Below are 288,358 nucleotides of genomic sequence, written 5' to 3' on the forward strand. Positions count from 1 at the left end.
CATACACAATCACACACACAGAGGACAGGACAGAGAGAGGTTGGGGGAGATGTGAATAGAGGTTGGGTTTCATTAGTGCACACTGCATGCATGTGTGGAAATGTCACACTGGATGCCATTAACATGTATAATTAATATATGTTAATAAAAATGAAACAATTCTCTGAAAATGAAATTATCTTAAGAGGACAGTAAAGTGAAGTGCAATAAACTAGTTGTACCAGTTCCTCTCTGCAGCCTGGGGAGGGAAGGTCACCTTCTCTCTTCTCTCTCCCCTCTTTCCTTCTCCCTTTCCTTCCAGCTTCAGTCTCTCCACATGACGAGATAAAACACACTAAAATTTCAAAATCAGTGTCCTGAGGAAATTTAAGGCCTTACCCAAGATCTCCACAAGTTGCTTGGAAACATCTTTTCTGAAGTTTACTATCCTAGCCACTTCAGACTCCATGAACTTGTACATTGAGATGGTCTACCTTCCCGTCTCTGGTCCTATGTGCCTATGCAGGCAATAGTGACATGATGCTATGAAAGCAAACAACTGCTCTCTGATTGGCTGTGAGGCCTGCACCACAGGAGGAAATTCATGTCTGCTACTATAAACAAGGTCAAAAGCCTATGGTCCTGGAGGTCATAGGCCCTAGGGGAGACTGTTATAGATGGAACAGCAGCCCTTCTTCAGTCTCTATGGAAACATCCCCCACGCTCACTTAGAAGGCAGTCTAAATACATAGATATGGTCAGAGACATTGGGGAACTGAAGAGAAATTTAGACAGCTTCAGAGTGAACTTAGATAGCCTCGTGAAAACCAAACCAAAGCAAACTCTGGGGCACGGATGCTAGGAAATGTGTTCCCCTTGGCTGCTCTGCTGGGTGGAGTGCCTCCCTGGGCCCTCCCACTTCCTCCCTCCCATTGCTCTACGTGCATTTGCAAATGCATGTGTGCAAGAACTTGATTAAAGTCTGTATTCTCTCAAGTCTGGAATTCTCCAGCTCACACTGGTCCCAGCCTCCTGGCTCAGCAGGTGCCTAGTTGGATGAAAGGGGCATTCACTGCAGCAGAACCGGTTCCTCTTGGTCTGTTTATAGAGAGCAAACTTCTCTTCTCTTCTCCTCTCCTCTCCTCTCCTCTCCCCTCCCCTCCCCTCCCCTCCCCTCCCCTCCCCTTCCCTTCCCTTCTCTTCTCTTTTCTTTTCTTTTTTACCTGTTTTTATTCATTAACTTTGTGTTACTGTAATGAAATACCTATAGCAACCAATTTAATAAAGGGGAGTTGTTTGCTTAGTTCATGATTTTGGAAGTTTAACTCTAAAACCATTGGCCAGGGCCTCTAGTGAGGGTACTGGGTAAGTGGCCACACACCAAGCCAAGAAGTAGAGAGTGAGAAAGAAAGCCCTCACCATCCCTTTTAACTGCATGGCCCAATGACCTAAAGACCTGCCACTAACTTTCATTATGTTGCACCAACTCCTGATAGTGCCACCCTGGGGACAAAGCCTTTATACATGAACCATCAGTAATTATTCAACATCCAAACTGCAGTATTTGTTTTTCTGTTACACTTAAATGTAACATTTAATCCAGAATTTTCTATGATGATAAACAGGAACCTAGGGGAAAAACAACCAAAAAACTTCAATACCTTAATCTTTAGGTCCTTAAAAACTCATAGTATATGGAAGAAATAACCCACACAAAGGTAGAGACAAAAGACACTGGGATTCAAGGGAATGGAGCAACCTATAGATTTGGGCCTTTTCTAGTGACTATGATAAAAAATACTCTTGCCAAAAGGCAAGTTAGAGGAGAAACTCACAATTCCAGCTTGCAATCCATCACAACAGAGAAGTCAAGGTGGTATGAATTTGCCACAGTTTGTCACACCACATCCATAGTCAAGATCGGAGAGAAATCAGTACAGGTGTGCACACATGCTTGCTTGCTTGTGTTCAGTTCCATTTCTCCACTCTTATAATTTAGTAGCCTCTGCCTAGGGAATAGTACTTCCCACAGTGGGCAGGATGTTCCCACATTTATTGCCTTAATAAAGACAGTGTCCGACAGACATGTCCATTGGCCAAACCATTGTAGACTGTCTCTCATAGAAATCTCTCCCAAGGTGATAGTAGGCTATTTCAAGTTGACATCAGATGTTCCTTAGAAATTCAAAGCCTTGTTATGCAGACATTAGTTATTAAAGCTATATGCTTATCTGACTTTTCTCATATCTTCCTTCTAAAGCTTCTCTTTGGAGGCAGCTGCCAAAAGTATTCATATTTCTTTGCATAACATGTAGCATTTGTTTACTAACACTAACCTCATAAACCTAACTTGGCAGTAGCTCCAATTTGAAAGGTATGAGACATCAGATCTACTCTAACTCTTTACCAACCTTCAGGGTACCTTGCATCTGCAAGCCTCAGTGGGTTGAGCAACAGAGAACACTGAGGGCTCTGTGGAGACAGTGAGCATGTGCTGATATGCTTAGGAAAGTCCATTTTCAACTCGTTTCCTGTTCCTGTTTTGTTTTTTTTTCCTTTCAACATCAAGTGTGAAGCAGAGTCCTTCTTTCAGATTCTTTTAAAAGAAGGATCTGAGGTGGAGCTGCTGACCTCGATCATCACAAAGAATGTTTTAATATCAGTTTCAACATTTTTTTTAAACAGAAAAAACTTGTGGCTGTTCTTGACTTGCCTTGAGCTTAAATTTTGATCATGAAACCATTGGCTGCCAAGACAAATTGCTTTATCATGGCAATTCTAATTTCTTTGGAACACATAGTATGTGCTAGTTATTGTAGTGACTGCTAAGTAGATCTAGTTTGATTTAATGGGAATGAAATATCATTGTCTTTTAAAGGTGATTTCTAGTCTCTGAAGGTTGAGTATTAAAAATCAAATACTTCTTTTATTTTTTTAACATATTATAGGAGTCTGCTTTTACCTTAGTGTAATATAGTTGAAATTTAAAGTTTAAAACGTAGGGTTTTTTTTTTTTTTTAGTGAGACTCAGACTATGATTATTTTATTTGGCTTTGACAATTACTTTGACAATTACTAACTGCAGGCCAGCAGTGTTCCCCAGATACTTTATGCTTATCCTGGCCTTGAGCTCATGGCTCCTCTCCCCTCATGATGGCTTCCTCCTCCTTCTCCTTCTTCATCTTTCCTTAAAATGTGATTATTATTAAGGTGAGATATTTTAAATACACAATTATTATAACAAGAGATTCTCATCCCAATGTTTTAAAACTTGGTGGCAGTACAAGGGGAAATATAAATGCCAATAGCTCACGTCCACAAACATTTTGAATAGGGCCATTTCCCAATCTTGACACACAGCAAGCCAGCAAAGGTGCTCATCTTCAGCTACTAAAAGAAATGAAAATATGAGCCCTGTGTGGCTGCTGGCACCAAACTTGGGACCTGTGGAGTAACAATGTGTGTTCTTAACCACCAACCATCTCGCCAGCTCCCCAAGTTTTTCTCTGTATAGGTGGACTCAGTATCTGTTACAGCAACAAGAAACAAATAAGACGATCTTATTATAGAGGCTTAGACATAGAACATGCCCCTCCTGCTAGGGAAATACACAAACAGAAGGCATTCGGTATAAACCAGAAAACAACCCTCACTGGGCACAAAATCTGCTAGCAGCTAGATTCGAGAACTACGAGAAGTGAATTTCTGTTGTTTGTAAGCCATCTAGTCTATGGTGTTTTATTAACATCGCAAACAGACAGAAATGCGCATAACAATCAACAGCCCCAAGTCCTCCCTTACAGTGCCCATCTGTATATAATGTATTCAGCTTTCTGGTCAGCTACACAGTAGGAGCCACACCATACAGAATATATTCTACAACTGGCTTTTTCAACTCGGTCATTTTTTTCCCCCATGTACAAATACAGGTCTATACCAGTGCTTCATTGAGTCGCATGGATACCTTCTAGTTGTTGAACTAGTCCTCTGTTTATGGTGTTTTGATGGTGGTTTCCAGCCTCTGTGTGTGTGCGTGCATGTATGGAGTAGGTCCATGGTTGACATCAGGTATTCGTCTCCATTACTCAACACCTTCATTTGTTGGGACAGAAGGTATTAGTTACTTTTCTGCTCCTATAATAAAATACCATGTTCAAAAGGGACTTAGGGTAAGAGTTTATTGTGACTTAACAGTTCTAACAGGATAAGAGTCCACCATGGCAGTCAGCAGCAGCCGTGATGGCAGAAGCAGGAAGCTGAGCATCACATGTTCAACTGCAAGCATGAAGCAGAGACAAAGAGCTGGTGTGACACTATGGAAACTCAAAGCCCACCCTAGCAATGTACTTCCTCCAGCAAGGCTGTACTACCTAAGCTTCCCATAACAGAATCACTGACTGGTGACCAAGTGTTCAAATACATTTGAACACTTGACAGACATTTCTTAATCAAACTATTACCACACAGGGTCTCTCACTGAACCAGGAACACGTTCATTCAGCTGGGCTGCCTGGGCCGTGAACTCCAAGAATCTGCATGTCTCTGTCCCTGTTTTCCAACAATGCAGAGGTTATGGGCACCTGCCTCTATGCCCATTTTTTGTATGTTTGTTTGTTTGTTTGTTTTTAACATGAATCCTAGAAAGGGCAACTCAGGTCTTTGCTCTTATGTAGTTCTCATGTCACTGACTGCTGAACCATCTAACACATTCCAGCCTGTGTCCTGGAATTTTAAAAACCATTACAGTTCCTTCCAGAGTTTTGAATCACTGTCTTCAAAACAGAGCTTCAGGTTGGTGAAAAATGGTGGCTGGCTGGACTTTCCCACCCTTGCTGGGTCTACAAGCAGCCAACAACCAAGCTGCCTTGGCACAGTTGTTCCACCTGGTGGTCATTATGGGTATTGCCTAGGCTTAGCATTTTTAAAACAGAGATAGTCTTGTCTCCACAAACCCTTTTCAAGTCTACCCACCTCCTGACTCGCCAACTCTGGGCAAATCAACAAATCTCACTCTTGTGATGAAAACTCATTGCCCAAGACAGAAGTGGGCCTCTTACCAGAAACAATTCTACCTTTCTAGGCTCATCTTGCTAACTCTTATTGACAGTCAGTTCTCCAGGACACAATGCCAATCTAAATGACCTTATCCTTATACCTGCCATCTGCCTACTCCCGTACCATGATTGCCAATGAACTCCTTCCTACTAAGTATGCACAGCCCTACAGTCCTACATTTCTTGTACTCTCTGAAGTCGTGTGTGTGTGTGTGTGTGTGTGTGTGTGTGTGTGTGTTTGTGTGTGTGTGTGTGTCTCACATGGAGTTGACCCTTTCCCAACAATCTTGGGGTATACATGGAATGTCTCACACAGCATCTTTGTCTCTGTCGCTGAACTGGCCCCTTCACTGTGATGGTTCAGTCAGAGTCAACATCACAGGATCTGGAATCACCTGAGCAGTGAATATATCTATGGAGGATTGCCTGGATTATGTTCACTGTTCAAAGAAGATCCATCTTTGTTGTGGGCAGGCCCAGGCTGGGATCCTGGATTGTATAAAATGGAGACAGGGAACTGGGTAGCAGTGCTCGTTCAACCCTCTCTAGTTCCTGACTGTGGAGGTGATGTGACCAGCTGCTTCCAGCCCCTTCTGCTTTGACTTCCCTACCATGACGGATGTGGGTACCTTGAGCTGTGAACCCAAAGAAGCCCTTTCTCCCTTAAGTTGCTCTTGACAAAGTGATTTAAAAAAAATCACAGCAACAGGAAAAGCAGCTGACATCCAGTGACCCTCCTCACTAACCTGGCAGCAATGTTGTCTTCTGGTCATTATTTCTTCCCTGACATTTTCCACAGTGCTAATGAGTGGACATGAGGATACAGCGCACAGGAAGCATTCATAACTGCAAGAGAAGGGAGCCACATGCCTTCTCTTTATCCAGGTATGAATCGGTTGCCAGTGAGGACTGCTCTTGACCAAGAGTCCAGAGGCTGAAGCTAGTGAGTAGGACCACACAATCCAATTCCCAGCAGATACACCGCTTGGTTAAGCCTAGGGTTGCAGCTCACAGCCATGCTCCATTGTGAAGTCAACTGTCTCAGCAAACAGAGATGCTCCTTGCTCCTTACTTGTGGGGCTGGGAAACTTGCAGTTGGCCTCATTTGGAAAGGAAGATATTTATGCTTTGAGCAAGTGCTTGCTGAGAAGCTGAATAGGTCAGAGCGATGTTCAAAGCTATTCAGTTACACTGTGTGAGCAAGCAGAAGGTCAGGGACTTCCCGCTCTTTGCTGTGTAAGCTAGTGTGTGTCGGATGTCTGTCTCTTGAGCCCAGCACCTGACTGCACTAAGGCAGCCATCTTGGCACTCCTTCCTTCATCCCCTCCCCTGGTACACTTGTTGCCCTGGCAAGGAGTGGTAGTTCCAAGGATGCCAGAGTCTCTGGTTCCACCCAGAGGTTTTTCTGGTGGCCTTTGATGACCCTGAGTTCTTCCTCCTGTACCATTCAGTTCTGTCCAACCTTTTTGAGCATTGAGCATCGGAGGCAGAAAGTTCATCTGTAAACCAGGACAGGACGTAAAGGGGACAACATGCGCTGATATTCACAAGCATGCTCTGCCATAAGGGTCAGGCTCAACAGCATCGGCAGCTGCACAGTCCCCTTCATCCACAGCGTAGATGACTGTGACAGCCTTCCTTACCGACTCCTGCCCCACCCATTGTGAGCAAGCAGGTTAGTCCTTTGAAATAGATTACCTGTCATTTGCCTGCCACACTTCCAGTGCATGAGCTGGCCTCTGATTGGCTCCAGCCTCTTCTTTCCCAGACTCCTTCTTCATTGTTTTTTTCCCCAACTCACTCTCTGCCATATCTTTGTATTTATTATGATTATTGTGTACTACATGTATGCTCATGTGTGTGTGTGTGCTTGTGTGTGTGATGTGTGTGTATGGTATGTGTGTGTGCCCGTGTGTGATGTGTGTGCATGTGTATATGTGCGTGTGCACACGAGTGCATGTGCTTGTGTGTGGTATGTGTGTCCATGTGTATATGTGGTGTGTGTGTGCATGTATGTGTGTGTATATGGTGCATGTGCATGTGGGGTGTGTGTGCAGGTGTGTGCATGCGTGCATATGTGTGGTGTGTGTGTATGTGGTGTGTTTGTGTGAGTGTGTGTACATGTGTGGTCTGTGTGTGTACATGAATGTGTGGTGTGTGTGTGTGTAGTGTGTGTGCATGTGTATGAGGTGTGTTTCTATGTGTGGTGTATGTGTATGCATGGTGTGTGTGTTTATATGGTGTGTGTGTCTATGTGGTGTATGTGTGTGTATGTGGTGTGTGCATGTAGTATGTGTGTATGTGGCGTGTTTGTGTGTCTATGTATGGTGTGTGTGCATGTGCTAGAGGTTGATGTTGGGTATCCTTTTCTGTCACTCTTCACCTTATTCTTTGAGACAGAGTCTCTCACTAAATCTGTAACTCAGATTAGACTCAGGTCTAATCTCTAGTTAGTCCATGTGCGCAGTGAGGTCCAGGGATCCACCTGTCTCCGTGCCCCCTCCCTTCACTGCTAGAGTTTCAGATACACACTGCCATTCGCTTGGGTGTTGGGGATACAAAGTCAGGTCTGTATGCTGGCACGGCAGTCGCTGGACTAGCTGACCCATTGTTTGTTTCCTAAGCATTCTAATTCTTCTGCTCAAGCGCTTGTCACTTGCTACTCTTGCTTATACCCTCAGCACTAAGAGGTATTTGCCTGGCCAGGATACCTCAAATAGCTGCCTACCACTGTCTCTGCGTTCTGCTTTGCCTTTCTCCATTGCGCTTGATGGACATAGCATCATGATCCGGGTTGTTTGTTTTTTGTTTGTTTTGTTGGTTGGTTTCTATGCTGTGTACCTCCCCTCTATCAAGAGTTGAACTTCTGAAGGCCGAGAGTTGACCTCTTCCATTCACTGTTGGATTCTCTGGATGCAAACCCCTCAAGATACTGAGCACCTAGGGGTGCCAAGTAAACACTCTAACTCTCTGTCTTTGTCTCTCTCAGTGTGTGTGTATGTGTGTATATATGTATATGTGTATGTACATATGTGTGTATTGCAAATTCCACTCCACAATCAACTGTATCCCTTCAAAGCCAGGAACAGAAAGAAATAGTCAAATATTTCATCCCATTGACATGAAAAGCAACCAATACCAATAGTTGACACAGACCTGTAACAATAACAATAGCGACAGTGACTACATAGACCTGTGATTCTGACCTATGGCACCTGAGGGCTTAAGAGCATCTCACATTCTTTCAGAACTCATGAATTACAGTTCACAAACATCTCAACCTACATCACATCAAATATTATCTGATTAATTAAAGAGGCAACCAAACGGCAAACTGCATGTGTATGTTCACAGCTATTCACTCCTCCTGTGGACTTGGAGCATCTGGAAGGCAGGAACCAAATCTGACCTCTGACCTCTGACCTCTGAACCTTCTCTGTCCGACCGCTTGTTGTTGCTAATTCCATCACTGCTCACTTCAATTAAGTGAATAGGGCTGCCTTTCCCAACACACATGTACACACATGCACAGGAGAAGTGAATAGCTGTGAACAGAAATAGATGCGCGCACAAAGGATTTTCCAAACAACACAAGGCCATTTCCACACCTGAGATTCTATTGTTCTGGTCTACTTATCTGTTTGATGAAGCAGGGGAGTACAGAGAAGGGCAGGATTACTTCCAGATGTGGCTCTCCAGAAGGTTAGAAGCAGTTGTCCGGACTGATGAGCAGAGAGATCTGGGGACCAGTGCTTGCATGTGCGTACATCATAGTAGAGCCACAGTTTAGGGGGCCTTAAAGCATAGCAGCAAAATTGGTGGGGTTACAAGACTGCCACCTGGCTTTCTTTCTCAGGATGCATGCACTGAGAATCCACACGTGGTCAGATATCATGAAGCCATGGCTCTACTGTGCTGCCGGCTCTCAGGAGTGCTACAACCGGAAAGGGGCTGGGCCAGCTCTCCTGCTGTCACACCCTCCGGGCTGGCTCACCCGTGCCTTTGCTATCAGGGCCAGCTGTAATGTTTTGTCCAGGCAAGGTGCAGAACCTGCTCTCCTAACTGTTGCAGCTAGTGAGAGACCAGCTCTCCTGACTGCCTCAGGTGGCAAGGGCACTTCCCTCTTGCCCATGTCACTTCACAGCAGGCAAGAGGTGGTGCCAACTCTCCAGAATGCCACAGCCAGTGGGGGGGCAGAGCCAGGGCCAGGTCTGCACAGTCCTTAGTCCCAGGTGGCAGCTTAGACCAGGGGCATCTGCATGGTCTTAATTGGTAAGATGAGCCATGGACACGGCCACCAACCTAGACAAGGTCCTCAGGGGAGCACGGGCTTGGACTTTACCTTGCCTCAGGTGGCAGGGCTGGCTACTGACAACAGGCTGTTTTTCGCCGCCCTCACGACTCCAGTTCCACCTTTCTTCATAACACTCAAGCTGTTTAGCCCCTTTCTCTCCCATCTGTCCACCACATACTTGCACATTGTAGTGGCTCCTGTTGTGGGCAGGCCATGAGGTTGGCAGGCTCCTGAGTGTCCTCCTCTGCCTGTACCATGTGGCATGGTGGCAGGCAGGTCTCTGGGTGCCTTCCAATGCCTGCACTGCATTTTGTGGCTGCCGTTAAACTTCTTAAGTCTAGATTTGTCCCCTTAGGTATGCATGCTAGTTCTTCCTCTGAACCTTTTGTCAAGTTGCCTTATCTAGAATGTTCCGACTCCTTCTCTTCTAGAAAACTTATTCCTCCAGACAGTTTCAAGCCACTTCATTCATTAATCCACTTACAGAATATGGATGAAGACTCAAATATTGTACCAAATAGGCATTCGTGTAGATGATGGATAGATGCAGTCCCTACTGGACAAGGACCCCTAGGAGACATGGATGTACCCAGATCTGTAAACATCACAGAAAAGATATCTGTTACATCTGCTGCCCCCAAGACAGCAGGTAACAGTTGTTCCCAACACCGTAAATCAGACTGTGTGGATAGACTCTTACATGAAGTGATCAAAATTTAGGTTCCTGACTCTTGGCTCTTCTCCCACTCACAGGCAAAAGGGTGATAGAATTCACGAGAAAGGACTAGAATAGGAACATGTAATACCTTTTGAAAACTCTACAAGGGGCTGGAGAGATGGCTCAGTGCTTAAGAGCACTGACTGCTCTTCCAGAGGTCCTGAGTTCAATTCCCAGCAACCACGACGTGGTGGCTCACAACCATCTGTAATGGGATCCTATACCCTCTTCTGGGGTGTCTGAAGACAGCTACAGTGTACTTATATAAATGAAATAAATAAATCTTAAAAAAAAAAAAACAACTCTACAGGGCTTTCTTCTAAATGTAGGCAACGGGGAAGAAGTTGCAAATATTGAGAGGAATCAAGAAAACCCGAGAGGCTGTGATGCACAAAAGCATTCCACAGGGTGTGTTTGATGTTGAGGTCAGTTTCCAATCAATACAGAAACGGAGGACCTGAGAGTCAGCTCTGCATTTAGCAACAGGGATTTTTTCCAGAAGCTTCCCCGTAGTTCTCAAATTTGCCTAAATATACCTTTTCCATAGTCCCTTATGGGCTTAAGCACTTAAAACCATTCTCTAATGAAATCGGCTCTTTGCTTCTTAACCCTGGCTACTTAAATTCAAGTATTTAATTAAAGTGAAATGAAATCCAATGCCGCGTTCTTCAGTTTCACTTGGCCACATTGCTAGTACCAACTGGCATATGTATGTGTTGAGCCTACTGAAAGCACAGATTGTGGACCATCTCCACCGTCAGAGAAAGTTCCGTTACATAACGCTGCTCTGTCTGTGTGTGAGAGACAACAACTGGGCTAGGCAGGGGGTACACAAACCAAGCGGCCTGTTCTTAGATAATGATTCCCATTCCTCCTCTTCCATCATCCCCATTCCAACAAATCTTCATCCCTCGAGCAGTTTAAGCCCAATGTCTTGCCCTACACAGCAGACTTCAGAGAGAGAACCTGCCTGAGAACTAGGAGTGCTTCCCAAAAGGCAGAAGGTCAAAGGCATGACAGGGAATGAGAAGAGCATTTCCCTCTTGCCCACGGCCACTTCACAGCAAGCGAGTGGTGAGGCCAGCTCTCCCCCAACCCACGCCTCACACCCTCGGAGCCAGCTCACTCCGTATCCCTGCCACCAGGGCCAGCTCTACTGCGCTGCCCAGCCCAGGTGCAGGGCCCACTCTTCGGGTGAGAGGTGGAGCCAGCTCTCCAGAATGCCACATGAAGGAATAACTGTTGGAATGGTGGGCGAGCATCTCTCTCTCTCTCTCTCTCTCTCTCTCTCTCTCTCTCTCTTTCTCTCTCTCTCCCTGAAGTCTCCCTATAGCACATTTCTCCAATCATTTGGAAGCAGGAAACCCTTAGGTTGCCTGAGTCCTCTATCCTGTCCTGCTCCTCCCCCCCCCCCCCCCCACCACCACCACCAAGGGACCGAATCAACTCCCGGAGAAGATGACAACGAGGCAGAAAGCTCGTTTAATTCTCAAGGAGTGTCCTTTATAACCCCCACCATGTCCCATTGGTGCCAGGCAAGCATGTCTTCCAGGTGTCAGTTCCCTATTTGCTGTCATTGTCTAAGCGCCACCAATCTCAGGCAGACTTCAGTTTGCCCCTCATCCTTGGGCAGTTGCCTCCGAGGCTGCGGGCCCCACTCGATTGACATTGATGTTAATGCTGAAGCAACCACCGCCTGGTCAGTGAGGCCTGCCTTTCCTCCTCCACCTTAGCAGGGGTGAAATACAAATAGCTGAGTCTTGGCCTCAGCATCACAGAATAGAGCTTTGGAAGCTTGGGCAGTGTTACAAATCACTCATTTAATAGCCAGATGACCACGGAGAGGTCTTCACACTGCCCACCTCCTTCGCTGCCCTCACTCCCTCTTTCCATAGCACCCAACTGCCACCTAAGTCATTACATACATTTATTTATGAGTTTGCCTGTTTCCCCTCCTAGCCTGCCAAACTCCCCCAGCCAACTTTGACCATCCTATCCCCAGTGCCCAGGACAGTGCCTGGCTCATGGTAACTGTTCAATAAAACACATTTGAGTGGCACTGGGGAGATGCTCAGCGGATAAAGTGCTTGCAAGCATGAGGACCTGAGTTCCCATCCCCCTGTAGAATCCGGGTATGACAGCGTGTGCCTGCAGTCCTGGCACTGGGAAGGCAGATCCAGGAGGATCCCTGGAACTCACTGGGATCCAGGTATCTTCTGTCTCATGTCTTTAATTCTCTGGCGCCACTCTAGCCAGAGATCGTAAAGTCTAAAGACAGAAAGTGGCAGCTGCCACCTCCTTCCCATTCATCTGGCCAGAATCTAGCACTTCATAAGTCTTTCGTCGTGGGGCTGTGTCAAGAGAAAAAATGGTAGTTCAACTGACGACACATGCCCCCATGTACATTACACACACATGCACGCACGCACGCACGCACGCGCGCGTATATGCAATTTAATTTCCAATTAAGCATCTGCCATCCAATTTTCTAGATAGGTTAACTGACGCTTTGAAAGATTAAGCAGCTCACCCAACCCAAAGCGGCTGCCAGTCAGAAAAGCTGCAGTGCCAGCCCAGGTTCCTGGGAAGGGATTCTTTTTCTACTCGACTATGCTCGCTTCCCTCGCTCTCCTCCCCACCTCCCGAAGGAAACGCTTAGGCTGCCATGTGTCTTTACAAATAATTATAGTCATTTGAACCATCAAACCCGAGGCTTTACTAGGTTCTGGGGATTTGTAATGAATCCTTCACTTAGTTTGGTTTGTCTGGCGTGTGGTGCAGCTTAGCCTGGCTCTGTAAGAGCTATCTAGAGTTTCCTCATAAACTTCTGTTCTAAGCTTCTAGGTAGCCTTGGATCTTTAAAAACAGTTGAGCAATTCCTCTGCCATTTAAAAAGGCATAAAAGAATGAATCTCCCTCTTCATGGCGAGCATGCTGGTTACTGTGTGCATTCCCTATTTTAAGGCAAAGAAGAAAGAACGAGCAGGACAGAAACCTGGCTTCAGTTAAGCCCCTCCCTGCCTACTGACTCCCTGTGCTCCCAACCAGTCTTTGTAAGTTTCCCTTTCATTTCTTGTGGTCAATCATACACTATAAAATCATAACATATAATTTGCACACACCCACATATTCCTCTAGAACACAGTTTCTTAAACTGCAGGCTGCCACCCCCATATGGGGTCATATGGATAGGTGCTTGTACACACATGTGTGCAGGAAGGTGTAGGTCTGTAGGAGCCAAAAGTTGACACTATCCACTTTTTATTTATTTATTTATTTAGAGAATGCCACTATGTATGGGACGCTCCTCTCACTGCTTCTTCAGACTATAGGCATGCACCCCTGTGCTCAGTTTTTGCGTGAGTGGTAGGGATCCAAGCCCAGGTCCCTGACTGTTCTGACAGCAAGTCCTACCTACTGTGCCATCTCTCCAGCCTTTCATATAGCATTCTTTAGAGAATGAAATAATAATAATAAAAAAAACCTGCACGTATTAGGCACAGCATTTTTTCTTTTGAATAGTTTGAATGCCAGGCTTTCAGATACCAAGGCTGCGTCTACTGTGTCACAGATACCGTGTGTAAAGGATTCATTTAAACGTGAAGATAGGTTGTCTGATAACAGGCTTGAGGCAAACACCAGCCAACACTGCTTACTAGGCTGCACTACACAGTTGGAAAGAGTCCTATCTTAGGGTTTCCATTGCTGTGAAGAGACAGCATGACCAAGGCCACTCTAATAAAGGACAACATTTAACTGGGGCTGGCTTACAGCTTCAGAGTTTCAGTCCATGGTCATGATGGTGGGAAGCATGGCAGCTTCCTGGCAGACGTGGTGTAGGAGGAGCTGAGAGTTCTACCTCTTGATCTAAAGGCAACTAGGAAAGACTGTCTTCCAGGCAGTTTGGAGGAGGGTCTCAAAGTCCCCCCTCCCCCCAGTGACACACTTCCACTAACAAAGCCATACCTACTCCAACAAGGCCACACCACCTGATAATGCTACTTCCTGGACGAAGCATAATCAAAGCACCACAAGGCCCTATTGGAAGTGGGCAGAGAGGGGCCATCTGAAGGAAGGCACGGGCATGTGCATCTAGGCTGTGGTGCAGGAGAAACCTCGTCTCTGGCTTTTCCCCTTCAACTGAGCATTTGTGAGAGCAACTTTTCCTGGTAGACTTGTATACTTGAGTACCAGGCAGTCTTCAAGGAAGAGGCAGCTATGGAAGGGAGTCGTGGAAATTCTTAGACAACACCTGGAGTCGTGAACACTGAAGAGAAGCTAAATTTTGGCACTGCCCACCCTGCTAAAGGAGAAAAAACTCTCCACATCCATCAGCCTGAAGTTAAGCATCGTGAGACCTGGACCATCAAGGCATTCGTCTCCGTGGCCATGAAGATGAATTAATTAGTTCTTGACACCAAGAAACTCACAGTCTAAATAAGTCGCTTCCATGTAATTCCAACACCACAGAGCACGTGTGCTGTGTGCTGCATATTTAACATCTGCCTTAGTTTATTGATCTCTACAGGATACCTAGGACTCTGATCAACTTCTTATATGCACCCATCTCTTTTAATACTCTGACAAAAAGCAGGGTATTTTTCCAGTCAAAGTTCTTAGTGCCATTTATAGACGTCTATTCTAATAGGCCAGGAGGATCTTTGTAGCTAACGGAATTGAAATCACAGTCTTGGTAGCTCATGGACATAGCTGTGTGAACATAGCATCTTTGGGGCTTGAGGAGGGCCTAGAGGAAGCCAGGCATTGCTGAGATTGCTATGGATGCTAAGGCTAGTGCCATCATTGGGGTTCCCTGTCCTTTGCAGACTCTGTGAGACTAATCCCTGCCTTCCTGTGCTGGTCAGCATCTAATGGCACCTGCTTAAGAGTTAGTGTCCATACAGCAGTGGTCAGTCTGTGAAGATTAACATTCCCATCTCCAACAGTAAAATATTAGTGGGCTCACCATATCATACACATTTTGGTTCCTGTAATAAATGAATAATGCAAATACCTTTGTGAGATGCTAATATTGTCAACTTCATGAGGTTTAGGATCACCATGAAAACAAATCTCTGGGCAAGTTTGTGAGGAATTTTCTAGATTATGCTAATTGAAGTGGGAAGACCCACCCTCAACATGAGTAGTACCATTCTGTGACCTAGAATGAATATAAAGGAGATCAGCATATTCCTGCTGACATACCTTCCCTGCCACAGTAGACTGTATCCCCAAAACTGTAAGCCAGAATAAATCCTGCCTCAGATATTTTGGCATAGCACTGCGTAGCTAAGTAACTATACACTTTGGGAAGCTGGCTAGTTTCTCTGACTTGGGTATGACGTCAGCATATCCCTGAAGGTGAAGTAGAATAGGATAGAAAAGACCATTTTCTAGACACTGATTTATTAATGCATCTGAGGGTTACTGCTTTATTGCTCGTTTCCATGCAAGACTGCATCTGCTACCTGGAACAGAAAGATCTGGAGAAATACCCGAACCAACAGGTCGTTGCTCTTAACAACCTGACCACAGAGCTTACACCTGTCAGCTTTTGAAGAAAGCCTTTTAAAAGAGAGAAGGCTGACTGCCATTTGTGCTTCTGTAAAAACCTTGCTTGCTTGTCCACCCCACCTTGTCGTTTTAGAGTATAAACTGAGAATGCAAACTGGACCTGGGACCAAGCATTCCAGGGGGCTGTCCTGGCTTCCACTCTCGTAGGTGTGGGAATGATTCTTGCAGAGAGATTCCCGCCACGACATTTTGTGTATGGGAATGTCATCCCAACTGTGACGCTTAAGGTCACAGACACATAGACACATAATCAGACCAGGTGCTGGGGGGGGGGGGGGTGGCTGCTAATTAAGAGTAAAGCCAATAGGGTGAAGCCTTTGTGGGTGAATTCCTGTGGTAGAAAGAGATCAGTGGGAACAGTTTGTGTGTTTGACCTTGCCCTTGATGAAACGTGAACTAAAATAAGCCTCCTTTGTAACCCATCCAGCCTGCGGTGTGATGTTACTGGAAACAGAAAATAGACTAAAGTAGCAAATAGTGCCCTGAGACCGTCCCTAAAGCCACTGGACACCTGTGAAGATAAGGACCCGTGCACAGTGAGATGCGAAACCTGGCTATGAACCCGGAATGCAAACCCTCACCCCACCCTCCATACAGCACTTTCTTCTAGTTGGTTTGTTCATTGAGAAAAAAGTACTGATTAATTATGCTTATACATTTTAAAAAAGTCATTCGTAAATTTTACATGCATCCTTTCTTCCAATAAAGAATTGGGCTTGGAGTCTAAAATTTGCTCATAACTGAGCCCCGGCACACATCTGCTCAGGGAAGCTAAGGCTGCAGGCACCTGTCTGCATTCGCCGTGAAAACGCTGACCAAAATCACCACTGAGGGAGGTTAGGGCAGGAGCTCAAGGCAGAAACTGAAGCAGACGCACTGAGGAACGTTGTTTACTGGCTCGGTTTCCAGATCACTGTCAGTCACCTTCCTTACAGCAATCCCACAGGACACCCGCTCAGGGACAGCACTGGCCCACAGGGGCTGGGCCCTCCCACATCAACCATCAGTCAAGAAAATGTGTCCAGCATTTTCTCATTTGAGGTTCCCTCTTCTAAGATAACTAGATAACTAACTCTATCTAATCTGTAACAAGTAGGCAAACATAAATAAATTAATTAATAAATAAGCCAATATAAAACTCAAGTTCAAGTCTAGCCTGGGCTCTGGAATGAGTCCAAAGGCAATACAGACAATTTGGTGACACCCTGTCTCAAAGTAGAAAATGAAAAAAAGAGAGCCAGGTATTTACAGGTCAGATGTACAACGCAAGCAAGATTTGAGGTCTTGATTCCAATCCCCACTACTGAAGAAAAAAGAAAAGACAGAAAAACCATTTGTACAACTGTGTTATAGCCTGTTGTATGAAACATGTCAAGGCATAAAATCTTTCTCCAGGAACCATTCAGAAGTGCCTTGTATGATTCTTAAACTTTAAGTTTCTCAGAGCAAAATTTAGGTCTTTTTTCTTTCTCTACTTCATTTGTAGACATAAGCACATAATACATATGTGGGTACAGTATGTGTATATGCGTACATGTGATAGAACATAGACAGTCTCTTACTGTAGGATGGTTAAGAGCAGTCTACTCTCCTTGCTTTTTTTTAGAAGGCATGGCCACCCAGGTACCTGGGCCAGGTACTCTACCAAGTCATGGAATGTGGTCATAAATATTTCAGGCACTTAGTTGGCATGGAGGCTGTGTGCTGTTTTCATGTTACTATGGGAACGCGATGGTCAAGAGGTAAAGCCCTATGCATGTGACACTTCCCACATGTGTTTACGTGTGTGCGTCTGCGGAGGAGCCATGCAGTAAGTTCTTCTGGTTTCTATTTTTGATGTGCGGTTCAGTGAGTCACCGCTGAGAATGTTTTTTTTTCAGTCATGAGCCCTCACTGTCCTCGTGTGATGACTCCCTTAGGGGGTGAGGAGCTCTGGGAAGAACCACTGTGAAAGGGGGCTGAAGGGTCAGGGCTCTTCAAAACTGGTAGAACTGCTGAAGTCGTGTAATTATTGAGCCACCTCTGGACAACCTGCAATTGTGTTTCAAATGCTTTATACCCTTCTATGGGTATACCAAGTCTATCATCAAAGAAAAAGGGCAAAGGCTGGTTGAAATGAAAGAAAACGCCATGCAGGAAGATAGACCTTCAAGTCAGCATCCTAAAAGAGTAAGGGTCGATGACCCCGCCCCCACCTGCCCCCTCCCACCCCCACTATGTATAAAGAATTTTTAACATGCCATACAGAGGGACGATTTGTTATTGACTTTCTCTACTTCATTTGTACACATAAGCACATAATACATATGTGGGTACAGTATGTGTATATGCGTACATATGATAGAACATAGACAGTCTCTTACTGTAGGATGGTTAAGAGCAGTCTACTCTCCTTGCTTTTTTAGAAGGCATGGCCACCCAGGTACCTGGGCCAGGTACTCTACCAAGTCCATCTTTTGTACCGTATGTCTCTAGTCAGGCAGTTTGGGAACTTGCAGTGGTAAGACTGGTGTTGTTGTACTGTGGGATGCACTGTGCTTTGAATGAACATGTGCCCACTGAAAACAACATGAACTATCTAGGCGGGTAGATCAATCTGGAGCGCTCCCCGACGGCCATGACCAAGGCACCGCCTCATTGATCAGGTTTCTTCCTGTCCTTTTGGCTGTGTTTCAAAAGTACTTGGGCAGGGTGTACCCAGGAGGAAACCCTCTCTGGCAGCAATGACAGCACCTTGCAATTGCCACTCTGTAACTTGTGTTTGGGAGTTGAATGCTATCTTGAAAGTCACATTTCTCCATGTTTCCCTTCCGTCTTCCAGGTTTTACATCTTATTTTCGAAGCTCTTGGGCGCTGTTGGATATTTGATTTAAAAAGCAAGCGAGGGCCTACGTGTTGACTCACAAAAGCATTTCGAAAACAACTCTCTGGTGGGCCAGAGGCGTGCAGGAGAGAAATATCCTCGTGAGGAAACAGAACCAAGCATCTCTCCCCACTCCTATTGGTTTTCCTTGGCCCCGCCCACTGAAGAGTTTGCTGGCCAAAGCACTCTTGGCTTTGCTTCTCATTCTTTTGAATCCCATAGGAGAGCAGCATTGTCCAGGTAAGCAGAAAGACGGTAGAGGAGATGGAGAAAGCTCTAAGGCTGTTGGTGTTTTTAGTATTTGTCTGGGTTAGGGTCGGGCTGTGTCTAAATGTGAGGGGAGATACATTTGATATGAAAAATGACTTTATGCACATTCGGTTCAGCGGAATCCAGAGAAAAATGGCTTTGATGAAAGCTGATTGAGCTACTCAGTTCATAGTTACGACATAGTTATAGCTAATCTTCAAAGACAAAAGGAAAATACCAATATTTTGAGAAATATACCAATAAGGTGAGGGTAATTATTTTTTAATATACTTTTTAAGAGCAGTTTTAGGTTCATAACAAATGTGAACAGAAGGCGTGTGGTTGTGGTTTGAGCACTCAGTGCCTTATTCTCTATTGTCTGTATTAGTCAGGTTGTCCCCTCCCCCTGCCTGCAATGGCTTGTCCCCTCAGTTACTGATTTGTTCCTAATCCCTTCTCTAGTGCCTTAAGATGGATAAGAAAAAAACAAATCTGATTCCATTTCTCTTTTCTTCATCTTTCAATGGAATCATATCTTATATGTCTATAAAAGGGAGTATATAAGGCCAAGAATATATTTTTGTATAGCCAAAATTTCTTAGAAATTGCTTAAATGAGCTATTATAATACCTGAGATGCACATAGTTGCTGTGGTTTTATTTTCCCTCCAATATTGAAATGGATACAGATTTTTTTTTTCAACCGACCACTGGGTAAAAGAATAAGACTTGCATAAGGGAGCAGGTTCAAGGTCTTCCTGAACCACAGAACATGTTCAAGATCAGTCTGGAAACCCTAGCAAGGTCTTGTACCAAAATAAAATAAATAAGTAAATAAGAGTCTGGGAATACAGATGAGTGGCAGAGCGCATGCGTAGCATTTGGGTGAGACCCTAAGCTCAAACCACGGTACTAGAAAGCAAAACAAAACCTAGACTCAGATTCTTTGTGGGGAGACCAGGGCCAGCTACATAATTCATGGGGTTCAGCTCAAAATGAGAATGCAGGAACCCCTCATTCAGAAAGTATTAGGAAATGTCAAAACAGCAGCAATGGGACATTAAACCAAGCAGTTTGTGGTGGTGGTAATGATGATAATCGTGGTATTTAGTCTTCAAAAATTGAGCCTTTGAAAATTCATAGTAGCAGTCTCGAGGAATGGAGAAAAATGAGAAGCTTTGAAGTCAGATCAACCCAGGAAGAAGAGCTTCCTATCCCCAGCAGAGAAAGACAGAGGGCTGAATCACTGGCAATGTTTCCTCATTCTTTGGGGCTTATACCGCTCCCCAGTCCCACCCCCACAAGCTGCGAGTGTGACACAGCTGTACTGGGGTTCCCTTTAATAAACCCAAGATGCAACTCCATCAGCAAATTGGTTGAGAGAGAGTTGTAGGTCTACCTATTACAATGCTGGTTTGGGGATTTTCTGATTTTTTTTTTTCCTCCGAGGATTCATTCTAATTTAGAACTCAGATTTCAGAGGTTTGGACTTAGGGTGTGTTTATGGCTTCCAGCTCCTAGCAGCATTAAAACCAAACCAAACCAAACCAAAAAAAAAAAAAACCCCAAACACACAAAGTGGCCACCACCACCACCAAAAAGGGTGTGGGGACTACAACTTTTCAGAGGTATAAAAAGGGAAGTATGTGCATTCATGCAAAAATTTTGACCTTGTCTTTTTGCTGGCCTTTTGTTTGTTTTGCCAATAATATCAGATAAAATGTGTAATTTCTAAAACAAGTTGTACTTTGAGGGGAAACAAAGCTATTACCACCAGTCTTCCCAATGGTTCAAAGCAGGTAATTTACAAATATTAAGTACAAAACTGGATGCCATGCCACCTGCTTGTAAACACAGCACTCCAGAGGCCTGAGGAAGAAAGATCAGAAGTTTGTGGCCAGCCCAGGATACGTGGTGAGGCCCTGTCTCAAATAAACAAATACAAGCCCAAGATTAGATGCAATAATAAGATTTCTTCAAATAAAACTTTAATTATTTTACTTACTAAAGTGGTTTCCTTTTCAGATATTTGCCTCCAAGAAAGTCATAAACACTACCTAAGAGGTGAGGACTTTATGTTTTGATCTGTGTGGCAAGGATGTGATACAAAGCTTTTTTTGAGAGGGGGGTGAGAGAACTGCCTTCTATTTAACAGCACAACTCAGGCAGAGAGCAGAAATTCTACAGTGGGCTTTTGAATAAGAAGTTATTTAAATGAAAGCAATAGAAGAAGACTTGTTTCCTGTATCTTCTGTCTTCCTAGCTTGGCTCTCTACCCTATTCCATTCCACTTGGAGAATCTCACTCAACAAGCTGCAAATGGACTCATCTGCTCTGAGGGAAATGGCTCCTTTGTGTTTTCGAGAGTTACATAGTTAAACTTTTCAAAAGAAGTGTCAAAATGGGTTAGTCACCCAGGGTGACTGGACAACTGTGCTGATTTATGCTCACCTGCTCCTAGTTAATGACACAGCACAACACTTAGCAGGTTAGTAGGAAGCTTTGCAAAGCACACACTGTTTTCATGTGTCATTGTTACATGGCCACCAGGAATTTAGAAATATTTTTGGTTAATCTTTTTGCTGTGGAGGTTTGTAGAGCAGTTGGGTGGCGGCGGTTGTTTGGCAAGCCTTGAGACTGGGGGCTTCTGACATCTGTTTATTCCAGCAAGTGATATTATAAATAACAGTGGGTTTATGGGAAAGAGCCTGGGTGACAGCAGCACTTTCTCTTTAATCTCTTGATCTGTAGCAGGTTGTATATTTTACTGCCTTTTTAAGATTTCTTTTACCATTGAGGTGAATGTCCCTCTTTGTGGGAGAGTGTACATGCGCTATGGCTGTGTGTGCTTGTGTGTGGAGGAGTCCAGAAGACAGCACTGCATCCTTTAGAACTAGAGTGTTCTACAGTGTTTGAGAGCCGTCCAGTGTGGATGATGAGATCTGAAATTGCCTGTGGTCCTCATGATAGAGCAGCAAGGATTCTTAGCAGCCGTGGCTCCACTTTAGGTTGTGTAATTTCTAGAGTGACAGATACAAATGGATACAAATCTCTAGGTAGGTTTTCTTGTTCAGAATAACTTGCCAACTAGGTTCAGTAGCTAACAGTGAGCTTCTAAGAGTGCTTTAGTTCCATTCTTATCCCACTGAACAAGAAGATCTCTTGGGTAGGCAAATGTTAGGGACTTGGTTATAACCTCAGACCAGTCCATGCTGTACAATTGTATTTCTATCTTGCTTTAAACTATTGTCTGCTTTTGGTTTTCTTCTTTCTAGAATGATAGTAGACAATTTGCCTCCACAATCCGATATGATTTTAGTCCTAAACAGGAATATTTCAGCTTATATAAAGTTCATTTATTTTTTTTGTATGACGCTACCCACAAGTAATACCAACTTGTACCTGGCAAAATAGTGGTTCTGTTTCTTTATGCCCAGAAGCAAGCTCACGAGAAGTTATGCTTAGTAAGCCTGACCACACAAGAGCCCCTCCCAGCACTTATTTACATTAAGCCTGGTTGAAAACTCTCCCCAAGATAAGCGCCGCCAAAGAACCCTTAGAAGAAGTAAGACACTTTATCTTTGTGCACAGGCGAAGCCTTCGGAGAGCTTAGGTAGGTGTGGCTCCCAGAAACCAATCGTCCAATTCAAGGGGCAAATCAGGACCCGTGTTTACAAGAACATGTTGACACGTGTGGATGACGCGGTTGGACGCTGATGTGCGTGGGACAGCCTGTTTGGAATGTTGTTGACTCGCTTGGCCCGGTGTGTGTGGCCATTGTGAAGGTGGGCATGTAGTGTTTTTATATTACTGCCGCGAGCGGACACCAGAAGTCTGTCCGTTCGGTTGGAGTTAGTCCATTTCATCCTACCTGGTAAACTGAAAGAAACAGGATTGGGGGCGTCACCCGCTGCACTTAGGCCCCGCCCTTACACAGCCAGGCCCCGCCTCCGAACGCTTTAGGCCCTACAGCAGCCCAGGCGCTCCCGGCCGTAGGCTGCCCCAATTCCGTGTTCACTCCTCTCCCCGCCCCTGGCGGTCCGGACCGTACCACCACTGAATATAGGGAGCACACATTTCTCGTGTGCAAATGGCTTTCTGTCTGAGCCTTCTTCAGCCTTCACGATAGAAACGTGAGAAAGCTATGGTTTTTGTAGACAGACTCTTCAAGAATTTAGGGATCTTCGCCAGAACCCTGCCCTGGATTCTGGCGCCGCGGTGCTATAGTCCCCCTCCAGTTCCTTCCCGAATGGTCGCGCCCAGGGAGTACCTCTGGGCCCTTTAAATACCGCGTGGGGCTGCGGGGGGGCTCCAGAGTTGACAGACTGCTGAGTCTCCCCTTGTCTGCGACGCTGGTTGAGGGGGGATACGCAGAGCCCCGCGACCCCCGCCACCTAGCTTTCCTCGAGTCTCTACGCGGGATCCGGGGGTGCGTACCCATCCCAGGGGAGGGGCCGTGGGATCTGAGGGGACCGCGTCTCCTTATGGCAGCGGGAGGGCTCCTTGTGCCCTCCGAGTTCGGGACATTTGACCTCGGAGTCAAGGCTTGAAGTGGGGCACGGTGGCAGTGGTGGCCCAGGCTCTGCCGGGGCCGCTTGGTCGTGATGACATCCCTTTGGGTGCGTGCCAGCGACTGTGCTCAACGGCGCGAGACGCTCTGGGCTCCCCGTGCGGTCAGGTCCCCAATCCCTCGTCCCTGGAGGAGTGGGACTGAGCCGCGGTGGGGCCCGGCTGGGCCTCGGCCCTATGTTTGGGTCTTGTTGCTGGGTTTCTCGAGAGCTGGGTTCTGTCCCGGCAGTCCCCTCCCCCAAACGTTTGTTTTGACAGGAAACGTGGTGCTGCTAGAGGGAGGGGCGAGCAGAGAACGTGGGCGAGCGGGCAGGACTCCTGGGACTTCCGTTGGACTTGACTGTCCAGGAGGCCAGCTCAGGTCACATCTGGGTCAGACCCTTGCCTTCTCAGACCCTTGCTTTGCCTTGCTTTGGGTGGCGCCACAAAACATAGCAACGAGATTCGGTGGCACGTGGATGACACAGTTATGTGTTTACGTTAGTACAAGAGGAAAAACTTCCATTAAATGAGCGATTTCGCAATGTTTACTTCTAAAATGCGTTTATTAGACTGGGACTGTAGTTCTGTGGTAGAGCACTTTACAGGACTGTAGGTTCTGTCCTCCCCCAACCACAAGAAGCCCAAATCATGTGTTTAAACACAAGAATCCAGTCAACAAAGAAGGGTTTGTTAAACTACCGTTACAAGCAGAGTAGAAACACTTGAGTGGTTCCAGTGAGAATGGAACCTCCCTCTTTCATCGTTGTCTTGGTACCTTAACGGTAAAGAAACCAGGCAACTTGTCTTTGTCCTTAGTGGGCTGCTCAGCACAAGGTGGTGTTCAGCTCTCAGCTCTTAGTTAACCTACCTCCCAACTGATAATTTCAACCAGTTCTTACACTGGTTCCTGGGCTAGGAGTCCCCATCCCACCTCCACCTCCACCCCGCCCCGTCTACTCTGCCTTTTTCCTACCCCCATGGATTTCATACATTGCTCCACTTGAAGTGACCCAGGGCTGAAGGGCGCCTTACCCCCCGGGTGTGCAGCACAGGTGTTAAACTAGGCATCAGGGATGGGGGGGGGGCGGGGGCAACGCTTTCCAGGATAAAAAGTGCTTAGAAATCCTTCCCAATGCTGTAATGACACGTGGAGCACGGGCATCTGCCTTTTAGACAGTGGCTGGCTTGTTGGCTTTTGTCTAGCTCTCCGAGGCGGGCAAAGACTCGATGAGGACCAGTACTGTTCTCTCCGTGCTGTGTTTTTTGCCTTACTCTAGCCTGGTGCTAAAGCACGGTTTGATCGAGGATGGAAATTGTCTGGCATCTGCAAATTTTTTCCGTCAGAGCTCAGTCTTGCCTTTAACCCCCTATCCTATAAGTGCCTTATGCCTGACTTTGGTAAAGTCTTGGAAGGAGAGTACCCACTAAACGCTTCTTGCCACCTCTTTAATCCCCCCCCCCCCAATCCTAGCCTTAACTTGGTGGATTTCATTCCCCAGGGCCCTTGTTGGATAACCTGAACAATCTACTGCCAAATGTTTTTGACTTGCTAGCTGTAAGCAGTTAGTCCTTTGGGTAATACCTGAGTTTTAAGGAGGGATTTCGAAAAACATAGGGAATGGCCCTCTGATAGAGGACTTTGGTCACTACCGTGGGGTGATCGAATGCTGTTTTGTTGAATGATCTCTTTCAGCGATGTCCTTCACGGTATAGTGCTTGAACAGCTGTCCCAGGGTAAGGTCATCTTGCTTCCACACGTGAAAGTGTCCGTGTGATGATAGACAGAGCAATTTGGCAGAGAGGGATGGAAAGAATGATTAGCAGGACACTGGTTTCCTCCAGCCGTCCCGACGGTAACATGCATGGGCTTCAGGGGTCCAGCCTGCTGCCTGGCTTTTGAGGGGAGCCCCTGCACTGCTGTAAACCTGTGGGGCCATCTCTCTGATCCCTGGCTTCTTATTGTAAACAAGAATAGCACCTACCTGACATAGTTGTATTGCAGATTTGAGGAAATAAATTATCTGAAGCACTTACAGAGTGTGTTACTGAGACCATCTCCAAAGCTGTTGGTTCTAATTGCTACTTTTTTGTATCATTGAGTATCAGAAGAATATAGTGGTACAAGGTACAGTGCTCTTTAAGCTACTAGGGCTTGAGGCCTTGCTAGCCTTGGAATTGTGTTGAGATAGGCACTGGACACTGGAGAAGGGAATGCTTTCTTCCTATATGCATTTTAAACGTTACTAGAAAGAGAGATACAGACAGTTAAACTACTACAGTAAGTACCTGCTTAATGAGCAGTGTGATACAGGCAGAACAGCCCAAAAACTCTATTTTATGAGTAGATGTGGGGCCAAATTTGTTCACATAAGGATATTCACTGGGTTCCTGTATGTACTGGGCAGTGAACTGAACTCTGGGTGGCTAATTTACATGAGGGCAATGAGGGGGCTTCAGGCAAGAGTACCTTGAAATTGTGACATTACATTCCAAATGTAAAAGACAAGGTGGCTGACAATCCCCCAAAAGTCTGCTGTGTGCAGAGCCCGAAAGGTTTTTGTTAAGATAAGAGAAAAAGACGAACTTGTGGCTCCATGCTCTTCCATAACTGGCATTGATTGGTTCTTGAGTCTCATGACCTAAACCTTTCACTGGGCCTCATCTCTCAAACCTGTCAAACTGGAGGTGAAGTTTCTGGGTCCTCTGGAAGAACAGCAAGTGTTTCTAATTGATAAGCCATCTCTCTAGCCCTACAACATTACATCTAAGATAGGATTTGAGCTTCCAAGGTCTTGGTATAAAACTGCACACTGTGGCCCAGGTAATGCTTTCACAGACTGGATGCTTAGACTGACAGCTCTCTTCTGGAGAAATTTAATCCCGTGAGCTCTAACCCTGACTCCATAGTTCCACTGGGCATTGGCTCTTCGTAGTGGCTGTATGCCTTCTACGATTTTCTGTCTGAAGTCCCAAGCCAAGTCAGTGCATCCTTTGAAGTCACGGTAAAGGTCACCATGGTCTCACAGATCTTGCATTCTGTGGGATTCTGCAGAATTAACATCATCTGGACATGACCAACACTTAGAATTTGTATTTGTTGTTTGAAAAGACTCTTCCTGGGAAGACACAACACCCCAGAATAGGAAGCCCCTGACAGACCAAACTGTGGACACCATCAAAGTCCAGCTTGGTAAACCTCGAATGGTTTTGATGGTACTTAAAAGCATATGGGTGAGGGGTTACATACAGGAACAGAGATGACTCAAAGACAGCTACATCACCAAACCCCACCCTGGCATGGGTGACAGCTCACAAAGCTGGAGCACGCTGCACAACCTGCAAGCAGCTTTGAACCCAGACTGTCCCATTCCAGAAGAGCAGACCTCTAACCTAGAGGTGCATTTGGTTCAAGTTCTGGTTTTGAAAAAAAAAAATTCTATAGGAATTCTATAGGAAGCTATAGGGATGCACATGTATTTTATGTCCACAATAACAGGTGAGGACAGGGACCTTATCAACTACAGTCAAAAGCTGGTGAATCTTTATAATCCTCAGCCAGTACAGGGTCATTTATAGAAAGAGTTTTGTGTAGAAAGGAAATAAGGATGTAAATCAAATATAAACTAAAGAATCACAAGCAAATTAAAAGCTCATCGCCATGGTCTCTGTGGCGGGACAGTTGACTGGCTCTTTTAGATTCCTGTATCCATTCCTTGTCTCCAAAATGTTAGCAGTAAACTTCCACTATTCATGAGTAGTTATTCAACAATACATCTTTACCTGCTGACCTCCAGTTATTGCCCTGAGAAGGAATGGCATAATACCATATGTTACAAAAGAATGGAACGATACATAAGCATCATTCAGTTTCTTTAAATAATGACCAACTGTAGTAATATTGGAAGCTCTGCTTGGAGGTAATCTCCTGTTTTTACCTTTGACCAGTGTGTCCTCAGGTTGGATGAAATGTGGTGTTCCTATAGAATTGCTTGATTTACCTATGTTGCTTTGGTGATCAGCTAGGGCAGATCTACGTTTGTCAGTATGGAAGGCATTGCGCTTCATTAAAACAACTGTATTATCAGCAGTCTAAGAGTCTAATAGCTGAAGCAATCCAGTCTTCAATGCCTTTTGCGCCAAGTTGATTTGTCCCCAGATGACTCATGCGGAAATTCAGGACTAAGGAAGGTTGGTGAAGGCGCCTGCAGAAGACCATTTACACTGGGACAGGCCGTTGGCTTTGGGGTTTCATATTTCAGACACGTGTATGAGTTCTGTCCTAGGGTCACTGCCAGCCTTCCTTGTTTTTCCGTAGGGAAACATGATTTTGTTATCTTGAGATAACAATTGTTTTCGTGGTTTAGTGTCCAAGGTGATTTGACAAAGGAAAGCACATAATCACCCATGTGCTGTTGTCTCTTGTCACTGTCCCAAGCAACCCTTTCCTTCAGTAAATGAAATCTCACTGTCAGGCATTCTTGGTATGCCCGTAGGAGAAATGGACAATTTCTTAACGAAGTCATGAGTGCCTTGGTTCAGAGACAAGCCTCTGCTTGGATGCAGCGAGTCCTGGTTGTAACAGGGATGCCTTTGCCAGATGAAGAGCATCTAAGCAGTGTGGCACTTTTCAGTTATCTGTTGCAGCCTCATGCCTCAGATGCCCCCCCTCCCACCCACCCAGGGACGTGTTGACACAAACTTAATCCCACACAGTTCAACACGCTCACTGTATGTGTGCTTTCTCTGAATACCTTGTGAGGTCTCATGGAACCCTTGTCTGCCTTGGAGGAGTATCTTAGCAATTTCTGACAGAAAGAATGGGTAATTAACCCACTTCCCTGCCACCCACCTTCTATGGAAAGCAGCTGCGTATGAAGTCACATAGCTGGTGACATACTGGGCCTCAGACTCTGTGTGCTAGCTCTTGACCTAGCACTTATTTTTTAAGCCTTTTGCACTTGGCTTCCTTTCTGTGTAATTAAGAGACCTACCAAATGTGCTATCCAGCTGGAATATAAAATGAAATGCACAGTTACAACTATTAACCTGCTTCATAAATTCCCATAGATGAGCACATTTATTCACGTTTACTTGGAAAATGCCTGTTGGTGTGAGGCCCGCTGCAGTAGAGAAAGAGCAGGAACCAGCTCAGGAGTGACAAGGCCTGGGGATTTGGAATTTAAATCAGATAAGCTGGGCATAGATGGTAGTGTCTCGTCGCTAGGGCTTGCACTTGGCAGCAGCGGGGTGTAAATATGTAGGGCTGTCAGTTTACAGATGTTGTAGTTGAAGCTGTACCAAATGGGATTCAATGACTGTGATTCAGCTGACACTGAGTACTTGTTGTGAACTTGGTACTGATGCTAGACAAGGCAGTGTCGGCCTTATTCAGGAGATTCAGAAATAGTCACTGGAAGAAGACAGCTGCCGATGCCTTCTTGTGGGCGTGAGCATACATGTCCATATTGGAGGCCAGCTTTATCAGGCCCTAGGTTTTTGTTTTGGTTTTTGAGCTTTATTGTAGAAAACGGGGGGGGGGGGCGCTCGGTAGAGAAATAGAGGTCAGCCATGGCCACATGGAGAGAGAGGAGAAGGGAGGGGAAGTAAGAGAACAAGAGCTTGAGAGAGATGAGACAAGAGAGATCCTAGTTCCTTGAGACAGGGTATCCCACTATACCAGGAGCTAGGTTGGAGGCCAAGAGCCCCAGGAATCTTTCGGTCCCTCCCCACAGTCATGGGATTGCAGGTACACGCAACTGTGCCGAGGTTTTTAATGTTGACTCTGGGGGCTTGAATTCAGGTCCTTGTGCTGGGCACAGCAAACGCTTTCCTCGTTGAACCATCTCCTTACTCTGGTTCAAGTCTTTGTGGAGATGGAAGAGATGTGCTACAGGCCTACTGAGGGGAGTGAGCTGAGGGTGGAAGATGAAGCATTCTCAGGCGATGCTAGCAATGGGAAGATGGCTGGCTTTGGGATTATAAAATAGGGTGAGAGCTTCCAAGTAGTGGGTCCCCCTGTTTCTTACCCTTCTATCTGTAGAAGCGGTTAACAATTCTCTACTTATTCAGGTTTTGGCCTGCACAAAGGTGCATCTCTGTGAGTGTCAGGACTGAAGAAAGTTTTGGTTGAGACCGTGTGGAAATGTCCTTGGATGGTCCCTACCTCCAACTTTACTCTTGTTTCTATTAGCACCCAAAAGATGCCACTTGCCCTATGCCTTACGTCTGGATCTCCCTGTGTTCCCTTTAGTTCTGGCCCCTCCCCCTTTTGTTTCTCATGCTTGTTAGCAATACCTTGTTTCTGCCTTTTATGCTTGCTAGCACCTGGCACACAGGTTTAAGTGACCAGATTTGAGAACAGGATCACATCTATTTTGTGCAGCTACTTTTCCCAGTGCCTGGAGATTCATTAAAGAAACTGTGGAGACATTCCCAGTCATATTATGCACCGTTAAAGGTTTCTCTTTGTCCTGGCATTTGTGAAAGTACCCCATCCCTCACTGCAGGGAGTTCTCTTTCCTCGGTCTCCATCCAGGGTTGGAGGTGTCTTCTCCTTTGAGCAAATTTGCCTTTTGCCGTCAGCTGATAGCTATGTTCATAGCAAGGACAATTTCCTCCCAGCCCTGGCTGGTGTTCTCTGACCCGAACATGGCTCCTTCCCTGGGATGCTGTGTAATATTCCAGAGAAAGCACTTGACTTTAGAGAACAGGGACCGGTGTGCCATTAGAACCCCATGGTCCTAGGTACTCAACAAATTGTGCTAGGTGCTTCGTAAGTACAAATCAAACAACAGGTCTTAGTCTTCGTGCTTCGACAGTTCATATGAAGATGGGAGGTGGAACTTGGTGGCCCACAAAGTCTCAACAGCCTTTGCTTCCCCTGACAGGCTCACAGACCCACCAAGAATTTGAGTTTGAACATCCTTAATTTTTTTTTAAGTTTCATTCTTTAGATGTGTCCTGTGTACAGATCTGTGCATGCCACAAGTACTTGGGGGAGGTCAGAGGACAGTTTGTGGAAATTGGTAATCTCCTTCTATCATGGAGGTAGCAGGGTGGAATTCAGGTCATTGACTTGGCAGCAAGTGTCCTTACCCACCGAGCCATCTCACGAGCTAAACTTACTTTATTTCAAACAAAGCACTATGAACAGTAACCACATTTGATGCTGTGATGAGATTAATCCTCTTCAGTCTCCACGAAACTGTGGAAGTTCAGTCTTTGAGCCCAGTTTCCCCCCATGGAGTCAAGTGGTTAAGTGACTTCTCCAGAGCAGAATAGAGTCTGATTGAGGAGCCCGCTAGAGCCTTGTCATAGCAGCCCAGGAGAGCCTGTGCACCGTGTGCATTTCAGAAGGGTCTGCCACCACCTAGAGCTGGTCTACATTTCCCCTGGGTATGGCTTCAACACCCCTTTTGTGGAAGGCAGCCTGGGTGATTTGCAACAGTCTTACCCAGGGTTCTAGAGGAAGGGTGAGGTAATCTGTTCGGGACATTTTCCCCCTAGATTGTCACAGCTGTGGGCATTATTACTCATGCTGGAAAAAGCATGTTGGAGTCAGTGGAAGTATCCCAGAGTGTTGATTCAGGATCTCTCTCTCTCTCTCTCTGCAGGTTCTCTCTCTGTGTGTGTGTGTCTATCTCTCTGTCTCCGTCTCTCTGTCTCTCTGTCTCTCTGTCTCTCTTTCTCTCTCTCTCTCTCTCTCTCTCTCTCTCTCTCTGTCTCTCTCCCCCCACCCCCATTCCATCCCCAAGGTGATAAAGGATGCCTTTCAACGGTGAGAAGCAATGTGTGAGCGAGGACCAGCAGAGTGACTCAGAGTCTTCTCGGTTCGCCGAAGGCGTGGCTTCACTCAGTGACTATGAGTGTTCCAGGCAGAGCTTCACCAGCGATTCCTCCAGCAAATCCAGCTCTCCTGCCTGTAAGCAGTGGGGCAGGCAAGGTGGGGTTGGCTGGGTGCTGGCACTGTGTGCCAGGGCTTTGAAAACTCAGAAGTACTGAGCAAACCACACACTTCCCCATCCCTTCTAGATGCACCAGAGTAGCTTGTCAGAGGCGCTGTGGTGGTCTGGGTGTGTTCTTAGGTGTAAGTTTGTAACCTGCTCATTTTATTTTGAGCCTTGTCTCACCATGTTTAGTTTGAGCATGCATCTAAAACTCCCTCCCCTAGCCCTGTCTGTCTTGTTTCCTAAATGGTAGAAACAGTCCCTCTTGAGATTACCTTGTGCAAGTTAGGATGAAATCAAATTGATCTTTTCCTGTTTCACATGGAAGGAAATTTGCCTTGCCGGAAGGGTGGGCAGGAAGTGTAATAATCTAAAGAGGGCTTGTCTGCTGATTTCAAACAGTGTTGTGCAAATCCCCCCAGATGAGCCCACTAGGAGAATTTCTCCACTGTGGGTTGTAAGAAAGCTAGCAGAGTGGCCGGCACTAGAAGAGACAGCCCTTTCTTTTCTTATTAATTAATTTATTCATTTATTTATTTATTGTCTGTGGACACAGGAGATGTATCAAGCAGGTAGTTTTTGTTTGGCTGATTTTTGTTTTGGGTTTTTTTTTTCCCCACTTCCTCTCCACAAGATTTCACTCTGTAGCCCAGGCTGGCTTTGAACCTGTGGCAGGTTTCCTCCTCAGGCCACTGAGGGCTGCAGTTGTAGGTGTGAACCACTATACCTGGTTGTGCCTTTTGTTTCTTTGTTTTTTACGTTTTGAATCAGTATTTTGTCTTAAAAGGACACAACATCTTAAACTAGCAAAGCTAAGGTGGGGCAAGGCGACTGATGTTCAGTCAGGTCGGTGCTGTTTATTTAGTGGTTATGTTTCCATCCTTAAAATTTGGAAACACCTATAGCATAGAGAAAAGAAGGGTTAGCCTGCACTATTGCCCAAACTTGCAGCTCCTGGCTCTTTGCCAAACCCGCATCCTTCACATTGGACACTTGCCCTTAGCATTGTAACCAAAACACTCACGCTAGACTGTTTCCTAAATGCTGTCAGTGTGACCACCTACTGCATCACGATTACTGATTTGTCATTGTCAGTCTCCGTCTTATTTTGCTCATTTATAGTTGGGGTCGTGGCACTGAGGCATTTGAAGAGGGATTTGCCATCCCCAGCATCATCTTCCTTTCTCGTCTTCCTCCCCCTCGACACTTCCTCCTCTAAAACAAGCAAGGCATTGCCTGCCTGTGCCTTTATTTGAGGTCATGATTTCTAAGTAACTGAAGCTGAGATTTTTTCTAACCATGGTTTTGTCAACTTGATTAATTAAAACAATCTCTTAAAATGATATCTAGAAATCCAGCCTCTCACATACATTTTGTTATGCTTTAATTATGCGCCGAGCTCCTTGTATATTCTTTATGTAAATTACCCAGCGGCAGTGGCACACACCTTTACTGTCAGCACTTGGGTGGCAGAAGCAGGTGGATCTCTGAGTTTAAGGCCAGTGAGTTCCAGGCCACCCAGGGGTATGCAGAGAAATGCTGTCTTGGAAAATTAATAATAATAATAATAATAATAATAATAATAATAATAGTGTTAATGACCTCAGATCGAGCCTGTAAGGGGCTAGTATATGTATCTTTGAAGTCAAATGAAATAACCAATGGCAGAAGTTGGAATGGAATTTTCAGCTTTATACTAAACTGCCTATACAGTTAGGAAGAATTCAGCCTTATGTCTACTGTTTAGTACTGTTTAATGTAGAAAAACAAATATCAATAAGCATTGAGAAGTTATAACAGCCTATATTAAGAGTTTGTCTTAGGAACATTTGAAAATTCATTATCAGATGTGGTGACTGAAGCTGCAGAAAGAGTGTTTATGTATTGGAAATCATTACCAAGCCCGGTCTTTTTGAGTGTACGTCCTCTGACTGTACAACCTTGAGATTTACCTGAGTATGAGCCTGACTTGACACTGGGAGACTTTGGATGACCTCATTAGCTGACGTCATTTTTCTTGCAGCAACAAGCCCTCCCCGGGGCTTAATGTTTGATGATGTGATGGCTGCAGCAAAGAACTTATCAGACATGACTCTCGCTCATGAAATAGCTGTGAATGAGAACTTCCAGCTGAAGCAAAATGCTCTCCCCGAGAACAGGTAACCTGTTGTGGTGTGTGTGTACTTCTGTGTCTGTCTGCCCGTGTGTGTGTGTGTGTGTGTGTGTGTGTGTGTGTATGTGTGTGTGTGTGTGTGTGTATCATGTTTCCTGGAAATTCTTGTACAATATCCATAGGGCATACATGGTATTTAGCTCTCTTACAAGGTCTACTTGTTGATTTATAAGTTCTCTAGGAACATTTATTCAGAGTCTTTAGAACTCAGTTTATATGTCACTGCCTGAGGAAAAAAAATGGTCTTGGTGTCCCTGAACTTCCTAGACTTTGTGGTCTCCACCAATCCCTTATTATTCAAAATATTATACTTTTCTTTTTAGTTATATATATGTGGGTATTTTGCATGTGTGCATGTACGTGTGTGTCTGTTATGTCCCATGTGTGTGCCTATTGCTCAAAGAGAAAATGTATGTAGGCTCTCCTGGAACTAGAGTTTTAGACAGTTGAGAGCCTCCATGTGGGTGCTGGGAACCAAATCTAGGTCCTCTGAAAGAGCAACCAGTGTTCTTCACCATGGAGCCATCTCTCCATCTTAGAGCTTATACTTTTGAAAGTATAGTTGACACATTTTTATTAGATTTGTCTTTAGGGAAAACCTGGTGAAATTGGGTTCTGGCGTATAGCAGGAGCACTTATACATGATTTGATTGCCTGCCCTGCCTTGCCGCCGTTCTCACATGCTTCTCCAGAAAAATAAAGAAGGTAAAACATAGACTTGAGCTTCTACACAAACATAATCGCAAGCACTGGGGTTCTTTAGGGAGCTATGGCCCATTCCAGTCAGGTAAGTGTGCCCTGTGAGGTCAGGAGCCCAGAGGTGGTTGTCATTGTCTGGGAGAATGGTAGAACCTGGAAAGGGCCTTTCCCTCACAGAAATCTCCTTAGCCACTAGCATAAGTTGGAATATTTAAAGGGCTAGGTTGAATGTGATGTGTGGTCACAAGGACGCATCTAGCTTACACACCTCAGAACGCTAATGTTTATCTCTCATACACAGTGCTGCAGCGCACTAGGAGATGCACTCGGCTGCTAATTGTTACCTCAGTAGGCATCCACTGATTACTTACTAAAGGCAGGCATGGAGTGGTTATGAGAATGCCTGAGAGAGAAATGTGGTGCTTGCTAGCGAAAGAGGCTCCTTGGGGGTAATAGTGCAGGAAAATGCATGGTTTTTAAAGTTTGTTGTCATCTCAGTAAGTTCTCTTGGGACCAGGGGAATGTCTCGGGTTCCTACTGCCATGCTAGACAGACCGAGTTAACATGTGTTTGAGCCTCACACCCCATATGCTGGAAGGAAAGAAGGAAGGAAGGGAGGGAGGGAGGGAGGGAGGGAGGGAGGGAGGGAGGGAGGGAGGGAGGGAGGGAGGGAGGGGGAGAGAATCAACTCCTGGAAACTGTTCTCTGACTTCACACGATGGATGCTATGGTCCCCCTCCTCTGCCCAGTGCTTGCTTCCCCTCCCCCATGTGTGTGTATAATTAAACAGTTCTATGGGAATAAATTGACTTAAAACATTGAGCAAGGTGATGCTTTGTGAGCTCTTCCTGGGAAGTCTCCTGTTTCAGCAGTTTAGGTCTGGCTGACTTTAAATGGGACTCCTGAGTAGAAGATGGCAGCCATTCAAAACACATGTCCTTGAACCAACCTGTTCTGTCCCTTGCCATAGAACTTCAGCTGTTGAAGAAAGAGCAATGCTGTTACCTTATCCCTAAAATATAGAGCTGTATTGAAGGCAATCTAATAAATGATAGATCTTCTTAGGACAGAAGTTTTTGAAGTTATTGAAAGATATTCTGGGAGCTGGTGAGATGGCTCAGTGGTTAAGAGTACCGACTGCTCTTCAGAAGGTCCTGAGTTCAAATCCTAGCAACCACATGGTGGCTCACAACCATCCATAATGTAATCTGATGCCCTCTTCTGGAGTGTCTGAAGACAGCTACAGTATACTTACATATAATAAATAAATAAATAAATAAATAAATAAATAAATCTTTTTTTTTTAAAGAAAGATATGCTAAGGAAACATTTTAGAGGTTAGGGGGAAATCAATATAAATCTATAAATTAAAAAATGTATTTTATATGGTGCAGATTGGATATTTTTAAATATTTATATTAGTGTGTGTGTAGGTCTATGCGTGTGTGTGTGTGTGTGTGTATGAACATTTGTGTGCATTGAGGCCACCAGGGGGAATCTGATTCCTTGGAGCTGAGTTACAGGCATGTGTGGAACCCCTCTCTTGTTAAGAAGGTTCTGATATCTAGCTTCCGGTCCTCATGATTGCACAAGTGCTTACAACCACTAAACCCAGTGTTCTCTACTGTGTGAAACCAATACCATGCTTTGAACAGGGAAAACATGCTAAAAGATTAATCATGGGTCTAAGGATAAGATATGTTGTGGGTTTTTTTTTGTTTTGTTTTGTTTTTGTTTTTTGGGGGGAGGGGTTGTTTTTTCGAGACAGGGTTTCTCTGTATAGCGCTGGCTGTCCTGGAACTCACTCTGTAAACCAGGCTGGCCTCAAACTCAGAAATTCTGGGTTTTTTAAAAATGCATTTTCTAAGAAGTCTATTGTGAACATGTGTCTTGTAATGCTTATTTTAAAATAGTCCATTTCGTTGCTGCAGCCTTGCTGGTCAAGTGAAGCGTGTTGTCCACCAGGCCTTCTGGGATGTCTTGGAAGCAGATCTCAGTGCTGAGCCTCCTCAGTATGAATATGCCATCAAACTGTTTGAAGAAATCAGAGAGGCAAGTCGGTGTTTATACCATCAACACCTTAACTCGCTGGGGTAACGTAATGGGTACCAGAAATGGATAGCTTATAAAAGGTACAAGTTCCTCACAATCTTAGAGACTGAGATGTCTGAGACTAAGACATCAGCAGATTTGCTGCCTCATGAAGGCCTATTTCACAGGAGAATCCTTACATGACAATGACTCTACTCTGATTACATAGTTACCTCAGAATTGGGTTTTGGCATGTGAGTGTGAGTGTGTGTGAGTGTGAGTGTGAGTGTGTGCCCACAGTACACTGTAGCAGTTGTGTTTCCTCTCCCAGAGACTGTGTGCTACCTTGGTATCATCCCTCATTTTAAAAGACTGAGTAGTCAGATCCCAGTAGACTCCTTGGTGACTCTCTCTCGTTAGGTAGAATCTAGGAAATCAAGGCAGCAGACAGAACTCAGGGCAGTGCTTTAGTACACACTGAGACCTAAGAGTTAGACCTGGGCTAGTAATGAGCTCACCCTCTGAAAATGTCCGTGTCTTGAGTGTTTACAGGATAGTTGTGAGAACTAAACAAGAAGGTGGCAGTTCTTTTCAGTGGCTGTTTACGAGACGCTTGCTCTTTAGCATGCACTGCAGGACTATTATTATGTACATAGTGCTCTAACTTACCCAGATCAGAAGGGTCAGGCTCAGAGCTTTTTGTGTTCCCAGCCATTACTGTGTATGTGAGCTCAGAGTCCACCATACTAAGAGTACTCAGTTAAGCACTGGCTTGTGTAGTATTTGTACACAAACTATTCTTCATGGACTTCACGTGGGGGTTCGGAGAGTCATCTGCTCTTGAGTGGTTTTGGAGCCATGATGTGCAGCCTCACTGAAGGCTTTTTGGAGGTGTCCAGTTTTCCTCCTGAAACGTCAGTCATTCTGAAGAGCCGTGGCTTTTGTTTCAGCCGATTGAACTTTCTTCTCCGGGTTGAGGCACTGCACGTGTCTGATGTCCTTGCAGGCAGAGGCATAGCTTGTGGCATTGGGGACGGTGCAGTGTGAGCGGGGAGCGTCCTCCTCTGGGACAGGGCCGCCGCTGACTCTTCTTTCCCTGTGCAGATTCTTCTCTCTTTCCTCACGCCTGGCGGGAACAGACTTCACAGCCAGATCTGTGAGGTTCTGGACATCGACCTCATTAGACAGCAGGCCGAGCACAGTGCTGTCGACATCCAAGGTCTGGCCAACTATGTCATCACCACCATGGGGAAGATATGTGCTCCTGTGAGAGATGAAGACATCCGAGAGCTGAAAGCTACCACCAACATCGTGGAGATGCTGAGGTTAGCCCTTTTGCTGTGTGCGTTTTCTTAGTGGCTTCAGATTCTTTCAAGAGACTGGGAGTAATGGGAAATAGATAACTGGCCTTGCAAAGGAGCTTGTGATGCCAAGGGAAAAACAGAAACGGGAGCCGGTCAGTCCTTGACACTGTGTGTTGAGTTTTCTAGTGAGGTAGTTATTCTGCATGCAGTGGGCCTTGAGGATATAGTAATAAAATCAGAATTCCTGGCCCCAGGGGGTTAGGATGAAGGGAAGAGACAGACCTTGACCAATGACCTATGCTGATTAGACAGTTGTTTCTGGTGCTGTGGAAGGAATCATAGAGGGTGGAGCTTCCAGGAAAGGTATCCTAATATAGTCAGGGTTAGAGGAGGTCATGGCATTGTTAAGAGCCATTAGCTGCTATTGAATTCTCATGATTTCACCAATAAGAATCTGCTGGTGCTGGTGTCTCTCTCTAGGATTATTGGTCAGGCACTGTCCACTTGCCTTTGGGGAACCCAGAGCTCCTCTGTCCTTGGCTGCCCTCACCCTGCTTGTGATATTTTCTCATCCAGCTGCAAGTGGAAAGACTGGGACATCAGTGTGTAAACTCAGCCTCAAGAGGGCATATGCCCTTGACTTTGACTAGCCACACGGCCCCACCCAGATTGAAGGCCCACCCATAGCCTCATATCTGCCAGGGTATTGGTAGTCAGCTATCCAGGTCTGCTACAGTGTCTCCAGGTTTTTGAGGCTCACATTAATGTGTGAGAAGCTTGTCTAACTCTGTAGACAGTAACTTCCTTATGATTCCAGAGGACATACTGTGAACTGCTTATTGCCATCGATAGGATTTTTTTTTGTTTTATGAATACAAGTCATATTGAGGACTGAGTTTTGTGTAACAGTTTTAGAAAGCAGAGGAATGGAAACTGGTCTGTATATAGAAGGTAATTTTATTTGTAGCCCATAGCAAGTTGACAGTTTCTCAAGGTGACACTTCACCTGTCTATAAAATGGGCTTTTTATATCTTTAGTATTGTGCTGAGTTCTGGAAGATTGTAGAAGCTCTGCTTCCAGTTACCTATATGATGTCAGATCTTCAGTGTTTATCTTGGTCGTGGTCACCTACTGGATGCCACATGTTTTTGATCCCTGAGTTTAAAGTTGCTTGCATAAGCATGGGTGGAGTCTCACCAGAAGCTACAATCACTGAAGAAAATGCCAGCTCCTCTCCTGGCACCCATTAACTGCTAGTAGTTCCTGAGCAGGGATGGGGCTTCATGATGTCTTCTCTACCCATTCTGGAATGTTGAAGGACCCAGTCTTGTACCCTTCACTTGCTGTGTCTGAGAGTAGCACTAATCTATTAACATAAACATACATATTTAAAAGGAAGTTTGACAGTATGTGTATTTAAGCAACAGTAACTATCCCCTATGGCCTATGACCTTCCGAATAATAGGATCTTTGACTTAGCATATAGTACCAAGTGTGTATTCCCTCCTGTGAAGAGGCCTTAAATCCAATCCGAAGGTAGTTGGTTCACAATAATAGTCCTGCCACTGTTGCCCAGCAGGTCTGTACTGTAGCACACAGGGTTCACAGCTGGATTAAATCGCTGATGACTGTTTCCACCAGCAGCCTGGCTAGCATCTTCTAACACAGTAACACTGACAGCCAGGGCAGCAGCCAGCTTAGGTCCAGCTTGATTCCTCTGTCTGACAAAGTACATAGAGTCTTACTGTCTAATTCTAGTGAACACCCAAGAGCAGTGTTGTATGGGGGAAATTTTGAGCCTCTCTGGGCACCAACTCAGAGGGAGATGACTTACTCCTGACAGTCGGATTTTAGCTTTAAAGACCCACAACTTCTAGGAGCAGCATTACCCGCTCGTGTAGGATTTCTGCATTACAAGCTTTTTAAAAATAGGGGCTTTTTAGTTAGTGTATAAAGCAGTGAGTTTTTATATGGATCTTTAATACGTCTTTTGTCTCTGGTACACAATACATCTTTTGTCTCTGTTTTACACACACACACACACACACACACACACACACTCCCTGGCTCCTTCCCTTTTAAACCTTTCACACTTCATATATTTAATACATCTTTTCTCTCTGTTACACAATGCATCTTTTGTCTCTGTTACACACACACACACACACACACACACACACACACACACACACACTCCTGGCTCCTTCCCTTTTAAACCTTTCACACATCATAGTTCTTCCTCCTCAACTGTCATGGTCTGTATGTTTTGCTTCTCACCCTCTTAAGGCCGTCTTCAACCTCCTGGCCTTTTTCTTGTTTCTTGTTTACAGACACCTATACAACACAAACACATGAATCTGCAAAGGTCTAAGCTCAGATCATCCCCTGAGCGAACACATGATGGTTGTCCTTCTGGACCTGTGTCACTTCACTCAGTAAGACGCTTTCCCATTCCATGCATCTTCTGTGTATTTCATAACTGCATTTCTAAACACTTGAATAAAATGCCATATTTATAAGCCAGCATCTCTCAACCTGGGGGTGGCACCCCTTGGGGTCAAATGACCCTTTCACAGTGGTCACCTAAGGCCATCAGAAAATACAAATGTTTACATTATTATTCATAACAATAGCAAAATAATAGTTATAAAGTAGCAATGGAAATAATCTTATGGTTGGGGGATCACCACAACGTGAGGATCTGTATTAGAAGGTCTTAGCATTAGGAAAGTTGAGAACCACTGATCTGAGTAGACTACATTTTCTTTATCCACTCATTAGTTGGCAGATCTATAAGGTGGTTGCATCCTGGCTCTTATGTATAGAGCAGCGATGAACACCAGTGCTCCTAAGCATCAGTTTTCGTTATCTCCCTACCATTCTAACCCCCTTCCCAGGGGATGTCCTCTTCTTTTGGTCCTGAGCAACAGAGGTGCAAAGAGATTGAGGAATTGTCCATGGCCATAGTTCTGGTCAGTTGGAAAGCTGGATCTGAGCACAGGACCGCAGAGCCTGAAAAGCAGCTTCCCTTGGTGGCCCACAGCCCTGTCCTTTCATTTACGGAGGTGTTTTTCTTCTTTCTGCAGTATTATAGCCCTGTGCACTGTGTTCAGGCTCTTTAGAAGCACAACAGATTTTCAGGGGTGGGTGAGCTGCCAGGGTTATCAATATTTGCCACAGTAGATGCTCATACACATGAATAAGACTTCCTTGAAAAATGGCCCTGGTAAATGACTGTTGATGCCTTAGACACTGAAAATGTGTTTTCAAGAGGATTATCCAGTCTGTGACACATAGGTAGTTGTCAGTTTCAACGTAACTTCTCAACCACTTCTTTGTTTCAATTCTAAAATTTGTAGACAAATCTTCCGTGTCTTGGACCTCATGAGAATGGACATGATGAATTTTGTCATTAGGAATATTAGACCTCACATCCAGCATCATTTGGTGGAATATGAGAGAAACAAATTCCAGGAAGTTGTAGAAGAAACTCCAAGTATGTATAATATGTATAATATGTACTTATGTCAAAATTGGTTCGAAATACGGTGCTGTAACTTTGCCTATACATGTTGTGTTACTAAAGAACTTTGGCTCTCCTGTTAGTGTTAAACATGTCTGAATCCTCTTCAAAGTTGACATTGCAAACTTCTAGTTGTTTATTCTGTCTCAGAAAATGTGCTGAGAACATCTTCATTTTCCATTTATTCCAAATATCTATTGAGAATGTGCTATACCCTTTTGGGAAGGCATGGCGAACAAGCATAAACTGTCAGATGTAATATTGTGGGACAAACAGTAACAGGACAGGAGCTGAAGGTGTTCATAGACGGGATGAGGCAAGGCTTCTTTTAGTCCGTAACATTTGAGCAAAGCTTGCTAAGAACTATAGAAGGGGTATTCACAGGTTTAGGGAAAGGACATTCTGGCCACAGGGAGCTGCAAGAGCAGAGACCCTGAAGCAGAGACTTGCTTTCATGTTTTGTGTGTACAAGGTAGATGTGACCAAAGGAAAATTGGTAAGGGAAGAGGGAGGGGCGATGGGCTGAGAGGGAAGAGAGTCACTGGAGAATCTTGGTCAGGGAAGCAGCGTGTGATTTTTTACTGTGTGTTTCCTGCATGGGAAGTAGACTGTGTAAGAGCAAAGAGGGTACCAGCTGTCAGCTAGATAGTCATGGAGTCTCTCAGACAAGAAGAGGGGGGCTTATTCCAGATAGTAGTGATGGAGGAGTAAGGTTGAGTTCTGAGTATGTCCTGATGTCCTGAAGATGGAGATCGCCTAGTGAAGGTTGGATGAGGGAAAATGGCGGCACTGAGGACAACTCAGTGAACATGCTTAGACCAAGCATTGGCTCAGTGGTGGGAAAGGGGAAACCTGTGAAGGAAAGGTGGGAGTTTTAGAGCCATAAACTTTAAGATATTGTCTGACACTAGTGTGGAGATGCCAGGTCAGCATTTGGCTGTGAGAATCCAATGTCGGGAGACATGGATACATACTGGGGCTCATCAGTGTATTTCTGCTACATAAAGCTATAGAAGTGGGCCATTGACACTTAAAGTGTTTAGCACATTCTAACCACTTTGCCTATATGAACTAAATCATTATAAGTACATGACATTGCCTCCCACTTTATAAATGGGGGAAATGAGGCATAGAGAGGTTGAATCGCTTGCTTCTGAATTGCACCTTATAAAGTATGGAGCTAGACTCACCCAGGCAGACAGTACAGTCAGCGCTCTTGCCATTCTTATGCATGAGGTAAAACAGCCATAGGGAGTGAGTGTAGATGCTGAGGGAACTGGTCATGAAGTATAGGAGGAGGGAAGTCAAGGGGAGTGGCATCCTGCTGGAACGTAGGGGAAGCTTGAGTGGATGTGACAGGACCTTTTCAGTAGTCAAGAGAGATGAAAGTCAAGACTTGACCACTGGATTTGACCAATGAGGATTATTGATAACTTTGATGGGCGCACTTTCAGTAGGTGTATGACTGGAGAGAAGGCAGAGAGGAATGGGGCTGGTAAATACTGCCTCATTTGGTCAAGTACCCAGCGAGGTCCCTCCTGTTACCCTTTATTTTCCTACCGAAAAGCTTGAGGTGCCATGGCAGCTCACTGGCAACTGGGTTGGGTGGGATTTTATTAGCTGTGATCTAAGGCTGTTGGGTGGCTTCCTGCAGGACCACTGTTAACAGAGTTGAGCTTTTCCATCACAGCGGTAGCATCATAGCAGTATGTGAACAGGGCACAATGGGTGCTGCTCTTAAATGGGTTCCTGTAAACTGGAGCACACCCAGGGGAGCACATAGAGTGTGGAAGCCGCTTGAGGAATGGCCATACAATTAAGTGTGGTTTTATGCAGGTTACCAAGGTTCATTCCCCTTTGGTATCAATGTAGAGACCTTTATTAAGCTCTTTAGGGCAAATTAAAATCTTCATGAGGAAATAATAGACAGGAGGTTTGACCCTCCCAATAATCAATTGAAGCTGTCTGAATTTGGAGATAGGCTTCTCTTTATTGCTGGTGGTGATGCTGTGACCTTCTGTGACTCTTTTTTCATTGGTTGGTTCATTCATGTCTGTGAGAGGTTGGCACTGTTCTCACGCTCTGTTTACGTAGGAGGAAACAGGTTATGTTATAGGAGATCCTGGATAACCCAGATGCTTCTCTGTCTTAGAGCACGCATCTTTTTCTTTTTTTTCTTTTTCTTTTTCAAGACGGAGTTTCTCTGTGTTGCCCTAGCTAGCCTGGAACTCAGAAATCTGACTGCCTCTGCCTCTCAAGTGCTGGCATTAGAGGTGTGTATACATGTCTGCCTCTCCTGGAATGAGACACTGACTGTCAGTGGGGCATACAGCAGAGGGTTCTATGGTATCAGCTAATTGGTGAGACTAGGTCACTAAAGACTTCAGTAATAAAAGCTCTGTGACTTCAAGGACTCTATTTTAGCTCCATTGAAAAAGAGATTGGAATTTAAAAAAAAATGCCTGAACGTGTCTCTGTTCTCAGCTTCAGCTTCCTGAGGCTCAGTGGCGGGGTCATGTGTGCCCGTGTGTCCCTAGACAGTCATGCCATCAATTCAGACAGCTGTAAATTGAGTGCAAACTACTCAATACCTGCTGCCTCTAGCTTGGTTTATCTCAAATTATTTGCTTCTTCTTAAAATTTAGGTGACCTTGTCTTCACCTTTCATGTTGACTTGGCTCTTTTCCACAGATTTAGTAATATAGCAAGGCCAGTTATGCTTTGCTTAGCTACAGAAATCAGGAGTGCAGGAAGCAGAGTGTATGTCAGCTGTTAATTATATCCCAAGTCACTCTGCCAAAAAGTTGGCCCTGGCTCTGATATCAAAATAAGAGTCTTACAAGAATTATTAACACAAAAGGACATAAGTCTTACTGGAGTTTTTGGTGCATGCCTGCATATATATGAATGTGTGCATCTGTATTTGTGTGTATTTGTGTATATGTATGTGTACACATAGCATATACTTTCTCTTTTCCTATGGCCTGCTGATCAGGATGTAAAACTCTCAGCTTCCTTTCCAGTAACATGTCTGCCTGTGTGCTGCCTTGCTTTTCCACATTATGATAATGTGGCCAGCCTCCAATTAAATGTTTTCCTTTATAAGAATTGCCCTGGTCAAGCTGGGCGTGGTGGCGCACGCCTTTAATCCCAGCACTCAGGAGGCAGAGGCAGGTGGATTTCTGAGTTCAAGGCCAGCCTGGTCTACAGAGTGAGTTCCAGGACAGCCAGGGCTATACAGAGAAACCCTGTCTGGAAAAACCAAAAACAAACAAACAAACAACAACAAAAAAAAAGAATTGCCCTGGTCGGTCATGGTGTTTCTTCACAGCACGAGAAACTCTAAGACAAACTCTAAGCCAGATATTGTCATGTATGCCTGTAATCCCAGAACCCAGAAGACTGAGGCAGGAGGATTGCTGTGAGTTTGAGGCTCACTTTGACTATGCTCTTGAGTATTAAAGAGCTTAGGTTATGTAATAAGATCCCTGTCTCAAAACAAACAAAAGGGCTAGAGAGAAGGCTCAGCCATTACGAGCACTGACTGTTCTTCCAGAGGTCATGAGTTCACTTCCTAACATCCACATGGTGGCTCACAACCATCTGTAGTGGGATCTCATGCCCTCTTCTGGTGTTTCTGAAGAGAGCAACTGCATACTCACATACATAAAATAAATCTAAAGCAACAACAAACCCAAAATAACAAAACAAACAAACAAAAAACAAAAGCAACCAAAGCAGCAACACAGAAGGAGCATGACCTCGAGAATTGTACCCCAAGTAAGGAGTGAGCTGTGGAAGCCGGGTCTCCCAAATCCAAGTCCAAACTAACCTGTGACTTTTATCTCTTTCTTTGGATTTTTCCCTAAGCTGGGTTGTGTTACAGGCAACAGAATCCAACTCTAGCTAGCATAAATAAATAAATAAATAAATAAATAAATAAGTGAATGAGCAAGCCAACCAGCCTGAGCCACACCAGGACAAGTCAAGGAAAGCCAGACTGTATTAGCAGATGGGTTAAGATGGTTAAGATTGCTTCAAACAAGGGACATCCTTGAACACTGTAGTAGCAGTGAGTTCCTCAGAAGAGCCCAGTGGGCCTCAACTTAGCTGGACTAACCTCTGGTTAGGGAGGCTGGGCTTGGGCCTCTTTTTTTTTTTTTTTTTACTTTTTTTTGTTTTTCTTCTTTTTTTAATTAATTAATTAATTAATTAATTATATGTGTATACACTGTAGCTATCTTCAGACACTCCAGAAAAGGGCATCAGATTTTTGTTACGGATGGTTGTGAGCCACCATGTGGTTGCTGGGATTTGAACTCAGGACCTTTGGAAGAGCAGTCGGTGCTCTTAACCACTGAGCCATCTCACCAGCCCCCCAGGCTTGGGCCTCTTAATTGATAATCTGAAAAGAAGACATGAAAAAGGAAACATGGCAGAAAAAAAAAGAAAAAGGAAACATGGAAAAAAAATAAAAGAATAGATGTCATGGACAACTGAACATTGGAGCACTTATCTAGATGTCCCTGCCACGGCGCTACGCTTTCTATGTTTCTACTTCCTGCTGCACTGGAAACGCCTCCAGAGCCTGGGCTGTGTTTATTCATCTCTGAGTGCCTAGTACTTGGTACAGTACCCATCACATAGGAGGTCCTCAGTATGTCCCATTGCACAGATGAGCAAATGGAGAAGCTCTTTTTTTTTTTTTTTTTTTTTTGCTGTTTATATATATTTTTTTTTATTAGGTATTTTCCTCGTTTACATTTTCAATGCTATCCCAAAAGTCCCCCATACCCACCCACCCCCAATCCCCTACCCACCCACTCCCCCTTTTTGGCCCTGGGGTTCCCCTGTACTGGGGCATATAAAGTTTGCAAGTCCAATGGGCCTCTCTTTGCAGTGATGGCCGACTAGGCCATCTTTTGATACATATGCAGCTAGAGTCAAGAGCTCCGGGGTACTGGTTAGTTCATAATGTTGTTCCACCTATAGGGTTGCAGTTCCTTTTAGCTCCTTGGGTACTTTCTCTAGCTCCTCCATTGGGGGCCCTGTGATCCATCCAATAGCTGACTGTGAGCATCCACTTATGTGTTTGCTAGGCCCCGGCATAGTCTCACAAGAGAGAGCTATATCAGGGTCCTTTCAGCAAAATCTTGCTAGTGTATGCAATGGTGTCAGCATTTGGAAGCTGATTATGGGATGGATCCCTGCATATGGCAATCACTAGATGGTCCATCCTTTCGTCACAGCTCCAAATTTTGTCTCTGTAACTCCTTCCATGGGTGTTTTGTTCCCATTTCTAAGAAGGGGCAAAGTGTCCACACTTTGGTCTTCGTTAAGTAGACTTGGGGAGGTTCCACGATTCCTCACCCATGGACCAGTCAGTGCACCGGCTTTGCAGAGTGGAATCTCAGTATACAGCTGGGAGAGGCAGAAGTGCCTTCTGCTTCTCTGGTCCTGTGCAGTTCTGGCCGTGTGTTAGCCTGGCCTGGGTCACTTAGACACTCATGCCCAAGCCTGACCTGAGACTCATTAAATCACAAACTCCAAGGTCTGGGAGCTGTGCCCAGAATGGTTGGTTTTCTTTTTTAAATCCCTTCGGGTGATTCTAAAGGCAGTCAGAATTGGAATCTACCAAGCCACACTGTAGCTTTAGTTGGAGATAACTAACTGGGCATTTACTGTGTCGACTGTGAGTGATTAAACTTACAGTCTAAATGCTGATTAACCACCATACTGTATATCTCCCTGGATTCCCACTGTGATCTCTGATGGCTATCTTCTACGTAAAAGACCTTTTCTATCTTTATAAGCAGAGCTAGCAAAGGAAGAAAAGTGTTTGCCTCTGAGAAGAAATGGGTTCTGGGGTGGTATGGCTACGTGTAGTGAACAACACCAGTCATAAGTTACCCCTGCTGAATTAAGAAGAATTGCAATGTGGTCTTTATTGTCTCTCTTTTTGTTTGTTTGTTTGTTTTTTACATCTGTGTCTGTATTTAGTCAGCTCTTCTTGGCAGCTGCTGCCTTATAACCTCTACCAAGTGGGTGCTTTTATGAGAGCTGAGATACAAGAAGCAATTTGCTTCTCATGGGAAATCTTAGAAGTGGGTCCTAATGTAAAACAAAATGAATTTTGCCCTAAGGCTGTCACAGCCCAGTAGAAAAATTGCCTCTAGACCTATAAAGTCTTCTAGAATAGTCTTCAGTGTGATTTCAATTTGGTTCATGATGGTAAGAGATGGGGAATTCAAAGTTGGTGGAAATTCTTGTGAACAGAATGTAAATGGACACTAACTCTCCTCTAATCAGTGCTCTCCATCAGTGGTAGTCTTTGCCCCCCCCCAACCATGTCTAGGAACTTTTGACTGCTCTATCCTGTTAGTAGGGGTCCTGGTATTCTGCTGGCAGGAGTAGAGGTCAGGACAGTGCCCCACAGCAAAGAGTTATCCAGACTAAAACACCAGTGGCTGCTGAGGCTGAGATACCTCATCGTAAGTCAAGAGTTGAAGTGAATCCATTTCATGATGACCTAAAGAGATTGCTTTGTGCTTTAGGAGAGCTGGGTCTTCAGTAAACAAGAAAATCCAGTGGCAGCTGAAGTCCCTTGGGATAGTTTCTTGTCATCTTGTTTCATTTAGTAAGGGTGGGTGGAGAATACCTCGCTCTCCCCCCACCATCCACTGTCTGGAGTAGTCAATGCCACAGAAGAGGCAGCGCTTGCTACAGGACTTTGGACGATTCGGTCAAGTTACATATAAGATGTAGGCTCACTGACAGTCTTCCATCCTTATGACTTCCCTCAAAATCCCTTCGGGAACAGTCCTTGCAGGCACTAAGAATTGTGCTGGGTAACTGGATTTCCTGTTTTGTCAGATTTCTTACATAGCATTCCTGTGGAGATTTGAATTTTCTTTAAGGGGATCTGCTGAGATTACACCTAAAAAAAAAAGGTTTATTTATTTATTTATAATATGTAAGTACACTGAAGCTGTCTTCAGACACCCCAGAAGAAGGAATCAGATCTCGTTACGGATGGTTGTGAGCCACCATGTGGTTGCTGGGATTTGAACTCAGGACCTCTGGAAGAGCAGTCGGTGCTCTTAACCACTAGCCCGAGATTACACTTTTTGAAGCAAAGGCCCTAATTGGTACCAAAACCTAATCCACATTCTTTATGTCTTTGAGATCATGGTGACTGAGGTAACTTCAGCATTGATTCACACAACTGATCTGTGACCGAGAACCTGATTCAGACCCCCTGTGCTTCAAATACCAAATCTGGTTCAGGTGGGGACAAGTCTCCCCCATCCCTGAGGTATCTGGGGAGCCAAATGAGTGACCATCACAGTTGTTACCTCTTATTAGACATTTCTTATCAGCCAGAGCGTTGCCTGTATTCATCTCCTGAATTCTTACCACAGCTGCAGGAAGGGACTATTGTTCTCTGGGTCCAGTTTACAGATGTGGAAATGGAAGCACCACTGTATGAAGTGAGTTAGCTAAGGCACAGCACTAACAAGTGTCAGCAGGCCTATTTGAGTGAGGCTATGCTTCCAGCTGACTCCCTCAGGGGAGGATGTGTTACACATCCCGAGGCATGCCCGCCCCCATTGCTTTGATACTAGGTTGCCCTTACTTGAGACTTGTTAATCAGCAGTGTAGGTTTGACTCTACAGTTAAGTGCTTCACCACACTCTGTAGGGCTCTCTGAGCTCCATGGGAGCAGGCTATTGCTGTTCAGCCCCTCTACTGGAAGTGACATTTGTTCTCACCAAATCAATTGCAAGCAATCAGATGGCTCTCTGCTTGCTTCTGTCCTGTTTGGGATTTCAGAAACAGGCAGTAGTGGGTGTGGGTGGCACCTCGTAGAGACCTTTGCTGGGGTTTCAGATGCTACCACCAGGCCCTGTCTCTTGAGAACTTTCTTCTTAGCTTTCAGATACCCACCTTTTAAAAAATAACGTTTTTCTCTTACGTGTATGGGTGTATGTCTGTGTACCACATGCTCACCTGGTACCCATGAAGGCCAGAAGAGGGTGTCAGATGCCCCTGGAGATGGAGTTAAAGATAGTTGTGAGCTGTTAGGTGGGTGCTGGAGTTAAACCCTGGTCCTCCAGAAGCACAGACCATGCTCTTCTAACTGCTCGCCACCTCTCCAGCCCCTCAGACACCCTTCTTGCTTTTTACATATCTGTGTTTGAGGGTGTACATGAGGAAGGAAAGTGAGCTGACTTAGGTCTCTGAGAGAGGCATGGCACTTGCTGTCTGAGTCCTCTACCTGTGTGCTATCATCTAACTTGAATGATCTTCCTAGAGGCTTCACCTCCAAATGTCATACCCCGGGATTTGAATTAAGACTTCAAAATACAACATTTGGAAGAGAATGAAGACTCCAACATTCCATCTGTAATCGTGACTCGATGCTTGATTCTCTTGATCAGTGGTTGCCAGGGAGGAGGTCTAGAGTGTGAGGGCAGCTTGTAAGAGGGGACATGAGGGAGCTTGCCCTTGCCCTGAGGCGGGCGGGGGAGGGAGGGAGCACAAGAACCAGAGGATGAGGAGTCACAGAAATGAAGAAGAGAGACTTGCAGGAGGGGCATCCACAGATGAGAAGCTGGCAGAGTGGCTAAATGAGGATGAATGAAATGTGTTAGTAGATTTGACATCTAGGGGATAACTAGTAGCTTTCAAAAAATGTGTGTGAAGACTGAATGTCATTAGTGTGTGAAGATGGAATGTCATTGTCCTCAGAGCTATACTTTGTATCTCAGGAAAGGACACAGCGTTCATTCAGCTGCCTTAGATAGGGATATGGGGGTAACCCTACAAGGTTTTCATGCTTTTTGCCTTTAAGTGGTCTTTCAAGACCCACGAACACTATCCCTAAATAACAATACTTCTTCTTTGCCATGATTGCTCCTCCTTCAGTGCCCTGGTCCATTCACTCTCTTCACTGGCCTCCACTCGCCTGCCATCCTCTCAGTTACCCAGCCTTATTCTCAGTTATTTTTCTCACAGATCTATCTGATTATATCACTTCCATGTTGGAAAGAATTATGTAAGGAGACCTTCTTTCCCATAGCCGATGTTTGTAACATAAATCTAATAAGAAAGTATGGGATACAGGAACATGACCACACACGTGAATCTTGGTAAAATTGTAGCTCTAATTAAACACTCATATAGGTTTAGCACCCAAAGGGCTTTAATGCATTGAGTCCAGACTCAAGGTGACTTGTGAGCAAGTTTGGGATAAGCTGGTTTCTGACTGCCAAACCAATGCCATCAGGAGTTGTTCTTTTTTTTTCTCTAGCCTCTTGTGGACCAGCAATACATATATGATGGACAGCTTACAGACTGTACCATCTGCTGTCATGTTTAAGTCTTTGTGTGGGTGTTCTCATTGCTAGCATGCCAGCCAGCCTTTTCTCCTCTGCCATCAGGTGTCACTCTGAAGTTCTTTCTCGTGAGCACTCCTGAGCAACCCTTCTCTCCTGTTCCTCTAGAACCCACTGCATTCTGTTACAAGCAGTTGTTGTTTATAGATCTGTCTCTCCTTAAGAACTTAGGGTCATGGCAGTGTCTTTTCATTCATCCCTGGGACCTTCTTAGAAATCTGTCATGGAGGATGTATGAACAAAAGGACTGAACTGATAATGAGCAACTCTATGGCTTTTTGTTTTCCTTTTCCTTAGATGCCCTCAGTCAAACCACAGAGTGGCTGAAAGAGTCCATAGATAAAGAATTGCTTTCTGAGACTGATGTAGCTCCTGCAGCTGAACATAGCTCCACGCCTAGCCTGAGCCCTCTGTTGGTGCTTAATAACTGTTACTTGAAACTCCTTCAGTGGGATTATCAGAAAAAAGTCTTACCAGAGGTGAGTGGCTTTGTCCTCCCCCAGGATGTACAGTGTTTGGATTCTCGACTTTGACCCTGAATCAGAGGGTCCGTATGTGTGTCATATGTGCATTAACTAAAATCAGATTGGAATGAGGATGTGTCTATGACATTGCTTATTTTACGTTTTCATGGCACTGGGCTTCCCTTTCTGTTTTTACATTTTAAATATGCTAGACACTCATGACAGATGGACCACGGCTTCAAGAACTGTCAGAAAAGCTCAATCAATTGAAAATGACTGCCTGCGTGGCCTTAATCACCAACAACATGGTGGGTGCTGTTACAGAAGGCCTGCCTGAACTTGCTAACAGGTTAAAAAGGATTTCAGCTGTTCTGCTTGAAGGCATGAATAAAGAGTAAGTTCTTCATGTATGTATCTGTTTCCTCACATATGAAACATGTGTGTGTTTCCTTCTGCGTGTGTTTCCCGAAGCAGGCCATGCCTCTAGCCATGCAGGCAGGACAGTCACCACTGGCTTTGAAGTTCCTCACACCTCCTCTTTCTACAGTGTCCTGCAGCTTGTTGGAAGTTCTAGCTATCCTTTCATAGGAAGGCAGAGGCGTGTCCCTTGACACGGGCCAGGATACGTGTTGTGTTTCCCCTTTCAGTGGTGCATATAAGAGCTTTTCTGTGACAGTGCTGTCGAAAAGCAGAACCAGAAATCTACAGAGCCGTGTTCAGAACTACTTTGTCAGAGGGTTTTCCAGATTGGATGGGTCTGCTCTGCCCTTTCTCTTTGATGACTTCACTGGATCAAATGTGTGAAGGTCTTAAAACAGACAGCTGTGTGCTAACATGAGCCTAATGTTTGCTTTTGGACCTCCGTCTCCAGCATTGCTCTTTCGTTGGATGTTAGATCCCGCTTTTACTTCCATCCTGTGAGACACTGTCCCCGTCAGGAGACAGGCCGTGCCAGTGTTTCCATGGCTCTCATATGGGTCAGCTCTCCCTGCTGCTTTGCCTTTGGGGTGTTTTTAGGGCTTTGTCCTCTCTTCCTGCCACCGAGGGGAGATGCACCTGTCTTCTCATCTGTTATAAAGACTGTGAGCTACATGCTCAGACCTACAGTAGGAATCCAAGTGGCTTGGAATCCACACTTCGCATTTGGGGCTGAAGCTCAAAGGAGAGGGTTTGTCTTGAGCTGTGTGAGTGGAGATAGGCAATGCAGGCCTCAGCTTCTTTTGCTGTCAGAGGTCATACCTTTCACTGGCTCTGGTACTGACCCGACATGTACCTTAGTTCCTACTTCAGGGCCCAAGACCCAACAGAAACAATAACTTCTCTGTCCTTGCAGATGGGCTATCTCTGCATCTCTTCCCAGTGGGAACCACTGCTTTCCTGGAGGTTTTTTTCCTTTCATAAGTGTTCACTGAGCACCCAGTGCTGCCGAGTGTTAATATGAAGTTTAAAGAAACAACACGTAGAAACTCAAGAGGACAGGCTTTCAGATCCGGTGACCAGACCAAAGTCACCTGTGTAACCGTCTTGTTATGTGATTGAACACGTTCTCAAGCCTCTCTGAGCCTTAGTTCTCTTGTGGAGGGAGCATAATGGGCTGGTGAGATGCTTGGTGGGGGAGGGGGATACAGCGCTTGCTTTGCAGTCATGAGGACCTGAGTTTGGTCCTGCAGTAACTTGTAAAGTCAAGCATGGAGGAGCGTGTCTGCAGCCCCAGTGCTGGGCAGGGGGCAGAGGGAGAGACCCAGATCCTGATGCGTGCGGGCCTGCCCGTCTGTAAACATAGCTAGCCCCACATTCAGTGAACAGCCCTACAGCAAGAAGGAAGGTAGCTGACATTTATGTCTGGCCTTGACATGAACACACATGAGGGAGCACACACCCCACCCGATGTGCACAAAAAAGGGGGAATAGTAACAATTTCCTCTACTTGGGAACTGCAAGAATAAAAGATGATTAATGTGAGACTCTTAGTGTAGGTGTTGGGCATCAGTATGTATGCGATGAATGTTAGTTATTAATAACTGTTAAGGTGTTCGTTCATCCTTCCTATAGTTTTATTCACAGTTTACTGGATGTTTAATACAACATAGAACCATTCCTTTATAGGAGGTGAACACATTCACTGCCCAGGTCCTCACTTTATAATATAAATAGAATAGTGAATTCAGAATACAAGTGAGAAGATGCTCTCACATCATCTGTAGGTACAGATGTGAACAGATGTGATTTGCCTGTGGCTTGATGGTATGTCACAGAGCTAAGCAAGGTTTTGCTTTTATTATGAATGGGAGGCCCTGGCTTATATGAAAATTTAATTTTTTCGGTGGTCTAAGAACTTGCTGATTGAAAGCCGGAGAAAGCTAGATCATTTCTCTATAGTGCACTAAAACATCAAAGGAGAGTTAATCCCAGCACTTGGGAGGCGGAGGCAGGTGGATTTCTGAGTTCGAGGCCAGCCTGGTCTACAGAGTGAGTTCCAGGACAGCCAGGGCTACACAGAGAAACCCTGTCTCAAAAAACAAAATATAACAAACAAAACAAAAACAAACAAACAAAAAAAGAAGACAGTGAAATTTGGCTAGTAAATTTAAAAAAAAATCAAAGGGAAGCATTTTATCCAAGCGGTCCACCCTTGGGCTGTAGAGTGCCAGAGGCAGGTCCAGTGTGAGTGCACACAGATCTCAGGTAAGGCAGCAGAACACCAGGGATGCTGCTGCGCCATGCCCATGCTTTCCTCACTCAGCATTTATTTAGCAGCACTTGAGGTCCTGCTAAGAGCTAACACTGGCATATAGCAAGCTCACTGGAGGAGCCTGGATCTGAAGCCACGGTCTTCACCACATCAGACTTAAGTCCCAGTTTACTCATTGAGCGACTTGCTCTCACCAGGTCACCTCTCATCTCAGTCACAGGTTTGACAGTGACACATAAGAACCCTTTCTATAGTGAGATGCCATTTCAATTATTCTTTAATAGTGCAGATCTAACAAACACCCTTACTAATTCTCTCTTCCATTATTGGTGAAATGCCCTGCTCCTTAATTAGAGTTTATAATGTCTAGACTGTGTATTTGGGATTATTGTTACTTACTGGAAAATAGTAATGGGGCGTTTAATGCCTTTGGTCCCCGTCAGTCTAGTATTTCAGGTAACTTGGCCTCTCAGTATCTCTGTTGTTTTGGTGTTAAATATTTACTGCTGTAGGCACAGAAAAATTCATTTTTCTATACAACTTTATAAGGCCATTAAAATGTCTATGAGATGGCTAAAAGCACTGACTGCTCTTGCAGATGGCCCAGGTTCAGTTCCCGGCACCCACATGGCAGTGCACAACTATCTATAACTCCAGGTCCAGGGGATCATGACCTCTTCTGGTCTCTGTAGGCACCAGGCATGCATATGATACACATATGTTCATGCAGGCAAAACACTAGCATATGTAAGATAAATCTTTCAAAAACATATATGAGTGGATCAGACCAGTGGGTTTAAAAAGTAGATATTTTCTGTCCCTTTTGCCAAACCTGTAAAAATGGGGTTCTGCACGGCCACCCTGGCTTTTCTGTCAGACACTGGGTGCACATTTCGTGGTTCTCAGCACTTGAACTCTATTAAGTGAGAGCATTGCAGTTGGGAGAGGCATTATTCTCTGTTCCTGCTGATAGACAATTATTGTTGCTTCTAAGAGAAGACTGGCAAATTTCTGCATTAACTTAGTGTATTTAAAAACAAAACAGAAAGCTGCCGGAGGCCCAGGCTGAGCCTGATGCAGTTTGATCTCTGTTCTCTAGGACCTTTAACTTGAAGGAAGCCCTGCATTCTATTGGTGTTCAGACTTGTGCTGAAGTTAACAAGGCCCTGGAAGAGAGAGGCTCGCCCACTTTAAATGCTGAGGTTCAAGCTAACCTTGTCGGTCAGCTCTCCAGCCTTGAAGAGAAGGACAATCCTGTCTGCACCTTGATGGGTAAGGTCTATTTTTAAACCAGTCTCTGTTTTCATTTCAATCTGCTTTAACTTGTTGTATTTGACAATGCCTATGTGTTGGTCATATTTTAGTATTAAACACTGTAGTGAAAGCAGTTTGGATTTTTGAATTAACAGATTGAGGATCCCTAAATCAACTCTAGATCCTGTAATAAAAACAAACAAAAAGCCCAGCAAAATCTAAAATGCCTGCGATACACCTTGCATTTTGGGCAAAAGATATGGTCTTACTATTGTTGTGATGAAACACCCTGAACAAAAAGAGGATGGGGAGGAAAGGGTGCATTTCACTCACACTTCCATATCATAGTTCATCATCAAAAGCAGTGAGGACAAGAACTCACACAGGGCAGGAACCTGGAGGCAGGAGCTGATGCAGACGCCTTGGCAGGGTGCTGCTTACTAGTTTGCTTCCCTTGGCTTGCTCAGCCTGCTCTCTTACAGAACTCAGGACCACCAGCTCAGGCTCAGCACCACCCACAATGGTCTAGGCTCTCCCCTATGAATCGCTAATTAAGAAAATGCCCAACAGGCTTGCCTCTAGCCCTATCTTATGGAGCCATTTTCTCCTTTGCAGATCCCTCCTCTCAGATGACTCTAGCTTGTGTCAGGTTGACAAGTAGCCAGCGCAGAGGCTTAGCTTTTCCTTGTGGATGACAAATATTAAAGCCTAAAGAAATACTGGTGTTTCATAGGTCTTACTTCTCTGTTCATATGAACTGGGGATGGTACTTCATAGATTATTGCAACTATCCAGCCATGGATGTTATGAAGGCAGTACATGGAGATGTGGGACTCCTGGGGGATGCAGCTCAAAGCCACTCTCTTAGCACGCTCACAGAATGAGGCTAATGGTTCTGCCGTGAGCATCCCTGAGATAACTCAGGCCCTCTTTTTGGTCAGGATTAAATAGAGAGAGAGTGAAGGGCTGGAATTGGGAAGCATCATGGGTGGACACATCAGCAGCCTTCTCAGTGTCAGGCCAGGCTGGGAGTCGGCAGTGTGGAGGCTGTACCAGGCCTCTTGCTGCTGTTACCTGTGACTAGTAGAAAGGAGCAGTTGTTTTCTCCTCCAGCTGAGAGGACAGGGGTGGGCCTGGCTGCTGACAGTGTCATTGGAGATTCTGGCTTCCCACTGCCATCTCGTAGGCTAAGTGCCTGCACAGTAAGGTGGCATGCACTACCATCCTCCTTCCATGTTTAAGTCAATCAAGAGCCAGGAGTCTTAGCTCTCTGTTTGCTAACCACTGACCCAGCGTGGGGTCCTGTTGGCTGTAGGTGGCCTACCTGCACAGGTTCTGTCCTTGAATTGGACATGGTGATCAGCAGCAAAAGAACTTGAAATGTGCATTCCCTTCCTGGACAGTCTGCTGACATAGAGTAGTAGTGAGAGGAGGGGAGACACGATTCCCTTACCCCAAATCAGGGTGTTGTTACCATTAACGAGGACAAAAGCCACTGTCTTTAAAATGTGCTTCATTACTGCAGACACTGAGAAATGGAGTCTGGGAGAAGGAAAGAGTGAATATGGAATTAGAACGGACTAGTATTCTGGGGTTAATCTATAAACTTAACAAGCACAGTGCCAGTGTCCTAACAGTGTGGGCACATTTTATTGTGAGTTGAGGTGCTCTGCAATGGTTTTTCTTATTCTTATCGCTGGGAACATAGGGTTCCAGGAATTCAGGCTACTTAGGTGGGCCAAAGCCTCACCTTATCCTCAGAAAGAACCAATGCCAGGGGACAGCATTGTGGGTGACAGTCAGTCAGTCTGCTACCTAGAAGACAGTTGATAATGGCAGTCGGCACAGTCACTTGTCACAGCCCTTACTTTTATAGCTCACTTCTGACCTGCCTCTGCCCTCTTGGTCTCTAGAGGAATAGTTGTAATCTGAGAGACTGCTCCTGACGGAAGAAACAGACGTGCTGCTGGCTTCCCACTAGTATGTAGACCTCATGAACACAGGGGTGTGTCTGCTGTCTGCTCGTTCTCTACATAGTACTGAGTATGTAGATAGCATTTGATACATGCCATACAGTGCCCACAGCTAAATACCTAACAGGCAGACTTGGGATTCTTACCTGCCACTGTGGTTCCAGGGCTTGTATTCCTAACTGTTGTGCTTAAGGCAGAGCTAGAGCCCTGAGAGGCCTGAACTCGCAGTGTGCCTGTGCCCTGGAGAGCAACTGGGAGGCGGGAGGGGCAGGAGGGGCCTCTTCAAATCTGGTAAACCAACTTTTGTTTCCCAGTGCTGCCCAGGGCAGCTTTGTCTGTTGTTCTGCACATTGAAAGTATTTTTAAATCTTTTTCAAAGTATCGTTTCCTTAGCTACTTGAGGGACTGTCTTGAGTGTCTCTCTCTTGACTCTGGACAGGCCTTTGGCTGGGACTCCTCTTGGCTGCTTCAAACTGAGCAAATACTTCTGTACTACTGGCCTGAAAACTTGACTTGTCCAAAGAGGAGGCAGAGCCACTTGCTGACATAATAACCATTTTGAAAGGATTTCATTTCTAGGCTTTCTTGGGATAAAGTGTTTACATTGTGTCTGTGATGAGGTTAGGCCCAGGTCGGAAAGAGGCAGCCAGTCCTAAGGGGAAGGTCACTGGGGTTTTTGAAGGAGTTGAAACTAGCATAAATTGAGCACTTTGATCTTGGCATCTAGAACAGGCTCTGCTGGCGTTGCATGGGCTCTTCCTGTGCATGGCACCCATGCTCTGCCTTGTGCCCCATTGATGTGAGTACATTTGCCAAGGGCATTACACATCTCACCTTGCCATGACCTTCAGAAAAGATCATTATAGTGGGAATTTCCTTTCAAACCAAACCCTTTCCATGTATGTATGTATGTATGCATGCATGCATGTATCTGTGTGTATATACATATATATGTGTATATGGAAATGTATATGATATATATATATAAAGTTAAAAAAGTGTCTATGGATTATATGCTATGTCTATGCATGCTCACAGCCATTTACATTTTTGAGAGGTGATTTTTTTTCAATAGCCTAAGTGGGACTAGTGTGACACATGAATATTTCTCCTTGCTCAAACACATAGGTGAGAATTATATTTACCTATGCCTGCCTTCTCCAGGCTCGACTCCCAGGCTCCCATCGTTTTCAGTTTGGTATTTACACCCTTGTTCATTCTTCTCTCTTTTTAATTCAGTCAGGATCACTGTGCCATGTATCAGGCCAGGAATGCAAAGATAAAAAGACACAGCCCTTCCCCCACTGCTGCCCCCAGCCAGAGCTTACTCTCTTAAGATAGGAGAAACACATTCACACTGAGAGGAAGTCTGTAACCGAGGGTCAGGGTGGCCACAGAGAGAAGCTACTTAGACTCAGCATTGAAAGAGATCTGGACAGAGTAGAATGAAATAGGATTAGTAAGAGGACAAATCCTGACTAAGCATGGAATATTGGAAACTTTGAAGTTCTGGGGTCAGTTCTGCTAAAGTGTAATTTGTGGGGAAAGATGTTTGAAAATAAGGGTTTTATTAATGTCAAAAGCCAGGCATCCTGACACATGCCTGTAAATCCTACCACTTGAGTCGTGGAGGCAAGAGGAGCCATAGTTCAGCCATATTGCATGTTTGAGGTCACCCTAGGCTTCATGACCTTTTCTCCAAAGGAAGAAAAAAAGGGTTTCATTTCACGTCAGCTGCCTATGCTCAGTGGACAGTGTTAATAGTAAATATTCGTATTTAGGAAGGTTTTGTTTCCAAAGCTAGAGAGAGTCCATGGAGCTGCATGTGCTGTGGTGGGCCTGGCTGGCACTACTCTATCTGATGCAACCATAGCTATATCTATGATTCATTTCTTTGTAGACAGTACTTACAAGGTCAGATGCAGTGGGACAGCCAGGGACAGTGACTGGTGTAGCACTGTTGGAGCAGCCCTTCCTCCCTCCATGCCTCCTGTGCAGAGTGGCTAGATAATTATCCAACCAGGGTGCTTCAGAGAGTATTGTTTTTAGCTATATCAGAGCAGTAGGCATGCACTTCAGCTATCTCTGGAAACCTGGATGTGTGGTCAAACACCCTTATATTATGTTGAAATCCCAAGTATGCTGCATTTCTGAATTTTTTTTCTTTCTTGTCAAACCAAAGATTTGGATTTCAGTATGAAATTCCTGATTTTAAGTCGCTCTTATAAAAACAAAACAAAACCCCAAAGAAATAGGATCTTGGCTAAATTGGCAGTGCCAGCTTCAGTAATGATTGTGGATGTTCGGCATTGACTTTTGTAGAAGATTGAAGCTCAGAAAAGCACTCTTTCTTTTTTTGAATCAACCATCTCTCATTGTATAAGTTACCACTCTGTAGCCTGAGCTTTATTTATTTCTGTCTGTAGAGCAGCTAAGAAGGTCTGTGCCTCGTCAGACCTGTGGTTAGTTGTGGCTTATGTTGGTAGCCCCGTGGATCTTGGCTGGGCTCTATCAGGAGCCTGGGAAGTGGCTCACCTACAAGGCTCTCCTTAGAGCTGGGAGAGCTGGCTTCCTCTCTCTGGTCTCATCCTCCAGCCCTTGCAGCCTCATTTGCATGGGTGATGGTCAGGAAGTGGATGTCAGCCATGCGTCCTGAGGCTTAGGCATGCAGCTGCCATCCTGGCATTTCCATAACATTATACATTAGCAAAAACAGGTCACAAAGCCAGTTCAGATGTGACAGATGACAAAGTACTCTTAATCCTTAATGGGAGGAACTGTAATGCCACTTGAATACAGGCAGGGGTAAATGGAAACCTTACTGCTGATTATTAAAGGTTATGTACTTCAATAACGGAACCAGTAAAGATATCATTTTTTCCCCTTTAGATAAACGGATCCAGTTGTACATGAAAGGCCTGCTCTGTCTTCCAAGCACTCAGAAGAGCATGCCTCCTGTGCCAGGTGGCCTTGATGTCATCCAGCGGGAGCTGGAAGTGCTTGGCTGCCAGTATGCAAACATTGTGAATCTCAACAAACAGGTGTATGGACCATTTTATGCAAATATATTCCGAAAGCTGCTCTTCCGGGATGAAGCCGTGGGGAAGATAGATGCTTCACTTCCCACTAACTAAAGAGACGAGATGGAGATCAGCACTTGGTACATGGTCCGTTTCCACCAGTGGCATTGGAGATGTGGCCCATTCTCCGCCCTGTCCCTAGACTGCATCCGTGTAACCTGGTAATGGATGCTAGCACCACAGAGGGCCTCACACCCCTCTTGTGTTTAAAGCAGATAGTTTTAATGAAGAAAAGTAATTTGTAATGAATTATATTACCTATATAACATTGGTGTTTTCTTAAACATTTATATTGAGATTTTGTTGTTGTTGTTTTGGACAGTGTGTCTGTGTAACAGCCCTGGCTGTCCTGGAGTATATTGCACATTTCTATGTGACTTGTTCATTCAACCTGAAAGGAAATGATTTTTGTTTATATACTTGATTATACTGCAGCTGCCTGCAGGAATACAATGTGCAAACATTTAAAAATACATTGAAAATGAAGGGCATTCTGCTTCATTTTTTGTTAAGTGGCAAAGTAAATTTGTGTCTTGGATATGGATTTAGCCAAGTACATTTATTAGGGTTTTTTAGAATCATAGCTCTTGGCATGTTTATTTAGTTTTTACTTAAATGTTTACTTCAACTTTTGTGGCTTTCCTAACATGGTTGTTTTATAATAAAAACTTTATTAAACAGAAGACATGGTAATCTTTTCATTCTTTTATTGCTAAAACAGACTAAGTACATCTTAAAAAGTCTTTCAGCATAATCGGTGCTTCTGTTTTCTAACTCATCTTGGGATCTGGGCATTCGCTTTTTTTTTTCTTGCTTCCCTTTTTTGAGACTGGGTCTCACTCTGTGGCTTGCCTGGATTTGATATGTATATCTGACTGGCCTTGGACTCACAGAGATCTTCCTGCTTCTGCTTCCTGAGTGCTGGGATTAAAGATGCCCCAGGCCCTTTTTATTAGTTACTCTTGGCTGATTCTGTGCTGCTTCTCAGAGCTTTACAGACATGGTGTCATTACTGTTTATTCAACCCACTGTGTGTTAAGGAGGCCGTACTCTGGCAGTAGAGATACTAAAATTGAACCAAAGATTAGCATGGTCTCTACACAAGGAGGATATGAAAATCCCTGAGACCATCTGTATTTTAAAACAAAATAAGCCATATCTGGAAAATACCATCTTTCTCTCTCTCATGCAGAACCTGTGTATATACTGAAGACATAAAAGGAGGAGGACTATTCAATGAAATTAAAGAGGACGGGAGTCATGGGACATGGGGAGGAGGGTGAGAGAGTAATGGAAGCATCAGTGTGATCAAATCATATTACAGACATGGATGGAAATGTTATCATGAGCCAGGCATGGTGGTACAATCTGTGTAGTACAAGCATCCAGCAGGCTGAGGTAGAAGGATCCCAAGACAAGGCTAGCCTAAGCTGCAGAGACTGACTAACACTTCCACATTGCTGTTCATCACCAAAAGAAGTCAGGACAGGAACTCATTCACACAGGGCAGGGACTTGGAGGCAGGAGCTGATGCAGAAGCCATGGAGGGGTGCTGCTCACTGGCTTGCTTCTCCTTGCCTGCTCAGCTTGCTTTCTTATAGAACCCAGGAGCACCCGCCCAGGGATGGCAACACCCACAATGGGCTGGGCCCTCTCTCCTTGAACACTAACTGAGAAAACGCCTTACAGCTGGATCTCATAGAGGCATTTCCTCAAGGGAGGCTCCTTTCTGTGTGATAACTCCAGTCTGTGTCAAGTTGAAACACAAAACCAGCCAGTACAGAAGATAATTCTTGGGTAGCGGGTGGGGGAACACGACTCTTGGTCCTGAAATCACAATCTTGTATGTGTGGTGTGTGTGTATGTTCACTTGAGTGAATCTGGACCAAGTATCCAGACCCTAAGTGGTGAGGCTGAAAGGAGGAAGTAGTTGATTCTATTCCTGGGGCCCCACGGAAGTAACACTCTTGTGTAGAGGAATGGCATGGGATGAATGCTCCCAGCCTGCTAGCTCTGAGGTGACTGAAGGATATCTGGGAATCCCAGCATACTGGGGCAAAGAGTGAACATACTTCCTCTTCAGAGAATCCTGATGTCTGCCAAGTAAGCGACATGTCTGAGGAAGTGGCCTTCATGATCCTTTTCTCATGAGAAAGTAACTTTGTTTTTAATTATAAGACACAACACATCAAAAAACGTTGGACTGCTGGCAGATTTCTCAGTCTGTAAGGGGTTTGGGTCACTGAACCCAGATAAGCTATTGTTAAGGGAACAGTACCTGGTGAGAACTGGACACTGGGAAATCTCTATTCTGCTCTGCCTTTAAAAGAAGCTGACACTTTGAATAAAGTGTGCGTTGGCTGACTTGGCTGTGTAACCCCCGTGTCTTGTTAATGCAGCTCTACCCTTGGGACCCAACACACTAGATGGCTGTTGGCATTCCTTTTTATTTGTTTGTTTTTTGTTCTTTTGTTTTTTCGAGACAGGGTTTCTCTGTATAGCCCTGACTGTCCTGGAACTCACTTTGTAGACCAGGCTGGCCTCGAACTCAGAAATCTGCCTGCCTCTGCCTCCTGGGTGCTGGGATTAAAGGTGTGCGCCACCACGCCCGGCTCAGCATTCTTGTTCTAAAAAAGTAGTGTAGGTCTGAGACCACAAAAAAAAAAAAATCCAAGTTTGAATTCACCTCAGCGATCCCATAGCTATGAGTTCAAGCCATCTTTTAACCTTCATGAAGCAGTTACCTAACCTGCCTTTCCAGCAGACCTCACAGGATGAGGCTCGATCGAGATGTGTTTGAATGGTGTCATGGCTATCCCTGGTTGTCAACTTGACTCTATCTAGAATGATCTATGATCCAGAAATGGAGGGCACACCTATGATCCAGACCTTGAGAATGGAAGACACAGGTTTCTGACCTATATCTTGACCTGGAGATCTTGAAGCAGTGGCCATGAAAAGCTTAGGCCCAGGCAAGGTAGTACATGTCTTTAATTCTAGGAGACTGAGGCAAGGAGATTTCTGAGTTTAAGGTCAGCCTCAGACAAAGCAAGTTCCAAGTCTAGGCATGGTGGGACACACCTTTAACCTGGGCCTCACCTCCTGCTGGAGACCTACGTAAGGACATTGGAAGAAGGAAGACTCACCTCTTCACTTACTTGACAGCACACCTGTTGGAACCAATTCTACAGAAGACCAGCCTCATGGGACTGAACAACTACTACTTTTGGACCTCACATTCACAGCTGCTCATTGTTGGGTTAGTTGGACTGCAGACTGTAAGTCATCTCAATAAATTCCCTTAATATAGAGAGATATTCCGTAAGTTCTGTGACTCTAGAGAACCCTGACTAATACAAATGGTCTGCCAAGTACAGCATGATGTAGCCAGCATACATTACTAGTAACTGTAATTTATGAGTCCTAAATCTCTTTCAAGCTTCAAGGGGTTTTAGTGTTTTGAGAAATGATGGCTAAGTGCTTAACTGCATATGAACGAAATTTGTCATATCTCATCAGAACCACGGCTCATTAGGCCCAATATTGTCATTGGCAGAAAACCTCAAGGGTACAGAGAAGGCTATGGTGGTTGTCCTTGATATCAACTTCAAAGGGTGGTGACAAAACTCGACATGCTCTTGATTCATTTAGCAATCATTGAGTTTATCCAGAGAGTTTTAACCTTTCCAAAAATAAAAAAACAAAAAAACCCCAAACAACAAAACACCCTTTAATGATAAGCTTTCTCCAAAGCTGTCTCCTTTGCTTCTTCTGCAATGAAGCCTCATTTTCATTTCTAAGCCTAAAATGTGAACTTCTTTAATATCTCAAGGGACTCAGCACATGGCCTTATGAAGAAAAAATACCTGGGGCTTTCTCAGCAGCTACTGTTCCAGATGTGCTGGAACAGCTGGATATAATTTTTGGTCTTTCCAAACATGATAAAGTAATAACCACTTGGCAGGGCCCACCCTGAACACTTGATATATCATTTTCATATGCATAAAGACCGATGAACTTGCCTGTGGTCATGGAGCTGCTAAGTATCTGAACCCCAGCAAAGAGTCCCATCCTGGATTGTGAGCTGTTAGCTACTTGGTCATATGGCTCCTTGATTCTTCCAACTGAAAGCATTTTCCAGTGCTGTGACGCTAACAAACGCTAACTCAGCATTCACCTCTCCTCCTCTCGGGGTCTCTCTTCCCACTTGACTGGTCTTAACGTCCTAAGAAAGAGTGGGATAGAATTTGTTTCCCCCTGATTTGGACACGTCTCCTGCACTGGGTAAATGTCAACCTCTCAGGCATGTCCAGCCTAGATGGCTGTTTTTGTGGGTAGGGGAGAATGATGTGCTGGGACATAAAGCAGGATCTTTCAGAGAAAGGACTGTGGGTGGAGCTAAGTCGAGATTCTTTCAATTCTTCATGTTGCCCAACACCCAGAGTCCTCTCAGTAGATGTCTGGCCATGCACATCCCCACTCACTTGTGGAAAGATGGACTTTAAGGAACTCCCTTTGCCTTTCCAGACAGAAGGGCCCTCCTTTCCCCAGCAGGACTTCTGACCTCCTGGTTCTTTGTGAATGTATCTGAAAGACTCCGAGAGGAGCCCCTCATTCAGGCCTCAGGACAATAGCAGACACCCAAGAACTCACGATAGACCAAGCTTGATGTAAACCACATGAGGCTTTATTCGGGGAAGGCCAGAGCTCTGGGGACGACTCATATCCCACGCAGGGGTAGAGGAGTTGACCTCGAGGGAAAAGAGGTCCCAGTTTTTATAGGCCCTCAGGGGGGAAAGGAAAAGGGGGAGATTAGGGGATTTCCAGATCTAAACAATGTCTATTCTCAAGAAATGGGTACAAGGAAAGAGTCTGGTGCAGGTGTAGCAACTCTGGATTGGCCGGGCTGTGGTTGCTGGGGAGATTTTCTGACTCTTTCTCAGCAACCAATATTACAAACACCCGGCAATGGGCTTCATCAGTGGGCACACACATGGGTTCAAGGAATGGTCAAAGCATTGGCAGACACACAGGTTCAAGGAGTGGCCAGAGCATTGTGCACCTCTATTTTTCTAAATCAGTGAAGCTAGTTCTGCTAACAGTGACATCTATCTTGCCAATTTCAGGGCTTCTGTGACCTTTTACATTCTGTCAGGATCTTTCATATCCACGGACAGAAACAGCACTGGAGATATTTTCTTACACCTGGAATGTAGTGATGGGATATATTCTATCATATTCTGATAAAGCCTCAGAAACATATCTAAGTTCTTTAACATGAGACAAAGGCTGTAAAATGCACAGCTCTGCTGGGTCTCCAGTGCCACCAAACAAACTTGTCCTTGGCAAGCCCTGCATGAGCACCACATACAGTTGCCAGCATAGAAAAATAAACTCTCATAGCTCTGCGTGTTAAAATGTCTTTGCCTCCCCATGCTTTTGGTGTGGTGTCAGTATTCAGTGGTTTAAAAGTATTAGGTCTCAAAGGAACCTGAGTTTGAGACCTAACATGTCCTGGGCTAAGATAATTAGGGATTTAAATCCCAACTCCATTTGAAAAATTGCTTTTCCTTTTTCTCTTCCTTCCTCCCTCTCCCTCCCCCCCTCCCTTCTTTCCTTCCTTCCTTCCTCCCTTCCTACTTTCTTTTTTTTTTTTTTTGAGACAGGGTTTTTTTGTGTAGCCCTGGCTGTCTTCAAACTTACTCTGTAGGTCAGGCTAGCCTTGAACTTAGAAACTCACCTGCCTTTCTGCCTCCTAAGTGCTGAGATTAAAGGTGTGAGCCAAATTTCTTAACCACTGCCTTAGCTTGTCAAATGAAGATCTCTACTTACCACCAAGGGTGGATAATTAGAGAATCCACCTAAAGATAGCAATCAAATACCTGTTAAGGAGTAATGTTCAAATTAATGTACACTTTTCCCAGTTTCCCAGAGTCCTAAACACCTCTCCCATTACAGATTACAGTGTCCCTCAGTCAGCCATTCTTGCCCCCATGGCATTGGATAACTTTTCACTTGGCTAACACATACCCATTCGCCTTGTATAAAGGATGGCTCAGGATGCACAGCACTTGTCCTCCGGGAGCTCCCACACCTTATGCTTTAGGCTTTTGTATTAATACCTCAGTAAAAGGATATGGTAGCATAATACTGAGGAAGCACAAAACTACCCCTGGCTTTTTCCCCACCTTGCTTCCAAAGTCTAGCCTCCTAGAGATAAAAAAGAAGTCATGGGTTTGATCTGGGATACAGGTGTAATGCAAGAAATCTTACAAGGAATTGTGGTCTAATAGCCAACATCATCACTGTCAACTAAGTGTAGCCATGAAGATTAGGGACTGCATCCTCCAAAGTGTCCTTCATTTCAAAAGAAACTTTAAAAACTCGGTGAAAAACAGAAATACAATGTTAAACTTATTATTACCTACTGCAATTCTATTTTCAAATTATGAATTCAACACAAACTTATTAAGGAACAAACAATGCACTAGAACCTGGAATGCAAGGCCATTTTCATTCCAGCATTCACAGACTGAAGAACTAGACAAGTACAGAGGTTATGGTATTAGGTCACAGCAGCAGAGATCTTGCTAGAAATGCAGATTTCCAGCTCCAGCCTGCCAATCAGAAAGCTGAGATTTTTTAGTTCTCCAGGTGTCTGTGATCTGGTTTACAGTAGAACCATCTTCATAGTGGGAATCCAAGATGACTTTGTAGAAGACAGCTGACACACCTGAGCCAAACTTGATGTCCTCAAGTCTTCAGCTCCCTTTCCCAACCCCTTCCAGACTACACTAAGTAGGGTGCTCTCTGGTATAATAACTCACAGGGACCATTCAAATGTAGTTTCTCTGAGTAAATCTTAAGGATTTAAGGGGGGGGGGGGCTGATCATTCTTAGTTTTAAATGATTTGTCTTACATGTGAGTATGGGGATCAGAGGACAGCTCTTTAGAGTTGCTTCTCTCCTTCTACAATGTGGGTCTTGGGGGCTGAACGCGGCTTTTCAAGCTTTGTGGCAGGTGACTTAACATACTGAGCCATCTTGGTGGCCTGTAATTTTTTTCTTTCTTTCTTCACTTAGTTTCAGAAGTCTATCAGCACAACGTTTAGATACAAGCACTGAAATTTAACTAGCTAACTCTGTACGCAGATTACCTTGGACCAGGTTTAAAAAAAAAAAAGAACACATATTATTAGATGGTGCTAATTATACAGGTGAACTATTAAATAGTTCAACTATTAAATGGCCAGGAGCATTGTACACACTCATGTGACACCATCCATCTCCACAATTTTTGTATGTTCCCAAACTGAAACTCATTTAAAAACTGTTGGCATCTTTTACCTCTTCTTCCCATGGGATTTTTCTTACCATTGGACTTGCATGAACTCATTTCCAATTTCAGTGACAAATCCTTTTGTCTTCTACCAACTGTGTGTTTACTATTCATAGAGATTTTTTATAGGTGTATCTAATTTTTTAAAAATTAATGGAATACAACTTTTAGCAATTCTTATGCTTTCTCCGTTGCCATCCTTGAAATCTTTCACCAATCAATGTTATTAATACATTACCTTTTCTTTGGAGACAGGGTTTCATGTAGCCCAGGCTGGCCTCGACCTTGTTAGGTAGCCAAGGATGCCCTTGAATTTCTGGATGCCCTCCTACCTCTAGCTTCTAAATGCTGGGATTATAGGTGTCTGTGCTGCCGTGGGAGGATTATGTGCAATCCTTCGTTTATTCGGTGTAGTGGTAACAAACTCCGTCCCTCTGACGTTTCCTTCTAGTGTTTTGTTAAGGTATATTTCATCGACATAGGATTTAAACATATTTTCCCCCAAACCGTTAATTAACTATTCTAATATAATTTATTGGGTTTTCCCTAAGAGGATCTTGGACCTCATTCTTCAAACTCCCTGAGACAGTGAGGTTGTGATCCTACCACCTCTACATACCAAATGCTGGGATTAAAGTCGTGGGCCCCTACACCCTGTCATAGCAGGAATCAACCCCAGGTGCTCTGGAAGAGCAACCAGTAGTCCTCAATCCCTGAGCCGCCCCTGGGTCCTAAGTCACTGATCAGGTCGCTCCCGTTTAAACCCTTCAATGGTGCTTTACTATTCCCAGGGAGAAAGTCTAACACCTTCTAAGAGTTAACACATTTCAGAATCAGGAAGGCATCTTTTACTGCCCCCTGGCTGTCCTGGAACTCACTTTGTAGGCCAGGCTGGCCTCGAACTCAGAAATCCGCCTGCCTCTGCCTCCCGAGTGCTGGGATTAAAGGCGTGCGCCACCACGCCCGGCTGATGCCTGTTCATTACACGCAGGTACCACCAATTATTTAAGCAAGGACTTTTGCTCTTCTGTACTACACAACATACAAGCAGTTTAGACTGAGTTAATTGAAATCTCTGCTTTAGAAGTTCATGTTGTGACTAATGTGTATTATCGAGTCATTTTTCAGATTAGTTATACAGTTAGAACTACTATACTTTGCCGTATTCAATCATTCTGGGGATACTGGAAATGAGCCTGTCAAGAGGCTAGGATTAGCCCGGCGAGACCTCGGAAGTACACCAGTGGGTGTAGTTTTCCACATCCGGCTCGGTCACTTCCGGGTTCCTCCGCAGGTTAGGCCCTGACCAGGCGGAACCTTTTGAAACGCCTCCCCGTAAACAAGCGCCACGGGGACACCGGAGGAGAACGCACACCACTCTCCGCGTGCTACTTGCTTGGAGCCGCACGGGCGGATGTGAACATTCTGCCGACTTCTTCCTCTACCGTGAATGGAATGGATGTTCTAGCCGAGGAGTTCGGGAGCCTGACTCCGGAGCAGCTGACTGCGCCGATCCCGACTGTGGAGGTAAGTGCCGTGAGCGCAGGCAGCGGAAGAGGTTGGAGACGACTAAGGAGGCGTTGCCGGGAGAGTTTTCAGGATGACGAGGGCGGGTCCCTGGGCTTCTACGCATGCTCAGAACTTCTGCACATGCTCGGAGCTCCGGGTGTGTGAGCTTTTACCAGGTGTGGTTCTTGAGCGTTTGTAGCAGCAAGTACAGATCTCTCAGTAGCGTCCTACGTTTAGAAGCTTAGCGAATGGCTCTCGGGTAAAGCTTTTCTAATTTAAGTGTGCACTGGCAAGAATTGGTCCTTGTGTATTCTCTCAGGAACCAATATCTTCTTGCCGATCTCACCTGGAAGGACACAGAGATCCTGAGAACGTAGGCAATGTTCTTGAGGTCCCATAGCCGGCTTTGGTGCTAAAAGTAAATGGGAATCTCACCCTTGTCATCATTTTCCTTTTACTCCACAGTTTCTTTGGACTGCAGGTTTAGTTTAAGTACCTTGACTATCCCTTCGTCCCCCATTTTTGATCTTGTATTTTCTTAGGGGCCCCTATAGCTTTCATCAGATTCTTAAAAGTTAAAGGATAATTGCTTCACGGTGAACTGCCTAAGGAAGTGCAGTTATTGACATGATTTTGTTTCCTGAGAAGGTATATAAATTCTCACTGAACCTTGACATCTTTGGCACAGAATAGGGACATCTAGGACTGAAGATGGTCGAGGAAGAAATTCAGGCAGAGGAACAGGTTGTACATGACCCCAGACACACCATCAGTTGTTTCAGGGGAACAAATAAATCTAGTGGAGCTAGGGGAAGAGGGCAGTAAAAGATGCCTTCCTGATTCTGAAATGTGTTAACTCTTAGAAGGTGTTAGACTTTCTCCCTGGGAATAGTAAAGCACCATTGAAGGGTTTAATTGGGAGCGACCTGATCAGTGACTTAGGACCCAGGGGCGGCTCAGGGATTGAGGACTACTGGTTGCTCTTCCAGAGCACCCGTGGTTGATTCCTGCTATGACAGGGTGTAGGGGCCCACGACTTTAATCTCAGCATTTGGTATGTAGAGGTGGTAGGATCACAACCTCACTGTCTCAGGGACTTTGAAGAATGAGTTCCAAGATCCTCTTAGGGAAAATACACAGTATTTGTCTTTGTGTTTGGCTTATTTCTCAGTGTTCCCCTACTCCTAATCAACAGGACCTGCAGCCCATGCAGCAAAGGATAGTTAAGAATGTAGCCCAGTCCAAAACTGCAGACTTAACTCCAAGCTTTATGAGTGTTATTTTATTTTACTTTTAATATTTTTGGTATGGCTCTCCAGGGAGAGTTTTGTAGATCACAGCGTCGTGTTACAGTGTTGCTGTAAGGAACCTTCCTCACAATCGTCCTTAATTGCAGCATGAGCTGGAACTCTCGGTGTCTTCCAAATGGGCCACTACACTGCTTTCTGGTCCTTCTGTCTGTGTTTCCCAGCCCTAACTCAGCTTTTGAGCCACGGTGCACTGGCTCACTGGAACCTGCTGTCACCTCATTCACTACCTTAAGCCTCTTCAATGTACCTACCTTTCTTTCCTCACCATGTCTAACTCATAGCAGGCATAGACATCCTCAGTGTTCTCCACCCTGCCAGCTCCTTCAACCCTGTGCGCTTGCACACAGTGGCTCCCTTTATTTGGAATGCCTCCCTCATACAACCACCATGCTCAGTCATGGCAGTATACCTAGCATCTATAATAATCCACCTCACTGCATACTGTTATAGCACCTACCAAGTGTCATTCCATTTGCTTACATGTCGCCCCTATTAAGCTAACGACTTCTGAAGTCAGGAGGCAAGTCTGTTTACTTGTTTAAGTTGCTGAAACACTACCCCATAAGTACTCAGTATAGTCGATTAGTATTTGCTCACCTCATCGATGAATAATAACCAGCCCCAAAGCCTGAGTAACTTTTCCTACCACAGTATAATATGAAGGAAAAATATAATAGAAATGATTAGTTCAAATAAACCAGAGCTCCTGTCTAGAAAGTTGTAGAGAAAATACAAGTTGTGGAGCTGAATAGAAAATAGGCTGAGCTAAAAGGAAATAGCATTTGTTCATTTAACTCAGCACGCGAAACTATTGCTCTAGTAAGTACTGTTCATTACTGTTTATTATCCCACTTACATAGATGGGAATAATCAATATGAGTAAGTGCAATGTCAATTTCTGAGTCTCCCGTGCCATTCTTTGCCTTCTTTGGCAAAGGCAGTAAGTAACATGATTCATTATGTTCATTCATTCAGAAAAAAGAAAATGCCAAAGCCTGAGCACCCTGCTACAGAGAATAAGACCAGGGAAAGGGGCCAGCGGTGTTAGAAACACGCAAGGGTCTATGGCAGACACTGTGGTAGCTTCCTAAGGAAGACATGATTGAAACACAAAATGTAATCTACAAATTAAAGTTGAAAGTTTAATGAGAAAAAAAACTATCAAAGACAGAATAAGTATACAAGGGGAAAAACAAAACAAAACAAAAACCCAACCCAACAGAGCAAGTACACTAAGCAATGGTGGGAAAGAGGTGGGAAGTAAGCATTGGCCAGACTTGGTAAAAACAACAACAACAACAACAAAAACCATGTTGATGACTTTAGATTTTCTCCTATGTCTCAGTCAGTGTTCTGTCTGAGACACCCTGATCAAGGCAACTCTTAAAATAGAAAGCTTTTAATTAGGGCTGGCTTACAATTTCAGAGGTTAGTCCATTGTCTTTGTATCAGGAATGGTATGCATGGGGCTGAAAAAGTAGTTGAAAGCTTTGTATCCTGATCTGTATGCAGGCAGAGGGAGGGAGAGACAGAGACAGACTGGGCCTGGCATGGGCTTTTGCAACGTCAAAACCCATCCACAGTGACACATTTCCTCCAACAAGGCCACACTTCCAAACCCTTCCAATCCTTTCAGAGAGTTCTACTCCCCGGTAACTAAGCATTCAAATTCATGAGCTTCTGGGTCCACTCTTACTCAAACCAGCACACCCTAAGTGCAATGGGCAATATATTCCTAAACTTAAGCTATTTCCTGGAATGGTGATAATGTTTAGAATTCCACTACCAACTCTTAGGCTTTTTCTCTATTGCCATCCTTGCAGTCCTTCACCAACCTTGTGTCATTTGTGCATTTTCTCACCTCACGGAGACAGTGCTTTATGTAGCCCAGGCTAGATTGGAATTGCTATAGCTGAGGCTGATTCTGAAGTGATTGTGCTTCTGCCTCTTAATTGCTAGGGTTATAGGCCTGGGCCACCACAGCTGGCTAAAACGTTGAACAGTTGTGAGAACAAACCAATAGAGAAGGTTTCTGAGTACACAGCCAAGAGTTGGGGGGATTAAGCAAGGGAAGGTCTGACTTTCTACAGGAGAATAAAAAGTCTGTGTCTGTGGCCGGCAGTGAGTTCTCCACAAAGACTGTATACTCACCCCTCTTGTCTGTGAGATAAGAGGAATTTCACTGTGCACGGAGGGGAAATTTTGAAATATGGGAGCAAGAAATTGAAAAGCTAGATTAGTATGTCAGATGGCTGTAACAAAGTACTACAGCTTGATAGTGTAAGAAAACCAGATGTTTCATTCCCCACATTTCTGAAGACTGGAAATCCAAGACAAAGCTTACAGAAGAGCCTGAGAAAGATTCCAGTGCGTGCCTCCTCCCTAGAGTCTGCTGGCTTTTGACAGTCTCTGATGTATCATTGGCTTACAGAAACATCACACTGACATTTGTCTTCATCTTCACCTGACAGTGTCCCTGAATGTATCTGTCCAGATCCCCTTTTGTTATATGGGCACCAGCCATATTGAGTTAGAGCTTACCTACTGAAATCTTCTACAGTCCTTTAGGCCAGGCCACCTGGAAGCCAGTGTAGGAATTTAATTCAGCTTTTAATTTTGGTCTTCCTCCTCTTTTTCTGCTTAACATGAACATAGTATTGCACAGATACTGAGTATTGCTTGCCTTGGCTTTGATAGTTGCAGATAACCAAACAACTATTACCCAATATATGCTCTAGAACACTTCCACCACCCCAAAAAGTTCTCTTATAGCCTTTCCAGCTTCTTCCTATCCGCCCCCCCCCCCAAAACACTCTTGTTTTCTATTATCAGAGACTGGCTTGCCTGTTTTCTAGGCCTCCCCACATCCTCATTTCTAGATGTTAGAAATATTCTCTCTCTCTCTCTCTCTCTCTCTCTCTCTCTCTCTCTCTCTCTCTCTCTCTCTCAGATTTCACTATGTAACAATGGGTGTCATGGAACTCACCCTGTAGACCAGGCTGGCCTTGAACTCCCAAGTGCTGGGGATTAAAGGTGTGTGCCATTACGTTCAGCTTTTCTCATTTTGTGCAACTCATTTTCCCTTGCTCCTGGGCCATCTCCCTGTCCCTTAGCTTTCATAACTTCTCCATAATTTATACCCCAGGCCACTGTGTTTCTAAGTTCTAGACATCTACTGCCCATCAGACATTTCTACCTGAATGTCTAATTAGTATCTCAGACTAAACATGCACCAACCAAATTCCTAACACCTCAACCCCTGAAAGCCTGCTGCTCCTACATGGCCCCATCCTCTCATTTCTGTCAGTGTTGGCTCTGTGCCTCTGCCGTCTTAGACCAGACACTCTGATGTCAATTTTAACTTCACTTTTCTCTAGGGAACCATCCAGTCTGTTGTCATTTTACAAGCTTTGCTCCAGCTTGTGTCTGCTAGCTACACAACTTCTCACTTCCTACCTGTACTGTTACTAGTGTGGGCTACTTCGATTGACTAAGTGATTGTCCTGTTTCCAGCCTTGCCCATTTCCACCCAGCATCCAGAGCGATCCAGTTAATAGGCATGGAGCTATTATGCCATCCTCCACTCAGAGCTTCCCAGTGCCACTCAGGTCTCTTAAGTTAAAGCCAGTTTTTGTTTTGTTTTGTTTTGTTTAGCTTATTTATTTTATGTATGAGTACTCTGTCTGCATATACACCTGCATGCCAGAAGAAGACATCAGAAGTTGGTTGTGAGCCACCATGTGATCGTTGGGAATTGAACTCAGGTCCTCTGGAAGAACATCTTAACCCCTCCTAGCCACTGTGCCATCTTTCTAGTCCCTAAAGCCATTTTTTAAATGTTTGCCACAAAGCCGTGAGTTGTCCATAGATCTTTCCTTAGGAACTGAGTATTCTGACTTTACACTCCGCTGTACCCAGCTGTCAGGACTCCCTTAGCAGATGGGGTAAGTGAAAAGAGGCTGTCTCTGTATGTAGTAGTCTACAAGACACCCAAAACTCAAGAGGCATGGGAGTTAGCAGTCTATTAGTGGAGGAGCAAACACCCATGTGTGCTGACCCCCAGAAGCCTTGAGGTAGTTTGAGGCTCTGGTTTAGAAAGAGCTCTGATTGTTCCCACCAGACTCAAGACTAACTTCTCTTTTCAAATTTTGAGCCTCACTTAGGATGTGCCATAAGAATAAATTTGAAACTGGTTTGAAATCTTGTCATCCAGAAGAGGTTTTATTATATTTAGGGAAACCTGTGATATATGTGTGTCTGTGCATGTGCACCATATAAACATGGTGTTTGCAGTAGCAATTATAACATTTTCCCTGTTTGTTTTCTGCACACTGTGATAAACGTGGTACCCCACAGCAATTGTGTTTTGTGGTTACTGACAGAGGTTCTCATGGTCTTATTGTTTCCTTATCTTCACAGGAAAAATGGAGGCTGCTTCCAGCATTTTTAAAGGTAATTGTATGCTATTTAATAATAATTGGTTATTTTTCATGAGATAAGTCACTAGATTATCCTTTAAATTTTTTTCTTAACTAAGTACATCTATTAATCTTGCCCTTGCTTGTATTTGAGAAACACTAATGGTTACCTGCCCCAGAGTGACTCATGCACCCTGTTTCTTTGTTACCATCTTTTGTTTTTTCTCTGCTTAGGTTAAAGGCCTGGTGAAACAGCACATAGACTCCTTTAACTATTTCATTAATGTAGAGGTAAGCATCCAGGATTAAGGCCAGATGTAAATTGAGGGCCAAGTGGAAGCAAGAGCTCTGTTCCTAATTCTGCACTTTCTACTGCAGATAAAGAAGATAATGAAAGCCAATGAAAAGGTTACAAGTGATGCTGACCCCATGTGGTACTTAAAGTAAGAAACCAACTGCTCTTAAATAATATTCCCATTGTTTTTAAATACCGAAGTAAATGTACTTGCTGTCAAATCTCTTGTAATACCACTACTGTATCTGTCTAGTAAACTAATTGTAAAGTGCTTATATTTAACTTTTACTTGTAAATCATTTGTAAGAGTTTTAATTGAGAAGTTACTAAAACTGGTTTTTTAAAAAATTCTTTTAAGTAAGGCTTTCTTTTGATGAGTTTTATATATAATTAATAATGATAAAACCCATTCAGGATTTTTGCACAGCATATGTTACTACATTGCATATAACCAAAGGCAATTATCAGATCCAGAAAGTTACAATGATGGAGTACTGCCTGTTGAAAGGAGACCTGACCTGATGTTTCTTCCCATTGATGTCCTCATTCTTGTGCCAGAATCAGTCTCTGGCCCATGCTAGGCTATCTTTCTATTTTCAATTCCACTGATTAAAAGTAAAGACCATTACCCAAATTCTGTGGTCAAAGTGTGCGAGCTTTTCTTTCTAAAGCGGGGTTTGAGAAAATAGCACCAGACATAGGAGACAGTGGGGTTTATATAGCCCCCAAACCTGCAAGACTAGGAGGTTTTCAAGGGTTGGGGATTTCCAGAGAAATGTTGGTTATGTAGGAACTTGGCTGAACATTTCAAAATGATTTGGCAGAACATCTTACCAGAGTGTAGCCTAGAGTCCAGGTTGTGGACCATATCAGAGTCCAGAATGCACCAAGACCTAGTCAAATACAAGTTTTACAGAAAACAGGAATGAATTTATTTCGACCTTGTAATAAGATGGCTTCCAATTTTTTTTTTTTTTTTTTGGTTTGGTTTTTTGAGGCAGGGTTTCTCTGTGTAGCTCTGGCTGTCCTGGAACTCACTTTGTAGACCAGGTTGGCCTCGAGCTCTGCCTCCTGAGTGCTGGGATTAAAGGCATGCGCCACCTTGATGGCTTGATGGCTTCCAATCTTAATGTGGTCCATCATTCTGTATATGTGTGTCTGTGAGTATGTACAGCTGAGGGCAATTGCCAATGGAGGCCAGAAGAGGGCATCAGATCTGGAGCTGTCTGATATGGTGCTGGGCATCCAACTCTGGGTCCTCTTCGGTATCAGAAGTACATGGTCTTAAATGCTGAAGCATCTCCCTAGCCCTGAGGTTGTCTTGGTTTCTCCATCTCCTGACTGATAGTCCTCATTCTTACCTGGAGTTTCATGTCGATGACACTTTTGAATACGTGGGTCAGTTTTGCAGAGGGTCTTTCAGTCTGGATACTTGCTCGTGAGTAGATTAAGTTATACATTTTAGCAATTTTTTGTGCCGTTTTTACTGATTGATACTTTCCATTGTAAGGATGCAATTTTTTTTTCTTTTTATAACAAGCATTTAGGGGAGATCCTTTAGACAATGCAAATGGATATTTTCATCACTAATTTTATTTAATTTAAAAACAACAACAACAATAACTCCTGTGCCTGGGTTTGTATCTGTGGGACAAGCGCTCTGCAGAGCTACGTTTACAAACCCTCACCACTGGCTCTAATGTGCATCGATGATTCTTGTCCATGGTAGCTGTTGCTGTAAGAGAAGTCTCTCCCATCATGCCTTCTGCTTTTCATATTCCCACGCCGTCATTCTACCTTTCTGTAAATTGTTTAATATCAGTTTATGCACATGATTATTTAGTTTTTTCTGTTGTGCGTAGTCCAGTATTGTTATTCTCTTGCTCAGGTTATCTTAGCTTTGCTATTTCTTAGAGAAATCCTTCGACTTGACATTGTGTCCTTTCAAAATGTGCCCTCATGGGGGTTCACCTCCTTTACTTTCTGGAACTATGGGGTACAGTATATATTTATGTTTTTTTTCCTGTCCCCATCTGGGAAGCAAGCACTTCTCCAAGGTGCTTTGGTTACTTTTTTTGGAAGATAGTATTTTTAGGGTAAACAGACGGGCACTAGGGACTTGGCAGACAGCATTAGCAAATACATGTATATGTACTAACACATGCATGTGCATATCTGTATTTCTATGTCCCAGCCATTTTGTTTATATTAGAGACTTTAGACTGATGCCTTTTAGTCTCAGCCAACAGTACCAACTCATTCCAACTTCCTTTCCTTTCTTGTGACTTTACTCCTGACAGTGAGAAGTTTGGCGCTTGTTATCTGTAATTAATTTTTAAAAATTTCAGCCCTATATTATATACAGAGTAACCTCAGGATTACTGATACGTCTGCAAGAGTAATATTTGCTAACTAGAGGACAGATGTATGCAACCCTTTCTGTCTTCAGCTTTATAGGACACAGGACACGAGCTGCTACATCAGAGTACTTTGATTAGAGGAGTTAGACCTGTGCACACAGTAGCTTCGAAAGCTGATGCTTCCCTCTCAGTTTTTTGTTGTTGTTGTTGTTGTTGTTGTTGATGGCTATGTGGATAAAGTGCTGAGTTCATGTAAAAGCTGGGTATGGCGGTATGTACATCCCACCTCAGCACTCGGGGATGAAGACAGGCAGATCCCCAGAGCTCGAGTGTAGCCTGCTCAGTTGGTGAATTTTCTGTTCAGTGAGAGACCCTGTCTCAAAAAAAAAAAAAAAGGTGAAGAGGCTGGAGAGATGGCTTAGGAGTTAAGAGCACTGGCCCCATATTGCTGACAGCCCTCTGTAACTTCAGTTCCTGGGGACTCCAGCGCCCTCTTCTGGCTTCTGCAGGTGTTATGCATGCATACGGTGTACTTACAGGCAGGCAGAACACCCAAGCACATAAATGAAAAATAATCTTTAAAAATACATAAGGTGGAAAGCAGTAGGGGAAGAAGCTCTGCATTGATGTCTGCAGGTGCAGCTGTGCACACACACGTGCACATTCATATCTCACACACGAGTGCACACACACTATGCAGAAATACTTTGAGAGCATCATCCCACACTTGTAAGGTTCTATGAACTGTCACTTCAAGAAGGTAGATAATTGTCATTTTGTTTGTCATCCTCAGCATGGTAGGCACTTGTCAAAGACTAAAGGATCACACATGTATATTTTCAGAGAAGGTGTAATTGATAATGAAATAATTTGCTTTTCAGATACCTTAATATCTATGTCGGACTTCCTGATGTTGAAGAAAGCTTCAATGTAACTAGACCAGTGTCCCCTCATGAGGTACTTTTCTTGGATTTGTTTGTTTTGACCTAGCGTCTGTGCTTGCTGTATACTAGTAAGCATTTTTTTTTTTTTAATTGAACCTGGATCCTCTGGAAGAGCAGTCAGTACTCTTAACCCCCGAGCCGTTCCTTCAGCCCACATAAACAGTTTTTACTGGTCAGGAATAGAAAACTTAAACTTGAAAATCTCAGACCCTGTTGTAAAAGTTAAAAGATGTCTTAACCACAGGTGGGATGTAACATGAAGAACTGTATGTTTAATTTCAGAGAAATTCTCTTTTGAAGCTATAAACCACCACATAACTGCCAGTGTGATATGTTGCAGTCACTGGGGGAGTTTGCATGTGGTTTCCGGTATCTTCCTGTGGATCCTTCCTGTAAAAGCTGGGTCTCACAGTGTATAAAGCATGAAGATAGCCTTTAGCTTGTTTCCACGCCAAGCACACACATGTTCTAAACACAACTGTGACTCGGCTTGCCCTGAGGCAGGGCGTCAGCAGCTCAGTGGGGAAAGTTCAGGCTGCTGTGCACTGTATTCACAGTGGGATTGCTGGAGGGCAGGGGTCGCTCGCTCACTGTGATTCTGCTCCAGTGCCGTCTGAGGGACATGACGTACTCCGCCCCAATCACAGTGGACATTGAGTATACCCGAGGCAGCCAGAGGATAATCCGCAACGCCTTACCCATTGGCAGGTGAGAAACAAGGTTGTTCTTGGAGCCACACTGCCTGGAGACATGCCCCATGATGTGACCTTAAGCCAATTAATAAGTCCCCTTTGCCTCACTCCCTCCTCTGAAGGGTGTGGGAAATGGTACCTAGGTTATAGAATTGCTTTGGATCCTTAGGTAAGGACCAGACAGAGCTGTGGTTTACAGTAATTGCAGAGCAGTCTCTAAAGCTGAGGAAATGCTTCCCTTTCTTCTCCTGACACCAGCAACGAGTGCTTAGTAGGTCAGTTAGGAGTTCATTGAATTCTGCACTGGACTTCTTGATGGGTCCTATACATAGTTTTCCTAGATGTTTATCCATATAGCAACGGTTTTGGAAGAAGTTACTATCTCTTAGAACAAGTTTGAAAATAATGGATAATATTAGCTAGTAACTTTGGAACCTGGTTTTTCTAATTAAGGACAGATGTTGAGTCTTCTGTAGAAATAGCTATGAATTTAAAATGTTTTCAGTTTTGAGGCAAATCATGTGTACATAGATTTTCTTTTTAATTTGTTGGAGAATGTACCTTATTTACATCTATTACACATACACACACACACCATTTACGTGCATAGAATGTATATGCCTTAGATAGGGTTTCATTGCTGTGGAGAGACAGCATGACCAAGGCAACTCTTATTAAGCACAACATTTAACTGGGGCTGGCTTACTGGTGCTGAGGTTCAGTCCATTATTGTCATGGTGGGAAGCATGACATTATCTAGGCAGGCACGGTGCTGGAAAGGAGCTGAGAGTCCTGCATCTCAATCAGAAGGCAGCCAGGAGAAGACTGCATCCTTAGGCAGCTAGGAGGATGGTCTCAAAACTCTCCCCAACCCCCCAGTGATACGCTTCCTCCAACCAGGCTATACCCACTCCAACAAGGCCACATCTCCTAATAGTGCCACTCCCTGGGCCAAGCATAATTCCATCCACCACATACGTATTTACATATATTTCTGTCAGTGTATTCTGCACATGAAATCTTTCCAACTTTTTAGTTTTATTTTTCTCCTTCACTCCATTTAAATAGAACTTTTTTCTTCTCTCTTCTACCTGCTCTGAAAGGCATGTGTTTCATTTCTGGTTACCTTACTTTAGAATTAAACTGCATTTTTTTTTTTAACGAAGTTTGAGTATATCTTTATTCTCCTAGCAAGAGTAAGATCTTAGAAAGGTCAGATTTGTCCTTGACTTTTTAAATTTTATCAGCCTCAGTTCTTCTTGCCTTTGTTATTGTTGTTACCCATAAATTCAAAATCATTGTTGTTTTATAAAGTTAACATTTATATTGATAGTTAAAGTTTATATTTATATTTCTGTACATTTGTTTCTGTGGGTCTTTTGCCTGCATTATGTCTGTGTTCTACATGTGTGCTTGGTTTCAAAGAAGGCCAAAGCCAAAGATCCCCTAGAATGGAGATAGAAATGGCTGTTGAGCTGTTATGTGGGTGCTGGGAACTGAAGATGAGTCCTTTGGAAGAACAGCTAGTGCTCTTAACCCCAAGACATCAGTCCAGTCCCTTGTTTGGGTTTTCCTTGTGCCACATGCATCTTTTCATGTCAGACTTTGATTTAGTATTTATTTTCCACCTTCTGAAGATGAAAAGTTTCTCCCCTAGCTGACCTCCAAGTGGTACTTAACAGAGTGCCCAGGTGCAGGCTGTCCTCTTGGCCACAGTGCTGTCTGTCTACACTGCTTCCCTTCTGGTACCCTGCCTCGTTTCAAGCCTTCTCTGCAGCTGTGCTGTTGGCCTTGATCATCATCTGTTTACATGTGGTCCTCTGTGTGTTCTGTACATGATCATCATCTGTTTACATGTGGTCCTCTGTGTGTTCTGTACATGATCATCATCTGTTTACATGTGGTTCTGTGTGTTCTGTACATGATCATCATCTGTTTACATGTGGTTCTGTGTGTTCTGTACAGAAGCACTGTGAAGGCTTCAGGCATGTTTAAGATCCACAGCCTTTCCCTCTTGAGGAAGTCGTCTAGGAGTCTGAATAGGTGTGCTTCAGATTGCTCTTGCATGGCTCTTGCTAGAACACTCTTCTTTAGAGTTCACCTCATAGTCTCCCTGAAGCTACATTCTTTGATACCTTCACCCATTTAGTTATTCTCTTCCTAGCTGTGCCATCGTCGTTGTCCAGCACAGCTGTCATCTGTGCCAGAAGATATATCTGGGAATATCTTGGTTTTCCCTTGGCTCTCTTGTGGAATGTCTCTTCTGAGTGGTTACACGGAGATGCAGGCCCCTCTGCCACTCGTTCGCTGCAGTTTCTCTGTCAGTTCATGCATGACTTTCTTTTGTTTTACTTTCAACAGAATGCCCATCATGCTCCGAAGCTCGAACTGTGTTCTAACAGGGAAAACGCCGGCAGAGTTTGCCAAACTGAATGAGTGTCCACTAGACCCAGGTATGTGGGTGACTCTGGTGTGCCCCCACTCCAGGTACATGGGTGACTCGAGTGTCCCCCCACCCCCACCCTGCCCCCTGCCTTGCTCTGTTCATTTCCTAGTGCTCTGCTGTAGACTTGCTGCCTTCTGATGACTTGCTGGACAAACTGTGTTCATAAAACTGGAGATTTCATGCCAGCTTTATTCTGGATCTCTAAACATATGCTGGTTCTTCTTTTGTTTGCTTAAGAGCTTACTTCTGGCTTACTGGCATGGCCTGTTCTTTCCTTTCACCTCTGTGCAGTAGTTTCTTTTGAGATACTTGCTATTTGAGATGCTCCCAAAGTTGCTGTCTAAACTGTTCTGAAAAGGCCCCAGTAGCTCACGACAGCCTATGTTAAGTGTAGAAGAGGGAGAGAAATGATAACTTTTTTGCTATTGTTCAAGCTCTCAAAATTTATATTTTTGTCCTTATTTCTAGAGTATTTTTGGTAAAACTTCAAACAATACAACACAGTTTCTCCTAATGCCTTTCCCTGTGATTTAAATTGGCTTATAGTTGCTTTAGTTGAACTCCTTGCATCAAGGAAGATTTAGGTGGTGGTGGTGGTTTTTTTGTTTTGTTTTGTTTTGTTTTTGCTTACTTGGTGTTTTTCAGGAGCACTGGCTGGCCTCAAACATTCTATAGCCCAGGCTGGCCTTGATCACCTATCTGATCTTCTTACCTCTACCTCTTCAGTGCACAGCTCACAGGCATGTGCTACCCCACTTGGTTGCATTAGCAAGAGTTTAGTAAGAACCTATCTTTCTAAACTCTAACCAAGTTTTTCATAAGTTAAATGTATTATCTTGGTTTTACTTTTATTTACAAATAGAACAAAATCTCACTATCTTATTCTCAAATTATGCGGGGGAAAATGTAATAATAGCGTGTGACTTTTATTTAGTATAAAACATTAGTTTGGAAACTCAGTTGTCTGCTATTGTTCCAGATTTGTTAGAAAAGTTGGAGCAAGTATTAATCTCCATTGATGATCCCAGGTTATTCCTATACTTAAGAGATGGACAGATTCATCTGTTTAATACATTTCTTTTTATGTCGGTCTGGTGTACATGTGGATAGTATAAACTGTTTTTCTGTTACCATGATACACCTTGATCAAAAGCCACTTGGAGCGGGAAGGGTTTATTTGGCTTATACTTCCAGGTCACCATCTATCGTTGAGGGTAACCAGGGCAGGAACTCAAGCAGAAACCGTGAAAGAGTGGCGCTTTTTCTTGCTCCCAGGCCCACCTGGCTAAGGAAGGTACTGCCCACATGGGCTGGGCCTTCCCACTTCAATTAGCAACCAAGAAAATGACCCATAGACATGCTGCAGGAAAGTCTGATGAAGCCTGTTCCTCAGTTGAGGGTCCCTCTTCCCAGTGTGTTAACTTGATCCTCTTGTCAGTTTGACATCCAAACATATCGCGGTTACATACAAACATATCACGGTTAAAGCACAATTTTTCCTTTCTGGATTGTCCCATATCTCGGGTTAATATCATAATTATAAAATACAGTGCAATCTTAAGAAACCCCACAGTCTTCAGAATCACAGTGCTTTAAAGGTGCAGGGTCTCTTTAAAAATACCAGCTCGCTTAATGTGTGGGCTTCCGTAAAGCCCCGAACAAGTTACGTGTTTCCTTCTCCCAAGGAGGAACAGGGCACAGTCGTAATCAGATCAAAGCACAATCCAAATCCAACGGTGTACAAAGTTCAGTATCTGACATCTGAGATGTGATCTTCTGGTCCAGAAGGCTTGGACAACTCCATTTCTCTGGTTCTGTCATCGCAGCTCACATAGCTTGTCACCTAGGCACAGACCAGCTTCACTGAACATCTGCCCCAATCCTTGGCGTATGTCCCACGATACCGGCATCTCCAGTATCTTGGAGTCTGCACTTGAGCTGAGGCTTCACCCTCCCCTGCAGGGACTGGAGCACTTGTGCATACTTCCAAGCCTCGGTCCTGCTGCCCAACCAGCACCATCCGGAAGACTTAGAATTAACACGTGTTCTTCTGGACCGCAGCCTCTGTGTGCTGACCCTGAGGAAACACTTCCCAGATTTCTCATCAGTGATGCTGGCCTCTCATTAAGCACAACTGTTTCTCAGTCCTGCTAACCAACACTGAAGGTTTTACTTCTGCAGATTCTTACTGGAAAATACAACACAGAGTCTTTGTTTCCCTCTGTATCTTTACAAGCCAGGCCCCATTGTCTGTGTTTTCAGTATCCTTACCTTCCGGGCTTCCACAGAATGATCTATTAATCTTTGAGCACGCAATCTAGAACCCAGAGTTCCAAATACCATTGCCTTCCGTAAACCAACATGGCGGTTCCACCACAGAGACACCCCACTTCTGGCTCTGGTTTCTTTCCTAGTTGGTTTTTCTGTTGCTGGGATAAATGCCAGGGCCAAAAGTACCCTGAAGAGGAAGGATTTAGTTAGCTTACTCTTCCAAGTCACAATCCCTCAGTGAGGGGAGCTAGTCCAGGAACTGAAGCAGGAACCGTGAGGGATCACTGCTGTCTGGCTTGCTCCCAGGCTTAGTTCATCTCTCTTGCTTATGGCTCAGGCCCATAGGTCTAGGGAACAGTGGGTAAGCCCTGCTAACGTCAGTTAGCAATCAAGATAATGCCCTAGGCATGCCCAACAAGCCAGTATGATGGAAGCAATTCATCAGTTGAGGGTCTGTCTTCCCAGTGTGTAAACTTGACAACAAAACTAACCAGGGCAATAGACCAGTCATATACTCTCTGTCTTAAAAGGGTGTATCAGCTTCGGTTTCTTTTTGTAAAACTGTGCCTGATACTGTCATCAGTTCAAAGAGCAATGCCAGCAGCCCATCGAATTAAGATTGTTGGTTCCTGCAGTGATGATCCTAGGCACTTACCTGTAGTCTGAGGATTTGGGAGGTGGGAGGGCCAGTTCAGGGCCAATCTGTACTGGTACTCTGGCCCTCAGGCGCTCCTGGCCCTCACCTACTTGCATTGGGTATGGAAGAGGTGGTGAGCTTTTCTTGTTTCCCTTGGGCAGGTGGCTACTTCATTGTTAAAGGAGTGGAAAAAGTCATTCTTATCCAAGAGCAGCTGTCCAAGAACAGGATCATTGTGGAGGCCGACAGGAAAGGAGCCGTTGGAGCCTCAGTTACCAGGTATGGGAAACAGGTGGGGTTTTTCCAAATACTCATCATTTTAGCATAGTGGGTGGTTGCCATCTCATGTGAAGAGGGTGGTATTTCTCTCCATAGCAGGCAGTGTGTGTACAATTCATTGTGGATGCGTCTATAAACACAGTATTGGTTTTAAGATTTCAGCAAGGGAAATGTGCAACAGCGTTTGGAAGGGCACTAGTTAATTTAAGTTGTGTTCTTTATTAAGTTATAGCAGTAAAGAAACTTCAAGGAAAAAGACAAACAAGGCACTTTTCAGAGTTTTCATACTCGTTTTCAGGTTTTTGTAAGCAAGGACTGACTGTTCCATGTATAATATTGAATGAGCTGTACCGTGGACTTGTTGGTGTACCGTGTTAGCTGCCCAGCCTGGCTTTTTTCCCAGTGTGCCCATAATCTAAGCAGTGGCAGCCTGTAGGGCTCTTACAACTTCTATTCTCATGTGATTTGAAACCTGAGGACTGTGAGGACGGGAAATTATAGCATAGGTGAGACATGGCATGCAGTAGTTAATCTTGTGGTGGCCTGAGATGAACCTGTTAACACAGAGTTCCACAGGTTTCTTTCTAGTGGAGAGGCAGTTAGCAATGATGGCCTTTAATCAAAGACTTAGTAGAAACCAGTCATTTTCTTTGGTACATCATGGTTTTGTTTGTTTGTTTGTTCTGATTTTTCAGGACAGGGTTTCACTATATAACAGCCTTGACTATCCTGGAACTTGCTTTTAGACCAGGCTGACCTCAGACTCACAGATCTGTCTGCCTCTGAGACTCTGGAGTAGGTAGTCATGTAACTTCTAGATTTCATCGCCCATGATTTAGAGGGGCCCTCAGTAGGTGTTGTCATGTGTGTCACATGGCAACAGTGGAGTGGGCAGTTAATATCTGCCACTGTTGTGGTTGAATAGAGCTTTTGGAGTGCTTTCTAGTCTGTTAGGAATCTCAGAACAGAGACGCCTATAGAACGAGCTAAATTAGGGTAACTTTACCTTTCATTCTGTGCCAGTACTGTGGTTAACTTTTCTCGATTACTAATTTTAAAATTTTCTTCTTAGAAAGTGGCCTGGGCCATTTTGAGATTGAAAATAAGTAATCATGAATCTCAGTAACTCAGGTGGAATAACTGTGAGTTGTGTTCCAAGCCGGACAGAGGCACGTGGCTGTAGTCCTAGCACTGGCTCTGAGGAGGCAGGAGGAGGAGCAGGAGTTCAAGGCCAGCCAGCGAACCAGGCACACAGGGCAAAGGAAGGCGAATTAGGTCAAAGGAGGAAACCTTCTCATCCATCCACAAAATTCCCACCATAATCTTGAAAATGACATGAAATAGTTGTAGTGTTTTTAAGTGTTCCCAGAAGAAAAGGAAGGAAGGGAGGGAGGGAGGGAGGGAGGGAGGGAGGGAGGGAGGGAGGGAGGGAGGAGGGAGTGTATCTTTAGAGCTAATGAATTAGAGACAGTTTTATTTGCTGAGCAGCTGTGCCTGACTAGATAACTAGCATTGCTGTTGAAGTTCCTGGGGAGGGGTGCAGCTTAACTCGTGTCTGTTTACTTACAGCTCCACCCATGAGAAGAAAAGCAGAACCAACATGGCCGTGAAACAGGGTCGATTCTATCTGAGGCACAACACCCTGTCTGAAGATATCCCCATTGTCATCATATTTAAGGTAAAGCTGCAGCTCTCTTACTGAAAACTACACAGAATTCCTCTGGTTTGGTTTCTATATTAATCAAAATGTTTATCACATTTTATCTATTTTTTGTGCCTTCATGTAAGTGTTGACATGTATGTATGTGTGAATGTGCACAGTGTATGTGTGGAGGCCACAGGGCAATCTGTAGAAGTCAGTTCTTCCACCATGTGGATTCCAGATGAACTCATCAGGCCTGACAGTAGCACCTTTACCCGCCCAGCTATCTCACCAGACCTAGTGTTCTTTCATACATAATTAGCATTTTGGTAGGTAGTGATGAGTAAGCCTTTCTCTACCCTCTCCCTAACCAGACAGTGCTACCAAACACCACCCTATTACTGTCTCCCATGAGTCTTTCAGGAGCTAGTTTGCATATTCATGAATAGAAATAGATCTGTTTTGTTGATGCATGCAGTGCACATTATTTTACACTTAGCTCTTTTTTGGCTTTGTAACTCACATCTTGGATGTGCCTGATCGTTGTACATGCAAACGTGACTCTGACAAAAGTAAAAGAAGGAAGAAAGGGTTTATTTTGGTTCACAGTTAATCATGGCAGGAAAATTAAAATGGCAGAAGCCTGAAGCAGCTGGTCACATTGCATCCATGGTCAGGGAACAGAAGGATAGATGTGTTTGCTCAGTTCACTTCCTCCTTTTCATGAAGTCTGAGATCACAGCCCAGGGAATGACATCACCTAGAGTGGCTGTGTCTTGCCACCTCAGTAGTCTAATCAAGACGGTCCCCCAGCATGTCCAGAAGCCTGTCTCCGGGTAGCTTCTAAGTCCCATCAAGTTGTGTGTCGGGACAGACTGTGCATGGCCATGAGAGCCCTTGATGTTACAAACGTGCCCTGACATGTCACAGGGACATCTGTAGGCTCTATCCAGGACATTCTAGATCTGTTCATTCTTATAGACTTCTAGATTCTCTTGTCTCTAAATAAACTGGTATCTTTACTATACAACTAGATGCTTAAAAGTTTGTTCGAAGTGTTGGCTTAGAACCTGAAAAGCAGTTTCCTGTAGAAATGCTGAATTGATGCTGTTCTCGGAGAGCTCCTGTGGCCACTTACCATGTGTGAGGTGTACATGTGTATAGCGTGGAGCTTGATGACTAGCTTGGCTGATCAAGAGCCCAGATGGTCTCAGGAGGCTCAGCACAGCATGCCAAATGATCCTAGACACTAGCACTGCTCGGTGGCCGCCCTTCCGGTTCACTTTAGGACTTAGCATTCCTGAGCCATAGTTGCTTTATAGTAGAAATCCCTTCTATCAGCAGGCAGAAATCTCCAGCAGTGGCAGTAAGCTGGTTAAAACGGAAAATCATTTGGGGTAACAAGAGACTGAGCCTCTACTAAAGAAAGATGTTCCCAGAGAGCATGAGAGTCAGGGAATCCGACTTCAAGTCTGGTTTGTAGTTTCCGATGGGCTCTGCCCTTGGTCATTCTCAGGTATGGACTGGATGCTGACTAGACAGGTTCTTTAACTTGAGAAATAACTGTATTTGAGATGCAGTCATATGAAAGTGATTCTGTGGGATATTTTTTATGTTTAGCTTAATATGCTTCTGAGTTTTAGAAAGGATTGAGTCATTAATTTTCTTTACCAGGTGACAGTGATAGTCAGAGGACCATTTCATCAGTAGTCCAGAGAGTCTCACACATGTCTGCTGTCTTCCTTTCTTTGAAGTTTGGATGTTCACGCACAGAAGGAATTGTGTGTGTGTTTGTGTGTGTGTGTGTGTGTGTGTGTGTGTGTGTGTGTGTATTATAATATAACAAGTCTGTGTGATGGCTTTTCTTAGAGGAATCCTACAGCTCCCAAAGTGTCTCATGTACATACACAATGATGGAGAAATGTTATTTGCCAGCTTCGAATTATATCTTCAGCAGAGGGCAGTATGTCTCCATGTATCCATGGGACTTTTTTTTTCCCCCAAAGTTTTTGAATGTGAATAGCATTTCTGTTTTTAGACTAAGAGTGTTAATTACACAGAAAGTATATGATCTTTTTACCATGTGTAATGAGATGCATACATGGATTAAAAATCTGGAAAGCTTTTAACATTCCTTTTTTTATCTACATGACCAAAGTTTAATAAAACAATTTCTCCTGTTACAGATTTGTTTAATATTTATGTTGAAAATATAAACAGATATAGCTGACTTAAATTCTATCTAAAAAAAAAAGAAAGGCTATGAGTTAACAGTTTGTCGTTTTTATGATGTAGCCAGTTGAAAAATGAAGAGACGCTCTAAAGGGTGAAGCTTGTTTCTGTTATACAGCTCTTTTTCTTGTGACTTGTAATGAACGTAACAACTTATTTGTATTTTACTTACAGTAGACGATGGCTTCTGTCTGCACCTTCATCGTTAGGGATTTTTATGTGTGTAATTTATTTTTCAGTTTCCTAAAGTAGGATTTTAGGTATATTTTTCTTTTTTTTTTTTCAACTCAGGTGTTTTCAGTCTTAGACACATGCTGAGACTTTGAAATGTGGTCATTATTAATGTACTTTCCAAAAATGTGTTTATTAATTGATAGGACAAGCAGTGTCTAACGTTTAAGATAAGCATTTAACCCCCTTTTCTTTTGATCGCATACAGTTGTCACTCTGGGTCTCCCCTTCAGGAGTGTTCAGTCCACTGCTGAAAACTTGTGTTTTTATCACCTCTCACATCTCTCCCTGGGTGGCAGCGCAGGGTCCTGGAGAGTTTACAGACACACAGAGTAGCCTAAATCTCTGCTTCTCCACTTAGTAGCTATGTGATCTTGGGCAGAATTCTCTACCTCTCTGAGTCCTGAGTAACTCATCTTTCAAGAGAAAACTCACCTCTGAAGCCCAAATGAAATCACGTGTTCCCAGGATAGAAGGCTTTTCTCTTTGCTCAGCCTTCCTTACCCACTTTTGTCAGAGCTGAGGAAAATAAACTGGGGCTCTAGGAGAAGCACGTCGTTTCCCCTTGTGTGTGGTGTGGCCCTAACCCAGCCGTTGACAGTCATTAGGACACGATTGTAACCAACAATTGGCTAAAAGCAGCAAAAGTGGCAGGGTTTCCCGATGCCCTGGTGAGTCTGAGTCTGACCATTTGGGCTTGTGAGGCCTGGAGCAGCCGTATTTATGGGTCTGAATCACCGCCTAGGTTCTCCTGCCCGTGAATCTTCCCCTTTCCCATTTTATGTCACAAGCTTTCAGCACTGGCACTGCAGTGGCATCTGTAGCCCCAAAGGATCTTGGGAGCGAGGCTTTGTTTCTAGGATACCAACTTCTATGGGTGCTTTTTGTCTTTAAAGAGAAACAACTGCAGATTTAAAGGAGTCATCGATGTTCCCTTATCTACCAGGACTGCTGCTAGCAATAAATAATTTCAGCTACTTTACAGAAAACCAGAGCTTGGCTGTATTTCTTAGTCGCCTTCATCAGAATCCTTACACAGTGTATATCAGTGTCTCTCCATAGGTTCAAGTCATTCTCCCATGCTCACTAGTGTTTTCTTTTTCCTACCTTTAAAAGTTATACTTTGTCTATGTTTGAGAACAGTTTCATGCTACTTTTTTTTTTAAGATTTATTTATTTATTATATGTAAGTACACTATAGCTGTCTTCAGACACACCAGAAGAGGGAGTCAGATCTCATTACGGAAGGTTGTGAGCCACCATGTGGTTGCTGGGATTTGAACTCAGGACCTTTGGAAGAGCAGTCTGGTGCTCTTACCTGTTGAGCCATCTCACCAGCCCATCATGCCACTTTCTAACTGACCATGTGACCATTGGTGACTTTCAGACAAACATTATCTCGGCCATTTTTCCCTAAGGTTATTATTGTACAGCATTTTCTCCTGACTTATTTATTAGTGGGAATGATGAGGTTTCAGGAGTACAAAGAGTTCCACGGAATGCTACTTTTCAGGTGCCTAAATTATGTCTGTAAAGCAAAATGGGTGGGCATTTTGTTTGTTTCCATGGCGACGCGATCATCTGTTTGTAGCCATGGCTGCTGAAGGCTAAACAGTCTTTTTGCTGGAGCTCCTTTGGTGATCCTTGCTGAGATAGGGCTCCGAGATTCAGTGACTTGATAGGACGAGCTCAGGCTTTGGCTGGAAAGCTTTGGCGGTGCGCATGCTTTCTGCTTATGGTCTCGTTCACCATTGCTTGGCCTGGTTTCTTTCCCAGCTTAGGCATGTGTGGAGGCCCAAGTATTCTGATTAGATATATTTTAAACCACTCCAAAGTGATAAACAATTTAAAAACTGCCACTTACATTCCACACCAGGACACCTTAAGTGGCCAACTAAATGATGATCGAGAAATGATTTGTTTTTATTAAATTTGTTCCTGTTAAACACCAAAGTAGGCAATCAAGTTTGTAATCTCTTTGTATTTAGAGGCTACTGAAGTAAAAACTTCTAATATAAGCCCAGTGGACTTATTTAATGGTTCATATGTTAGCATGCCTGTTTTTTTTTCCTTTGTTTAAAAAGTTAAAACTGGTCACTTTTTGAGCTGCTAACCGATTAATCATAAAAGGCTGCTTTAATGAATGTGTATGTTTTTAACATAATGACATTTATTGTTATAAGCTACTTGAATAAATGCTTCTTATCACGTTAGAGATAGAAGGACTATAGAAATTAATAAAAATGGGATCTGAGTCTTCAGAATTTATTTGTAAAGGGAAAGTGTGAAGCCACTTGTGGGAGTGCATGCTTATAATCCTAGCACTCGGGAAGCTGAGGCAGGAGCATTAGGAGTCCACGCCTAGTTTGTCTCAAATAAAATCAGGTTCAACTAGGGGATTTAATTTCTGCTGCTTTTACATTCGCTCTCTGAGCTGTGTCTGAGTTGCCACCCTGTTGTGTGGCTTTCCCTGGGGAGACGTGGACAAGCATGGACAAACCTCAGATGGGTAACATCTGGCCATCGAGACGGTTCCATCTTAGTTTAGCTTGCTAAACTTGCGAGTTTCTTGGGGCTCCTTACAGGAGCATGCCTGACTCAAGGCGGCTGCAGAGCCAAAAGAGCTGTGCCAGTCTAGGTGAGAGCTCACAAGAGCTGCGTTCTTAGAGCTCCCCCAACAGTTTGTTCAGACTTATGTAAGTGGAGAAGGACCTCCTGAGTTTTTACATTTTGTTTTGCTTTTTTTCGAGACAAAGTCTTACTATTTGGCCCTGGCTCATCTACAACTCAGTGTGTAGATCATGCCAGCCTGGAATCCAGGAGATCTGCCTGCCTCTGCCACTTGAGTGCTGAGATTAGAGGCATGCGCCACCACACGCCTGGCCATGTTCTACAATTTTCTGAGTCTTGTAAGCTTCATCAGCTTCCTGAGTCCCTGAAGTTTCTTCAATTTCCTGAGTTTTGTCAGCCTCTCTCTTTGTTTTAGGAGGGGAGATGCCAACTCAGAAATAACTACAAAGCACATCCTTGTTTTGTTGGGCAGCAATGTGGGGGTTACTTGGCTGGGTGGCTCTGGCACACTGTCTTTCTGCTATCGGTCTGTCTGTCTAACTGTTGTCCTCTTGCTGAGTTAGAGCAGGGCAGTGGCCACAGCCAAGATGGGAAGAAGGGTTTTTTTTTATTTTGTTTTTTGTTGTTTTTCCTAACCTCTGAACCTTCTCACATTCTTCATGTGTACCCTCATGATTTGACAGCAGGAACAAGCAGGAAACGACAGAGCCTGTAAAACCAGGCTTCCAAAGCTGAGTCACTTCTTCCCACAGAGGGGAGTCACCAAATGAACTCTGTGATCAGAGGAGTTGGTGCTAGGGGCCGTGGGGACATTTTCAAACTCCCCTCAGTTGGTATAAAAGGGACATATCAGCTTAGTTAGCATCATCCCCCAGGTCTTCAGAATTTTCAAGGTTAAATGTGTGATCATAGAACTTTGAGCTAGAAGAGTGCCATCGCTGCTGCCTCTGTACCTGTGATAGAAGAAAGTACATGATGGTGTTAGAGTTGGCACGGCCTCAGGGAGACTAAGGAGTCACGCCTTCCAGATAGATGGCCACCCTCTCAGTAGTTATAGGACAGTGCCCTTGGAGGTCTGCATTGGGCCTGGGGACTCAGCTTCCTTCTCTTTTGTGTGGGAGAGAACTGAGAAGACAAGCCTGACTAGACAGTCAGCCTCTTGTTCAGTCTCCTCTCAAAGCCGAAGGAAGACATGTTGATGCAAACATGACTTTCCCCTGACTTCTAAAAAACAGGTCATTACAGCATCCAGAGAGCTTAGTGGGCTTATGCTGTGTCTGCACGTGGCAGCATTCCAGACACGTGTCTGAAGAAGTCATTAGGCCTAGGACCTCTCGGGACCTACAGAGGCGTGCGGCCACTGCCACCTAAGAACACTTAAGAGGGTTCCTTAGGCCAGCTACGTTTGTTCTACATTTTAAATATCTCTTTAAAGTTTGCGTAGTATATGGTATCTCTAGAATATGGAACTAAGACATCCTTTAGGAAAATTCTCTTGGTGACTGAGTAACTTGATGTTTTCAGAAAGAGATGATCTAGCAAAACTAGTCGGGGTCACACTCAGGTACAGCAGTGTTCTTTTCTGATCCACTACCTTTGGGGGTCTTGCTTTTATTTGCTCTTGCCACGACCAGGCCTCTCCACTCGACTTCCCAGCCTCATTTCTTCGTGGTGAAACTCTTAGAATATTTCAAAAAAAATTGAGAGGGCTGTACACATGCAGAAAAATGTTTGAGGATGTTTGCCTTCCTCTTTCAAACGGCAGTTTCTGTTTCAGGTTCTCGTGCAGCCTGGTCCGTGGCTGCCGATGCCAGATGGCACCGTTTCTGAGGGAAGAGCTGGCTTTTGCTTAGAAGTAATACCCACACACAATGGCAGATTAGCATAAGCAAATGTCAGTGAGGAGACACAAAGCCAACACTCTGCCATCTTTTCTTCCCTTCCTAGGCCATGGGTGTGGAGAGTGACCAGGAAATCGTGCAGATGATTGGAACAGAGGAGCACGTGATGGCTGCATTTGGGCCCAGCTTGGAGGAGTGCCAGAAAGCTCAGATCTTCACCCAGATGCAGGTGTGTCCTTTCTTGATATCCTTTGCTGTGGATTGAGACAACCACAGCGCTGTTCATCTCAGTAAGCGGCCACTGCAGAGGCGTTGGAGGTGTGGAATTGGGAAGGCTGCCGAGGAGAAGAGCAGCACAAATGTTCTTTTGACTCACTCTGTAAACTGGAGGAATGAGCTGGCCTGCACACTGCACATCGTCAGCCTATGAGGGCAGGAGGCTTCTTGCGTGCTTCAGTAACAAGCAACATTTCCCCTGTTCATTCCAGGGAATGGTACACTTTTAAAACTCTGGCAGTGTTAATCTAGATTTACCTGTTCCATTTTCTCTTTACTATCTTTTTGATGGTGCTGTTGGGGCGTGTTCCCATGATTAAACACCATGTCCAAAAACAACGGAAAGAAGATTTTGTTTTGGTTGGAGTTCCAGAGAGGTAGAGTCTGACAGTGAAGGCATGGAGCAGGAAGCAGGAGCAGGAAGCTGCCTGATCACATTTGTGTCCACACAAAGGAAGTGGCAAAAGAGCAGGAATTCGGGCAAAGCCACTGTCACATCCTCCTCTCCCTCCCAGTGACATACTTCCTCTAACATAGCTGGACTTCTTGAGGGTTCCATAACCACCAACTGGGGACCAAGTGTTCAGATACGCGAGGGGAGACATTTCTCATGTAATACCACAGGGACCAGAGTCAGGGCTTTGTACCTGCTAAGCAGGCACTCTAATGAGCTGTGTCCTTAGCTCTTAGTATCCATTTCACTCCCAACTTCCAATTGTATCTGTTCAGTCTCTATCCTATTTTCTGAATTCCTAATTGCTGTAAGATCGAGAAAGCTTCAAGAATAGTTTCTTCTATTACCTCAGGGTCTTCACTGACCTCAGATATGCCTGGTGAGACCCTTGGGATCTGAGGTCAAGACTCTAAGATGATGTTAGGGAAATCCTTGTGTATAGACATGCTTTAAAACATTATACTTCTTGGCCGGGCGTGGTGGCGCTCGCCTTTAATCCCAGCACTCGGGAGGCAGAGGCAGGCGGATTTCTGAGTTCAAGGCTAGCCTGGTCTACATAGTGAGTTCCAGGACAGCCAGGGCTATACAGAGAAACCCTGTCTCAAAAAAAAAAAAAAAAACCAAAAAAAAAAAAAAAAAAACATTATACTTCTTAAACACATTATACTTTTCTCATGTGTGGGAGTCCCAGCACTTGGGCTTTTTTTATAATGTGTTGGCTTACACTAAGTCCACGGTCCATGTGGCAATCCTGTGCCCTCAGGGAGCCAGGGATGTGCCTCTGTAGAACTACAGTACGTGGTTTGAATGTGTCCATATGCGCATTGCCTAGCATGTGAGATACAGGAAAATACAAATGCTGGGTGTTGTTCTTTTGACCCCCCCCAGGATGAATGTATGTATGTTTTGAAATCAAGTCAGTCTTGATGGTTTTTAGATTAAGTCACACTCTTAGGAAGCTTAATATCATACTTAAGTATGCATAATTCCAAAGCACAGCTCACTATAGACTGGTCTTAGCTACTCTTTCTCTGTGGTTAATGGATAAGTGACTCAAATAATTGGCAAGGAACATCAGGAAGTATTGTTTGGCTTAGGGGTACTTCTTTTGGCCTTTTTTGTAGGTGAAATATTTGATAGGCAGGAATCTTCAATAAAAAGTTAGGGAATTATGCCCAGTATCTAAGAACGTGGACAGGAAACAGTAAAAATGTGCAGGAGGTAGAAACTGAACACCAGTCATTTGAACAAGAACAGCTCTGGGAGATGGGCTGCTCTGGCTGCGACACAAGAGTGTTCTGATGGCAGAGGGCTCTGCTGAGCTCTGTTACACAGTTTAACCATGTTGGTCAGATAGCCCTCAGCATTACAGAACTGAAGCAAGGGCTACACAGTGCGTTAGAAACTCACATTCACATTCATCAATAGACACTGACAGAAACTTTTCAGCTAACTCCATTAGATTGGTTCAGAGAAAAGATGGAAGGAAGATAGAATTAGTTAACATGAGAAGAAATGTTTCGTTTCCCTGTGAATTTGCAAGTATTTACAGTCTGTGTGCAGGGTTAATAATAACTAAATGGTAAGTACACTGAACATATAGTATCAGGAGTGAGGACAAAGCAAGTGCGTGGCATTGTGGAGTGGTGGTGTGTGACAGAACTTCTCCTGAGAGACATAACACACGTGTCTGCTCACCCCAGATAAGGATCTCACAGCAGGCCAAAGTCAAACTTGGTGAACCAGTGAATTTTATTGGAAGAGAATGGATAAGAGGGTTATCTGCTTACAGGGGCAGAAATGACTCAAAGACAGCTGCCTTACCAAAACCCACCCCATCGTCATGGGTGACTCTCATAAAAGCTGGGAAGCTGGGAATTTCATTGCACAGCTTGCAGGGAGCTCAACAGGTTGGAGAGTGTCTCTTCCAGGCAGCTCAGCTGGTTTCTGCTTTTTCCATACCCCCTCAGATGATGGTAGCAGACTTCCCTTTTCTGTGTTGATACTCATTTTAGAGTCTTCTTTGCAGCTCTGCTTACCTTAGGTTCACCTCTTAGAGGTGAACTCTCATCTTGAATTGCGTACTCTGGCAGAGAGGAGTGTAGTGCGTCTGTCAATTTTAGGGACTTCCTGAAACTATCTTGAGTCGTTTATCTTCCTGCTCTTGGAGCTTCCCTGCAGGATGGAATGTTTCCATCTTGGAGAAAACTGTTATACCATAATTAGCCTTTTGAAGATGTGGTGCTTCTGTGGATTGCTTAAAATGAAGGGTGTGTTTGTTTTTATGCCTGTTTTTAGCCTGCATCATTTTGTCTGTTCTGTGATGCTTATATGTTTTTCATCATTGTCCAGGAATCTGGTGTATAGAAAAGGTTCTCTTTGCTTTTGAGGGGATGTTGCTAGGGATAATACTTTGGCCTACCTGAGAATGTTGGCCCTTCCTATAGCCCTTGCTGTGAGAAAGTGACATGGTTGGGTACCCAGGAAAGGGATGGCATGTAAGCTACATCAGGCCAGGCAGTGGTGGCACACACCTTTAATCCCAGCACTTGGGAGGTAGACGTAGGCGGATCTCTGAGTTCAACGCTAGCTTGGTCTACAGACTGAGTTCCAGGACAGCCTGGGCTACACAGAGAAACCCTGGCTTGACAAACCAAAAAAAGCTACATCAGAAGGGATTCCCCTCTCCTTTGTGTCTCTCTCATTTTTTCCTCAAGGAAGTGAGGACTCGTGTGCCCTTTCCCAAGGGGAGAAGTTTTATGAGGACATGTCTGTTGAGAGAGCACCATGCTGCCTCTGTACCAGGCTTGCTTCCGTCAGTTTTTGTTGTTGCTTTCTAAGAAGTCACCAGGAAGTGCTTCCCACCAGATCTGCTTCTATCTAGGCATGTAACTGTAATTTTACAAAGTGTACAGTACCTCCATTACCATCCCATGAGTCTCTTCTGTGTTCCCCTCCACCCTCTGACCCCCACCTCCACCCTCTGACCCCTCCTGGCATTACGATGGCTTTACCTTATCTTGTTCCAGAACGTTATGTAGAGTCAGGTTGTATACGTGTGTCTGGCTGAGCATACTGTGTGGAACTCTCCCAATGGTTATTATTTGTGGTTTGCTGGCCTTTTCGTGTTGTCTACCTGTGGACTTTGTCCCTTTACTGCTTAATCATATCCCCTCAGATGACAGTAGCAGACTTCCCCTTTCTGTGTTGATACTCATTTGGATCTTTTTGCTTTTGCTTCTATGAACAGTGCTACTATCAGCAAACCTTTGTGTAGATACATTTTCATTTCTTTTGTGTAAATACTTAGGAGTAGAATTACTGGGCCTGAGAACAGAGTGTGAAGTCAAAACTACCAAACTTTTCCAATCTGTAGATGACCGTACCGTTTTGTAGTACTGGCTGCAGTGTTCAAGTGTGGTTGCTTCTTGCTCTCATAGTGTTTGGTGTTAAGTCTTTTTAATTTTAGATGTTCTAGCAGGGGTGCACAATTACCTTTTTGCAGCCTTAATCATTTCTCTCATGGCAAACTATTAGAACACTTTTTCACACGTGAATTGGTCCTGGATCCTGTCTATAAGATTCATTTGTTCACTGCCTTCATTAAGCTGTTGATCTTTTTATTAATGAATTTCAGGGACCTTTTAAAATGAAGTCTGAGCCAGGCAGTGGTGGAGGCACTCTGGAGGCAGAGGCAAATGGATCTCCATGAGATTAAGGCCAGCCTGGCTTACAGAGGGAGTTCCAGGACAGCTAGGGCAGTTACACAGAGAAACCCCGTCTCCAAAAACCAAAAAAGACCAAAACAGCAGCAGCAGCAGCAACAACAACAACAACAACAATAACAATAAAAATGGTCTGGCTAGAAATTCTGTGTCCAGCTTTTACACCTGTTTCACTCACCCACTTCATTGCTTTTCTGCTCTTTTTCTTTCAGTCTTGTTTAACTTCAAAAAAAAATTATCAAAAACTTTTCTGTTTGTCTTTACAATTATTACTCTATATCCCATTTAAGGATATACTTGCCTACTCTACATTAGGATATTGTCTATGTCTTTCTAGAAACCATATCGTTTTAGTTTCCATGTTAGGTCTAAAATCTTTTTTTGTTGTATTCCATTTTTGTTTTTCAATACTCAGGAGCCCAGGCTGTTTTGGAGCTCACTGCAGACCAGGCTGGCCTCGCATGCAGAGATCTGCATGCACCACCTCTGAGCAGGTCGAAAGTCTTGTCTCAGATCATTTCTTCCTTTTGGTGTGAACTGGAGGCCAGGCTCCTTGTCCCTGTTTGGTACCAGCCCTGTCTCCTCACCATAGGTTTTTGAGAGGACGGTTCCTTGTTTTGTGGCTTGTGGCAAGAGTCAGCTGACCACTCAGTGTACGCTCTTTCTGGACTTGTGATTTGCTCACCTTTGTCGATCTCTATGCCATCATTACACCATTTTCACCACTGAGGGGGGTTGTTTATTTGGGTTTTATTTGGTTTGGTTTTTTTGAGACAAGGTCTCTGTATAGCCCTGGCTGACCTTGAACTCACAGAGATCCACCTGCCTCTGCCTCCCAAGGGTTGAAATGAAAAGACTGATAACAGTACCCAGCTACTGTAGGCTTATAGTTGAAATCTGGGTTGTTTCAGCTAGCCAAGTCCTTTCCATAGCTATGCAAATTATAGAACCTAAAACTTTAGAATCACCTAGCTTTGGGCTTTTTAAAACCTGCTAGGAATAAAATGATCTATTATGAATTTATTGGCTATTTGAGAAAGACTTTAAACTGTAAGTCATGTTTAAACATTATTAAGCCATCTAGTTTATGACAGTGTCTTAATCCTGGATTTATTTAGGTTTTTTCTTTGTAGCTCTTGTCATAGCAGTCTTCACATGGTTTGGTTTCTTTATGGGGAAACTCTGCATTCCACAGTGACATTCTGAGTGAAGAGTTGATGGCTGCTTAGACACATACACACAAACACATATGTGGTTTCTCAATTCCCTACAAACAATTATGTATCAATTTTATAGGAGCAAGACAATTTAGAAATCAGAAGGGAACCATGCATAAAGGTAGGGAGTGGGTGCTATTATTTTGTTATTGATTCATGAAGTGGAGTCTTTGTTCCCAATGCAGCAATCTGTGTAACCAGGGTCCTTGCTTTTTTTTTTTTTTTTTTTTTTTTTTTTGCTTGTAACAGCAGGTCAGCACTGATAAGTGATCTCCAGTAATTTAATTCAAGCATTACTTTGTTTTTTTATAGGCATTGAAGTATATAGGGAATAAAGTAAGAAGACAAAGAATGTGGGGAGGTGGACCAAAGAAAACCAAAATAGAAGAAGCAAGAGAACTCCTGGCTTCTACCATTCTGACCCACGTACCAGTGAGTATTGCCAGCTATGAGTGGTGCTTGTGAGACTCGTTAATTCCTTCTAGACTCCTGTGTAATGGTTTATGCTGCTTGGAGTGTATTCTAAAGAGGAGTGGACTGTCTCACTAGAATTTAACCCCCATCAGCAGCAGGTTGCAGTCAGTATTGGCTGCATCCCTTTTTAAGATGCTCATTGGCTGAGAACATCCCCGGCGCCTGGAATTCCATTGTCCAGCTTCCATCACCTACGAGGAAGTTCATCCAGGTTAGCTGGATGCTTTGCTTTGTTTCCTGACTGGGGAGTGTACAGAGCGAAGGCTGGCGTCTGTCTGCTGGCCGTGAAGTAGGTCCTGTTTGTGTCCTGTTAACCCATCAACTGTGTGGCATATGGTGCATTGCCAGTCACAGCCTTTCCCACATTGAATGTGTGTGCTCCTTTTGCTAAGTCAGAGCTACCCACTGTTCCGTCATGGATGAGCTGATTCATAGTTCAGAGTTGCAGCCTTCAGGGAATCGGTGGAAGTGGACTGGCCTGTGATGGCAGTCAGCTTCCGTTTTCTAACCTTAGAACACTTGGAGCAAACAATACATACATCTACACTGCTCCATGGCTTCTGGTATATGACTGTGATCTCATTCAGAGAATTACAAAGTTGTTATTGAAGCTATATCTGAACTGAATTTTAAGCTCTTTTGGAAGATTGAAAGGGTTTAAAATTCAAAACAACAAAAGTGGGAGATGGGAGCAGTAAGAGCTTTGGAGTTGTGGTGTGGTTGTTCAGATCCAGGTGTTGAACTCTTGTATTTCCTTGCACTAACTTGAATTTCTCTGAACTTAAGTTTCTTCATTAGTATAATGAAGTAAGACTACTTCTTCCCAAGTCTCTCGCGATTATTCAGGGATGCAGGCTATGCAGAGAGCTCTTGTTTTCCAAGATGGTGTAGGAGCCTGGCTGACCTTAATACTGTAATGCAGAACAGGCCTCCTTGACGCTGCTGGCTGTGCAGACCTTTGCTAAATTTGGCTCATAAGGCACACCTCCTTTGCTCCTTTGCAAAGACTGAAGTACTATTTCTAAATGTCGGCTATACATCTTTCATTAAAGAATAGATGAATTAGGAAAAAGCTTAACAGTTTTCAAATATTTTAAGACAGGTTTTTGATTTTGTTTTTAAATCCAAGTTAAAACTTTGGAAGCAATAAAGGAACGTAAGGTAATACCAAGGTAAAGCAGTGATATTTGTTGTTCCTCAAGACCCAGGCTCAAGAGCACCCCCTAGACAGCTGCCTGGGAACCAGTTAGCAATCGTGAAACTACCCTAGACCCAGGAGCCAGAAGCTCCAGAGTGAGCCTCAGGCTGGCCATATATATTTTCACAAGTCCCAGATGCCTGTGACACATACACAGATTTGAAAGCCTTCACCAGTAGGAGTGGTGAGATCCAAAAGGTCCCAGGGTTCTGTTGACATTGGTTGCAGCACGCTGTGCTCATTTTAGAGCTTGCTCACTTCAGGTCATTTGTGTTTCTGCCCCCCCCCCCCCCAAAGCATAGTCTCAGCTGCTGTTAGTTGTCCACAAGTCATGTCAACCATTAGAGTTGAGCCATCCCGCTTCCCATATAATTCTTTATGACATTAGCCCCGTGCTCAGAAGGGATTTCAGTTCAGGTCTAGTGTTGGGTTTCTAGGGGAGGTGGGTAAAATGAGTTACACAGCACAGCAGGAATGGTTGCTATGAATATTTATGTTTACTTTTGCCTCTAAGTCCACTAGTATTTATGTATGTGAAAGGGGAGTGTGAACTGGGCTTTGTTGAAGATTAAAAATATTATTGATAAAATCTTTATTTTTCTCATTGATAAGCAAAACAACCATTATCAGTTATTAAACAGCCAGAAGAGTTAGATGATCAATGCAACTTACCCAACATTAAGATCAGGAAAATAAAATGCAACAGAGTTTTGTAAATACTGAGAATATAAACTATTTATTATCATTGCGTAACAAAAAGCTTCAAACCTCAGTGGCAGAGTGTGACTGTGTTGTATCTTTTGGTCTGTGTTCACTCGCCTTTACCCAAAGAGAGAGGGATTTTTGTCGTGGGCCTGTCATGAAGTTGCAGATGGTAGCAGAGAGTGGTGTCCTGTGATAGTTTCCACCCTGCCTTCTCACTCATAGCAGAATGCACTGCTTTTCCACAGTGTCCTGGGCTTGCCCTCTGAAGACTCAGGGCTTGTGACAGGTAGTGAAAGTGCAGTGTAATTAAGGGTCAGCCTAGACCTAGGGTGGCATCATTTCTGCTATATCTCAGTCGGACTCACCACAGGCCAGTCCACAGTGGGCAGTGACTGCCTTTCACAGATGGCAGTGGCCGGCAGTCCACAGAGGACAGTGGCTGGCTTCCACAGTGGACAGTGGCTGGCAGTCCTCAGTGGGCAGTGGCTGGCAGTCCTCAGTGGGCAGTGGCTGGCAGTCTGCAGTGGGCAGTGGCTGAGTGGGCAGTGGCTGGCAGTCTGCAGTGGGCAGTGGCTGGCAGTCCTCAGTGGGCAGTGGCTGAGTGGACAGTGGCTGGCAGTCTGCAGTGGGCAGTGGCTGAGTGGGCAGTGGCTGGCAGTCCTCAGTGGGCAGTGGCTGGCAGTCCTCAGTGGGCAGTGGCTGAGTGGGCAGTGGCTGGCAGTCCTCAGTGGGCAGTGGCTGAGTGGACAGTGGCTGGCAGTCTGCAGTGGGCAGTGGCTGAGTGGGCAGTGGCTGGCAGTCCTCAGTGGGCAGTGGCTGGCAGTCCTCAGTGGGCAGTGGCTGAGTGGGCAGTGGCTGGCAGTCCTCAGTGGGCAGTGGCTGGCAGTCCTCAGTGGGCAGTGGCTGGCAGTCCTCAGTGGGCAGTGGCTGGCAGTCCGCAGTGGGCAGTGGCTGAGTGGGGAGCATGGAGGACATGGGCAGTGAAGCAGTTACTGTATCATCAAGGGAAATTGGCTCAGGCAGTAAATGCGGAGATGGAAAGCCTGTATACCTCTTGGGGTTTAGACAGCTGGGTTTCCTAATGTGGTGAGCATTATAACAGTGTGTCGCTTGCTTTTTGGGATGCACTAACAGTGACTCTTTTCTCGAGGCACTTTAATTTAGGATACATCGTCTCAAAATGTTTCTCCAATTTCTGATTTTCAGGTGAAGGAATTCAATTTCCGAGCTAAGTGTATCTACACTGCAGTGATGGTGCGAAGGGTGATCCTGGCCCAAGGAGATAACAAGGTCGATGACAGAGACTATTATGGCAACAAACGACTGGAATTGGCAGGACAGGTGCTTTAATGGTTTTCATGAAGAATTTTATTTTCTTTGATAAAATTAGTTTTGTTGTCATTTTAGATATGACCACATCCCAATCTAATAGAATCTGTGTGTAGTTTGAAGTATAATTTTTCACGCGTTACTTAGTTTTTTTTTTCTTACTGAGAAAAGTCTGTATTCTAAATATTCCTGTAATGTGTTGTTATATCTTGTGTTGAGATGTTTACCCCTGTTCCTTGTAATGTTGGAAATGAAGCGTGGCTTTAGGTGATATAATTTACTCAATTAACAAATGTTTCTTAGACACCTTCTGTTCCTGGCTTACTCCTCAGCGCTGGTGCTGGGTATACAGGAGGAAGATAGACAGACAGATGGAGGAGGTGTGTGTGTGTGTGTGTGTGTGTGTGTGTGTGTGTGTGTGTGTGTGAGAGAGAGAGAGAGAGAGAGAGAGAGAGAGAGAGAGAGAGAGATTGAGAGAGACAGACAGAGACAGACAGAGACAGAGAGAGAGAACCTGCTCACACTTGTGTGTACATTCAGGTGCCCACAGAGGCGCAAAGCCTTGAGTCCCCTGGAGTCACAGGTGGCTGTGAGCTGCCCTGTGTGAGGGCTGAGAATCCAACTGTTCTCTGCAAGAGCAACAAAGTCTCGCCCTCTGAGCCATCTCTCCAGCCCCAGCTCATCTATTAAAGCAGTGTGAGCTGATCAGCTGGGCAGAGATGGGCTTGCCAGAGTCCACACATTTGGAGTTCACTCTACATGTGGTATGAACTGGATTTTCAATTGCAGAGCAGGTTTGGGCCAAGAATGGGCTGGCCAGGGAGGTGAGAGCGGTGATCCAGGGGACGGATTGCCAGCTGGGAGGAAAACACATTCCACAGCTAAGACTGATTTTTTTTTTTTACTACTTGAGAGAGAGAGAGAGAGAGAGAGAGAGAGAGAGAGAGAGAGTGTGTGTGTGTGTGTGTGTGTGTGTGTGTGTGTGTGTGTGTGTATCATGAAGGTCCAAGGATAACTTGCAGAATGGTTCCCTCCTTCCATGATGTGGGTCCTGGGAATTGATCAGGCTTGGCAGCAAGTACCTTTACCCACTAAGCCATCTTTCTAGCCCCACGACTACATTGGAAAATTAGAATTCAGGAGTTAGAACAGTTTTGGGCTTGGGAAGAGTTGGGAATTGGGGAAGCTGTTTGGTTAAAGGTTAGCAGAGCAACTACTCACTCTGAAGGGATTCATGGTATTCCTGCTACTAATCCTCATTTCCACTATCTTTCTATTAAAAAAACCAAGCTGTTTAGTGAGTCCTTAAAAAATGGGTTGTTTCAAGGAATACAGAAGGGAGTCAGGAGGAGTGTAGAGAGGATATCCTGTTGCTTAAGAAATTAGAGTTACAAAGAGGACTCCCAGGAGCAAGAAAACATAGCTTAGTGAACAGTGTAAGCACAGAGCAGGTATTGTGTTGGCAAGAATGTGTAAAAACAATAGCTACTGGTGCCCACCCGTGGGATGAGGCCGGGAAATGGGCTTCAGCTTTAGATAACAGAGTTGTCTCCACTGGCCCAGTGAGCTTTCCCTCAGTCTGACTGTCACCAGAGGGTTGCCAGGCCGGCTGCCAGTAGGTGTTAGCAAAACCTACTGATTTCAGGCTTAATCTTTGCACCTACCTTTTCTTTTTTGGTAATGTGTTCATTATTTGTTGCACGTTACTCAGTTCTTTGTCTGCAATTTTTTTGTTTCTAAGGCAGCTTGCTTTGTATGGGAGAGATATGGAACAGCACCAAACCCAGCACCCTGGAAAGCCAGGGATTTCCATCCAGGGACAAAAGAATGCCGGCCTGACTTCAGAGATTGCCTAATCCCAGCTGTTCTGATAATGTAATTAAGGCTGCCTAATGTCTTTAATTTTGCAACCAGTTTGTGTGAAAAGGAGAATTTGGCACTCTGAAGGCTTAAACACTAAATAGCAATCTCAAGGCGCCTAATTAGAATTCTCTGACATTAAGCTAATTGGTGAAACTGTATTTCAACGGCTTAACTTCTTTATTAATTTTTTTTAGCATTTTCATTGAAAATCAATTGATGAGCTGTCAGCAGTTTTCCCTTAAATATGATTTTCTCAATGGTGCGTCTGCCTTCAGCGGGAGGAAAGGCCTCGGTGAGAAGTGTTGAATGTTAGCGCCACTTCCTACCCTGGTGCTCATTTCACTTCCGACCCAGATCTTGTGCTTCATTGTACGGCTTAGCCCTGCAGCCTCTCCTTGCTCTGGTAACTGGACAGCATTATTTCTCTAGAGTTGAAACTTTAGGAGAGGAGAAATGTATTCCTGTAACAGTTTTGTTGAATATGGGTTCCTATTCATTAGTGCTTAGCACTGAGGACGTTTTCTTGTGTTTGAATCAGGAGGCCACAAAAGATTCAGCTGGGATCCCAAAACACTTTTTCATAATTTGAGACAAAAGCAGCTAAGTGGAAGGGGCTAATTAAACGGCGCGCTGGGCTCTGCGGCCTGGGTAAGGGCACTTGATTCTGTTCAGGATGCTTATGCAGGTTCCGTTGCACTGCCCACAGGAAGTGGCGGGAGCGGCTTCTCTCGCCCCTCACCCCCTCACCCCCTGCACCTGCTTCCACTCCCACGTTCTTTCTTCCCAGGAGTGAAGCTGCCGGGCTGACTGTAAGAAAGGATTAAGTGCTCAGAGAGGAAGTTTTCTTTTAGAACACTTTTGTAAATGCAAGTCCAGGACCCTGGCTTCCTGATCTGCAGGCCTGGCTTTAGTAGAAAAGTAGATGGATGTGTCCAACTTAAGAGGGAGGGCATTTAAAAATGCTCCAACTTAGGGAAGTTGTCCTGCAGTTAAGGAAGACTTGGTTGTTTGGATTAACTCTTCATTCAGAGCCACAAGCCTGCTTGCCTGTTGTAAACCCTCAGGAGTATAGTCGGGCGGGGTTCAGGGAAACCGGCTTCAATGTTTTCAGTGAATCTCAGAGTCCTCTTTAAGTGAAGCCATTGAAGTGTTCTGCTGATTTACCTAAGTCACACACAGATCTGTTGAATTTTTTTTCTTCTGTTAATAAAAGGAAAACTTACATGGAAAATGGGAACATAATTGTGAATAGAGATTGGTGTTTGTAATATCCACTGTATTTATTATTGAAGAAGTATGCCAGCTCTTTTCTAGTATAATAGCTACCTAGTCTTTTCTGTCTGTGAACTTTGGATTCCGATAGTTTGGTTCTCTGTTTCTTGCTCTAAGCAGCAGCTCTGTTTTCTTAGACCTCACAGTTTGTGTGTCAGGCATTCAGGTGGAACTGGGCTTTATACCTGTGTCATGTGCTGCTGGTGGAGGACAGCCATTGGTTATCTAGTAGATGACTAGAGGGTGTGCTGAAGGGCAAGGCCCAGTGGGGATGCGACCTCTCAGGGCTGTGACTTTCTGGTGGCTTCACAGTCTGAGTCCATGTTCTCATGGGCAAGACTAAAACTTAAGGCCTAGACGCATGAGGCACACTGTATCAAAATGGTCACAAGCCCTGTCCATATTTATGTTCCAGGGGCACATGCCCTATACCACATACAGTTTTTATAGTTCAGGGCTACCCAGAGATTGGGGCAAAGTTTATTTCTATAGTCTGGAGTGGCTCCTTGTGGCTCTCCTGTCGCTCCCACTCTCTAGCTGTTTATATCTATTACCTGGGATTGTATTTTCTCTGGTTTTTCATCCAGTAAAACCAAGAGGAGAAGCGAGCGAGTCCCGGGTGGGAGGGAGGAGAGTCTCTGCAGTTAAGCTCCTCATCTTGATCCATTTCATAGTGTGGCTCACTCCTAGGTGAAAAGTCTTAAACTAGAAATGTAGCCAGTTTTTGCCTGCCAGTGCCTTCAAAGGTGACAATGGCCTCCTTATTCAGACGTGCTCTGTCTGCAGGCAAGTCTGTCAGGGGCTGCTTACCCTCTAGTTCTGAAACAACCATCTTACATGGTTTTAGCGCTCCCTATTCCAGCCATTTTCTTGGCTTTCAGGACCAAAGTATGTGAACTTGGTTATTTAATAGCACTTATTTTAATGTAATTACATAAAAAATTAAAGATATACACATAGACGTTGTGAAGAATACAGATAAAATGAACACTGAAAGCTTCCTTAGCTTGGCCTGTCGCCAGCACCATTCCGTTTACCTATTGCTCATCTCTCCTCTCTCTGCTCTTAGAGACATTTCCTTTTGTCATTGCTTGATTTATTACAGTGGTTCTTTTGTTTTCAAGGTTCGTTTCTATGATCTTTAAGTTTGCATATGTATGTGAGCATGTGCACATAAGCACAGATGCACATGGAGGCTGCACACTCTAGATCCCCTGCCGCTGGAGCTCCAGAGCAGTGTGAGCTGCTGGTTCTGGGTGCTGGGACCCTGGTCCCCTGGAAGGGCAGCACCCTGCTCTTAGCTGTTGGGTCGTGCCTCTGGCCCTGATTGCAGAGTTTAAAACCTTTCATTATAATATATGTTTTGTTTATTTTTGAGCTTTATAAAATAAATTTATATCTTATAATTTATTTTTAAGATTCAGTAGTATTATATATCACCATAGTACATTTTTATTTCTGTATTATATTCCATGAAATACACTGTTCTGCCCTGTGTACCAGTCAAGAACTTTGTATATTTCCCTTTTCCTTATCCTATAATCTTGTTCTTCCCATTTCTGCTTCCTAGCAGGAGGACTGCGTTCCTGGAGTCAGTTGCCAGTGTGTGTACATTGCCTTGCTGATCATTCCTGGTCCTCTCCACCATGGCTCCTGCCCTGACTTTTATGTGTTTGTCTTTCTGGTGGTTTCAGAGTAACGCTTTGAGCCCTTAATTGGCATTCCGTACTTGCTTAATGAGATTATGCTCTTTATCTGTTGTTGTGTTGCCTCTGCTTTGAAATAGCTTGTTTGCATTTTGCTCAAGGAGACATTTTTGTATGTTTTAGGTCCTGTTTTTAACCAATTATATATGCTATAGCTATCATCTGTCTCCTAGTGTAAGTTGTTGTTATTGCTCTTCTTCTTTTGTTTGTTTGTTTTTTGAGACAGGGTTTCTCTGTGTAGCCTCAGCTGTCCTGAAACTCACTCTTATAGACCAGGTGAGACTCAAACTCAGAACTCAGAGATCTGCCTGCATCCTCCTCCTGAGTGCTTGGATTAAAGGCCTGCACGTTTTTTTTTTTTTTCTTTTTTTAACTTCCTGATACCTTTTGGCATGTACGAATTTGTGGTCAGCCTTGCTCACTCTGCTTTTTAGTGTTTTGTGGTTTTTGTTTGTGAAATAAACATCTTTGGCATTTGTTCTTCACACAATTCTGTATGGTGAAAAGAACCCCAGTTCAGGGCTGGGAATTTATCTTAATTGGTAGAGTGTCTGCCTAGCTCACCTATAGTCCTGGGTTCAGTCCCAGGATCACAATAACACAGTGTGGTAGTGCATTGCCTATAACCTTGGGAGGTGGAGGGTCAGAAGTTCAAGGTCAGGGGCTGGAAAGGTGGTTCAGAGGTTAAGAGCATTACCTGCTCTTCCAGAGAACCGAGATTTGATCCCCAGCTTCCATGGCATGACTCACAACTGTCTGTAAATCCAGTTCCAGGGTTTCCAACATTCTCTCTGGCTTCAGTGGGCAACAGACACTTATGTAGTGCACAGACACACATGCAGACAAAATAAAAGTAAAATAAACTTTTTAAGAGTTCAAATTCATACATACTATATATAGAGCAAGATTAGAAGCCAGCCTGACACCCTGCTTTAAAAAGAAGGAAGGAGGAGGAAGGTAAAGATGAGGATGATGGTGGTGATGATGATGATTGTCTTAGGGTTTTACTTCTGAGAGCAGACACCATGACCAATGCAAGTCTTATAAAGACAACATTTAATTAGAGTTGGCTTACAGGTTCAGAGGTTCAGTGTTCATTATTATCAAGTTGGGAGCATGGCAGCATCCAGGCAGACATGGTGCAGGAGTAGCTAAGAGTTCTACATCTTCATCTGAAGGCTGCTAGTATGACTTCCAGGCAGCTAGGATGAGGGTCTTAAAGCCCACACCCACAGTGACAAACCTATTCCAACGAGGCCACACCTACTCTAACAAGGCCACACCTTCTAATAGTGCCACTCCCTAAGCCGAGCATTTACAAACCATGATGATGATGATGATGATGATGATGATGACGACGATGATGATGATCCATTTTCATTTTTTCCAGATGGGTAACCTGTTCTCCCAGAGCCATGTGTTGTAATGTGTTGTAAATGTGTACAGAGGCTGTCTTAAGGCTGTGTGTTGTAATGTGTTGCAATGGCTGTTTCAAGACTGTGCTCTAGGCCTTTAGTCGGTTTGCTTATGCGTCTCTCACCTTTCCACAAGGCTTGGCCTTTATGGTCTTGGATTTTTCTTATAAATCTTAGAATTACTTTGCTAATTTTCATACAAAATTTTCTCAGGATTTTCCATTAGATAAAATTTTGAGAAAAATAGTAAACTTAAAATATTAGTCTCTTTATTCATAAATCTTATTTAGGTTTCCTTTCTCTTCCATTAGAGAGCTCTAATTTTCTTTAATGAAAGTCTTATACCTTCTCTAAAACAAAACAAAACCACCACCACAGCAAAACTTTTTCATTTCTGAGGGTAGAGAGATGGCTCTGCAGCTACGGGTGTTTGCTGCCCTTCCTGAGGGTCAGAGTTTGGTTCCCAGCACCTCGTCAGCATCTCAGGACCACCTGTATCTCCAGGCGTTGAGGATCTAAGCCTCCGAGGGCCTCCCATGGTCATGTGTGCTCACACATAAATTAAAATAAGATTTTTCAAAGGATTTATTTCTAAGTATCTTTGAGAAGTATTTCAGTAAAAATATTAACATGGAAATCTTCAAACATATAGATATAAAAGAGTAAAATCAGCTCTCAGTGGTTATAGAAGTTCATCTTGTTCCGTTTGCATCATCCTCCGGAGCACCCAAATCCCCCCAGTTCTTAATCGGATTGTTCAAACAGATTTCAGTCATCAAATTATTTCAGTATCTCAGATAGAAAATTACATTATGTGCACGTAAGATATATCTCTAAAGGATAGAAGTGTTTTTTAAAGTGTCATTTTCAGGCCTAGGCTTTTGAAAGAGCAGTTTCTTACTATCATTAAGGATCTGTGAGCTGTTTATTATGTCTCACTTGTTGCAGCTGGTTCATTTGTATATTAGGTTCACTTTTGATTGAGAGTGTGTGTGTGTGTGTGTGTGTGTGTGTGTGTGTGTGTGTGTTTCAAAAAAGTGAATATTTTGTTCTCAGAAATTTCCTACATTCTAGGTTTGGCTGATAGCTCTGAAGAGAAATAGAACCAGTAAGGAGGAAGGAGGAAATAATTAATTAATTGACTAATTAATTACAGTAATGGTTGATTGAGTTACAAATACACTGAAATTCTATGATATTCTGTGTGCAAACTGGAGAACCAGAGAAGTCAGTGTGTGGTCTGTCTTATATCCAGAGAACTGACCACAGCCAAGCCTTGCCACATATCAAAGCCTAAAGCCAAAAGGCCTAAGAACCTAGGGTCCACTGCTGCGAAGCCAGGAGCCAGGAGCCAGGAGCACAGAAACTGGGGATGCAGACAAGAGGAACTGTGCCTTTTGTTCTCTTTGGGCCCACATCAAGTAAGGATGAAGGCCAACCTTTTTCATTCAGTTTACTGATTCAATGCCAGTCTCTTACAGAAGTGCTTTGAGAGAATTGACACCTAAAATTAGCCCTTACATATTCTTACTATGTGTTCATTGTAGTGGGGAGAGAATCTAAACACTAAGCCACTGAGCTACTCGCTTAGACCTGTTTGGAGATTTTGGAGTGGTTTTTGAGGCGTGACAGGATCTCATTGTGGCTCAGACTGGTGTTGAACTCACTGTATGTCCTAGGTTAGCCTCTTCCTGCCTCTTCCTTCCCAGGTGCTGGGATTGCAGAAATGTGCCATGACACCCAGCCTGCTGCTGATGTGTTTCTTCATGTGTGAACATGCCTAACTGGGAGTTTGTACATAGAGCTCTTGAATATCCCATGTGTCATGTGTGAACATGCCTAACTGGGAATTTGTACATAGAGCTCTTGAACATCCCATGTGTCATGTGTGAACATGCCTAACTGGGAGTTTGTACATAGATGCTCTTGAACATCCCATGTATCATGTGTGAACATGCCTAACTGGGAGTTTGTGGAGACTAGATAGATGCTCTTGAACATCCCATGTGTCATGTGTGAACATGCCTAACTGGGAGTTTGTAGAGACTAGATAGATGCTCTTGAACATTTCCTTTTCTGGCCGGGCACCTTGATGGGTGATGGTCTGTGTCCTGTCAGGAAGAATGTGCCTGCAGTGTCTCCCCTTTTGTGCTGTCCAGACTGATGGCTGGGCTCAGTCTTTTGTGCTGGGGTCCCGGTTCTTCTGTTTCAAAATGGACCAGGTTTTCACCTAATGGTTCTCTCAGGTGATGATGATCAGTTCCATTTTTCACTATTTTCTTTATGATGTGGAAAGTCATAGTATCTAATGTTCTTATTCTAATATATTCATTATCTAGAATTTTAAAAATAATACTTTTCATCATCATCTCTTTGGTTCTATTGAGACATGATTTACATGTGAAAGGTAAGAAAATGCTAGCAAAAATTATTTAAAAAGAAAAAAGAAAGACAGTGTCACTATGCAGTCCCATCTGGCACAGAACTCGCAGAGATCCACTGCGTCTTCCTCCCGGTGCTAGGATTAAACATGTATGGCAACAACACACATGTATGTAGGATTAAACATGTATGGCAACAACACACATGTATGTAGGATTAAACATGTATGGCAACAACACACATGTATGTAGGATTAAACATGTATGGCAACAACACACATGTATGTAGGATTAAACATGTATGGCAACAACACACATGTATGTAGGATTAAACATGTATGGCAACAACACACATGTATGTAGGATTAAACATGTATGGCAACAACACACATGGCCTCTAAAGTACTTTTTAAAAAAGAGTTTGCAGAAGAATAATTTAGTTCTCCAGTTTTTTGCAGAGATGGTGATATGTGTTTTAGTTTCTATCTTTTACTTAACTTTGACATTGGTTTCTCCATTTGTCTTAACATACGAGTAATCAAATTAGTGACTGGCAGCTTTTAACTAAGACTGCATTTGAATCTGTAGGACGATGTAGAGACAACTGACTCTTTTTTTTTTTTTTTTTTTTTTTTTTTTTATTTATTATATGTAAGTACACTGTAGCTATCTTCAGACGCCCCAGAAGAGGATATCTGATTTAATTACAGATGGTTGTGAGCCACCATGTGGTTGCTGGGATTTGAACTCAGGACCTCTGGAAGAGCAGTCAGAGCCCTTAACCACTGAGCCATCTCTCCAGCCCCCGACAACTGACTCCTAAACAGTCATACTTGGTGACTGTGGACATCTCCTATTGAGAGTCCAATCATTTCTCTTGGCAATATTTAAAATATACTTGCTTTCTGTTTATTGGACGCGTATCTTGCCAGCTTGCTAAACTCACATCTTCTTCATATTACAGTTTCGTTTCGAGTCCCTGTGATCTTCTCTGCCCATGATGTGCTATCCTCAAGTCAAGGCAGCTTCCCATTATTGATATCCCCCCTTTGCCCCATTGAACTGCATGCCTCCTCCACTGTTGGGCTGAGTAGAAATATAAAGATAACGTTCTTCCTTGCTCCCAGTTTTGTAAAGGAAAGCTTTCCGTTTCCTGACCCCTAGGCCCCTGCTGTGTAGCTGTGCAGTGACCCTTGGCCTGAGCAGGTTTCCTGCTCCTCCCCCAAGGAAGCTGGGTTTAGGATCCACCCCATCCCTGGCATCGCATCTGCATCACACCTTTTCCTTGACATTAGCAACCAGAACATTGATGGTCTCCCTCCAGTGGCAACCTGCTGTTCCTTGTTTGTAAGTGCAAGGCTTGTGGATGGCAAGGGAGGGTCCCTCCTCCACCTCTGCCCTTCTCTGACTGCAGGTTGCTCTTTCCTCCTGGAAGTGCTAGGCAGGAGGTCTTCTGACCCTTGCCCAGCTGCTTACACATTGCTTCATATGCAAGAAAATGTTGGGGGGGGGGGGGGAGGCTAGACAGAGATCTGTTGCCTTTGTCCCAACAAAGATGTCTTTCTCATGGCATCTCTTACTATTTTTTTTATCAGTCTATGGGGGGAAAAAACAATAAAACGTGTGAGTGTTAAAGACTGAAGAATTCTAAACTCACAAGATAATCCCCAGTTGGCCTTAAAGTCACCTGTATGGCTTGGGCTGTGTCTTTGCTGGTCCCCTGTTCTTGTTGTACCTCCTGCCTGTGCCTTCAGACATGGGGGTTCCTGGAGTTTGAGCCTCATTTATTAAGAGGAAACACAGACGAAGCTTTGTATATGATTTCTTTCCTTAAGGATTTTGTTTTTCAGGTCTTGCCATGATGTACTAGTTTTTTGTTCCTTTTCATTGGTTGCTAATGTACTGGTATAAAGCTATCTCAGCTGATCTAAATATTACTTGTATAGGTTGGAATTTATAGTTGATGCCAGTGGTACTGTCCTTATACAGCTAAATGTAGATTTCAGTAGGAAACTGACCCCCTACCCTCCCACCCCTGCCAACACACACACCTCATTTTGTTTGTTTGAGTCAGGGTTTTCTCTGTAGCCCTGGCTGTCCTGGAACTCGCTCAGTAGACGAGGCTGGCCTCCCTTCTGGTGACTTGTTAGAAGTGCAGGGGACTGTGCTTCCCTGTGATCTACTGAACCAGAAACTTCACCTTGTTAGTGTAGGACTGCACCTGCCAGTGCTGAAGCCACCACTGCTCTGGCCGCTGCTCTGGAGGATGGCGCTGGAGGATGGTGCTGGAGGATGGGGCTGGAGAGCAGTGCTGTGGCAGTTTCCTAAGGAGCTGTGGCAGTTTGCTTCCTACCAGTAGTAAGGAGAGCTAGCATCCTGGCTTCAGTGTTCTCAGATCTGTCGTCTCAGTGCCTTTCTTTGTAAATTACAAGTCAGCCATCTGTCCGTATCACCTCTGCCCTCATTCAGTGTTCCTACAGTGTTTGACATATATTCCTCAAAATGTTGAATTTTTACAAAAATGTATTGTTTTCTGTTTTAAAATTTGTCTTTTTTTTTTTTTACACCAGGTCTGTGATTAAGACCTAAGCTTGATTGCTGTGTACTTTTCTTCCAGCTCTTATCTCTTCTTTTTGAAGATTTGTTTAAAAAGTTTAATTCAGAAATGAAGAAGATTGCAGACCAAGTGATTCCTAAACAGAGAGCAGCCCAGTTTGACGTCGTTAAACACATGCGCCAAGACCAGATTACCAACGGCATGGTCAATGCCATCTCCACGGTGAGTCTTCAGCCTGCTTTGTACTCTGTGACATCATTGAGTGGACTAAAAATGGAAAAGACTCTGAGGACCCATGTGACAGAGGTAGAGATCGTAATTGATACATTTACATGGAAGGCACATGAGAAAATCACACATTCTCTGAAATTAGTATAAAGGTTAAGGCCTCTCAGTAGGAGCCCCTAAGACAGTGGTCTCATTCACGACTACTACTCTCTGAAAAAAACACTAAGTGAAAATGTTCAAAAGTAATTCATAAGTTTAAGTAACTTCTATTCTTTCCTATTTTCCTTTAATTTTTGCTGTTAATACTTTTTAGTGTTTTCCTATTTTACCTATATGTTTCCTATTTTTATTGGCTGTTAAGTTCCTACTGTGTTTAATTTACAATTAGCAGGTAGAGTGGTATGGAGTAAAACAGCATGGGATTATGGGGTTCTGTGGGTCCTGCATTGCAGGCATCCCTGGGGCCTTGGAGCAGGGATTAGGAAGGCCTACCAAACAACTTCCTGCTAAATTCTAGTTCCTGCTGTGTGGCAATATGAAAAGTTCACTTACAGGGAGAGGAGCAATCTCTTGGTTTAACTATCAGCAGTCATTCCTCTCTTGGCTATTCGCCTCCATTTTTCTCCTGTAATGAAATTGATGTATTTCAGGCAGATTTCTTAGTCGGCAGCTTTTGTCCAAAGCCATACGTAGGCGTCTTATTAACAGCATTTATATTCTTCAGAGATCCATCTGGGCACTGAGCCTGGTCCCCTGCAGCTGCTGTGTATTTAGGGTCTGCCTGGCTGTTCACGAAAGGTTATCAGATAGGTATCTGTTCCCTTTTCAAACTCACAGCAGCTATAGGTCTATCTGATCAAGGCTGCCTCCCATTTGATGTACCAGATGCACAATTAATTTTATGGATGGGATCTTGCCCCAACAAAGAACAGTGTGGCCCCGCATGTTGACTCCCATAACCATGAAACAGTAGTGTGGAATGTGGACTTGCCTCAGTGCTCAGCTTCAGCCATTTAGTGGGTCTGCATAGGCAGCTATAGTAGAGGTGCACACGCCCACCCCCAGTGCCTTTGACACATTAGCCTCCAGTGGTCCAGGTTCTTAGGGTAGAAGAGCCTGCAGTGTTGAGCATGCTCCTGCCAGGATTGCTTTCTGTTCCTCCAGACCATGTTTTTCAGGCCTTAAGAACATGACACTGTTCTCTCAGCAGGACACTGGTCTTTTTTTTTTTTTTTAATTAATTAATATTTTTTTACGCTCTATATTTTATCTCTTCCCCCATCTACCCTCCAACTGTTCCATATTCCATACCTCCTCCCCACCCCCTCTAAGCTCCCTGGGCCTCCAGTCTCTTGAGGGTTAGGTGCATCACACAGACCTGGAAGTCCTCTACTATATGTGTGTTGGGGGCCTCACATCAGCTGGTATATGCTGCCTGGTTGGTTCAGTGTTGGAGAGGTCTCAGGGGCCCAGATTATTTGAGACTGCTGGTCCTCCTACAGGATCGTCCTTCTCCTCAGCCTTTCAGCCTTCCCTAATTCAGCCACAGGGGTCAGCTGTTTCTGTCCATTGGTTGGGTGCAAATATCTGCATCTGACTCTTTCAACTGCTTGTTGGGTCTTCCAGAGTGCGGTCATGCTAGGTCCCTTTTTGTGATCACTCCATAGCCTCAGTAGTAATGTCAGGCCTTGGAACCTCCCCTTGAACTGGATCCCAGTTTGAGCCTGTCGCTGGACCTTCTTTTCCTCAGGCTCCTCTCCATTTCCATCTCTCTAATTCTTTCAGACAGCAATAATTATGGGTCAGAGTTGTGACTGTGGGATGGCCCTCCTTCCCTCATTTGATGCCCTGTCTTTCTGCTGGAGGTGGGCTCTATAAGTTCCCTCTCCCTACTGTCAGGCATTTCATCTAAGGTCCCTCCCTTTGAGTCCTGAGTGTCTCTCACCTCCCAGGTCTCAGGTGCATTCTGGAGGGTTCACCCAACCTCCTGTCTCCCAAGGTTGCCTATTTCCATTCTTTCTGCTGGCCCTCAGGGCTTCAGTCCTTTTCCCTCACCCAGTACCAGATGAAGTTTCCCTCTCCCTCTCCTTCTCCCTCTCCACTCCCTCCCCTTCCCGTCAACTTTCCCTCCCAGGTCCCTCCCTCCCTCCCCACTTGTGATTGCTTTCTTCTCCCTCCCAAGTGGGCACTTCAGCGTGTTGAACTTTTTTAGTTCTGTGGACTGTATCTTGTGTATTCTGTACCTTTTTTTTTTTTTTTTTTTTTTTGCTAACATCCACTTATTAATGGGTACATACCATGCATGTCCTTTTGGGTCTGAGTTACCTCACTCAGGATGATATTTTCTAGTTCCATCCATTTGCCTTGTAAAACTCAGGATGTCCTCATTCTTAATAGCTGAGTAGTATTCCATTGTGTAAATGAACCACATTTTCTGTATCCATTCTTCTGTCATGGGACATCTGGATTGTTTCCAGCTTTTGGCTATCAAAAACAAGGCCATTATGCACATACTGAAACATGTGCCCCTGTGGCATGGTGGGGCATCTTTTGGGTATATTCCCAAGAGTGGTATAGCTGGGTCTTCCGGTAGTTCCAATTTTCTAAGGAACCTCCAGATTGATTTCCAGAGTAGTTGTACCAGTTTGCAGTCCCACCGGCAGTGGAGGAGTGTCCTCTCCAACATGTGTTGTCACTTAGGTTTTGATCTTAGCCATTCTGAGTGGTGTAAGGTGGAATCTCTGGGTCGTTTTGATTTGCATTTCTCTGATCACCAAGGGCTTTGAACATTTCTTTAGGTGCTTCTCAGCCATTCGAGATTCCTCAGTTGTGAATTCTCGGTTTAGTTCTATACCCCATTTTTTGATTGGGTTGTTTGGGTTTTTTTGATTATCAGTTTCTTGAGTTCTTTATATAATTTGGATATCAGCTCTCCATCAGATATGGAGTTAGTGAAGTTTCTTTCCCAATCTGTAGGTTGCCGATTTGTCTTATTGACTATGTCCTTTGCCTTACAGAAGCTTTCCAGTGTCATGAGGTCCCATTTATCAATTGCTATTGGAGTTCTGTTTAGGAAACTTCCCCCTGAGCCAATGAGTTCAAGGCTCTTTCCCTCTTCTATTAGATTCAGTGCATCTGGTTTTATGTTGAGGTCCTTGACCCACTTGGACTTGAGCTTTGTGCAAGGTGACAAATATGGATCTATTTTCATTTTTCTGCATACAGACTGCCAGTTAGACCAGCCCCATTTACTGAAGATGCTTTCTTTGTTCCATTGTATATTTTTGGCTTCTTTGTCAAGACCAAGTGTCCATAAGTGTGTGGTTTTATTTCTGGGTCTTCAATTCTATTCCATTGATCAACAGGTCTGTCTCTGTACCAATACCATGCAGTTTTTATCACTATTTCTCTGTAGTAAGACAGAAATTAGGGAAACAATCCCTTTACAATAGCCACAAATAATATAAAATATCTTGGGGTAACTCTAACCAAACAAGTGAAAGACCTATATGACAATAACTTCAAGTCTCTTAGGAAAGAAATCGAAGAAGATCTCAGAAAATGGAGAGATCTCCCATGCTCATGGGTTGGCAGAATTAACATAGTAAAAATGGCCATCCTACCAAAGGCAGTCTATAGATTCAATGCAATCCCCATCAAAATCCCAACACAATTCCTCAAAGACATGGAAAGAGCAATTCTCAAATTCATCTGGAAAGGCAAAAAACCCAGAATGGTGAAATAATTCTTAACAATAAAAGGACAGCTGGGGGAACCACCTTCCCTGACCTCAAGCTTTACTGTTTTGTCTTCTTGACCATCTGAGTATTTGAAAGCATTAGGCCTGTGACAGGTGTGTCCTGATCTGAGGGGACCCAGGAGTGTAACCCCCAAAAGAACAATGTCACTAAGTTAGCATTACTGTGGAGCAGTTTCAGGCTCTGTCTCGTCCTCTGGTTTGTTCCTTCGCTGCCTTATGGTTTGCTCCTGTAGAACAGGAGAACAAATTCTCTCAGCTTCACTTCCCACCTACTTCCTGTTGCCAGCAGGCTGCCTTGTGTAAGCTCTGTGCCGAATATTTACCTGAGAGCTCTGGCCATAGGTCTCTCCAACCAAGGATAAAAGTAGCCAGCTGTGCATGCAGCAAGCAGCATCCATCTGAGATGCCTGTTTGCCTACTCTTGGCTTTTACGGTGTAGTGCTTTATGCCTAGAATTTACCACCTTTCCACACTGTCAAAAAATTAAAGGTTCCAAATAAATAGATTCTGAGTTTAACAAAGCAAAACTTTGACTCATGAGGGACATGCCCTGGTGTCATAATGTAGTACAAACCATTATTGGATTTCACAAAACCACACTAGTTTTCCTGCTTTGAGGACTCTAAATCCAGGATCTATAAGTGCTGTTCCTGGAATTGAATTGAAAAGTTTGTATTATTTGCCATCTGTGTGTTTTCCAAGAAAATATTTACAACATTCATCTGGTTCTTCCAGAGGAAGCACCCTAGCATACACAGATTTCCTCTATGAAGTCATGAAGATAATTGGGTCAAGGTTTTTTTACTTTACTTTTTCAATATATACTATTTTTACACTGCTATATGTTCATATTTTGGGGGAATATTATTTAATGTGTTTGTCTTAGTCAGGGTTTCTATTCCTGCACAAACATCACGACCAAGAAGCAAGTTGGAGAGGAAAGGGTTTATTCAGCTTACACTTCCATACTGCTGTTCATCACCAAAGGAAGTCAGGACTGGAACTCAAGCAGGGCAGGAAGCAGGACCTGATGCAGGCCATGGAGGAATGTTACTGGCTTGCTTCCCCTGGCTTGCTTAGCTTGCTTTCTTATAGAACCAAGACTTCCAGCCCAGGAATGGTCCCACCCACAAGGGGTCTTTCCCCCTTGATCAGTAATTAAGAAAATGCCTTACAGTTGGATCTCATGGAGGCACTTCCCCAACTGAAGCTCCTTTCTCTGTGATAACTCCAGCCTGTGTCAAGTTGACACACAAAACCATCCAGTACAGTGTTCTAATATATCCAAAAAATTATAGTTACTATAATCTGATATATTCGGTATATAGGAGATAAAATTAACATTCAAGGTTTTATTCACAGTCCATTTTATTTTATTAATATTTCATGTTAGCATTCAGAGTCATAGAGTTCATTGTTATTTCATCTTTACACTAACAACATAAATCTATTTTAATATTGATATGACCACAGAGTTGTTTCTTGATTTGACAACATAGTATTTCATAATGTGAATAAAGGACAGTTTTAGGGCTGAAGAGGTAGCTCAGGGTAGAGTCCTTCTTAGTATTTGCAAGCCCTGAGCACTGGGTTTGATCCCCAACATTGGAAAAAAGAATAAAAAAACAAGGATAGTTTAAAACGTGCAATTTGCTATCCTTGGGCCTAAGTTAAGAAAGTACAGATGATCCCCCCTAGTGAAACTACTATCAGAGCCATTGTTTTCTGTGTTTATATTTTTCTTACCATCTTTGGAAGGCATCTGAGCAGCAATACAATATGGGATTCCCTTCTCGTTTTAGACTGGTTCTGCCTGAAGAAAAAGCCTTCATGGAGCCCTCAGTGTCTGGTTGACTGGCCCTCCTAGGATGAGCACTTGGGGCTTGCTGCCAGCCACAGTGGCTTCACTCTGTGCCTAGAGAGCCCCAGCAAATCATCTGGCTGAGCTTTAACTTTAGTTGTATCATTTTGGTTTGTGTAATTAGATCATAGCTGTATGTGCATTAGCAGGCATTTGCTGTGAGAAACTTCCCAGTTTATAGAAAGGTGGCTAGCCTCATGTATTCCTCTCTCTACAGGGAAATTGGTCTCTGAAGAGATTTAAGATGGACCGACAGGGTGTGACCCAGGTGCTGTCTCGCTTGTCATATATATCTGCACTCGGCATGATGACAAGAATCTCTTCCCAGTTTGAAAAGACGAGGAAAGTGAGTGGCCCTCGTTCTCTGCAGCCGTCTCAGTGGGGAATGCTCTGTCCCTCCGACACACCTGAAGGGGAGGTAAGGTGCCGTGAGGGTCTCTGATCGATTGCTTGTTTGGGAGGGGCTGGTGCAGCTTGCCAAGGCTCCAGCACTGTTTGGAAGCCAACAGGCTTTGATTCCATGTCAATGCTCTCAGCAAAGCAAAAATTTCATTTTATTGGTTTTTAATTCAAAACAGCAAGCACCCTTGATAGAGTCTTTAAGGGGCTCTCAAACTTCTCTCTGAAACCAGGTCTCCATTGTCTCCACTGATCTCAGCCTTCTTCCCTTCCAAGCCTCCACAGAACAGCAAAACTGAGCACTCAATAGCTCTTCCACCCCCAGAGTTCAAATGCTGCCACAATCCTCCAGAAAGCACACAATCAGGTCTGGGATAGCAGTACCTATTGACCTGGTACCAATGTCTGTCTGCCTTAGGGTCTCTGTTGCTGTGTTAAATGCCGTGACTATAGGCAACTTGGGGAGAAAAGGGTTTATTTAGCTTAAACTTCCAGGTCACACACTCCATCACTGAGGGAAGTCAGGGTAGGAACCTGAATTGAAACAGAAGCCATGGAGGAATGCTGCTTACGGCCTTGCTCCCCCTGGCTTGCTCAGCCTGCTTGCTTATACATCCCAGGGTCAGCAGCCCATGGATGACACCAGCTATGATGGACTGAGCTGTCCCACATCAATCACTAATTAAGAAATGTACTACAGACCTGCCTACAGCCCAGCGTTACAGGGGTGTTTTTTTTTCAATTGTGGTTCTCAGATAACTCTAGCTTGTGTTGACAATGAACAAGCCAGGACAATGTCCTTTCTTGTTATTTGAGGATAAATTCCTCAGGTTAAAGAATATACACATTTTAAAGATGAGGTAGTTTGTTTGAGGTGTGTGTGTGTGCGTGTGTGTGTGTGTGTGTGTGTGTGTGTTTGAATTTCAAGTGTCCCTTTCAAGACTGTACTCTTATGTTACCAACAACAAAGTGGTGAGCATTTTCAGATGTGAGCTGTACTCATGCACTGTTGTTTATTCTTAGACGTGCCTGTCTGTTTTTTGTTAGGCCTGTGGTTTGGTTAAGAACTTGGCCCTCATGACACATATAACAACTGACATGGAAGATGGACCCATTATTAAGTTAGCTGGGAACTTGGGAGTAGAAGATGTGAATTTATTATGTGGAGAAGAGCTCTCTTACCCAAATGTGTTTCTTGTCTTCCTGAATGGTAGGTATGCTACAAAGATGTGCTCCTCCTAAGCCAGTGTTTCTCAACCTGTGGGCCACAGCCCCTTGTGGGTGGGGGGAGTTGAATGACATTTTCACAGGGGTCACATATCAGACATCCTGTATATCAGATATTCACATTACAGTTTATAACAGTAGCAAAATTACAGTTATGAAGTAGCAGTGAAAATAATTTTATAGTTGGGAGTCCCCATAACATGAAGGTCTGTATTAAAGGGTTGCAGCATTAGGAAGGCTGACTACAGTCCAAAGCTAGGTTTTGGAAATAGAGAGACAATACATTATTATTTTTATTTGAAGCATAAAGATATTTTAATTCTGGCCCTAGATAGACCTTGATTTATTTTTATTTGTTTTTATTGAAAAATAATTTTCATGCAAAATATTCTGGTTATGGGTTCTTCTTCCTTGTTTCCTCCTAGGTCCCCCTACCTCCTTGCCTTACAATTCTGTGACTTCTTTTTCTAGCTCTGTAGAAAACAAAATAGGCAAAACAAAATGAAGCAAAAACCCAAACTAGAATAAGACAAAAACAAAGAAGGAACAGAAGAAGCAGTATGCAGGTGGGCGCACGCGCACACACACACACGTACACACACACAGACACACACATGCACACACGTACACACACACATACACCATCAAAATCCTGTAAAAGCAAAAGACTAGTATGGTAAGGAAAAAAAAAACCCAAACAAAGCATTATGAGACCAAAAAATTCTTCAAAAATACCACTGAGTTCTTTTTATCTTGGCCATCTACTGCTAAGCATGGGGCTATCCTTAAAGTGGTTAGTATACCCAGTGAGACTCCACTGATGAAAGTAATTTTTCTTTGTGGGTGGTTGTCAGTTGCAGATAGCTTCCACAGATCCAAGCCAGGTGGGGTCCCAGGGCTGAGAGGAAGTGTAGACACAAGGTCACATCCCTAACCAGGAAGCTATCTCCAGCAGCCCTTGGTTTAAAGGAGGAAAAGTGATAACAGAAACAGTTGGTCTTTTGATTGTGGTCCCCAAGGTTTCAGTAGGTTTCATTGCTGTGATGGGACAGCATGAGCATAGCAACTCTTATCAAGGAAAACATTACATTGGGGCTGGCTCACAGTTTCAGAGGTTCAGTCCATTATCATTGCAGGAAGCTTGGCAGTGTACAAGCAGACATGATGCTGTAGGAGCCAAGAGTTCTGTATCTTGATCTGAAGACAGCCAGCAGGAGACTCTGCCACACTGGCCAGACTTGAGCATATATAAAATTAAGATCTCAAAGCTCCACCTCACAGTAGCACACTTCCTCCAACACAACCACACCTCCAAATAGTGCCACTCCCCATGGGCCAGACATATTCTCACCGCCACACCAAGACTCTGAGGACACAGAACACTGCTGAGGTCCATCTGCTGCTTTCCATCTATTTGCAGCTGCTAAAATATCCATAGTAGGATAAGTTCTGTGTAGTATCTTAGTGGCTAGTTAAATATGCACTCAGTTCTGCAGAAATGATCAGATCGACTCACTTCATACTATCCAGCCTTTGAGTCAGAGCTCAGCAGCTGTGGCAAAGGAGATATTCTGCTGCTTTGGTTCACGTCTCTTTCTTCCTTCATGTGTACTCTGCTTTCTTCAAAGCCCCCAGAGGCTGGTGGCAATGTGCCCACCCTTCTTCTTTTAACTTGGTAGCCCTGTCCTGTCCGATGTGCTCTGGCCATCCCTTTCCCCCATTCAGAGAGTTCTAGCCCTTTTGTATACAGGCTGTGGTGGAAGGGTCTGCCTGAGCACGGCAGTCGGCTGCCTGCCCCCTCCGTGTTTCCCAGGGGGTTGATGGGGGCTGGCTCTTAGTCTGCATGCCACCTGCCTGTGCCAGTGTGAAGCTCCTGTCCTCATCACCATGCTGACAGTTGAGGACAGTCAGGGAGGGGAACACTTGGGGAATTCCTCAGTCAGTGCCCAGTGTGATAGCCACAGGCTTTAAGGCCCGCAGAGCGTCTTTGAGCATACTCTTGTGCTGCTTCCTAGAGCCCGTGAATAAGTTCTGGTGTTAACAACTTTTAAGTGACTATGCCCTGCTTCTCAGTGTTATTACTGGATGGATAATTTAAGGCAGATTATTTTTTGCGCCTGACTCACCTATCTCTTGTCTTTGTTAGGTAACATCCTTGGTGTCATTCGAGACCATAAAAAGCTTGTCAGCACATTCCGGCTGATGCGAAGAGCAGGCTATATCAATGAATTTGTTTCTATCTCCACAAACCTTACGGATCGCTGTGTTTATATTTCCTCTGATGGCGGGCGCTTGTGCAGGTGTGTTGCTGTAGAGACCTGGAGACTCTTTATGTGCACTTTGGAAGAAATGGCCTTGCCTCTAGTTTTAAAGCCTCTTTTTTGTCCTGAAGATAAATTTAATTCAGTTATCCTACAACTTAGAGAATAATGGGAGGTCTGAAAAACAATGGGAGATATTTTCTGTTCTCAGAGAGTTCAGACTGCCGGGAGAGGCGGAAACCATGACGAGTGGCAGCCAGCTGTTCTGGCTCGAGTGGACTCGAGTTGCTGTCTTGTTTTACTGGGTGTGTTGCATGTGTAAGACTATCATCTGAGTTATCTTCATCTTCATGAGGACCTTGGTGGTCTATGAGGCTGAGCCGAATGAGCAGAACTAGAGCACGGTAGAATTGGGCTTTTCCTGGTGGTCCTTAAATGTTACTTGGCTCCACCGATTGTGACCCACCTCTGTATTCTGCCCAGCTTTAAAGTCTTGACATCCTGACCCCTCTGCTTCCTGCAGTCATTCCTCACCCTCTTCCATAAGATTCCACGTACTCTGCATAATGTTTGGCTGTGGATCTTTGCATCTATTTCCATCAGCTGCTGGATCCGAGAGCTTACCCCTAATACTACCTAGAGGGCCAGGAACCAGAGAACCAGGATAGAATCAAACAGGATCAGCAATTAAGAAGGAGAGTGTTGGGGGTGGGGGGAGAAGCCAATGAAACCATCCCTAATGATATTCTTCTGTTATACTCATAGACAGAAGCCTAGGATACTCAGCCTTCTGGTCAATTCTTAGTGCTTCGAGTAAAGTACATTTTTGCTTAACTCAGTCAGAACTGGCTTCTCTTGTGATGTTGCTGAAAATAAGATGCCCACATTTGAGTCCTCACTGGCCACTTAGTGACTGTGTGATTCTAAGTATTCCTAAGTTTCTGAGGTTTGATTTCCTCGGCTGTGAATTATAAGTGGTAATGTCTCCCTAGGTAGGACTCTGCTAAGAATAGCAAGTAGGCTGTGGTAAGTACTTATGCAGAGCTGCTAACAAATAGCCCAGGCCAGGCATGGTGGCCTAAATCCTAGTCAGGCAGAGGCAGGTAGTGGGTCTATGAGTTCCTGGTCTCTGGTGAGATCTTGTCTTAAGTAGAGGAAGGACATGGGGTGAAACAGCATGGCCTTCTGAGGCAGGAGACGCACAGGCATGTTGTGAGCTGTTCCTGTTCAGAACGGTTTCATTTTACTTTATCCATACAATAAAACATGTTTTTTAAAGAGTAAGTTGTTTTTAGAAATAAATGTATAATAGCAGACCAGAGAGCTGGCTGGCATGGAATTTACTGCACAAGCTGCTTCTCTGGGTCCTGTTCTTGACTGGGAACCTTACCCCCGCCGTAAGCTCAGCAGTGGTCTGAGCTCCTGGGGTAGGCCGGGAGAGGGTCTCTGTTTCCTCACCAAAAGCAGGACTTCGGGGTCCTGCTGACTTCCTTGAAGAGCTCTCTCTGCTGCTGTCAGCAGCTCATGTCCCTTTTGTGAGTGTTTAGCTCCTCTTCTTGCCAGTTTCAAAGTGCTCATTAGCCTTCACATCGCTATTTGGGCTCCAGGATAGACACACAAGTGTCTGCTGGCTTCTCGCTCCCCTCTGTAAGAGCTGCTTATCCAAATAGCAACAGCCCTTGACATTTCCGTGCTGCATGCCATTCTTTTTGTGGCTAGTTTCTTGTGGTGGCAAAGCCCTCAGAGGCAAGTCACCTCTGACAGTTACAGGTTAATCTACCAGAGTGTTCCCTCCACCTCACCCCCATCAGTCATTACAAGTCACCAGTAAGGAAATGAAGCTGTGGTCTGTTCTCTATAAACATATAGCAAAGTGTAAGTCACCTGTTCATCTGTCTTGGTGATGTTAGTCATGTATGAAACCACCTCAGACACCTCGTTTCCACCGAACTCTCAAATCAGATGCTGTTACTGTCCACAGTGACAGGTTTCTGCCTGCCAGCTCCATAGGGATTACAGTAGTTCTGTGAGTGGGATATGTTCCAGGGTCTCCAGTGGATGTCTAAAATCACCAACAGTACTCAGTCTTGAATGTACCATTCTTTCATTCAGAAAACTGAGACTGCTACTAAATGACTAGCAAGCAAGCATCCTGTCAGTACTGTGTAGTGTGGATACCCTAAAGAAAAGGGGATCCCCTCCGAGGTAGAATGGAGTAGCGTGGAACAGGATTTCACCACCCTGCCCAGACGCATACATGATCTAAAACTTTTTAGACCACATATGGCCCCAAGGAACTAAAATCACCAAAGAACAAAACACCTTAATTCTGGGTAAAGGGAGACTGCTATAAACCACATATTCCCAATAGGAAGAGAAGAGAGGCTTCTGGGTAATCGCTGACACAGTTTACAAAATACAGCAGGAAGATTTTGTACCCTGTGGAGACTTTATTGACTGATTTTTGTGTTGCTTTTTTATTTAAATCCAAATGACTCTTAGGATAATTGGAGACAATTCTGTACAGTATATATATATATATATATATATATATATATATATATATATATATACTCACATGATCAGAGAGTGTGGTGGAGAGAAAAAGACCCTACATTTTCATGCAGAAAAAACTACTGTATGTCGTCAAGCAACCAGAGCAAGCTGTGTGTCTCCCCTCTCGTTCCATGGTGACAGGTAGAACTGGCTGATGTCATTCTTCTATAAGTTACTCTTCTCCCTTTCTAGGCCTTACATAATTGTTAAGAAACAAAAGCCAGCTGTCACAAATAAGCACATGGAAGAGTTGGCTCAAGGCTACAGGTAAGTGACCGAAGGTAGGAATCATTCGTTTCTTTAAATATGTGCCTACATGCTTTAGTCAGCTGTAGCATTCTTTGACGTGTACTGTTAGGAAAGTGTATTTTAATCTCTAGTCTATTCATTCCTCTCTACCAAGTTTACCAGCAGCCAGTTATAAATCATTGCCCATGCAGCGCCTGCATGTGATGAAGTGCTCACCAACCCCAGTCATGAGGAGTACAGAGCCTTGGTGTAATTAGTGTCCACTAGATACTTCCACCAAGAAAAGCCCCTGTAGACACACTGCTAATGTGGACACTGATTCCTCTTACCAGTTTCTGAAGTCAGTATTTTTACAAGCGGGGCCCAGGTTGGCAAAATTCACCCTTTAGTGCTTTTATCTTGGCAGCTTGTGAGCCTTGAACAACGTGTTCAGACATTTCAGTGTATTGATGCTCTCTAGGAGAGAATGGTATTTGGGAATAAGTGAAAACTAGGGTCCTCCATTGTTCTAACAGTGCTGCAATCAAGTTGCCTTCCTGTCTCTTTTACTAATATTTTCTCAGGAATTTTGAAGATTTCTTACATGAAAGTCTAGTTGAATACTTAGATGTGAATGAAGAAAATGACTGTAACATTGCGCTCTACGAACATACAATTAATAAGTAAGTAAGATTGGCAACCACAATTAAAGTCCATTTGTCCGTGGACTTTAGTGCCGTCTATTTCACTGTCTACTTCAGACTTTCAGGGGTTGGGAGGGGAGGTGCTCCTGTGAGGATGCTGTTCTGTAAGGAAGCACCCCTGTCATTTGTCCCAGTGGAGTGCCCCAGATCACTAGCAAATAATCTCTAGATTTAATTATCCTCTAACCCTAGGATGCTCAGTGTATACATTTAAAAGGGACTCTACCCACCTACTGTAAACAATGAGCTGATGAGTAGGATGCATAAAATGTGTTTGTCTCTTTGAGATAGGAGTTTGTCAGTGAATATCTGAAATCTCATTGTTAGAGGAGGAATTCCACACATAGTGTGGCATAAAAATATCTCTGCGCCTCATATGTGCAGTGTGAACTCAGGATGCCAATGTGTTCATGATATTTCTTCTACCACAGTGGCACGTTAGAAGCATCTGTGTTCTGTTTGGGAGACATTAGACGACATCTGCACAGCTCGCTCTGTGACACAAGTCATTAATGTACCACTTGCCCGAAACTGGAACTTTTGCAGTTATATTTTTAAAGGGGAATTTAATAGTCATACTTGATAACTATTTATATCTTCAGTCTCAAGCGAATAATTTTTTTCTTTTTGCTACTAGATGAAATATATATTTGTATTATAATATTTGTATATATTTGTATTACAATTTAATAATGTTTTTTAGTCAGAATTTTTACCCCTTCAGATGGTGAGCTTTTCAAACTACTTTTTTATTCCACATTTCAGGAACTATTTTACAGTGGATGTTTTTAGGGATAGGGTCTCATTATGTAGCCCTTACTGGTGTAGAACTTAGTGTATAGCCCAGGCTGGCCGCATACTCACAGAGCTTGTGTGTGTGTGTGTGTGTGTGTGTGTGTGTGTGTGTGTGTGTGTGTGTGTGTGTCTGCCAAGCACAGAGGAGGTTAAAGGTGAGTGCCATGTCCAGCCTGTAGTTCAGTTGGAAATGATAGCTGTGTCCTTTGTGTTTCTGTAGCTCCGTTTACTCTTACTTGCCTCGAGATGTACCCAGGGCTGAGCTTGCTCACCACCTCCATCTTTCACTCAGTCCAGGCTGCTGCCATTGCCCGCCCCCTGGCAGCCGCCCATGGCTCTCAGAAGCCCTTACACACATCACTGGGCTCCTGACGTTTGCTTACACTTGATCCCCCTTCACCCCCTGCATTCACCTCCCCTAACCTGCTGGGACAGCGCACTGCACTCTCCTCAAACTCCTGGAACACTGAATGGCTCCTGTTTCTCCTTCCGACCTGTGCTATCACTTTGTTGGGAGTCTCTGAATAACTGCTTTAAAACAAATACCCATATTTCTCCCCCCACCCCAACTTCATTGCTAGTGCTTACTGCCACAGAATAAAAATCTAGGTTTTACTGACTTATTTGCGTACTGCGTATCTTCCTTCAGTAGGGCATTATAAAGCAGAGGTTTTCCCAGTCACCAAGATACTGTATTGATCAAATTCATTTTATTTTAAAATACGATAATTCTTTTATTCATAGTCAACATGTGCTTTTAAATCTAGATGTCCATAGATTTAAAAAGTAAACTTAAACTGGGGGTTGAACCCAGTTGGGAGAGTATTTGCCTATCATACACAAAGTACCCCCATAAGCCCCCAGCACCAAATAAAACCAGGTATAATGTCAGGGGTGGTGGCCCCAGCTTTTAATCCTGCACTAAGGAGGCAGAAGTAGGCTAATCTCTGAATTCAAGGTGAGCCTATCAACCTAGTGAGTTCTAGGACAGCCAGAGCTACAAAGTGAAATCCTGTCTTAATAAAATACAATACACTCAGGAGGCAGAGGCAGGCGGATTTCTGAGTTCGAGGCCAGCCTGGTCTACAAAATGAGTTCCAGGACAGCCAGGGCTATACAGAGAAACCCTGTCTCAAAAAAACAAAAAACAAACAAACAAAAAAAATATATGTATATATAAAATAAAGCCCAATTTAGCGATGCACCCTTGTTGTTCTATGACTCAAGACATAGAGGCCATAGGATCAGGAATGGAAGGCCATCCCCAGCCACATAGTGACTTTCACCCTGTCCTTTGCTCTAAGACCTTGCTCAGCAAAGAGCGTGAGCCTGCATCCTTTTCCAGACTCCACAGGCCACAGTACCGATACTAGCTGTTTACGCTGAGCTTTCTAAGTAGACACACAGGTACATGCACGGTCATTCAGGACCACAGGAACATGACTGTCCTTTGAACACCTTGTTGCTAGTGTGGGCACACTATTCGCCTACATACATAGTTTATTTAGCCTGTTCCCTGCTAGAATGTATATGACTTCCTGTTCAGGATAAATATACAATGATTGTGATTCTAAAGGAAATTATTTTTCTTTTTCATAAAACTAAAATTTAGTATTAAATTTAGCTCTTCACTATTTATGAATAAATATTTATTTAGTCTTTTAGAAAGTTCCTGTTTTGTGATGAAGGAAAAGCCTTGGTTATGTTTCACCTGGCTCTCAATGCATGCTAGTTACGCTAGTCACTGAACCACACCCCCAGCCAAACTCTGTGTTGTATTCTAGTGTAGAAAATGTGGCTTCAAGCTATGCTTCTTAAAAAAATTAAACTTTTAAAAATAAAGAAAAAAGAAATACCTATACTGGTGCGTCTTAAAACAAACAAACAAACAAACAAACCTGCCTAGACCTTTCCCAGCCTGCTGATACATGCACAGTTCTGCTGGCTCCCATGGAAATACAGTGCTAGGCACTGATACATAGGAATCTCTAGTAGCCGCAGTTAATGAGTAATTAATTATTATTTGGGGAGGGGATACTCAAGATTGAATATAGGGCATCACATATGCTAGGCAGGTTCTTTACCACCTAGGTACAGCCTCAGCCCTTCATCTACATATTTTTATTATGCCACTGTGTCCAAAATATTGTATTATCATGTAATGAATATTTTTAAATGAAATATTTTACATTTTTCCCATCGATTGTAAATCTTTTAAATCTTATATATACTTAATAGCTAAATTGCGTTAGAAATATTAAATCTGATAAACTTTTACAGTTGAATAGGTAGATTCACAAATTTAAGTTGTCTGAAATATAATGACAGTTTAGAATTTTAAAAGCTGAGTTATTTAAATTTAAACTTGAGTTTTAAATTTTAAATCCCTTAAAATTGGGTAAAATCTAAAGCTCATCTCCTCAGAAGCCTGCTGTTTGAACTCCTCCGAGGCCGTAGTCAGCTAGTGACCGACCGTGGCGCTGCCTGCAGAGGGTTGTACCTACTCATTTTCAGAGAGCTCTGTTCCTTTCCCCACACGTGATACAGACCTCTCCCTGACAGAGGGAAGGCAGGCTGCTTGCCTGTGTGGAAGTTACTGGTACCACACTTCTGTGTGTGTTGTCACTGGTAGCATATGTGGTGATAATGCTCTGTTTTTATATAAACACTCCTATACTGTTTCCCTTCTTTATTTCCATCACTGATGAGAATTTTTTTCACATAACAGTTCAAACTCTCTCACGATTTATTTCAGCATGCTTTTCTTGAACCAGTTTCGCTAGTATCAAAGCTTATTATAAATCCCATGGGGACCTAGGAAATAGTATTTTTATATACTCAGACACTGACTTAGTGCTTGCTATCTGAACTGCTGAAATCGTCATTAACTTTCCAGAGACACCACCCACTTGGAGATTGAACCCTTCACTCTGCTTGGTGTTTGTGCCGGCCTGATCCCATACCCTCATCACAACCAGTCTCCAAGAAACACCTACCAGTGTGCTATGGGCAAGCAAGCCATGGGTAAGAGTGCCTTGTTAAACCTGCTTCTAAGCTGCATGGAGAAAGCCTGTAATCTTTATTCCCACTGCTGTGTGTTTGGGCAGCACAGATGCTCGTGACACCTGGCAGTTGCTAAGCTCAAAGGAACGCTGCAAACTCACAAGTCTCAACTAGTTCCCTTAGCCAACAAAGTTGCAGGTAATAAATTTCCCATAATTGTAAGAGTGACTGCAAACATCAAATCCCTGAAAAGTGTGAGTTAACCAGGAGAGACGGGCGTATGAGAGCAGAACAAGGGAAGGCAAAGGAGGAAATGATTACAGTGTGAGGAGATTGGCTGAGTGTCATATGCACCTAGGCTGTCTGCACAACTGTCATGAACCTGTGTGCCTAAGTTGTCTGCCTGTGTGACAGTCATGAACCTGTCCTGTTCTTGCAGGTACTCTTGAGTCTCCTACAACTAGTTTCCAAACCCATTTCTTTCCCCTTCTGGTTTATCCATACATCATGTATCTGAGCATCATATATCCACTGAGCAAGACCTGGCAGTCAGATGTCGGGGAAGGAGCCTGAAAACAGACAGGGTCAGACAGAGCTTTCTGCTTACAGGGTATCAGTGCAGCGGGAGAGTCTGCCAGATTACACGAGTAGCTGGGATCTGGGAATTAAGGGAGAGAGAGAGTGTTGGTGTAGGTGGAACTGCACCAAGTCTCAAAAGGGAAGCAGCTTTCAAAGAGGAAACAGGAGCTAGCATCTCACGGGACTCTTGATGCTTGGTGTATCTCTGTGGTAAGAAGATGTAGCGATGTGGTAGAGAATATGTGCTACATGGAGGCAGGTGCAATGCATGAAGCCGAGTCAAAGATCCACCCCATAGACAAGTTTGACTTACAGACTTGTTGAAAATGTTGTTCAGATCCTAGTGAACTTAATGAATCGTCATTCCCAATAAGAGTGTCATTTCTAATCTCAAGGGCTACAGGAGCTGCACTTTCAAGCATTGTGAACCAACAGTAGAGGGGAAGGGTCTGCATTGCCACGTTCAGCCTCTGTCCCTCTTCCCACTGCAGCTGGCCATTAAGAAATCCTGCTACCTCGCTACAGGCAGGAAGTACAGATATTTCTTCCTGAGCTTCATGTGCCCTTTGGCTGGCTATGGAGAGACAGAAAACATTTTATCCTGCCACCGTTTACCTGAGTGGTGTAAGGCCTGGACAGTTGGGAGTAATTCCCAGTAGGAAAGCTGAGCAGTGGCTCATCAGTTTGGCTTGCTATTCATCCTCGGCAGTGTGGGCCGGGGTCCTGCCTGTGCTCCTGACTTGCTAACAAGTTGAAATATACAGTACTGCACCCTATGTGCCATGAAAGGGCTATCACTTCTTTTGGGTTTACCAAACCATTTTGTTTGATGATGTGAATCCCCACTGAAACAATGCACCTTTTGTGTGCAGCCTTCGGCAGAATTAACAAGGCCAATCACTGTATGACTAATGCCACTCATTTTGTTTGAAAATGCAAACAGAAGCACTGGCCATCCTCAGCGTGTGAAACTGCTTTAAAAATAAACGATAGAGTTAAAAGAAGAAAAAATATTTTTATCACAACCCTTCCCACCCCAAAAAATAAAAACCCAACCTTTATTTTATGGCCCCACACGTCTGAAGCCAGTTGGGTTAGCTACCACACACAGTTAAGCAGGATCAGTGTGCACAGAAAGCCAATTCAGTGTCTGTAGAGTTCTTTTGTAGTCTTCTGTGTGAAGGTTTTTTTCCTCGTTTTGTTGTGAGTGTCATTTGCAATTCATTGTCTGTGTTTTCTGAGGTTGGTGTATTCAGCTGCTCTGACCCTGGGTCCTGCACATTTAGCTCCTTGGATACAATCCTCTGACGTTACTGCTGACGCTTGCAAGACAAAAGCCACTGAATATCTTAAGTCATTAAAAAAAAAAAAGCCTTTGTTACTGTTTGTTATTATAAAGCACACCTGACTAGGAAGGAAATCGTAGAGAAGTCATTTAAAGTTGGCACATGCGTGGGCGCACTTCCCTTTGGACACTAAAATAGCTGCAGGAGTACCGTGTAAGATCTGTGTGAAAGACAGGAAAAAGGCCAGGGATAGAGCCAGAGCAGAGACCCAGGTCTGAGGCAAGCCCCGCCCTTTGAGCAGGACTGCACTAGATCCTTTGAGCTCCCTGAGTCCCGACAGCGGGGAACTAAAGGCACTTTAAAGAGGATACATTGCTGAGACTCTTAATCTCAGAGTCTGTGTGGATTTTCCAGTCATGGTTTACTTGTTCGTCTGTTAGTCTGTGCAGAAAGTGAAGGAAGCGGAGGTAAATATTCCAGCCAACCTAGAAGAGGTGCTGTGTCTAACCTCTTTCCCCTTTGATACCAACCCCTTCCTAGTCTCCATCAGAGTGAAACAGCTCTTTTTCTGTTGCCACAAAGAGCTTCACTAAGACCAGTGTGGACCACAGGACCTCAAAGCCTCGCCTCACACATCAGACTAATCCAGCAAGCTGCCTGCAAAGGTGCTTCTTAAATCACAGACACTTTACGAATATAGTTATGAATAAAAGTTCAAGTCCCCCTCAGCACCTCTCACTTCTGCATGTGCTGTAGATGTGGTGACATGGCTCAGAATAGTAAGTCAGATAGACAGCTGGCACCGGTCAGTCTCCAGGCCATGAGCACTGGCTGTGTGCTGGGGCTGCACTGTGAGCTGGCAAGGCTGAGCTCAGAGTCTCCCTCGCATCCTGTCTGTTTTACTAGCTGGCCATCCTCTAGAGGAACACTTTCTCTTCTTTAAAGGATCACTCAGTTGCTATCAGCAAGTTAATGAATATGCATCACGGACCTCCTCCAGCCCTCCCCGCTTCAGCCCCAAATTGCTGAGATTTGAAAAAGAAAACATCTTAGGAGCTGGGACAGCTTCTGGCTTTGTCTTCACAGAGTCTGTTTCTAAGCAGACCATTTCTTCCTGTGTTTAAACTGGAGTAGGATGTCCTGGAATTGAGATGTTTAAAGCACATAGTGTTCAAGAATCCCCATAAAGTTTTGTTAAGTCCAGGCCTCTACCCCACTGTTTTGCAGATCTATTCTTTATTTGTTTAGGAATTTTAAAAAATGGGGGGGAAAGACTTAGCCAATTCTTGATGAGAACTGTTTTTTTTTTTTTAAAGATTTATTTATTTATTATATGTAAGTACACTGTAGTTGTCTTCAGATACACCGGAAGAGGGCACCAGATCTCATTACAGGTGGTTGTGAGCCACCATGTGGTTGCTGGGATTTGAACTTCGGACCTTCGGAAGAGCAGTCGGGTGCCCTTACCCACTGAGCCATCTCACCAGCCCCGATGAGAACTGTTTTTAATCTATTGCTTTGTGTTTGTTTGTTTGTTTGTTTGAATTACTCTAGCTGTTGTAGGCGTGTCCCTGTGGTAGTTCCTGAGATTGAAATACTTCAGTCTTATCTGAGGTCTCCCTGAGCTCAAAGCCCGCTTTGCTAGTCACTCAGGTGGATGAAGTTGCTATACATGCAGCTGCTGCGGGCTACAGCCCGAGTGGCTTAGGTGTACTGCATGGTGACACTGCCTGAGTCACATGCCTGCCTGCCTGCCTGCAGTGCCACTTTCTGAGTACCTGCAGAGGAAGGGGTGTTGCTGGGCATTAGCCCCCAGGGCTTCATTTCCTGCTATCCTGCTCTACTGCTGACCTGTTCCCCCACCTCCCAAGTTTTACACGCATGCATGTGTTTCTTTAAGCATGATAGCAATCCTGTAAGCCTGTGCTTTTCTTTCTGACAAGAAAGCTGAGTGGTTGAGTAGCTTAAACATTGTATCTTATGGAATCTCTTGTAAGACTTATTGAAGTTCTTCTCTACTAAGAACTCCCTTCCTGCCCACATTTCCTGAACTTTTGGGGAGTGTAATCAGGCTAGCTTCTCTGCTACCTTATAGATTATAAACTCATTGAAGATAGGAACTTTCTTTAGTGTTGTATCCTTGTACCTAGTGGTATGATAAATACTTAGTAAATGTTTCTGAAGAAATGAATAACTGGATGGATGGGTGAATGAGTGAGTGTCTCTGTAGTCTAGAGCTGAGTTAGGTGGCACAGGTCTTTAATTCCAGCACTTGGGAGGAAGAGTCAGATGGATCTCTGTGAGTTCTAGGCTAGCCAGGGCTATATAGTGACATTTTGACTCAAAACCAATTAACAAAATCCAGCATCAACCTCTGGCCTCCATACACACATATGTACATGTATAACTACACACAATATGCACACACACACACACACACACACACACACACACACACGGAGTAAGAGAATTTTACACTAAAGAAGAGTAAGCTGAAGAAATAATACAACCTGAATCTGACTTGTTATAAAACTACAACAATAAAGAAAATGTGATATTGATTCAAGGGTGAACATGTGAGTGAATGGAACAGAATTAACAATTGAGAAAAACATGTATGCCTTTATAGGCAGTTGATTCTCTCTTTCTCTGCCCCCCCCTCCCCCCTGGTGTCTTTGTTGAGACAGGGTCTCAGTATGTAGGCTGGCTGGCCTCAAACTCATAGAGATCTGCCTGCCTCTGCCTCCCAGGCATCAGATCAAAGGTGTGTGCCAACCCCCCCCCCAACCCCCCTTCTCCATCTTTGGTCTGAGTTTCTTTACAATCACTATTCCCCTTCTTGAAACACTAAATTATCTTCATAACTAATGTTTGGCTTTTTAAAGAATTTTTAAGACTATGTATGTGACATGAAAGGAAAAAGTGTGTGCGCATGCATGCTGGTGCCCTCAGAAGCAGGGGTCAGAAGGAGTGTGTGCACATGAGTGCTGGTGCCCTCAGAAGCAGGGTTCAGAGCCCTTGGGGCTGTAGTAATTGGTAGTTGTGAACTGCCTGGTGTAGGTCCTCACAACTGAACTCACATCTTCTGAAAGAACAGCAAGTGGTTTTTTTTTAAGGATTTATTTATTAAATATATGTAAGTACACTGTAGCTGACTTCAGACACCCCAGAAGAGGGCATCAGAGCTCATTATGCATGGTTGTGAGCCACCTTGTGGTTGCTGGGATTTGAACTCAGGACCTTCGGAAGAGCAGTCAGTACTATTACCCACTGAGCCATCTCTCCAGCCCATAGCAAGTGCTCTTAACTGCTAAGCCATCTCTCTATCTGGCAAATGATTTTTAATGAAACTGATATGAGTCAACTAAACATTTTAGTTTGTATATCTATGTGTAAGAAAATGAATGTCGATTCCTACCTGATACCATAAAAAAATTAACACAAAATGAGTTATAGTCCTAAATATAAGAGCTAAAAGGTTTACTAACATACCATACAAAGGGTATAAACTATAAGAAAAAAAAAGGATATAAATTGAATTTCTCAAAATTAATTTTTTTTCTCATGAAAGACATCTGGAGGTATGAAAATGCAGGCCACAGAGTAGGAGGAGTCTCCCTACACAGAGGTACCAAACTTATATAAAGAAATCTGGTAATAGACAACCCAGTTAGAAAATGAGCAAAGAAGTCCAAAAGTGTGGCCCTACACAGAGCACACAGAGTGAGTGACACTGTGCTGTCAGACTGCTCAGCAGTGCAAGTGTCTCATCAGTACAAAGTAAAACCACCTTGGTTCTATCCTCGCCCTAGAACAGTGAACTGAAAGGCTGGCGTCCTGCATGTCAGCACAAGTCTCAGGCATTGCCAGTGGAGACAGAGGAAGCTGTAGTCATTCCAGCTAGTTCTTCTGTCTGCAAGCTAAGCAGACCATTACTGTCTTTCGTTGTCTTTGATAGTGACTGGGGTCAAGGGCAAAGAATGAAAGAAAAATTAAATGCTCTCAACTTCATTTTCCCATAAGTACTACTTTATTACATGTTTGGAATATATTCATCTCACCTTAAATTAAAGCACCTTTTCCCTATTTTATTTTACATTTTATACTTTGCTGTGCCTCTGATGACTTAAGAAAGTTATCAAGAAAGTGTGGCTTAGTAAGAAAAAGCATGTCCTGGTAGGAATCAAAGGAAATTACTAGAGAGGATGGTTACAGCAAACAGGACAGTGGCCACAGACCACAGCTCCTGGGTGCCTTTGTGTTAGCCGCATGTGTCGCTTCCCCCAGGGTCTTTTGTGGTGTGCTGTGTGCATGCTGGGCAAGCACTGCCTTGAGCTGCAGCCCTGCCCTGCTTTAAGGAAACTAAAACAGCAGTAAGGACATTTGAGTCTGATTGTGTGCTTATGCAGGCAAGCCTTTTGATTTGATTTATCTAGCTATTTAATAATCATTCATCATTTTTAGAAAACAATTATAGGGATTCGGTGTAAGTGTAAGATTTTGGGGTATAGAAATCTTAGTTTATATGTAGTGTTTTCATATACACGTCTGTTGCGCTTCTAAAAACAATGTGTACAAGTATAGTACACAGGTTTTTTGTTTTTGTTTAAAGGAAAGTTTCCAATGAGTCATAATCCTAGATATGCTAAATGATTTTGCCGTTCCTCCACTAAGTGGTCAGTAGCAATGCTTGAGGATTCTGCTCTGGCCTTGAGAGCCCAGTTTATAGCAGGCTCAGGCTCCACAGCCATTGTGGAGAGACAGCCACTTAGGTTTCCCTGTGGCATGATAATGCTTGTCTCAGTTTCAGAAGACCTGTCTTGGCAGCCTGCTGGGACAGTGCCTGTATCCCCAGCTCAAGCTGCGTCAACTACACAGTTGGAGCTGAAGTCACAACGTAAACTTTAAATGGTTTCATAGAGAGACATAAATGTCTTATCCGTGAGCTGTTATGACCCCAGCAGCAGTCGTAGGCTACAGCAGTGAGTGGCCACCATCAGGTATCCTGTCTGCTTTATTTGTTGTCACTGAAATGACACAAATTGTACTTCCTAGTGCAGTGCAGACTCAACAAAAGGTCCATGAGGTTCAACTTGACTATTGTTTCTCTGCTGACTTTCGCTAAGTTCTGTGAAGACTGAAGCACAGGTGCATCCATGCTCTGGCAAGGAGCACGGTTTCTTCCCTCGAATTCACTTGACATTTCCTGAGCAACCGTAATGAGTTCCTCACTCTGCAGTGCGCCTTCTGCGCGGCTCTTGTCGTTGCCTTTGGTGGTGATTGTCAAGAGTGGCAATTTTTTTTTCCCTGCTCAAGTAGTTGGTTTCAGCCCTGATTTGAGATTGCTATTGATTTTGGGGGGGAGGGAGGAGGGCGGACAGGAGAGGTAGTGCTGGGAATGAAACGCAGGTGAGCCAGTAGCACAAAGATGCAGAAGCTAGAGGAAACGAAATAGAGAGTTTGGGTATCCATCCCCAGGGCTGATGAGAATGTGTGTATGTCACCATAGAGGCCCATGTGTAAAACAAGCAACCCCTCACCACAGTCACTCATGAGTGAAGAATGCTCAGAAGTGAAGGTGATTCAGTAGCCCCCATGAGATCTTACAGCAGGGTAGGTCTCCCATCTCCTCGTTTAAAGTCTCTGTTTTACGGTCAGCTATGTGTCTATGAGCCCAAAGGATGGAAAAACTCTTCTTCTGGAAGGCCATAAATTCCACTGTAGGGTTAAAGTTCAGATTTCACTTGTAGTTAACAATACCCCAGTAACACACCCTTCTAAGGCCTGTAAGGGGAGAAGGCTAAGAAGGAAAGAGCTCACCCTAGCCAGGCAGTGTCCCCCCTCCTCACCCTAGCCAGGCAGTGTCCCCCCTCCTCACCCTAGCCAGGCAGTGTCCCCCCTCCTCACCCTAGCCAGGCCGTGTCCCCCCTCCTCACCCTAGCCAGGCAGTGTCCCCCCTCCTCACCCTAGCCAGGCAGTGTCCTCCCTCCTCCTCCTAGCCAGGCTGCATTTTCACTTCCTTAAGAGAGGGCCCCTAGCCTTTTCCCAAGTGTTCCTAGTGTTTGACAGGTGATGGTCTTTGGAGGTTTTGTTTGTTGGTTAGTTGGTGCTTCATAAATAACAAATTAGCAAGCCCGTGCTTCTCTGCCTTCAGTTGAGATCTTCTTTCCTGATCCATTCTCACTTTTTCTGACATTTAAATCTTTTGTTGTCATTAGTTCTTGCTGTGTGAGCTCTTGCATGTGAAAACCCAGTGTTGCTCAAGTCATCCTAACAGAGCCCAGTGCAGGATTGTGAAGTTAACTTGTGAAATTAACCAGTAACAACGAAAATTATGCAAATAGGATCGATTGCCCTTATTAAGTCCAAAAAAGTTGAAATTGTTTAGATTGTTATTACTCTGATTATATGTTTTCTGGGATTTCAAATATTAGTAACTTTTCTCAGTAATATTTGAAATCCCAGAAAAAAATATAATCAAAGTAATAAAGATGCTTTAGAAAAAATCAATAGCTATATTGTATTATTTTGAAATGTTTAACCTGAGGTTCTCCTCATTTCAGTTAAGTTTAAGTATTTAAACTCACTGCTACCTGATTATTCTACAGGATATAATGGTTGTTTTTGTTTTCTCCAATATCAATAAAGGTACCATTGGCTACAATCAACGGAACAGAATTGATACACTTATGTATCTACTAGCATATCCACAAAAGCCCATGGTTAAAACAAAAACAATCGAGTTGATAGATTTTGAGAAGTTGCCGGCTGGCCAGAACGCAACTGTTGCCGTGATGAGCTACAGCGGCTATGACATTGAGGACGCGCTGGTTTTGAACAAGGCCTCTCTGGACAGAGGTAAGTGAATTCTTAAATACCAGAAGAACTCTTTTGCAGAATTAGATATAGTAAGTGATGATTATAAATATTACTTGGGGTCAGAATGCAGTGCAGGTTCAAAACAATTGAATTTTATACACAAACTGGAGCTGTTGTATCGTTTTATTTAAATTGAGAACTTCCTGTATGAGTACTGTATTTACATCATTGCCACCCATCTTCCTCCCTCCTTCATCGCCCTATCCAGAGTCTTAAATGTTGCTTGTGTGTACATGTGTTTTGGACTGACCACTTGGGATTGACTACTTAGCAGGGAGTCTGTCTGTAAGAAAACTATTTTCCCTCTTGGCAGCCATTGATTGCCTATAGCTCTTAATCTAGGCGTAGAGACTTGTGCATTTCTGCCCACCTTGGCATATCAGCTAGTGTTGTCATTGTGCAGCTCTTGTGTAGCCATTTCCTTGAGGTCTCCTGGGTGTGGTTCACTGCCATGTCGAGAAAACTGTAAGACCTGCTACACTTTTGTGTTGGTTTTGTTTGCTTGCTTTGTTCTTAATGACTGACATTGAAACAATGTATTAAATGTTTAACTTCAGGATCTTTATTTCTTTATTTTACTAGTAACTTGAACATTTCTCATAGAGAATATAATGAGGGGCTTTTTTTCCCCACCAGGAATTAAATAGTATGTGAAAGGTTCATTTTTTTGTGTGTGGGGTAGGGGGTGGGGGGCTGGGGGCTGGGGTGGGGGTTGGTGGGGTGGGGTGTCTGTTTTTAATAAATCTGGTAATACATGCAACAATAAACGTGTTGAGAGGGCAGGTGGGAAGGGCTGTTACTATACAGCTTAAGTGCACAGCCTATGATCCATTTGTTAGCCACATGTCAAAAGCCAGGGATGTACAGAGACACAAACCTTATCTTGTAGTTTTTGTGCTTTTTTTATGCTTCCCTCTTTTAACGTTCTCCTTCCACAGGTCAGCACTGCATGACCTAGCCAGCACCACCTGGTCTGCAGGCTGACTTCTCTATTCAGGCTCTAGCTCCTTCCCTCTCTGGCATATCCACGATGCCTCCCCTTCCCTCTCCCTAGTTGCTAGGCAGCCATAATAGTACTCCTAGACATGTGTCACTGGCATTAATGTTGGCTGCACTGAATTTATGCCCCTTTTTTTTTCAAGTGACAACAGCCATGCTTTGAAACTAGATATTTTCCTTTCTGATTAACTGGTAACGTTGATGGTGGAAATCTGAAGACTTTGTGATGTCTATCAGAAATACAATTTAATGATCAGAGTTTACCCTCTGTTAGCTTTTAAGCTTCCGCCTATAAATAAAATGTCCATTTATGCTTAGAAGAAGCCATGGGATGATTTCGTGCCATTTGGACTCCCATACACTGCAGCGTGTTGTTAATGGCTGTTGAATCACAGCTTCAGATCATGTAATATTAGCAGAGCAGCTGGCCCTCCGAGCTGAGTTTCCCTAGGCTGCACAGGCCACTGGGAGCCATGATGATAAGCAGCACCCGAGACTTGCAGATGACTCCATCTTACATTTTGTTCATCCTACAGTCACTCTCACTTTATAAAAGGGAGGAGGCTTGCTTGCTTGCTTAGCTCTAACCATAAATGCCAGAATCAAAGAAAGGAAGACCTTTCAGGGAGGCTTGACAGAAACTACAACACAGAGAGTTTGTGCTGAGCAGCCTGGCCTGAGACTTGGTGGGGTTGGTCTGTTTTCAGGTGTGCTACCAACTTCCTGAGTGACACTGCTTAATTCTCTGGCCCTCACGCAGAATGCCCAAAGGTGGTTTCTAAGGCCCTTTGCCGTTGTGGTATTTTGTGGCTTTGTGTCACTGTCCTCCAGCATGACCTGTTGGATGGTGTGCTGGAGCATGGCTGTGGGAATCAGTGTTACATAGACAGTTGGCAGAGGAGCAAGAGCCATCCTCATTGTTACTTGGGTTTTGCCGGTAACATTGGTTTTACCAATGGTAAAGTAGTCTGAAGTTTGTGTTTTCATTTTGTTTCTGGAAATGTGTGGTGAAGTGGCTTATTGACCAATGGTAAAGTAGTCTGAAGTTTGTTTTTTCATTTTGTTTCTGGAAATGTGTGGAGAAGTGGCTTATTGACCAATGGTAAAGTAGTCTGAAGTTTGTTTTTTCATTTTGTTTCTGGAAATGTGTGGAGAAGTGGCTTATTGACCAATGGTAAAGTAGTCTGAAGTTTGTTTTTTCATTTTGTTTCTGGAAATGTGTGGTGAAGTGGCTTATTGACCAATGGTAAAGTAGTCTGAAGTTTGTTTTTTCATTTTGTTTCTGGAAATGTGTGGAGAAGTGGCTTATTGACCAATGGTAAAGTAGTCTGAAGTTTGTGTTTTCATTTTGTTTCTGGAAATGTGTGGAGAAGTGGCTTATTGACCAATGGTAAAGTAGTCTGAAGTTTGTGTTTTCATTTTGTTTCTGGAAATGTGTGGAGAAGTGGCTTATTGAGTACCACAAATCCATGTCTTCTCTTAGTTTCATATTACCAGGGATTCTGACCCATTTGGGATTTCATTTCAGGTTTTGGGCGTTGTCTTGTGTATAAAAATGCTAAGTGCACCTTGAAACGATACACCAATCAGACCTTTGATAAGGTGATGGGTCCCATGTTGGATGCTGCTACCAGAAAACCCATCTGGCGACATGAAATTTTAGATGCAGATGGCATTTGTTCTCCAGGTAAAAACCCTTAAAAAATAATGGATTTCAGTGTATAGTTTTTTAAATTGTGAGAGGTACTTAACAGTATTTCTGAATTTTTGATAAACAGGGCAGAAAGTAATCTGTACTGTAATACCCCCATCTACATTCAGCCAGTGTGGTCATTTTCACTGAATTTTCTTCCTATGTTTTTCTATGCATTAAGTGTGTTTTCCCATAGCAAAAATGCATCCTAGGCATAACCTTAAATTACACAAAAGCCACACTTGAAACCATGTTTTGAATCCGGTCTTGACTCTGCATCTATGCTGGTTATTTCTAAATTCACACATTTTGTCTATGGTCTGACTTTGGACTTCCTTTTCCCTAAAGGGAAGGACTTCATTATGATTACAAACGTGTAATGAGTTTGTAATGAGACAGCCCTTGCCTTTGGTCCTACAGGCTAGTGTAGAAGGCAGACATTACATCAGATCACACACAAGCATGTCAGGTTACATCCAGAGTAAGGGATCAGAGAGAGAACCATGAGATCATTGTGTGGCAAGAGGATTTGCCCTGGTGAAGAAGATCTGCACTGTTAGGAAATGCGCTGATGTCTGCAGATGGGTAAGAGGCGTCTGCTAAAGAATCAGAAAACTCCAGTGGAAACCTGTATGAGTGACAGAAGTTTGGTAGCTGAGGTGGTCTGAAAGGAAGACTGCATATTAGGGCTGTGCGGAACACAGGGACCAGCTGAAAAGTCTGGTGTCAGACCAATCATCTTCTGTACGACCCAGCCATAGTTCCGCTCTGCATGGACGGTGCTCTAGGGAACATGAATCTGCCAAGTGTGTGAGTCTCCTTCACTCTGTCTACCTTTGTTTCTTTGGAAATTTTTGTGAAGCTTTAACACAGATCACCATGGCTTTGGAAATAGGCAGGAGAATGGTTATTTAAGTAGCTGTTCCTTAAACTGAAATAGTAGCAAAACCAGAGATTTTATTTTTTCCTTTCCAAGGTAAGCTGGCGGTGGCTTGGTACTGGTTGAGATGTCTACAAACAAGTAGTGCTCCTAACCTACTCTGATAGCCTAAGAGATAGATACGTGAACTCCGTTGACTGGGGTGATGTCTGCCTTGCTGTGTGATCTCCAGTTCTAGTTCATTGGGCTGGGGTTTCACTTGGCATGTAGTGCTCAGTCTGTTTCTGATTCATTACATGAGAAAGGTCAGGTGATGGCGATGTGTTTAATGCTCTTCTCTTTTCTGTAGGTGAGAAAGTGGAAAACAAACAGGTGCTTGTAAACAAGTCCATGCCCACAGTGACACAGATTCCTTTGGAAGGGAGCAACGTGCCACAGCAACCACAGTATAAAGATGTGCCTATCACGTGCGTACTGATAAGACAGAGATGCTTGGAAAAAGAATGAGTGGGGAATTATATGTTATATATAATTATGTGGTAGTTATACCATTTTGAGTTCTATGATATACTTAGATAAAATGTATCATATAGTTACACAGTCTTTATACGCCAAAGAACTAGAAAGAGCAACTTTGGGTACCTTTTCTTACATGAAAACAGTGTGGAATCCTATAGATGGTTTAACCTGCTGAGAGGAGTGGCCCAAACGCACAGGAGTTCTGTGTAGAAGAAACAGCAAGTCCCAGGTTTGGAGGATCAGTGTAGCTTGCTATTGCTAACACATGGGAGGATTTGGAATTCATTCTACAGAGAGGGACACAACCAGATTTGTGTTATAGAAAAAATGCAGCACTGACTACATCACAACATCACCAGTATACTAGGATGGAGCTGTGTTTAGTTAGTTGTTGCCTCACCTGGGTAAAGTATCTAATCCCTTGTTTTCTCTGCATGAGGAAAGAATCAAATGTATTCATCTCTAGATTTCCTCTTGGTTCTAAAATGTAATGGACTATGAAACATTGAGGTGAGCCAGTAGAAGTCACCCAGGATGATATAGAACCGTCTAGGGAAGATGGCTGTTCTGCCTTAGACAAGATAACCTAGGCTAAAGAGAACAGTGGGAAGAGGGTATCATAGGACAACGAAGACTCTCACACAAGAGAACTGCATTTGCTGCCATCATGATAACCACCTACTGTGCTGCTCAGTCTCTGGGCATCCTGTGTGTGAGAGCTTCATCAGCCCTCTCATCCCATGAGCTGTGTTCTCTTAGAAGGTCATTAGACTTTAATGGTGTGGGAACAGAAGCGAGGAAAACATGGGTGCCATCCTGAGCTCACCTGGATGTACTTGGCAGAGGTGGGACTTGAATGCACAGTTTGTCATTGGAACCCTTCTTGAGGGCCGTACTAAATGCAGTGGTGTGAGAGAGAGCCATGAACTTGTTTGTATGTAGGGTAGGAGAGCAGGCAGCTCACTTGGGAATGGTCCATGGTACCAAGTCCCATCAACAGAACTCCTGTGCGGTTACGTGTGTGGGACGCTGTTTCCTCTCTCACCTGATGGAGGCGGGTGCTCAGGACCCATCTTGCCTTCTGCTGGCAAGTTCCTTTCTTTCTTCAAGAAACCTCACTCTGCCATTTGTCTCGTCTTTCCATACATCCACCTGTTTCAAAATCACTTCCTTTTCCTCAGTAGAAGATGTGCTCCGATATGTTTGTCATCTTAGAAGAAAAGTAGATTCTGGGTCCATTCCTAGCTAGCTCCCCTTCTGCTTCTCTCTTTTGGGGGTCTCCCCTGTTGCTGCCTTTCCACCTCTCTCCATCCCACTGAAAGAGCTACAGTGCAGGTGACCAACGGCAGCCTGTGCTCTTTCCAGTTGAGGAGTGTTGTGTTGTGTTATGTTGCTTTGCTGCCCAGGGGGTATGTTAGTTACAGAGGACAGCAGTGAGCCAGCCAATGCCATCGTGCCCTTTGGAGCTCACAGCCTAGTCCAGGAAGAGGGGAACAAACAGATAAGGAAGCCCAGGGTTGGGCAGATTTGCCCGAGTCAGTGACATCTCCTGTTCTAGTCCAGTGGATAGTGTTTCTCTCATCCATGTGGTACCTCTCATGACACCGCAGACAGACCCTCCCCTTGATTTTACTATTAGCACTGCGTTACCATACCCCATCCCCTCCAGTCTAGTTTCCCACAGTCTCCCCTCTTGTGTGGCCTTGTCCTTGTACTGGCTAGTAATGCCTGCCCCTTTCCTGGATATGCTTCCCTACTCGGAGAAGCCTAACCCTCACTCTCTGGCTCTTTACTGATGTGCCCAGAAGGACATCTGCCTGTGGCTGACTCCATGTAAGACCTGAGCCAAACCGTCCAACTCTTGGGAGACTCCTCATGGTGTCTGTTGTATAAAAACTACGAAGCAAGGTGTTTTGAGGACAGCAATAATGTAGTAGGTTGAAGGGCTGTTGCAAAAGTGGTTACGCGCTCCAACCTGAATCTGATCAGCTCTCAAAACTCAGCTCTGCTCTGTGTGACTGTGTGGTCTCTCAGAGCATCGGTTAATGTTGTCTATAATACAGTGATAACCATAAAAATATTACACTATGTCTGCCTCGTAATAAATGTATAAGACTGTAGAAGGAAAATTGTAAAATTTAGATTTAATGTTGGAAATGAGTAACTTTTTAAAGCATGAGAGGAGAATATCAGAGTGTTTTGTGGTAGGATTGAAGAGCGTATGCCATACAGTGACAGCGTGACACAGGACAGTTAGAGGCTGTCTTGTCTTCACATCAGGTACAAAGGTGCGACAGACTCCTACATCGAGAAAGTGATGATCTCTTCCAACGCCGAGGATGCTTTCCTCATCAAGATGCTCCTGAGACAGACGCGGCGCCCAGAGATTGGAGACAAATTCAGCAGTCGCCATGGACAAAAGGGTGAGTGGAACTCCAAGTGTTGCAAGCTGTTTCTCAGATTCCCCTGTTAACATTCACGATTGAGGCCATGACGGTGGGTGTGGTTATCCAGTCATTCACTCATTTCATTTCCTCTGTGCCCAGAATTATACATCGCAGCACCATACCCTTCGAAGTGCATGGGACAAGAATAGTGATTCTTCTTAGGAAAGGCACGTGCTTGAACTATTCTGTGTTCTGTTGGGTCATAGAATCTCGGCGCTAGAAGGTACCTCAGAATTAAATATCCCTTCTTTAACAGATTTGATTACCCTCATTCACTTGCCTGATTATCTAGACGAACAGAATTTGACATGTTAGGAAAATGTCGGTATCCCTTACAAGAATTCACACCGTAAGAGAATGTCCCATTCTGTATGAACCTACACATGTCACATTACTGTCCTGGATAGTTCTATGCCAGCACAAGCTGCAGTCATCTGACAGGACGGGCCCTCAATTGAGGAGATGCCTCCATAAGATCCAGCAGTGAAGTATTTTCTCAGTTAGTGATTGAAATGTAAGCTCCCCTCTGCCCATTGAGGATGCTGCCATCCCTGGACTGGTTCTATAAGAAAGCAGGCTGAGCAAGCCAGTGAGCAGTACCCATCCGTGGCCTCTGCATCAGCTCCTGCCTCCAGGTTCCTGCCCTGTTTGAGTTCCTGTCCTGACTTCCATCAGTGACAAACAGTGATGTGAAAGCAGAAGCCAAATAAACCCTCTCCTCCCCAGCTTGCTTTTTGGTCATGATGTTCATCACAGCAATAGAAACCCCGGCTAAGCTACAGTCCAAGTCCATTTGCTACTGTGTGAAGACTTGGAGACTGATAAGCATGGCAAGCAGAGCTTATCTACTAGGTTCAGTCCCACTGAAGTTACAGAAACACGCCTTTCCAGTCTTACGTGTAGTGAAGCCTTTCTTAGAGCGGATGCTGAATCAGCTCATGGTAAGAGTGTCTGAGTGACCAGGGGAGGGTTGAGGCTCCCTGCAGTTCTCCATGGGTGGGCTGCCTTTGGATTTACCTGGAACACCCTGTGAGTCCACACACAGACAGACAGAGCACCGCTGTCCACATGAACCCTAGTCAGCAAGCGCCATTAGACCGGGGCCTCCGAGTGAAATGTCAGGAAGGCTTTGTGTTGTAGCATTTCCCAAACTGTCAACATGGCAGGGACCAGACTCCCTGGCAGAAGCGCCTTTGGCTCAGTTGTGTGTACAGTGGCCTTAGAGACCCCGTTGGTCTTCGGGCCTCTGACATACATGTTGCTCTGCAAGCTGAAGGGCGTCCTCCCAGGGTGGCTGACCTTTACTTCAGTGAGGACTTTGTCTTCCCAGTTTTCCTTTTCCAGATGCCTTTTAATCCGAGGTAAGACCTCCTGATTAGCCCCCACTCCCTTGACAGTCCTGTCTTATAGTCTTGTCAGATTTATTGAAAAGCCAGGAGGCAAAAAGGGAAGCAGCCAAACAGAAAAATAGGTGACAAAGACTTTAAGAGAGTAGTGAACAACTAGAGCCTTTGGGTGAATATAACTTTACATGCAAGCATGATTTTTATCAGGTAATAAATACACAGTATCTTGTTCCGTGTATTTGTGTTTATGTCTGTATATACAAGCACATCTCTGGCAGTCAGGGGACAGTTTTCAGGGGCCCTGTCCTTCCATCCTGTGCCTTCTGGAGTTCAGACTCAGGTCATCAGACTTGGCAGCCAGCACCTCTGCCTGCTGAGTCATCCCGCCGGCCCACGCACATGATCTGAAAGGTTGGTTTGAAGTGGAGGATTGGGCTGCTGAGATAGTTATGTGGTAGATGACGTCCCTCTGGAGTCCCTGAGCCTACAGCACTGCAAATAGAACAGGAGCCGTGCACTAAAAGGAGACTTGGTTCTCATTTCTCCTCCACCTGTGTCTCCCATAAGCAATCTCGCCCCGTTTATACCATCACCTTTCTAAGTATTCTTAGACATGCTCATTCATTTTACATGCTACTTACTGATTCACACTTAGGTGGATAGGTGGGTTCAGGAACTTACACCTCTCCTCACACCCTACCCACAGTACCCTGCATAAGACTGTTGTGATACTGGGTCATTTAGCTACATAGACAACATTTAATACAAAGTACATAGTCATTAGAGGATGGCTCCTCTGTATGTAAGTTTTTCTCAGTAATAGTTTCCTCTCATCTCTATTTGCTCTTCTGGGCATTACCTATTTGGCTTTATACTGTTCTTGCATACCATCAGCAGATACTTTGTACATCTTTCCTCGGGACCAGTGCTCTATTTAGGGACACACATCTCGCTTTTGGAGCCCCCTTCTTCCTGCTCCAGACTGTGGCATTCACCCTCGGAAGCAGAGCTTCTCAGCAGGATTAGAGCTCAGTGTCTGGTTTGGGAGACAGCTCCACTTATAAGGTACCTGCCGCACAAACAGTGGACCTGAGGTCAGAACCCCAAAACTCATGGGAGAAGAAAAAAAAAACAGAACAAAGCAGGCGTATTAGTGCGCATCATAGTCTCTACACTGAGGAGGGAGAGGAAGGACAAGAGGATCCCTGGGGCGTGCATCAACCAGTTTGACTAAATTGTGGGTTCTACCTTCAGTGAGAAACTCTGACTCAAAAAATATGAGATAAAAACTGAAGACAGCTAATGCTGAGCACACATTCTGGTGAGGTGTGGCTTTAAAATAGTGCTCATGATCCAGCAGAGGCAGAAACTGTCTTATGCCTAGTGCTATTTCTTGAGCCCTGAACAGCTGTTTCACAAGAAGGCTGGGTATGCACTGTAGGACTATATTAAGGCTGCTTTAGCAAGGACCACAGATCCAAGAGGCTCACAGCAGCAATAGATTTTCTTATTATCTTGAGGCTGGCCACCCAAAGGCAAGTGGTAGCAGATACAGGTTCTTCTGAGGCCTTGCTGCTTGGCTTGCAAACTGTCACCTCATTCCACCTCAAATGGCGTGTTTCCCTCTTCACACACATCCCTAGTGTTTGTCTTATCAATATACTAGGCATGTTGGATTAGGGTTCATCTCGGTGATTTCATTCCACTGTAATTACCTCTTTTGTTGTTGTTGTATGAGGGGAGGAGTTTGAAGGTTTTGTTTACTTTTGAGACAGTCTCATTCTATAGCCTTGGCTCAATATGTAGCCCAGGCTAGCCTCAAATTCACAGAGATCCACCTGACTCTGTCTCCTGATGCTGGGAGTAAAGGTACTAAATACAACTGCCAGCCTCTTTTCCTCATACAATAGTTGTTCTTTAAATTATTGAGAAAGGATCATGAAAAATAAATCTTTTTTGGGGGGGTGGGGGGGTGGTGAGACAGGGTTTCTCTGTGTAGCCTTGGCTGTCCTGGAACTCACTCTGTAGACCAGGTTGGCCTCAAACTCAGAAATCCGCCTGCCTCTGCCTCCCAAGTGCTGGGATTATGAGGTCACATATGTATAAACATGTCCTAACTTCTGTCATCCTCTTTATTGGTCTGTGTGCCACTGGGGATATTCTAGCATGAAAATTGTTTCCCTGCAGATTTTGACTGCATTACTGTGTAGTAGATCTAGTGTTGCTGTTTCATGTAAACTGACATCACAGGATTCTGTGCTGTGTGTGTGTGTGTGTGTGTGTGTGTGTGTGTGTGTGTGTGTGCATGTTACATGTAGGTGCCACATGCGTGTGAGCACATGTGTGTAAGGGCTCACGGTTGGTATCTGGTATGATTCCTTACTCACATTCCACCTTTTTTCTTTTTTGTTTTTTTGAAACCGGTTTCTCAATGACCCTGAACTCACGGATTACGCTAGACTGAACCTTTAGGGACCTCTCTCTCTCTCTTAACCTCTTGGCTTCATCTGATCTGTGCTGCTGTGCCTAGAATAGTTAGTCTGGGTAACTTGTAAGTTACTACAGAGGCTTATTTCTTACAGCTCTAGAAGCTAGAAAACTCAAGGCCAAGGGTTTCCCATCTGATGAAGGCTTGTTTAATTATATCGTGTCTTGGTAGACAATGAAAGGGTAAAAGATTAGTACCCTGGAGGGGGCGGGGGGAGAACGCACAAGCATAAGATGCTGTCTGCAGCCTCAGAAGTTTCTGTGTTCAGCGCTAATCTGTTCATGAGATGGCACCTATAGGCCCTAAGCACCTCCCAGCAGTCCCCCCACGCACATGTATGTTTAGGGAAATAAATCCAAACCACAGGATGTCTATGACCTGAGCAAGCAATCTGCTCTTTAGTAAACTGGGCAAGAATGGGACAGGAATCATGTTCTGGAGTTAGGCAAGGGCACCTCATAAGAGTTTGAGGCTCTGGTTTGCAATATCTGTTAGACTCTTTAGTAAAGGTTGCAAGTGGTTATGAGACTGGAGCCAACAAGGGAGTGGCGCTAGGCATAGAATTTGGGAACATGAGTGCTGTTTGTCCCTTTCAGTGAGGCAATTTTGGTGTGCTGATAATTTACTAACATTTTATGTATAGTCTATCCCTTTATCTGTACAGCTCTAGTCAGTGCTGAGATTCTTCCCACACAAAATAAAGCATTTGAACCTCAGAGAGGATGCTTGTCTGGTACAGCTTAGTGCTGGCAGAACTAGATTTGATTCCAGAATTTTCTGAGTGTGTTAAACTGTGTGGAGGTGGCTCCTTTTTATTCTGATACCCCATTGTCATCACCTCTGCAATTGCCACCATCCTAGAAGTTTCTCCATAGAAAAGATGCAGCCTTCTTGAGAGGCCGTCTCTTCAAAATTCTCAGTTTTCCTAGATAAATCCGTTGTTATCTTCCATGAAAGTGAAACGAATGCTACCAAACCTGAATGGGTCCTGAACTGCCCAGAAGGCTCACTCCCCAACTCTACTTCCTGATGCGCCTTCTCTACTGAAATTAACTCACTATAAAAGTACCCCCTCTTCCTTCTTTAACTGATCTGCTAAGGCCTTAGTGCTTGATTAATTAAAATTCAGTCTCACGAAAAAAACAGTAAAATTCATAGCCTTCAATTCTGACCATTCTCCTGATTGCCTGGCCAGATGTGATCTCTAAAGACAGAAGACAGAATGTGAGGACTGTAAGGGACAGTGATTACAGTAGTCGCACAACTTAGCTGACAGAGCCTAGAGAGGAACTGGGTTCCACCTAGGAGAGTTAGATATTGCCAAGTAAAATGAGAATACATTGGAGACTGAGGTCCATAGCACAGCTGTGTGCTTAGTAATCATTGCAAAATGTGCTGATAAAAGTCTCAAGAGTTTGTGGGGTTCTGGGGTGCATGTGTCACAGCATCATTCCTGGTGTGACTGGTTTGTTGTGGTGCAGACACATTCCAAGGTAAGAACAGTAGTTACTGGAGATTAGTTTCCAGTCTTTTGAAATGTAGACTTGTTTAAATAATACAGCAGTGCCCACAAGTTGACCTGTAAGTCTTCTCTGCGGGTTATTTTGATGTAACATGTGTGTACGCTCTGCCTTTAAAGCATGGGCTTAAGCTCCTAGTGTTCGGGGAGTCGTATGTTCCTAGGACAGCCTGGCTGGTTTGTTATCTGCTTTTGGTTTGGGTTTTTTTTTTTTTTTTTTTTGGTGTTTGTTTGTTTGTTTGTGTTTAAGCTGTTGTTAGGGATTCATTTAGTACATGTACGATACACAGATTAGATTACATTTCTACACTAATAACTCTTAAAATAGCCTCTCCAGCAGTTGGCAGCAAGTTGGAGATTTTAGTTTCATAGATCATCGGTGTTGGTCTCTGCTCAATCAAAGTCACTTCAAGGTAACAGGATAATAAGTAGCTAAATGAAGCCACTGGGGACAGGAAGTTGACCTTGGTAGCTCTGTGTTGTGCATGATCAAAGAGCTGATAAAGATGAAAGAGGATGGAATGGGTGGGTAAGGTAGAACAAGAGATTCGCCAGGGTGTGTACCCAGCGTAATGAGCCAAGACCACGATTGGCCAGAGAAGGGTTTTCTCAGTCCCTGCAACATTCCCCTCTCAACCCTCCGCAACTGAGGTGAAGCCAGGTGTGGAGCCACAAGCCTTTAATCCCAGCGCGTGCCAGGCAGAGACAAGATGATCTCTGTGATTTCAAGGCCGATATGGTCTACAGAGCAAGTTCCAGGACAGCCTGATCTACATAGTGAAACCCTGTCTCAAACAAACAAAATAAAAACACAAAAAATAAAACTTCAACAATACCAAAAAGCAGGACTAAACTGACAGAGCCAGTGTAGCAGAAGGGAAAAGTCTTGGATGAAGACCAGGAGACCAACACACTCTCAACCCCTGCTGCGGCATTCTGCAGTAAAGAACCTCTAGTCTATTCCCTATGACAGTCAGAATCTTCACACAGGCTTGTTCTGGGTCTTTGCCTGATCCTTTATGAATGCCATCAGTGAGCTTACAGCCCAAAGAACTCTTGATGAAGACTATCTGGGGAGAGCAGGGTTGCTCAGTGAGGGCCTCCTCTACAGCCAAGGGCCAGCATAACCTGTGTGCTTTCAGAGGAGGCAAGGTCTGCATTGGTTTTGAGTTCTTTGAGGAGTTATGATCTTTTTCCATGTTTCAGGGTTTCACTGGGAGTAAGGCTGTGCCTCCCTGTTCAAATGTGATGCCCTTCCAAAGGGGTCAGTAGAGTAGAGGCGTGGGCCTGCAAAGCTGTGTGCTTTCATATCCTGCCATTATCAGCTTGGTTGGTAAAGATACGACGAGATGGTCACAGCATCTCCTTGGACCTCCTTGCTCCTTGGAGCATGCTGAAGCTAGACTTCTTTCCTGCAACAGAAACAAGTGCCTTAGGCTCTTGGGCTCTTTATAAGTTTTACACAGACAAATCTCAAGCACTCTTTTAGTTGGTGCCAAATAATATTTTCATATTGAGACTTTTCCCTCTGATAATGCCTTTATTAGGTTTCATTCTTAGTCTTTTTTAATTCTGTAGGGAAAGATTACATTAGTCTAAGGAGTTAAGTTTCTTCTCAGTGTCCGGGCAAAGCGAATTATTATATTTCTGGATATCCTCTTTCTGTTGCTGCCATTCACAATGAGCAAGGAAAGAGTAGACCCCTTTGATGTGGAGAGGGGAAAAGCAATATATCACTCTCCTGAAAGAGCGTTTCTCAGTCTCTCGTGTGAAAAAGGATTAGCACCTCCAACAAAGGTCCCGCAGATCACAGAACGCAGCAATGCCAGGCAGTGTTTCTAAGGAAAAACTGTATTTGAGCAAGAGTGTTTGCCCTGGCAAACAGAAGCTTTTTAATAACTGCAAATCTGAGATAATGACATCCATTCCTCAGTGCCCCTCCTTCCTCTGAGACCAGACAGCCACTTAGAACGCTCGGAAGTCAACTTTGTTTTGAAGTAAAAGCTTGGGCGTATCAAAATACAGTTTTCACTTAGCGGTTCAGCTTATTTATTTATTCCTGGCTTAGAGAGGATAGTGTATTTATGGACAAAATTTTCTAGAATAGTTATCTTTGACTCTTGCTCAAAGCAAGTCCCATTAAAAGACTGCTTGCCTCTAAATATTATTCAGTAATCTGCTAAGTTAATTTATTAATATTTTGATGAAGTATATCTTAAAAGAAGTTTAGGCTCTTATGTAGTGCCACAGAGAGGCTGTGAGAGTTAACACAACATTTATTCATGTGTGCCAGAAAACCTGAGAGCAAAGTCTGTCCCATTAAACAAGTAAAAACCAGTCTTCCCAGAATTCCATTCATTGTGGTTTTTCTGTAGTGCTTTCTAAACTGGGTGAGCGAGAAGAGCTCAGCCTGGAGTAACAATGACATGGCTGGCATCTTGTCCTCACACAGCTCTTCAGGGTGTTAAAATCCACTGCCAGGCCACCTTCAAACACACTGGAGGCCTTTGGCTCTGCAGCCGCCTGATCCTGCTTGAATGTCTAAGTGGGAGGGTAGAGGGGGTGGTTGACTGAGTGAGGTACTAAAGATAAGGTGCGTTTGTCCAACAGCCCTAAAGCCAGAGTCCAAACAAGTTCACTTACTAATGCTAGAAGTCCGGATTCCACCCACATAGACACCTCGTTAGACACCTCGTTAGTTGTAAGAAGACTTTACTTAATTTGTTTTCTAAGAACAAGTTTTAGCTCCTCTGTGGCTCACTGTAGCCTTCTGCCCTTTCAGTAAACACCCAGGCTAAAGCTTTGAAATTAGGGTATTTAGTGTTTTATGGCCTAGAATAAAAATCTCCTGTTCTGTTTCCAAATAGTGTAGGCTCAACACATTTCATTAAGTTCTTGACACATTTAGCCATGTGTATTTTGTAAAGTTCCTATGGTTATTGTTTTTACAATAGCTGCTTCCAGAAGCACTGTAAGGGTTTCAATTAATCAGCCCTTTGTGTGCCACAGACTATGCAAATTTATCACATCAAACCATTCAGCTGCTCCTGGGAAAGCCGCGTAAAAACGCTATTGTCTTCCTGCACCTCCTCTCATTTAGAGTGATGTTTTAATAAGAAAGTTAATCAAGTTTTCTTATGCATTATTTATCTGTTAACATGTAAGGAAGAGCCGAGTTGCAGTTACATCAGCCGGGATGTGGCAAGCGATGCGCCAGATCTGGAGGTGATAGGACGCGGGTTTTTTTTTTTTTTTTTTTTTTTTTGTCTTCCCCGCTCTCTCCCCCAAGGGATGATTTAAGGTGGTGGTGAGGAAAAGAAAAGGTTAGTTGATAGCTGGGAGAAAGGGAAGAAAGGAGGCCACCTGTGGTAGCCTTCACATTTTGATTTAGAAATTTGCATCTCTTAGGCCCACCGACCCGAGTTTATTAGAAGTACTTATTGGGTGATTGGAACAGTCCAACTTGAGAACGTTCTGGCTGCTGCTTTAGCCCCCCCATGTAGTACCATATTCATCAGCACAAGCAGTTCCCACTAGACACTCATGCATGTTAGAAGACAGCTTCTTGATAATGTGAAACGGCCAGAACACACTAAGGGTGCAGGTTCCAACCTCCACAGCCAGTCTGGGCAGCTGCTCCTGACTGGCCAGTCATTAAGTTGATCTCCTCTAGAGTACGTCCTGCTGAGAGCAATTAGGTTCCTTATATAATAATAATCCCTTGCATTTAGATTTTTGTCTAAGGACCATAAAGTTGCTCTCAGATATTAGCCCATTGGTTCTTCTAACACAATTAATTGCCTGATGGAGCACCTGATGGAGGTAAAAAGACTAAGCTCCTAAGGCTTTATCACTTTTCTTCCTTTCTAGTCAAACACTGACGGCCTGAATAGTATCTGTTAAACAGAAGAGCATCAGATTAAATTAAGGTCACCTGGTTCTTTGTTATCTTCCCTCCACTGGAGTGTGATCCAAGGAGAGATGAACTCTACAGATACCATCTCGTCATGTTCATAAGCCTCATGAACATGGCACAAGTCGTGTTTGTTCCTTCACAGTCCAGACCACAGACTCCAGACTCCTGGTGCCATGCAACTGTAGGGAAAAGGCTCCCTTCCTACAGTGCAACTGTAGGGAAAAGGCTCCCTTCCTGCTGTAACTGTGGGAAAAAGGATGACTTTCTCTGTCCTCCCAAGCAGTGTGAGTACATGGCCTCCTGATGGTAAAGTATCTCCCTACGCGAACCCCAGTGAGTTGGTTAGGCTGTAGTCAGTGTGATGTGTTAGGCTCTAGCAGCCTCCCTGTGATGTGTCCTACATGGCATTCAGCTGCAGGGAGTGCAGTTATGCTTCCAGCATTTGCTCGGATTGATCTATGTCAGCTGCATCTCCTGCCTAGAGTTGTGTCCTCACCTCCTTAGAGTGTTTGTCACACAGTGCATCTGAGTGCTGTGTGACAACCAATAGAAAACTGCATACTAGTCAGCCCTTTCTGGGGGTGTCTCCTCAGAAATAGCTCTTGCATTAAATAGATCACTGCAGTTGTTTTTTTTTGTTGTTTGGTTGGTCTGGTTTGGTTTTGGTTTTTCGAGACAGGGTTTCTCTGTGTAGCCCTGGCTGTCCTGGAACTCACTCTGTAGACCAGGCTGGCCTCAAACTCAGAAATCCACCTGCCTCTGCCTCCTAAGTACTAGGGTTAAAGGCGTGCGCTACCACGACTGGCTGCAGTTGTCTTGATAAGGCTTTAGCATGGTAAATTTTTTTTCTCTTTTGGAGTGGTTTGTTTGTTTGTTTGTTTTTGAGACAGGGTCTTGCTGAGCAGCCCAGGCTGGCTTTGAATTCAGAATTCTCCTGCTGCTCCAATACTTGCATTACTGGCATGAGCTACAACACATTGATTTTTTTTTTTCTGATATGTTAACTTGTCTATTTAAAGTGTTCCAGCACACAGATCTAACCCATTAAAACTAATAGGTCAGTTACCATAATATTAGTTATTAGAAGTGCATTCTAAGAAAATGAAGTGATTCATAATTCCAGCTGTATTTTCTCTGGACAACCTGTACCTACATGATTTTTGGGTTGCTCTCTGAAGCCGTAGAAATAAAGACAGCAGCTTGGTAGTGGAACCTGCAGTACCTGGGTCCTCTGAGAGTTTCCCTGGACTCCATAAGTTCTCCTTCTCTGCCCTTGGAATTAGTGTCAGTGCTGATGGAGTGACACTCTCTTGGCAGGGCATCGTCTGCTCCTAACTTTCCCGGCTTCTATTTTTCTTCATGAATTTGTGTTTGCTAAGAGTCCTGTGATACAGTCTGTGGCCTAATTCCCAGTTGCCTCCAGTGAGTACATCAAAGTTCCTGAGCAAAATGTATTTGCATTTTGCTACCAGGAGGCTGTGCTATAAACAATGGAGTTGAGACATCAGCACCGGCCAGGGGATGAAATTTTATTTTACAATCTGAAGTGCTGTGTAAGCATTTAAGGTATGAATCGGTAATCATTTCCCAACAGCTCCCATTAGCCATGCTTTCTTTGCAGCCCATCCGCTTTCCTGGGATGCAGGGTGGGAGTTAACTCTCTGGAGCACACTGCGTGGCATTTGCATTTAAGCCAGCATTCAAGGGAGGGCACCACAACTTTCTAAAGTTCTTAGTGCCAGAATGGACCTTATGCCTCTGCTCTTTGATGAAACACAGTTTTAATTTTTCATTGCAAGAAAAGAGAAGAAACCTTCCCAATGTTGTGAAGATTACATATTTCTAAACCAGAGAAATGTAAAAGAAAAAAAAATATATATGGGGGAAAAGTGGGTTTCAAAGGTCAGGAACGTTCTTTACCCCTGATGGATTCAATAAAATGCAGACTTTAAAAATCATCTGTCTAATTTGAGATTCAAGATCATCAAATTCTGTCTAAATATTTTGTTTTAACTTCTAAGCTCATTATGGCCCCTTTGTGTTAACTTGTATTAAACTCTGTCAGCTATGACTGGTCTCATAAGCACAGTCAGTGGGGCAGAATAAGTTAATTATTTACTTGTGTCACTAGTGCTCTTCATTTAATGAAATGCACAGCTGTGTTGGATCTGCAGTTGGATGTGTAGCTCCCATTGTTCAGCAAGTCAGCAGAGGGGAGAAGCCGTGGTGATGGAGAGTCCTCGCCTCTCTCTGCTGCTCTGGCTTTCTGTGTCGATTTCATGGGTCTTTTATCACTCGCTTTCTCACAAAACAAACAACACAGGGCTGTCTGCTATGGGAACCATCTTGGCATATAAAAGGGGTTTCAGAGGCTCAAGTAATTTTAAGTTAGCGAAGATTTAATTTTTGGCTTACAGGTGCCCCTGGTTCAAATATAACCAAAGCAATTCTATTATAAGACGGAATGGAAAAAAAAAAGCTCCTTGTGTATGTTTTTGTCAGCAAATGTCAGAAAAAGGCAGAAGAGAAAACAAAACAAAACAAAAAAAAAAAAAAAAAAAAAAAAAACTTCCCAAAAGGAAGCTGTGCTGTGAAGAGTAATCGGGCCCAGAGGAAAATGACTAGATTCTGACTGTAGGAATGAGCATGTATGTCATCTTAATAGCCTGGTGAGGTTAAATCAGCTCAATTAAACACGTCAACTAAAACCAGGCTACCAAGTCTTCCGTCTTCCTGCCATCCCTAAGTCCCAGCCTGCCTGAACCAGTTCCCACCTTCTCCTGGTGGTGTGGAGGGTGGACCGCAGCCTCTCCCAGGCTGACACCAGCATCCCTGTGGGTCCTGCCTGAGAGGCGCTGCCTTTTCTCTTTGGTTTTGTGTTTAAGGGCTATCGGAACCCTGACTCTCACCAGCCTTCCCAGGCTCTACCCCGTCCTTGTGGAGATGCCGAGTCCAACATGTTGTTCTTTGCTGTACAGTAGTGGCCTCAGGGTACCTAGATTTCTGATTTGCTCTCTTTCAAAGTAGGCTTCAGTGACTTCCGGCCTCTGTCAGATCCTTTCAGTATGGATAAGATGTGGCTTTAGAGGGAAGGGACACGTCACACAAGACAATGGCACACAGCTAGATTTGAGCTACAGCGTAGCAAGTGAGTTTCTGTTATTTATACAGGAAAGCATGAATACCCATGGTATGATTAAAAAAAAAAAAACCTTTTCAACCAAAATAAATATCAAAGAAACTGTACGTCTGCTCTGGAATCCAGCTCTACACGCCCTAGCTGCAGTCTTGTTGGCAGCCACTAGAAAGCAGAGTGTTAGCACAGTGTAAAGAAGCAGGCAGGCTTGTTTCCTCTGTTTAGCTCTTCATGATATGCACATCAAAAAGGTTCCATTTTAAGACGTTTGGGGGTCCTGGGGATGCTTGCTTATCATATCTTAAGTTTTAACTCCAACACGGCAATAGTAACAACTTAGTATTTTTTTTAAAGTGGCTTTAGTTATATAGAAGACAAACAGGAATGAAAAACTTGGGTTTTTTTTAGTAGGTCCTGAAATGGGTTCGTTCACACCCAGGGGAGAGGCGTTTTCTTTTATTGCTGTTTCTGCTGTTACACTACAGTGAAAGAGCATCAGTCTCTTTCCTCTGAGCAGTCCTGTGCAAGCCTTCCAGCTCTTAGATACATTGTAACAAATTCTGTCCCACTCATCTTCCCAGGAAAAACAAATCAGAAGAATTAACAGCTGTGTAGCAGCAAAATCTCTGCAAGCTTAGAACACTGTTCCGGCCTGCTCAGGTCTGCTACCCTAAGAGAATGCGGGTGGAGTGCTGAGCTGGAAGGCCCTCTGCTCCCATTCCATTCTTAGAATTCCGTGTCTAATTCTGGCCTTTTGCTCTAAGAATGAATTGGCTCTTACTTTTCTTGTTGGTCTTTACAAGTTCAATCAAAGATCACTTTTCTAATGTGCTGTAAGCTCTAAGAATTAAAATTCCTCCGAGCAGGTTAAGCTCAGCCAAGGAAGCCCTGGCAGGTGGCCACCCCTGCAGCCAGTGTGTGCACCTGCTAGCGTTTCAGCCACGCCCAGGCTTCCTTTCCTTTGCTTTTTTAATGATTTCTTTTTATTTTTAATGTATATACATTGGTGTTTTGCCTGCATGTGTGGGTGTTGGATTCCCCTGGAACAGGAGTTACAGACAGTTGTGAGCTGCCGTGTGAGTGCCAGGAACCGAACTCAGGTCCTTTGGAAGAGCAGCCAGTGTTGTTAACCACTGAACTCTCTCTCCAGCCCCACACACAGATTTGTTGTCACAGGTTTTTAAAGCCACATTTTACATATTTAGTCGAATTCAATCATTCTTTGTTTGGTGGTCAGAGAATTTGCATTCCTGTGGTTTGGGCACAAAACCCAGCAGACCACAGCCTAGCCGACAAGGAGCAGAAACCGGGGATTGAAAAGCTTCCCGAATGAGAGCCCGCCTGAGACTGCCCTTTGGTCTTCGTGGTGCTCGGAGAAGGTGGTGCTCGGAGAAGGTGGGCAGGCAGCCTGACAGCACCATTGTGTGGCATGCCAGCATGCCAGTTCACAGCCTACAATGCTTTTCTGCAAGGAGAGTCATTTTTGAACTGTTTGGCTAGCGGGGTTGTTGGAAATTGCTTTTGTTGCTCTTGATGGAGACCGTGGGGAGGGTTTTAGAACAGTGGGAGTAGAGATAGCAGCAGGGAGATCCCAATTAAGTACTGTATTCTTCCCCCTGTCCATTTGCTTTACATGCCATAAATCTCCTCTCCCCCAGGTGTCTGTGGCCTGATCGTCCCCCAGGAAGACATGCCGTTCTGTGATTCTGGCATCTGTCCCGACATCATAATGAACCCACACGGCTTCCCATCAAGAATGACGGTCAGTTACCTTTGGGCTTTTCAGGGGTGCTGCTCTGAAGGAAAGAAGCGGGCAGTTAGTTTAGTTACAGTGAGTGGCACCCTGTCGGATAAACGGACTCCTTGTCCCTGTCACTCACTCTCCTCTGCAGCGAATGACAAGTGGTTTTGCACTTAGTTCATGTGAGTGGCAGTTGTGGCCCTCAGCACAGAGTCCTGTGTGCTGAGCCTGCTCCATGTCTCTTTCAGCAGTCACTTCCTGTAATCTGCAATCGTATCGCTGGCCATGTGGCCTTGGCCATGGTGCTTAGCTCTCTACTCGAGTTTCAATATCTGAAAACTAGGGAACTCAGTCAGGGAAGTTAGTCACGTGGGCCAGGGCTCTTCAGCATGATACCTGCTAATGCTGGTGTTGGCAATGATTCACTTTTGGTGGTTGTGGTCGAAGCCACTTTTTTGGAACATAAGCCAAAAGGCCGAGAGAACTGACAGCCCGGGCGGGCACTCACCTGGTTTGTTCCCATCCCATCTCAGGTTGGAAAGTTAATTGAGCTGCTGGCTGGCAAGGCAGGCGTGTTAGACGGCAGGTTCCACTACGGCACTGCCTTTGGAGGGAGTAAAGTGAAGGATGTGTGTGAAGATCTCGTTCGCCATGGTTACAACTACCTGGGGAAGGACTACGTCACCTCAGGCATCACAGGGTGAGTGTGCTGTTAAGCACTAGAGATCGGAGGCGAGGGCCCCAAGAAGGAGTACTCTAAGATATAAAGTTCCAAGACTGCCTTCATTGGAAGGAAGGAATGCTCAGTGCTTTAGGAAGTGTGATCCTGTCTTGGACAGGCCACATTTAGGAAGCCAGTTGGCTACTGAGGACCCCCAGTTGTGTCGGTAAGGCTGTCGTTTTAACAAGCTCGGGTTTCTATGTTGCTTTTGTGGCGTACATTAACTGCATCTGAGGCAGTGCTGCCCAGACTGCTAGCTTTGCGCCGAGCCCCAGCACTGAGTGCTTTGTCTCGTAGCCTGGAGCCCAGTGTTCACACCTAATGTGTGTGTGCTAGGCATTGACAGGATCACAGTGCAGAAAACCACAGAGCTGGCCATTTCGATTTGTTATTAGACATGGAGCAGTAGCAAAAACAAGGTAATTTCCAGCAGGCCCGCAGTGACTGCTTGCCAAGCAGGTGGTTGTCTGGTTTGGTTTGGCTTTGAGGTTTTTGTTTTTGTTCTGTGTTGCTGGGGACTGACTCCAGTGCTTCATGCATGCTTAGAAAGCACGCCATGACTGAGCCTCACCCTCTGCCCGCTGATCACCCAATTAAACTCCGACCTAGTGCTGCCTGTCCCTGCCCTGCTCCTCTCCACAGCCGCCGTCCCTCGGACGTGTGCCCTGATACTGCTGTCTGTCTCCCAGCTGAGACACAGCCTCTGGGAGAGCAGGCTGCTGTGCTGGTTCCACTGCTTGGGCTCCAGAACCTAGCACAGCGCCTCCCAGCACGGGTGCTTCAGCAGTGCCTGATGGGTAAATCCGAGAACTAGCTCTCAGCACATGAAGACAAGGGCAAGGAGAGAGTGCAGAAGGCATGGAGGAACAGAAGCTGTCATTTAGAGTATTGTACAGAGGAAAGTACACTTACTGAGTAAATCCCAAAAACTGGTAGGAGCCACCCAACTGTTATTCCATAAGGAGGTAGCTCTGCAGCCTAAGGGTGAGGTTGGATAAGATAAAGTGAAGGGTCTAGCTGTCATCTTAGACAGACACAAGTCCATACAATTATTGTGAACGATGAGATCTTGAAACTCAGCTCACATGGCACATATGATCAAATCGGCTGCTTGCATACCCTGTGGCACATAAAGTACCCAGGGGGCAGAGACAGAGCTTAGCAGTTAAAACACTGGCTGCTGCTCCACAGGATCCGAGTTTGGGATCCAACACCTTCTGACCTCCAGGGGCTTCTAAATTGATGTACATGTGCCCATGTAAGTACATACACACACACACTCAAACACACGAAAGCACACAGAGAGTAAGAGAGTGGGTGGATGGGTGGCTGAGTGAGTGAACCTTTGTACTAAGACCTCAGAGTCACGTTGCTTAAGCTGTGAGCCACCGAAGCACAGGTGCAGGTCGGCAAGGGCATGGGCAAGGATACGGTGCTTAACTGTGGTACTACAAAGAAATGCTCCAGGAGGGAGAGACCCGCCAGGAACCCATTTCTGCTGAAAATATGCATCCAGTGCTTTGTACAGTAACTGCCCAGATGGCAGTAATACGGATTTCTGTAAGTAAATCATTGTTGGGATGTTTAAAAAAGCAAAACTCATTTTATGAAAACTCAAATGATTTCCTCCATTTAAGTATGGTGCAGTCAAATAGTTAGTGTTCTGTCTCAAAGACACACAGTCCTCGCTGATCCTGCGGCTTCACTCCTACTCAGAAATGATATTGTCCAGAGAGTGTGCACAGCCATAGGACCCACTCAGTGCAGCTTCCTAAACATAAGTGCGCTGAAAGATTAGGCTGGGCTGCGTGCCCTGGGCTGTGCACAGCTGTGAGGACAGCGGAGGGCTACACTGCTTCCCTTGGCACCCACATGGGCTGCATGCTGTGTGCTGTGGACAGCTGTGTGGTCAGCTGTGTAGACAACCATGTGGACAGCTATGGCCACACCGCTCCCTTGGGGCCCATGTGGGTGTTCACCCCTTTGCATTCACCACGCCAAGGCTTGAGCAGCACTGCTGAGCCTGTCCAGATTTCAGTGCATTTGTGTCCCTCTGCCCGCCTTCACTCATGGTCCTGATTGTAGCTAGCAGAAATTGCATGTGGCTTTACTCTGTTGACGGTGGAACAGCAGAGGTCCGTGACTTCTACCGTGAGTTACCATCCCTGAGGACCTCAGTCATGCATTAGGACTGGAAAGACCCTTTGATACACCTTGATTCACAGTCAAGAAAACTGAATTGGGGAGGTCGTGCAGTATCCATGACAGACTGGGACAAGTCTCTCAAGGCCCTTGCCACCATGTCCTGGGGTGCCTGTGATGAAATGCACAGAGTGACTCAGGAATTGCAGTAGACTTCCCTCCTGCACTGGCACATTGGCGCTGGGACGGGCAGGCTGGGCCATTGCCGGCAGCGGCCTCTCTGCACATAGTGGCTTCCTCAGCTCTTCCTACTTGGCCCGTGCTTTGCTCAAAGTGAACCTGTTTTTCAGATAGGCCACTGTGGCAGCAGAGAGAGCACTGGATCTGAGGCTGGTCACACCACTCACTGGCTCTTACCTAACCTTTCGGGCTCACTGGGCCTGTCTCTACATCATCAAAAGTGGAGGCTCCATGTACCTGGATTCAACAGCGCTGGCGAGTACTTCCCTTTAAGGAAGGATACTTGGAGAAAATGAAAAGATTTTTGAGGGTGTCCATTCCTTGGCTGTTTGCTTCAGACGGGACTTTTTTTTTTTTTTTTGTCCTAACACTTATACACTCATTTTTGAGATTCTTGCTATATTTATTCTTTAGTGGAATAAGTAGTGTAACAAACATTTATTGAGCACTAGTTGTATGCCAAGCAAGATCATAGATGCTGGAACCACTGTGGCAAAGGAGACAGAAGAACTGGCTTCTCACAGGAAGACGGACAGTAAGCCAAGAGACAGTGGTTATACACAGGTGCTGGAGCACTACAGGATGGAGTGAGGGAAGGGAGGTGGAGCACTACAGGATGGAGTGAGGGGAGGGAGGTGGAGCACTACAGGATGGAGTGAGGGAAGGGAGGCGGAGCACTACAGGATGGAGTGAGGGAAGGGAGGCGGAGCACTACAGGATGGAGTGAGGGAAGGGAGGTGGAGCACTACAGGATGGAGTGAGGGAAGGGAGGTGGAGCACTACAGGATGGCGTGAGGGAAGGGAGGTGGAGCACTACAGGATGGAGTGAGGGAAGGGAGATGGAGCACTACAGGATGGAGTGAGGGAAGGGAGGTGGAACACTACAGGATGGAGTGAGGGAAGGGTGGTGGAGAGGAAGGGGGAGGGTTCCTTAGAAAGGTGCCCAACTGTAATCCTAGCACGTAGAAGGCGGAGACCAAAAGACTGTGAGTGTGACACCAGCCTAGACTGTATGGAAGTTCCAGGCCAGGTTAAGCTATGTGGTCAAGGAATGCACTGTTGACAGGTCCATGCATACACCTGACAGAAGAGCATGTTGGCTCGGGTCAGTGGGGAGACGTCCTGAAGTAGAAGTTGTAGTGTGTTTGGTGTGATAGCCATGTACGATTTGGGCTACATCAAATATCAGAAGAAGCCATTGAGGATTTTATAGTCTGCTCTGATTCCCAGTTTGGGAGGAATCTCTCTGGATTGTTACGGTAGATCAGATTGTCTAGTGCTGAGAGTAAAGGCAGGATCAATCTGGAAATAACAAATTGAGCAAAGCCGTCGGCTGGTGATGCCGGTGGCTGTGAAGAGGGTCATCCTGCTGACAGAGTGTTTCTCTGAGAAGCATCATCTTCTCATACAGTGGTGTGCTTCTGTGGCTGTGGTCTCGCCTTCTTGCTGACTGCAGGCTGGAGGTTGTCTTCACACAGTTGGTCATAAATCTCTGAGAAGACAAGGAAAACCTCCAGGCGAGGACGCCTATTGAGGGCTGTCTGTCCAGCCATCCAAACGTTGTTGCTTAAATCCAGTGTTGGCTTTTCTTTCAGTGAGCCCTTAGAAGCATACATCTATTTTGGACCTGTGTATTATCAGAAACTGAAACACATGGTGCTGGATAAAATGCACGCCCGGGCCCGAGGACCACGAGCTGTCCTTACCAGGTATGAGAGCCCCGGGGCGGGGGGAGCAGGGGGGTTGGAGCTAATGCTGCTGCCGAAGCGTCAGTCACTTCTCTGTGGACATAAACTGTCCCAGCAGAGTCCCTGCTTCCCTTAAGATACCAATATTTGGGTGTGTTAAACAGTCTTGGTTACTTTCCGTTGTGGTGAATAAACAAAAGAAAAAGCACTGTGCCCAAAAGCAACTTGGGAGGAAAGAATTTAATCTTTCAACTCTCAGGTGACTCCATCACAGGGAGAAGCCAGGACAGGACTTAAAGCAGGAACTGAAGCAGAGGCCGTAGAGCTGCTTACTGACTTGCTCCTCCTGCTTTCTTATACCTCTAAGGCCACCTGCGTGGGGACAGCACCACCCACAGTGAGCAGTTCCTGCCCACACCACTCAGGAATTGATCTAGAAAATGTTTAACAAGCTTGCTGTCTTAGTCAGGGTTTCTATTCCTGCACAAACATGATGACCAAGAAGCAAGTTGCGGGAGGAAAGGGTTTATTCAGCTTACACTTCCACATTGCTGTTATCACCAAAGGATGTCAGGACTGGAACTCAAGCAGATCAGGAAGCAGAAACTGAGGCAGAGGCCATGGAGGGATGTGACTTATTGCCTTGCTTCCCCTGGCTTACTCAGCCTGCTCTCTTATAGAACCAAGACTACCAGCCCAGAGATGGCACCACCCACAAGGGGCCCTCCCCCCTTGATCACTAATTGAGAAAATGCCTTACAGCTGGATCTCATGGAGGCATTTCCTCAACTGAAGCTCCTTTCTCTGTGATAACTCCAGGCTGTGTCAAATTGACACAAAAACCAGCCAGTACACTTGCCTACAGGTGATCTTAGAAAGCGTTTTCTCAATTGAGGTTCCTTCCTCTCAGAAGACTCTAGCATATGTCAAGTTGGAAAACAACAACAACAAACAAACAAAAAAAAATCCCAGCTATAACAACAAGAGCAGCATTAACATTTCAGCATATGTCAGAGACACTGTGTTTGCTGTGTCGTGGGAAGCCAAGAAAGTAATTGCCTGTTTGCAATCTGCTATTTAGGAAGGAAGGTTATCTGGCTTATAGTTTACAGTCTGTCACCAAGGGAAGCCAGAGCAGGGACAGAAGCAGAGACCATGGAGAAATGCTTCGTACTGGCTTGCTCAGCTTCATTTCTTACACAGTTAAGACCCGTGTCGTCGTCATCGTCCCCCGCAACCCCCCCCCCACTCCCCGGCCACTCGAGTGCCCTGGAATGACACTGTCCACAGTAGGCTAGGTGCTCCCACATCAATCAACAATTTTTTTTAAAAAATGGCCCACAGACACGCCCATGGGCCAGTCTGATGGAGGCATGTCTTCCCTTGACACTCCCTATTCCCAGGTGTGGCTAGGTTCTCAACAAATTGACAAAAACTAACCGCACAGAGCCCTGAAGAGCTACTGGAGACCCAAGTTTCTTCCATAATCTGACTCTCTCTCTCCTCTGCTTCTAAGTAACAGAGTGCATCTCTAAAAATACTCAAAGGCCTTACTCTCTAATTTGAGGACTGTAGTAGCCTAATAGTGATGACCACGATGTGAGAGTAATGAATGCTAACACTAGTATTTGGGGGCGTATATAAACATGTCATATGATAGACTGTACAATTACGATTTTTTTCCACAGTGATAGCCACTAGTGTGCTCTTTTGAAGCAATTCAAAGTCACTGTCTGGTGTCTTGGCTGGCAGGAGAGCCTGGTCCAGAGCCATGCTTTGGGTCCGCACGTGATGCTACCTCCCTTTCTGGGCCTAATGTGGTCCTGTCATTTACTTCAAAGGCAGCCCACTGAAGGGCGGTCGCGCGATGGTGGCTTGCGACTTGGAGAAATGGAACGCGACTGTCTAATCGGCTATGGAGCGAGTATGCTTTTGCTGGAGAGACTAATGATCTCAAGTGATGCCTTTGAGGTTGACGTCTGCGGGCAGTGTGGACTCCTGGGATATTCTGGCTGGTAAGTGGACGCCACATGTCTCTTAGACCACATCCGTTGGCCTAGGTAATGGCTCAAGGACTGCTGTGGACCAGACTCAGCTGCTGTGCAGCCTTTGCCTGTGACCGCTTGGGTGCCACCACACTTGTGTGCCACCATGCTGTGTGCCACCACGCTTCCCATGAGAAGGCATTTGTGTATTGATTCTTTAATGCTGCATTTATACTGCTGTAGTTGAAGCTCTTAAATAGTACAGACTTTCAATGAAATAGTATCACAGGGGCCAGAGAGATGGCTCAGCACTTGTTGCTCTAAAAACCAAGCTCCTTAGAGAAAGTTGTATCAAGAGCCACTATTGATAATTTCAGACCCCAAAAGCCACATAGCCTCATATCTTACAGCAGCAAAGCTAGTACTAAGACCTAGTGTACTGTATGCTCCTTACCCATGGCAGATACATTTGACTGTACATTCTACGGTGCACAGACAATGTCTGTCTCACTTGCTCACCCAGCAGGCATTTAGTGTCTGCTCTGACAGATGCAGTTCTAAGTCCAGGAGTGCATAGTGCAGACGGCCTACCATCCCACTGAATGCCATCTTCCTGACCCACTTTCCACTTTACAGCTGATAGATGCTTAGTGAGAAATGTCAGTGCTGAGAGATCCCTTGCACCGTGGAATTGCCGGTATGCTCATGATGCAACTTACAAAGCTGCTTTAATTCCGACACTAAGTCCGGTGTCTAACGGCTGTCTTACTGGGTGGTGCTCCCTGGGTCCACTGTGTGCTGTATAGTTGCAGCACATCTCTTGTTTGTGGTCACTCTGCTCTGCCAAAGAACAAAACCTTCTGCTTAGGAAGAGTCAGGGTCTGGAGCCCTGCGGTCCCTGCTTAGCTGACAAAACTTGTGCGTCCCAGTTTCTCCTCACTGATCAGAGGCAAGGTCCCACAGCATCTAAGATAGACATCCCGGGGATGAAGAAGAGCCATGATACCTTCTGCCAGCCTCAGCGACCCTGCCCGGAATAGCTCTTCTCAGACGGAAGACCACCTGAGAGGAAGTGAGCATGGCTGGGCTTGGGGAACACATGGCCACCTTTTCCCCACAGACTCCCCCAGAGCCTCTTGTAGATAGTCCCAACCTTCTGCTGTTATAAACTACCACTTTTTGGTTAGATCAATTGAGTCAGGGATCGGCAGAGGGCTGGGCCTGAGAGATGGCTTAGAAAGTAAAGGCACACACAAGGCTGACAGCCTGAGCACATACATGCATACATACATGCATGCATACATACATACATACATACATACATAAGCAAACGAGCCTGGGTAGTAAATAAACTACATGGCTTGGTTTTGTTTTTTAAGAGCAAGGGGACTTCTTAGAGCACAGTGTATACTTGCCAGCTCAGCGCAAATCTTTTAGCAGATTATCTCTGATGCTGTGTGGATAAATGGATGAGTCCTGTATGAAGTTAATTTGGACACTAATGGAAGAGGTGGCCACATTCCGGTTCATTCTTTCCATAAGGTCACAGAGATGGTCACATTCTTATGAGAATAAGCTGAGCCCTTTCTTCTGTCAATGAGATGTGGGGATTCAGTCCTAGGATGCCCATTTGTCTTTTGAAATGCATATTGAGCATAGTGTGGGCTGGATAACTAAGGGGGTTGGGGGTGGGGGAACATAGCATAATGAGATGGGACCTGGAGCCTAGTTCCTCATGCTTAAACCTTCCAGTGTGGCACAAGGACTTTTAAGGAATTGCTTTGAAAGAGTAGAATCGTCATTTCATTAAAAACAGGAACCATGAGACTCCAGAAAGAGTTCTTGTTTCCCTTTCCTGTGTCTCCCCCGTTCCTCTGACAGCACAGGAGGCAGCGAACCAGGCTCCCAGGCTCCCAAGGCCTTTGTCTCAGGGCTGGATGCTTGAGCACACCTGCCATGAGCAGGAAGTCTCACAAGCTGCTCCATCTCCGTTCACCTCTGCCTCTGCTGCCCTGTTCCCTCTAGTGCCCAGCTCCCCTGACCACAGCCCTGATCATGGGTTCAGCATGCTAGCCTTTGAAAGGGCTTGATCAGGTGATGTCGTCTGACCGTCTTTATCTGTAGCCACATAGACTTGATATGTCTGATTTGAGTGCCCTACTTGTACCCTGTTGCCAACAGAAAAAAATCCTAGCCCATTCTGTAGTCTGGCTGCCTCCTCATGTGCCGCTCTCCGGCCGAGCAGAATAATGATGCTGTCCTTTCTCCAGTCATTACCTGGTCTTGTGTGCCCAGCTCGTGGAAGGGAGCAAGCACAGCTAGTTGGAAGAAGTCGCCTTTTAATAAGCCGCACAATGGAGGCTGAGTAATTAGAGCGGTTCAGTACCTTGAAGCAGGCCCCCGTGGGTGACTTGCACATTAGTAAGGCATTGCTATGGGGAGGTTTACAGCAAGACTGTTGTTCCTCAGAGGACCCAGGGCAGAAGCCACCAAAGAGCCCCATTAAGGTAATTAGCTCATGGAGGACGCTGCACTGGGCATGGACCTCACGTGCGGCCACAGCTTCCTCTTGCTGATCTCGTCTCAGAGATCAGTTTACTGTTTTGTTCTTGGTCAGGTTTCTGCCTTTGCAGATCATTCAGACAGAGGGAAAACCTTGGGGAGGGTGGGTCGGTGTGTGCATTACATTGGAGTGTTCTGAATCAATGCATGAGGATTATCAGTGGGTTATCCAAACTATGAATCAGCACATATGGAAATTTTAACTAGATTAGCTGAAGTTGGAGTCACCACGTGATATATAGGACAGGAAAGCCAGGAAGAGGTTACTGCAGTTCGGTCTGCTTCCCCGACTTAAAGTGATACGGGAGCGTGATTCCTGACCCACCCAGGCACGTTAAAAACCTGTCTTGATTCTAATGCATTAAAGAAGTCTCTGAGCAGACTTTTAATAGATTTTTATATCACTAGAGTTTATATCATCAGTGTGTCTGCTGTCGGCATGGGTGATGGCACGTTCTTCTAGCTGAGCCCACAGAACGCTCTGTCTCTGAGGTTGTCGTCGTCACATGTCAACCCTCAGCCTCGGCACTTGCTTTCCTTTTCTAGACTCTAAAATGGGAAAGAGTATGATACTGCATACTTACCTCAGCACCTGGTAGATGGCGAGGGGATCGCTGCAAGTTTGAAGCCAGCCCGGTCTCCTTAGTAGGTTTGATGACACACCAAGGCCCTGTAGCAAGCTCCTGTTGAATACACTTGGTGTTAAATACGCCATATGCACAAAAGCAAGAAAGCAGCTACATTTTGTTGTTTGTAGAAATAGCCTTTGCCCAAAGCCACAAGTGAGAGACACAGGCATCCCCACCCATGAGAGGTGACTGTTTGTCACAGCTGAGCATCTGTGTCCTTGGCCTGTGCCTTACTGCCCTTATTTTTTGTTAGTTTTTGTTTTTGTTTTTCGAGACAGGGTTTCTCTGTATAGCCCTGCCTGTCCTGAAACTCACTTTGTAGACCAGGCTGGCCTCAAACTCAGAAATCCACCTGCCTCTGGCTCCGAAGTGCTAGGATTACAGATGTGCGCCACCACCGCCCAGCCTCTTATTTTTACCTACTTTTAAAATCATACGCCCTTACAAGATTCTGAGAAAAAAAGACCATCCAAGTATGAACCTTAAAACAAAAACCTCATGCAGCCTACACGGTCCTTGAACTTAAGATTCTCGTGCCTCTGTCTCCCAGTTGCTGAACTTACAGGACTGTGGGAATGTGCCACCACATCAACCTAAATAAACACATTCTTTTCTTTTTACAGTTATTCATAATATTTGTATATGTGTATTAACATGCAAATGCCAGAGGGTCCTTAGGTCAGAGGATAATTTGTTAGTCTTGATTCTCCCCTTGTATCAGGTAGGACCCAGGTATAAAATGCCTCAGACTTGTTGACGAACGCACTGAGCCATCTCACCTGCCCCTTGTTTCTTTCTCTCTCTTTTTAATGTGTATGGATATTTCTGCCTGCATGTATGCCTATGTACATATGTGCATGCCTGGTGCCTGTGGAGGCCTGAAGAGGATGTCAGATTCCATGGGAATAGAGTTATAGATGGGTGTGAGCCACCAGCCTTGTTGGAAGTCACGTGCAGGTCCTCTGGAAGAGCACTGTTTTCAAACACTGAGCCATCGCTCCAGTCCCCTCTTTACTTTTGCATTTTCAGAAGTCTTCAAACTTGCATGTGTTTCAGGCCTTGGGAATCCATCTGAGAGCTGACTGGAGTTTTTCCTTCCAGTGTGTGTCCAGAACATCTCCCATTTCCGTGACTACGCGCCTGTGCTGTCTTTTGGATGACTGTGTAATGCTCTTCTGTATAAAGGTCCTGGATAAGAACCAGCTGCCCACTGGGCACTCAAGGAGTCCCCCACTTTGTGATCTCCTTAATAGCCTTGCTGTGATCTGAGTGAGATCTTATGTTTACTGTAAACCCTGGAAAAATAATTCACTTTCTCCACAAGGGACCTTCTGTAGATTAGGACTGAGACAGTTTGTGGCCCCTCTGGAAAGAAGGAAGAAGAATCTGACGTGTGCAGCTAGCACTTTGCTTGGAGCCCAGGCAGGGTTGACTGCGAATGTTTGTGTGTATGGACGTGTAGTATGTATTCCTCAGGTTTTTACAGGGGCAGCTCACTGATAGACGCTGACAGGCGGGTCCTGAGGACACCACCTCTCCTATATAAAAGGCTTCTTGTCCATCAGGCTGTAAGTGCCTCAGTAGTGGGTACTAAATGTTTTTGTTGGTCATGTTGCAGAGAATAATACAATACAGAGATACCCCGAGCATATGGGGGTGTTGAGTCAGCAGGAAACTCACCCAGCAGTGAGGCACCTCAGTTCCCAATGATCTGACTTCTCAGAACAGTGTATAAGCAAGTATTTTCCCTTAGGAAGAGAACCTTCTAGAAATGTATAGTTCATGGACTCCAGTTGCATACTTCTAAACTACAAGGACTGCCTTGCATCACTCCTGACTTTGCATGCACCCATGTTCCTTTAGTTTTCTGAGCCATCAGTCTGTGCCTGACAGCGATGGGAGGGGAAGCGTAGCAGGCCCTTGTGCAGGCCTTCGTTCCTGTCCCTCTGATGCATGTTGACTTGGGTTTCAGGTGCCACTACTGCAAATCTTCGTGCCACGTGTCCTCCCTCCGCATCCCGTATGCCTGCAAGCTGCTCTTCCAGGAGTTACAGTCCATGAACATCATCCCCAGGCTGAAACTGGCCAAGTACAACGAGTAAGGCTGTGCGGTGCTCACGAGGGTGCAGTCGGCCGACGGCCTGTACAGCCTGAGGCAGGGGGCTCTCGGTGACTTCTGTGCTCATTCTGCTTCACGGAGGAGGCAGAGGAGGAGGAGGAAGAAGAGGAAGAAGGAGAGGAGGAGGAAGAGAATGAAGGAGAGGAGGAAGAGGAGCAGCAGCAGCAGCTGTCTGAGGTCCAGAGGCTGGCTTGACACCCTTGATCTGGAGCCTGAAGCCATAGGAGGTGCTGGGCCCCGCACAGCACTGAGTGGAGTCACACACAGATGGACACAAGCTAGAGAGAGTACCAACGCCTATTAATTTTGTTGTTTGTTTGTTTGTGTTGAGTGGGAGTCTCACTCTATCCCAGGTGGGATTTGAACTCACCTCAATTCTCCTGCCTTTGTCTCCCACAAGTGCTGGAATCATGGATATGAGCCAAGCATATCTGGTTTGTTTATGTTATTATGTTTTAAACTGTACTTGTTAGAAAAACCTTCTTCCTTTAAATTTCCTCTGAGGTCTTCTAGCTAACAGAATCCTGGGTTCTCATCAGATGTGGAGGAGGTAAAGAATTGTTTGAATTGGGACTGAGAAGTTAGCTCAGTCAAGGGCCTGTTGCATAAGTATGACCTGAGTTCACCCCCCAACAACCCATGTAAGGGCTGGGTGTGGCACCTAGCACCCCTGTAAAAGTCAGATACTGAGGGGGTGGGGGTGGGGAGCAGACAGACTGACCCCTGGCGCTTTCTGACCAGCTGGCATAACCAGTCAGTGCAATTCAGGTTCAATGAGGGACCCCTGTGTCAAGGGCTAGTGTGAACAGTGACTGAGGAGGACCCCAGTGTCCCTCTGGCCTCCACACACACATCCAAAGAATGGGTAGATGTGTGGGCACAACTTTTGCTGAGGTGGGAAGAAGTAAACTTTCTCTCAGAGGACAGCAAGTGACATTTGTGACTCTGAAAGACCAGCAGTCACAGTCTGCTGTCACATTGTGAGTCAGAGCTTGCTCAGACATCGATCTTGATGGAATGTGATCTGTGAAGTCTACCTTTTAAGACTCTCCTCCTACTTCTTTTGAACCTGCAGGATACCTAGGTCTAATCCATGGGCCCCTGGTCACTCATTTCCTACCTTTCCATTGCTACCAGAAAGTTAGCTGTCCACTCTCTCAGTTTGTTCTTAACTGTTGTGCCCTGGCTCCAGATAAATGTTTATATGGAGAAGTGTTCAGAGAGAGAGTGTGCCCCAGCAGCATTGAGTGTGCGGATGAGGCTGAGGAGGGAGTGCGAGGACTTTGCAGATCTCACTCCAGGCTCATCCGGATGAGTCACGACTTAAAGACTCAACCCTGTTTGTTTTCTTCACAATAAAGATGTGGCAGTCAGAACGGTACTCAGTCTGAGAGGTGATGTGAGTGGGCAGCCTTCCGTGCATCTTCAGAGACTCATGGGCATTGTGAGTCAGAGGAGGCGTCCACATCCTCCCTGCAGGGTTGGTCATCCCTTACCAGATCTGCCACCCCCGCTGTCCTTACTGACGGGCCTCCGGATTACTGTACTGAGGTGTGTGTGTGTGTCCTTGTGCCGTGTGCCTGTTGGGCCGTCAGAAGGACCTTTTTCTTAGGTGACCTTGCCTGAGTCTACCAAATCCATCAACGGTTGATAACCCTGCAGCCCCAGGCCCTTCACATCATTCAAGGAGCAAGGCAGTGTTCTGGGTACAGGCAGCAGGACATCTGCTCAGCACTCTGTACGATGCCCTATGTTGGAGGTTCCAGGAACAGGGTGTGTATGTTCTTGGTGGAACACAGTCCAGGAGAGGTGGCCCCAGCCTGTGGTCAGACCACAGGAACACCCACGAACACTGACATACACTCAAGATCTTTAAGCACTTCTCTGGGTGATTAGCTACCTATCACAACTGAAGAAACTGAGGCAGAGTAGCCAAGCCCCAACCACAACCCCACCCCGCACAACACTACCACAAGGGGGCAAGAGCTACAAAACCTCGGGCCTGTGTGGCTTAATCCATGGTTCGACGACAGTGGTCCTTCTTAGAAATTCAGATTCCACTGAGTGTTGAGTTTCCTGTAGATGAACAGTTTCAGCCATCCCAGGCAGTTGTGATCATCTGGAGAGTTAGCACCTGTCACTGTCTTCAGACACACCAGAGGAGGGAGTCAAATCTCCTTATAGATGGTAGTGAGCCACCATGTGGTTGCTGGGAATTGAACTCAGGACCTCTGGAAGAGCAGTCAGTGTTCTTAACCTTTGAGCCATCTCTCCAGCCCAGCACCTCTGATAGAGGAATTCACAGTTCTTCACATGCAAATCACTTACGAGCCATTGGATCTAAACCAAGATGTCAGGAAAGGGAGCAGCTAGGTAGTTTTGAAACTAGCAGAGACCACACTTGAATAGCTGTATGTCTATGAACTTTAGTGGAAGGACACAGTGGGAGCGGGGATGCAGCTCAGTGGTGGGTCACTCGCCTAGTACCCCAGTTCTGTGCCCAGCACTTACACCAAAAAGGCCACAATTCCCTAATCTATGGCAGGTATGTTTTTTATAAGTTATTCTAAGTCCATTGCTTTAACAACTACCAATTAGATCCTATTTATAGTAAGGGTGGGTAATTCTGACAGGCAATCTGTGACGTTTTTCCCTGAAGGATTTTAATGGATGTGGAGTGACATAGGGTGAAGTTCTCACCCACCGTTATGGTGGGTGACACTTCAGCAGAGTCAACGGGCTGCAAAGACAGAGTCTCAGCTGTTGCCAAGGCACCCAACTGGACAGGCTGACATGCCACGCAGGAAGAAAGCCTGCCGAGTCCCTTGGGGGTTCCACTGTCCCCTGGATGGGTTAGCTCTGGCTGCTCTGAGCCACAGGAGGGTGGCTCAGATGATAGATGTGTTTCCTTAGTTACCAAAGTTCAGAGTCCACCCCAGTCTGCAGGATGCTGTCTGTCAGCCCACCCCCGATGAGCCCTCAGGTGGCTTTTCTTTGGTGCACCCCCATAAGGACTCCTGTCCCACTGGCTTAGCATTCCACCCGTCTGCTATCACTATTCCTTAAAGTATCTGTTCTCAGAATTCAGCACACAGACAGGGCTTCAGCGTCCAAAAGCTGAGGAAACTGCCCGGCCCTTTGTACCTCGCAAAGTGTTCCAAATAGTTCATCACAGCACAGGTAGAAATGTGGGAAACGCCTAGACACCAAAGCAACAATCCTAGATGTGTAGCCAGTGGGAAGTGGGGTGTGGTGTGTAGGAGTGGGTTGTATGTGTGTGGGTTTGTGAGTGTGTGGTCAGAGTACACCAAATGTATCCAGCTGCTATGTCACAGCCCCTGGTTTTACAAAACCCCTGCCCAGTAACAATACTGTAAGTTACAGTATGTTCCCGCAGTAGAATACCAGGTGGTGAAGAAAAGGATTTGCTACTGCATGTAAAGTTATCAGTCCTCTCACGGGAGAGCCCCCATAGATTACATATTTCATTGGTTCTTTGTGGCCTTTGGTGGTACCTCATGCAGTCCAGTCAGGCCTCAAACACTATGTAGCCATGAGTGACCTTGACTTGGGATCCTCCAGCTTTGACCTCTTCGGTGCTGCCATTGCAGTGCAGCCCCCATGCCTGGCTCCTGCGGTGCTCGCTGCAGGCTACGCAGGCATACTACCAACTGAGCCATGTTCCTAGGCTTTTTTGGTGTCTCTCAAATTTAGAATTAGGCAGAATCGGTCTAAGACATGAAGCCATCATGGCGGTTCCCTGGGCAGTGGTGGCTGAGCAGGAGGTGCTTCCGAGGTCCTGTTGGTGGTGCGCATTGTTTGTTTGTTTGGTAGTTTCTTGAGTTATATATTCAGGGGCTGCATCCCTGTGTCCACTTCTCCCCCTCCCTCAGGATAGCTGGGACCTTGTATACCGGACTGGCCTGGAGGGTGGGAGGGAGTCTTGGCCGGGGCCTTGGTCCAAAGTGGGTGCATAGGTGAAGAACACACACACACACACACACACACACACACACACACATACACACACCCGGAACAGCTTCAGAGAACTGATTGGGTTTATTGGGGGAGGAAAGGGGCAGGTATTTATGGCCCTGGGGAGGTGGCCAGGGACTCTGGGGCAGGGTTTGTGCGGCCCTGTACAATTGGCCAGGATGCGGGTGTTGGAAGATGCCTTATCTACATACTCGGGGGCTAGGGGATCTGAGGGGGAAAACAAGGCCAAACAAGGAGTGAGGCCTGATAACTTCAGCATAATAATTCTTAACGGGGTTGATGGTGGGGCAGGTGCCAGGTTGGGAGAGGGGAGGGGGTGGGGAGCCAATGCCTGCCTTCCTTATATGAGGTATCCAGGGATGGAGCTCTCCTCAGCCCTTCTCCCTGTGTGTATCCGTTAAGGTCCCACAAGGGACCAGAGAGATGGCTCAGCAGTCAAGATTCCCATCACCCACATTGGGGGGCTCACAACAACCTGTAACCCCAGCTCAAGTGACCCAGCGCCCTCTTCTGGCCTCTATGGGCACTGCATCCGTGTGCACATAAACAAGCACCAAAAGTAATAATCTTTTAAAACTGCCTCACATAATTTTTGCATTGGGTTTATGCTATTCTTTAATATTGTTTTAAATCCACCAGGTAACCAAGCTGTTGAGGATACATGCTCAGCCTCATGGCTATGATGTGATCTCAAATTGTCTTTGATTCTAGGGTTTTCCCATCTTCAAAATAGAGGGATAATAGTACGACCCTGGGGCTCTCTTAAAGATCATATGTGACTGTATGCCTGGCCCAAAACAGAGGCTGACACACGTCTGCTTTTGTTTTCATTGGGAACAGCAAGCTTTCTGTCACATGCTTGCCGGGACAGTCTGGCCCAGGGAATGTCATCAGGCCAGAGTCAGATCCCACACAAATAGGAAGCTCCCTGGGTGACTGGTCCCCTCGGCCCCCAGGGTTCGTCAGTTCAGGAAGCAACAACAGAACAACACAGGGCGGCCCAGGCTCCTTGAAGGGGGAGTTTGGGCCAAGTGCAGAAGCTGTTGAGTTTTCCAAAGCGGTCCTGCTTCTCAGCCATAGTGAGGAATGACAGCGATTACGTTAGAGAATGCACTGGCTTGGGATCACCGTTTACCACTGACATCAAAGTGGTGTGGGTTGTCAGCGCCAGAGCCCCAGAGTCTCCCGAAGCCCACAGAACACTTCCATGTGGGGAGTCAGCACCATTTCTAACAAGCCCCTGATTGGGTGCCACATAATGGACCCCATTTGGCCGACACCTTTATTTGCAGTAATGAGTCACACAAGACTTGAACACTTAAGGCGTATGGCTGGGCCCCTCCACGTGGGCTCAGCCCATTCCGCTGTGAAATGGATGGTCAGGAGAGCAACTGTAAAAATCACACCTCTGCCCTCCGGATTGACTCCATGTGTGTCTTACAAAAATGTGTGTTTCATTTGTTGGTTGCAAGTGGTTGGACTTTTACTACACCAGACCACGGGGCCACGGTGGGTGGGAAATCACAGTCACACTTCTTTGAAGAGGAAGTTTTAAATGGGGGGAGAAGTAGCCGTCAAGAGTATATTGTTTGTTACCAAAACCAAGCTACCAATTTGGTTTGAGACTCCAGAAGCAGTTAACAGACAGGTTTCAGGAAATCAAATTTGTGACTTGGGGTATCACAGTAGAAAATTCCAGAACAACACACAACTCACCTTTTCACTCACAAGTCTAAGTTGTGAATTCGAAGCCTCTTTAAATCTATGTAACAGCTGCCATTCCATGCTCAATAAATTCTAAGTCGGGTTTACTCCCAGCCATCCACGTTAATGGAGGCAAGGAAGGGTAAGGGGAAATTAAGGCAGATGATGGGTCCAGAATCCATTGAGACTGTTTTCAGACATCAGTGGCTGCTTTCCCTTCCATGATCCACCTGAGCTGCCAACCCTTCCAGGGACTTGCTGAGTACTCTGGGGACTTGCTGAGTGCTCCGGGGACTTGCTTGGTGCTTCAGGGACTTGCTGAGTGCTCCTGGGTCCGTCCCAGCTGCTTCTTTCAGTCTTATCCCTGTCCTTGAGGGACTAGCAATGCCACTTCTCTAAGTCAGTGCAAATGTGGCCTCCTTAGGCAACAGGGAGAACCTGAGGCTCAGATGTCTGGACTCTTGTGGGTGAGTGAGCCTACAAGAGCCGGGAGGCAGAGTGACCTTAGAGCTGCTCTCCAGAATGGATGGGGAGTGTTGTTGCCAGCTTTCGTGAGGGCAGAGGCCCTGGGAGAGCCCCCTAAGTTGTCTTTTAGTAAGCTGAGCCTCAGCTTTCTCATATGTTCAAGAGAATCTGCAGATGTTACAGGACCTTTTAAATGAAGTCAAGGATAGTAGGTATATATACACTTAAATGAAGTCAAGAATAGTAAGTACACACACACACACACACAATTGTGTTTCCTGCTTGGGTCAACTTGAAAGCTGTCACTCACAGTCATCTCTTAGCAAACCTGCCTTCATCCTGGCTTGACAGGAGACCACCAGCTGGGAGACCAGAGCATGCTATGGTCACAAGCAGGGACTCGGCAACCTTTCAAGTCCTGGTGCCACCACCTCCTACCTTCTATGATCTTGGCCAAATTAGTTTGCCCGAGTCTCCTTCCTCGTCTGTGAAAGTTCGACAATAGCAAGACTGACTTGGGGCCAGCCAGTCAATCTGCTGGAGCCACAAAGTAAGTGTTCAATAAATATCAGCTATCGTGATTCCTCGGAAGTGGACTCCGTATGAAACCCGTTTGCCAGCCCTCAGATGGATTCTTCAGTAATGTCTCACTTCAGGGGAGCAGCCTGATGTATGGATAGCAGAGCTGGATTTTCACAGTGACTAGTTGACATTTTTGTTCAGATGTTACCAGGTAGGTCTGTGGCGATGACTCAGTCAGAAAAGCATGATATCCTAAATTTGATCCCCAGATCATGTCTAAAAATGCTATTCATGGGACTAGGGAGATGACTGTCCGAGCATACAGGCCAGGGCTTAGCTCCCCACGATTTACATAAATGGTGGGTAGATTTGGCAGCCCTCCTGCAATTCCAGCACTAGAAAGCAGAGAAGGGGGTCCCCAGAGCATGCTGGGTAGCAAGCCTCGCTCAGTGATCTCCAGGTTTGACTGAGGAACTGAATCAATGAATAAGGTGGAAGAGTGATCGGTGATCCTCAAGGCAGCCTCAGATCTCCACGTGTGTGTTCACACAAGCACACATGCAGGTACACCCCCACACACACACATGCACACACGCACACACACACACATGCCCCAAAATGAAAACTGGAGGGGAAAACCCACAAGATGTGCTTTATAACCTCAATGCTGGGGAGGAGCAGACAAATGGATTCCTGGGCTAACTGACCAGATAGCCTGGGCTAACTGACCAGATAGCCTAGGCTAACTGACCAGATAGCCTGGGCTAACTGACCAGATAGCCTGGGCTCACTGATGGACTCCAAATCATGAAGGAGATGGGCGGTATGCCCGAGGATGACACTCAAGGTTGTCCTCTGCTCTCTGCATGCACACACATGAACACACACATACTCAGAATAAAGAACATCTTCCCAAATAACCTTTGGTTCCAATGGAGACAGAGTCAAAAGATGTGGCTGACTGAAAAGAAAGCCCTCTTGACTGGCAGGAGCAAACAGCCCGAAGTATCTCCCTAATGCCACGCCTACAGGGCATATCCATAAGTTCAGGAATCTCAAGATGTGCAGATGGCCCTGCAGAGTTTCCCACCCAGCACCCCTACTGCTGCGTGTGACCAGATCATAGAAATGTTTGTGTGTGCAAATATTTGGCTCTGTGCAGAGGACTCGGCATTCATGTCTCCTGAGCAAGAATCCAGTGACCTGCATGAGAAAGAATTTGTGCATGAAGGAATCTTTGGCTTATGTGCAAAGGAAAAAGTCTCCCCTGGAAAAATGCAGGCCTTACACATTTAGCAGACCCTTGTGTCCACAGAAACAGTCACCGCCAATTAGGCAACTGCTGGCAGATCAGAAGCAAAAGCCCGCACATGAAACAGGGTGCAGGGAGATTGCCGCCTTCTATCTCTGAATTATGGGCGGCCAAGCTTGCCTGCCCCTGTGTCCAATCTGCTCTGAGCTTTTCCTGCTGTGGACGAGAGGCCCCAGGGACTTTTACACACCCCAGTTTTCATGCAGCTTACTGATTCCTTTCTCACATGAATGAAAAACGCCTTTGATTTTGAAGACTCACGTCTGTTTTGTGTAACACTTAACCGATGTGCCAGAATCATCCTGTACCTTAAAGGGGGTCTCGCACCGGGTTATTAAAATCAGTCCTTCTGGGAAGAGTCACTTTGCTCACTTAAAGGATAACTATCCACCTCTTCTAATGGCATTCATCTTGTTAAACCTGGGATAAGGAGCCGAGGAGAGGCTGACCAGCAGCTGGAATCCAGCCAGTGCCCATGGATGGGTTTGGGCAAACCACAAGATGGGCTGCAAAGGAATAGTAGGTTCTACTGATCAGCTGATCTGGAGCCCACAAATCTCCCAGACCTCTATTCTGTGGAATCTTCGTTTCAAAGTGTCATTCTAGTTAGACCGTGCCAAGCTAAGAGAGACCTGGAACCAGTTCGTTTGTCTGGTATATACAGTCAGTTGGTTGTCTCATTGTAGAGTTCCCTAACTCTGGAAAGGGATAAGGAGAAATTAAATTGTTTATCTTCTCCACCAGACAAAATTCTGCTTTCTAGATACCAGGCTGTCTACTGGGTCCTGGGACTGCAAGAATGAGCTGGGGATCCTTGTTCTCAGGGCACTCGACAGGGACAAGGACACAGAGACACTTCGGGTGGAGGCCTGGGGTTCAGGTGCATGACATTGTCAAGTTCAACTACATGCTCACGTGAGCATGGGAAGGATGAAGTGGAAACAAGACAACTCACACCAGGTCTCCATGGTAAAGTCTCCTCTCCCTTCTGCTCCTGAGTGAGCCGCTAAAATAAAGGGGTTCTGGTTGGATTTTGAAGTGTGTCTGTGTGAGTCCACCTGCCCATCCATCTGTCTATCTATACATCTGCCTGTCTGTTTATCTGTCTGTCTGTCATCCTGTAAACCCACTCTTTAAGGCACTGTTCCACTGGATGCTCAGCCAAGCAGTAACTGACTCTTCCAGTGCGTATCAGCTTCTATGGTCTCCAGGGGTGACTGACTTCATGGGCTTTCCCCTCTAAGCACCGGCTCTAGAAACAGGCTGTGAGTCTACAGTCCTCTACCCGGCATCCAGTGGCATCAGGACATGTTTCCCAGAGGAGGTCACTGCCAGCATTGATTTCAGATGGAATGGATATTAGCCAGTGGAAAGATGAGCTAAAGTGGGGTTCTGTGGAGCAAATAAGGAAGTGGAGTTGATAGACTCTTATGGGAGTAAAGAGATAGAAAGCAAGGGAGTGCCTAAGTCCTAACTTACACAGAGAAGCCGATAGTGAACCTCCAAGACAAGGAGAGAGACTGGCCAGGAGCCATTGTTGGGGCTGGGTGGGCGTCAGAGTCGGCAGTTCATCTGATGGGACATGGGGTTGTAGACAGATAGGTAGTTTCTAGTGATTGAGAACAAGAGAATGGTTCTCTCTCTCTCCCTCCCTCCATCTCCCCCCTCCCCTCTCTCACCTCTGTCTCTGCTGAATAAGTTCCACTGCATATTTATACCACATTTTCTGTATGTGTTCATCCATCAATGGCTAGCTATGTTGTCCTATGCTACTCTAAACAGCATTGCAGTGAATACGTGAGTCCCTCCACCCTACCAGCTTCATCTGCGTTGGGTATATCCCAGTGCTGGGATTGCCAGGTCACATGACAGTTCTGGTTCAAGTTTTGAGGTTCCTCCATTCTGTTTTCCACAATGGCTGTACTAATTTATATTCCCATCAACGATGTAGGAGAATTCCCATTTTCCACGTCCTTGCCAATATTTCCTTTTGTCTTTTTGATAATAGCTATTCTAACTGGGGTGGTATGACGTATGCCCTGCTTTTGATTTGCATTTCCCCCAAGGACTATCAGTGTAGAGCCATTTCGTGTACATGGTCGCCATTTGAGAAGTGTCTGCTCCTATCATTGACCCATTTTTTTCAATCATGTGATTTACTTTCAGTTTGTTGTTTTATTTTGTCTTACCTTGTGTTTTGCTTTTGTTGGGGTGGTGTTTGCGTTTCTTATATATTGTGTAGATTAATCCTGGTTGAATGAAAGCTTGCGAACATTTCTCCCTTTTGTAGGTGGTGTCGTCTTCCTCCTGATTGTTTCCTTGGCTCAGCAAAAGCTTTTTAAATTAGGTGTAATAGCACTTGTTAATTTTTGCTTTTGTGATCTGTGCCTTGGGGAAAACTTACAGACCAATGCCCTGAAGCATTCTCTCTATATTTTCTTCCACTAGTTTCATGATTTATAGTTCATCCCTCTGACTGTGATGTCAGCTAGCCTGCATATATAATACCTAGATCATCTGAGATTACAAAATGTAACACAGGCCCTGTAACTCCTCCTTCATGGAGTAGCTAGGACACACTTTTTAACAGATATGTCTCCTCATCAACTGTGGGAGTTCAGAGGTAAATTTCACATAATAAAGGTCCATACTCCCCCATACAGGTTGTCAAAATATGAATTAGTCTCCTAGCATCCTTCGGTGAGAATCAGTGGGTTTGGAGTTTGCTGTTCTGAACTTATGGGTCACAGATGTTCTATAGTTAAAATTCTCCTTCTGATGCTCACATTGTCCCATCCATGTCCAGAAGCTGTTCACGTTGGCTCCAGAGTCTACAGTAGAACTTAAATATCCTTGCCTTGTGGTATGCCATGATTCTTTAGTCCCTTATGAACATTTCCTGTCTCAGGCCTGGGCTCAATCATTTCTCTTCTAGATAGTTTTCTTTTTGTGGGAAATATTTTGAGATGCAAATCACAGAGAACTGCCTGCCTCTGCCTTCTGAGTGCTTGGATCAGAGGCGTGCACTACCACACCCAGCCAGAAAAGAGGTGTTTTTTTGTTTTTGGGGGGTTTTTTTGGTTTGGTTTGGTTTGGTTTGGTTAGTTGGTTGGTTGGTTGGTTGTTTTACCTAACAACATAACTATGGAGGGGAGCAGCGAGGGAAGGGGAAAGACAAGGTAGGAAAGGTCTGGAAAGGAAAGGGAGAAAAGAAAAGGGTGGGGACCGAAGTCTACACTGCAGACATTGATTCAAGAAAGAAGACAAACAACACTCACTGAGTCTCTTCAGATGCTGCTCTGCAAGAGGTATCCAATCATTTCTTTTTTAAGAAAAAGGAGAATTAATTACATAAAATCAAATTACAAAAAAAAAGCCTTAATACACTAAATTATTACAGAAAAAGCTAAAACTCTTCCAAGTCATCAGAAAAGATATGCACATAATGGAATCTGGAAACCACAACTGCACCATAGGAAGATTTTTAGAAAGAATAACATATGGATTATGTAATGGCTAATCTGTTTTGGTTTTTTTTTTTTTTTTTTTTTTCTTTTTTGGTTTTTCGAGACAGGGTTTCTCTGTGTAGCCCTGGCTGTCCTGGAACTCACTCTGTAGACCAGGGTGGCCTGGAACTCAGAAATCTGCCTGCCTCCCGAGTGCTGGGATTAAAGGCATGCGCCACCATGCCCGGCTGTAATGGCTAATCTGATTACCACCAATTTGACAGAATTTAGAATCACCCTCAGAGAGAAACTTCTGGGACTCTCTGTAAGAATGTTTCCAGAAAAGTTCAACTAAGGAGATGTAGGGGTGGTGCTGATGCTAAGGTCCTGTTCCTGAATTGGTTCTTGATCCATCAATAAAGACACTAGTGGCCAATTAGCTGGTCAGAACAGGCAAGACTTCCAGGTCCCTGCAGGCAAGCTAGCAGATGCAGGAGAGAGAAGAAAGAGTTTTTGTCATGCTTCGGAGGGAGAAAAGCCAACCAGCCATGTGAGATTCCAGGTGGACTGGCCATAGGCTGCTTCTCCAGGAGGGAGGTTAGGGTGTTCAGCTGGGACTGAAGGGGGTTGAGCAACTGAAGCCAGAGCAGGTTGAAGGTGATGAGCTAAGAGTACTGGGAAGGCCACTCTAGCTACAGGAGAATAATATTGCCCAGCAATTGAGCCCATAAGGCAGGCTGAAATTGAGCACTGTGTATGTGTTGGTGTTTTTCATCTTTGGATCCAAGGGAATCTGAGTGCAGGCTGGCAATGAGGCCCATTCTAGCTACATGTTACAAGGAGAGATGACCCTACCCTGAGTTGCATTATCCCTGGACTGAGGCTCCAGACTTGATAAAAAAGGTATTGTCTTCCCCAAACCCCAAAGCATGAATAATTGTGTAAGTCACAGCACAAACCAAGATGAAAAGGCCCCTAAGTCAATGATAGAGATCAATACAATGTCTACCGCCATTGTTCAACTGGAAGAAATGCAAAACAAATTCTAGAATATTTAGATAATGATGATAAAAAGTTCACATTTAAGACTTAAGAGATAACAATGTAGCATGGAAAAATAATATTTATTAATAGTATGGAATGGAGATTAATTCATAATCCTGCTAAAGGAATTAGAACAAGAAGAGAGCAGTAGACAAGGAGAGTGGAAGGAAAAAGCCAAATGTTAGAGCATTGAGGAACCCTAGAAACCAAGAGTGACTGTATTAGAGCATGGAGGATCCCTATGAACCAAGAGTTGCTGTGTTAGAGCATGGAGGATCCCTATGAACCAAGAGTTGCTGTGTTAGAGCATGGAGGATCCCTATGAACCAAGAGTTGCTGTGTTAGAGCATGGAGGATCCCTATGAACCAAGAGTTGCTGTGTTAGAGCATGGAGGATCCCTATGAACCAAGAGTTGCTGTGTTAGAGCATGGAGGATCCCTATGAACCAAGAGTTGCTGTGTTAGAGCATGGAGGATCCCTATGAACCAAGAGTTGCTGTGTTAGAGCATGGAGGATCCCTATGAACCAAGAGTTGCTGTGTTAGAGCATGGAGGATCCCTATGAACCAAGAGTTGCTGTGTTAGAGCATGGAGGATCCCTATGAACCAAGAGTTGCTGTGTTAGAGTGTGGAGAAGCTCTAGAACCAAGAGTTACTATATTAGAGCATAGAGCAGCTCTATGAACCAAGAACATATTCAGGAAAAATGAAGACAGAGGAAATAAGAAGGAGGGAACCCACAATTTCTGAGTAAATTAAAACAGCTTTGAGTCTTATCTATTTGGCTTTTAAAAGGATTTCAAGATGACTCTCCAAGAAAATACAAACGCCTACTATTCGTCTCCGAGAGAAAGAGGCTTCCCAATCAGCTAACACAGCAAGTGAGTACCTTTAAATGCATAGCAAGTTATTTTTCATGGAAAACAATCCAACAGGCTCCCCGTAATCTTAGGTACTAATGTGTGGTTTTCTCTGGCGTATTAAAACATTACCTATGAAAGTTCATGCCTCGGGGTTCGACTGTTTCCCACACAGGCAGCAATAATGAACCAGCACACAGACAGGGAAGTCAAACAAACATGCTAGGCTCAAAAACCAAATTGAGCACCTCAGGGAACTGCTGGCCAGAACAAAAACGTAAAGTGGAGCTCTCAAGGAAGGACACAGACAAGCTGGGCTTGCGGCTAGCCGGGATCTGGAAGCCTGACTTATGCTGGGTGACAGGACCTGAAATCTCTGTGCAGCTGGGGCTGTCATCAGAAAAGAGTTGCTGCAGGAGGCTCCACACCAAGGAAGGATGAACCACCACCACCTAGGGCAGCCCGGAGCAAGGTTCCAGTGAAACTGTGGCCCTGGGTAAGAGCAGACACAGCGTGCTTATGACCAGAGACAGAAACTAAACTGGATAAAGCTGTCCACACGGTATGCGCATAGAGGGCAGTGGACAGCTTTCAGGAGCCAGTTCTCTTCTTCCACCTATGGGTTCCATTGATGGAACTCAAATCAATCAGCCTTAGCAACAAGTGTCTTTACACACGGAACCTTCTCTCCAGACCTATGATCATTTAACTGACAGCCTCCCCTCCCCCACCCAACTAAGGTCCTTAGGATCCAACACCTTTTCCTTTGGGACTCTGTGAGTGGTTATCTAACAGCAGTAATGGGAAGACAGAGTGGTGTGGTGTACTGCATATGAGTGTGTGTGTGTGTGTGTGTGTGTGTGTGTGTTTCTGTGTCTCTGTGTATCTATCTGTGTCTGTGTGTGTGTGTCGGTCTGCCTCTGTGTCTCTGTATGTGTGTGTGTGTCTCCATCTGCCTCTGTGTCTGTGTGTGTCTGTGTGTGTCTGTGTGTGTGCCTCTGTGTGTGTCTCTCTCTGTGTCTGTGTGTCTCTCTGTGTCTATCTCTGTGTCTCTGTGTGTGTGTATGTCTGTGTGTCTCTGTCTGCCTCTGTGTCTCTCTGTGTGTCTGTGTCTCCGTGTCTCTCTCTCTGTGTGTCTGTGTATGTCTGTGTGTCTCTGTCTGCCACTGTGTCTCTCTCCTTGTCTGTGTGTGTGTGTGTGTGTGTGTGTGTGTGTGTGTGTGTGTTTTACAAAGTGGTTCCTATAAAGGAAGGAGAATATAGACTATTCGTAACAGGAATTAAAATATTAAATATTTCATAGTAGTTTTGCATATTTGGTTTTGTTGGCATGTAACATGAAAAGAAAAACTGCATCGAATATGGATCAACTTGGAACTTCAACCCCTGAGCTCAGGAACAATCATTCCTGTCCTTACAATCAGAGAAAACTGACAAATGGAACAGCAGTGGGTGTTTGGACCCCTTGGAGGATGACCTTGCGGGGCCAAGTGCCCTCCAAAAGATGCAGGAGGAGGAAGAGGCCCCACAAGGCCGGGAGCCAAGAGCTCTGTCCAGGACAGATGGGGCAGGAGCCCCGTGCACTGACAGGAAAACATAAATGGTGATTTTCATGAGTTGCTGGGGTTCAGCACAAACAGTGTGAACCACTGCAGGAGGGAGAAGCTCTCAGGGACCCCAGTCTTCAGCACTGCCCTGCCTGTAACCCCACCAGGTTCTCACGGCTAAGATCTAAGAAGGAACCCTTTACAGCAGCTTTACAGAGAAGACTTATAGTTATAAAATATGTCCAGCGCTGTTTCCATAACAAAAGCCCACACTCCGGGATGGGGACGTCCCCAGAGGCTTGCCCCAGAGCCCTGTAGAGGTAAGGCTACTCCTGTCCCAGCCCTCGCTCCCCTCCGTGTCTGTGTCTCACTCAAGGGCGAAAAGATGCCTCAGAGAAGAAACATTTGTAAAAGGTCACAGACACTGACCCACTAGGAGGCTGAACTGGAATAGGGTGGGAAGCCCCTTCCTCCCCCTCCCCCACCTCACCAGCAGCTGGTGAATAATGTTTCAACAAGTGTTAGCCAGAATTGACTTCCATCCCAGCTAACTTGAATCTTCACAATAAACGCTAGGTTTCAGCTGTCAACAACAAAATATTACAAGGAAGGGGTCACTGGAAGGTGACTCCGTGGGTGACGCGCTTGCCACACAAGTCGAGGGAACTGAGTTCAGGCCATCCGGAACTTCCATAAAGTTGGATACAGAATCTGGGGTCCAGCGCTCTAGTAGTGAGCTGGGGATTGGAGACAGGACCCTCAGAGGCTTCTGAGACAGTAAGCCTGGCTCACACGGGAGACCTTGTTGTGGAAGACGGTTCCAAACAAGGTGGCAGGAAATGTTTGACACCCAAGATTCTCCTGTGACTCCTTACATGCGCATCTTCCCTATGTGACTATGTCAAGGCAATAAAATGGTGCGCAGAAACTATTTCCAGAGAACCCTAGCAGCAACAAGCAGCCGGGATTTTGACATGGGCATTTTACAGTCCATAAGGAAAAACAAAAATAAACTCAGTCTCAGTGATGAACACCAGCTCATATTAAATCCATGAAGGAAACAGCAGCCAGGAGCAGCTGAACCAGCTGGTAACACGTGAACCCTGCAGTCTCTGTAGTAACAGGGCTATCTCTGCAGTTACAGAAAGCACACACCACCTCCCACAAGCTATTCCTGTCAAAACTGTAAACCTGAATGCGATCTTTTAGACCCACCTGCAAACACAGAACCTGAGGCCCACAGAGAATGTGAAATGATATAGTTTCTAGAGGTCAGAGGGCGGAGCTCACATAGGCTGTGGGGTTCGTGGGGATGCAGGGAGTGAGCTCTTGGAGTTGTCTGGCTTCGAAAACTGACAGGAAACTCAGAGGGCTGGGGGAGGGGGGAGGGAAAGACTCCCTGGATTTAAAAGACTGAAGCCAGAACAACCAGGTATGTTTCGTGGGGACCTGCTTTGGATCTTCATGCAGACCAACCAAGTTTAACAACTGTTCGGAAGTCAGGCGGGTTTGGACAGCGGACATTTGGTTGTTAGGCTCCTGTGTTGGCTGCTTGGTCTCCAGCTTAGAGTGTGGTTTTAGATTTTTGTTTGTTTTGTTTCAGACAGAAATGTGTTGTAGCTGAAGCTGTGTTGTCAGGGGTGACCTCAACCCCTGATCCTCCTGCTTCCATCTCCCAAGGGCTGGAGTTACACGCATGACCAGGAACAGAAGTCAAGAACACTGCTTACCTTGTGTCTTAGGGTTTTACTGCTGTGAACAGACACCATGACCAAGGCAACTCTTATAAGGACTGAATTTAATTGGTCTGGCTTACTGGTTCAGAGGTTCAGTCCATTATCATCAAGGCAAGAGCATAGCAGTATCCAAGCAGGTATGGTGCAGGAGGAGCCGAGAGTTCCACATCTTCATCTAAAGGTTGCTAGCAGAATACTGGCTTCCAGACAGCTAGGATGGGGTGTTTTGTTTTGTTTTGTTTTTCTAGACAGGGTTTCTCAGTATAGCCCTGGCAGTCCTGGAACTCCAGGCTGGCCTTGAACTCAGAAATCCACCTGCCTCTGCCTCCTGAGTGCTGGGATCAAAGGCATGTGCCACCACACCCAGCTCTAGGATGGGGTCTTAAAGCCCACGTCCATAGTGACACACCTACTCTAACAAGGCCACACCTCCAAATAGTGTCATTTCCTGGGTTTAGCATTGCCACAGATGAACCTCACTCGGGTCCTCGATCCACGGGCAAAACTCGTGTTCCGGTAACAAATGGGCAAAGGAGTCAGTGAAAGTGGGGTGACAAACAGACTCAACACAAGGGAGTGTGGATCTGAATGTAATTTGTCAAATTGAGCAAACTTTTTATACAGAAGAAAATAGGGAAGTTAGGTGACACACTGGCAAGGTACAACGAGGTTACCGGATTCTTACACAAAACCGAGGAATGCAAACTTGGAAGGACTGGCAGGAACCAACTGGGATAAAATTCAGTGTTAACAACTGGGATCAAAAACAGCCCCACCTAAGGTCAGTTTTAACTTAGAAGCCAGGGGCAAGGGCTTCATGCCCTTGCCACAGTTCCCATTCTAGTCTATGGTATAGTCCACCTTCCCCGTAGGCCATTGTAAATACTTGTGTATGGGTGTAACTCGGCTATCTATAGCCCTAAGTATCTACTCTGGTTCCTGTTTAGATCACAAACGTCCTTCTTCCTAGATAATGGTAAATTCCTGTGTAGGGCAGTGACTTAGCTATCCATGCCCAGGGTCGGCTCAAGGACTGCCTAGAATCTAATTTAGCTATATGTCAAATAGAGGCACTTATAATAAAGCAATATTAGGGGAAAGCACACAGATCCATTTACCAACTAAAGCAAGGACATTGGAGCATTCGTTATACAGGATGCCATGGTTCTAGGAAACTAAGTTTCCATGAACTTTTTGCCTCGGGACAGCGCCCAGGTTTTTGGGGCCTGTCGCACTTGTCACTACTGGAGTGGATGTAGCAGAGCATATTCAAACACATGCCACTCCCTGGACCCCATAGGTTTGTTCAAACATATGAGCCTATTGGGGGCCAAAGCTAAACACAGCATTACCCAAAATAAATTTAGTCTAACATCAAAGGTCCTCATAGTCTATAGCAGTCTCAACAATGTTAAAAGCCCAAAGTTCAAAGTCTCTTCTGAGATTCATCCAATCATTTAACTGTAATACCCAAAGCAAGACAGGAAACCAGCTGGACAAACTCCAAACTCTGCACCTCCATGTCCGATTTCAAGGAGTTCTTCAGATCTCCAGCTTTGTTTTCATCATTGTTGACTGCAACAAACTTCTTGTTTCTGGGCTTGTTCCACTCCCTGTTAGCAGCTTTCTCCAGCTCTGCCCTCTGTAGCACTCTAAGCTCAGGTTGATCCACTCCACTGCTGCTGCTGCTGTTCTTGGTGATCATCCCATGGCACTGGCATCTTCAGTACACGGGGTCTTCTGAAGCAACTAGGCTTCACCAATAGCCTCTCATAGGCTCTCTTCATGGTGCCAAGCTTCAAATCCTTTGTGTGACTCCTTCAGGTCCTGGACCATCAACTGCAATTAAGGCTGCACTTTCACCAATGGCCTTCCATGGCCTCTCACAGTGCCAAGCCTCAGCTGCTCTTCATGACCCCTTCATGTCTTCAAAACCAGTACCACCTGGATGACTCTTAAAGCCCAAACCCACAGTGACATACCTACTCTTACAGGGCCACACAATCTAATGGGCTGAGCATATACAAATTATCACACTTTGCTTGGTTAGCTTTCTTATACACCCCAGGAGTGCCTGCCTAAGGGTAGTACTGCCCACAGTGGACTGGGCCCTCCAACATCAATTAACACTCAAGAAAATACTCAAGGCATGCCTACAAGTGTTGGGAGCCGCCCCCACATTCGCCGTTACAAGATGGCGCTGACATCCTGTGTTCTAAGTGGTAAACAAATAATCTGCGCATGTGCCAAGGGTATCTTATGACTACTTGTGCTCTGCCTTCCCCGTGACGTCAACTCGGCCGATGGGCTGCAGCCAATCAAGGAGTGACACGTCCGAGGCGAAGGAGAATGCTCCTTAAGAGGGACGGGGTTTTCGTTTTCTCTCTCTCTTGTCTCTCGCTCTCTCTCTTGCTTTTTCGCTCTCTTGCTTTTCTCTCTCTCTTGCTTTTCTCTCTCTCTTGCTTCTTGCTCTCTTTTCCTGAAGATGTAAGAATAAAGCTTTGCCGCAGAAGATTCTGGTCTGTGGTGTTCTTCCTGGCCGGTCGTGAGAACGCGTCTAATAACAATTGGTGCCGAATTCCGGGACGAGAAAATCCGGGACGAGAAAAAACTCCGGACTGGCGCAGGAGGGATACTTCATTCCAGAACCAGAACTGCGAATCAAGGTTATAAGGTTCCCGTAACACAGACTGTTGAGAAGGATTCAACTGCCGAATTCAGAACTCATCAGCTGGGGAACGACGGTGATAAAGGTTCCCGTAAAGCAGACTGTTAAGAAGGATTCAACTGTATGAATTCAGAACTTTTCAGCTGGGGAACGAGGTAAGTCTGATCTTGAACTTTCTAAGGAAATTCAAGACAGTCTATCAGAAGTAAAGTGGAAAATGGCTTTACAAGTTAGGTTTGGCCTTGAACTTTTTCTAGTGTTAGGAGCCCTTTTGTTCCTTTTCACATGTTATATAGTGCTTAAGGCAGGGCTAAAAATTCTAGAGGAAATTCAGGACAGTCTATCAGAAGTAAAGCGGAGAGAGAGAGTAGGAACAAGGAGAAACGGTAAGTATACAGGCCTTTCCAAGGGTCTTGAACCCGAGGAAAAGTTAAGGTTAGGTAGGAATACCTGGAGAGAGATTAGAAGAAAAAGAGGAAAAAGGGAGAAGAAAAAAGATCGATTAGCGGAGGTCTCTAGGAGATACTCGTCACTAGATGAGCTCAGGAAGCCAGCTCTTAGTAGTTCTGAAGCAGATGAAGAATCCTCCTCTGAGGAAACAGACTGGGAGGAAGAAGCAGCCCATTACCAGCCAGCTAATCGGTCAAGAAAAAAGCCAAAAGCGGCTGGCGAAGGCCAGTTTGCTAATTGGCCTCAGGGCAATCGGCTACCAGGTGCACTCCCGCCCTATGCGGAGTCCCCGCCCTGCGTAGTGCGTCAGCCCGTAGTGCGTCAGCAATGCGCAGAGAGGCAGTGCGCAGAAAGGCAGTGCGCAGACTCATTCATTCCCCGAGAGGAACAAAGGAAAATACAACAGGCATTTCCAGTCTTTGAAGGAGCCGAGGGTGGGCGTGTCCACGCTCCGGTAGAATATGTGCAGATTAAATATGGAATCAATGCTAATTTTACCTTGGTGCAGTTAGACAGGCTTGCCAGCATGGCACTAACTCCTGCCGACTGGCAAATGATTGCAAAAGCCGCTCTCCCTAGTATGGCCAAATATGTGGAATGGCGAGCTCTGTGGCAGGAGGCGGCACAGGCGCAGGCCCGAGCAAACGCTGCTGCTTTAACTCCAGAGCAGAGAGATTGGACTTTTAACTTGTTAACGGGTCAGGGAGCTTATTCTGCTGAACCTGATAAGAGGTATCAATGGAAGGTCTTACCACAGGGGATGTCCAATAGTCCTACAATGTGCCAACTTTATGTGCAAGAAGCTCTTTTGCCAGTGAGGAAACAGTTCCCCTCTTTAATTTTGCTCCTTTACATGGATGACATCCTCCTGTGCCATAAAGACCTTACCATGCTACAAAAGGCATATCCTTTTCTACTTAAAACTTTAAGTCAGTGGGGTTTACAGATAGCCACAGAAAAGGTCCAAATTTCTGATACAGGACAATTCTTGGGCTCTGTGGTGTCCCCAGATAAGATTGTGCCCCAAAAGGTAGAGATAAGAAGAGATCACCTCCATACCTTAAATGATTTTCAAAAGCTGTTGGGAGATATTAATTGGCTCAGACCCTTTTTAAAGATTCCTTCTGCTGAATTAAGGCCTTTGTTTAGTATTTTAGAAGGAGATCCTCATATCTCCTCCCCTAGGACTCTTACTCTAGCTGCTAACCAGGCCTTACAAAAAGTGGAAAAGGCCTTACAGAATGCACAATTACAACGTATTGAGGATTCGCAGCCTTTCAGTTTGTGTGTCTTTAAGACAGCACAATTGCCAACTGCAGTTTTGTGGCAAAATGGGCCATTGTTGTGGATCCATCCAAACGTATCCCCAGCTAAAATAATAGATTGGTATCCTGATGCAATTGCACAGCTTGCCCTTAAAGGCCTAAAAGCAGCAATCACCCACTTTGGGCAAAGTCCATATCTTTTAATTGTACCTTATACCGCTGCACAGGTTCAAACCTTGGCAGCCGCATCTAATGATTGGGCAGTTTTAGTTACCTCCTTTTCAGGAAAAATAGATAACCATTATCCAAAACATCCAATCTTACAGTTTGCCCAAAATCAATCTGTTGTGTTTCCACAAATAACAGTAAGAAACCCACTTAAAAATGGGATTGTGGTATATACTGATGGATCAAAAACTGGCATAGGTGCCTATGTGGCTAATGGTAAAGTGGTATCCAAACAATATAATGAAAATTCACCTCAAGTGGTAGAATGTTTAGTGGTCTTAGAAGTTTTAAAAACCTTTTTAAAACCCCTTAATATTGTGTCAGATTCCTATTATGTGGTTAATGCAGTAAATCTTTTAGAAGTGGCTGGAGTGATTAAGCCTTCCAGTAGAGTTGCCAATATTTTTCAGCAGATACAATTAGTTTTGTTATCTAGAAGATCTCCTGTTTATATTACTCATGTTAGAGCCCATTCAGGCCTACCTGGCCCCATGGCTCTGGGAAATGATTTGGCAGATAAGGCCACTAAAGTGGTGGCTGCTGCCCTATCATCCCCGGTAGAGGCTGCAAGAAATTTTCATAACAATTTTCATGTGACGGCTGAAACATTACGCAGTCGTTTCTCCTTGACAAGAAAAGAAGCCCGTGACATTGTTACTCAATGTCAAAGCTGCTGTGAGTTCTTGCCAGTTCCTCATGTGGGAATTAACCCACGCGGTATTCGACCTCTACAGGTCTGGCAAATGGATGTTACACATGTTTCTTCCTTTGGAAAACTTCAATATCTCCATGTGTCCATTGACACATGTTCTGGCATCATGTTTGCCTCTCCGTTAACCGGAGAAAAGGCCTCACATGTGATTCAACATTGTCTTGAGGCATGGAGTGCTTGGGGGAAACCCAGACTCCTTAAGACTGATAATGGACCAGCTTATACGTCTCAAAAATTTCAGCAGTTCTGCCGTCAGATGGACGTAACCCACCTGACTGGACTTCCATACAACCCTCAAGGACAGGGTATTGTTGAGCGTGCGCATCGCACCCTCAAAGCCTATCTTATAAAACAGAAGAGGGGAACTTTTGAGGAGACTGTACCCCGAGCACCAAGAGTGTCGGTGTCTTTGGCACTCTTTACACTCAATTTTTTAAATATTGATGCTCATGGCCATACTGCGGCTGAACGTCATTGTTCAGAGCCAGATAGGCCCAATGAGATGGTTAAATGGAAAAATGTCCTTGATAATAAATGGTATGGCCCGGATCCTATCTTGATAAGATCCAGGGGAGCTATCTGTGTTTTCCCACAGAATGAAGACAACCCATTTTGGGTACCAGAAAGACTCACCCGAAAAATCCAGACTGACCAAGGGAATACTAATGTCCCTCGTCTTGGTGATGTCCAGGGCGTCAATAATAAAGAGAGAGCAGCGTTGGGGGATAATGTCGACATTTCCACTCCCAATGACGGTGATGTATAATGCTCAAGTATTCTCCTGCTTTTTTACCACTAACTAGGAACTGGGTTTGGCCTTAATTCAGACAGCCTTGGCTCTGTCTGGACAGGTCCAGACAACTGACACCATTAACACTTTGTCAGCCTCAGTGACTACAGTCATAGATAAACAGGCCTCAGCTAATGTCAAGATACAGGGAGGTCTCATGCTGGTTAATCAACTCATAGATCTTGTCCAGATACAACTAGATGTATTATGACAAATAACTCAGCAGGGATGTGAACAAAAGTTTCCGGGATTGTGTGTTATTTCCATTCAGTATGTTAAATTTACTAGGGCAGCTAATTTGTCAAAAAGTCTTTTTCAGTATATGTTACAGAATTGGATGGCTGAATTTGAACAGACCCTTCGAGGCTTGCCATCATTCAGGTCAACTCCACGCGCTTGGACCTGTCCCTGACCAAAGGATTACCCAATTGGATCTCCTCAGCATTTTCTTTCTTTAAAAAATGGGTGGGATTAATATTATTTGGAGATACACTTTGCTGTGGATTAGTGTTGCTTCTTTGATTGGTCTGTAAGCTTAAGGCCTAAACTAGGAGAGACAAGGTGGTTATTGCCCAGGCGCTTGCAGGACTAGAACATGGAGCTTCCCCTGATATATCTATGCTTAGGCAATAGGTCGCTGGCCACTCAGCTCTTATATCCCATGAGGCTAGACTCATTGCACGGGATAGAGTGAGTGTGCTTCAGCAGCCCGAGAGAGTTGCAAGGCTAAGCACTGCAATGGAAAGGCTCTGCGGCATATATGAGCCTATTCTAGGGAGACATGTCATCTTTCATGAAGGTTCAGTGTCCTAGTTCCCTTCCCCCAGGCAAAACGACACGGGAGCAGGTCAGGGTTGCTCTGGGTAAAAGCCTGTAAGCCTAAGAGCTAATCCTGTACATGGCTCCTTTACCTACACACTGGGGATTTGACCTCTATCTCCACTCTCATTAATATGGGTGGCCTATTTGCTCTTATTAAAAGAAAAAGGGGGAGATGTTGGGAGCCGCCCCCACATTCGCCGTTACAAGATGGCGCTGACATCCTGTGTTCTAAGTGGTAAACAAATAATCTGCGCATGTGCCAAGGGTATCTTATGACTACTTGTGCTCTGCCTTCCCCGTGACGTCAACTCGGCCGATGGGCTGCAGCCAATCAAGGAGTGACACGTCCGAGGCGAAGGAGAATGCTCCTTAAGAGGGACGGGGTTTTCGTTTTCTCTCTCTCTTGTCTCTCGCTCTCTCTCTTGCTTTTTCGCTCTCTTGCTTTTCTCTCTCTCTTGCTTTTCTCTCTCTCTTGCTTCTTGCTCTCTTTTCCTGAAGATGTAAGAATAAAGCTTTGCCGCAGAAGATTCTGGTCTGTGGTGTTCTTCCTGGCCGGTCGTGAGAACGCGTCTAATAACATACAAGGCCCTCTTCCCAGTTAGTTCAAAGGGCCCGTGTGATTGGCTAAATGAAGCAGCAGTCTTTTAGGATGCCTTTCAGATAAAACTAACCAAGACGTGCAGTGTTTGGAAAGATTAATAAGCCGAGCACTGATGATACAAGGTTACCCTTTCTTGCTTCTTTTCTTTCTCTTCCCCCTGTCTGAAAGATGAATGTGACACTTGGAGCTTCAGCAGCCCTCGAGTGACTGCTACAAACCAGAAGACCACGAGTCACCTGCACTCTAAAGAAAGCTGGAGTAGAGAGCTAGAAAGAGTTGGTGTTCCTGTGTCTTCGCTGAGCTCTGTACCACCCTGGGGGACCTGCAGATGGATTTCACCCTATGTGAACAAATTCCATCCTGGACAACTTCTCCATTGTAACTAGTGTGCTAAGCAGGTCAGCTAAGAGAGCTGGTCTCACGACAAGAATAAAGCCTTCCTGGAATAGGTGTGGACTGGGGTGCTATGCCTGGAAATGATGTTTTCAGAGATGGCTTGCCCATAGCATCTGGTGGCCGAGATCCCATAGAGTCATTTGTCCCTGGAATTGAGGAGGCTGACACTGGAGGAATCATACCAATGGATGTCAGTGCTGCCAAAACTGGGTGACACTGAGCCAGTTCGTCCTTCCCCAGGGATGATGGCACATGGTTCTCAACCTGTAGGTCGAGACTCTTTGGGGACTTCAAATGACTTTTTAACAAATACCCTGAATATCACATATTTACATTATGGTTCATAACAGTAGCAAAAAATACAGTTACAAAGTAGCAACGAATGCCATTTTGTGGTTAGGGGGGTCACCACACTACGAGGAACTGTATTAAAAGGTCCCAGCATCAAGAAGGGCTTCTGGGAGGTTGGTTGTGTTTGAGCCTGGGGGACACATCTCAAGAAACTTAGATCTGTTCATGGTTTTCTTCCTTTTTTTCTTTCTCTCTTTCTTTCTTTCTTTCTTTCTTTCTTTCTTTCTTCTTTTTTTTTTGTTTTTTTTGTTTTTTTTTTTTTCGAGACAGGGTTTCTCTGTGTAGCCCTGGCTGTCCTGGAACTCACTTTGTAGACCAGGCTGGCCTCGAACTCAGAGATCCACCTGCCTCTGCCTCCTGAGTGCTAGGATTAAAGGCATGCGCCACCACGCCCAGCTGGTTTTCTTCCTTTTATACCTTATTATTACTTTAAAATATTTATTATTTACTTACGTGGGATTCTGGGGGTTGAACCTAGGGCTGAGAGCAGTGGCTCTCATTCTTCCTAATGTTCAACCCCTTAATACAGTTCCTGGAGTTGTGATGATTGATCCCCAACCATTAAATTATTTTATTGCCATTTCAAAACTGTAATTTTGCTACTGTTACGAATTCTAATGTAAATATCTGTGCTTTTCCATGGTCACCCTTAATGAGAAGGTGGTTCAATTTCCAAAGGGGTCGGGACCCCCAGGTTGAGAACTGATGGGCTAGAGTGTACTGCATGTGCTCCACCTCAGAGCTGCAGCCACAGCTCTCCCTTCACTGTTTTTTGTTTGTTTGTTTGTTTGTTTTTGTTTTACTTCGAGACAGGCTCACATAGTTGCCCCAGGCCAACACCGGCCAAGTGGCTGACGTGATGGGTTTCACAGTGGTGAGGAAGGGCAGGCTCCTGACCTCACAACTCTGGGGTCTGAGGGATGAGGAGGGAGAAGATTCTTCTGGAGAGGCCATGGGGCAGGAGGCAGCCTCAGGGAGTAGCCAGGTTTCAGGAGAGAAGGGAGATGGGAGAGATTTTGGGAGAAGTCTGCTGGGGACAGATGGAGCTCCAGAACCCCAGCGAGGGACTTGAGGGGATGAAATGAGCTTCACAGGCGGCTTGGGAAGATGTTCATGTGGGTGAGGTAGCCAGGATATCTGGAAGGGTCTGACTTCCGGTGGTTCTGGGGCGTCACGTGGCGTCCATCTCCGGGTGGCGGCTCTGGATCAAGGACTGGTCTCAGCTGGAATATATGCAGAGAAGGTGTAGATTTCCCACGAGCTCTGTGTCTTAGGCACTTCATAGTAGAGAGGTTACCACAGAGGACAAGTCTCATGGGACATCTTCTTTTATATTGGCTTATTCTTTCCCGAGACAATTATTTGGATGTAAGGATGCCTTTACTGTTTCTTGCTGTGTTAGGCAAGTTACTTACCCTCTGTGCCTCATGTATAATGTGGTACCTATCTCCCAGGATTATTCTGATAATTCATTTAAACTCTTTGATCCATGGCATATTCATAGTGATGCGCAATAAACCTTAGCCCATTAATAAACCCTTAATATTACTTTTATTCTCTTAAACAAGGCAGAATAACAGACCAATTGTTACCTGTCTTTCCCTTTCTGACAGTACGACTATGCTTTCAAAGCTTATAACGACAAATGTTTATTCTTAGCTCACAGATCTCTAGATTCCCCTGGGGAATCACGCAGTTCTCCAGGCTGCCGAGTACATAACATTCCAGTCAGCTGCATGTATCACTTATTGCAAGTCAGGAGCCCACGAATCCAGCACTAGGGAGTGCGCATGCGTGCAGGTGAGGCACGCCTCTGGCTGGCCGGAACCTGCGCCATATAGTCCTTAGGAAGTAAGCCAGTTACTGTACCCAGAGTCTGTAGAGCCAGAAGCCAGGGTGTAGGAGTGGAGGGAGGTTAGAGAGTGTGTGTGAATCACGACCACCCATTGACATCATGCCTATAACGATAAGGACAGGGCAGGGTTGGTAAGTGCAGGGCTGTGGGAACCAGAGCATAGGAGCAGAGCCCACCAGAGGATGCCACACTCATCTTTGCTTCCAAGCCGCACAGTAAACCTCCCTAGAGGCTGCAGTAGCCACCAATGCTACACAAAACCTGTCGATCTGTGTCTTCTTGGGCCTGCCAGTCTGCTGGGCTATGAGCAAGTTTAATGGGCATTTCAGGCCAACACCCCTTCGCCGCCTCCTCTCGCCATCCTCCTTGCCCTGCTCAGTGAGTGGAATGGGGCAAGCTCCTGGATAAGGCGATGCTCTTCCACATTCTCTTCTGGCCACATAGTCAGCACCAAGGCTGGAGAACCGCTTCCGGTCCTTCTCAGAGTCTCCAGAGCCCTGCCCCCAGCTGCTGAGCGCCAATGTCAACCATCCCTTTCCTTTAGCCATGGCACCACCCTCTCCGGCAACCAGATCCTCTCTTCCTGCCACCACTTTGTGATCATCATGATCCCAAATGCGCTGCTAGCCCTGGATGCTCAAAATGTCTGCAAGATCCATTTCTTTGCATAGCCTTCAAAAGAAAGCACCTTCCATTACCCCTTCCGGGGTTCCATAGCACACCAGACAGACGCTCCCGTTGGCCTTCGCCTCTGTTCCAGGCCTGGCTAACTCAGCTTCTGATGTGGTCCTCATTTTCTCCAGGCTTATCAGACACTCCCTCCCCAGTCTCTCAGCTTCTGTATCTTCCTCCACTGCCTTTCTGAGCTGTGCTCCAGAGGATAGGATGGACGTTATCACAGCCCTTCTGACTGCCCAGGCTGGCCATACTGATTGCCCATTGCCCTCTCTAAAGAGGGGACAGCAACGTGCTCTTGGTGTTGTGGGGTTAATTGAGGTAGTATCCCTGAGGTCTGGGGCAGTGGTACCTATTAGTATTCAACTACGCCATTTTATTAAAGGATGGCAAACTTTCAGGAAGCTGCGCAAGATGCCACAGCATGTATGTACCCAGGTCAGCCCCTGGGTAGCAGTCTTTAAGACGTTTTCTTTCTTGCTTTTCTTTCTTCCTTCCTCTCTTTCTTTCCTTCTTTCTTTCTTTCTTTCTTTTTTTCTTTCTTTCTCTCTTTCTTTCTTTCTTTCTTTCTTTCTTTCTTTCTTTCTTTCTTTCTTTCTTTCTTTCTTTCTTTCTTCCTATCTGACCTGAAGTGAAAGATGGCACCATTTTTAAGTTCCAGTGTCACTTCTTGACAGTCTTTGATGTTTGTTCACTCCATCATATGACAAACACGCTACACAAACCAATCAGCGTCATGCCTTCTCCCTCCTGTGTCTCTCCAATATAAGCTCAGAGAACCTCTCTGCTCTCAGGCTAAGCAGGGCAGGGATGAGGAAAGCCCTGCTGCGCAGCCTCAGTTGTATTTGTCAAACACCAGCTGGTAGGGGCTGACTCACTGCTCCCCTTTCTCCTGGTCCTTTTCTGCCACCCTTGCTTTGTGAGGGCAGCCCATCACCCACCCTCCTCACACACACATGCACACACACACACACACACACACACACACACACTACTAATGAGTGCAATGCTAGCACCTTCTGCCTAAAATTCTCACCTGCCTTCTACAGATCACCTCTGCCCCACAGGTCAATGGATGCACCTGGCAGAGCTCCCCTTTGACCATGCACCCTGGCATTTTGTCCACAGGGCCAGTGAGGCTTCTAGAAAAAGACGCAGTCATTGATCTCTCACTTGGAACCCACGGGGTTGAGGAGATAGTAGTATTTATCCCCTTAGGCCGCTAAAGCTTTTCATCCACTGCTAGAGAGGGAAAGCTGTGTGCCTGGGGTTGGTGGCCGAGGGCTTCTGGGCACAAGATAGATAGTTGTGTGAGAGAGATAAGAGATAAGAGAGATAACCCGGGTTGGAATTTAGCAGCAGTTTGAGCAAGAAGGGGCAACACACAGAGGCCCGGTAGGGCCTGAGGAGAGCAACGGGGGAGAAACGTCGTTACTCCCATTTCACAGATAAGGAAGCTGAGGCCCAAAAAAGATGAAGGAATCTGCAGAGCCGGGATTCGAACCCTTCTGCCCGTCCGCGCTGCCCCTTCCCTGCATCTCGTGACCTTAACTCGGCACGTGCTAGTCCCTTGCCCCTCACCCACCATTGTCCCACTCGGCGCGGCTCGGGGGGCTACCCGGAGGCCCGAGGTGGGCAGGCCCGGGGTCGCGGGCAAGAAGCGCACCCGGCTCGGCGGGAGGGACTCGGGCGATCCGCCCCTGCGCCGCTGGCGCTGCCTCTGTCCATGGTCAAAGCAGCGGGGTAATCCGCCTTTCTCTTCCGCCCGCCGAGCCCATTCATATTCTAATCACAGCGCGGCCGGCCCGCGAGCGGCCACTTTCCCGGGGCCACGGGAGCCCCCCCTCCACCCCCACTTTCCACTTGCGGTCCACAGGCCCCGGCCCCCTCCCCCTCCCACACTTTCAACTGCGCCGGGGAGGGGTCCCTGGGAAAGCCTCATCCCCAGCTCTGACGCCGGGGCTTCTCACCAACTCCGTTGCTGGCTGTGGGGGACCGAGAGGGTGGCAGAGGGGGGAGCCGGGGGACATGGGAAGAGGGAGGGGCCCGGACGCAGACAGACTGACATACAGGGTTATGGGAAGAGGCGCGGGGGTGGGGGTGGGGGTGAGGGTCCCAGAGACCCAGGGAGAACGCAGAACTAGGGAGAGACAAAGAGACTGGCTGCCAAGGGAGAAACGGAGAGCGAGACAGCGAGGCACGCCGACCTGGAGAGACCCGTGGGGCGAGAGACAAGGGGTACAAAAGTTCTGGTTGACGCAAGCCAGCCTCTCACCCCCTCGCAGCCAAGCGGCCTTCTTGTCCCTCAGACTGGTTATGGGAACCTAAGGCTTCACTTTCCCCTTCCTCAACTTCTACTCCCACGCACGTCCGCGGATCTGCGTGGAAGAAACTCAAGACATACCCCCTCTGCACTACTCCCCGGCCCCTACTCAAAATCTAACTCAAGGCGAAAACGGGACGTGTCTCGAGGGGAGAAAAAAAGGAGTCGGGCCCACTCGTGGACGCACAGGAGACTCCTAGGGCTCGGGTACCTCTGCACCCCCCTTCATGGCTGCACCGCGCGGGGCCCGGGCGCGGGAGGACTGAAGAGGGGGGCAGATCTAAGCCAATTTTGATTTCGTCTATAATGAGTGCCGGGCTAAGGCTGGAGAAGGCCTCTGGAACTTTAAATAAGAAAAACGTTGCTAATGCTATAATAGAAGGGGGAAGTCGGAGGGCTGGGATTGCGTCGCTCTGAGCCCCCCTTTTCGGAGGCGGCTTTTCTTATTCAAAACAGGCCCACAATGGGCTTCACAGTGCGCCTCGCCACGGCCCCATCTGACGAGCGGCCATTCATCAGGCCCGCTGGCCTATCAATGACATTGCTCCCATCGGGGCTCCTATAAAATGATGTTTTTTCCCATGAAACATCCGCAAACATTTTGACGGGTTTGGCTTTGCCCGACTGGATTACTGAGTGTCCCCTCGCTCGCTCGCTCGCTCTCTCGCTCTCTCCTTCAGCTCTAGCTTCCTTCCTTCCCTCGCTTCTTCGCCTCTTTTCTTTCCACTAGTTCTTTCTTTTCCCCTTTTATCCTTTTGCCCTCTCACCCACCGTCTCCCCCTCTCTCTCTCGCTATCCCTTCCTTCCTTATTTCTTCCCTCCCTTCCTCCCTGGGCATCTCTAGCACAGGGGATCCCCAAATATCAGGACTTTTGGGGGGCGTCTGTGCTGTCCATGGGAAGAGCATGCATTGTGGGTTACTGGAGGAACCCGACATGGATTCCACAGGTTAGTCCTGGTGGGACTTGGAGGGGGGTCATTGGAGGGGGGAGGAAGGAGAAGGGACAGGGCGGGGGTCACTTCAGAAAGAGTTGCAGAAAGTTCAGGCGGGGCAACCTGACAGTGGGATCCCAGGAGAGGAGGAGAGCGTGCAGAAGTTTTCGGTCCAGCGCTAAGTGTGTAAGTGGATGCATGGAAGTGTGTGTGAGTGTAAATGCGTGTGTGCGCGTGCGCGCACTCTGAGGCGCGCGCTTTCACTTGGACATAAAGTTGCATAAAGATGCTCGCTGGCTCGCGGCGAGCTCGAGGTGTTTATGCTACTTGCAAGAGCTTTGCGAGCAAGCCGCCCCGCCCGGACCCGGCGGCGGCCCTGGCTTTGGCTAGGGTAGTGGTATGCTTAGGATCTGGGGTGAGGGCCCCGAACGCTCCAAAGGCGGAGGAGGGCGACGGCGTACCGCGTCTCACCGCGCACTGGAGGCTCTTGCTTCTGGAATCTCGCTGCAGGGAGGGAGTGGCGGCGGCGAACCCGGTGGTCCTGGGGCTTTAGTAGCTTTGGGCTAGGAGAGATGGGCCCCTAGGACTGTAGTCTCCCGGCCGCGAAGACGCGACTCACTAGCCTCTCCACAGTGAGGCTGTAACCTTGCAAAAGGGGGGTGGGGGGAGCAGAATGCAGAACATATGAAGAGGCCTGACACTGAGTTTTGTGAACCGGCCTGTAGTTTGAGGGCTGTGTGGTGGACATCAGGCACTAGGGTCGCCACGGTTCACAAGGGAACACACGGAATCTCTTACAACGAAAATGCCCAGCATCTTCTCCAGGCGATCCGTTGGTCAACTTCTACGCCTAGCATCTTTGGGGACCCGCCGCACTTCAAATTCTGTTATTTTTTTCTATGTCCTTTCCATGTAGTGGTTCTCAAAAAAACTTTACTCTCTCCGTTAGGCTCAGTCTCTCCACCAGGCCACTCCAATCCCTGCTGGGCCGCAGCTTTGGAATTTTGAGGGGTGGTAAGACCACAGCCTGGGCATAGGCAGCAGCTTGACTGAAACCTGAGAGAATGTGAGGGCATTGCAGCTGAGCAACAAGTGCCTGCTGGCCTCAGCTGTGCCCTGACACACATTAACTTACTTGCAAATAACACCACAGTCAACTCTGCCCCCACTCCACCCACCCCTAGGGCAGGTTGTAAAAAGATTAAGCTATCTAGATATCTTCCCAGACCTTGTTCTTCTGTACTGGGAGGAAAGTTCCAGGCCTCTCTTGGCCTACATTGCAGACCTGGTGGCTGAGACCGCTGGCCCAGGGGTATCTGCGGCATTCCAGGGTACGTTTTTTTTTCTGTCTCCGGTACAGTTAAACTCTCACGCTTTCCTGGGTGTCAGTGAGCTCCTGAGCATAGCCGAAGCCCGAGCTTCTAAAGTCCAGCTTAGTTAGCGGGTGAGCACCTGCGGGGAGGCTAGAAGCGGTCTTCTCTGGAGAGCGGCACCCGGCTTAGGCCCGGTTGGGGTCTGTCTTCTGCACACGCTAGCAGTCCTGGTTCTGGAGAAGGAAGGGCCTTTGCTTCAATATTCTTTTAACTCAAGGAAAACCTCCTAAGAGCCACGGCTCGAAAAGTGAATGGATTTAACCAGATTAAGCCCATTTGTACAGAATTAGCGGTCGAGTATTTTCAAGGGGTCTGTACACGGTGTCGGGGGCCTTCCTCATATCCCAAAGCTGGCATGTCCTAAATGAGATATTACTTGATCCCTCCACAGGACTAGAGTCCTTTGGGTGTTTGGTGAGGGGAGTCTTAGAATTGTGGACACTTTCGAGGTTTATCAGGTGGTTGGGTGAGCACGGACCACTTCCATCCCAACTGCGAACACCCCAAATGGGTTATGAAACTCCAGCGCTCCTCTCTCATACTAGGATCTCTAGGATAGATAATATACCTATCCTCTCCTCTCTCGTCTCTAGGATAGATATATATCTCTCCTAGATCACACTCCTGACCTCAAAATCAAGAGTTTTGGTTAATGGCATCAATTGAGAAGTCACTCCAGGCGCACCAGGTGACATTTCACATGCAAAACTCCGGACAAGCAAAGTGCCTAGGTCCGATCCAGGAGCCCCCCTTCCAGAGAATTAATCCAATTAGTCTTTCTTCTGGGTTTCTCTTGTTATGTAAAAGGTTCATTCCCCCCTCCCAGAGCCTGCAGAGCCCAGCGCTCCTCTGGGCATTTCGATTCTATTCCCTTGGCGTAAGGTTGCGCTCCAGTAGAAACGCGAAATCAGTGATTTCATTCTTAACCGGCTCAAACAACAGGCTCACAGCAGTCGCTGGAGCGAAGTCCAGAGAGCATCCATGTTCAGAGGGACCGGCAAGTCGAAGCAACAGTCTCTGTCTCTTAAAGAAAAAAAAAATCCCCGCAAAGTGCCTCCGGCATGGGAGAACGGTTTTGCTGGGGCCGGTGCTCTAGTGGCCTGCTTTGGGCCCACTTCAGCGTGACCTGCGGAAACTCACCCCTTTGTTCCGCGCATCGAGCTGGTAATATATTCCTTGAGTTTTTCCAAAATACACTACAAGTGTGGCGCCAAGACAATGGCCCCGTCGGGGGAGGCCCCGGAGCCGGCGCGCGCCTCCTGGGTCCTCGGCTCTCTGGTTTCTCAACACGACAAAGCAAAGCCCCTCGAAGATAGCACTCTGGCGGCTTCGCCAAGCTCCGCCGGGCTGCAAAGGCAGCCGGTGCGCTCAGGATCCATCAACGTGCGGGTCCTCCAGGACTAAGTTTAACAGTCGGCGACAACACGCACGACCCATCTTGCCCCAAAGTGAGTGCTCAGACTCGTTTGGCAGTCACTATCTACGAGGGCCGCTGGCGGTGGCTACTAGTTTGTGTTTGTACGATTATAATTCTGTTCCCTTTACTCAGAGCAGCACTGTTCAGGCGCTCCTTAATCGGTTTCGAGAATGAGCAAGGAAAAGTGCATAGAATTTTTGATTACCAGGAAGTTGTGTAAAATTAGGCTGAGACAGCTTGATCGACTACGCTTCAGAGGGCCGTTTCTTGTTATACGGGATAGCTCCTTAGAAGGGTGCATTGTGGCGCTCCAACTGGAAGTTTCTAACTCTATCCCAGTTTTCACCCCCACCCCCAATCCCATCTCCAGAGCTCACAGCTGGGGCATCAAAGATTCTCCAATCGGATCTGAACGCCGGAGGCCCACTGGTAAGAGGACACGCCGCTCTGCAGGCAGGGTGACCTGGCCTTAGGTCCAGCCTAGTTTTATGGGCCCTAAGGTGAGACATCCTGGGGCCTTAGGTTTCTGCCCAAGGGGGTAGAGAGCACCCAGAGGAAACAGGCCTGGGACCTCCTGTCTCTTCCCCAAGGCTGGGTAAGTAGAAACAGCCTCCTCCTGCAGCCCTGGAAGCTAGTCTGTGGATTAGAGCAGGAAACAGCAAGGAATCAGAGCCTTTATCCAACGCTGAACTAGCCCCACTCTGATTGTGTGTGTGTGTGTGTGTGGCCAGAGAGGTGGACATGCGTGGTACTTCTCTTGCCACCTGCTAGCATCTGAGCTTGGCAGCAGGGTCAAGCGAGTGTCGCGTGGTCCCCGGGTTCTAGAAACCTGCGATTGCAGTCTTGGGCCACGCGGTCCCAGTACACAGGCCTGACTCCACCAGGCTGCGGGCTCGCGACGCCACGGCGGGCCCCGGATAGCGCACTTTTCCCAGTGCAGTACCCAGACACCCGGAAAAGTTAGCACCGGCTGCTCCGCGGCTCAGGCCTGAGATCTGAACAGCCGCCGCCCCCACCCCACCGCCATCCCCAGCGCGTCGCCATGGAGACTGCTGGAAGTTGGTGGTGGAAAACAGACCCGGCGCAAAGCAAAATATTATGAGTGCAGTTGGGGTGACTTCAGGGGGGGGCGGGGGACCTGAGGGCATGAGCGGGAGCCAGAGGCGGACAACAAAGGACCGAGAGCAAGGAGGGAGAGGAGTTTGTTTCGGGCCTCCCCGGCGCTGTGTGAGTGCTGGACCGTCCTGCTTCCCAGAGTGGCGGAGATCTCTAATTTCTCTCCAGCAGCTACACCTTTTCTGAGCCGGCTTGTGCACTGTTGCTCCCACCCTGCCTCTCCGGGTTCTCTTCCAGCGTCCCTCCTGGTCCTGAGTGAGGCGCCAGCTGGACAGTAATGTCTGCCTCTCCAAGAGCCACAGGCTACCCAGAGTGAAAGGTTCTGGCTTTTCTTCCCCATGACCCGTGGGTCGCCCAAGAGGAATTTTTCTCATCCCTCTCCTCAAATGGGATCTGAAAAAGCGGCGGGTTAGGTGCCAGGCCAGACATCTCGCCTGTGGAGAGGGTATCCTGTCTGACAGCCTTCATGGGCTCAGCTACTTGTAACTCAACTTTAAGTCAGGCAAGCCCTTCCCAGACGCTGTGCCTCTACTGGGAAAAGACGGGCAGACAGGTTAGGCTGAGATTTCCCAACAAGTTAGACTGAGTCCTCTTCCGACTTTGGCTCTACTATGGAGTCCACAAAGCAATATGTGAGGCTGTTTTGTTAGCAATGTCCGAACTCTGTTACACCGTGACTATCTCCCCAAACCAGTAATATACTAAAACACCTGGAGGTCACTTGGGAATTTAATAGTCAAGAGCCTTGAATAACTTTTATTATTATTATTATATTTATTTATTTATTTATTTTGGTTTTTTGAGACAGGGTTTCTCTGTGTAGCCCTGGCTGTCCTGGAACTCACTTTGTAGACCAGGCTGGCCTCGAACTCAGAAATCCGCCTGCCTCTGCCTCCTGAGTGCTGGGATTAAAGGCGTGCGCCACCACGCCTGGCGAATAACTTTTTTAAAAAAAGATCCTTAATTTCCTTTCTCAATGTTAGTCTAAGGTGAATTCTCCCTCCCTCCCCCAATACCCCCCTGCCTCTGAAAAAGGATTTACAAAGGGTTACTAGATTTTAGGGGAGCAGTATTCAATGTCAACAGAGGCTTCTAGATGTTGAAGGCAGCCCCATAGGCCCCAGCATATGCTGGCGAGTGACACACAAGTCAGTGTTCTGAAATGCACCATCAAAGGACAACCACCTTATAATTCTTGCATCTCACAATCCCATGACATGCTGGGCAAAAGAGCCCTTCCCATTTGTTTGAGACTGTTGATTCATTCATAAGTATGGAGTAGATATTTTTTTAAATGTCTGTATTTGAGTCTGGCACACATGTGTAATTCCAGCACTCCAGAGGCATAGTCAAGAGGATAGTCTTGAGTTTGAGGCCAGCCTGGGCTAAATAGCAAATATTCAACCACCCAGGGATGCTGTCAAGACACTGTCTCAAAAAAAAAAAAAAAAAAAAGAAAAGAAAAGAAAAAAGAAAAAAGAAAAAAAAAGAAAAAAAAGAAAAAGAAAGAAACAAAATGGCTGTCTGTGTTCTAGCTGATATTGTTCTGCACAATGGCATACCTGTGTCCAGTGTCTGATGACAGCATGTGACACCTGCCAGGTTCCTTTGTCTGTAGTGTAGCTTCAGGGACATAAGTCCTCACAAGTTCTGAATGAGGGAGGCAGGGAAGAAGCAGGGTAGTTCTTTTCTGTTCCCAATGCTGGATGGCTGTGGTTCTAGGATAAGCTAATGTGTTTGCCAGGCGGTCACTGACAAAGCTGAGGTCCAAGTGATGACATCACAAACCAGAATTCTGGGAAGGCAAAGCTTCAGTTCCCCAGGCCCCTGACTACTGCCCGCCCTACATGTTCTACCGGTCTCTTGGCACCCTTTTCGGCTGCCCCTCTAGGGGTCCCGAAACACTTCAGGACGGAAAAGGTGGGGGAACTCTCTGCTGCTGCTCACAGGCTTCCCCCTCTCCTTGGAGACCTGCAGTTTGGTGAGGGTTTCTTTGAGCAAGAGAGTAAACTCAAAGACTGGATTATTGGGAGGTATAAGGTAAAGGGACCCTTTGGGTTTCATTCTGTCTCACTCAGTGGGGTGTCAGACCTGGGGACCTCAAAGCCACAGACCCAGCTGTCAAGGATTTCTGAGTGTAAGTTTCAAGAGCAAATGTGAATGCGTTGAGACTGGCAAGCCCTTCAAGGTGCTCTAAAGGTCCCCTTAGAACTCAGGGGCAAGGATGATATATATCAGATGGCAGTGGTGTCAACCCCATAACAGGGGGCACCATTAGCCATTAAAACCTTACTCTGCATAGTGCCTCTGTGGGAAGAAGCAGGGTTTGACCTTGCCTGAGGTGAGGTTATTGCTGTTGGTAGCAGTGATAGGGAAAGTTCCTCCCTCTGCTAGCCCGCCATCTTGGTCAGCCTCCTGTGTAGTTTTACACCAGAACGACAGGATAGTATCTGGCCTTTAGGTGGATCTGATGCCCTTTTGGCGGGAGAAGAGTGGGTGTATGAACATGAAGAATTATGGACTGCTCTGTAGAAGTGTGCGTTCTGCATGGAAGAGGAGTTTAGATAACAGCAATGGCTGCACGGTGGTGGTTGAACATTGACCTCAAACATAAGACAATCTTAAATTCACTCATTAATTCACTCAAAAAGATTAATTCACCTTTGCTATGACCTAAAAAGGGTCACTTTGTGGGTTGGGCTATGATTTTATCCTTGCCTTCCTCACTCTCTAAAGGAAGTGGAGGAAAAACAACAACAAAACCCATCATTGTAGAGGCAACAGCTGCTGCCCGGAATTCAGGTCCTGAGATGGAGATGGTTAGAGAGGTGTTCTGGACACCCTGCTGGGAGCACCCCCCCAGACTTTTCTGGTTCTGGCTCTTGGAATTGAGCCAGTCCTGCGCTCCTGTTCCCCGCATCTCCATTTTCCTCTACAGTCTCCTCCTGCTTTCAGACCACACTTGTTTAAAGACTAAATCACTTTATTCTTAGCCTCCTGGAAGCAGTAAATCTAGTCTTTCAAAGTGCTTTCATCACATGAAGGAAAGGTTGTGTTCCTTTGCCCTTCCTGCAGTATTTGTGTGCACCACCGAGCATGTGTGTGTGTGTGTGTGTGTGTGTGTGTGTGTGTATGGTGTGTGAGTGTGTGTGTGTGTATGTGTGTGTGTGTGTATGTAGGTGTATATACCCGTAAAAGGGAGGCCTGAGGAGGGTCTAGGGTGTCTTGGTCTGTCACTTGCTTACTTTCTGAAGACAGCATCTCTCACTGAATTACCATCTAGGCTAGCAACTCACAAGTTTGGCAGCCCTCCTTGTCTCTACCTCATACAGCAATAGGGTAACAAGCTCAGGGGTGGCCACAGCTGTCTCTTCTTTTTTTTTAAGTATAGAATAAAGTTTATTAAGAGCATGGGGAGAGGAGTTAAGAAGATAGTAGAGGCAGAGAGAGAGAGAGAGAGAGAGACAGAGGAGAGAGAGAGAGGAGTAGAGGCTGGCCATGAGTGCATGGAGAGAGGGAGGAAGGGATGGGGAGAGAAGGGGAAAGGAAAGCAGGGAAAGGGCAGGAGAGCAAGAGAGGAGCAAGAGCGAGCCACAGCTGTCTTTTTACATAAACTTTGGAGATTTGAACTTAGGTCCTGTACTTAAACTGTAAGCATTCTTACCTTCTGAGCCATCTCCCCACCTCTACACACAGAGAGATCATAAAAAGCAGAAAGAGTGAAATGAAGCCATTTGCTTTCACCTGAATTGCCCCAAATGTAGGCAACTGGAATGCATTAGCCTGTGCTAGTAAATTAGGTATTTGCATCATGTGCGTGCCTGGGCATCCAGAAGATTGATGTCAGATCCCTGAAACCGGACTTACAGGCTGTTGTGAGCCACTGTATGGGTGCAGGGAATTGAACCCGAGTCCTCTGTGAGAGCAGCCAGTGCTCTTCTTAACTGATGAGCCATTTCTCCAGACACAAGAGTAGGAATTCTTTAATCTGTGTGTCTGGGCTCTAATCTGTGGTTACTTAATCCTCAATAAAACCCAAAAGTGTAATCTGCCTTTGTATACAACCAATAATTATTGAGCTGAGACTCTAGGGACATTGGTTTGTGTTGTGATTGTTTTAATTTAAAGAGACAAGGACGTTGTGAGTGTTTTTGGTCCTGTTGTCTAACCACCCAGTTGTGCTAAGGGTCTGCATTGTTTAGATGTAGCCAAGAGACTGCTGAATATAGCAGACATTTACTTAATATGCAGAGAATTACCACTTTATAAACCCCGAGACCATCACATGGGAAGAATGCAGCATCAGTCCATGCAAGTGGCTGGATCTTTGAGCTGACTTTAGGCAAGGTCATTCAAATGGGGAATAATTAGTAACTACTAATTATATCTCCAAGCCAGCATCTCATTTTGACAACAAATGCATCTTGTTGAGAAAATTATGTCAATGAATTTGTTTCAAGTCTTGCGGATGCTTCTGTAAAATCATTGTGTCACATTAAGAAAAGAAAGTATTTCTTTGGATGCTACATTTATAGAACTTAATAATGACTTTTTTTACTTTCATGTTATCGGGACGATTAGTCTAAAAGTGGGGTATTCATGCACTCAGCATATCCATAGGTAATGTTCTGAATCTAAATATTTACGAGGGAGCCGAGTTTCTTTTGGAATACTTAGGATTTCATATTATTTCCAGAATTGGACACATGTTATGAATTCAAACTTAACTAATGATGGAATTGAGTGCTTAAACATTTCCCCAGGTTTACCTCGTAGTGTTCAGTTCTGCAGGCAATAGTCTAGGCCAGTGGGCCCTCAATGTGGTCCCCTTGTGGGTCAAACAACCCTTTGACAGAGGTCACCTAAGATCATCAGAAAACATAGATATTTATACTACAATTTATAACAGTAGCAAAATCACAGTCATGAAGTAGCAATACAATAATTTTATGGTTGGGGTTCCCATAACACAAGGAGCTGTATTAAAGGCTTGCAGCATTAGGAAGGCTGAAAACCACTGGTCTAGGCTGAAAGAAAAATTAGAGTGTTTACATAAAGTCCTTTGTTTCACAAAAAATTAGATTATTTCATGTTTTCCTTAGGTGATGAGTAAGTATGTGGGCTAAAATTTCTGTTTCTAAGAGTTTGGTCTCCTTACTTGTTGACTCTTGTCAAAATACAAAATACAAAAAAACAATTTTTCCACGAGGCACGATTTGGCATCATAGAGGATGCATACATCTGTCTGGGAAGGTTCAGGGAGTTTGTAAGGAAGGACTTGGGTGGGCTTGGAGTCCTCAGTTAAAACACCAAAGCCTGGAGAATTGCAAGGATGTTTCTAGAGGGCCGAGTGGCTGCTGTGTGAAAGGCTCTTCTTGCTCCTGAACTTGCAACACCTAGGGTGGAGTTTGTGAAATTGCTTGTTGTTTGGGTAGAGAGCATTTCTACAAATGCCAGGCGTTTAGATTAAAGAAGAAGAAAAGAAGAGGAGGAGGAGAACGAGGAGAGAAAAGGAAGGAAGGAAGGAAGGAAGGAAGGAAGGAAGGAAGGAAGGAAAAGCTTTCCTCTAAGCAAGGTTCCATTTGAAAGTCTGAAAATATTGCTGTGAATGAAGAACGGTTGTGCTTCATCATTGAGCTCATTAGGTCCCGGGCTTTGGGGTTTTCTTGTCCCTGTGCCCACAGCACAGGTGAGGGATGCTGTGCATGAGGAGAGCTCCAGCTGTGTGCACCCAGGAAGCCCGGGCAGCATGTGCTACATTTGCCGGGGAGAGCTGAGACCAGGCAGGACCCTTGGGGGTCTGGGATCTATTCAAAGTTCCTGGTACTGAGATTCCTAAAAAGAAAAGACAGCTCTGTGTGAGGAGGGGCATATAAAAGGAAGAAGGGAGAAGGAAACAGAGGGGAGAGAAGCAGAGAAGGAGAAAGGGTGAGAGCCAAGAAAACAACTAGTTTGAAGCCATTTTGGCAACTGATTGCAAGGTGACTAGTTATTTTCAAAATGGTTAGTTTCCTCTTATTCGGGTGAGCCTCTTTTTCAAATTGGATGGTGTGTCAAATTTTTTTCCCCAACACTATGCTAAGTACTTATGCACGGTACCTCACTTAGGGATCGTATGGAACGCGTGGCATTATTTATCCCCATTTCACAGATGTGGAAGCTGAGAATCAGAGGATTTAGGTAGCACACTTAATCCTAACTACCATTATCCAGACAGCATCTGAACACGGTTTCCCTGATGCCGAAGCTGGACTCCCTCCTTCACCTACTAAAATGTATAAATGGAAGGAAGACACTGATGTGCGCATCCTGGCTCACATCCCTCAAGTCTTCTCAAGTCCCTATGGGAGAAAGTAGCCCAAGCTGGAGTTCTCAGGGGGTAGGTACACTGTCATGGATACGGTGACCTGGAGCAAGCGCTGGCTGAGGTGCCACTCACACGTGGCCCTTCCTGCAGGGACAACTTTGTATACAGTGGAACTTGCATCTCAGATCATCCCGAGAGCATCTGAGTCTAAGTCAGTGCTTACTGCTGGATCGGGAGCTGCCAGAAGTTGCCCTGGTGACGGAGCTGCCAGAAGTTGCCCTGGTGAGGGAGCTGCCAGAAGTTGCCCTGGTGAGGGAGCTGCCAGAAGTTGCCCTGGTGAGGGAGCTGCCAGAAGTTGCCCTGGTGAGGGAGCTGCCAGAAGTTGCCCTGGTGAGGGAGCTGCCAGAAGTTGCCCTGGTGAGGGAGCTGCCAGAAGTTGCCCTGGTGAGGGAGCTGCCAGAAGTTGCCCTGGTGAGGGAGCTGCCAGAAGTTGCCCTGGTGACGGAGCTGCCAGAAGTTGCCCTGGTGAGGGAGCTGCCAGAAGTTGCCCTGGTGAGGGAGCTGCCAGAAGTTGCCCTGGTGAGGGAGCTGCCAGAAGTTGCCCTGGTGAATTTGACATCTCACATACACCATTCCGAGCATCACCCTTCTTCACGTTAGTCAAGCTTTCACGTGGACGAGGTTCAGTCTGAAAACCTTGCCATTAGAATACGTATGAAGTGTGCAATCACGGAACAAGCATGGTTGGCTCTGCACGCCTTAGAGTGGCGACACCTGGTTTCATGCGCAGAGACTGGGTGGGACTGCTCAAGTACCCATTTCCCAGGAGATTGTCAGAAAAACTGAAGAAGCACACAAAGGACCCTCATAGGACTTGGCACACTGTAATAAGGAACAAACAGGGTCACCCACCTTTTCCTGGTAGTCTTGTGATGATTTCCAAGACACTCCCGCACCCCACCCCCAGGGCTGTACAGAAGCAAGCAGAAGTTTTAGAATCTATTTTTGTTATTGTTGTTCTGTTTTGTTTTCCTACTGTGCTGGGTCTTTTGTGATGTTACCCCACCCTTCTGTGCCCTAGCACAAGCTCTCATTCCCGTTTGACACTGGGCAAAACTGAGGTTCAAAGGGCTTCATTTACACAACTGACTTACATGGCATGTTAGTGCCCAAATGTTGCGACGTCGATGTCACAAATGAAAGATTTGTTGATTGTGTGTGTGAGTATGTGAATGAGTGTGAGTGTGTGTGTATATGAGGGTGCATGCGAGTGAGTGTATGAGGGTGTGAGTGTATGTGAGTGTGTGTGAGTGTGTGAGAGTGTGTGTATGAGTGTGTGAGTGTGTGTGTGTATGTGAGTGTGTGTGCCTGTATGACTTTATGTTTACCACTCACATGCAAGATCTTGCAGAGACCAGAAGAGGGGTTGGAGATCTTGTAGCTGCAATCACAGGCCGTTGTAGTCTGTCTATGTGTGTGCTGGGTACTCGACTCTGGGGTTTTGGGGAGTAGGCAGTGTTTCATTTGAATCAGGCTACCTGCATACCAGTTAAAACACCTGTCAGCAGGGAGAGGGGCTGCTGGTTTCCCAGCAACAGAGTCCCATGGTCGTCCTTCTGTCCCCTGATCCTCCAGCCACACACTGGTCTGAAGAGAAGTTACTTGCCTTGTGGGGGTTGACTTGAAGCATCATCTCTTGCTCTGCCTGCTTTCTCCAGGGCTCACTGTTACCTGTGCTGAGCACAGGAAGGGCCAGCGGGTCTAGCACACAGTCAGAGCCAACAGGCATTTACTTGACCCAGATATCTGCCCTCAATACCTCAAGGTCAGGGCATTTCCGCTTTCATTCTGAGAGGCTTCACTTGAGTCCTCATGGAATCAATTCCCAGACACATAAACAACAGATGAACCCTTACTTTCTTGAGCACCTACTATGTGTAGACTTTAAACAGGTATTTTTTAAAAACAGGGTTTTTTTGTTTTTTAAAAAACAAACAACAACAACAACAACAACAAAACAGGTTCTTCCCTTGTCTTTCCCAGCCCTTCCTTCCTTTCTCACCACGCCTGTCCTGGTGCAGCTGCCCTGTGGACTCCTTATGGTAGAGGGTAGCGAAGAATGATCTAGCACGGAATTGTCCACTTAAATCATTATGAGGGCTTTTTGCTTTCAGTTTTATTTGGGAGGGGTAGGTAACGACTGCACAGTGGCTGAGAGTAAACTGATGATGACATCCTGTCTTAACATCAAAAGGTGGGACACGCCTGAATGACTAGTGTGGCTGGCTTCCTGCACAGGTCTGTGGCGTCTCTGTTTGCCTTAAAGCTTCTTACTACTGGAAGCGTCCAGTATAGATAGTACCTGTTGCAGAAACCGTACTCCACAATTCCTCTTTCTCCAAGTCCCCCTGCTAAGGTGGTGCTTAGGCAGCGCCGGATGGAGATGCCCTCAGGTGCTTTGCCTGTCTCCCACTCTATTCAAAAGCACTGAAAGTTTCCCAACCAGCTACTGAGCAAAAGCCAGACTCCTTAGCCTGCCCTGGTTCCAGAGCCAGGCTTGGATGTGTGCAGGCCCCACAGCATCCTAGAGTGCCTGCGGGCAAGCACAGTACCTATGTGCAGAATGGGTGCCCGAATGAGTCTGAGCAGTGGCTGCCAAGATGTCTGTTAGTTTTTTAAACCACATTTTATTTAGTGTGTGTGTGTGTGTGTGTGTGTGTGTGTGTGTGTGTGTGAGTGCACAGGCATATGTGTGTTTGGATGTGTGTCAAATTCAGACGTATCGAGGTCAGGGGACAACTTTCCTTTTCTTTGTTTTCTCTTACTGAAAATAGATTCTTTTCTCATATAATATATCCTAATTACTGTTTCTTCTCCCTCTGTTCCTCCCAGTTCCTCCCCCCCCCCCCCATCCAGAGACTCACTTGATCCCACACTCAGGGATCCCGTAGAAACACTAACCTGGAGGCCATACTATATACACAGAGGACCCGGTGCAGACCTGTGCAGGCCCTCTGCTTGCTGCTGCAGTCTCTGTGAGTTCACATGAGTGTGTTCATGTTGACTTAGAGGGCCTGTTTCCGTGGTGTCTTCCATCCCTCTGGATCTTAGACTTTATCTGCTTCTTCTTCAATGGGGACCCCTGATCTCTAAGGTCAGGGATTTGATGGAGACATCCCATTTAAGGACTGAGTGTTCCAAGGTCTCTCATTCTCTGCATGATGTCTGGCTGTGGGTCTCTGTATTTCTTACCAAGTGCTGCAGGAGGAGGCTTCTCTGAGGGTGACTGAGCCTGGCACAGCTGACCTATAAGTATAGCAGAATGTCATCAGGAGTAATTTTATTATTATTATTTTTAAGACTAGTACTATTTGGGGGCTGGAGAGATGGCTCAGCGGTTAAGAGCATTGACTGCTCTTCCAAAGATCCTGAGTTCAAATCCCAGCAACCACATGGTGGCTCACAACAATCCTTAACGAAATCTGACTCCTTCTTCTAGAGTGTCTAAAGACAGCTACATTGTACTTACATATAATAAATAAATAAATCTTTTTTTAAAAGAAAGACTAGTACTATTTGATTTTACCCTAGGTCCCCAGGCTATCCAGTCTTTGGTTGTCAGTCACAAGTGCAGGGTTGGGTATGGGTTCTGTCTTATGGCATGGGCCTTAAGTGAGATCAGATCTTGCTTGGTTACTCCCACAAGTTTGTGTCTCCACTGCACTATCGTATCTTGCAGGACAGATTGTAGACCAAAGGTTTTGTGGCTTGGTCAATGCTCAGGGTTCTCTTTTGGTAGCATGCAAAGAACCTTCCCATATCAGAGATGCTAGAGTGTAGGGGTGAAGGCTCTATGCAGGCACCAGCTTGACTACTCCATGTTCACTGAGCTGGATAAGCATTGTCTTCAGCAATGGGGCTTTGCCATAACTTTGGGGAAAGCAATCTCTTTTCTAGCCAACAGCTTAGATTATTTGAGGATTCACATGGAACCCTTTTAGCCAACAACTCAATTAGGTGTAACCCAATCCCAGTACTGGAAGCTTTAGTGACAGGAATTGGCCAGTTAGGACTCTGCCTCCTCCACTTTTTGGTGATTTCATTTAGATCACCTTTCCATGTCCATATATTTTAGGAGGTTTCTAGTACTATGTTAGATTTTCAAACTTTCCTTCAAATGCCCCTTAGTTAGTTCTAGCTGTATCTGCCTGTATCAACCCTCTTTCTTCCCCCTACTTAATCCCCCATTTCAGACCTGCCAATCCATTCATAATTATCTATTCTATTTCCATTTCTTTCTGCACTCTGTCCCTTCTAGTCCCTTCCTTACTCTGTACCTACCCTCTGTGGTTCTAGAACTGTCCCTGGGTCATCACTGTCTTCAGAGCTAATAGCCACGTAATAGGCGAATACATACCGTATCTGTCTTTCTGAATCTATGATACCTTACTCAAGATGATGTTTTCTAATCTCATCCATGTGCCTGCAAATTTCGTGATGTTATTTTATTTGACAGCTGAGTATCACGCCGTTGTGTAAGTGTACCACATTTTCTTTATCCATTCTTCCATGGAGGGACATCTAGGTTGTTTCCCATTTCTGACTATTACGAACAGAGCAGCAAAGAACATGGTTAAGTAGGTGTTTCTGTTGTAGTATGAAGCATCCTTTGGGTATATGACCCAAGAGTGGCATATCTGCGTCTTGAGGTAGATCAGTTCCCACATTCTTGAGAAACTGCCACTCTGACTCCCACAGTAGCTGGACACGTTCACATTCCCCCAGCAATGGACGAGTGTTCCCCTCACTCCACATCAGAGGACAAGGTTCAGGAGTTCTTTCTGCCGTGTGAGTCTTGGAGATTGGATGGAGGTCCTCTATCCTTGCCTATCTATCTCCATGGCCCAGCCTGTCAATTTCTTGAGTATGTTATTCTTCTGCCTGCTTCAGGGACTTTGCACACTTTGTTCCTTCTGCAAGGGACCCATCCTTTCTTCCCTCTTTGCCGTGTTCACATCTGTCAACTCCTTAGCTCTCACTTTAATATCACTTTCTCTAAGATTCCCAACTCCCAAAGTAAGCCAGGTTTTTTTCTTCCCCCGTGGCACATCTTATTGTGTGATTATACACAACTGAGCTAAACACTCCAGCCTTCCATGAAGATAGTGGGTCTACTCTATGGCTGGTGCCAGGCACATGATACTTTATAAAGAGCTGGCAGGAAAATGATGGGATGGATGAATGTAAGTTCCTTCATAGACTCCCCTTTGTGGAACCCCTGTGTGGTTCAAGTCATCCGCAGACAGCTGCAGAGCGCGCTTAGATGGCTCCTTAGAACATTGGGATAAATGTGAAGTTCTACCCTGGACAGCTCAGTCCCTAGGTGCTCCAGCTCTTTCTTCCTCTCCTCTGTCCTCTTCATTACAATGGCCTCCCAGGTCCTCCTCACTCTCCAAGCCCATTCCTGCCTTGGGCCTTTACCGTCCAATCTCACCTTCTCAGACCAGCAGTTAGCATCCCTGCTACTAAAGAGTATCCCCAAACCCCTGTTATCCCATTCTGTGCCTCTAAGTCACCACTCTTATGACTCCGAAGTCCTCTTGTTTGTCTGTTTGGGTCTGCCACCGCTGTAGGACACAGGTCCTCTGAGCCAGGACCTTCTTGGTCTTGTTCATCACTAGATCTTTAGCCTAGTGCAGAGCAGGCACCCCATCCATATTTGGTGAACATGGGAAGAGAAATAAAGGCAGACAAGGGGGTGGGGCTGTCTTTGTGGTTCAGCCCCTTCCTGGATGGAACCCAGGGGCCCCTGGGCTAGGGCCTGTAGGGTTGCCATGGTAACCACTGACTGACCTGAGGAGCCCTTTGGAGAGGCAGGCCACAGCTGCTGCCTTCTAGGGTCCAGATTCTGTGTATCCCCACCAATGTGGAGTCAGGAAAGAGAGAAGAGGGACTGGGAGAGAATGATCCAGAGCAAAGCATGGCCTGGTGCTGGAGGTTATGGACAGAGATGGCCATGGCAACGCCATTCCACTGGTAATGACCTGGGCTCTGGGGAAGGGAACCTCAACACAAGTCCTCCTTGGCAGCCATCCATGGGGCATATCAACCCTTTCATGTAGCTTTTTTTTTTTTTTTTTTTTTACAGTTGTGGGTTCCTAAAAATAAGCCCTGGCACAGTGTCCTGAAAGATGGCTTAGACAGAGAGCACGAATAACACCTTCTATTAAAAACCTGGTGACACTTCTGTCAGGCAGCCTTTTCTCGGGTGTTGCATAAGACATTCCTGTTGGCATCAGAGCTCTGTTTCATATGATGCTCCCCAGGAAGCCTAGCTGCTTCCGAGCTGCCTGCACAGTTCCCAGGCTGGGGAGCCAGGCCTTTGCAAGCTGCTCCCAAGGCATTCTCACACCCCTGGCCTACCAAGTCTTTGGGCCACAGGTTGGCAAACTCTTCACCTTTTCCCGGAATCCACTTGGCCTTTCTCTACCCCATGCCCTTGTCTCTAACTGCAGCTCTTGTGCCTAACATACCACACTTTCCTTTTCTGTCTGACTGGTGGGGAATCCTTGAAGCATCAGCCAGACTTAGCCAGGCCGAGATGGATCTGTCTTCCTTCCCAAGGCCACAGGCTCTCTTTGGATGCCTTGCTTCCTTGCTGTGTGTCCTGGATCAGGATGCCGGCTTTGGAGTTAGACCTGACTCAACTCAGCCACCAGCCGTCTGAGTTACTCTACCTGGATTTGCCCTGTCTGTCTTAGTTTCTGTCCAGCAAGTCAGAGCTAGTGGGCTGTCTGCCTTGGTTTCTCTGACGAGAACAGAGGAGGCGTGTAACCCAAGGTAACTGAACTGGCATGAGGTGAACACTCAGTCACTGCTACAGTTCATAGCCCCCACCCCCACGCTGACTCTCTGGCTTCATCTCTCCAGAAAGCTCCTGGGTTCTAAGAGACAGTGCCTTTCCAGTTTCCTATGCCCCATGAGGCCAAATGGGTCCAGCACTTTGCCATTGCTATTTTAGGGCATCTTTGGAGAACCCTGGCAGGCAGGGATTTAGGAACCTGGGACCCACCCTCACGACCTCATAGCTATGAGTGGTAGCACCGGTACTTGGTACTTGAACTCAGGTGTTCTGACTCTAAATCTCACAGTCCACCAAGACCGAGTCTGCCTTCTCTCCCACCCTGTCCTGCCTGTAACGCCCTCATGACGTCATGTCAGGCATCTTGGACCTTAAAGGGAACATGATGCTGGCTAACTTCTGATTCTTCAAAGGGCTTGCTCTCTCCCCTTCGTCTTTGCCTAAGTTCTTCATCTTCCAAGGCCTTTCTGACGGAGGCTCTCCCTGTCTGTGACTCCAGCAACTGGTGTTTCATTAGTCATCTCTGCCAACTGTTTTCCTAACTATTCATAGCTCTTGGGGACAAGATATTGAATGGAGCAAATAAGGCTGAGGAAACTAAATTCTAGAAAACAAATCTGTAGGTCTTGAGATCCTAGGCCCCAGGGCTCTAGAGGAAAGGCTTCTGTTAGAATTATAAGAAAGGCACATGGCAGTAATTGTAAAATGAATACATAGACAGCTCCATCTCAGGTCCCCAAGAACGTGTCCCCAAGCTTTCACGAGGCTTTGGCTTTTAAGATTCATTTTAATCAGTGCCCTACCTTCCACCCCTCAAGTTATGAATGCATTTGTCAAGCAGAATTCTAAGCTCCAGGTGCCTGGGCCATGGTGTCTCCTGGATGGGGCAACTTCCTATTTCTTCCACCACCTCCTAGGAAATCAGTCCTCTGTATGGTTCTGCTCAGTTTCATCCTATGAAATGGAGAAAAGTTGTGGAAATCAGGGTTTCTCAGTCTTTGAACCAAAGTGAAGAGGCATGAAGGGCTGCCTGTAAGTAAAGCTGGTTAAGGTCCTGAGGAGTAAGACTCATGGGCAGGCAGAGTCTCATCCTGCTTCGGGCGGCTGGGAGCCCAGCTTGTGGTACGGCCCAGGAGGCTGAGCTCGCAGTCATCCTCATATCCTTTGCGACATTTGCCACAAGCTTGACTTTCACTACAGGAAGTCATCACGTGTGAGTGGTGAGCTCCTTCTGCACTGGAAGAGTGCCAGTGTGGCCGCGCTGGTCACAGCTGGCCGCGCTTTGTGACTTCCACTTCAAGTTCCCATATCTATAAATAGAGCTATCAAGTCATGGCGAGAACACTGTTTTGAGGTTTAATTTAGACCAATATGTGACAATGCGTTCTTGGGGGATACTTGCCACATGGTAGGAACTTCTTATTGATGGAGTAGTGGAGAGCTGGCGGGAGAACATATTTGATATGGTTTATTTAGTGTGTGCAACATCTCTGGGGCCAGGCATAGCAGACAGCTGGGTTCAAGATGGAAAATGGGAGTTGGGAATGGTGGCACATTCCTGAAATCCAGCGTATAGGAGGCAGAAGAATTGAAATGTAGAGGTCAGCCTGGGCTACAGCCTGAGACCTTGTCCAAAACAAACAAGCAAAGAGATGGGGAGGAGGCTGGAGAGGTGAGCAGTTAAGAGCGCTAATTGCTCTTCCAGAAAACCTAGGTTTGGTTCCTGACACACGCATGGTGGTTCACAGCCATCAGTAACTCCACGTTCATGGGATCTGACCCCAGAGGGCAACAGACAATGTACATACATGAACACATGTGCAGGCAAAGAGGTCATTCATGTCAAATAAATCTATAGGCTCCTACCCTCAAGAGTTCAGGAGATAGCATCTCTCTAGTACAGCTTCTTACATCAAAAAGGTGTGTGTGGGGGGGGTGGAGGGGGGTGTGTACATGCATACACACACACACATACACACAAAAGCACAACATTTTGCTTATCCTAAGTTGAGAAAAAGTCTTTGATGTGCTGTGCTTTTCCTAGCCTTGAAGATGAGGAAGATTAGAGAATCCTACAGCTGTGTGGACAGGTGTGCAGCTGTGGGGCCAGGTCTGCAGCTGTGGGGCCAGGTCTACTTATAAGTCACACGTTCTTTGAAATCTCATGGCAGTAATGTAGCATGTATTGAGGTGAGACTGGGCGCCGTGTGCTTGGTTCTAGTGGAGGGTCAAAAGAAAGGCCCAAATAAACTCCACTCCTGAGGTGTTTGAGCTGCCAGCTGAAGAGCCCGCCACACGTGCCAAAGGCTGACAAAGAAACAGGCAAGAGTATTTAGCAAAAATTATAATGTGTAGGTAGAGTTTTATTGAAAGTTCTGACACAAATCAGGTTTTGCTTGAGGTCGCAGCGCTGACACTGTCTGGGAGCCGTGTGGGAGGCAGGAGAAGGAGGCTCAGCTCCCACGTGGAGAATTGAGGTTATGACCTTGGGCTGCTGATCCTGACCTCTACCAGCTGGGTGACTTTGACCAATCATCTACTCTCTATAAGTTTTAGCTTTCTTACCTCAAAATGTATTTCTGCTCCCCCCCCCCACCCCCACCTCCGTTCCCTTTTCTCTTGAGGTGGAGTATGGATATGTTTGCCAGAGGTTCTCCACCTTAATTTTTTGTTTTATTTTATTTTTGGTTTTTCAAGGTAGGGTTTCTCTATGTAACCCTGGCTATCCTGGAACTAACTCTGTAGACCAGGCTGCCATTGAATTCAGAGATCTGCCTGACCCTCACTACCAAGTGCTGGGATTACAGGTGTATGCCACCACATTGATATGGTGTCTCTCCTAAGCCTAGAGTTTGCCTATTTGGCAAGATTGGCTGGCCAGCGAGCCCCAGAGCTCTTCCTTTTTGTTCCCCAGCACTGGGATGATAATCTGTCACACTCAACTTCTTACGTGGATGTTAGGGATCTGAACGCAGGGCCTCATGCTTTCTCGGAACTGATTCTCCAGCCCTAACACATGCCCTTTAACAACTTCATAGAGTTCTTGTGATGAGCCATATGCCAATTTGAACACTGTGGAACCCATAATTGTTCAACATGGGTTAGCCTTTGTTCCTGAATTGCATACACTACAAAGGTAGATGAGTTATAGAGCCTCATTAAAATTCAGTATAGACGCCATTCTGATTGAGATGGCAAACCCTACACAGTCCCATCCCAACCTCAACTGCAAAGTTTCTGGAAGCATGGGTACTCTAAGTAGTCACACCACAGTCTGGGCCCTTCGAGTTGACTCTGTTTGACAGATGGCCCCAAGGACATTGACCGACAAGAAGATGTTTAGAAAATTGGATAGTAACAAAGCAGGAGAAATTTCTTCGAAAAGTTGATGAAACAACTGGGGGCCTTGAACCAGAGACATGGAGACATGATAATTGTGTTCCCATCTCTGCCCGGTGTCAGAGACTGGACTCATTTGGGTGTTCCCTAGGACAGCGGAGAGCAGCCTGGCTGCACAAACAGTGTATCTTAGGGTCAGAGGGAGCCATGTGTGTGCGACAGTAGGCAGAAGAAAATACTCTCCATCACATCTTGCTTCTCTTCCCCTCATGGCCCTTTTTACTGGCCTCTGTCCTTGGGCTGGGCTTTTCTCTGTCTCCAGTGCTGGGACTGAGCCACAGAAGGCAGGAACAGGGGAGGAACATTGTTGCCTGACTTGGGACATGGCAGTCAGGGGCTGTGCCATTCTGGCCTGACTCGGGACATGGTGGTCAGGAGCTGTGCCATTCTGGCCCACCGGATGTGGAGAATAAGCTCCTCCTCTCTGGAATGTTGCCAAGTTTTCCAGAACACCCGTCCTCTTTGTGCAGAGGGTTTTCATGGCTGAACCAGGCCTTACCAAGGTTAACGGGACTGGCTTGGGTGTAGTCCATTAATGGACAGGAAGAATCTCTTCCTAGTCTCATGGAGAGGAGGGTGTGTGTGTGTGTGTGTGTGTGTGTGTGTGTGTGTGTGAATGAATATTCATGCGTGTGGGTGCACGTGCGCATGTGTGTATGCATTCCTGCAGAGACAAGAGGACATTTTCAAGTGCCACCCCTCAGGCACTGTCCACTTCATTTTTGAGACAGCCTCACTGTCTTAAATGACACATGGTAGATGAGGCTGGCGGGTCAGCAAGCCCCAGAGATGCGTCTTCTCTGCCCCACCAGTGCCAACATTATAAGCATACACCACCTAGCTGAACTCAGGGCCTAGCGCTGGCCTTACTGAGCCATCTTCCCAGCTCCAGACAGTGATGTGGTTTGATGGAGACAGATGCCGTCATGATCAGCCATGGATGCAGCCAGGGACCCGTGTCAAGGCAGGACGGGGTGAGGAAATCACAGTAGCAACATTCTGGAGAACCCTGGAAGGGTTCTGGAGACCCATTTGCTTTGGGCTACGATGTGATAGCAGGCAGACACCCACCTTGCACATCCCAGCTTTGAAATGTTACAAGCTGCTGCCTTCCTTCCCCACTGTGTCTTTGAGCTCTGTGGTCCTCGGCATTGCTCAGAGGCACCCGATTTCCACATCCTCTCAACAAGCTGGTCTTTGTTCCTCTTCTTGGATCTCCTCCCCCTACTTGTTTATAATTTTGGAAGCAGCTTTTTAAAAGAACAGTTCGTTGGGACATCACTTAGAACAGATCCAGCACTTCTCCGGGCTGTTTGCTCTCACTTGGTCCCCACTTGAGGAAACATGCCTACCTGCCTGGCTGCTTTATCCAGCCCGTACATAACCTAAGGTACTCGCTGAAGACTTTTCCTCAGCTTTTGGAAATATAAGGATTCCTTCCCATCGCCGAGCCTCCCTCTAGGTCACAGCTGCTTTCTAGGAAAAGCAGAGATTAAAATCCTCCCTTCTGAGGGTAGTTTCAGGAATGGTGTGAGATAATCTAGAAAGGACCTAGTTTAATAAGATAGGAGATCCCAGGCCCCCATATTGTGAGGGCAATGAGAACCAGGGGTGGCAGTGTGAGCCTGCAACCCTAGCATGACAGGCCAAGGCAGGAGGGTCACCAACGTAGGTGACATAGGGACTTCAAAGACAAAATGTCTACATTTTGAGACGATCTGAACTGAAAGGAAGGTGAAGAAAGCAGCCATGTTTAAACTGCATGGCTATGAATGTGGCCAGTCCTAGCCTAGGGCCACATATGCAATCCCAGGAATTGCCACATTATATAAAATCACAGTGTAAAGAATACAGAACTTGTTGGGGCAATTGTTTAGGGAGTCAAGGCTCAAAAGCAGCCAGTGGCACATAGTAAAATAATAATGATGATAATAATAATAATAATAATAATAATAATAATAAAACCAATAGCCCAGCTTGACTGTTAAGAAGTCTGCAAACACAAAGGCCTGAAGATTGGTTTTGGAAGCAGGGATCAGGATGGTAACACACTGTGAACTCCTGTCAAGTCCTAGAAGTGGGTCATGCAGGCAGAAGTGACTCTCTCTGAGAATCCTGAGTAGTAGGTGGGTGTTTGAGGCAAGAACATTGGCACATTCTTTTGGACTCTGTTCAGAAGTTTGCAGTTTTCTTACTTCATCTGATTGTTGTTACAGAAGAAATGGAGTCCAAAGAAACACCAACCTGGCCCCACACTCAACCCCGCCCCTCTGGTATCACTTACAGTGGACTATGTTGTATCCAAAGGAGGCAAGGGGTTGCATGTAGCTGATGTTGTTGAATGGTAGGATGAGTAGCGGGTATTATACAAAATGGAGTACGCCTTATGCTACATTATACAAAAATATAGACTCTTAGTTAGCTTTTGAAATTGGACAGAAAACCATACTCCTTTAGATTTTGAAGGTGTTACATAGAAACTCTTGCAGTTTTGATTTCTCCTCTCACTGCTTGGAAGAGACATCTTTGGGAATCACCTGACCAAAAAAAGGAGGTGACTTCCAGGTTCCCTGCCCTTCTCCACTTCAGCCAGAGTCCCCTGGGTTTTGTTTTTAGTTGAAGAAAAGAGTCTCCTACTGTGACAGCTAGGTTTGGGGAGCATTGCCAATGACTTGAACAAACTATGTTTTGCAAACCACATCTCAGGAACGTATCTATCTCATGTGTAAAGGAAAGATGATCCCTCGTTGGTAATACTAGGCGTCGAGTGTTCCAGAATTAGTAGAATTTGACCAAGAAATCTTCAAGTGAGTCTGCAAATGGCCATGTGGCCTGAAAGCTACTTGGCAAACTTTCACCAGCAATAGTGCATGTTTAGCAAAGCTACACAGACAGTCCATTTCTGGTTCAGCTGATGTGTAGGAAAGCTTATGGTAATATACATCTACTGTATTTGCGATGTTTCTGTCTCCTATAAACAGAAGCCTGGTAACTGATTGACTGATTGATTGATTGATTGTTTTTTTTTTTTTTCTTCTGTAGAGAGCTGGATTGAAAGATGTCTCAATGAAAGCGAGAATAAACGCTATTCCAGTCACACATCTCTGGGGAATGTGTCTAATGATGAAAGTAAGTGTTTGACTCTCATTCCTTTATGACATCCCTAGCCATGCTAGAATCCTAATGGGAGGGGTGCACTTCTGTTTAGCAAACCTTTACTCCGGCAAGGCCAGGGCAAATCACCTGGAACAAGACACTCTCTAACCAGGAATGTACTGCAGAGAGAGAGAGTGGATTCCAGTCACATGGACATGGAAATCTGGGCCAGAGCAAAGCCTGGTTTGCTGTTTACACATCTGCCCTCCACCATGGCTCTTCTAGCCTGGTTCCCTGAAGATTCCCCTCAGAGTGAAGCTATGAGTGTGTGTATGCAGACCCTGTGGGGAAAACACTTTCTGTACCCACTGTTGATGTGGCTGTGTTGGAGGTTTTCTGCTTTAGAGCAACACATTAATATCCTTGCTTCTGGAAAGTAGAGATGTCTTCTGGACCTCAGGTTGGAGCCAGATGTTAATTGCAGGATGTAAATTCCCACGTTTGCACCTTTCTTTGTGCTGTGACTGGCCTCACAGTTCAGGACTTGTATGTTCACAATTGGCATTAAAAGGGGGTGTAGCTCACTATATCATCCCTGTGGGGCAGAAGAATCTTTCTCCTTTGGGAGGGATGCAGTCTTATCTTAGCTCGGCTTTCTCCAAGCCTGAGCAGGGACCTCCCAGCCTGAGCAGGGACCACCGGCCACCAACCCTTTAGCACATTCTTTAAACTTGTGCCTTTACTGTGTGGAGGTGGACAAAGGCATAGATAGCCTTGGTAGATAGAGCCATGAAGTTTTCCAAGTAGCTGAGCTGATGTAGACCCCCAGGTGTGGCCAAGGCTTCCGGTGGCTCGCTTCCCTGCCAGCCTCGTTGGACTCATTCCTTTCAGTGCTAGCTGTTCACAACAAGTGCATGACATCATCACTGTGGCTTTAATTTGCATTTCTCTGATACCTTGAGAGGATCTTACCACATGCTACTGTTCTGCAGCCCTCTCATGTCTTCCACCTGAGTGTTTTAAAAAATAATGCTGTCTTCTCTTTAATGATATGTGAGTTGTTCCTACAATCTATCTAAGGGGATTCACCAATAAGAGTAGCACACATATCTTCTCTCCGTTTGTGGCTTTGCCTACTCTGTGGTTTTTTGAGACAGGTTGTCTCTGTATAGCCCTGGCTGTCCTGGAACTCACTCTGTAGACCAGGCTGGCCTCGAACTCAGAAATCCGCCTGCCTCTGCCTCCCAAGTGCTGGGATTAAAGGCGTGTGCCACCACTGCCGAGCCTCATTAGTAATTTTCAACAAACATTGGTCCACTTCTGGAAAAGAGCATCCATTGCCCACTGACAGGCTCCTCTGTCGGGAATCGAAGGTCATATGTGCAGGCATCCAGGTCTTCTGGGTTATGTTCTGCACTGTTGGTCTCTCTGTCTCTCATGCACCAATACCACAGCACCTTTATAGACAGTAGTGCCAGCTAACAAAGACCTCACTGCATTTCTCTTTGATGTCATTTCTTTGGGGACAGGGGCTCGCTGCTTAGGCATGGCTGGCCGCAACATGCAAGCCTCTCGCATGCATCTGCCTTCCCATGACCAAGATTACCCACAACTGTCACCATGTCTCATTTTTTTCTTCTTTATGACTATTTTGGGTAACCTACATTCTTCCATATACACTTGAGAAACATTCTTAGAAATCCATATGGACTTTAGAATTAGCTGGTAATTTTTTACATCTAGAAGAGAAGAACCTACTAAGATTTAAAAAAAAAAGGACTTCATTAAATCTACTAAAAAAGTTGGGGAGATGAGGTGCTGTTAAGATGCTTCAGCAACTGAGATCATTCGCTGCTTCCAGGTGACCTGAGCACTCAGCTCCCGGAAACTCTCTCAGGCCACTCACAGCTGCCTCTAACTCCAGCTCCAGGGAAACAGACACCCCTTCTGCCCTCCTTGAGCACTGACAAATAAATGGTGCATAGACATACTTGTAGGCATGCGCACATACACAGAAAATAAAGATAAGCAAATAAACTTCCTGAATACCTTGGAAAACCAGCTGGGGATGGTGGCATGCAACTCCACTTCCAGCCCTCAGGAGGCAGAGGCAGGCGGGTCTCTTGAGTTCCAGGACAGCCTGGTCTATAGAGTGAGTTCTAGAATAGCCAGGGCTATACAGAGAAACCCTGTCTCAAACAAACAAACAGCAATAACAACGACAAAAGCTTTTGGGAAACCAACCTCTTGACTTTTTAATCTATACATGCCATATTTGATTTCTATATTTAGATCATTTTAATTTAAAATATCATCTTACTTTGGATTTATCGCTAGGTAACTGATGTTCTTTGGTTTAATATTAATATTTTTGTAATCACTACCCATTATCACACCAGAGTGTAATTGTTTTATCAGGTACAGATAATTAGTTGACTTATGAATTTGCTTTCTGGGATTGTTCAAGATCAAAACCAGAGTCACGCGCATGCTAGGCAGGGACTCAACTGCTGAGCCCTTGAGGTTTTGAGACAGTCTTGTTATGGTCTCCTGGGTAACCTGAAACTTTTCATGCTCTTGCCCCCTCTTCTTTTGTCATGGATTACAGTAATATACCTCTATGACTGACCACATTGTCTGAATATCAAATGTACATCATGCCACCCAAAGATAGCAACAGTGCTTATTTCTCTTTTATTATCTCTACCTTTTAAAAAGTTCATTTTATCATATTTATTTATATATTTATTACTTTACTTCTTTACTTGCTTGCTTATGTATGCATGTATATATGTGTGTATGTATAAGGATATACATATATATGTATATATGTGTGTGTATATATATGTGTGTGTGTGTGTGTGTGTGTGTGTGTGTGTGTGTGTGTGTGCTTAAGTGTTACACAGCGGGCATGTGGAGGTCAGAGGACAACTTTTTTGTTTGTTTGTTTGTTTGTTTGTTTTTTGCCAGTGTCCTTAGCCTCACAAAAGTTTTGCAGTTTCATGAGGTCCCATTTATCAGTTGTTAATCTTAGAGCCTGAACTATTGGTGTTCTGTTCAGGAAGTTGTGTCCTATGCCAATTCGTTCAAGGGTATTTCCCACTTCTATGAGAATTCAGTGTATCTGGTCTTATGTTGAGGTCCTTGATTCACTTGGACTTGAGTTTTGTGCAGGGTGATAAATATGGATCTATCTGCATTCTTCTACATGCAGACATCCAGTTATACCAGCATCATTTGTTGAAGATGCTTTCTTTTCTTCTATTACATTGTTTTGGCTTCTTTACCAAAATCACATGTCCATAGGTATGTGGGTTTATTTGAGTCTTCGATTCGATTGCATTGATCAAAGTGTCTCTTTCTGTACCAACACCATGCAGAGGACAACTTTCGGCTCTCTTTCCACCATGTGCACTGAACTTAGGCTGTCAAGCCCAGAAAGCAAGCCCCCTCACGAGCCCACTCCCAGCCCAATCTTTTTGCGTTGTTTTTGTTTGTTTGTTTGTTTGTTTCCTGTGCTGTGGTGCACTAGCTGGGACCGCTAGAGTGATGCCCAGTTGAAGAGGTGAGCCAGGCATCCTTGTCTTGCTCCCAGACCAATCTATGAGCGTTTTTAGTGAGTCTCTTCAAAGAGGATTCTTTGTATGTGGATTTTTACATCCTTTCTTTCAGACTGAGAAAACCCCTTCTTTTCCTAGCACACTAAGAGATTTTACATGCACGGTTGTTAAATTTCACCAAATATCTTTTTCTGCATCCGTTGCAAAGGCCATGTGTCTCTCTCCTTGTTTTCTGTTAACATTGTGAATTACATTGATTACAGAATTTTTGCTTTCCTTGAATAAACTATATACTTGGTCAGAAGTGTCACCTTTTGGAGTATGCATTCCTGGGTTATACTGACGACTAGTCTATACCTCTCTCTGTTTCAGTTAACTCAGTCCTAAAGTGGGAATAACAGGGGTAATACCAGCATTTTAAGTTTTGAGAATTTAATGAATAAAAATGTGGAAAGGGCTTGGAAAAAAAAGTGCTTTGCACCCAGTAATTGGTTTTATCTGAATAATTGTTAATTATTGCTTAGTATTATTGCTGTTATTAGGACTATGTTGATGACATTTATTGGTTGTGATTTTTATAACTGTCCTTAGCAGATTTCTCTGTGAAACTCGTGAAAGTCTCATGGAGGGGTGTGACGCTTCCACTTTTCCATTTGCTTTGGGAAGCCTGTAAGAAAGCTGCTTCCTTCTTAACTATGAGAATTCCTCATGAAGGAAATCTTTGAGTTTTCCTTTGAAGGAAGGTGTTTAACATCTGATTAAATATTTTAAGTGGGTAACCATCATTTTCCTATTTTAACAAATTGTTATTTTTAAGAATGTATAGTTTGTATCTCAACATTTATCTGTGTACTAGCTAGTTTTATGTCAAGTTGACACAGCTAGAATTATCTGAGAAGAGGGAACCATGGTTGAGAAAATGCTTCCAGAGCACTGGCCCATAGGCAAGCCTGTAGGACATTTTTGTAATTATTGATTGACGTGGGAGGGTGCAACCCATTGTGGGTGAGTCAACTGCTGGGCAGATGGATCTGGGCATGTAAGAAAGGAGGCTGAGCAAGCCATGGGGAGCAAGCCAGTACGCAGTGTCCTTCCAAGGCTCCTTTCTGTCTTCAGTCCCTACCTTCAGGCTCCTGCCCTGGCCTCTCTCAGCAATGAAGAGATAAGATAGAAGTTGAAATTAACCCTTTCTTCCCCAGGTTGTTTTTGGTGATGATCTTTATCCCAGCAATAGAAACCCTGACAGACATGGCAAATGTCCCAACTCTCCCTCCATCTCTTATGTCATCTTTATGATCTCTCTTGATTTACCCCTCATCTCTTGCATTTATTTCTACTCTTTTGTTCCTTATTTATTCCCTTTCTTCTTTGAATTTAATTTGTTGACTTTCTCTAGTTTGGGGTAGATAATTGATTCAGCCTTTTCTAAGATATACATTTAATATTATAAATTTCCCTCGAAGCACAGTTTAGCTGTATGCCATAGCTTTTCCTTTCCTCCACCTTTCTCCCCTCCCCTTCTCTCCCTCTCCCTCTCCCTCTCCCTCTCCCTCTCCCTCTCCCTCTCCCTCTCCCTCTCCCTCTCCCTCTCCCTCCCTCTCTCTCTCTCTCTCTCTCTCTCCTAGGTTCGGAACCTGGGCTTCATGCATGCTAGGCACATGATCCCGCTCTGAGCTACATCCTGGCCCTGTGTTCCACATCGTGTGTGTTACCTTCCATTATAAAGCAGTGACCTGCTTTAAGCCTTCTGCTGTGATGCTCTCTCTTGCCTGTGGCATATCCCCAGGCCCACAGCTTACTCTCCAAGCCTTTGCCACTGCTTAGCTGTCATCCACTTCCCAATTTCACCTAGCTCTGCCGTATTGTAGAACATCTTCTGTACAATGTCAATATTTGAAATTGTTGAGGCTCACTTCCTGTCCCAGCGCAGGCTTTGTCTTGGCAAATGCCACAAGGAGGAAGATGCTTTGGCCGTCAGTCAGGTGGGGCTGGATGGCCGTGTTCTTCACACACACCACATCCTTAAAGATCCTGCTGTCTTCTTGGTTTGGAGACAAATGTATTTAAAGTTCCAGCTGATTGTAATTGCTTCCAATTATCCTTTCAGTTTTGTTAGTTTTTAACTTAAAAATATTAATTTCTTGAGAAATTTAGGATTGCTATATTCCCTTATCAATCATCACCATCATCAAACATTTCTCCTCTATCACATCTACTCATATATTTTGCCTTGAAGTTTTTCCCCAACTACCCCAGCTTCTTTCTGGGTTGTTATAGTGTACTTTTCATTTTTCTATTCTGATTTTGCTAAATTCAGGAGTAAGGTTTTTGGTATTGTTTGCTTGTTGCTGGGGATGGAACCCAGAGTTGCATATGTTCAGGGCACACACTCTGCTAATGAGCCCCTCCTCTAGCCCTACGATGAAGGTTGTTCCACTGTTCTGTGTGGTATTGGGAATTGACCCAAATGCTTTGTGTGGGCCAGGCAAGCCCTCTGCCACCAAACTGCCACAGGCTGGTTGTTGTTGTTGGCTGGGTTTTTTGTTGTTGTTGTTGTTGTTTTGAGTGTGTGTGTCTCTAAAACTATAAAAAAAAAAGTCACTTGATAATCTTCACCTTTATTGAAGATCTCTCTTACTTTGGTCAGCAGTGTTAGCAACATACTTAGTGTTGTCTTTTGTGGGGCTGAGGGTGGTTTATGGAAGGCTTGTTTAAACCGATGCTTTCTTCAGCTCATTTTCAAAGCAGACATTCTTTTAGAGAGGCAATCCTAGTTTGGGGAGATGGCTCAGAGGTTAAGGTGCTTGGCTGCACAGCTTAGGGACTATAGTTTGACTGACAGTACCTCTCTCAAGAGTAGTGTGGCCACAGGTGTCTATGAGTTCAGTATTGTGGGTCAGAGACAGAAGGGCTTCCAGAGCACCTTTGCCAGCCAGCTAGCCAAATGGCTGAGCTCTATGCTCAGTGAGAGACCCTGACTCAGAAACTAAGCAGAGAGTGATTGAGGAAGACACCCAGTGTCAACCTCTGACCACTACACTCATGTGCACATATGTGCACAAATGTGCGTGCGCGCGCGCACACACACACACACACACACACACACACACACACACCATTGTGGAAATCTTGGGGACTGCAATCCTCTTACTATGTCTGCTTTGGCTTGCTCCTTTTCACCTTATGCTCAGCATGAGAGCATGCGTTTAGTCCACTGACCTCATGCTGACCTCCCAGGCCCGCCCTTGAGCGAGCTTCTGATCTAAGTATGTCGGACACCACAAGAGACCTGATATTTATTTTTGTTGATTTGCTTCTCTGTCCCCCTCCCTCAGTTCTTTATTTTTGCCAGTTCTGGGATCATTTTTCATGTGTGCGAAGAGATTGTTTTCCTGAGTTCTATGCTTGTAGTAGCACAATGCAGTGTGGCGCATGTCACTTCAGGGGTCTTTATTGGTTGGTATTTTTCTGAAGGATGCTGGATATAAAATTCTAGGTCAGTGTGGGATTTGAATTTTTGACTTTCTTGTCAACATGTTAAAGTTAGTATTTCAATTATCTTCTAAATATTAAAAAAAAAAAACATGTCTCTTGGGTGTGAATCTACAGAGGAGCCCTCATTTCTCTGAATGCAGTGTGGTGTTTTCTTGTTGCTGTTAAAGTTATCTTCTCGGCCTTCTCTTTTCAGTGGCATAGAGGTAGCGCCCACACATAGGACTTTTCTTCATGGGGAGCAGTGTTTCTCTGATCTAACGGTTGTCATCAGATCTGTGCCTGTCTTAGTCCTTGTCTTTCAGATCTATTTTCTGCCCTTTGCTCCCTCCTTTGGAAACATTATACGAGAATGCCTGACTGCAGATCTCATGCTTCTGTTAGGCTCTGGCTAGCCCATCTTCTTGATTGCAGATCTCACGATGCTTGTTAGGCTGTGGTTAGTCCCTCTTCCTTCTAGCCCTTTTCTCGACCTACTCGGCATGCTTTAAAGCACCGGTTCTGAGGATCGAACTTAGATCCCCGGGCTTGGAGACAAGCACTTCACCAGCTGGGTTTTCTCCCCAGGCGCCTCAGCCGCCATTTTCTATCATGTCTTGTTCACTGTGAAGATGCTCAAGAGCAGGAGGCAGAAATCCAAGAGCTGGGTTTGGAGTTCCATTGCTCCAAGCAGAGAGTTGAAAGAAGGCATGGAAAACAGGCCGGGAGATGTGAGCTTCTGGCCCTGTGATGCAGTTTTATGTCAGCTTGACACAAGCTGTAGAGATTTGAGAGAAGTAAGCATCAACTAAGAACATGTCTCCAGAAGACTGGGCTGTAAGCAGGCAAGCCCAGACAGCCTTTTCTTTTTTCTTGGTTCTTGGTTTTTCTTTGATTAGATTTGGTTTTGGTATTTTAAGACCGTGTTTCTCTGTGTAGTCCTGGCTGTTCTGGAATTCATGCCATACACCTGGAGGACTTCAAGCTCATAGACATTTTCCTGCCTCTACCTCCCCTATTAATGACATGTGCCACACTACCCAGCATGCATTTTTCTTAATTAGCAATCGATATGGAAGGGCCCTGCCCATTTTGAGTAGGACCACCCTTGGGCTGGTGGTCCTCGGTCCTATAAGAAAGCAGACTGAACAAACCAGGAAGAGTAAGCCAGTAAGCAGCACGCCTCCATGACCCCTGTGTCAGCTCCTGCCTCCACGTTCCTGCCTGGCTTTATTTCCTTCTCTGACGTCATGGAAATGATGTCATGGGATGATTAGCAGTCCAAAGAAGGAGCTGCGAGTCTGATGGCTAAGGTGCCTCTGAAGCCCATTGAGGTGGTGGTTTCAGGCTACTGTGCAGTCTTAGAACCAAGAGGGCACTCCCAGGGCTCCCCTCAAGGTGCAGGTTTGAAAAGATGAGGTGAAGCCTTGCTGTATTAGTCACAGGGGAAACTGAAGAGACACAGGTGACAAGATAGCTCCAAAGAGCAAGATGCCAATGGGATGGTTCGGAACTCTTTTTCTCTCTCTGGGAACTAGAGTCTGTGCAGTCTCAAACCTTCAGGCTGCCCTTTCTTACTACCTAAGCATCAAAGGACTCTAGCCTCCAGCTTGTATCTTATTAGGAACCACGACCTTCTGTTCTGCCCTGGTACTGACAGACCAGGTGCATGCTCACAAATGATCCTTGTAGCTTGGGGAACGGGATCTCTTTCCCCTCCAATTGGTCCACTCTGAGTCCGCTCTTCTCTCTTTCTTCCAGTTTCTGATGGTGGCTCTCCCAGAGGCTGGCCTTATCCCAAAGGCTGGCTCCTTCCTTTACCTTCAGATCCTCTTGACTCACCATGAGGTGACAGAGAGCGCTTAGCAGCCTGACATCATAGGAAGCCATGCTGGTCACGAGGTGATGTGATACAGGGCTGTTCTATCAAGGTAGCTCCCTATTTCAAGGTTCTGTAAGTGAAAGTCTCCCCTTTCTCCACTCAGCTCACTCAGGGTCCCTCAGTTTATTACCCAGTTTGGGGCCTTGTAACTACGTAAGGGGGATTCCAGAGAACAGGAACTGTTGTTAAATCACATTTGACATTCCTAACAGGGAAAGAATGATACGAAGATTGCTGGGCTTTATCCGATAGGGAGAAGACAGGCTAGGGGAGGGATGGACTGCTTCGTAAGTCCATCAAGCTGTGGGCAAAAATCTCCCTGATAGTGGCAGGGAGAGCTCAGATAGTAGCCCAGGCTAGACATTGCCTTAATGTCAGAAACAAGAGGTGTCTCCTACAGGGAAATCTCCATGAGCGTTTTTTTAATCTTTACCACCACCTCCACCACCACCATCATGATCATTATCATCATTTGTGGTGGTGGAGTTAGAACCCGGGGCCATGTATGCTGGATAAGTGTTCTACTGTCAGCCTATGGCTGCTTTTGAAGAACAGGATCACCTTCCTGGGTGTCAGCTGCAGCCTTAGTGCAAGAATGCGGGGCTGTCAGTTTGCCAACGAGGCACCAGAATACAGATTTAAGATGCTCCACCAATTCCTTCCTCCCTGGCCCGCTTGTCTGTCCTCCTCAGGGAAAAGTGCCTGCTTTAGGGAAAACAGTCTTTACATGTTTGCTTTAGCAAGACATCCTTTCACCTGTGTGCCCCATCATTTGACGTAAATTTCCAAAGAACTAGAAGTGACAGAGAGCGCTTAGCAGTGTGACATCATAGGAAGCCATGGTGGTCACGAGGTGACGTGATACAGGGCTGTTCTATCAAGGTAGCTCCCTGTTTCAAGGTTTTGTAAGTGAAAGTCTCCCCTTTCTCCACTCAGCTCACTCAACTTCCTTTCAGTTCTGTGTCATTATTTTCTCTCTCGCACAAATGGTGTTTATACAAACATGCACACGGCTGTGACTTGATGTGTTCATTCCGGGTTAGCCCAGGAGTGCTCAGTGTTGGTAAGACAGGGATCACCAGGCACACACCGATAATGCCAGCACTTGGGAGGTAGATACAAGAGGACCAGGCATTCTCAGCCATCCTTGGCTATGTCATAAGTTTGAAGCTAGCCTAGGCTACATAAAACCCTGTCTCAAATAAAAAAGAGAGAAAGAAAAAAAAATAAGTTTTTTGGTTTTTTTGGTGTTTTTTTCCCCCAAGCTTCCATTACAAGCAAGCAATGATAGATAGCCCTAAATTTGTATCATTCCCATGCGTCTGGATATAACCCAGGTGTGAGGCTCCTGCTTAAAGGGCATTTGAGATTTCAGCAAGGTCTATCAAAGGGCCCTGTGCTCCGGGCGGGGGGCGGAGGGGGGACCGATTCCACATCCTCTCTGAGGCACGGTTCTTGCTTCTCAGGCTTGTGGCAGACTTCTGGGGCGTTCATGTGGGATTTTACCAGTCTGATAAGCGACCTGTGCAATATTAGTGTTTCTCTTTCCATTGATGAAGACACACTTCCTCATAATAAGAATACTGGAGACCTGAGTATTGAAAGTGAAACCATTTATTTTACAAGTTGCAAAGTGGGGCATCAACCTACAGAGAAGGCCAAAAATAAATAAATAAATAAATAAATATGAATAAATAAAAAAGACTGATGTGCCAAGTTGGCTCAGACTAGTCGTGTTTATAATGCTAAATGCATCCTGCCCCCTCCTTGGGTTACACTGACTGAGGTCTTCAGCCTGAGGGATTTCCCTTTTCTAGGATAGCCCTCTCCCAGGTCTACAGACCTCCTCCCCTTTTCTGATTCCAGGCTTAGTCATTTAGCATATTGTTGGTAATTTTTCAGCCTTTAGAAAAGGTAAAAAATGCCCAGGCAAACAGATGCCCGCGTCCAGCTCCGGAAGAGAGGGGACCAATGTGTCCTGCTCATCTGCCATTCACAGATGTGAAGATGGACCACAGTGGCTAACTTCTTACGCCTACCAACATGCTTAGGCAGTTCTCCTTCCGGGCTCAGGGTCTTTCTCCTCCTGGTTCTGTGGAGCTTGCTTATGTGTGGAGGGCAGATGAGCCCACGACGCACACTGTGTTTGTGGTTTTTCCAAGTGAGCCACTGTCTTTGAAAATCATGGCACGTTTTCTGTTCCCTCACACAGAAAGTTTTGAAAAAAAATTTTTTTTTGTGGTGAAAATATATGAAAGTTTTCTTGTACAGCTTTCAGGTTCCATATCTGAGTTAGATGGGCTCCGCCCTAAACAGAGGCTATAGAGGAAGCAGCACAATACTGCCAACATCACTGTTGTGTCTGGGACTGAGCCCTGTTCCCACAGGGAGATGGATTTGCTGTCAAGGGTTGGTGCCACTGCCAAGAGCCCTGCTTACCACACACCCTGCTCACCAGCTGGGGCTCTTCGGTGGATGGAGAAGGAGGTGACTTAGGGGGAATGAAACATTGGCCAACTGCCTGTTCCCAACAGGTGAGGCCGGCCAGGTGTGGGCAGACCAGCACAATGGAAGGAAATAGAATTAGAACTTGGAAGTGAAACCCAAGACCCGCATGAACTTGAACCTTTCCTCTTTTGATTTGGAGAGGTAATTAATTTAGAGACTTTCTCCCATCACATTAAACTTCACCAATCGGTCTTCAGGCAGGAAATAGCCTAGAACAGATACCTAGATATGGCAAATTAAATCAGCACTGGGACTAAACCACTAGGGGGAAAAACAACCAGGCAGAAACTATGTTCTTTAAGCCTCCAGTCCATTACTGCAAGCTGGAAAGAAAGCCAGGCTCATGGATGCGGAGTGTGGGAGGTTTCGACAAGGGTAAGATGTGCTCATTGCTTTCCCTCCCTCAACATCCACATGACCTTAGACAAATGGCTTACTTCACTGAGCCTCTCGTCTCTCCTCTGTAAGAGGAGAAAATGCTAATAACACATGGTTATTAGCTAATAACATCAACTCTCACACTGATGAACCCTAAACACCATAGATGCTCTGTGTGTGTGTGTGTGTGTGAGTGTGTGAACTCACCTGCTTGTTAGAGCAGCTGTGAAAACTAAACAGGCTTCATGAAAGGCTTGCATACTCTTGGCATGCTACAAGTCTTCCATGTATGTCCCTTCGTGTGCTGGTATTCCATGTGCTTTCTGAAGCCAGACGGAAGGGCTCACCCTTTAATTTGGTATTATCCAATCATCTCTTTATTCCACAAATACTTTCTGGGCCTCTGCTGTATGTTAGCACCAGAGATACCCCGAGCAGGGTCTGTGCCTTCTGAACTTTCAGCCCAGCAAGGCAGCTGTCCACTGAAGGCTTACATCATCCAGAATTTGAATGTTGACACTTGAAACCCAAAGTGATGGTATTTAGAGGTGGAGGTCTAGGGAGGGGGGGCTAGAGCATGAGGGTGAGGGTGAGGTCTTCAAGAATGAATGAGTGCCATTATAAAAGAGGCTGCGGAGAGCTTCTTGCCCATCCTGCCATGGAGTGGGGGTTGGGGAGCACTGCATATGCTAAACAGCTCCTGTGAACCAGGAAGAGATCCCTCACCAGATGTGGAATCTTTTTGCGCCTTGACCATCTTGAGTGTCTCAATGTCCAGAAGTGTGCAAATAGACACCTCATTGTTCAGAAGCTACCTAGTCTATGGCATTTCGTTACAGAAGCTGGAATACAGTCATGGAACAGTAATTCTACCCTGAAGTGGGGGCTCTGCTAGGGAGAAGACAGGCGGCTATGGGACCACTGTCTTCTATGAGTCCCTGTGCAGGACAGTGACCTGGGTGGTGACCCTCTTGGAGAAGCTGCAACTTTGAGAGGCTCAGGGAAGACCTCAGTAGCATGTACACTGTAATGTTCATCTTGAACTCAGAAATCCATCTGCCTCTGCCTCCCAAGTGCTGGGATTAAAGGCATGTGCCACCATTGCCCGGCGAAAATAGATTTTTTAAAAATATGGTATGTTCTGATTACAATTTCCTGTCCCCCAACTCTCCCCAGATCCTCCCCCACTTCCCTACCCACCAAACCTCCCTCCCCCATTAGAATACAAGGAGACATCTAAAAGATAACAATAAGATAAAATATAAACAAACCAGGATAGGAAAAAACAAGTGAAGAGGGAAAAAAAAAAAGAGTCAAAGAAAAAGCACAAGAGACACATAGACATTGAGACATATCTGCACACTCAGAAAAACCCATAAAAGCGAAAGCCGGCAACCATAATATATTTGCAAAAGGTTTTTAAGGGAGAAACAAACAAATAAAACAAAATAAAAACAAAACAAAAATCCTCCAAAAATACCATTGAGCTTATTTTGCATTGAGGTTCTGCTGCTGGGTATGGGGCCTGTCCTTTAGTGTGGTTTGTATACCCAGTGAGACTCTGTTGAAGAAAACTAACTCTTCCTTTTTTAGCTGGTAGTTGGAGCTCAAGAGAGTTAGAAGCTGTGTCTGCTTTTTCTCAGCCTTTACACTCCGCATAGGTAGCAGGCACTCAATTAACATTTGGTAGAAGCAACCAGTCCTCCAGGAGAATTAGGATTAGGGGTCAGGCCTGGGAGTGACCCCCGTTAAGGGAGGGAGGCTAGGCATTCAGAGCTGGGCATAGAGACACAAATGGCCCAGAGGGTGGGAGGAGCCCAGGAGGCAGAAGGCATCTGGTTGGCGATGAGATCAAAGGCCCATACTGGCTTTGGATGGGACAGTTCTTGCCTAAATATAGTCAGTCACCCTACGGCCCAGTACCAAGCCCCAGCCCACTTTTACCAACCATTTGGACTTGGGGAGTTGTGTAGTCTCCACAAAACTTTGTTTTTTAATTTGTAAGTATATACAACTTCTTCCTAACCATGACCAGAGGAATGGAATGAGGTAGGCTGAAGAGAGCACTGCACAGTGTCTAGCCCCAGTGCTATTTCAAAGAATGTTAGTATTATTTTGATATTTTAAAATATACATATATGTATATATCTACACATAAAATAAATAAATCTTTTTAAAAAAAGAACGACACCAATAAACATGTAGTGTAATATTCAGCTTCTATAGCTGAATATTTTCAAAAAAATTTTTTTTACTTTATCTGCATTTATTTTATGATGAATTTATTCCCGGGCCATGAGCTTTTGTTTCTTCAGTTTCTTCTGGGATATCTTTTCCTTCTGTGCAGCCTCCTCTTCTGGCTTTGGAATGATTTGTTCCTTCTCAGTGAGGATCATCTCAGTGTGGCAGGGGGAGCTCATGCATGGGTTAATCCGGCCATGAGCTCTGTAGGGTCGTCGGCGCATCTTAGGTGTCTTGTTCACCTGGATGTGTTCAATGACTAGCGAATCTACACCTAAACCCTTGAGTTCAGCATTACTCTCTGCATTTTTAAGCGTGTGCAGCAGAAGTTCAGCAGTCCTTTTTGGCCACCGTCCCTGTGTCCAGCCCCACCGTTTGGCCTGGGCGCACCTACCGGCTCTACCATTATACCGCCAGAACGGCACACATTGCTTCTTTAAAGTGACATCCTTCAGATACTTGGTGGCTTTGAGGATATGCATAACCTTGATGGCCTGGGCAGATTCCCGGGTGTTCTTAAAGTGAACATGAAGGTTTGAACCTCTTGATTTGCATGATTTTGTGGGGTTTTCTGGGTCAAGAGAGTAGCGAACCATCTTCACAGATCACCTCTGGCTGCTTACAGGAAGAGGAAGCCAAAATACTTATTTTTATTTTATGTGTATGAGTGTCTGCCTGCCTGCATGTCTGTGCACCATGTGTGTGGCTGGTGTCTGTAGTGTCAGATGCCCTTATACTGGAGTTATAGAGAATTGTGAGCCACTACTGGAATGCTGGAAACCAAGCTCAGATGCTCCACAAGACGCACTGACACTGGGTGGTTGGAGCTGCGGAACATCAGTCTTACAGTGTACACACCAGCGCTGGGAGTTATCACTATTTACAATTTGACTTCCTCTCCAAAAATCCAAGTAGTTCCTTCCTGTTTCCAGTTTGTAAACTACAGAAGCTGAATATTACACTACATGTTTAATGGTGGCATTCTTTTTTTTTTAAAGATTTATTTTATTTATTTTATGTATGTGAGTACACTGTTGCTGTCTTCAGACACCAGAAGATGGAATCAAATCTTGTTACAGATGGTTGTAGGACCTTTGGAAGAGCAGTCAGTGCTCTTAACTACTGAGCTATCTCTCCATCCTCCTATTCTTATGACATCCAAAGATCCATGCTCTAATCTGCCATAAAACCATCTTTTTCTTATTGTGGTAGTGGCGGTTTTACCCAACTGTAGACAGCAGATTTAAAGCTGTCAAGTACTGAGGCCCTGGAAAGAGGCGACACAAAGGTAACTTGGATGCTCGCTACCCTTCTCAGTGATCCAGCTCTCAAGGAGAGATGACTGTGGGCTAGCCTGTTCAAGCGGGAAATGAGCAGAGGGTGACAGCAGGACAGAACCAGATGTGTGTGATTCTTGTCTTGGCTAGTGTTGGTGAGGCTTCCAACAGCTGATGCTTGCCCACAAGAACCATTTAGAAGGGCTCTGGTGACAAAGGAGACTAGACGGTGTTGACTCTGTTGAGTAGTCTGATATTTTTGCACCTGAGAGCTCTTAGGGTTTGTATCAATACTGTGGTTTGGGTGACAGAAAAAGAATACCCAATGGATACAGGTTTTATTAGCTGAGGAGTGGCTCTGGCTTATGAAACAGAGAGGTGGCCAATCTGGGGCCCATTAATAATGAGAGGCGCAGCATGGAATTCAGAAGTTCCTGCCTTCTCTCTGTGCCCTCAACTTCTCTCTGTCACTCACAAGTTTGCTGTCTCCTAACCATTCCTTTACTAGCCTGAGAGTTTCTCACAGATTCCATTTAACTGTGGGAAAAAAATATTTTCTTGACCCAATTATTTAATCACAATTATATCGATAATCTGTTTTCATGGAGAAAGTATTTTCTGGATTCAACTTTATTGAAACAGTTTTAAGATTTTAGGAAAGAGTAGGTCAGATTGTGCCCACCCTGTAGCCTGTTGTAGGATGCATGCTGCCCAAGTATAACCATAGATGTGGCCTGGCACAAAAGCAGAGGCAGTTTAAGTGCATAGTTCTTGAGCATAGACTTTGTAGATGACAACATAATGTCACAATGTCAAAAGAACAGACACCCCTGCTTGTCATCAGCACCTCATACCATCTCCGTTGTTGTTTGTATTAGTTCTTTTCCGTGTAAGTTTTCTGTGCCAATTTTTGTTCAGTATATTTGGGGATTTGACCAATGTGGCTTCTTTCTCTCCACCCCCCCCCCTATTTTTTTGTTGTTTTGTTTGTTTGTTTGTTTGAGATGCTAAGAATAAAACCCAGGGCTTTGCACATCTTTGAGACAGTGTCTCACTGTGTACCAGATTAGCTGTGTATTATTTTTTAACATTTATTGAGAGGTGGGCATGCATATGAAGGTCAGAGGGCAATGTCCAAGAGCCTGTTCTCTACTTCTGCCATGGGGTTCCAGGGATCGAACACACACCACTCTTACCTTCTGAATCATCTCCTGCCACTGACCCTGAACCATAAACCCTCCTACCTTGGTTTGGATATTACAGGCATGCATGACTTCACCAACCAATTTCTTAAAAACCAAATTCTTAGCATGTATTAAGTGTATGAAGTAATGAAATTTATCATGCTATTTTCATACATGTATATAGTTTTCTTTTGAAACTATCTGAGTCTGTAGCACTTTCCTTGGATTAAATTAGTGGACCAAGAAATCTTATGTTGACTCTCCCATTTCATAATTCTCCTTGAGACGTGGATGGAAGGCTTTTTGTCCTGCAGTAAGCAGAGATTAAGTATTGCTCTGACTAGTACATGGAAGGACTTACCAGTCAGGGTCCTATGCGTCTGACCTAGTCTGATGGCTCTTTTGGTAGGCCAGCAGTTGAATGGCCTTTACGGATAAACCTTTTTGATGTTTGATATTAGGGAACGCTAACTGAATCCCAATGAAGAGAAATGTTAAGAACCCACCTCAGACAACTTTATTATTCTCATTGGTAGACATACTATAATATTAGTGATTACTATTACTGTTTTGAGTTTTTGAAAAAAATTGTGTGTATGTCTCTCTCTGTGCGTGCACATGAACGAGTGTGTGTGTGTGTGTGTGTGTGTGTATGAGATATTCGTTTGTTTTCTTGTTATAAAAATTCTAAGTCACTCAAGAAGGCTGAAGCAGAATAGTTGCCATGAATTTGAGGTCAATGTGAACCCTGTCAAAAGAAACTTCTACAAAAATATTTCCGATTTTCCTCTTGTACTGAAAACCTTAAAGTCCTCATTGTCCAGTCCTTTACAAAGGAGGCTGGATGACCCCACCTCCCACACTGCAGTCCCGAACTCCTACACAGCTGTCACAGTCCTAAACTGCCTGTTCTGTTGGGGTCACAAGAAGCATAATATGGTGAACACCCGAGTGTGTCCTAGTCGCTCTAATAAAAGACCTCAAACTGTTTCTGAAGGCTGCAGTGGCTGAGGTATGGCTCCAGGAAGGAGCCACATTCCTTCTTAGCATGTGCTAAGTACAGAATGGACAAGACAGCTCTCTGGGGTTTTTGTATAAAGGCTCTGACCCTTTCACAAGGGAATCAAAGGCCTACCCCCCAAACACCTGCTCAGGGTGAGGTTAATTTTCTAAATGAATACTGGAGGGCCACAAACTTTCAGTCCACAGCAGTGAGTGAGGATAATGCATTCCTTTTTTTTTTTTAATTTATTTATTTATTATATGTAAGTATATTGTAGCTGTCTTCAGATGTGCCAGAAGAGGGCATCAGATCTCATTACAGGTGGCTGTGAACCACCATGTGGTTGCTGGGATTTGAACTCAGGACCTTTGGAAGAGCAGTCAGTGCTCTTAACCACTGAGCCATCTCTCCAGCCCCAGATGATGCATTCTTAAGTCCTCAAATCATGGAGTCAGATGTCCAAAATGTCTGTCAAGTCACTAGTGGTGAGGAGCCTCTTAGCAGTGAGTGATGACAGAGGGCAGCTTGTCCAACTCACCTGTAGCTGTCAAATAAAGAAAAACAGACTTAAGGGTCTCCTGTAGAAAGTCAGTTTTCTGGGTCAGGTGTGGTGGTGCATGCCTTTAATTCAGGTGGAGTTAGTTAACTCAGGAAGCAGGTGGAGTCTCTGAGTTTGAGGCTAGCCTGGTCTACACAGTAAGTTCCAGGTTCCAATGTAACCAGAGCTACACAGTGCAATCTTGTCTGAAAAAAAAAGTATGTTTTGCTTGTGTTCTTTGTACCGATGTATGATGAGGCCAGCGTGTTGGGACTGCCAAGACGTCGTTGTTTCAAGGGGTCAGCGTTCGAGAGAGACCTCCATTTTTGAAACTTGGAATTTACTGAGGAGCCTTTGATCCTCCCCCTCTCCCGTTGCCAACTGAAGTCAGCTTCTTTTTTTTCTTTCCTTTAACAGATGAGGAAAAAGAAAATAACAGAGCATCCAAGCCCCACTCCACGCCGGCCACCCTGCAATGGTAAGTGCCCACTTTCGGCAAGTGTGAGCCACCCAGATCTTTCTAGCTAGAGCGGGCTATCACTTGCCTCTTTCAACTTTGTGATGCTTATTTACTAACCCTCGAGAAATCGGTTTGGTTTGCAGGTAAAGTGCTCACCTCAAATGGAGCCTGGCAGTTTGAGTTTTCCCATGTCTTTTCTTTGGAAGTAAATTTTATTCTTATTAGCAAGATACTGGTAAGGATTAGATTTTATGTAACTGTTGTTAATTGAGTTTTAATAGGATATGTTATTACAATGGATGGAATTTTAACAAATGGTAGAAATGAGATTCTGTCCATTTTTAACCTAGGAGCCCAGAGTAAATTAATAGTTGATGGAAATATAATTATTCTAACACTACAACAATAGCAAAAGCAATCCTCTAAATGGCTTTCCATTTATTATTTGAAATTCCTGGACTTGGTGAAATGTAGAGAGAGGGGCTTTCTTCTCAAAGCTTTATTTGAACATTGTGCTGTGGCTTTGAGCCTCTGACATGAGGCCCGTCCTAGAGAATTTTGGCGGTTGAAGGCTTTTCTTCTCTTAGCAGTCTGGCTCAGTGAACTCAAAGGAACCCAGAAGTCAAGGGGAGGGACAGGTTTGGAGAAGGGAAGGTATCACATCAATTCCATGCCAGCTCCTGAGTGGGGTTCTCTTACCTGCTCTATGTCATCTAGGTCAATGGCATTCCTATTGCTGTGTCCGTTTTCCATAGGAGGAAAGAACACTGAGACAGTTACGTCATGTCATTGGTGGGCCACTGCTTTTTAAGTGGGAGGAGCCAGGAATCTGGCTGGGGTTCTAACTGCCAACCTGGTTCTTGGGAAGAGGAAGCTGAAGGATTGGATGGAGAAAAGAAGCCAGTGGCTATGAGGACTGTGTTGTGGTTTAGTCTCTGGGTGGATGTATGCAGAGAGGAAGGAAAGACAGCAGAGGAGAAGGCACCTAGATAGATCTCAGGTCTCCATCCAGGAGTCTCCAGAGCCAGCTTGCTAGCAGAACTTCAATGAGAAAGAACACACATAAAGAAAGACACATAAGGGGGACAAGCAAAAGGTCTAGAAAGGAGTCTCGGAAGCCACCTGTGTTATCTGGTGACAGAGCTAGCTGATGGCTGACACTCTCGTAACGGGAGCTGACATCCTTCGGGATGCCTGCCCTCACTTATCTTCCTCTTGTCTCTGCAAGAATTAGCCAGAAGCCTGTCACCTGGGGATGAGGCTCAGTTGGATGAGCACTTGCCCTAGGTACAGGGAGCCTGGCTTCAATGCCCAATATGTGATAAACCACATGTGGTAACTCTTGCCTGTAATTCCAGCATGTGAAAGGTGGAACAAGAGGGTTAAATTCAGCTTCTCCCTTACACGTAGTGAGTTTGAGATCAGCCTGGCTACATGAGATCCTGTTCTTCCCACCTCTGCTGAAAATGTGGGGCAGGGATTCTAAATGGATTTCCCCTAGCCACTCACCTCTTGTGACACCTGTTTTTCTGTGATTCTTGAGCATCTGCCTGGAATGGTGAGATTGCATCATCTGACTCTGACATCAGACTGTAGTTAGATCCCAGCTGTGTCACTTGCCAGCCTCAGGCCAGGTCCTCAGCCTTTCTCTGCCTCAGTTTACATACTAGTGCAATGGAGGTAAGAGTTGTGTCATCCTGAAGATGACCTGCCTGGCTCAGACAGTGCCATGTAGACAGGTCCTCAGCACACTCCTTCTGTATGAGTCCCCAAAGGGTCACCCAGAACAGGACAGGCCTCCTTCCTGTATTCTATGTCTGCAGCATCTGGTTCTCCATCAGAGATTTGTGCTTTGGAATACAAGGTCAGGTGGAACATTCTAGAACCAATTTCATCCCATGCAGACATGGAGCAAAACAGATTTGAAAATGTGTATATTTAGGAATATTAAATCCAACACCAATTTCCTTTCTGTTGCATGTTAACATAGCTTCAGTCATTAACTAAATTCAAGCAATGCTTAGTGAATACCTACTGTGTGTCACGGCTGGTCCTAATGGGATAAAAAAGAGGACTGCTGGACAAGCAGAATCATACAATTTTTATGTATATCTGTCTGTCTGTCTATCTATCTATCTATCTATCTATCTATCTATCTAAATATTTATTTATTAGTTTGTTTTTGAGATAGGGTCTGTAGCCCAGGCTGGCCTTGAACTCTCTCTGGCCTCTACCTCCTGCATTTAGGGATTACAGTGTAAGCCAGGTACTACACCCGGTTTATCCAGGGCTTTGGGCAAGCTTGGCAAGCACTCTACCAACTGAGCTACATCCACAGTGGTATTTTTTTAAAGGGACCTTGTACACATCAGCCGGTGGTCTCAGCTGTGAGAGACTTAGAGGGTAGAGACTTAGAGGGTAGCTCTATTCTAGTGAGCAGTAAGGGAAAGCATCTCCGAGGTGATGCTTCAGTGGAGAGATGTATAACAACAGCAAACCCTCTCTGACACCTTGACCTGTGGAAGCTAGGGCCGGAGGAACATCCAGACATGGCCACTACAGTGCCCTGAGGCTGTAGCTGGGCTCTCCACTCTACAAGATGAGCATATAGTAGTGTGTTCAGCCTGTGCCCAGGTTCCACATGTCTCGTTGTTGTTGAAGCAGATTCCTGAGGAGCTGGGCTGGGAAGAGACTGTGACTCTGGCTTCAGGAGACAGCTTGGGCAGTTTTGAGGTCTCCACGTCCTCTCAGAGATGAGCCTCTGTCAAGCCCAGCAAAGAATTAAGCCTTTAATTGCCTCCATCACCACCCACACCCACCACTGCACCTAAGCCAGTGGGAGGACATAATGCTTTGGGAAAGGCAGTATTCATGTTCTGCCAAGGAAGATTCCTCTTCCGGGGACTCAGCCTCAGAAACCCACTTCCCATGCCGGTTGTGACCTTATTCATGAGTGCTGTCTGGTCACATGCAAAGGCATTCCAGGAAGGGAGCAGGCTGGGCTTGGTCAAGGTACCATAGGTGGCACAGCCTGTAAGGAGCGAGCGCTGTGATACAGATGAGGGGCTCATGCTGCTTACCCATGAGTGTATTCGGAGGAAGCAGGAGGACCAGGAGCTAAAGGCCAGCCTCTGCCTTATCAAGTCCGAGCAGCCATGTGACGCCCTGTCTCAACACACACACACACACACACACACACACACACACACACCAGAAACTGATGAGAGGGGAAGTAGAAAGGGAAGTAGAGGGGGAAGTGGAAGTGGGGGATGGGGGTGAGGGTAGGGGGTTATGTGTGGGACCATTCCTCTAAACTTGAATACGAAGAGTCATACTTAAACTCACCACAAAATGTCCTTGTAACTAATTATGTTTTTAAAAAATACTTTCAGTCTGAAAGCTGTCTCTCTCCAAAGGAACTGGACCCATCCCTCGTTTTGCAGATAACAGCAGTTGATTTACCGTGTGTCTCCCTTTTCGCTCTGGCTGCCTGGGAACTCAGAGATTAGTCTGAGCTGATTTATTAGTGATCTGTCCAAAAATCCAGGGACGCTTGCCTACCTTTGCACACTCCTCTCTCTCCTTTGGGTAATGCTCACCGTTTATACTTTGTTTGGATCTTAGAAAAGCCAGGATATTAATGCAGTCAAAAGTGCCCCCTGTTTCTTCTGCTATTAGTGCAAATAACACATTTCCTTGTTTAAAAAATAAACTGAAAATTAGGCTAAAGCCCATTGTCAGTATAGATTTTTGCTTCTTCCTTAAAAAGAACTGTTTTCTTTAAGATGTGTGAATGTTTGCATTATATGCAAGTACCTGTGGGAGTTAAGCACTGTGTGTTTTTAATTTTTTATTTTATTTATATTCTCTCTATAAAAGGCACACCATGTGTTATACTATTGCTTCATAGTATCAGCCAAATTCCATAGATTCAGAGCTTGCTTTATTCCTTATAAGAGCATTCTGATGTCACACCCAGATCAGTGATGTCACAGTGGAATAGTGATGTCACAGTGTATCAGTGATACCACACCAGACTGGTAATGCCATAGTGGATTAGTGATGCCACACCAAATTAGAGATACCACAGTGGATTAGTGACATCACACCAGATGAGTGATGTCATGACAGATTAGTGATGTCACACCAGATTAGCTAATAAAGAATTAACCTCAGGATAGAGAGGTGGCTCAGTGGGCAAAAGCACCTGCCACCACGCCTAGCAACCCTAGTCTGAACCATGGAACCCACAGGGTGAGACAGAAATGACCTCCATACACCTGCCATGGCAATGCACACCTGCTCATTCTCCTCTCTGCCTCTATCTGTCTATCTGTCTGTCTGTCTGTCTGTCTGTCTGTCTCTCTCTCTCTCTCTCACACACACACATTCAAAGATTAAGAGATCACTTCATTGTAAGTGGCACTCGGTGCTTTATGGAGAGCAGCAGCAGAATTGAGCTTCCTGGATTTTTTCTTGGTGAGGATTTTAGGTCTGTCCAAATCTCATCTCTGATTTATAGACAGGACCCCAAAGAAGGTTTTCACGTGGGACTCCCTTTATGCAAGCCAGGACAATAATAGCTGGTACCTACATGTGGGATGGTGACAGGGTTGCGAAACTGCCTGTCAGACAGTTTCTGCTTTACCTGCAGCACAGAACACTTACACACACAAACCTTCTGTCTGAGGCGTTTCTGTCCTTCAGGCTGTCCTCTGTCTCCTGCGACAGTTGCAGCCCTCAGGGAGAGCTGACAGCACCCATCCCCTCTGCCCCACCAGGACAACCTGGCTTGCTACTAGAACTGGGTTAGGAGTGATTTGCTTCTCTTCTGTCCCCTCCCCTCCAGAGCCCCCTCCCCACCACCCTGGAGACACCAGGCCTCCTCTGAGAACAAATAACTAACTGCCAAGCAGCAAAAAAAGAATCGGGGCCACATGATCTGAAGGCTGCTTCCAGCAGAAAACAGGCAAATATTGTCAAAGGGCTCCTGCCAAACCCTTTCCAGCACCCTCGGTCACGGGGGTGAGTAAATCCCACCTCGCTGGGGATGCTGGGCACCGCTGGAATCCCAGCCACACAATCACCCCTATTCACACTGAGCATTTTCAAATGGAAAGTGGCCTGTCGAGCCATGGCGGCTGACCTGCTGCCAGCACATGGCTCCTCTGGGGCCTGGCACCTCCCATACCCACCGCGGTGCCCGTTCTCTGAGATCCTGCGTATCACTCAGAGGACCTTCAGCATGGGGGCAATTTCTCCTCTCAGCAACTAGCATGAGAAGCAAGGTTTCCCTCAGTGCTTAGCAGATTGAACACAAAGTATCGAGGTGCCACATTCATGGAAGAGTAGTTTGGAGGTGGGGACATTCCCCCCACCCCTTTTTGATGGGCTGTTGATACCTGCTATTAGTGTGAGATTAAATAAATGTAGTGTTTCTCTTTAAGACGTTCTCATAAATCACCAATAGCCAACTACACGTGGCATTGTTCTAAAAATAGACTCTGATATTTGTCCTCATTTTGTTTCCGTTGCTGTGATAAACTCCCTGACAACGTTGGAGAGACAGCTCAGCGGTCAGAATGACTGCTCTTAGGAGAGAGAGAACCTGTGCTCTGATCCCAGCACCTACCTTGAATGGCTTACAACTGCCTGTAACTCCAAGCTAGAGGATTTGATGCACACACACACACACACACACACACACACACACACACACACACGTGCACGCACATTCTTTTTCAATGAGAAGAAACATCCTGACCAAAAGCAACATAGGGGAAGAGAGAGTTCATTCTACTTACAATTCTAGTCCATCATTTTGAAGAAGTCAAGCCAAGGAACGCCAGCGGCTAGTCACACCAGCAGTTAGTCACTCCACTGGCCAGTCACACCATATCTACAGTCGAGAGGAGAGAGAAATGAGTACACCCTGTGGTCTACTTGCTTAGCTAGTGGCTTTTTTCTTTTTGGAATGGTACAGTTTAGGCCCAGGCTGGAGAGTTGGGCCATTCACATTGGATGGCACAACTAGCTATAAAGACAAGCACCCACAGATGTGCTCACAGATCAATGTGAGCTAGGTCATCTCTCATCCAGTTCTTCCTCCAGGAGAGTCTAGCCTGCAGCAAGCTGACCTTTTAAGATTAAACATGGCAATGATTTAGATGGGGTCATGGTTCCTAGATCTGACTAAAGGAATGAAGCCAGGATCTGGCGTTCTGCTCATTTTGACTCTACTACATATAGAAAACTCCTACCCCAGGGACTAAGGAGACCCACAAAGATGTTCTTTGGGGCTCCATTTGCCCCAGTACAGGGAGGAGAGGTAGCAATGGGGAAAAGAAAGGGAGAAGAAGATGGAGGAGGTCATTCAGGTCAGGGAACTGTGTCAAAATCTCCTCAGATTTGGGTCCCCCAGCCCCCAGCCTCCCTCCAGACAGAAGAATTGATAGCTTGCTACACCATGCTTTTAAGCAGTGTACAGCTTTTCTCTAAAGTAAAACCGTAAACAACAGACGCGGATATCCAAAAGCTAGGCCGTGGAGAGAGTTCTGTTCATGGAGTGTTTGTCTAGTCTGCACAAAGTCCTGAGTTAAGCTGGGCATGGTGGTCCATGCCGTGTTTTCAGCATTGAAAGGCAGAGGCAGAAGAATGGGATGCTCACAGCCATCCTGGCCTACATAGAAAGTTTGAAGCAACCTTGGGCTACATGAGACTCTGCCCACCCCTCCCACCCCCACAAAGAAGAAGAAGAAGGAGAAGGAGAAAAGGAGAAGGAGGGAGGAGGAGGGAGGAGGAGGAAGAAGGAGGAAGGAGGAAGGAGGAGGAGGAAGAAGAAGGAGGAGGAGGAGGAGGAGGAGGAGGAGGAGGAGGAGAAGAAGAAGAAGAAGAAGAAGAAAGAAGAAAGAAGAAAGAAGAAAAGAAGGAAAAAAGAAAGAAGAAAAGAAGGAAAAAAGAAAGAAGAAAAGAATTATATTTGTTGTGAAATTGTCTTGGCTAGTAGTATTTGTCAACTTAACATAAACTAGTGTCACCTAGGAAGAGGGAACTTCAGCTGAGGGTTGGCCTGTGGGCATGTCTATGGGACATTTTCTTAGTTGCTAATTAATGCAGGTGGACCCAGGCCACTATGGGCAGTGCCATTCCTGGGCAGGTAGGTCTGGGTTGTGTAAGGAAGCTGAGCAAGCCAGGCAAAGACGGCAGCAAAGAACTTCCCTCCGTGGCTCCTGCCTTTGTTCCTGCTTGACTTCCTGCCCTGACTTCCCTCACTTATGGACATGGAAGCCAGACACACCCTTTCTGATTTGATCATGGTGTTCATTATAGCAATGGAAATCAGATTGGATAGCAGACAGCACAATGGGTCCATCACCCCTGTGCTCTGCAACCCTGCATCACGTGCATGCTAACACACACACACACACACACACACACACTATACATACAATACACACATACATTATATACACACTATACAAACATACACAACAGCATAGCTGCTATGACATCCCTGTGCCTCTGTATTCCTGCATCTCACACATAGACACATACACATAACAGCACAGCTGACATGTCACACTTGTGCCCCTGTATTCCTGCATCACACACACACACACACACACACACACACACACACACACACGGAATGTCTCTACTCTGCCCGTTCTCAGGATGGCTGTGATGACAACAGAGGCTTTCAGCCCTGTTCTGATCTTAGGCATTACTGTTGTGTATGTGGTTACTGCTACCAGGCACATATGGATGCACTGTGGCAAGATGTATTTGAGGTGCAGGGAATAGCCCAGTCACTGGAAAGAAGTCATCTGTGGGGAGTGGGGCAAAAGAAGGCTGGAGAATCAGTCAGGGGTCAGAAGGTCAAGGCCTTGAATGTCCAGGGAAGGAACCTGGCTTTCTGTGACAAGGTAATGTAGAACCCTCGAAGGTGTTCAGCACTGTGCAGCTCTGATCGCTCACAGTCTCAGATCTCAAGACAAAACAAGCCTTTGTGGCACACACTTTTAATCCAGCACTCTGGAGGCAGGAACAAGTGGTTCTCTGTGAGTTCAAGGCCAGCCTGGTCTACATAATGAGTTCCAGGACAGCCAGAGATATTTAGTGAGACCCTGTCTCCAAAAACAAACAAATAAACAAACAAACCAACCCCCAAACCCAGAACAATACACTTTCCAATCTCTATGGTCGTCTCTGCTGTTATACTCAGTGAACTTGTTTCTATTTCTTGCTTCAGCAGGCCTGTTCTAGCATTTCTTGATAAGTCTGCAAGAACTGAAGAGGTGGATGCGCTGAACTGACAGCCATGCGTATACATAAAAAGCCATAGGTAAAACATGGCTCAAAAGGCAAGAGGCTCCAAGTGTCACACGACTCCTCTTCCTTGTAGAAAGCTGATATAAAGCTTCTCCCTGAGTCCCAGGAAGCCATGGGCTGCAGCCTTCCAAGGAGGTCTCCTTTAAAAATGTGTGTCTCAGACAACGACTCACACTTGCTGGTGACCAAGTTCATTATCTATTCATTATAGCACAGGCTCAATTCAAATACAATGATGTTGTTAAAGAGAAGATAAAAAGAAAAAAATAGAACTAGTCCAGAAGAGAGAGAGAGTGTGTGTGTGTGTGTGCATTAAAAGGAATCCAGGTATTGTTCATCCACCATGACAGGCTAATGATGTCCTCTAAAGGAGGGGAGGAAAGGGAAAATTTCATCATCAGATATGAAGAGAAGTAATTAACGGCTTTCTCTCTTTCGCGTCTCTGTCAGGGGAGCGGATGTTCCAATTAGTAACTTCAGTACACATGCCGAGCCACTGGATTGCATGAGTCGGTCTGGGGGACGGTGTCACAATGCTATCCCTGTAGAATCCATCAGGCATCAAAGGTGCCCTTCCACGCCAATTACATCCATCACTCACAGAGCTTATTAAAATGCTTCATAGTCATAAGCCACCTGGATACTTTGAGGCTCAGCCGCTCCAGTCAGACAGACAAAAAAAAAAAAAAAAAAAAAAAAAAAAAAAAGACGGAAGCGTAGTGGCTTAGGAGGTACCGGCTTTTCACAGGTAACTACTTAATTAGCTCAGCCTGCATGAACTATGACTTTCGTCCATCAGATTCAAATAGTTTGTTGTTGCTAGGGGGGGGTCTCATCTCATGAGCTGTGTTATAACCTTGGATGCCATATCTCAGTTTTGATCTCTTGATCAGACTTAGCTGGCAAATAGACCACAGAAAGCAAATAGAATTGCAGGCAATGTGGCTTCAGTAATTAGTGATGAATAAAGAAACCAGGAATATACCTGGGAACAGGTACTTTTTGTTATTTTGGGGCAACTCTGTACTCTACAGTCCAGACTGGTTTCAAATTCATGGTAATCCTCCTGCCTTAGCCTTTTGGGCACCGGGGTTATTCTCAGCTTGGGGATCAATGCTTTTTAACAGCACATTTGAAAACATAACTTGCCAGGCAGTGGTGGCACATGCCTTTAGTCCCAGCCCTTGGGAGGCAGAGGCAGAGGCAGGCAGATTTCTGAGTTCAAGGCCAGCCTGGTATACAGAGTGAGTTCCAGGACAGCCAGAGCTACACAGAGAAACCCTGTCTCAAAAAAAAAAAAAAAAAAGAAAAAGAAGAAGAAAAAGAAAAAGAAAGAAAGAAAGAAAAAGAAAGGAAGGAAGAAAGGAAGGAAGGAAAGAGAGAAAGGAAAGAAAGAAAGAAAGAAAGAAAGAAAAAAAGAAAGAGAGAAAGAAAGGAAAGAGAGACAAAGAGAGACAAAGAGAGAAAGAAGAAAACATAACTTCTCCCAAGCTTTTCCCATCCTGGGGTGTCTCTGATGATGGAAGGATGAGCTCCTGAGACTGTCTTAGTTACTGCCTACTTCCCTAGCGGGACAAAATGAGACCTAGACTCTGTATGCTATCTTGATTCAGTTTAGGCCCTGTACTTCTTGCCTGAACTAGTATAGTGATTCCAAACTAGTCTCGTGTGTTCATTGACTCATCTAAAAACTACCAACTAATCCAAGATTGTTCATTATCCTTGGTTATCCACCACTCCTATACTTTAAAGGGGGCAGGGCTTTCTCATTTAAAAGTCCTCCACATACAGATTCCGAATGGCTTGAAAAGCATATTTCCCCACTGCATCCATGATTATTTATCCAAAACAAACTCAGAACCGTCATTACCACAGTTAGCACAAGGGACGCCTCCCTCTCCAACAAGTCCCGGCTGCCCAACTCCTCACATTTGCTTATTAGAAACGACAAAGTCAAACCTTTAGGGAAGTTGTTTAATGGAACACTCAAGTCTAAAATGGAACTCAGGAGGTTTTCTTGTTTCTGTATGTATGTGTGTGTGTGTGTGTGTGTGTGTGTGTGTATGTGTGTGTGTGTTCTTTCATACTTTGTTATTGACTAATAGAACATATCAAGCTTTACCTCGGTGTCCCTAACCTTTGTCATCAACATTATTATTATGACTTATAGAGCATTCTAGAAGTAATCAAGTGGTCTTGCCTCTGAGTCTTGTGTGTGTGTGCGTGCGTGCGTGCACGCACACGCAAAGGCCAGAGGTCAGCATGGAGTATTCTGACCCACCTTCTTCAGTCACTCTGCATGTTATTATTTTGAGGCGTGGTTTCTCACTGAACTTTGAACTCACCAATCTGTTATGCTGGTGGCCCAGCCAGAGTCCCTCCTTGCATCCCCAGCACTGGGCTACATGCACATACTATCATGCTCATTTTGAACCATGGGCGCTGGGATCTAAGCTCATGCTTTATAAGTAAAGGTTCTCATGTTTCACTAACTGAGCTAATCCATGAGTCTTTGGGTTTTTTCAGTCTTCCTGTTTAAAAAAAAAAAAAAAAAAAAAAAAAAAACTACGTGTATCGATGCGTCTGTGTGAATGTATGCCATGTGTATATAAATGAAGGCAGAGGTCAGGAGACGGTCAGTGCCTGGAGCTGGACTTACAGAAGTTATGAGCCACCTGCCAAGGTTGCTGAGAACTGAGCTTGCTTAGATCCTCTGAAAGAAGAGCAGTGTACGCTCTTAGCTAATGAGCCATCCTTTTAGCCCCCAATCATTTGAATGCTATTCACTGATCTTCTGGAAAGGGCACGTTAAGGTAGCACCTTGGTGAGGCCACTCCTTTGCATATTTAAAGATTCCCCTCAATTTCCACCATTCTCTCCTTTTCCTTCTTCTTCCACAAGCCCCTCTTCCCATGCAGACAGATGTCTCCATGGTTCAAAGTGTATGACATACCTATTGCTCTCTGCTGTTCCTCTTGCCCAAAGCCTCCTCCAACTTCGGTGGCAGACCGGGTTTCTAGTGAGAACTCTCTTAACTACTGGTCATATTAGCAAACGAATTCTACTTTTTGAGCCTTGAATTTGCAATCTGAACGATGGGTGTAATGCCTATCTTGTGTGTTGTGTTTGTTTTGTTTTTGCTTTGCTTTACTTTACTTTGCTGTGCTTCATTTGGGCTTTGCTGTTGTTGACCTGGGTGCTCAACTATGTAGCTCAGGCTATCCCTGGATACACTACATAGCCTAAGCTCACTGCAAACCCAGATCCTCCCACTTCACCCTTCTGAGTGCTAGGATTGCAGGCATGTGTTGACACGCCTGGCTTTTACGTGACTCTCATGAGAATGAAGTAAAAGCCTGGATACCCAGGGCCTGGCACCTAGGACAAGTTCCATGAATGTGAGCTGTTGTTTGCTGTTACAAAATTTCAGTCCCAAGTCCTCTGTGAAACCATAACTATTCACTCCCATCTACACACCCATCTGTTTCCCTCTTCAATAGCCTCTACGGTCAGGAGTTTATAGTATTTAAATATTATTGTTTCTTGTATGTCACTCTCCCCAAATAGACTCCAAAGTGAACTAGGACATAGGTCATGTCTTATGCCAACACAAGTGCCCACAGGAGCCAGGAAAGGAACAGAAAATAGTCTTGGTGTAAGAAAAATGGGGAGGGGTGAGGACTCGGGCCAACCCCCAGGCACTGCTCACCCTGGCCAATTGCTGTCATGAGGGAATACGGGTCCAGGGTTGCCAGACCTCGACTTTTTCATAAGAAGCCAGGAATCCAGCTTCTTCTGTGTGAAGTCCAGGGGTTTAAAAGCTGAGCCAGTGCTGCTCAGGCTAAACAAAGCATGCCTGTGGGACCCCCGTTGGTGACAGCTGCCTCACTTACATGGTCCCTGTAAAGTTTGAGCCTCAGCTGGGCCGCTGATGTCACCTCTACAGAGGAACAATGCTGTGAGTGGCAGTGAGGGATCTTGGCTAAATTTGAAGACGGGTTTTCATTCATCCCAGATCCAAAGTGCAGGGCAGGCCCAAGAAACCTATACGTCCATGGAGCTAGTTTTCCTGAGCGGAACACAGGGTTCCACTTGGTGACACGGAGAACATGCACTACTGGTATGGAAGAGCTTCATTTGGGTCACAATCGTCCCTTTATTTATTTATTTATTTATTTATTTATTTTTAATGTGGAACACTACATGAATTTGCATATCATCCTTATACAGGGGCCATACTAATCTGTTTTCTTGTGTTCAGAACACTGGGTAGCCCTCAGTGTTGAATTAAAGATCTCATCTTTATCCCTCTGTTTACCATGAATCTGTTCATGATATCCATCAAGGACCATTTTGCTCGCAATGACATGACCTCAGTGCCCAGCAAGCGATAAAGTCAGTGTTTATCTATCGGATGAGTAAACGATTGAAATGATCCATCCATCAAATATCAGGCTCCTATCATGTGCCAAGGACTATGTGGGACTTTAGGGATTCTGAGGTGACTGGGTGCTCCCCCTAGCCTCAGGGTATTGGGTCACCTAGAAAGGATTGCGTAAGGTATTTACTGGAGCATGAGAGCCAGCAGGATCCGCTCCCTATGCCCAGTCCCAGGAAAGGGCAGGGGACAGAATGCCTGGGACCCCCTTAGTACTTGGCTTTGCCATTTGCCCGAGTCCGGGGGTCATATTCATTTAGGAGACTTGGGTATGAAATGACTGAGCTGATTTTCCTTCAAAGTCATGTTGGAATGAGCTGACCAAGTGCCACCCCCTGCAAGTGGTCACCTTGGGAGGCCTCGTCCTCACTCTACAGGAGTTACAACAGTACTGGACCACTTCCCTGGCAAGGGTCCTCAGAGTGAGTTTAAAGCTACATGAGGACATTTACTCCGTTGCTTAAGATTCATGCCTTATTTTAGCTGAAACCGAAACAACAACAAAACCAAAAAAAAAAAAAAAAAAAACCTCAAAAAACAAAAACAAAAACAAAACAAAACAAAAAAAAACCCAAAAACATAAACCAAAAGGAAACAAAACAAAGGTTGGTAAAATGGGTATTCATCACTTTGTCCCCTAAATTTGATTCCAGTTTTTTTTCTTTCTTTTTGAGTTGTTTCTTAAAATCCAGTCATCAAAGGAGAAATGTTTCCTGCTGGTGAGTTTATTGAGCTGTACGCATGCCAGGCTCCACATTGTCATGTGTCACAGCATTGTTGGCAGAAGTGTTTAACCCTCCGGCAGGTGGATGTCAGTGGAGGCAGAATTCCATTTATATGCCCAAATTCTGGTGTTTAGAATAATTTTTTTTTAAAGAAAACTTCAAATTTTATTTAGAGTTGTTCTATGTCTTCAATGCCTATCACAGAATTAGGACACATAGGCCTCCCAAAGTGTCTTATGGGAGGGAAAAAAAGCCTGAGGAAATCTAATGTCACTTACAGGACATGAGGGTCCAGAACTTATAATTTGTTTTAAATAATTTACAATTATTTTTATGTGCATTGGTCCTTTGTCTACACCATGTTTTTGTGAGGTTGTCAGGTCCCCTGGAACTGAAGTTACAGACAGTTGTAAAACATCATGTGGGTACTGAACCTGGGTCCTCTAGAAGAGCAGCTAGTGCTCTTAACCCCTGAGCCATCTCTCCAGCCCCCAGTACTTTCTTGCTACACATTACTTGTTAAGGTATCAGCATCCACCCTAAAAGGGTTATCAGTCAGTACTGTTGAAGGGAAAATGAAATTTGACGTTAGACAACTTGCTTACAGTTACCATACCAGGAGAGAGAGACAGCAGACAGAGACAGAGAGACAGAGATTGGGACTCTAACTCAGTTGGAAAGTGGACATTCTCTTCTGCAGAATCCGTATCCTGCCCTCAGGAAGGTACAGGATATGTAGAACCATCAACCTTTGTATCACAGAGAGTCAGGGGACCCTAGCATTATCAGAGGCCAACTCTCCAGTCTGATCATGAAGTCTCCCTTTCAGCACTGACCAGTGACTGTCCAGATGTGCTGCCTCTGTTTTGCCATGTGTTAGACATTTCCTTTCTACCACTCTTGTCAAATCATGAATCTCCAGGGTGTACATGCACACACACACACACACACACACACACACACACACACACACACACACACAAAACCTTTGGGCATTTTCCTGTTAGAAATGGCTGCAGAGTGGATACATGATTCGAAGCTTGAATGAGCAGGGCACCTGCAAGCTCTAGCATAGCTTTAAAAGTCTGAAGCGACCTGATCCTCAGGAGCAAATGCAAAAGGACCTACTGACTCAGGAGTGACCCAAGTCAACTTTCCTCAACTCATTGGGCCCAAGTCTGTCCCAGAGGAAAAGAACCGTTTCTGAGACCTTCACAGACCAGAAGCTCGGGGAGCTGACACAGTCCGTTGTTGCTTTTCTTTTCCTTCCTTCCTTCCTTCCTTCCTTCCTTCCTTCCTTCCTTCCTTCCTTCCTTCCTTCCTTCCTCCCTCCCTCCTTCCCTCCCTCCCTCCCTCTCTCCCTCTCTCTTTCTTTTTCTTCCTTTTTAATAATTTTTTATTGGATATTTTCTTTATTTATACTTCAAATATTATCCTCTTTCCTGTTTCCCGCCCCCCCCTTTCTGGAAATCGCCTATCCCATCCCCCTTCCCCCTGTTTCTATGAGGATGTGCCTCCACCCACCCACTCCTGCCTCCCCGCCCTCGATTCCCCTACACCTAGCTATCGAGCCTTCTATCGAGCCTTCATAGGACCAAGGACCTCTCCTCCCATTGATGCCTGACAAGGCCATCCTCTGCTACATATATAGCTGGAGCCATGTGTACTCCTTGGTTGATGGCTTAGTCTCTGGGAGCACTGGGGAGTCTAGATGGCTGATATTGTTGTTCTTCCTATGGGGCTGCAAAACCTTCAGCTCCTTCAGTCCTTTCTCTAACTCCTCCATTGGCGACCCTGTGCTCAGTACTATGGTTAACTGTGAACTTCTGTATTTATAAGGCTCTGGCAGGGCCTCTCAGGAAACAGTTATCTCAGGCTTCTTTCAGCAAGCACTTCTTGGCATCCACAATAGTGTCAGGGTTTGGTGACTGTATATGGGATGGATCCCCAGGTGGGACAGTCTCTGGATGGCCTTTCCTTCAATCTCTGCTCTACACTTTGTCTCCATATTTGTTCCTGTGAGTATTTTGTTCCCCTTTCTAAGAAGGACCAAAGCACCCACACTTTGGTCTTCCTTCTCCTTGAGCTTCATATGGTCTGTGAGTTGAATCTTGGGTATTTGGAACTTTTGGGATAATATCCACTTATCAGTGAATGCATACCATGTGTGTTCTTTTGTGATTGGGTTACCTCACTAAGGATGATATTTTCTAGTTCCATCCATTTGCCTAAGAATTTCATGAATTCATCATTTTTAATAGCTGAGTAGTATTCCATTATGTAAATACACCACATTTTCTGTATCCATTCCTCTGTTGAAGGGCATGGTGGGTTCTTTCCAGCTTCTGGCTATTATAAATAAGGCTGCAATGAACATAGTGGAGCATGTGTCCTTGTTATATGTTAGAGACTCTTTTGTATATGCCCAGCAGAAGTATAGCTCGGTCCACAGGTAATACTATGTCCAATTTTCTGAGGAACTGCCAGACTGATTTCCAGAGTGGTTGTACCAGCTTGCAATCCCATCAACAATGGAGGAGTGATTTTCTCACCAGGTGTTTCTTTCCCTAGGCTGGAGGAAAACTATGAGATTGCTGAGGGCGTCTGCATCCCCCGCAGCGCCCTCTACATGCACTACCTGGATTTCTGTGAGAAGAACGACACTCAGCCTGTCAATGCTGCCAGCTTTGGGAAGGTAAGTCCAGCCTCTCTATGGTCCCAGCACACCCCCCCTCCCAACTTTACATAATTCACACACCTTTAATTTTTTTAATTAACAGTTATCTCAGGCTCCTTTCAGCAAGCACTTCTTGGCATCCGCAATAGTGTTTGGGTTTGGTAACTGTATATGGATGAATCCCCAAGTGGGACAGTCTCTGGATGGCCTTTCCTTCAGTCACCAAGGGCTTTGTTTTGTCTTTGTTTTTGTTTTTAGTAATTTCATAAAATGATAGAACTAAACTATTTTAAAACTGTGTGTTATGGGCAGGCAAAAGGACTCCATGGTACCTGCCACCAAGCCTGAAGGTCTGAGTTTGATTTCCAAGACTCACACGGTAGAAGGAGAAAACTTGACTTTGACAAGCTGACCTCTGTCTGTCTGTCTATGAGTATAGTGACTTTGCCATAATATTTTGCTGCCACAACCCTCACACCGTTATAACAAAACAATACCAAATCAAAGTCTAGAACAAGGCAAATTCAGAGTTTTTGGTAATACTTGGCTGTCAAATTTCAATCAATCGAGGTATATTATAAAGCAAGAAGTCAAGGTGGCTTGCTTGACTTTCCTTTGTACTAACCTGCATAAGTCAATATGTCTCCCCCAAGAGGCAAATGTGAATGCTCAGGCACGTTCTGTGTTCTGACAGTGAGCCTGGGGTGAGAAAGGCAATGGGCATGGTCACATGAATGCCCTGGAGAGACTGGGGCAGTCTGGGTGTCCTCGGCTAAAAGCGAAGATGCATGCCATCATACATTCCAGTGTACGGCAGGTCTCCAGTTAGGTAGTGGTAGCATGGCCTAGAAGGGGCCCAACACGTTGCTATGAGGGGCTCAGACCCAGCAGTGAAGGAAGAAAGCATTCCATGACTCCCATGACACCAGACTTGGGTTGACATCCCTTTGAACTGGCCACAGTGGAAAGGTTAGTGAGGCTAGAAAAGCAGCTTGGAGGAGTTTGAAGAATTAACCTGGAAGCCACTCTGAGCCTCTGCCACCTCGTGGCAAGCAACAGGGTTCAGCTGAGGTGTCTGCGGGTAATGGAAAATAGTGTTCTCTTAGTCACCCAGTAATTCATGTATTTATTAACCACCTCTTGTGTGGGATGACAACTGTTGGTGCTATGAATTCATCTTTGACATTTCTGTGTCCAGATGTGAATAGCCATCCATTAGCTTAATTATGAAGTTAGCAAAACTAACACCATTGGTTTGCTTGTGTAAAGACTCTAACAACAACAACAACAACAACAACAACAACAACAACTTCTGCTGCACAGTCATCCTGGCATTTCCTTGAACTCTTACTTGAGAGGACTTTGGCTGAAGTCTGTTCTTTCCTCTCAGCACCCCAGTTCCATTCCTATTTTAAGCTTTGAGCCTCCTTGTTTAAGATGTGGTCAAGTCCCAAGAGGTTTGTGGTCTAATAGTCACCCTGACTTGGGACTCCTCCTACCACCATCTGTGCTGTCTCTCCTTCCTCTGTGCTGTGCAGTCTGGTGTTCAGAGCCATGTGTAGCTGTCTACGTCATTGAAACTCTCACAAAAGCAAGAGCTCGGCTCTCTACCAGTTGCATTGTCTGCATTGCAAACATTCCAAGGCAGCATGTGGCTAGAGACCACCATATTGGATGGCACCTCATCAACACAGACGGTTGTTCTAGGGGACAGCCCTTGTTACATACCCCCAGGGGGCCACGGATGAAGCGTGGTGTCCTTTTGCTTTCATATGACAGTCCACAGAAAGCCTCTGTGATCTCAGCAGACTGAAGTCAGTAGGAAGATTTCCTTCCTGACAAGGCTTTAGATCAAGCCTTCTTCACCAGGTTTATTGGTCCTCAGCTTACCCAGGAGTCCCAGCGCTTCTCTGACCCACCTTTCTTAGCTTCTCTTTGCCATCCTTCCAGGCCCATTTTTCTCTCCCATTTCATTGTTTAGACACCTCCTGTCAAATTTCTTCTCTTCTTGGGTCTTTGGTCTCTGCTGACATCTTTGACTACCATACAGATGTCTCCAAATGACTCTTCAAGCAGTTTTCCTCCCTGAGGAGTGTGTGCATGCCAGCTGCTTCCAAACAACTACTTAAGACACGTTCACAGTTATCTTTATCATTAAGAACGTAAATGCACAGCTTTGGGCAGCTGCCCTGCCATCAGTTTCAGATGTGCTTGAGTTGGGACTTTCCTAGCTGCAGAGGACAGAAGGGGCCCACCGAGGATCCATGATGAACACACAGTTGCCCAGTCTGAGATTTCTGCCATCTCCTCAAGAGAAGGGAACCCGTTTTCTGAAAAGCTTGTGATACAACCACGGACCCTCGAGCAGAGGCACTCAAACTTATAATCCATCTGTGAACTTTTAACTCAGAGCACGTATGTTTCAGGATTTCTTCTTCATTTTTTAAAGGAAGAAACAATGTTCATAGTAACCCTGTCCCCACTTCAGCTGGCAAGTCAAGTGTCCATGCTGAAACTGTCCCTGGGGAGGCCTGGCTGCAAACCACTTTAGCAGGAGAAGGCCACAGTAAGACCCACAATGTCTCACCATACCATTGGCCAAACTCCATAAGCATTGGCTTCTGGGAATGCTGTCCTGACCTTGGGTCCTGGAGTCATTCAGGAAGTGGAGAAAGGTGGAAGCTTTTAGCTGGACTGTTCTTGTGCCTCCTTTTGCTGGTGGCTTAAGTCATTTTCTGGGTTCCTGGTCTTCCTTACCTCTTATTATTCTTTTGTACATATGTACATACATGATTGAATGTGTTCGGGTGCATGTGTCTGTGTGCCCACACCTTTGTGCATGGGCATGTAACAAAATACTTGGCACAAGTGACTTCATTACAGCTCAAGGCTTGAGGGTAGAGCCTGTCAGGGCAGGGAAGTCATGGTGACAGGAATGGGAGGCAGCTGCTCTGTGGTCAGGAAACAGAGACATGGATTCGGGTTCTCCATTTGATTGGTCCTTTTTATTCAGTCCAGGAGCCCAGCCCATAGGATGCTGCCGTCCACATTCAGGGTGGGTCTTTCCTTCTCAGTTAAACCTCGTGAAAACACCCTCATAGACACACCCAGGTGATTCTAATGCAGTCAGGTCGGCAATGAAGATGAACCCTCATGGCAGTCTAAGCCTGTGCTCGCTGTTCTTCCTATTAATCTATTTGTCTATTCTTCTGCAACACCAGGAACCCACAATTACTGTATGTTTACAGGCAAGCCTGGAGGTCAGGTACTACCAGATCTGTTCCTTTATTTACTTCAACCACCCCTCGCTAACATCTCCTCTTCGCTCACTCTCAGACATGGTTTGGCGTGATCTTTCTGGGCACCCCCACACTCTCTGTGTAGCCATGCTGGCCATGAACCCCAGTCTGCCCGACTGAGCTTCCCAGGAGCTTGCACTACAGGTGTGTGTGCAGCCAGTCCAGCCCCTGTGATTTCTCTCTGTATTGGTGCAGTTGTCTCACTGACTCTCACGGTGACGCCGGACACAGTTGGAACAGTATTACCATAGTTGTTAGTTTTTCTATGCGTTGACTGTTTTCTTTATTCTCATTTTATACTTTGTTTCCCCACTGTTTCAGTTTGATTCATTTATTTACTTATATATTTATTTACTTAGTTAGAGACAAGGACTCTTGCTATGTATCCCAGGTTAGCCTCAAAACTTGCAAATGTCCTTCTCAGTGCTGCGATTGTAGGTATATGCCATGATGCCTATTTTATATCTCATTTTATTGTATTCTTTTACTTTTATTTATTTAATTTGTGTGTGTGTGTGTGTGTGTGTGTGTGTGTGTGGGTAACTGGAGAAACCAGAAGATATTGAAGCCTCTGGATTTGGAGTTACAGTTGGTTGTGAGCTGGGCGCCAAACTCAGATACATGGCTTTTGAGTGCATGCATATTATACGTTATGTTTGATGTGTACACATGTAGGTGTGACGTGTGGAGGCCATGCCTCCCTCTGCTGCTCTCTGCTTTATGTTGTGACACAGACTGTGTCACAGAGCCTGGGGTGTACTGTTTGGCTAGACTGGCTGCCCCGCAAGCTTCAGGGACCCATCTGTCTCTTCCCTAACACTGGGCCACAATGGTTCTTAGCCATATTGGGTTTTGACATGGGTACTGGGGATTCGAACTCAGTTCCTCATGCTTGTGTCGCAGACAGTTTACGGAGCGATCTCCCAGCCTGCCTTTTATTTTAATTGGACATCTTATATGGCTCTACTTTACCTCCTTATTTGGCATATCAGTTATACTTCTCTGAAAAGCTGATTTTCATGCTTGCTGGCAATTTACAGTGTACATTTACAACTAATCAAGCCACTTCAAATGCCATGATGGCACCTCACCAGTGAGCACCTTGTAACGAGTCTCCTTCCTCCCCTGCCTGCTCTTGTACCATTGCTTTGCCATCATTAATTCCCTGCCTACATAGGCAGGTATATAATTTAGTATATCCTTAAACTATTATTTTGAACAAAATGTTATCTAGTAGTTGAATTAAAAACAAGTTTTCACTTTTACCTGAAGTTATTGGTTAGAAAAGAGAGGGACGGGAACTAGCAGTTTTACCTGTATAAGGCTACTTCAGATACTCGTGTCTCAATTATGACATGGAGCCAGGACCTTGTAGCATCGAAGGGTGTGACAGCATTCTTCCGCTTACAGTGGGACATGGAGAAACATCTACTGAGAGCTGAAAATATCATCAGTTAGAGACGTTCAGGATATTGAACCTGCCACCCAACAGAGCTCAACCTCATCTACCTTAAACATGCCCAGGACACTTATTCAGCCTATAGTTGGGCAAAAATCACCCAACAAAGCCTACTCTGTAAGAAGGTGTCTAATAGCTCATGCGATCTGCCAAAGACCTCAACCCCAGTTACTGGCAGCATCGCACACCATCAAATTCTAGTTATTTGCCTTCATGATCTCATGGCTGAGTGTAGCTGTTGCTCCCTCTTCTCTGATCAGCATCACAAGAGAGTATCACCCCACGTTTTCTCTCTCCCGCCTGGAAGAGCATCATCCTGGCTTCTCACAAATGTGCGTCCCTTTTGCTGCACCTCAAAGGCAAAACACAGGAAGTTGAGTCATCAAGATGGGGGCCATCTGTCGACTCTCAGCTGACGAGCCATTTAAAATAAGCACAGGTGGCTCATAGAACCACTCCAGACTATAAGGCTGACACAATTTACAGTCCACAAATTGTGGGACTCTCAGGAGAAGGTAGAAATATGGGAAAGTGTTACAGAGTTTTGACAGTGCTATTTGAGTGTGCAACGAGGCTGTTTAGCATCACAAACTCTGCTTCCAGGAAGGCTTTCTGGGGACTCCAATTTCTCTATTCTACTTGGCTGTAAGCACAAACCTAGAAGAGCATAAAATCCAGTTATCTTAACAATTTTCTCCACACACTGAGTTTCATTTCTGAGGGGCATTAGGAACTTGATAGTATACGCCCATCATTTTCCAGTTGGGAAAACTCGAGGGAGGGATTTTCTCAAGTTGACTGGGTGGCAGGTGCATGGCAGCTGAGATGGATGGTCCAGAGACACAGTAACCAGGAAAAGGGAAGTTGGGCTGCAAGGTGCTATATCTGAATGACTTTATCTAGCCAAACCCTTTCAGTGAGGACTAGAGGTCACTGGTGGTTGGCTCCTCCTTGAATGGCTGTCTCCTTCCTCTTTTCTGGCTTGCCATGCTCAGTAGTGGGGACAGCCAAGTGTGCTTAGGGATCTGTGGTTAACAGCTATGCATACTGGGAACACAAAGAGAACCTCTCTCCCGGAATCTCTTCATTCTGCTCACCTCCTTTCTGGGTTGACCTGGGAGGAGGGATCACTCACGTGCCCAGGAAAGTCCAGGAAATAAGAGTTGTTCTAAAGGCATACTGAGAAGCCTTCTGTCATGATACCTTTCCATTGATTAGTTATTAATTAAAACATTACATATCATTAAAATATTTAAAATTATTAAAAATAATTATACTGATAGTGTGTCTTTCTACTTTAAGTGCTAGTGTATGTTTTCCTTAGCCTTTTGAATATGAAATCAAGTGTTCGTGTGATTGCACATCAACATATTTATTTGTGAATTTGGTTTGCTTAGCATAGTACCACGCAAAAATTTCCAGGTTAGACTGGGCCTAAATCTCAACCCCAGCATTATCCAGCTGCAAGAGCCCACACAGTTTAACAGCTCTGGGCCCACTTTCCTTATCTGTAAAATGGAACCTCAAAAGCACCCATGGAGAGACTGTGGAGGTAATGCCTGTATAAATACCGCTTAGTCTAGAAGCCAGCAAGTAGATGCTCAATGCCTGGTAATTACAATTGTGATTTCATTTTGTTATAGCAACACATCAAGTGCCCCATGTTTTTTTTTTTAATATATATCATCTCTAATAGATGAATGTTCCAGCCCTTCTAGATGCTCTTCCTGCTGAGCAATTTTGAAAACTATTGTTCTAAAAATGTCCCACGTCACAGTCAGCCATCACCACCCGCACGTTTCTCATTATCGTCTGCGCACTTATTCCATATTTTGACTTAACCTGCATCTTATGTAACCCACCCCACTCCAACTAAATCAGTCTGCCAGAACTGTCACAGTCTCACACACACGTGACACGTCATCCGATCAACGCAAGGACAGTCCCCGGTTCACATACAGATGCTTGGACTTCTTGCCCTTCTCACCCACTCCACTTGCCTCACCGTTCACCGTGAGCTTCCCACGCTTGCCGTTTCTCACCGAAACCATCCTTTATCTGGTAGCACACGTGATTTGAAATTCCATTTCTGATCCACTGTAGTCTTCGTGAATTCTCTTGGAGAATTTTCTACAGAAGTAGACCTTCAAAGCTCATGTGTGAGTAGATGGCAGTCAGGAAATACATATATATAACACTTAATACTTGTGTGTGTATGTATATGTGTACGCATGTGTATACATAGATTGGATTGTTATGCCCCGTGGCAAAATTGGTCTACCTAGTACTTCAAGAAGAAATAGAGGCTGTATGTTTCAAAAACTTTATTCCCACCCACCCACCACTAGAATTCAACTCTAAAAAGGGTCTAGGTTTATTGTTTTTTTTAAAAAAAAAAGAGTGACTACCCACTGTGCATCGAGATATAAGTTATTACCAGTCAGATCCTTAACCGCCTTCTGTCCTGAATCCTCACTTTCTCTTGTTTAAATAAAATAATTTCTGAAGTATATTTTCAGTAGGAAGCCCAAAATTTCCATAGTGGTGTGCCACGGTATTAGACTCCAATTTCTGTTTGACAACCCTTTCTTTTCTGTACAACCCAAGTGACCCCTGAAATCAGGATCCACAATTTTCCTTCAGAACACATCTCAGCATGCCCGACTCCTCACAGACCCCGAAGTCTGTCTTCTCTCCTGTGTGGGAGAGATTGTTTTTGCTGTCACCTTGGAATTTCTTTTAGATCATAGTTGGTGACAATTTTTGCCATTTGAGGGCAGGTTGAATCTGTAGAAACTATCAAAAGCCTGGGAGGCTAAGTTTGCAGACCAAGGTGATGAAGGTAGTAGGGTGAGGGCCCAGAGTGAAGCCTGTCTGTAGAGGAGAGGGACTGAGGTGCTATGCGCCATGGCTCGTGAGGCCCTACCCAATACCCCAGATCTGAGGGTGCATGCACAATTGATGCACACCTCACTGGATCACTAGCTGGATCCCAGGTCTCAGATGTGAAACGTTTTAGGGTAACTTGCAATATCAAGAGGAACATGTCTCAGAGAGTGTATGATGCTCAGTGATGCTAACGGGTGTATCTGCTCCTCTGTTTTCTCTTTCCCCATCTTGCTGTGACAGAGCCCCTGTGTGGCCATGTCATTTCAGGAACACATACCTATAACTTATGTTTCTTAAAAGTTTCACCCACAAAAATATGCACAGGTATTCTGCATGCTGGACCTCATATGTTATCCACTCACTACCACCTAGAGCACTCCAGCAGTTCCCAAGAGCTCGGTTCTCCTGGATGGCCCCACTTCCCACCCCCTCCCCGTCCCCCCAAGCCCCCAGCTCTGTCTGGCCTAGCTGAAAGAGAGAAGGGTGGGATTCACGAGTAATTAAAGGGAATTTGGAAGGCTGGGATGTTGCGGAATGTTAGATCAGTAGCTAGAACAGCATGTGGTGTTCTTTAGGCAGGCTTCATTGAATCCATACAAATAAAGAAAGAGGGGCTGCCTGCCCGTCTGCTCATTTATCAAACAGCGAAGCTCAACCTTCACAGCTTCACAAAAGTGTTTTACTGTTTGCTGAGTCTTGCTCCAGAAAATTAAAAGCTGAACAGCCCTCGTGGGGCTGAACCGACCCTGCGTTGTTGGATACTCCCAACGAAATTGTGCCGGGCTTTCAGATTCAGAGACCAGTTGATTATTTGGTGAAAGGAAAGGAGACTCATTTGTAATTTCCACCCCATAAGAAACACTTAAAGAAAGAAAGAAAAAAGAGAGAAAGAAAAGAAAAGAAAAGAAAAAGAAAAAAAAAAAAGAAAACAGCCAAACCTCCTTCCCATAGGATTCTGTTGTGGCTGCATGGAGGAGGTGCCATCCCCAACAACAGCCTTTCTTTGCTTAAAGTGGGAAAAGTCTTGAACTCCACTGGGGTGGGCAAGATGGGATGCATTAGAGCCTGTCTTCTCCCATCCCCCACACCCGACTCTGAACGGAACGTCCCCCTCTTATTTCCTGAAAAAGCCTTTCACTGTTGTCGTGTTGTGTTTGTTGGAGCTTGAGGAGGTGAATATTGAGCCACTAAGTATTTTTAAGTAAAAGAATTTTCAGAAACAGTCACAGAGAGATATTGCTTGGGAAAGCAATGTGTGCCACACATAAGCTTGACCACTGGATTGAATGAGGATCTCTGGAAACGCAGAAAAGGATAGGAACTTTGAGAGCTGATTTGGTTGGCAATGGACGGTGCTAGAGGAAGAGGCCCTGGGGGATGTGGGGTGGGGCTCCTTCCTTCCCTCCAGGCCTGGACCTGTGCCCGCTTGCCTCTCTGGGCTTTCTCTTGCCCTGCACTCTTGCCCTGCTTCTGGATGAGGAAGTCTGAGAAGTTCGAAGTCCAGGCACCCACTGTGGCTCCACTCTGCCCTGAGCCTCAGCTAAGCTCCAGTCTGGGGGACAAACAGCATCTTTTAAGGGTGATGCTCCTGTAGCAGAAGGAGCAAAATCCTTTTTCACAGCTTTCATTTTAGCACATTTTTAAAAGGTGTTAAATGCATGCGGTGCTACACTTCCAAGATAGTATCTATAGCATTGTGAGGGGTTTGGGAAAGGCTCAGTGGTAAAGGCACTTGCTGTGTGAGCATAGGGCATGAATTCAAATCCCCAGCCCTCTTCTAAAATATGTGGCATGTCCAATGGGCCTCTCTTTCCAGTGATGGCCGACTAGGCCATCTTTTGATACATATGCAGCTAGAGTCAAGAGCTCCGGGGTACTGGTTAGTTCATAATGTTGTTCCACCTATAGGGTTGCAGATCCCTTTAGCTCCTTGGGTACTTTCTCTAGCTCCTCCATTGGGAGCCCTGTGATCCATCCAATAGCTGACTGTGAGCATCCACTTCTGTGTTTGCTAGGCCCCGGCATAGTCTCACAAGAGACAGCTACATCTGGGTCCTTTCGATAAAATCTTGCTAGTGTATGCAATGGTGTCAGCGTTTGGAAGCTGATTATGGGGTGGATCCCTGGATATGGCAGTCTCTACATGGTCCATCCTTTCGTCTCAGCTCCAAACTTTGTCTCTGTAACTCCTTCCATGGGTGTTTTGTTCCCAATTCTAAGGAGGGGCATAGTGTCCACACTTCAGTCTTCATTCTTCTTGAGTTTCATGTGTTTAGCAAATTGTATCTTATATCTTGGGTATATGCCCCAGTACAGGGGAACGCCAGGGCCAAAAAAATGGGAATGAGTGGGTAGGGAAGTGGTGGGGAGGGTATGGGGGACTTTTGGGATAGCATTGGAAATGTAATTGAGGAAAATATGTAATTAAAAAAAAAGCAGGGATCAACCAGCTTGCTTTATAAATTAATATTTTAGGCTCTGTGGGCCACATAGTCTCTGGTGCAACTCCCTGATTTTATTTTGTGGCAGAATTCAGCCACCCAAAACACGTAAAACAAACGAGTGGAGCCATGGACAAAATAAATTTTATTTGCGCATGGTGAAAAAAAAAAATAAAATATGTGGCATGGCTGTTCCCAGGTTTATAACCCCGGTGCAGGGGACCAGGTGAGGCAGGGACAAAAGGATGGGTCAAAGGTCACCAGCTTAGCTCTAGATTCAGAAAGAGACTCTTCCTCATAGTAACAAGGCAGAGCGTGAGAGAGCAGGACACTAGATGTTCTCCTTTTGTCTCCATATATACACATCCACATGCATATGTATACACACACCATAGACATACATACACACACACACATGCCACACACACACCATACCATATACACATACCACACCATACACCACATAAACACACATACACACACACCACACTATACACACATACCACACACACAGACATACAACACATACACACACCCCACCCCACCTCAACCCACACTCCCACATACCAGACATATACATACACACACACACACATATATACATATACCACATTATATACACATACCACACACACATATACACAACATACACAACACACATACAACACACACATACTCACACTACCATACACCACACATACCATACATATACCACATACACACACACACACACACACACAAACACACACACACACACACACACACCATTTTGAGTGTCTCTTATGAACACTGGCTTATTTGGTTCTTGATTAAGCAGCTTCACATCTGAGAAACTGTTACAAGACAAAAATAATAAAACAGCAAGAGTAAGCATAAACATCATCCTGCTCGACGATATCTCCTCTCTCCTCCCTCTCTGGACACAGTAGGATCACCTTTAATGGCTAATGAAAGAATCATCCGTTTATTCTTCCGGTTTCTGAGTCCGCATCATCGCCTGCTTGGCTGGCTGCAGCAGCCGGCTGACTGGTGTTCGTTCCTGCTGCTGCCCTAACCCCTGAGCGAGCTCTCTACTTAGCAGCCAGGCTGATCTTTCAGTGGGAGCTGATCCCCACCCCTTTCCTTCTGGCCGGCTAAGGTTTGACCACCTCACTCTGCGAAGGCAGAGTGCTTACAGGGGCCTACAGCCCTCCTGTGGTCTCTCCTGTCTCGTCATCTCCTGTGTCTCTTCCTCCCTGCTTCATCCACACCCACCCACTGCTGCTGCCTGCCAAGCTCCTTGAGCAGGGCCTTTGGAGCCCTGGGTCCTGGAAGAAAGATCCCAGGAGTTCATTCCCTCACTCCCCCACCCCTGTCCTCCCCCCTCTCCCATCACCACTGGGATCTGTATTGTCACAGTCCTCAAATGGTAAACAAAAGAGACTCCCACCTCCACATTTCCCATTCCCTCGCCTGCACTTCTGACCTCTAATGTGGCAAGTCTCTGGTTTAAGGCAGTGGGAGCCATCTCTACTTCACGCTGAGATGTCCGTTCAGAACACACACTGTTTCTATTTTGCCCAGCTCCATTATCCTCAGGGCCTCACTCGATGTTCAGGTTGTAGCACGTACTCAATGACAGCTTCTGAGACAGTCTAAGCCATGTTCCATGATCCAACCTATTATGGTTATCAAGGCCACACACTGCTGACCACCAGGAGGAGTCAAAGGAAATGAGGCTGCAGATTCGGGTTCCCATAGAATCTTAAGGTAGAGTCTAAGGTAGGCATTGATAGAGCTGAGTTGGCCATTTGCTTACAAAGATCCTACGGAATGCTAGCAATGAGGTTCAAAAATAAAGTGCTTACCCAAAGTGGATAAGCCCCTGGGTTTTGTTCCCAGCACTGAATAAACAAGGAGGTCAGGATTTGGGAAAGACTAGTCAACAGATGCGAAGTTTTGCTCAGACAGAGTACAATCAAAATGTCTTTTATACAGCACGGAGACAAAGGGGAAACGATGCATTACGTTCCCGGAAATTGCCATGAGTGTCTGTTTTATTGAGCGTAGTGTCCTCACTGCACACGTGTGTGTGGCAGTGCTTACCCTGATTTGTCTACTCTGTCTGTTTCATGATACATATGTATTTCAGAATACAGACCATTATCGCAGTCAGTGTTCTACGTCTGTGAAGAGACACCATGACCAAGGCAATTTTTATAAAAGAAAGCATTTAATTGGGGGTTTGCTTGCAGTGTCAGAGGTTAGCCCATTATTATCATGGTTGGGAGCGTGGTGGTAGGCACGGCAGGTAGGTGCTGGAGAAGTAGTTGAGAGCTATATCCTGATCCATACACAGAGAGGCGGGGAGAGGAGAAAGAGGAGGAGACTGGACCCTATCTTAGCTTTTGAAACCTCAAAGCGCACCCCCAATGACACCCTTTCTCCAACAAGGCCACAACTTCTCATCCTTCTAATCCTTTCAAGTACTACTTCCTGATGAGTAAGCTTTCAAATACGTGAGTTTATAGGCATCACTCTTACTCAAACCATGACAACCATATTGCGCGCCATAAATGCATAAATTTTCCTTGGTCAATTTAAAAGCAATCACACAATCGCATTTGCCATTCAAGTGGCTCAGGGAGGATTTCTGAGAGGAAATAAGGTCAGAGCTGAGACCTGAAGGGTGCATGAATATCAGTCAGACAAAGGAATGATGGACGGTGCCAGACCATGAGCACAGCTATGGAAAAATCCAGAGTGAGAGAGTGGTGACTCTGTGAAATCTGGAATCAGTTCCAGATGGCCAGAGCACCGGGTCAGGAGAGGTGAGCTGGGATGAAGGGGGGGGGGCATCTGGGGGAGCCTGGAAGGGCTGGGCTTTGTCCAGGGGCACCATGAGAAAGTGGTCATGGTGGAACGTGACTGGAAGCAGGGCAATGAGAGGCTGTGGCCCTAGAGATGGGCAGAGGTGGGTAGAATCAGGATGTATTTGAAGTTGAGGGAAGGCAGAGTGTTGCCATACTATAGGGGACAGAGCTTCTGCTAAGGCAGGCAGTCCTGGAGGGTGTCAGAGGGTCCCCAGGACAGGCAAGAATCTGGCTTGTTCCTTCTGCAGACACACTTGGGAACTTCAAGTATCCAAACAGAATGACTGTATGTACATGTGTATTTATGTGGTATGTGTAAGTGTATATATGTGCATGTATGTGAGTGTGAGTATGCACATGTATGTATGTGTGTATGTATTTATGTGGTATAAGTGTATATGTATGTGTACATGTGTTAGTATGTGTGTATGCATGTATGAGTGTGTGCATTCATGTGTTTATGTGCATGTGTGTATATATGTGTATGTGTGTTTGTGTGTATGTGTGTGTGCATTAATAGATTTATGTATGTATGTGTATGAGTGTGTCTGTGTGTTTGTGTGTGTGTGTGTGTGTATGTGTTTGTGTTTCTAGGGATTGAACCCAGGCTTGTGTGTATGTGAGGCTCTACCACTAAACTACATCTCCATTAGAGTGACTTCTGCTAATTGTGTTAATGTGTCTGTATTTTTATTAAGCAGAACATTTACTTGTCAGATATCCATTGTTTTTGGATGTGGATGGATTCTGAGTTAGGGCTGTCCACTGGCGTCACCATCCCCTTGGCTCTTTCTCACTTTCTGTGATCTCTTAGGGCCGGGAAATATAGATCTGGTTCCCAGCAGAGGACAAGAGCTTCTCCAAGAGTGTCAGAGTGAGGTGAACAGAGGAGAAGTTATTAGAAAGTCAATGGGAACAAGAAATTATTCACTCTTCAAACACAACTTATGTGGGGAGAAGAGGAGGCAACAAAAAGGCAAAAGCTGGCATTAAAGGAAGGCCTGGGGGCCTGGGGATAGTTCCACAAAGGACAAGGAGTTGTCATTGTGGAGGAGTTGAGTCCAGAGTGTGCATGTTCCAGGCCTGCATCTTGGGAGCTGATGGTTTGGGGAGGGCAGCTCAGTTCCCTGAGTTTTAGTTTGTCCATCTGTCCATGGGGAACAGCAGTGGAGCCCAGTGTTGGCATCCTGCTGATTAACAGAGACAGTGTATGCAAATTGACTACAATGACAAATGATGCAGGATGGGGGACCTGAGTGGGTGTGACACCAAGCCCTGTTGTTTAGTCGATGAACACCACTCAGTTCCATAGGGGAGCAGGTTGGGCAGCCTACGCATCGTGAGAAAATGATTGGCTACTCTTTCATTGTGACTGGAACAACTTAACAGATGAAAGACATTGCTTTGATTGTGAAATGTACCTTGCCGTAGCTTTGCTTGAACACTTAGGCCTCAGTGTTAGTTCTGATTGGAGAAGCCGTGGAACCTTTGGAAGATGGAGCTTCGCTGGAGGAAGTGGGTCACTAAGGAAGTGGGTCACTAACGGAACTTCTTGAGATTTTATTGCCTGACTCCACTTCCTGTTCACTCTCTTCCCAGCCACCAGTGCTGTGGACTAGGTGCTTCCGGCTTCTGTCATACCTTCCTTGCCATGATGTTCAGTATGCCCTCAAACAATAAACCAAATAACCCTGCCCTACTTACAATGTTTCTTGTCATGTAATACGACCCCAGAAATGAGAGAAGGAACTATTAAGACAAAACATGTAGGGAGGAAAGACTGTAAGAGCCAGAATAGCAGGAAGTCTGCTGTGAGGCTGTCTCTCCTGAAACAGCTGCAAGGACCAGTATCAGCAGAGGCGCTAACTCAGCAGGAGGAAAATCTCCCGGGGCCCCAGTCCTACATGGGACTTCAGACACTCATGACTTCTGAGAGAGACTCAGCCTTTCCTAGGCATGGGCTCCTTGATCAGTTACCCAGTACTAAGTGGTCAGCCCTCAAAGCAAATACATTCAGAAACAAAAACAAAAATGGTTCTGCAGGTATAATTTATATATTAGTGCATATGCTTATACCTCTGTCTGTCTGTCTGTCTGTAATGATAAAGGGAAAGAGGCTATCAGTCTGAGGCTTGGGGGAGGGGCATGGGAAGGGTTGGAAGGAGTTGACATGGAGGGAGAAAGTGTTGGCTCACAGTTTTAGAGACTTCGGTCCACCCCTGTAGGAAGGCATTGCAGCAGGCATGTCTGCTCCCCCTCCCTTAACGGCATGTTCAGAATGGTGGCCGGAAGAGGGAAGATGATATAGGAACAGCTGTGGGGGGGGGGGGGTATAAGGGGGATGGAGGAAGATGAAGGGGAATGAAAGGGGGATGGAGAGGGGTGGGGGTGGGGTGATGGAGACCTCAGGGGACAAGTGAGCACAAAGAGAAACAGACTTGTTGAGAGACAGGCTTCATTTAATAGCTCATGTAATTGGGAGTAACAAAGGCTATTAATCCTTTAGGGAGTGGGTAGAAGCTTTGGGGGGGAGGCGAATATCATCATTGGCAGGGGCTAAAGTGCTGGGAACTCCTCACTTGCATGAGGAGGAATTCCAGGTGTTTGCTTGACCTTATAAGGAGAGAGGCAGTGTAAACCTGTAACCTGACCACCAGGGCATGCAGGCCCAGGGCAGGGAGGGAGGAGACTTGCTCTTACTAGTCTCAGGATGATCTTTTCAATCTTTTCGGGGGCTAGGACAATGCCTTGACCTCCTTTTTGCTCCAGGCTAGCTCCCACAGTCAGCCGGGTCCTTGGCCCTGCAGTGCACAAAGCTTGGACTGGCCACTGTTCTCACTACTCAGACCACAAAGTAGCCCGAGATAGACTGGTACCTGGGCCCGCACCTAGCGGCCTACTTGTGCCAGATAGGTCCTGCCTACTACAGCCTCTAGAGCCTTTAAAATTGTACCACAAGCTGGGGCCAAGCATTTAAAACATGACGCTGTGGGGTGTATTTCAGATTCAAACAATTATATCAGCTTCATAAGGAAAGTGACCGAGACTCAGAGGAAGAGAGGGATCCCCGGGGATGGCTGACTTCGTGGTCATGAGCTTGACAGTCCAAGCTAACGGAAGAGCATCATGGTGATAGGATCAGCATGAACCTGTAGCTTGAGGAGCATCTGAGAGAGGCTGGGTAGTGGACCAGGAGTCTGAATTCTTTTCCAGAGAGGGAAGAAAGGAGCCTAGCATTTCCAACAACAACATGAAATGATGACATGAGCCTTTTAGAGGCTCCTGCTGAGGAGGCTGGATGGGAGGCAGGGCATCCTGTTGGGGGATGACATGGCTGGAGCTGAGATGGAAGGGACATAGAGAAGCTGTTGGCTCCCAGGGGAGAAGCTCAGATGGCAGAATCACTGGCGGGGTGTGGGGGTGACAGGAAAGACTGCCTGCTGTCTTGGGAAAATCATCGGAAGGTGGCACTAGGCACAAAGATGGTAAAGGCACTATCCCGATAGACAAGTTATTCCAAGTGAGCAAGTGAAACCACGGACAGCGGAGGGAACCATAGGTCAAATTGGTCAGTGAGTTCCCAGGCCCGTGTCATGACCAGACAAAGAATGACAAGGGCTTGGATGGTAGCTCATATTGACTCTCAGAGGTAGAACAAATGACTCCGGGAAGCCTGTCACTATGCCCCAGTGGCCTATAGCTTGTCTGTAGACGAGCCTGCAGCCCTGTCTCCCCAGCCAAGGGTTTGCCTGTTTGCTCTGTGGATGTCGTTTGGGATACCATTGGCATAAACAGAGCGGGGCTTTAGAACCCAGTCAGTATCCTAAGTCAAGCAATAATGAGGCTTAGCAACCAAACAAACCTGCACGGGTTTCTTTTAGTATCAGAGATGATTTACTGGGAGCAGAGAATGCTCTACGTTTTAAAGAGAGAAACTGCGTTATAACATCATGGTCTGTCTTTGATGAATCTTGTGAGGTTATCCTCAACATTTTTGTCAATCAGGACGACTATTAATAAGAAACTTCTTTTCTTTCTTTGCATAAACACTTTAGGACAACAGGGATCCCAGAGCCCTGTTTTTATCCTATTCACAATACAACCACCCTAGTGAGTTCTCAATCTAGGTCTCTACACAGTCCGCTCCACTCATTCTTGTATCTTTATGAGCAAAATTTATAGCTGTAGTTTAACATGTGTGATTCTCCCTGGTATTTCCTCATAAGCAGCTTTGATGTCATGACATATTAAGAGATTTTGTGACCATTCTTTATGGCTCTGTGAGTACTATTAAATGTTTAGAGAGCATGTATTAGCCAGTTGCCTGCCATGAGACATTCCTGGTATTTCTAATTTTTCTCTTACTAGAAGCCCCACACCTTCTGCGTTCTCATTTTAGGATACTTTCTTAGAACCAATAGATCAGAAAATTTAAAGTATTTAGTGGCTCCTGACATATATTGTAAAGTGTCTTTAGAGGAACAGTTATCCTAATGGAACCTCTGGCAATCTGAGGATTCTAGTTGTACTACAGACTTAAAACTTTTATTATATTTGTTTAGCATAAATGCCCATGAGCATGGACATGTGTGCACATACGCGTGCCATAGCTCACGAGGAGGTCAGAGGACAACTTGCATCTTCCACAGTGTGGGTCCTGGAGATTGAAGTGAGGTCATTAGCCCTGATGGCAAGCCCGTTTCCCCAGTCACTGAACCATCTTACTGGCTTTTTACTACCCCTTTTGACAGCACCAAGTGTTTTCACTGTCATAGTATCGGTTAATATTAGCAGGCCCATCACTGTACCTGTTTCCATGGGAGAAATTTCCCAGGGCTAACCACAAGAGCAGCTCTGGTTTTCCCAATGGGGGCTGGGACTCCTGTGCCACTATTGCTATCTTGTCTGCTTGCATGGTTAGGAAACTCAGAACACAGATCATGACTCTCTTCCAACCAGCACGGAGTCTCAACTCCATATTTATGGTTCTTTCATCCCTCTTCTGCATCCTTAATGTCCTTGCTCTGTAGCTGGTCATGTGATGAGCCTCTGGAGGGGCCAGATCACAGGCAGACACAAATGTGAGGCGGTAAGGCCATTAACCTGTAATATAGGCATAACAGGGCAAGGGGTTTCAAGACCAGGATCTCTGACACAGGCATGACAATACTGCATTTTACACAGGGCATGACAATCCCAGAGGGGACACAGAGGAGTAACTACAGGAGCGGCACCTTATATAGTTCAATCATTTTTAATTATCACTTTTTCTGTGTGTGTGTGTGTGTGTGTGTGTGTGTGTCTGTATGTGTGTGTAGGACAGGGATCCACGCCAAGTATCCTCTCTACCACTCTCTACCTTAGCTTTTGAGATATAGGGTCTTCCTCTGGGATTGAGGGCTCTCCAACTAGGCTAGGTTGGTGGACTAGCATGCCCCCCCCCCCAATTCTTCTATCTCTATGTCCCTAACACTCGGATTATAGGCACTTGGGTGTAACACATTTTACATTCATGTTGAATCTGAACTCAGGTCTTCATATACAATTGCAAGCACTTTTCCAAGTAAGCCGCCCTGGCAAGCCCATGAAATAAAGCTGATTTTGTCTCATTTCCCTCCCAAAGTGGGCTTACGATATTTGTGCAGATTCTCTGAGCATCCCATGAGCTATCTCTTCCCTCCCCCTGGCCACCACTGAGATAAGGCAAGGCTGTCTGTCTATTTTCCACCTTGAAGTTACTCAGCTCCCTAAATGTGCCAAAGTGGGCAGTCTTCACACCCACTCAAAGATCTCAGTGTCTTGTTATCTATTCACCTCTTTCCATCCCACTTAACTAATGCGAGTTTAGTTCATGGCAATATCAGCTGTCCCTCTGATTAAGGACAGACTACTTGACTTCCCAAGTCCTCAGACATCACAGAAGGAAACCAAGGCACATGAAGACTGAGTATGTCGAATCCAAGAATTAACAGGCTCCTGGTGCCTGTTTATTGCACAGAGGAGTTAAGTCAGCCAAAGCATTGGTGTGGGTAAAAACCATCACCAATGTAATGAAAAGAGCCTTATCTCTAAAGAAAGCTCCTGAGGTTCGCACCTGACCAGTGGGGATACAGGCATAGCATCTCTTCTGGCAGGACACTGTGCAGCTTCATCTCTCTGACCATGGATGTCTGCAGAGCAATTAGCCAGAAGGGAAGAATGCCTGGGGGATTCTGAGCCAGCTTAAAATCAAACGCGTCTGAGGAATGAAACAAGCCAAAGCCATTGGGAGGTTCTGAAACTCACGTATTGAGCATTTACTAAGCACTGGGCTCTGTACACACACACACACACACACACACACACACACACACACATACACACATCTGCATGCACACATTTCACAAGGATTCTTTAAGGTAGAGGTTATTATCATTTCTATTTTAAAGTTTTTTATTTTTAAGGATGAGTATGTGTGGGCGTCTGTGGGTGGGTATGTGCACATGAGTGCAAGTCCTTGCAGAGGCCAGAAGGGGGTGTTGGGCTCCTTGGAACTGTGGACTGCCAGACATGGGAATCAAACTCAGGTCCTTCTGCAAAGGACAGGACATTCTTTTAATAGTTGAGCCATCTCTCCAGCCCCTCATTCCCATTTTGTAAATAGGGGTGTGCCTTGTGAATGCAAATGCATCCACCTCACAAGTGGCAGAGCCAAGATGTAATCCAGGTCCCCTTGTCTCCCCAGTGCCACCGCATAAACGTTTCATTATATCACCTCACCAAAAACACCATCTCAGTAAACACCAACGAAGGAGGCCTGCTGGTGCATCCCTACTTTGGCAGACGGCCTCCTCTCTGGACTTCTTTCAGGAGCATGGTTGTCCAAGCCACAGTAATTATGATAGTCTCCTCTGGACAGGGATCAGAACCTTATCTTTTCAGTCCACAGCAAGACCAAGCTTTCCCAAGTCCCAACTCTGAGCAAGCAGGGTCTTTGCTCTCACACACGCTATATTCAAGTAGCAAGAGAGGCAATTGGTACTCAGTGAGGAAGCGCTCTGGCTGCACTCAGACAGAAGCCTTCCAGTAGAACCTGGAGACGCAAGAGACAACTGTTGCTACTGGACACTGGTTGGTCCCAGGAGGTCTCTGAGCAGGGGCATCTTGTTCAGAAGCCCCAAATGTCATCTGCAGAGATGGAAGCAAGTCTGTGAGATGTGGGTGAACTTCCTGTAGTGAGATGTGGGGGTGGAAAGAGGCCAACTCATAGGGACAAAATCGGGATGGTACACAAGGCCTAGTTACAGGACTGAAGGTGGGTTTGGCTCCAAGTGTGATGGCGGTCTCAAGGGAGAATGGTCTATTTTAGAGCTTCCTGGGATTTCCTGTGTTGTGAATAAGAGGAGATAAAGCATGGTAGCCCGGTGAGATTTCCCACTGAGCCCCTCAGGGTCTGAGCCCCACAACTGCCAATGTACTGTCCACCTGCCCCCTCCCCCACCCCAACACCAGGAGTCTGTGCCATTGTGTTCCCAAAGACTCCTAGCCAGTCTTTGCACCGGCACCGGCTTGCTTCCCCTTTCAGTCCTGGTACACCACTGCTCCTGATGGGTTCTTGTGTCGCCCTTACAGATCATAAGGCAGCAGTTTCCTCAGCTAACCACCAGAAGACTCGGGACCCGAGGACAGTCAAAGTAAGCACGGAACAGCCACAATGCCTTCATTCACAGCATCTGTCTCTGGACCTCGAGGCCAGACCCCAGGATGCTCCTCAGGAGCATGGTCTGCAGGCCCGTGGGGAGGTCTGTGCCTAGAGTGGGGGACTGTGGAGGAGGTCTATGACAGCCAGCTTCTCTCTCAGCACCCTTGAGAGGGAGAGGAGAGAGAGGGAGAGAGCCTGGCCATCCAAAAACCTTTGGCCCAGCTGCTCGATGCCATCTGACTCTGTGCCTCCTTGTCCTCGGTTGTCCTCTGTAAAGCAATCTTTACATATTTCCAAGGAGCCCTGTGATCTCTCAGACCATTTCCAGGTTGCTTGGAGTGTTGAAGTAACCTCTGCTCTGAGAGCATACAGTGGGCCACAGGCACAGACCAGCTCCAACAACGTGGGGGGATGGGCACGTGTTTCCTCCCCCTCTGGCTCTGTGGTTCCTTCCAGCCAGCCAACACTTGAGGAGACAGAGGTCCTGCTCTGCAAGCTCAAGCTCACCACAATCCTCTTGTCTGGACCTCTCGCATGAGATCATAGTCCTGAACCATCACGCCTGGCTTGCCAGGGACGTTCTGATATGTAAGACAGACATGAAAAGAAGACTCAATGTTTCACATCATAGCAGAGAGTAAGAAAAGGGGAGGGAGAGGCACGGGGAAGATCTTTTGGAGGAGATGATGGTAAAGAGCAGAGGAAGTGAAGTCGTCCCCCCCCCCCCCCCCCCCCCGAGAATTCCTGTCTCCCAGGTGTGTATCAGAAAGGGGGGCTCAGCCCGTCCTACTCCATCAAAGATACACAGCAGTTGCCTCTCAGGATAGTTTAGAAACTTTCAGGGGTCAGGAAGTGTCACTTGGAAGAGAGGTGGCCACACAAGTGTGGCCAACCCAGTTCAACAGCTCCCTTTCCTGGGAGACTTCTAAGAACCTTTATCATGCTAATGTGCACCTTGACTCCACTAGAGGGTGCCTTCTTCTTATGCGGCATTCTAGACCTTTGACAACTGTAAGTGAGAAGGCAGCACAGTGAGCCAGCAAACCCGAAAACCTCTTCAAAAGGAAGGAACATCACATCTCCACATAGGTTGCAGAAGTCATGTCTGGACAGAGGGGGTTAGGGGTTCAGCGTTGTGGAGGGGGAGGGTTGGAAGCACACCCACACACTATTACCCCAGAGACAGAGCCACTGAGCAGTAGAACTTGGGTTTTTGTTGTGGAAGGGAAGGGAAGAAAACAGATGATCAAAGTTGGGAAAACCCTGTTATTGGTAAACTCTGAAAATAAGACTGTGTGTGTGTCTGAATCTATGTGTATATATCTGTGTGTGTGTCTATGTGTTTGTATGTCTGTGTCTATGTGTATATGTGCCTGTGTGTCTATATATTTGTGTATAGGTGTCTATGCATATGTGTGTGTGTGTATCTATTTTTATTTGTGTCTATGTCTCTGCATATGTCTATCTGTGTCTATATGTGTATCTCTCTCTCTCTCTCTCTCTCTCTCTCTCTCTCTCTCTCTGTGTGTGTGTGTGTGTGTGTTTATCAGAAGCTCTTGAGAGAAATTCCAAAGGACTGTCCAGAAAATTTTTGAACAAAGGACATCTTGAGATAATTTCTCAGTGATTTCTTTCCCAGGGTGACTACACTGAAGAACAAACTACTTCATTTATAAAGAAAAAGTCTGGTGTTTTGTTTAAAAGCAAGGTTGTAAGAATAGAGTGCAAAAATCTTTTTTTTTCTTTTTTTTTATTATTATTAGGTATTTTCCTCGTTTACATTTTCAATCTTTTTTTTTTTTAATTGTTTGCTGGTGATCAAAAGTGGATAATTCAAAATCTCGGTCGAACCAGATTTAAGCTACTCCAGGTGACATCTTTCAGTCTTCCCAGGATTTTGGAGTCTGAGGCAGGAGTGTGAGGCCACATGTTTAAAAGCCAGCCACCTGAGTTACATAGCAAGACCTTGTCAAGGTGGGGAAGAAGATGAATACAAAGATGCTGGATAAATAGGAAAGTATGGAAATGTTTGTCTAGCCTGTGGTCTTTGGAAAACCACTGGCTCCAATATGCAGTTTCTGATTTCTAAGGAGAATAGGAATGGTAGAAAGAGTTGGTAAATGTGGAGAACCAGAAAGGGTAGAAATAGAAGGAGCATGCACTTGGAGAACAGTCCCCTCTGAGGAAAGCCTGGTTTCTGTTCCTCTTTTTCTTTCACCTACATGGTGGCAAATTAGGCATCATCCATTTTTAAAGTTCTACACACAGCCATATTCTACTGTCTCCACGAGGACCCCCCATGCCCAGCCAATCTAAAGGCAATGGGATGTTTCAAGCTGCAAACTGAGTCTCCAGGCTGCAGCGTGGCCTGTCAACATCCCTCAGCAAGTCCACTCCTATAGATGAGACATAGGTATGTCTAGCAAGGAGTGCTGACTCTCCCTTCAGAACCTAAGTAGCAAAACCAAGACGGGACCAGACCAGAATAGTGTAGCTTTCCTGTAATTGAAGATCTATGCTACATGCATAGATTAACCAGGAAATAAATGGTTCTATCTTATGATAATGTAACTATCTCATAATGTCATATTAAGATATGGCTGTCTTGACCTTAAGTTATAAGAAACATTTTAAAGCTAAGGGGGTATGCTATATAACTGTCTTTCCACCACAAGGTACCTCTGGAGTCCCTGGAACCAGCCCCTCCCCCACAGATTGCCCACAGACGGAAAGGCAGTTATGTGACAGTTGAGAAGTAGAAGGCCCAGACGGTAGATATTAGCTCAACACAAAGAACTTTCTGGTAACTACATCGGCTGAAAATGAACTGGGCTGCCTTCGGAGGGCCTGAGTTCTTCATCCCAGGAGGCATGAAGATGGAGGCAAGCTGCCCACTGGGCAGAAATTTCACAGAATGGTACCAGCAGGAAGGGGGCTGTGAAAGGGAAGGTTACACGCACCCATCTCTCCCTCCCCGTAAACAACTTTCCCCCAAATCAAAATGCTTCCCCATTCCCATCACCGTGTATCTGTGGATAGAGAAAAGTAGCTGAGATGTTATTTGGTGTTTCTGAAAACGAGGGCTCGTGACTACAGTAGCATTACCACTGTACCGTGAAACCCCACCCTAGATTCACGAAATCGGAATCTTGGGGGTCAGGATGCTGCCGTGTGCACTGTGGGTGATTCTGACTGTTAATAAAGCTTGGGAATCACTGGCTGATTTAGAGGCACAAAGCCCGAGTTAGAAGTTCAGATCCTGCCTCTGGGGCCTTCTCACTGGGTGATCTAGGATGCATCACTTAAATTCTCTAGAGCTTAGTTCCCTTGTTTGTAAGCTGTGAAGCGGGAGTTTACTTCTAGCCTCATGGGGATTTTTGTGAGAGAAGATTCTGTGTGTCGAGTCCTTCATGCCATGGACCTGAAGCTGGAGAGCCTCACTCCGTGGTGGCTTATGTTGTTCAAGGCTGACTCATGGACCTCATTCTCAGACTTTGAATCAGTGTGGGGGATGGGGCCTAGGAACCTGCACGTTTATTATTAAACTCCAAAAGTTGATGCACACACGCTGTTTACTGTTAGCGCTGCACAGTGGCTGTGTAGGCAAACAGACTACTGGTTCACAACCTATCCTTGCCTGAAACTGATCCATGCTCGTGAGCAAATTGCTTGATTTTTTTTTTTTTTTTTTTTTTTTTTTTTTTGCCACCTTTTCCATTTTCTCACCTTTAGGAGTGACCACAGCAGTCCTTAATTTATAAGCTCATTTTCAAGTTAGTGTGAATAAAGTACTTTGCAAAGTGCTCGGAGCTTAAGTATTCAGTAGATAGTTAGCTGAAGTACAAAGCACCACCCCGCCTCCACCTCCAGCAGACACAGCTTCCTCCTGTCCCTCTTCAGGTGTAAATGGAAGTTGTGTCTGAGTATTATGCCCATTGTGAGTTAATGCAAAGTTCTGGTCTTTGGCATTCAGGGTCAAGTGAGGTACTGGATGAATCTCTTTAAAATTAAAGCTTTTGCTGGGTGGCACACACCTTTGATCGTAGCACTTGGTGGTGGGGGTGGGGGTGCAGAATCTCTGAAATGAGGGTCTGGGAGTTTGAGGCCAGAATGGTCTAAATAGCCATTTCCAGGCCAGTCAGGGTTACACAGTCAAACCTCGTCTCCAAATTTATAATAATACAAGAAAAAAATTAAAATCATAGCTCTTTGAGGCTAGCCTTTACTGAAGAAGATAATCATGGCCAGGTAAAGTTTTATTCTTGATGTATGAACACATTCTGTGCCTGGGTCCCCACAAAGATGGACACTCAAATGTTAGGCATCTTTGGGAAGGTATTTGGTAGACATTCGAGATCAGGTATAAATGGAACATTTCTCATCCCTCCTTTGCTTTGCAAAGTATTTGACTTAACATTTTCTGTAGGAGGCAATTTTAGTTATTTTTACCTGTCTGATTGATGGCTGGCAACATGGAACTTTGGCTTAATTGTAGATTTCAGAGATGTCAAGCCTCAGAGAAGCGTTAACTCTTTTAGCCCCAGGTTTGGATGTGTCCAGACATGCTTGGCTTTGGACAACATCCTCCAACCCAAAAAACCTCCATCTAAAAATGACCCATGTGGGCCCGTCTGTCTCTTTCCCGGTGGCCCAGGTACCATTACTATGGCATAGCGGTGAAGGAGAGCTCCCAGTATTATGATGTGATGTACTCAAAGAAAGGAGCTGCCTGGGTGAGCGAGACGGGCAAGAGAGAAGTCACCAAGCAGACGGTGGCATATTCTCCCCGGTCCAAGCTTGGGACATTGCTGCCAGACTTTCCAAACGTCAAAGACCTAAATCTGCCAGCCAGTCTTCCTGAGGAGAAGGTAACGTCATTCGAGGAGATTGCTGGGGGTGAGGGTGGGGTGATTGTCTCTCTCTCTCTGTCTCTGCTCTCTCTGTCTCTGTTTCTGTCTCTATCTCTCTGCCTCCCTCCTCCTCTCTTTCTCATAGATTTCAGAGAATTCATAGCCACCAAATGCCTACGGTGGTTTCTGCAGAAGCATTTATACAAACAATACACTGGCTTCTATTTCTTTTCAGTATCTTAGCCACAAGGAGAATTTAGTGCCCTCGCCCTACTGTACCATATGCTAAGCACTCTGCAGTGTGCTGGATGCACGAGTGTGAAGACCATGCTATTTTTGGTTTTCCAGGAACCCAAGAGTCTCAAGGTGCAGGATAGGGAGCAGAGGAAAGCCAGTGCTGCACTGCAGGGTGGGGCTTGGGTGCCATTAGAGCACAGAGCAGGGAGCCAAGGGTCAGAGGTCACAGCACATCACTGAAGGGCTACAATTCCCCTTCAGGTCTTTCCGGATGCATAGATAATGGGTACAGTCCATCCTTCCAGCGGAATAAATGGTGTAAATATTGAAATTCCCAGGGCAGCCACACTGCATATTAATGTCTTCCTTTGTCATTGATCGCCCCACAGGTGTCTACCTTTATTATGATGTACAGAACACACTGTCAGAGAATACTGGACACTGTAATAAGAGCCAACTTTGATGAGGTAGGTCAGCAGTATTAAGCTGTGAATATTCTATTAGGATGTTATACTTCACCACTACTCCTACTTTAAGAGCTCCCACCAGGTGCAGGGCCTGGGATCTAGAAGCCCTTGGTAGCCATTGGCCCACTTACCCTTCACAGTGATGCTTCAAGGCAGGTACTGCTACTAATCCTATTTTACAGAGGCCACTGTGCACACCAGGCAGTGGTGGCTTTTCCTTGATTTTACTATAGAATGACACATACTGGGAAGGCCATCTTGTCAGCCTTTCAACATGCCTACAAGTATGGATTCTGAGACGCTAAATAATACTAGGTTTCAACCTTTTCCTGAGAGGATCCCTTATTGCTTTTGGAGTGATTACTGTCCCACCTCCCTCAAGGCCTGGGCTCCACTTCCACCAAATTCCATCAATATGGCCACTTCATTTCTACTTTAGAAACATTGCATTTAAGAAAAAGAAGAGAAATGGGGAAGCAAAAGAATTGTGGCATCTCTGGGATGTTGTTGTTGCAAAGGACCTGAGTGCAAATGCCAGCACCTACTCAGAGGCTCACCACATCTTCCAGCACCAGACATGATGTGTTATGCAGGCAAAACACTCATACACATAAAATAATAAAAATGAAAAAAATTAAAAATTGCATGCTCCCCTGAACCCAAAGAAGAAGGGATGAGAGCATAGGAGACTGGGTGGATAGATAGTCCAGAAAGCTGACATTAAATGATCATGTTCAACCATTTGCCGTCCTTTCACTGAAATTGTATGCAAGGAGTAAGGAGAGCTCACCAGAATTCCTCCTGTCACCTAATAATAAGTTCCATTTATCCAGTGCCTACACAGTGCCAGGCTTTTTACATAAGTCATCTTACTTCATCCTATTAGTAGGTGGAAGCCATTGTATCCATCTTAAAAGGGCTGCTGGCCCTCACGTACTTGGTCCTGAGCATAAGATTTGATTGACTTGATTTTACGTGACTAAACCAGAGCCTTTAATTCCATGCCCCGAGTCTGTTTCCCCAAGTCTGACATTGCCACGACCCTCTGCCCGACGACTCAAGCCACAAACCTCAGCTCTTCGTTTTCCCTGCCTTCCCACCCAGGCCAGAGAGAGGTCAGGGCAGCTTTCTGTCCTGAACAGACATGCTGTCTGTGTCTCATCTCACAGCTGGCCTCCAGGTCTCAACACTTAGATTCATCGCATTTGCCTTCCCTTTCCTTCTCAAAGGACCGGGAACCATAGGACAGTCAATGACATAAAACCGAGAAGGGAGGGTTAACATTGGATAAGAGC

At 45.3% G+C, this 288,358-nt stretch overlaps 3 protein-coding genes, 3 long non-coding RNA genes and 1 pseudogene across 15 annotated transcripts in view; 5 read left to right on the forward strand and 2 right to left on the reverse strand.

The window, feature by feature from the left end:
• The first annotated feature begins 18,657 nt into the window (after positions 1 to 18,657).
• Positions 18,658 to 21,215, forward strand: Gm34515. The gene is made up of 3 exons (XR_380644.2): positions 18,658 to 18,722; positions 20,756 to 20,794; positions 20,994 to 21,215. It is a non-coding gene; the product is annotated as a predicted gene, 34515 (long non-coding RNA).
• A 1,878-nt stretch (positions 21,216 to 23,093) lies between these two features.
• Tcp11l2 (t-complex 11 (mouse) like 2) lies at positions 23,094 to 60,502 on the forward strand. The gene is made up of 10 exons (NM_146008.2): positions 23,094 to 23,159; positions 30,895 to 31,202; positions 33,251 to 33,386; positions 36,031 to 36,151; positions 37,235 to 37,455; positions 40,795 to 40,931; positions 50,654 to 50,835; positions 51,033 to 51,214; positions 54,612 to 54,784; positions 59,629 to 60,502. Exons 2-10 carry the CDS (start codon positions 31,046 to 31,048, stop codon positions 59,871 to 59,873), a joined length of 1,554 nt encoding a protein of 517 aa, NP_666120.1. The 5' UTR covers positions 23,094 to 23,159; positions 30,895 to 31,045; the 3' UTR covers positions 59,874 to 60,502.
• Positions 60,503 to 60,865: 363 nt separating this feature from the next.
• Gm25657 lies at positions 60,866 to 60,960 on the forward strand (annotated as a pseudogene).
• Positions 60,961 to 66,669: 5,709 nt separating this feature from the next.
• Positions 66,670 to 68,792, reverse strand: Gm17249. The gene is made up of 2 exons (XR_380645.4): positions 68,344 to 68,792; positions 66,670 to 67,605 (listed from the first exon to the last, which is right to left on the reverse strand). It is a non-coding gene; the product is annotated as a predicted gene, 17249 (long non-coding RNA).
• On the forward strand, positions 68,439 to 173,325 carry Polr3b (polymerase (RNA) III (DNA directed) polypeptide B). Of its 2 annotated transcripts, XR_380439.4 has the most exons (29): positions 68,439 to 68,685; positions 74,397 to 74,429; positions 74,630 to 74,686; positions 74,774 to 74,838; positions 77,932 to 78,007; positions 78,602 to 78,702; positions 81,048 to 81,139; positions 84,202 to 84,319; positions 85,889 to 85,997; positions 92,943 to 93,065; positions 98,821 to 98,940; positions 102,092 to 102,226; positions 113,469 to 113,630; positions 119,475 to 119,675; positions 120,704 to 120,866; positions 123,030 to 123,183; positions 125,893 to 125,967; positions 126,513 to 126,611; positions 130,324 to 130,451; positions 138,944 to 139,153; positions 141,702 to 141,860; positions 143,096 to 143,213; positions 145,546 to 145,688; positions 159,776 to 159,879; positions 160,392 to 160,558; positions 164,557 to 164,670; positions 166,491 to 166,664; positions 170,882 to 170,989; positions 171,798 to 171,883. XR_380439.4 is itself a non-coding variant. In NM_027423.2 (28 exons), the coding sequence occupies exons 1-28, from the start codon at positions 68,614 to 68,616 to the stop codon at positions 171,925 to 171,927; spliced, it is 3,402 nt and encodes a 1,133-aa protein (NP_081699.1). In that variant the 5' UTR covers positions 68,445 to 68,613; the 3' UTR covers positions 171,928 to 173,325. The 2 variants fall into 2 exon arrangements, 1 of the variants encoding a protein (NP_081699.1); NM_027423.2 differs by lacking the exon at positions 170,882 to 170,989 and having other exon boundaries at positions 68,445 to 68,685; positions 171,798 to 173,325.
• Positions 173,326 to 202,182: 28,857 nt separating this feature from the next.
• The window catches only part of Rfx4 (regulatory factor X, 4 (influences HLA class II expression)), a 150,503-nt gene continuing 64,327 nt past the window's right edge, over positions 202,183 to 288,358 (forward strand). The window contains exons 1-7 of one of the 7 annotated variants that reach the window (XM_030245278.1): positions 202,183 to 202,660; positions 226,162 to 226,248; positions 244,675 to 244,735; positions 260,783 to 260,906; positions 281,440 to 281,501; positions 286,164 to 286,377; positions 286,986 to 287,063. In XM_030245278.1, coding sequence (XP_030101138.1) covers positions 202,618 to 202,660; positions 226,162 to 226,248; positions 244,675 to 244,735; positions 260,783 to 260,906; positions 281,440 to 281,501; positions 286,164 to 286,377; positions 286,986 to 287,063 — 669 coding nt within the window. In that variant the 5' untranslated portion in view covers positions 202,183 to 202,617. Of the gene's footprint in view, positions 202,661 to 202,776; positions 202,832 to 204,334; positions 205,467 to 208,379; positions 208,472 to 226,161; positions 226,249 to 244,674; positions 244,736 to 260,782; positions 260,907 to 281,439; positions 281,502 to 284,294; positions 284,427 to 286,163; positions 286,378 to 286,985; positions 287,064 to 288,358 lie in introns of those variants that run through there. The other 6 variants (NM_001024918.1, XM_006514115.4, XM_030245279.1 and 3 more) reach the window with 6 other exon arrangements.
• Gm40728 overlaps positions 244,096 to 288,358 on the reverse strand; it is a 69,553-nt gene continuing 25,290 nt past the window's right edge. The window contains exons 3-4 of one of the 3 annotated variants that reach the window (XR_001779833.1): positions 250,522 to 250,616; positions 244,096 to 244,263 (exon numbers count right to left, since the gene is read on the reverse strand). This is a non-coding gene — a long non-coding RNA (predicted gene, 40728). Of the gene's footprint in view, positions 244,264 to 244,294; positions 244,666 to 248,775; positions 250,617 to 288,358 lie in introns of those variants that run through there. The other 2 variants (XR_001779834.2, XR_871914.3) reach the window with 2 other exon arrangements.

Source organism: Mus musculus, chromosome 10 (genome assembly GCF_000001635.26).
Source record: "Mus musculus strain C57BL/6J chromosome 10, GRCm38.p6 C57BL/6J".
NCBI lineage: Eukaryota > Metazoa > Chordata > Mammalia > Rodentia > Muridae > Mus > Mus musculus.

Coding starts and splice junctions, on each gene's coding strand:
- Tcp11l2 (NM_146008.2), top strand. CDS start 31,046: ATGCCTTTCAACGGTGAGAAGCAATGTGTGAGCGAGGACCAGCAGAGT. Junction 50,836..51,032: donor AGAAAAAAGTCTTACCAGAG/GTGAGTGGCTTT, acceptor TAAATATGCTAG/ACACTCATGACAGATGGACC. Junction 54,785..59,628: donor TCCTGTCTGCACCTTGATGG/GTAAGGTCTATT, acceptor TTTCCCCTTTAG/ATAAACGGATCCAGTTGTAC.
- Polr3b (NM_027423.2), top strand. CDS start 68,614: ATGGATGTTCTAGCCGAGGAGTTCGGGAGCCTGACTCCGGAGCAGCTG. Junction 143,214..145,545: donor TATAAAGATGTGCCTATCAC/GTGCGTACTGAT, acceptor TCTTCACATCAG/GTACAAAGGTGCGACAGACT. Junction 145,689..159,775: donor CAGTCGCCATGGACAAAAGG/GTGAGTGGAACT, acceptor CCTCTCCCCCAG/GTGTCTGTGGCCTGATCGTC.